The sequence below is a fragment of the Ammospiza nelsoni genome, chromosome 28 (genome assembly GCF_027579445.1).
Source record: "Ammospiza nelsoni isolate bAmmNel1 chromosome 28, bAmmNel1.pri, whole genome shotgun sequence".
Taxonomy (NCBI): Eukaryota; Metazoa; Chordata; class Aves; order Passeriformes; family Passerellidae; genus Ammospiza; species Ammospiza nelsoni.
The window spans coordinates 828,361-1,056,703 of NC_080660.1; the positions used below are offsets into that span (position 1 = coordinate 828,361).

Genomic DNA, 228,343 nt, shown 5'->3' on the forward strand with positions numbered 1-228,343 from the left:
GCAGGGGCTCCAGGGAAGCTGGAGAGGGACATTTCCTCAGGAACTGCAAGGACAGGACACAGGGAATTATTTCAGAGTGATGGGGAGGAGTTTTAGGTGGAATAAAATTAAGAAATTGTTCCCTGGGAGGGTGGGAAGGCCTCGAAGAACCACAAATGTTTGGCAAGAGAAATTCTCTTCTCCAGGTGGCCTGAAGGGACATTTCTGCTCTGCCAAGGACACGTCAAATAACTTCAGGCTTATTAATTTCTGTTCTTTACACTTTGGTGTAAACAAATTTAAAAATTTAAACAAATTTAAAAATTAAATTCAAATAACGACACCATGGATTCCACAACCCGGACAAACTGTGAGGAAACCCCCAGGGATTAATGGGGAGGAATTTGCCTCAGGATTGCTTTCCTGGATCTCCAATCCAAACAAACAGAGCTCTGCTCCTCTGGGCATCTTTCAGAGCCTTTCACTCAAAGCAAAATATGATTGCGACATTTTTATGGCCTTAATTTGAATGTTTTCCTCTGTAAAATCGCTGTTCGATCTACAAATGCACCTTGCAGAGCTTTAAACTCCTCTGCTGTTCACATCCAATTGCAACAATGGGAATTTTTTGGCTCCCTGGATGAACCCATGCACCAAACCCGTACAAAGTCGACATAAAACGGCCTTGTTTTGGCCAAACTCTCTTCCATCACCTTCCTGCTCGGGATGTCCCACATTTCTGATGCTGGAGTTTCTATGGAGGCTCTGGAATCTCCTGCAGATCATGCGGGAGCTCAGCAGGCGCAAATGTCAATCACTAATTAGGAGATAATGGGCGGCACCTGGCTCAAGGTCATTAACGCAGCTGAAGCCAATAGGAAATTAAGCTCCAAGGGAACTGGAACGTTGACCTTGGGATGGCCTTCCCCGGAGAAGTGGTGACTTCATGGTCCTGTGAATTCCTAGAAGGAGGAGCAGCTCAGTCCCGTGAATTCCTAGAAGGAGGAGCAGCTCCTCCAATTGTGACGTGGCCGAACATCAAGAGTGGAACTGAGGGGAAACAGAGGGTTTGTGACACCAGGAGCCAAATGGAAGGTTCTGCTGGCCCAAAGTGTCCTCAAGGTCCAGAATTGGATGAACAAATGCAGCTCACTAGAGTGAGGGGTCTCCAGGGATGCAGGGCATCCTTCAGTGCTCAGCCCCCTTTTCCACCCCTGGAGGTGACCTCAGACACCAAACATTTCCCTTGACGGGAGAGAGATCATTTTTTAATAAAGTCGTGGTTTAATTTGAGATCCTCAAGATGCTCAGGACACATCACATGGAGCTTTTATGCAAAATAGGTATTAACATCCATCATTAATGGCTGATCACAATGTGATCATTAGCATCAGCGCTAATCGCTGCCAGCGGGTGACTGCGAGCTGAGCACGGAGTTTTTCCAGAATTAGCATCCGTGGGTGGCTCTACCATTACTCCAGGGCATCTTGGAATCTGAAAAGAATTGAATAGGAATTTTGCAGATCAAGTCATGCAGAGCATAAACAGGATGCAAAAACTTCCAGAGCCATTTTGCATTTTCCTTTTATTTAAATGCACCAAAGAGGAATTGGAAAAATGCAATCTCTGATTTGACCCAAAACCAATTCCGAATTTCTACTATGAATTTGCAGTGAAAATGTTTAATATTGGCAAGGCCTTGAGCCTGAGAGATCTCAAGGAGAGTTTGGACAATGACCTTAGGCACAGGGTGGGGTTTTGGGGCTGTACAGGGCCAGAGGTTGATCTGGATGGTCCCTGTGGTCCCTTCCAGCCTGGGATATTCCATGATTCTATTCCCAGGTGTTTTCCCATGCACGAATGGGATGAGGCAGCAAGGGATGGGACATTGAGAACTTTCTGGGTTTGCCCTTCTGGTGACCCCAGAGAAGGACTTTGGGCTCCACCATTTCTGCATTCAGACGCAAAGCACGGGACCAAGGAGTTGCACTTCCTGGAATTCTGTTTTAAAAATCATATCAAGGAGCAACTGACATCCAGAAGCTTCTGCACACCTCTGGAATCCACTGCACTTCAATCTTAATTAGGATTTTTATGTCAATTAATCATCTCCCCTCAGCAGCCTTACCATATGCAAAGCGGGCAGAAACAACGCCTCCGAGCGTCCCACAAGAATTAACTCGACATTAAAAAATTGTAAAAAATCCACACAACAAATTGATAATAACCCAAAATTGAGGGGTTGGTCAAAAGCCACGAGGCAAAGACTAAACACATGAAGGCCCATTGGGTGAATAAGTACAGGCTTAGTGCGTAAATCACGGATTGCTGGGGGGTACCTCATGTCCGGCAGGACAACTCCGACCTCAATAAAAAGGTCTCCAGGTGCCTCTGCTCCTCACACAGCTTCAGCTCTCAGCAAGAACAAGAACGGTGAGTGCTTCCTACCAAAGATCCTCAGTTCTCTTGGTTCTTTGGCTTTGGGCAAGAGGTGGATTGAGGCTGGGTTGTTGTGTGTGATCTCTGTGGGGTGTTGGTCTGGATGGACCTTCAGAGGTGTCTTCTGATCCAAAATGTTCTTTGGCTTTGTGGTTCCATGGGTTTGTGATTCCATGGGTTTATGGTTCCATGGCTTTGTGACTCCATGGATTTATGGTTCCATGGGTTTGTGATTCCATGGGTTTATGGTTCCATGGCTTTGTGACTCCATGGATTTATGGTTCCATGGGTTTAAGGTTCCATGGGTTTGTGATTCCATGGGTTTATGGCTCCATGGGTTTATGGTTCCATGGCTTTGTGGTTCCATGGGTTTTACAATTCCATGGTTTTAGCGTTACAGGGTTTCATGAGCTACAGCTCTCCCTGAAATCCAGATTTTTCTGAGACTGTTGATCTGCTGACTCTTGGAAAAGATGGACAGAGCACACTGGAAAATGAGCTGCTCGGGGTGGAAATTCAGGAAAGAGCACAGAATGGGCAGCTCCCAGGAGAATTCAAATATCTCTTGGACAGAGCAAGAGCTGGTTCGATTCCTGCTAGGATCTTGGGTTTCCAACTCAAGGCAAAGAAAGAGGAAGAGGGGTGGGATGAGGGCCTGGGCAAGGTGGAAAGATGGGTTGAAACTCAAAGCCCTTTGTGTTGCAGGTCCGCACTCCGGCCACCCTTCACTCCTCACCCAACACCATGTGCTCCACTGGATGCTGTTCCACCGGATGCTGCTCTGTCGTGAAGAGCAAGACCGTGTGCTGCAGCCCGTGCAAGACCGTGTGCTGCAGCCCGTGCAAGACCGTGTGCTGCAGCCCGTGCAAGACCGTGTGCTGCAGCCCGTGCAAGACTGTGTGCTGCAGCCCGTGCAAGACCGTGTGCTGCAGCCCATGCAAGACCGTGTGCTGCAGTCCCTGCAAGACCGTGTGCTGCTCCCCGTGCCAGAAGCCTTGCTGTGACCCGTGCCAGTCCTGCTGTGACCCGTGCCAGTCTTGCTGTGACCCGTGCCAGAAGCCTTGCTGTGACCCATGCCAGTCTTGCTGTGACCCGTGCCAGTCTTGCTGTGACCCGTGCCAGTCTTGCTGTGATCCATGCCAGAAGCCCTGCTGTGATCCGTGCCAGTCTTGCTGTGATCCATGCCAGAAGCCCTGCTGTGACCCGTGCCAGTCTTGCTGTGACCCATGCCAGAAGCCCTGCTGCGACCCATGCAAGACTGTCTGCTGTGACCCATGCCAGTCCTGTTGTGATCCATGCCAGAAGCCTTGCTGTGATCCGTGCCAGACCTGCTGTGATCCATGCCAGAAGTCCTGCTGTGAGCCATGCCAGTCTTGCTGTGACCCATGCCAGTCTTGCTGTGATCCATGCCAGAAGCCCTGCTGTAACCCGTGCCAGTCCTGCTGTGATCCATGCCAGAAGCCCTGCTGTGACCCGTGCCAGTCCTGCTGTGATCCATGCCAGAAGCCCTGCTGTGACCCGTGCCAGTCCTGCTGTGATCCATGCCAGAAGCCCTGCTGTGACCCGTGCCAGTCCTGCTGTGATCCGTGCCAGAAGCCCTGCTGTGACCCGTGCCAGTCCTGCTGTGACCCATGCCAGAAGCCCTGCTGTGACCCATGCCAGTCTTGCTGTGACCCATGCCAGAAGCCCTGCTGTGACCCGTGCCAGTCCTGCTGTGATCCATGCCAGAAGCCCTGTTGTGACCCGTGCCAGTCCTGCTGTGACCCATGCCAGTCCTGCTGTGACCCATGCCAGTCCTGTTGTGGCCCTTGCCAGAAGCCTTGCTGTGACCCGTGCCAGTCCTGCTGTGACCCATGCCAGTCCTGCTGTGACCCGTGCCAGTCTGTGTGCTGCACCAAGGTGTGCCACAAGTCCGTGTGCTGCATCCCACGGCCCTGCTGCTCTCCTTGCTGCGTGGTGAAGAAGCCCGTGGTGGTTTGCTGCACCCCTGTGAGGAAGTACTGCACCCCCTGCATCCCCATCCAGCAGTGCTGTGCCAGCCTCAGGAAGACCTGCTAAACTGCCCCAGATGGCTCTGAAAATGGGCACAAGGAGGTGCAAAGCTCCTCATTTGCCCCTGGTTCTCATGGTGATGGAGACCATTCATAGCAATTTTCTTCTTCTTTCCAAGCTTAAGCTGCTTCTTCTTTCTGTCTTTTAGTTATCGACTGTCTTTAATTATCGACTGTCTTTAATCATTGACTGTCTTGAGTAGGTCTGAATTTACCACCCGTTGTATAAGGCATTAGATATTAGTGGGGTGTTAGTTCTCCTCTTGGTGTTTGGGAAACCTTTGGTGTCACTGTGACTGCTTCTCATTTCCTCTCTTGACTTGTAGACAATAAAACTTGGCATTCAGCAAAACGCAACATTTGGTCTTTTGGTTGTTCTTACTTGGCTTTGCACTTAATTTGTCACTTTGCCCAGAATTTGTCCCTTTGCCCAGAATCTTCCACCTTGCCCAGGATTTGTCACCTTGTCCAGAATTTTCCAACTTGCCCAGGATGTGCCACCTTGTCCAGGACTTGTCACCTTGTCCAGAACTTGTCATCTTGTCCAGAATTTTCCACTTTGCCCAGAATTTTCCATCTTGTCCAGGACTTGTGACCTTGCCTAGGATTTGTAACTTTGCCCAGGATTCTGTCCTCATTCTGGCACCATCTGTGCCTTTGGCCAAGGTCTACACACATTTAGGACACAAAGAGCTGTCCAGGTTCTTGGCACACATTGAGTTGTGTCTGAAGCAAGCAGAGAATTCCTGATCCTCTGGAATGGGTGCCCAGAGGAGCTGTGGGTGCCCCGGGATCCCTGGAATTATCCAAGGCCAGGTTGGAGGGTTTGGAGCAGCCTGGGACAGTGGGAGGTGTCTCACGGCAAGGGGAGGAACGTGGTGAGCTTTAAAGTTCTTTCCAACCCAAACCATTTTTGATTCCTTCTTGCCCGTACTGACCATCCACCTCAGCTCAGATTTTACAACAGAACGGAAAGCTGAAGTAATTAAAACTCAAAGGGTGGGGACTGAGTGAGGAGGCATAACTGCACCATCAGAAAACACAGCACTCCATAAACCAGAGACTCCTCCAACATCCTGGAAAGGATCCACCAGGATCATGGAGCCCAACTCCTGCCCCTCCAAAAATACCCCAAAATCCCACCCTGTCCCTGAGGAATGTTATCCAAACATTCCTGAAGCTCTGGCACCCTTGGGGCAAAGCCCATTCCTTGGGGAGCCTGGTGAGTGCCCCACCACCCTCTGGGGGAAGAACTTTCCAGAAATATCCAACCTAGACCTTCCCTGGCACAGCTCCAGCCGTTCCCTCAGGTCCTGCCCCCGGTCCCAGAGCAGAGATGGGAGCTGCCCCTCGGGAGGAAGTTGTGGACAGCTCTGAGATGCACAGGAGCTCGCCCCTGACCTCGGAAGGGACATTCCAACAGGAATACCAGGAGGAATTCACTACTCACTGGACATCAGGCAGCATCTTCTTCCCACCACCATCTTCCAAAAAGAAAAGCTTAGAAACCCCCAGAAATCGTTGAATTTTTACAGGAGCAGAGCGTTTCAGCCGTGCATTCTGAGCCAGGAATGAAACCCGGGTTTGGCATCCAAGCTAAAAGCCTCATTCCTAAAATAGCAAACCCATGAGTCAACAATACCTTCCCTCCCTGGCTGGGACTTTCTTTGCTATTAAAATTCAGGACTCAGCTGGGAATTGCAGGTCTGGAGAAAATGCCCGGAGCTCTGGCTTGATTTGCTTCCTCCAACCTTCACAAGCGACATCTGCATTCAAATCATCTTCTCTACGTGTTTGACTCTCTGAAAACATTCTCGGGTCTTCAGGAGGGTTTTTATTTATTGTAAATCAGGCAGGAGGATATCCCAGATCAGAACATTCAATAAAGAAGTTTCTCTTTAAGGAATCTTGTGAATATTCATAATATTCATTCCATCTTTGAATCACAGAATCATGGGATGGGTTGGGTTGGAAGGGATGTCAAAAACCACCTCGGTCCAACACCCCTGCCATGGGCAGGGACACCTGCAGTTAGACCAGAGCTCCATCCAACAATGGTCTTACCCCACACTGGAAAAGCTGCAGGAACAGATTCCCAAAAATCTCAAACTCACAGAGCCACCATAGAAGTTTCCAAAAACATCACAGGATGGGGGGTGACCTATAGAAGGAACTTTGTGAGGATGTTATTTCTAACCCAAACACAGGTTAAACGGTGTTGAACAGCAGGGAAACTGCTCTAAATGCTGACAGTGGTGGGGTGGCTCAGCCTGGAGAAGAGACAGGTTTAGATGGGATATTGGGAAGAAATCCTTCCCTGTGAGGGTGGCAATGCCCTGGCACAAGATATTCCATGGGTGTCCCATTCCTGGATGTGTCCAAGGCCAGGCTGGACAGGGCTTGAAGCAACCTGGGATAGTGGAAGTTGTCCCTGCCCATCCAGGACTGGATGATTTTGGGGTTTCTTCCAACACAAATAATTCTATATTTCTATGACTGCAATACCAGAATCATCTTGGCCAAGAGGACAGCAATAAACCCCGATAAAAATGCTATGAATGCTTGATTCAAGGGAGATGTTTGAGGGTTTACACAAGGAGGACGTTGCTTCCTGCAGGCAACTCTTGGTTGTAATTGAGCGACCAAAACAATGTCCTCCCCGGGGACAATTCCAGAGGGGACACCCGACGTCACAAGAGGTCGTGCTCACATCCTGGAAAGGCAGATCCTGTCCCAGTCACCAGGGATCACCTGCCACCACGTCAGCCTCACAGTCAGAGCCTCCTGGATGTGATGGCAGCCTCTTTTTGCCATGAATAGGTGCTGCCTCAGCATCCTGGAATTCCCATCTTCTACCGGAGGCCCCTCTCATCACATGGAGGCACCATCAACATCTTCCAATGTGGAGCTGTCCCTGCTCTGCATGTGGCCGTAATTCCTCATGTGAACACTCAAACGTGATTGCCAGAAGTCTCCTCGGTCCCAGAAACCTTTGGAATAATCTCAGAAAATGGGATGTGTGGAACCAACACAGGGAAAAACCCTCACGTATGCACTGTTCTTTGAAAGCCGCTTCGTTTAGACTCAACCCATCCATTCCATGGATGAAAACGAAAAAAATCTTAATAATAAAACAAAAATTGCAAAACAGGGATTGTGAGGACCTAGCACCCTGAAGGGAGGCCCAAGAGCATGACTGAGAAAGGGGAAATTTCAGCCTAAACTTTGACCACAGAGGCAGGAAAAAAAAGGATTCCCATTGACCCAAAAAAAAATGATTCCCACTGACCATTTCCACCAGCCCCCAGAGATCCTGGCCAAGGGCAGAGGGGACACATGAGCAATGACAGCTCCAAGTTCCAGGCATGGTTGTCCCACTGCTTCAGCACCTGGCTCCCCCCAGGCACATTGTTAAGCGTCCCTGTGTCCCAAGGTCATTCCTTGGGAAGGGATGGGAACACCTCAGAACTCTGTCCCTCCCTCCGGCGCCATTAACGCAAATCCATTAGAAAATTTGCATCTGTTGTTTCCTCTGGAGGAGTAATTATGGGGCACAATTGAGGTGGTGAGCAAACAGAAAGAGGCAGAGATTAAACACCGGAGGAGGAAGACACGTGAGGGGGTACCCCGGTGATCCACGGGGTCGGAATTGCCAGGGGATGCCTCATTTCCAGGGCAGGAGGCTTTGGAGCGTATAAAAGGCTCCCCCCAGCCCAGGGGTCTTCATTCGATCATCTCCACTTCTCCTCTCCTCTCTCCACTGCTCAGCAGGGTAAGTTGGACTTGGCTACTTGTCTTTACTTTGGGACTCTCTGTTTCTCTGGGTTTCTCCAGAGTTTTCTGGGCTGTCTGGTTTGGGACTGGATGCTGCAGAAGATTTTGGGATCACAGATTGGTTTTGGGAAGCAGAGATTGGTTTTGGGCTGCCTTTTGGGTTGGTTTTGGGTTCTCTCTGGCAGAATCAGTGCTGGACAAAACGCCAGAAGAACATGGGTCTGTCCTGGGATTCAGGACACCAGGCACCTCCCAGTTTGGGATGGATTTGGGGATAAGAAAGCTTTAAGCTGCCTCAACCTCTGAGAGATTCAAGCAGAGAAAAAGACAAACTCTCTCTTTCCCTTCCAGCTTCGCCTCCACTCCCATCACCAAGATGCCCAACGGATGCTGCGGTGGCGGAAGTAGCTACACCATGTGCTGCTACAGCAGCCCCAAGTGCTGCAAGAGGCCCATGTGCTGCAGCCCCATGCAGTGCTGCAGCCCCTGCTGCACCCCCTGCTGCAGCCCCTGCTGCACCCCCTGCTGCATGCCCATGCAGTCCTGCTGCATGTCCATGCCCTGCTGCTACACCATCACCAGCAGCAACAACAGCGGCTGCTGCGGAGGCGGCAGCGGTGGCGGCTGCTGCGGTGGCAACTAAACCCATGCGGCTCGTTCCCTCTTGGATACGGATTTGGATATGGATAACACCCCAAAAGCTTCTCCTCCTCCTGTGCTTAGAAGCTGTAGAACTCCTCTTCTTCTCCTGCCTTCCTTCACCTCATTCTTGTGATGTGCCCTGAAGCCGCCGCCCGGCGAGTTCCTCCCGCCAGCGCTGGCGCTGCTCTTCGTTCTCCTCTCGGTGTGTGGGATGTTTCACTCTTTTCATCACTGTTTCGTTTCAATCTTTCTGGAAAAAAAAGCCAATAAAATCTGTAGTTTGTGACCCTGCAACCTCCTGGTGTTGAGCTGTTTGTTCGCTGGTGGATCCAGGGGGTTTGGCCATACCTTTCACCTTTTCCCGGAGTTTTTTCACAGTGTTGGGATTCTCCTGTCTCCAAGGTGTTCACTCAAATGAAATCAGGGTATTCCTGATGGTAAATTATTCAAACTGGAGTTTCTGGCACCTCTGGGAATGATATTTGCCCTCTCTGTATAAAATAGCAGAGAAATAGGAAGAGAATGGGAGAAAAAATGGTTGTGTGGAGACCTCACAGCACTTTCCAGGATATGGAGCAGCTCCAGGGAAGCTGGAGAGGGACTTTTCATCAGGAACTGCAGTGACAGGACAAGGAGGAGTGGGGTCCAAAATTGAGGTTGGATATTGGGAAGAAATCGTTCTCCATGAGGGTGGTGAGGAGCTGGCACAGGTTTTCCAGGGAATTTCTGGTTGTGCCATCCCTGGAAGTGCCCAAGACGAGGTTGGACAGGGCTTGGAGCCACCTTGGATTGTGGAAGGTGTCCCTGCCCATGGCAAGGGGTGGAATAAATGGATTTTTAAGGTCCCTTCTGACCCAAAACGGTCTCTGGTTCTATGAAAATAATTCATAAACTCACAAAAACCAGGAATGTTTTCAGGAAGAATCTGACACAAACGCATCCCAGACAACCAAAATCTGCCTCAGGACCCACAGCCAGTCTCTGCAGACAGTCTGACACTCAGGACATGGAGGTTCTGCCTCTGCCAAACTGAGTTACCAGACATTTGTTTGTAAAACAAATGCTGAGGAACCTCTGCTGCCTTCAAAAAGGTCAGTTGGGGCTCTACCAAAACATGAAAGTTCTGCACTGCCATCCTTTGGATGCATTTAATGCCCTTTTCTGACTCTGTTTCCCCACTGCTTCAGTCCCTTGTTTACATTGTGATCCACACCCCAATCCCCAAAAATGATTTGGTAACCTTGAGCTGGACATGACCATCCAGGGTGGGAAATGCCCACCTCCCTTCTCACATCTGCCAATGGAAAACCTCCCTCAGGAGGCACAAGTGGAGTGCATCCCTTTGCTGCTGCCCCATTAATTCCTTGTAAATTAAAAAATTGATCTGTCCAGGTGCGTTTGTCTCTCCCACCAGGAAGGAAATGCCGCGCGTGTTCTCCTGCCCTTCACGTAGAAGTCACAATTACCAATTTGCTTCTCCCATGTTTCACTCCAGGAATTGCTGTCATGCCTGGGAAGCCTGGAAAGGAGCTGCTGGCATTTCCTGCCGGGATGAAACAGCTCTAAAATCTCAATCTGTTCCCCCTTGCACCACACAGAGAGCAAAGCAAGGTCCTTGTCACTGTCCTTGGGGCTGGTCCCAGCTCACCTGGGCTGACCCCTCTCCTGAGCAGCCCCGGGATCCCTGAGGATGTCAGGCAGCAGCAGGGAACTGGCCAGGCAGGATCCTCCATCCTCTCATTAGGCAGGTCTCAGGATAATGTGGTCCTCGACTGAGAGCTGCAATTTCACACCGTGAAAAAAATTCCTCCCAAAATTCCTGCCCGGTGCTCCTGCCAGGCTCCAGCTGCCCAAGGCTCTGCCCTGCCTTCATGTCCCTTCCCTCACAGAAAATAGTTTCACCTCAACAAAGTCTCTTCCTGAGTCCCTGCCTCCCACTCAGCTCCACCAGCCCAGTGAGGAGCAGTTTCTGTGCTGGGCCCTTCTCTTCCACCTCAGTCTTCTCACTTTTGGTTCATTCTGGGCTCCCTCCATTTCCAACACCCTCAGAGAGTCCTGCACCAAGTCCAAAGCCCTCCATCCCTGCTCAGGGCCAGGATTCCAGGATACCTGGAATTCAGCTGGATGCTGCAGGAGGGAAATGTTGATTTGGGGTGTTCCAAATCCATTCTTGGAGCCACCATCCCTCATGTTGCCTCTTGCACAGGCAGAGCTGCCCTTTAACCTTTTAATTGAATATTAATAAAATAGTAATAAAAATAAAAATTAATAAATTAAGTGAGAACTTCCCAAACCTGGAAGTGCCCAAGGACAGGTGGGATGGAGCTCTGAGCAGCCTGGACATGTCCCTGCCCATGTCCCCTGCAGAGGGGTGGAATTGGATGATCTTTAAGATCATTTCCAACCCAAACCATTCCACAACGTATTTTCACAGAGTCACATGCGGGTGACTGAGCCCCAGACATCCCAAACACTCCTGGCTCCCTCCTCACGTGCACATCCAGTAACCAGGAACAAACAAACATCCCCAATTTTCCTGACATTTTCCCCAATTTGCTCCAAACGCCATCCCCACGGAACGACCGGCACGACGCCGGGACTGGGTTTGGGCTCCAGCACTGATTCAGCACCAGCTGCTGCTGAGTCAGTCCCAGAACATCTGCATCCAGCAGATATGAGGCCGCATTTTTTAGCTCCCTCACAAGGTTGTGATGAGGACAAATTCATCCAAATTCATGGGAGCCCTTTGATTATCTCCAGGCTAAACCATGACGAGGCAGAAGGAGCGTGGTGGATCACCAGTAATGAGGTGAAATGCAAATTCCAGGCAACACCTATGGCTAAAAAATATGGGTTTGGATGGATAAACAGGGAAGCTGGAATGGTCAATGGCTGTCTCACTTCCAGGAGGAAGGAAGGCCGGGAGTATAAAAGGGCTCCGAGCCCAGCTCGCTTCATTCGCTCGTCTTCTCCTACCTTCAGCTCTCCTCACTCTTCAGCAGGGTAAGTGAGAACTTCTAACCCTTCCTTTGCCTCCCAAAAGGGAATTTTGGATATCTAAAATTTGGATATCTGATATTTATAGCAGATCTAAGTATTTTTGGGGGTCTAGGATGGGACTTGGAGTCGGGGTTTTATGGACTCTGCACGAGGAGTTTCGGGGATGAGCTGGGAATGTTCTGGGAGGCTCTGGGACTATCAACAGGGCCATGCAGGGGAAGGGCAAGGAGAACATTCCAGAAGGGTCCAGAGTGGGTTGCTCCTCCTAAGACACCAGAATGAGTCGTTGGGGCCCCTGCACCATGGGAAAAACCCAGAACTGCTGCCACCATTTCCAAACAGGACACCCATGGGTTTGCCCTCCTAGAACCCCCAAAACTGAATGAATAACCAGAGCCTTGAATCCACCCCAAATTCCAAACCCACTGCTCCCCCTCACAGCCTCTCTCTGCTCCTTCCAGCTCCGCCTCCTCTCCCACCACACCCAAGATGCCCAACGGATGCTGTGGTGGCGGAAATAACTACTCCGTGTGCTGCTACAGCAGCCCCCGCTGCTGCAAGACCCCCATGTGCTGCAGCCCCATGCAGTGCTGCAGCCCCTGCTGCATGCCCATGCAGTCCTGCTGCATGCCCATGTCCTGCTGCTACACCATCAGCAACAACAACAGCGGCTGCTGCGGCGGCTGCTGCGGCGGCAACTGAGCTCACCTGGTGGATCTCCAGCTTGGACACGGATTTGGACATGGATTTGGACATGGATCCCAACCCAAACACTCCTCCTGCTGTGTTTGGACACCTAGAACTTCTTTTTGCTGCCTTTAGTCCTCTGGCTGTGCCCTGAAGCTGCTGCCCAGCGAGTTTCTGGCGCTGCTCTTCCTTCCCCTCTTGGTGATGGGACAGTTTCCTTCTCCCTTCTCTTTCTTTAATCCCCAATTAGCCATGAAAGACAATAAAATTTGTAACTTCTGACCCTGCAAACTCCTGGATTATGTTTATTCATTTCTCTTTATCCCTTAAACAGTAGTGTGGGATGTGTTTAGCGTTTGCCTAATTGATTAATGTAATTAATTTTGTATGTTTGGCATTCTGTGACGACAACGCCCCGGTGTACCCGGTGAACTCTTTGGGTTCACCTGGGGGAAAATGGGACTTGCAAGTGAAAAATGTCACCTCAGCAAGAGGTGACAGTTTAATTCATTCGTTTAATCAGTTTAATTCATTTTTCTCCTGCTGATTTGAGATCCAGTTTGAGACCAAAGCATCTCTGTGGTCCTAAAGCCAGAGCTGGAGGTCTTCTATTCGTAATGGGAATCTTCCCACATTTAAAAGCTCTTGCTGAGCTTTTAGAGGTTTTAAAATTATTAAACAGATGAGAGTGGTTCAGGTTAGAAGGAACTTTAAATCTCATCCAGTCCCACCCCTGCCATGGACAGGGACACCTCCCACTAGCCCAGGCTGATCAGATTTAGGTCCAGCCTGAAGGATCCAAAAACACTGAGTCATTTTCTCTGGATTCTACTAAAATGTGGGAAACTTTAAGAGACCAGATCAGAAATTCAATATTCACACTCGGGGATTTGTGAAATACTCAGGAAGGGAAGTGGCTCCAAAATTCCTTTAATGTGAAAAAAAATCCAAACACAGCATCAACTTGGGGCTCTGGCAATGAGTTCTAAACCTAAAATCCTGCTGGGCCCTAACAGATCCAGAGGTCTTTTTCATCTTTCCACACAAATCCCGTGGCTTCCTGCCAGGCAATTCCACTTCTCCTGTAGCTACGGAATAAATGAATAAATTACAGCAGAGCCGTGTCAGGTGCCAGCGCAGCCCTGGAGCCACACCCCCGAATTCTGTGGATGCTTTTCCCAGTGATTCAAACCCAAATTCCACCGGACAGAGCTCCGAGCATCCCTTACTCCACATGGAAATGCCTTTGGAGCCCCGCGGGGCTCCTGGGAGAGGAATTTTCCTGGTGCTTCAAAAATGCCTCGGCCACAGAAATGCAAACTGGAGCAGCTCCACAAAGCAAAAATGCCAGAAAGCTGGACACGGTGCTTGGCAGAGCCTGGAATTGTTTCTGCGTGAGGTCATCGCTCCTCTGGTGACCCCATTCCAGATTCTCCACACATAAAAGGCTTTTCCTTGCCGTAGCCAAGGTGCTCCACGAATTAATTTAATTTAATCTATTTAAATCGGGGAATAAACCTCCAAACATCCCATCCTCAAGCAGCCACTGTCCCCCTGTGCCTCTTTCCCCCAGAAATCCCGGTTTTCCATCTCACACCCGGTGCTGGGGCCAGCCTGGATTCCCTCCCGTTCCTCTGGAAGGACTCCTGGGCTTTTTTGTGGTTTTCCCACCTCCACCAGAGTCCCCTTGTGGGCACATCACTCAGCATCCCGGCATGCCAGGTATCCGCATCCCATCCCGGGATCCCGTCTGACTAACGCGGGGCAGGAGCCCATCCGAGCACGACCAGGACTAATGAGATAATGGCCACAGCCTCTGCAGAACACTGCCCACACCAGGCCAGGCGTTAATTGGGGCTGATTAACCCGACAGAGAGCTCCAGGAACAAACACACACACACACACGGCAGAGGCCTCAGTGCTCAGCTATTCATTCCCAGGACGTGCCTCATTCCCTGCACAGCTCGGCCCATATAAAAGCTTCCAGCCCCGGCTCTCTGTGCTCAGGACTCCGATTCCCTGCTCAGCCCGTCCGTTTCTGCTCGCAGGGTGAGTTGGATTCTCTCCGATTCCTTGGAAATACTAAAAAAAAAAAAAAAAACAAAGAAACAAAAAAGAGGCGTCGGTTTTTTGTTTGCGTTTTCCCAGGTTGTTTATGCCCAAGGGCTTGGTCACCCTCAAAGGATTCGTGAGTCATGGGAGAAGCAGCTCCCGGGGGATTTTTGGGGGGGCTCAGCTTGGAGAAAAGGAGGCTCAGGGGGAATTTTGGGCTCTGCACAAGGAGGGGACAGCGGGGAAGTCTGGCTTTGCTCCCAGGGCACAGGGACAGGAGGGGAGAATCTGTGCCAGGGCAGGCTGGGGTTCGACTCGGGAGGAATTTCCTCCTGGAAAGGGGTCAGGGCTTGGCAGGGGCTGCCCAGGGAGATTTGGAGTGCCCGTCCTTGGAGATGCCCGAAGAATTCCTGGATGTGGCGCTCAGTGCTCCTGGCTGGGTGATGTTGATCCATCTCAGGTTGGACTGGATGATCCTGGAATTCTTTCCCACCCTCAATAACTCCCCGATTCTGTGATCTCTGCCCCAGGATGCTCCAGCACAAAGGCGGCACCGACCACGACCTGTGCCAGCACAGGACACCTTCCAGCTCCACCGAGCACTGCCACGACCCCCCCAAAACCTGCCCCAACCCCCCCGAGATCTGCCCCAACCCCGGCACCCTCAGCCACGACACCGAGGGCTCCACCCAGAGCTGCCACCCCGGCGATCTGTGCCCACCCCGGCCCTCCTGCTGCCCAGCCCCGCAGAGCTGCAAGCCCCGGCGGCGGGTGGAGGTGAGCCCGGTGCCCCCCGCGTGCCCCCCGCCCGTGAGGATCCACCGGCGGCCTCTGGAGCAGCACCGCCCGTGCCCGCCGTGCCCGGAGCCCGACCCGGGCAAGCCCCGCAGGCGAGTGGAGCAACGTCCCGAGGAGGATGAGGAGCCCCCGGTGGTGCTGCAGCCGCTGCATCATCGCTGTCCCTGCATCCAGCGGTGCCCCCGGCCCGTGCCCTGCTGCCCCCGGCCCTCCCAGCGTTTCTGTCCCCCCGTTGTCCCCCTGCCGCCTCAGCCCGGCCACCAGCAGCAGAAGCAGGTGACGCTGGTGCCCCTCTGCGTGAAGAACTGAGCCCAGGGACCCCTCCCCAGCTCCTGGTTGGGTTTGGGGGGTTCACCCCCGGGCCCAAGGGATGCTCTGAGCTCGCTGCTGCTTTTTTTGCACGTCAGATTTGGGAATGCCCTGCTTGGCCCCGGCACTGACGCTTTAAATTTTTAAATTCGGAGCATTCTCCCTTTGCCGGGTTTTGGTTTTCCCTGGGGGTTTCCCCTCCTGAGGCCGCTCGGACACGGAGGAATCACCACGGATCTGCTCTCCTGGACTTCACCTCCAAGGTTGTTGGGAGGCAGCTCCAGGACTTGGCAAGAAGAAAGGAACCACTGTAATGGCAGGAGCATCACAGACTCCTGCAGCTTTTTCTCCTCCCCGTGTATTCAAGAATAAAGTTTAAAATTATTTAGCAAACTCTCAGTTCCTCTCTTTTTTGACCACCGACATCGCAACGAGAAGATGTTGAAAGCCATTCAAATTCTCCCGAGGAAATTCGGACATTTAAATCAGGGCTCACACGGGAGGGTTCCAGCTCTGCCCTCAGGGGTTTCTCCCGGTTGGAAAATCAAGAATAAAGTTGAAAATTATTTGAACTCTCGGTTCCTCTCTTTCTTGCCCACCAACATTGCAACGAGATGCTGAAAACCATTCAAACTCTCCCGAGGGAACTCGTACATTTAAATCGGAATCAAGGTTTCAGCTCTGCCCTCCGGGGTTTCTCCAGGTTGGAAAATCTTCCCCACCGTGGTTTACCCATCCCGGGAGTTCGGCATGGGCAGAGCCGGGCACCAACATCTGCCCTGCGCCTTCATCCTCCGAATGGGAGCAGTGCACATCCTCATTTACATGTTAATTATGATAATGAGCGCGTGGCCCGGCACGGGAGGGGTGGCTGTGCATGCCGGGGATGCCTTTTCGCTCCTGCAGGAAGGTGCAGGAACAAGGGTAACCTGCTGCTTCTCCTCGCTTTGCCAAAAAAGCCTACCAGAAAGGGCATGAAAATAAATAATCTAATTTCTTTGTAATTTCTTTGTGTTGCCTCGGCATGACCCGGGCATGTCCTCACACAACCACCACGGAGAGCTGGGAAGGGCAAAAAAGGAAATTTATTCTCATTTTCTTCACCACAGCAATTTCTTTTTCTCGTGTCTCCTTCCAAATAAAAAAACACTTACCTGTGAAATTTACCTTGAGAGAGGCCTTGTTTTATTAGGGATTTTCTTCCCAGTTCCCAGAACGGTGACTCAGGGCCCACAGACCAAGGGCCAGCTCAGCCCTCGCTTCCAGATCTGTTTTGGTCCAGTTTGTCTCCCAAGCTGCTTCTCACAGCCCTCCCATCCCAGTTCCCCCATCCCAGTTCCCCCATCTTTCCCAGTTCCCCATTCCAGTTCCCCCATCCCAGTTCCCCATTCCAGTTCCTCCATCCCGGTTCCCCCATCCCAGTTCCTCATCCCAGTTCCCCCATCCCAGTTCCTCATCCCAGTTCCCCATCCTACAGTTCCTCCATCCCAGTTCCCCCATCCCAGTTCCTCATCCCAGTTCCCCCATCCCAGTTCCCCCATCCCAGTTCCCCATCCTACAGTTCCTCCATCCCAGTTCCCCCATCCATCCCAGTTCCCCATCCCAGTTCCCCCATCCCAGTTCCCCCATCCCAGTTTCCCATCCTACAGTTCCTCCATCCCAGTTCCCCCATCCCAGTTCCCCCATCCCAGTTTCCCATCCTACAGTTCCCCCATCCCAGTTCCCCCATCCCAGTTCCCCCATCCCTGTTCCCCCATCCCAGTTCCCCATCCCAGTTCCCCCATCCCAGTTCCCCATCCCAGTTCCCCATCCCAGTTCCCCCATCCCAGTTTCCCATCCTACAGTTCCTCCATCCCAGTTCCCCATCCCAGTTACCCATCCCAGTTCCCCCATTCCAGTTCCCAATCCCAGTTCCCCCATCCCAGTTCTCCATCCCAGCCCCTCACCCCAATTTGAGGATTTTCCAAGTCCATCCCATAATCCAGGGTTTTAATGAAGCTGTTAAACAGCACCAGCTCCAGAATCAGCCCCTTTTTCATCCCCACGTTTTTCATCCACCCAGTCCAAACCTCCCCCAGTTTAACCCTGAGGCTGCTGGGGGAGATTGTGACAAAAACCTCACAAAAGTTGGGGCAGAACCATGGAATTGTGGAGTGGTTTGGATTGGGAGGGACCTCAAAAAACCAACTTGGGGATGAGGGGAGGGGGTAAATCTGGAATGAAGAAATGGAGAGGAAACAGAATCATGGAATGGTTTGGGTTGGGAGTGACCTCAAAAAACTAGCTTGGAGGTGAAATGAGGGACAATTCTGGAATGAAGAAATGGGGAGAAAACAGAATCATGGAAAGGTTTAGGTTGGGAGGGACCTCAAAAAGCCAGCTTAGGGGTGAGAGGAGGGGCAAGTCTGGAATGGAGAATAAAAAGAATCATGGAAAGGTTTGGGCTAGAGGGGACCTTAGGGATCATCTCACTGCAACTCCCACAGGCACCTCCCACCATCCCAGCCCTGTCCAAGCTGGTCTTGGACACTTCCAGGAATGAGGCAGCCAGAAATTCCCTGGAAAAGCCGTATCAGGCCCTGCCCATCCTGGCTGCCTCATGCCCAGAGCCAACCCCTGCATCACGGAAACCAACGGGCACAATTTGCTTTTGGTGACTCTGAGCTGGCTCTTCCCATCACCTGCTCGTGCTTCACCTGGAAATGCTCCTCACGGGCAGCAGGAGGGGAAGGCTCAGAGCTCCTGACTCACAGGTCACCCTGCAGAGGGTGAATAAGTCCTTTATTACCTGCCTCACACATCCAAAATGGGGCTTAGACCGTCTCAAGTCTTTTATGTGCCCCGCTGGGGACCGATGTTATAATTAAAAGATGCTTATCAGAAATGGTGAGTCAAGCAGAACATGCCAGGCACCGGGAACAGCATCCAAATGGAGGAGATGTTTTGCCAATAAATAATTTAATCCTCGTTCCTGCTGCGTGTTTCATGTTCAGGGGAGCACACGGAGCTCTATAAAAGCCCTTGGCCCTTTGGCCTCTCACATTCTGCTCCCCTGGGCAGTGCCTGTCTTCATTTGAGATCTGGTGAGGCTCATCTCTTCTTGGATGGGGGGTCTGGATTTGGGAGGTGACACCTGGACCTTCAGACCACTCTCTGACATGGGAGAAGCTCTTGAGGGACCTGGGGTGGAATTTACAGCGGTGCCACCACGTGTGGTGGTGCCTTGTGGTTGGTTTTGCTCTTGGAGGTGAAAAACGGAAAAGGGAAGTTCAGAAAGAGGGTTTGGATGGAATTTGGATGCAATCTCACCAGCGTTGGGCAACTGCAGGAATTTCCTCTGGATCCAAGCCCTCAGGATAAACCCCATGGGAAATCAAACAGAATCAGAGGAGACGCTGACACCAACCCATCTCTTTCTCAGGTTTACTGGATCCAAGCCCCAAGAGAAATCAAAGAGAACCAGAGGAGACGCTGACACCAACCCATCTCTTTTCCAGGCTTTCCCCCACATCCCAGCCATGATTTACTCCTCAGGAAGAGAATCCTTCTTCAACCTGAACTCCACCTGGTACGACCCCTCTGGCTCCTGGCTGGACACGCGGCGCACGCCCTTCCGCTACGGTTACTCCACCTGCTGCTCCTCAGGCGGCTCCTCGGGCTGCCACGGCGAGGGTTGCGAGGGCATGAGGGGCCACGACTACCGGCACTACGGCTACCGACAGCCCCGCTGCGCCGAGCGCTGCCACGGCTACTCCAGCTCGTGCCATGGAGGGGGGGACGGCTGTGTCAGGAGGCCCACGTACAGCTATGGGGGCTCAGGGGGGTGCCAGCGTTACGGGAGGTCTGTGTGTGCTGAGAGGTGCCAGGGCTCCTCGAGTTCATGCCATGGAGGAGGGTCCAGCTGTGTCAGGAGACCCACGTACAGCTATGGGGGTTCAGGGGGGTGCCAGGGTTATGGGAGGTCTGTGTGCTCCGAGAGGTGCCACGGGTCAGTGGTCCAAGGGGGGAAGCCGTGCTGTGGGACCCCCGTGCAGAGCATCCCAGTGCAGAGCTGTCCCCAACCAGTGCAGAGCATCCCAGTGCAGAGCTGTCCTCCACCAGTGCAGGTCTGTCCCCGTCCCTGTCCTCCTCCCGTGAAGAGCATCCCAGTGCAGACCTGTCCTCCACCAGTGCAGGTGTGTCCCTGTCCCTGTCCCCCTCCTGTGAAGAGCATCCCAGTCCAGACCTGTCCCCCTCCCGTGAAGAGCATCCCAGTGAAGAGCTGTCCCCCCCCAGTCCAGACCTGTCCCCCTCCAGTCCAGACCTGTCCTTGTCCATGTCCCGCTCCAGTCCAGCAGGGCTGTGTCCCCGTGGCCAAGGGCATCCCCCGCCAGCAGCAGAAGCAAGTCTGCAAAGTGCCAGCCCGGAAGATCAAATAAAGGACATGAGGAGTGAGGGGGAACAAAGGGAATTGTCCCTGTCCCCCCTCCCTGTCCTGCTTTGTCACCCATCTCCGCTCTGTCCCCCTGCTTGTAACGCGCTCTGAAGTTGTGACCCACTGATGCGATGCTGTAAAATTTTAAATGCTTTTCACCTCGTTTCACAGCAGACGTGGAGGCAATAAATTAAAAAATGCTGGCTCAAAACCACCCCGTGTCTGTGTTTTCATCTCCTCATCCCTCTGAGTGGCTCCTGGTCCTTCTGGTGGCCAGAGCTGGGTTTGCAGCGGCCTCACAAGGAGGCTCCGGGTGGTTCCACCTGGTGGCTCCTCGTCCCCACTCCAGGCAATTTCCTGGTTGGTAAAGTAACAGTTTTCATCACGGGGTGTTTATGCAAGGGGGCAATTAAATATTAATGAAGTTGTGTAAGGAAAATCCACCTTTTAACGGAGAGGGGAAAAGCAGAGGGTCTGTTTGGGACCACGAGGCGACAGGTGCAGCTGGATTGGCGCCATAAACCTCCAAAAAAAGCCCTGGGGATAAAAGGCAGGAAGAGGACTTGGGAATGGCTCTGAAAGCCCCCAAATTTCTGGTAGGGCTGGGAGAGGAACCCCCTGGGAGGATTTCTGGGGCCAAGCAGGGATGTGGAGCTGCTGTGAGTCACGGCGCCACGTGCTCGGAGCTCCTGGCACCTCCCCAGCCCAGGTGAATGCCTCCATCCCCTCCTGACACCAGGTCATGGAACACGGCACCATCAGCCAACTCCCAGGGTGGGGATTTCTCCAGAAGGAAAAGGGAAAAAGCAAACACAGGTGCAGGGTGGGGGTTTTAGGGTGAACACTGACAGTGACACCACCTCAAGCCTCCCTCGCAAACCTCTGCAAGGACAATTCCTTCATAAAAGCAACAAATGACCCAAAAAAGGCCATTTCCCACTTAAAATGGTGTCTGTGGATCCAGGGATGCCTCTCCAAGGAACAGGAGCTTTGTAGGGGACACCTGTAGGGTGAGCATGATCCTGCCCCATACGGGGGCCCAGGTGCCCCCTTGGCCCTGCTCAGGTGTTTGCCTCCATCGATGGAACAGGTTTATCCCTGTGTTGTGGTTTGACCGGAAATGGGACATCTGGGATATGTTGTTTTTGCTGTGGTCACCAATGGGTGGTCGGATTTTAAGATGAGCACCTGGTTTGACCAGTGGGATATTGTATCCGCCTCTTGAGACTACAAACCCAAGGAGTTAAAAGCAGGGCTCTTGTCCTTCAGAGCTCTCTTTGGATTTCCGGCGGGAAGGAGTTGGGTCTCTCCCCCGTCCCAGTTGCTGGCTGGGCTGGGGGAGGGGAAAGCCACGTGGCCCATCTACGGTAGGCCCGGATTCGGTGGAAGGGTGGAGGGGGCACCGAGCAACCTGTTTATTCCCCCCCCCTCCTTTTTGGAGACGGAGAGAATGCAGCCTGTGCTGGAACTGTTATCTTGAAACTTGATATCATGTGCCGGCAGCACGGCTGGGAGGAGAAGAGGGGGGGCAGCGAGCAGCCCAGCGGCCTGAGAGAGCCTTTAACCCTTGTGGATAGTGAGAACTTCACGGAACATTACCTTTCCTAGGAAAGGGATAAGGGTGGAGGATGAAGGAAGAAACAGGCCAGTAAGGGGGTCTGGCAGAGAGAAAGAGAGATGTTGAAGGAATGGAGGAAGATGGAGTGGCAACTTTGCTGGACTCTTTTGTTGTATATCCATGGACTGTCTCCTGGTGATACAGAGGCTGCATTGCAGGGGGAAGCGGAGGCTCGGAGCCAGGAGAGTTCGGTGTTGAGACCCCTCGGCCCCAGGGGGTATAGAAGAAATGGGGGGGACAAAGGTCCCAGAGATGAGAGTGTGCTCTGCTTGGAACGAGGTGAGGCATCCTTAAAAAGGTCCACCCTGAAAGCAGGCCTCTGCCCCATCCCATGCCTGGTGGTGAGAGCACCTTGGCATGGAAAGAAGATGTCACGAGATAGCAGGACTCCGGGCGGCGCTAATTGTGGCAAGAAGTCCGTGGTACAAGGAAGGACTCCGTCAACTCTTCATGAGCTGAAGATTTGATTTTCTAAAGGGTGGTGCCAGACTGAGTGTGGATAATTTTGGGAAATGTAAATGTACTGGGGATCTGGCAGGAGGAGGAGGGGGAAGTGTTTCTGTGTAGTTTTCATTTTCCTTGTGTTTTTTTTTTTTTTTCCTTTTTCTTTTGTAGTTTAGTCTTCTGTAGTTTAGTTAATAAAGTTTTTTTTCCTTTTTCCTTAAGCAGGAGCCTGCTTTGCTTATTTCCTGGTCACATCTCACAGCAGACCTCAGGGAGGAGGTATACTCATGGGGGCTCTGGCTTTGCCAGGCCCAAACCATAACACCCTGTTACAGAATTAGGGCTGTAATTAATCATGGATCATGAGTTTCACAAGGATTTCCATTCTCCCAATGTTTGTGAAATATCCCAAGTGAGGAATTCGGATTTCCTCATCTATCAGTTCCAGTGATTCAGCTCCTTTGGGGACCAAGGGGTCTCCTGGACTCTGTGTTTTATTTTCATTCAATCCAGGCTGGTTTACATATCACAGTGGCCTCTAGAGTCTGGCACGAGATGAGACCTGAAGCTCTCCATGGGCACAAGGACACTTTTGACCCCAAAGCAGAGCATGCATGACGCAGATCCCAATGTCCTCCCACTCCTACCAAGATGTTGCCTGAATCCTATGGGCTTTAAATTCCTTCTGTTTGGGTTGAAAGCCTTAAAATAAAGAAAGGACAGGCTTGAAAAATCGCAGCACTGCTTTTAGTGCTTCTTTGCTGACTTTATTCAGAATTTTTGGTGTTTCTTTGATGCCTTGTCCAATTATTTGGACAGTAGTAGTAGTTATTTCTGCTACCCTCCACCACGGCCATTTTTGATCCCTTCCCTGTTCATTTCTGGATTTCCTTTACAACCCCACCCCACAGTCCCACCTTCCCACCCTCTAACATCTCAGTTCAGAATTGGGCATAAGGAACAGGTAAATGCCACAATCAAAGGTGACAAAAACCATCCCAAACTCTCCCGGCCCCACGGCCCTCATGTGAGGGCCAGGTGTGGTAGGCAGTATTATTTTTACGGAGTAACAAAAGGGAGGTCAGGATATTAATCTGCTCCAAAAACAAATAAAAGAACAGCGGGAAGGAGGGGGAGGTGTGCAAATACTCATATTTAATCAAGTGCTCAGGGCACTGAGCCATCAGGTCCCTCCCATTTCCAGAGAAATCCAATTCAGAATTTAAAAGACCCTGCTCCCCATTTCTCCTCAGCATCGCAGCTCCTCAGAGACTCAGCTCCTCGGCGTCTCAGCTTCTCAGCGTTGCCTCTCAAGCTCCTTCTGATCCAGGTGAGTCCAGATCCATCCAATTTTTACTCTCCTAATGCTCTCCAGGGTTCCCTCAGTCCTGAGCTCTTGGGCACTTCTCTTCCATGTCCTGTCTTCATCTCACTCCTCCTGCCGAGTACAAAAAGGTAAAAATTCCTGGCTCAGGTGGCCGAGGGCTCTTCGTGTCTTACTCTGGAGTCTGTCCAGCTTTTCTCTTCTCTTTTCACTTCTCTCGGATGTACAAGACCAAGGCTCATGCAAAGGGGCCACCACAGGCCGTGATAACTCTTCTCCTGCTCAAGAACCTGGTTTAGAGCCATGGAATCATGGAATTATGGAATAATGGAGAGTGTTGCAGTGTGATTTCGTGGTTTACCTCAGAACCCCGGGCCCCTCCCCTGAAGATTCCCTGCCAGGTGTGTCAGTCATCCCTCCTTTCCCCACCCTGACCCCTGCCGAGCACTGCCTGTCAATCCTGGAAGTCCAGAAGGGCAGATTCAAAAGATGCCCTCTACCCCTGGGGATGAAGGTGTCCTTCGTCCCTTGAGATCTCCTCTCCCCTGCCTGGTTGGTGGGATTCCTATCCCTTCCCTGCCCCTCTCCCCGGGGTTAAAAGGAGCAGCAACCACGGGGTCGGGGAGTTCTGTTGGAGGAGTTGCTGCATTCAGAGGCCTGTGGGCCACAACAAAGCTCTGGATCCAAACCCTCCATCAGAACCGACTCCTTTCCTTCACCATTGCCTTAAAGCTTTTCTGGCAGAGGGAAACCTGAGGAGCAGCCCCTCCATGGGAGGAAGCTCCATCCCACCACCACCACCAGAGCTCCTGCATGCCTGGACTTCTCCCCATGTGCCCAGCTGCAACCCACAGCTGGCCAAAAGTGTCTCTGGGGTGATCCAGCTGGCCAAAAGTGTCTCTGGGGTGAAACACCACACATCCAGCTGGCCAAAAGTATCTCTGGGGTGGAACACCACAGCTGCCGCTATTTGGTTCACGGCAGGAGCCAGACAAGCCAAGGCATGTCCCATCCCAATGTTGGCAATATCAATAGGAAAGGCTTGGGTTAGAAGGGACCTTAAAATCTGCTGCTGGTTTTAGGGACACCGCCCACTAGCACATCCCAGGGTGCTCCAAGTCCCATCCAACGCGGCCTTGGACGTTTGCAGTGTCCCTGCTCATTGCCTTCTTTTCCCAGCAGGTCTCCAACCATGTCCTCCCACCAGGGCAAGGAACAGTCCGCCTCCTTCAGCAACGAATCCTCATGCTGTGGAGAATCCCATTGCCAAAAGAGTGATGGCCAACCCAATTACACGATCAAGTCTTGTGGAGGCGGAAACCAAGGGCTCAATACAGGAGACATCCGTGGTAATACCAGCAGTACCGTCAACATAGGAAGCACAGTTAACAAGTGATCACCCCACCAGCTGCAGGTGATCCACAGGAGTGCCCTGGATCCTGTGCCACGTTCTGAGAGCTTTGCATGTGCCCAGGAATTTCCAATTCTCAAGGACAATGTGTCCTTCCCCTCCCCTGGTGTGTCCTGTAACCTGTCCTGAGCTTGTCTGTGGGTGCTGAAATAAACGCTTTGCTCAGCTGGCACTGTTGTGTGTGGATCAGTATGTGACTTAATTTTAGCCACCACAATCCATAATTTCTGAGAGGTTTTGAGCCAAGAAATCCTATAGACAAAAAACCCCTTTTTTTGCCATTTGGCCCCAAAACGCCACCCCTGAGGGAGGTACCTCCACGTGCTGGTGGCAAACCCCCAGCCAGCCTTTCTAGAAACACTGTGCCCAGCCCTGCCCGAGCTCTGGGTGCCCCCTGGGCCCTGCTCAGGTGTTTGCCTCCATCGATGGAACAGGTTTATCCCCATCACGGAATCAGGACTGTAATTAATCGTGAATAATGAGTTTCACAAGGATTTCCATTCTCCCAATGTTTGTGAAATATCCCGAGTCACATTCAGATTTCCTCATCTATCAGTTCCAGCAACTGAGCTCCTCTGGGGACCAGGGGGTCTCCTGGACTCTGTGTTTTATTTTCATTCAATCCAGGCTGGTTTTAATATCACACTGGCCTCTAGAGTCCTGCAGGAGATGAGACCTGGAGCTCTACACGGGCACAAAGACACTTTTTTCCCCAAAGCGGAGCATGTAAGACGCAGATCCCAATTTCTTCCCACTCCTACCGAGATGTTTTCTGCATCCTACAGGCTTTGAATTCCTTCTGTTTGGGTTGAAAGCCCTAAAGTAAAGAAATGACTGGCTTGAAAAATCCCAGCACTGCTTTTAGTGTTTCTTTGCTGACTTTCTTCAGAATTTTTGGTGTTTCTTTGATGCCCTGTCCAATTATGGTTATTTTTGCTACCCACCACTACAGCCTTTTTGTCCCCTGTCTCTTTTATTTTTGTGTTTCCTTTACAACCCCACAATCAGACCCATAATCCCACCTTCCCACCCTCTAACACCTGTACCATCTCAATTCAGGATTTGGGCATAAGGAACAGGCAAATGCCACAATCAAAGGTGACAAAAACCATCCCAAACTCTCCCAGCCTCGCGCCCCACCGGGCCAGGCGTGGTGGGCAATTAACATTTTTATGGAGTAACGAGAGGGATGTCAGGATATCGATCAGCTCCGTGTGTCAAAACAGCACAGCAAAAACTCCCAATTAGCCAAGTGCTCGGGGTGCTGAGCAATCAGGTCCCTCCAGTGGGGCCCCAGCTCGTTTCCGGAGGAGAGGCCCAAGCCAGCCTTTAAAAGCCCACACTTCGTGTTGCTCCTCGGCATCTCAGCTCCTCAGCATCGCCTCTCGAGCTCCTTCTGATCCAGGTGAGTCCAGACCCATCCGATTTTTACTCTCCTAATGCTCTCCGGCTTGTCCCCAATCCTGACCTCTTGGGGACTTCTCTTCCACGTCCTATCTCCATCTCAGTCCTTCTGCTGAGTGGGAAAAGGTAAAAATTCCTGCCTCAGGTGGTTGAGGGCTCTGCAGGTCTTGCTCTGGAGTCTGTCCAGCTCTTTTCTGATATACAAGACCAAAGGGGCCACCACAAGCAGGTGTGCAGTGATAACTCCTCTCCTGCTCAAGAACCTGGCTTAGAACCGTGGAATCATGGAATTATGGAGTCATGGAATGGGTTGGGATAGAAGGGACCTTAAAATCTGCTCACTGATTTTAGGGACACCCCCCACTAGCTCACCCCAGGTTGTTCTAAGTCTCATCCAACACAGCCTTGTGTCATAGTTGAGATGGAGAGAATACAAAGCAACTTTCCATTTTCAGGGAGCCTCAAACCATTTTGATTACACCATGCATGCCTTTTATACATTTTTACAAAATTTAAAAAGTACACTTTTTGTCACGAGAGACAAAGTGCTCATTGGAACAGGCAGTTGCAGGTTTCTCTCATTTCTCCTTCTTTCTTTATTGATTTCTGTGTCAACAACCATGATAGAAAATCCTTCCAGGCTTGAACATAGATCCTCTTCTCAAACTTCTCTCTGGCTCACAGAAATCGCTGTAAAACCTTTCCCACAGCCTTGGACACTTCCAGTGTCCCTGCTCATTGCCCTCACTCACGGATGACTTTCTCCAGCAGGTTTCCAGCCATGTGCTCCCGCCAGGACAAGGACCAGTGCCACCAGCAGGAACGCTCCTGCTGCCACAGCGGTGGATCCGGTTGCCACGGGAGCAGTGGTGGATCCAGTTGCCAAAGGAGCAGCGGATCTGGTTGCCATGGGAGCAGTGGTGGATCTGGTTGTCATGGTAGCAGTGGCGGGTCTGGTTGCCATGGAGGCAGTGGCGGATCTGGTTGCCATGGAAGCAGCAGATCTGGTTGCCATGGAAGCAGTGGCGGATCTGGTTGCCATGGCAGCCGTGGTTCTGGTTGCCATGGCAGCAGCGGTTCTGGTTGCCATGGCAGCAGCGGATCTGGTTGCCATGGGAGCAGTGGGGGATCCTGCCATGGGAAGCCGCAGGAGTGCCAGCAGCAAATCTACCAAGTGTCCTCAAACATGAAGTGATCGCCCCACCAGCTGCAGGTGATCCACAGGAGTGCCCTGGATCCGGTGCCACGTTCTGAGAGCTTTGCATGTGCCCAGGAATTTCCAATTCCCAAGGACAATGTGTCCTTCCCCTCCCCTGGTGTGTCCTGTAACCTGTCCTGAGCTTGTCTGTGGGTGCTGAAATAAACGCTTTGCTCAGCTGGCACTGTTGTGTGTGAATCAGTCTGTGACTTAATTTTAGCCATCACAATCCATATTTTCCAAGATGTTTTGAACCAAAGAGTCCTATAGACAAAGAATTTCCTTTTTTTTTGCCATTTGGCCCCAAAATGCAGCCCCTGAGGGAGGTACCTCCATGTGCTGGTGGCAAACCTCCAGCCAGCCTTTCTAGAAACGCTGTGCCCAGCCCTGCCCGAGCTCTGGGTTGTGCCAGGGGCGTTGCTCGATGGTTACACAACGAGCTGCTAAATTTCTTCTCAGCTTGTAATTAAAACGAATTGGGTAATTTATTGCTCCGGTATTGCCATTCATGAAATGGATGTTACCGTGATAAGATTGTTCTCGAGTGCGTCAGGAGGATCAGAAATTTCTGGCATTGCTGAAGAGGGTGCAGGCAGCAGTTCACTCCCTATTTTTGGAGCAAGGATGGCTTGGGAAGGCTCTTGGTCCAAATTTGGGGTTTGCTTTGAGCCCCCCATCTCAAAACTCAAGGCACATCAAGGTGGCCAACGACAGAATGTAGAAGTGCCCATTGTTAACAAACCCAAAGCAATTAAAACACGGGGGAATGAACACAGGGAGATGCCAAGAGCCAAAAATTCCTTGGAGTGTTTTTTTTTCTCAGAGGTCATTGACCACATTTCCGCTGAGGCCGGAACAAAACTCAATTGAAGAGCAGTGACCAAACCCAGGCACATTTTGTCTTGACACTGTCCTAGATCATGGCAGGAGTTTAGCAACACAAAAGAAGCTTCAGGTTGCTCACCTGGTTCATTCACCTGCCCTGTCCTCCCGAATTTCCCAAAATCCTTCATTTTCGGTACCAGCAAATGTGGATGGGGTTTGGATGGAAGGAACCACTCAGTCTCCATCTCCATAAAATCAACATGGACAATGACAAATCAAAGGCAGGAGAGCTTGGGAGGAAGGAAAATATTTCCCACTCAGTGTTTTCCAAGCCTTTCCACACTAATAAAACCACTTTCCAGATGGGAAAATCCAGATTTCAGCCTTTTTTCGCTTCCTTTTTAACGATTGCAACGTCTTCCATTATCAGTGACAGAAAAGAGCCAAACAAGCTCCATGCTCCTAAAGAATTCCCAGCCCACACAGCAGAAAGGTACAGGGAGTATCCCAAATTATTGCCTCTCATGAGTTCTCCGTGTGGGGCTGAGCATCCGGGATTTGCTGGCCAATTAGGAGCTAATTGGGGATCAGGGGAAATGCAAAAAGGGTGTTCCTGCATCTCTGGAGAAAGTCACAGGGGTCTGCCAGTTGCCCACAACTGTGTGTGGCCGAGGGCTCCTCCTCCTCTTCCTCTTCCTCCAGCAGCACCAGAGCCGCTCACCTGGAATAAAACCATGGATTCATTCCCAGGTTGAGGCTCAACCACATAATTAAGCACCTTGCTAATCCTGGATCGTTATCCAGGGCAGGGCTTATTCCTTCCAAAAATAAGAATTCCAGCTGCTTGAGGTCTTGGCAATGGCAGGAAACCTTGGAGTTTCCTCGTCGCCTCACCGTGTTTTGATCAGTTTTAAGAGGAATGAGCCAAAGGTGATTCCAGGCAAACCTAAAATCCCTGAGGTTGGAAAAGCCCTCAAAGGCCATCCAGTCCAAGCTGTGCCCATCTTATCCCCAACCCAGAGGGTCATGGCCAGGCCTTCCTTGGACACCTCCAGGTGACTCCAAACCCCTTTTCCAAGGCCTGGCTGCCCTTTTCAGGAAAAAACTCCTCCTGATTCCAACCTTACCCTCCTGTCAGAATTGTGCAGGGTCAGAAATTCCCCCTGAGCCCCCTTTTCTCCAGGTTGGACTCCCCCAGTTCCCTCAGGAGTTCTCCAGCTCTGTACTCTTCTCTGGACCGACTCCAGCCCCTCTTGCCATGCGTGCCCACAGCACTGGACATTCCCCTCACCATCCTCAGCACACAGGGAATTCCTGCTAAATCAGAGTTTTCTCCTTTCCCAAAGCTGTTTTTGACACTTCAGGGCCCATTTTGGTTTTTGGGGGAGTTGCACGCCCAGAGAACCTCAGGACATCCTGGAGGGAAGTTGTGGTTTGGGGATGAGACATCTTCTGACATCTTCTCCCCCTGAACCTGAATCACTCATGGGGTGTGATCGACACCAAACCTGACCTGGGGAAACCGGGGCCACCCACGGCTCCCCCAGCCCAGCCCTGCACAGCAATTAAATCTCTGTGGACAGGAAAGGCAACCTATAAGGAGAGGCAATCCCAGAGTGGATCAGGTGAGTCACCCCAGGAGCCCCAGAAATGGGGAGGGCAAAAAAAAAAAAAAAAAAAAATTAAAAAGCCACCGGCAAATTAAATGAACGGGACAGGGAGGGGCTTCTCCATGTGGGGTGTGCAGAGAGGGTATAAAAGTGCTGCTGTCCCCAAAAGCTCCATTGCCTCTCATCCTTCTTCATCTCTTCGTGCACGAGCAGCCTCAGGTAAGAGCTGGGGGGCTCCAGAGCCATTGGCGAGGTGAGTTTGGATCCCCAAATCTGGAACGGGGCTGGGATTTGTTCTGGGGTGGATGAGGAGGGAGCCCAGGGGTTCAGAGGGAGCAGAAGTGGGGATGTGGAGGGAGGCTCTGGGGTCTTGACTCTGGTTTTGGAAAACCAGGCATGGCTTCCAAACTTCCCACCTTTGGTGGGACAATGCCAGGGAGGAGAACAATCCAGAAAGGTGGGATCTGGCTGGGACTGGGAAAAAGAACACTGGGATTCCTTTTCCCAGTCCAGCCAGAGAGGGTCTGGGGTCCTGGCTCTGATTTTGGAAAGCCAGGCATGGCCTGAGTGTCCCCATCACCTTGGGTGGGACAATGCCAGGGGGGAAAGGATCCAGAAATGTGGGATCTGGCTGGGACAATGCCAGAGGGGAAATGGATCTAGAAATCTGGGATGTGGCTGGGACAGGGAGGGTCTGGGGTCTTGGCTCTGATTTTGGGAAGTCTGGGTGTCCCCAACGCCTTCAGTGGGACAATGCCAGGGAGGAAAATGATCCAAAAATGTGGGATGTGGCTGGGACTGGGACAAGGAACACTGGGACTCCTTTTCCCAGTCCCAGCCAGGGAGGGTCTGGGTGTCCCAAACAACTTCGGTGGGACAATGCCAGGGAGGAAAATAATCCAGAAATTTGGGATCTGGCTGGGACTGGGACAAGGAACACCGGAATTCCAGAAATGTGGGATGTGGCTTGGAGTGGGAAAAGGAACACCCAGATTCCAGCTGCCTGGAAGAGCAGGAGCAGGAAGGACAAACCCCTGCCAGCTGCTGTGTCCCCACAGGTGACCCAGCACAGCGCCATGTGCTCCCGCCAGGACAAGGACCAGTGCCACCGGCAGCAGCGCCAGAGCAGCGGCGGCTGTCACAGTTCCAGCGGTGGTGGCTGTCACAGCTCCAGTGGTGGCGGCTGTCACAGCTCCGGTGGCAGCTCTGGGGGCTGTCACAGCTCCGGTGGTGGTGGCTGTCACAGTTCTGGTGGTGGTGGCTGTCACAGCTCAGGCGGTGGCGGCTGTCACAGCTCTGGTGGCTCCAGCTGCCACGGGAAGCCGCAGATGCCGGTCCAGCAGCAGCAGCAGGTGCCGCAGATGCCCCAGCAGAAGATGAAGTGACAGCGTGGCCATCACCTTGTCTCAGCTCTGGCAGCAAAGATCACATGGGGACCAGATCCCTGTCACCTTCCCGGGGGTCCCGAAATCACCCCGGTGCCCTCCAGAGCCTGGCAAGGACTGGGCTGTGCCAAATAAAGAGTCGCATTCTCTAAATCCTGCTGGTGTTGGTGTCTCCTTGCACTCCAGAGGCTGGGAGGCAGCCCAGGATGGGCTTTTGGGGCTGGGATGTTCTCCAGAATCAGCCCAGGATGGGGATTTGGGGCTGGGATGCTCTCCAGAATCAAGGACACAACCCAGGATGGGGTTTTAGGGCTGGGAGGTTCTCCAGAACCAGTCCAGGATGGGGTTTTAGGGTTGGGATCTTCTCTAGAGTCAGCCCAGGATGGGGTTTTAGGGCTGGGATGTTCTCCAGAACCAAGGATACAGCCCAGGATGAGGTTTTAGGGCTGGAAGGTTCTCTAGAACCAGGGAAGCAGCCCAGGATGGGTTTTGGGGCTGGGATGTTCATCAGAGCCAGGATGGGTTTTTGGGGCTGGGATGTTCTCCAGAATCAGGAAGACAGCCCAGGATGGGGTTTTAGGGCTGGGAGGTTCTCCAGAACCAAGGACACGGCCCAGGATGGGGTTTTAGGGCTGGGATGGACTCCAGAGCCAGTCCAGGATGGGGCTTTAGGGGTGGGATCTTCTCCAGAACCAGGATGGGGTTTGGGGCTGGGATCTTCTCCAGAATCAGGGATACAGCTCAGGATGGGGTTTTAGGGCTGGGAGGTTCTCCAGAACCAGTCCAGGATGGGGTTTTAGGGTTGGGATCTTCTCTGGAGTCAGCCCAGGATGGGGTTTTAGGGCTGGGATGTTCTCCAGAACCAAGGATACAGCCCAGGATGGGGTTTTAGGGCTGGGAGGCTCCTAAAATCCAGGCAGACACCAGGTTGGACGGTTTTTATTGGGTTTTTGTGGTGTTACAACTGTTTATGTGAGAAAGGGGACAGTAAGCAGGGAAAAAACGCCTTTGGGATATTTACAGTGCAGAAAAATCTCTCTGAAAATCCACCTCCCTGAGGTGCATTTTTGGTGTGTCCACCCCCCCAAAAAGCACATGGGAATTCTGCTGTTGACTCCAAATGAGCTGGAGATGAGCTCCCAACAATAATGAACTTTTAATTTTCCCCCAGGAATTGCCACTCTGGGTTCATTAGTTCTGTACAGGCTGATATCAAATAATCAAATAATTGGCAGGGATTTTTTTCATTTTTTCCCTGTTAATAACCGGGGTGAAGGGGCTGAGATTTCAGCAGGGTTGAGATTTTTTGCTTTTTATGAGGAAAAAAAAAAGAGAAAATCTGCCCCAACCACCCCCTCCAAGCCTTCAAAGCTGCATTTTTAAAGCACCCCGAGGAGACACCACTGGAGTATGGGGACCAAAGGAGACCTGGGGATATTTTTGCCTCATGGAGGTAAATTGGTGGAGCTGGGCTTGGTCCTCACTCGTCCCAGGATGTTCCTGGCTTGGAAGGAGGAGCAGGAAAAGCCTGGAAGGAGATCCCAGCATCGGAGCAATCCTATGGAAAAGGAGGAAAACCAACAGGAGGGGGGTTCACCCACATAACCTGGCAGGACTCGAATCCCTCCCTCCAGCCCACTCTGATTGGTGCCCAGTTACTGCTCAGGGTTAATTAGAGCTGATTAAACGCCCAGCAGAGCCCAGCTCCTGCTCCATCCCACCCTCCCCGCTGGGCTGGGCTCACCACCATGACCACACCTCGTCACCTGCCGGTGACACTGGGCTCTGTCCCCACCTTAGGAGGTGTCCCACGGGTGACATCACCCTGGTGTCCCTCACCTGCTCTCTCCACGTGCCAGGAGCAGCAGAGAGCCCTCAGTAGATGCAGGGTTTGGTAGGAGCCCTCTCCTTGTTCATGGGCTCCGTGTCGGGCTCCGAGGGCCGTGGGATGGCTCTGTACTTGCTGCTCGGGGACCTCTGAGGGGACACACGAGCCTGTCAGCCCTTCCCGAGGTGGGAAAGGGTCGGGACCCCTCAGCCCGAGGTGCTGGAGGGGTCCAAACCCATCCAAACAGGGCTGGAGATGCCCCTGTAGGAAAGGGGGAAGGGGCACGGGAGCTCTGCAGGGAAAACCCCAAAAGAGGAGAGACCCCAACCCAGCCTGGGATGTAGGGTGGATGCTGCAGACCCCCAAACCCCCCAAAATACCCCAGAAGGCAGAGAGGGATTTGGTGACAGCAGGAACGACCTCCCCTCGTGGCTGCAGCGTCCCCAGGGCTCAAATCCCAAATTTTGGGCGCCCCAACTGCCCCAGATGTGGGTGCCCATCCTGCCTCTCTGTCCCTGCAGTTCCTGAGGAAAATTCTCTCTCCAGCTTCCCTGGAGCCCCTGCAGATCCTGGGGGGGCTCTGGGGTCTCAACATTCCCAACATTCCCAACATTCCCAACATTCCCAGCCTGGATCCATCAGGAAAGGTCTCCAGTCCCTTTATCACCTTTGTGGTCTCCTCTGGACTGGCTCCAACAATCCCAGGTCCCTTTCCCTGCCTCTTTTCCCCCTCCAGCCCCTGCTCTCACCTTGACAGGAACGAATTCCTGCTGGATCAGCTTCTTGAACTCGCTCCTGCTGAAGGTCTCCGATTTCCTGCCCTTCCTGGCGTTGCCCTGGGAGCTCTGCATCATGTCAGTGATGGCTTTGATGAGCCTGGACATGGCTCGGGTCCTGGAGAGGAGCAGAACCCGAGGCCACAGACGCTGTCAGGGTGGCAGGAAAATCCCCCCCAAAGATCCCTCCCAAAAATCCCAAATATCCTTTAAATAATCCCAAATATCCATTCCAAAGATCCCAAACATCCAATAATCCCAAATATCCATTCCAATAATCCCAAACATCCAAAAATCCCAAACACCTCTTCCAATGATCCCAAACATCCCTTCCAATAATCTCAAATATCATTTCCAAAAATCCCAAATATCCCTTCCAATAATCCCAAACATTCCTTCCAATGATCCCAAATATCCTTTCCAATGATCCCAAATATCCCTTCCAAAATCCCAAATATCCCTTTCAATAATCCCAAATATCCCTTCCAATGATCCCAAATATCCCTTCCAAAAATCCCAAACATCCCACCTCAGCCTTCCTGCGATTGATTTCACCAGAGATGAAAAGAAACTTTCCTTTCCCAGCTTCCCTTAGGAGTTTCCCCTTGATTCCCCTCATTTTTTCCACTTTCCCTGCCTCAATTAGAGGGAAGCTGCTACCAGGCACTTGTGGGGTGAATGAATCAGCTCCTGCAGGTGCCCAAAGGAGCTGATCCCATCCTGCCGCCGGCTAAAACCGGTTCTAAGGCAGCCCCACTAACACAAAAGCTCATTTCAAACACAAAAATTCATTTTAAAGGCAAAAAGAAGCCATGGAGCCTCACCTGGATCCGCACCGGGAGTGGCGGGAGAGGCTTGGAGAAGCCCCGGGCAGGATCAGGGTGGGAGGAGGAGGAGGAGAAGGAGGAGAAGATTCCTTCTGGTCAGTCCTGTTCTCTGGCTGCCTCTTCCCAGGGAGCCTCCCTCATTCTCCTGCGCTCCCAGGATGTTTACGGCACACCTGGAGAGGTGGATGTAGGTCAGGGACAAAGCACCTCCTTGGGTGTCCAAAAAACGCCCTTCTCACAAAAAATTCTGCATTTCTCATCCCCTAAATGGAGTTTTTTCTCTACAACGCAAGAGGTTTGTGTGTTCAGCAGTGGTGGCATGGTGGGGACACCTGGGGACACCTGGGGACACCTGGGGACCACTGTGGGGTCCTGCCCTGATGGGTCTGGGATCAGGATGGGATCCTGTCCTGATGGATCTGATGTCACCATGGGATCTTGTCCTGATGGATCTGGGACCAGGCTCTGATCCTGTCCTGATGGATCTGGGATCACCATAGGATCCTGTCCTGATGGATCTGATGTCACCATGGGATCCTGTCCTGATGGATCTGGGATCACCATGGGATCCTCTCCTGATGGATCTGGGATCACCATGGGATCCTGTCCCAATGCATCCAGGGTCAGGATGTGATCTTGTCCTGATGGATCTGGGACCAGGTTCAGGCTCTGATCCTTCCCTGATGGAACCAGGACCAGGACCTGGCTCTCATCCTGCCCTGGTGGAACCGTGGTCAGGTTCTGATCCTGCTCCAATGGAGCCAGGACCAGGATCAGGTTTTGATTCTGCCCTGATGGATCTGGGATCAGAGACCAGGACCATCCTGCCCCGATGGAGCCGTGCCCAGGACCAGACTTTGATCCTGCCCCAGTGGAGCCAGGACCAGGCTCAGGTTCTGATCCTGCCCAGGACCAGGCTCTGATCCTGCCCTGATGGAACCAGGACCAGGCTCTGATCCCTCCCCAGGACCCGGCAAAGGCTCCGGGGCTCAGCCGCTCCCAGCCCAGCTCCTTCTGCTCCCAGAGGAGCCGTGGGGCTGCCAAAATCCCTCCCCATGCCCAGGGCGTGCCTCTCTCAGGCACCAAGATCTCCCCATACAAGCTGATCTCTCTCCCCATCTCCCCACGGTTGGGACAGGAGGAGCTGCAGAGCCACCCACGCTCCTCGGTGGGTTGGAAATGGGCTCAAGCTGAGGGCTGGAGCCAAATTTTCCTTCCCCAGCAGGATGAGGCAAGAGGCTGCAAGTCCCTGCAGGTCCCTGGATGCTTTTGGGGCAGCTGCAGCAGCTCTGGCTGCTCTCCTTCTTTGGGAACTCCCAGAGCTTTTGGGGGATTTTTTGGGATTCCCTTCGGGGCTGGGTTTGGGGCATCACTGTGGGGGTACCAGTTGTGGGTTTCTCTGGGTCTGGATTGAAGGCATTTGAGACGGTAATTTGTGTTTGGACTCAAGTGTTTATTATTGTGTTTATTATTTCTTATCAGTTAAACAATCTCAGTAATGTGAGTTTGGCAGTTTTTCATTAGGAGGCACAAAATGGCCAGCAATCTCTTGTTCCAAGGTTTTTTAAGACCAAACTATCCAGTTAAGAACTGACACCCAAATTATTTCCCCTTTTAACCCAATAACTGATCCCCAAGACCCCAAAATGAGGATTTTTTCCTTCCCCAATTACAAAATGCCACCCAAACCCAAGAAGAAGAAGGAAGAAGAAGCATGGAGAAGAAATCCAGGACAACATCCTGTGCCCTCCATCTTGCATACTAAAAATCCCAAAACCTCAATTTCTCACTCTCTATAATGTCACACTTTTGTGGGTTCCAGTCTATTTTGAAGTTTAGGGAATTTTTCCATGGATGAGGGTCAAAGTCGGTGCTCCCCTGGCGGTGGCAGCTCAGGTAGGACCTGGTGGCCTCTGCAAGTGTCATATCCTGGCGATGTCACATCCCAGCAGGTGGCAGCAGGAGCCCGGGCTCACCTCTGAACGCCAGTCTTTCAGGGGATTACTAAAATTATATCTTATTAGGGGATTATTAGTAAAAATAAATAAATAAATAAATAAATAAATAAATAAATAAATAAATAAATATTCTTTATAATTGTATTATAATATATTATATCATAATATAATATAATATTATAACTATAATATATTATATAATATTATATATTATAATATTATATATAATAACATAATATATAATTTCTATTTTATATAGTATAATATATTATAAATTATATAGTACATAGCACATAGTATATAGCATATATTATATTGATATAATATGTTATAAATTAATTTAATATATAATATATAATATATTAATCTAATATTGCATTATACTATATTTTAATATAATATACAATATATTAATATTGTATATTAATATAATATGGTATATTAAGATAATATAGTACATTATTATATACTATTATTTTATACATAATATGATAATATTACCTATAAAATATATAAGATATAATAATGTATATAATGTAATATATTATATATTATCATATAAATAATATCATTTATTAGTATTTATTATTATTGTTGTTGTTGTTGTTGTTGTTTAATTTTAAAATTAATTTTAAAAGTAAATTTTTAAAATAAACATTTTAAAACCACCTCATTTTTGGGGAGCACAGAGCTGAGGACTGCCTGCTCCTGCAGCAGCTTTGACCCGGTTAGGAGGAATTTGACATTTTGGATGTCAATACCGCCTCCAGAAGAAGCTGAAGCAACCTGAGGGCGAAGCAAACCAGGGGAAGTCTTGTGCTAATTGTGTCTTGTGTTAATTAATTGTGTCTTGCTTCAGCTCTTGCTGCTTTGGGGAAGTTTCTGGAAGGTTCCTTTCCGGATCTGGGCGGTTTCAGGGTTTTGAGTCACCCTTGGGAAATCAGCTCTTGTGGTTTCTGCCCCAAAAAGGGTTTGAGAAGCTCCCAGCTAGCTTTGCCCTCTGAAAAGCAGCTAATTATTAACTAATTAACCTTTTTGGGGTGTTCTGGCTGAGGGATTGGGGTTCTTTCACCTTCTTGTCCACAAATAAGTTTTTAAGCCCAAAACTTAAAGTGCCCACCACCATCTCTGGAGCAAAAATACCCCAAAAAGGGTTTTTTTCTGCAAATAATATTGCTCATCCTTCCTCCCAGCTCCTGCCCACCACCAGAGCTCAGCCTCAGGCCATCTGTGCAGAATTTCCAGGCCAAAAAAATGTGGGGTTTTTCCAGCTGGAAATGCAAAAATCTGTCAAATCTTGGGTGCAACCCCAACCTCTGTGAGCCGCCAGCAGTTGCTGGGGTGAATCCCAAATTTCCAGTCCCAAAGGTGAGAGAGGAGAGAAAGAAAAAACAGAAAAAACTACAGAGACACCGGAGAGCTTCAGACATCTTTATTTGGCAGCAAAACCACGACGCTGGGAGGAAGAGGAGGAGAAAGAGGAGGAGGAGAGGGAGGATTTTAAGGCAGGATTCAGCTCTGGAAGCTTCTCCAAGCTCCAGGATTTTGCTCGGAGGGGCTGCCTCAGTGGTGGTGCTGTTGGTGCTGGTGCTGGTGCTGGTGCTGGTGGTCCTCCACCTCGTGCAGGTGCTCGTGGGTGGCACAGGTGACACGGGTGACCAGCAGCATCATCTCCCCGAAGTTGATCTGGGCGTCCTTGTTGACGTCCAGGTCCTTCATGATCTGGTCAATGGTGGCCTTGTTCTTCACGTGCTGTGAAGGAGAAAGAGGGGACAAAGTGAGGGCAAAATCTCCTTGTTTTATCCCTGGGTGGACAAAATTTCCCTTTGGCTTTAGGAAGGTGAGTTCCAAACAAAAAAAATGGGGCTTTGGGGGGTGTTTGTGGTGCGGCTTCCAGGTGGAAAATGAGATTTGGGACTGATTTTTGCAGAGAAAGGGATGAGGGTTCCTTCATGGAGAACATTTGGGACGGGGTGGTTGGACAGGAGAGCAGAGCAGGAAGGGGATGAACCCAAACTCTGGGGACAATCCAACACCTCACCTTCAGGTAATTGGCCAGCTGCTTGTCAATCATCATCTTGAGCTCCTTCTTGGTCAGGGTGTCCCTGTCGCCCTCGCGGCGCGAGTACTGGTGGAAGACGTCGATGATGGCGTCCATGGCCTTCTCCAGCTCCGACAGCTGCTCCTGGCTCTGCTGGCCCTGCAGGAGAAATGATCACTCAGAATGTCCAGGAGAATCTGAGATAACTGGGTTGGATCCAGGAGAATCTGGGATAATCGGGCTGGATCCAAGAAAATCTGGGATAATTGAGCTGGATCCAAGAAAATCTAGGATAACTGGGCTGGATCCAGGAGAATCTGGGGAGGAACGTTCCTTTCTGGAGCTGTTGGAGGCTGAAGGACCTCCTTGTCCAAGGAGTCTGAAGGAGAAAATCTGGGGAGGAACTGTTCAGTTTTGGAGCTGTTGGAGTTTTCTCCAAGGAGGGTGAAGGACCTGGCAGGCTCTGTGCTCCTACAGATGAGAGCTCAGAGATGATTTGGCCCCAAAATGGACCTGGTTTGAGGTTGGTTCTGCTGATAAACCAACCAGAGAAGGTGATAACACCCCAAAAATACAGAGCAGGTGACAACACCCCAAAACCCTCAGTGGGGACACAGAGAAGATGACAACACCCAAAAATCCTCTGTGGGGTACCAGAGCAGGTGACCACACCCAAAACCCTCAGAAGGGACACAGAGAAGGTGACAACACCACAAAACCCTCTGTAGGGACACAGAGAAGGTGGCAAAACCCCAAAAACCCTCAGTGGGGACACAGAGAAGGTGGCAACACACCAAAACTTTCTGTAGGGACACCAAGCAGGTGACAACACCTCAAAACCCTCAGTGGGGACACAGAGAATGTGACAACACCCCAAAACCTTCAGTGGGGACACAGAGCAGGTGACCACACCCAAAACCCTCAGAAGGGACACAGAGAAGGTGACAACACCACAAAACCCTCTGTAGGGACACAGAGAAGGTGGCAAAACCTCAAAAACCCTCAGTGGGGACACAGAGAAGGTGACAACACCTCAAAACCTTCTGTAGGGACACCAAACAGATGATACCACCCCAAAACCTTCTGTAGGAATACAGAGCAAGTGTCAGCACCCCAAAACCCTCAGTGGGGACACAGAGAAGGTGGCAACACCCCAAAACTTTCTGTAGGGACACCAAGCAGGTGACAACACCTCAAAACCCTCAGTGGGGACACCGAGCAGGAGATCTGACGTCCAGGAGCCTCTTTGGTGGCCAGGAACCTCTTCCAGGAGCAAACCTCCCCTCACGGGTTCTGGAGATGGTTTTGCCCAGCCAGGACCCTCGGGTGGAGATGATGAGAAGCTCCCTGAGAATCCTCACACCTCGGATGACCTGGAAAAGAGCACAGACACCCCAAATGCCCCCCTGCACTTGCCTTGCTCATCTTGTCACCGCAGCGATGTCCCCTGGGGCGGGTGCGGGGCCGGTGTCACCTCAGTGTCTCTTATAGCCCAGCCATGAGGTGTCCCTGTTGTGAAATGTCCCCATCCCGTTCCTGGATGGCCCCACAAGGCCCCGGGGATTGCTCAAGGCTCAGGAAGTTCCCCAAAAGGGGCTCTGTGGCTTTTCCCGCAAGCTCGGGGTGTCACCAGCTCAGGTGGGGGTGGCACTGTCCCCTCACCTGCTGGGATTCATCACCAACTCTGGGCAAAAGTCCCTTCCTTTGTGGATTCTTCCACATTTGGGGTTCTTCCAGCTTTGGGGTTTTTATCCATTTGGGGTTCTTCCACATCTGGGATTCTTCCACATCTGGGACTCTTCAACATTTGGGATTCTTCCACATTTGGGATTGTTCCACATTTGGGATTCTTCCACATCTGAGACTTTTCCACTACTGGGGTTTTTTCCACATCTGGGATTTTTCCACATTTGGGATTTTTCCCACATTTTCCTCCTTTCCAGCTCTGTTGGCTGACGCCAGGGGGTGAAGATCGCCCCCTTGCCCTGCTCATACCCAAAACATCTCCACCCTTGGTCCATCCCAGTGTCCCAGGACTTGCCAAAAACATCCAAAATCACTGAGCCCGACATTTGACCCTTCACCAGAGCAGAACACTGGGTGCCACCCACTCCTGGCTGTGTCACACAGGGCACAGGTGGCACCAGGACCATCCCCAGCCTGTGGCAACCATCTGTCCATGAAAGACGATCTGGGCGTGTTCCCGGCCTGGCCCAGCTCCAGGAGCTCCGTTCCATCTGTGCCAAGTGTGGTTTGTCCCCACCCCAGGTGCGCCCTGAGCTGCAGAGCCCAGGTGTGGCTCAAAGGTGAATTTTTATTTTGCTTTTCAGGGCTCTGTCCCGGATTTTGTGGCTTTTTTTGTGGTGTTGTTGTTTCTTGGCCTGGCAGAGGCCCAGTGCGAGCCTGGCAGATCCGAGCTGCCAACTTGGGAGCAAAACGAGATTTTCCAGCACTTCCTCATCAAAATGAGCTGACTGCTGACTCAGCACACTCGTCTGGGGTTTGTTTGACCTGCCCAGCTCGTGTTGGTCTCGTCATGGTTGGTCTCAGGTTGGTCTTTGGTCTCCTGGTTTTGGAGGCCAAAACAAGGCCTAGGCCGAGTTCAGGAGCTCCTTTCAGCAGGAATTTCCTCCTGGAAATGGCAACCAAATCATGAAGGTTTGGAGTTGCTATCCCTGGAGGTGTCCAAGGAAGGACTGGACATTGGTCTGAGTGACCAGGTGGGGACAGATCACAGGCTGGACATTGGTAACCACGTGGGGACAGGCCACAGGCTGGACATTGGATGTTGGTGACCAGGTAGGGACAAGTCAGAGGTTGGACATTGATCTGGGTGACCAGGTGGGGACAGGTCAAAGGCTGGACTCCATCTTGGAGGTCTTTCCCGAGTGAAAGGACCCCAGGATTCCATCCCCAGCCCCCAGCCCTGGCTGCTGGGGTGCTCTGCTTTCACAACAGGCAGGTTCTGCTGCAGAACAGGACATCTGGGGACATCGGGGACATTTCACAACAGGGGTGTCCGGGGGTGGCCGCGGTGTTGCAGAATTTTGGTGCAATTTCAGGAATTTGGTGCAATTTGACTCACTTTGGTCACCCTGGAGGTGCCAGGGGGACAAGGATGGGGGACAGGAGGTTCCAAGGTGGCCTGAGCCAGGTGTGAGCCCCAGATGTGAGTGGTCAGTGGTCACTGAAGTGCCCAGGGACAAGGGGCAGTGCTGAGGGTCACAGGGACGGGTGCTAGCACCACTTTGGTGGCTCTGAGGTATCCTTGCAGAAGAACCTCCCTGTCCAGCTGTCCCCAAGGTGCGGGCTTGGTCAGAGATCCACAAACCGAAGCAGAAACAGCCCAGGAGCTGCTGGCAGGTGCCCAGGGACCCACAGGAACACCCTGAGTTTCAAAAAGTTGCAAAATTCTTTCAAAACTCACTTTTAGTGGCAGGAGAGTGGCTGGTGTGGGGAAAGGGAGCAGCAACTTTGTCCCATCGGGGTCCATATCTCAACACCCCAATATCCCAACTTCCCAAATCCCAAATTGTCATCAAGCAGAGCATTTCCAATGCCTGAGATGCAGGATTTGGGATTTGGGGTGTTTGGGTGTTGCCTCAGATACAAGATTTGGGATTTTGGATGTTTGGGTGTTGCCTCAGATACAAGATTTGGGATTTTGGATGTTTTGGGATATGGAAGTGTCTGGACTCCACATCTCTCCCAGAATGGCAGAAAACCATCATTAATCCAAATATCACAATATTAAAAAAATATTAAAGTCATCCTGAAATCCCAATATCCCAAACCACAGGATTTTGGGCACTGGGAACATTTTGCTTCATGAGCATTTTTTGGCAAAACCATCGTTTCAGGTGACCCCACCCACCCCTCTCTGTCCCTCCTCCCACCCCTGCCATGGATGAGGAGACAAAAAAGGCTCAGGGAACTTCAAGTGCTGCACTTTATTGTGCCATGGGGCTGCTCCACGCGGGCAGGGAGCAGCCAGAACCCAACTCCCCAAGCTTCCCTCTCCCATTTTTCCGTGCCAGGCTCAATCCTTGTCGGGCCCGCAGCGCTCAGAGCCGTGGCTGATGCGGTGGGCGTCGTCGGCCAGCTTGCTCAGCACGATGGTGAACTCCTCAAAACTCAGCTCCTTGTCCTTGTTCAGGTCGGTCTCCTGGAAGAGCTTCTCCAAGTAGCCAGCTCGGTTCCTGTCCTAAATTTGGGGACACAAGGAGGGGTCATGTCCCTGTCCAAACTCCACTTCCAGGATCCTTCCCTGCCCTGGGAAGGGTTTGGAAACTACAGGATGTCCCAACCCTCCTCTACCTTACCCTTAGCCCCAAATTAACCCCAGAGGGGACAGGATTTTGTCCCAAAGTCCTGTGGTTGGGGACACAGTGGCTTTTAGGAGAAATCCATTGCATCAGGCCAATTTTGGGAGAAATCCATTGGATCACACCAATTTTGTGAGAAATCAATTGGATCAGGTCAATTTTAGGAGAAATCCATTGGATCAGGCCAATTTTGGGGATCACCAACGATGAACTGGCACCACTTTCCAACTTATTGAGAGGAGACCGCAACATTAGAAGTTCTCCCAAAATTGATGAAAGTGGCAAAGATTTCACAATTTATCTGCCATTGAAAAGAGAATCTTTTGACTGGGCATTACGAAAACCAGAAAAATTACAAATTGCATCCCTGGACTGTTCAGGTGTGAGTTTAATTCACTTTCCAGCACCACATATGTGGAATCTTTCGATTGGGCATTGCAAAAACCAGAAGAATTTCAAATTGCAATTCGGATTGTGTCTGATTCACTTTCCACCACCACAAACAGCAGAGGTGACCTCAAACTGGGTGTGACAGAAACCCCCCGTCCCCCAGGAGCTCCTGAACCCCATCCCCATGGGTTTGTCCCCCAGGCACTCACACAGGTCTGCAGGAAGGACGGCGCCTGCTCCTTCAGCAGCGTGGTGAAGTCGCTCATGCTCAGGAGGTCTATCTCACCCTGGCGGATGCTGTACTGGTGGAACAGGTCCACCACAGTCTGCAGAGCTTTTTCCAGGGTGCAATTCCCCGGGAACTGCTGGCTCCTGGCGTGGCTGTGGGTGCTGGTGGACATGGCTGAGCTCTGGAGGGATCTGAAGGGGTTGGGGACAAAAATCAGCGGGATCTGCACCTGAGCCTGGGGGCACCTGAAGCTCCTTGGTGTGGAGCAGAAAATGAGGGCATTTGGGGATGGTGCTCCAGTTTGTCTTTGTCTCCAGGTGTGTTGGAAGCAGCTTGTTCCAACACACCTGGGGACCTTTCTCAGGTGAGGGAAGCAGCGTCAGGCCGGTGGGGACATTTAGGACACAGAATTAGTGGTGCCACCACCAAAATCCCAATCATTTGTCCTCATTTTCCAACCCAAAACAACCTCCTGCTCTACCCCGAGGAGAACCCATCACCCTGAGCTGGTGGATCCCAAACTGCTTCTCCCTCATCCTTTTCCCTGCAAGGACCATCCTTGTCCTACTCACCCTGGGTCTCCGAGGAGGGTTTGGATCCGTCAGTGTGACCCAGGAGCCTGGAGCAGCCTTTTTATACCTGTCTGAGGTCCTGTTTCATCAGAGCTGGTGACACACCTGCCACAAGCATCGGCTTGAGTTCACATTTCCCGCACCTGGAAATTGCCAGGTGGGAACCCCTGAGCCCCTCCCGGCCTCATTCCTCCGCTTCAAGTTCCTGGTTGCACCCACCAGGCTTTGGAAATGTTGTCCTTGGCCCCTCCATCACCTCTGACAGGGCTCAGGGAAGGGAAAAACCCCAGCTTGGTCACACCTCCGTGTCGAGGGCAAGGCCTTTCGGGCAGAAGTTGCCAAAACTTGGGGAGTTTTGCAACACGGTGAAAAATTTGCACATTTTCCTTCTGCTGGGCTGTTGCACATGGAAACAGGGATGACTTTGTCCCCTGGGTGAGCTTTTAATGTGATTTCTGTTTTCTGCAACGCCAACTGGTTGGACGCTGCCCAGGACAAAGCAGCATCTGGTATTTATAACTTGTTTTCCAGAATATTTTCCATTGTTTTCTACTTGTACTCTGCTCTCATTCCAGAGATTTTCTGGAGGAAACTGGGCACAAAACCAGGAGAAAATCCAAGCTTGGGGTCTTTTCTGGCTGGTGCAGGAACTACTGAGTGTTTTGCAATTGTCACCTCTGTGTCACCCGTGTTAGGGACAAGGATGAGCAGGTTTAAAATCAGACAATGAGAAGGTTTAAAATCAGACAATGAGAAGGTTTAAAAATCAGACAATTAGAAGATTTAAAATCAGACAATGAAAAGGTTTCAAATCAGACAATTAGAAGATTTAAAATTAGACAATGAGAAGTCTTCAAACCAGACAATGGGTAGGAGGAAGAGGGAAGGACCAGCCGAACCAGGGGTGCCCGTTCCTGTTTGAGGATGCTCCTGCGTCCCCGGGGCATTGCACGGAATTATTCCGGTATCCCTGACTCACTGCATTGTTCTTTTTGTTTCCCGCTCCCGCTCCTTGCAGGCTGGCACCCATCCCAAACTGGGATGTCAAATTGGAGTGTCACCCAACCCAAATTGGAATGTCATCCATCCCAAACTGGGATCCCCAATTGGAATGTCACCCACCCAAACTGGAGTGACACCCATCCCAAACTGGGTTCCCAAACTGGAGTGTTATTGATCCCAAATTGGAATGTCACTGATCCCAGATTGAAGTGTAACCCCCCTCCAAATTGGGATCCCAAATTGGAGTGTCACCCACCCCAAATCTGAGTGTCGCCCATCCCAAACTGGGATGTCAAATTGGAGTGTCACCCACCCCAAACTGGAGTGTCACCCACCCCAAATTGCACCCTTGTTCCCCAGCTGTCAGGGAAATCCTCTGGTGCTCTCATGCACCTCCCACACTCGGCCCCTTTCCCAATTTTCCCACTTTTTCCCTAAAACCTGTGGGGGAGCAGCTGGCGATGCCCAGCCCTGCAAGGACAGCAGTGCCCAAGTGACACGGGGGTGGCAGTGAATGACATTTGCCTCAAGGGATGAGGGTGGCACCCCAAATTCAGAGCTGTCCTCTGTCACCAAGGTGCCACCCAAACCCCACAGGGACAGGCCCTGGTTTGGGCTGATGTTGGAGCCTCCTCAGCCCGGGGGTTCCTCACTCAGTGTCCCCTCACTGACAGGTCCTGGATCTCTTGTCCCCTCCTGTTTCAGCCCTCAGGAGCCCACAGTGGCTTTTAGGTGTGTGGTGACCTGGGGGATGTGTCCCAAAGCATGAAAGGTTTGACTGGTTCTGCAGAGTGGCAGCTCCCAGGATGGAGCCCCCAGAGCCCCTTGGTCTCATGCTTTGCTCTGCTGGGGCTGCTGGACTGTTTTGGGGTCACAAAAACATCTCGCACATGCCTGGGAGGTGGCACCCTTGGGATCTGGTGTCCCTGGGATGTGACACTCTTGCAATGTGGCACCCCCAGGATGTGGCACCCCCAGTTCCAGGGCTGGAGCTTTGCAGAGACCTGAGGAAGGACCCCCTGAATTGTGTTTCACCTCTGGCACTTCCTAGAGCTTCACCCTCAGATCTGACACCCTCCAGGAGCCCACTCAGCCTGTGCTGCTCACTGAGGACCCCCCAAAACCTTGTCCTGACCCCTCCTCTGCCCAGAACAAGGACCCCCCATGCCACTCTCCCTTTCCCGTTGCTTTTCCCATTCAATCTGGGTTTAATCACGGGCTGAGCCTCATCCCCTCCCCACAGACCCCAGGACACAGCACACGGATGGGTTTGGTGCTCAAAGGAAGGAATTTTATTTCAATGCCACCAAGCAGAAGCAGGTGACAAAGATTTGATTCCAGACAAATGGGGACACAGAGTCCCATGTCTCGGCCACCATGGCAGACAGCTCCGTTTCAGTGACGGTGGCTGTGTCCATGCCCATGGTCATGCCCGTGGTCGTGGCCATGCCCGTGGTCATGCCCATGGTCACCACCAGGCCCCTGGTGGGACCTGTTGTGGGCATCAATGGCCACGAGGCTCAGCGTGGTCAGGAACTCAGTGAACTTGAGGCGGCCATCGTGGTTGGCGTCAGCTTTGGTGAAGAGCTGCTTGATGTAGTTGTCCGTGGTCGTTTTGGGCTGTGGGGGGAGCAGAGTCAGTTTGGGGTCACTCACCCTCACCCAGCAAGGGCTGAACCCCAAAAAATCCTCCCTCGCTTTGGGAGGGTCCCAGGATAAAGTTCTGGAATGTTCTGCCCGGGGAGATGGGGGAATCACCATCCCTGGATGTGTCTAAACAAGCCTGGATGTGGCACTGGGTGCCAGGGTTGAGTTGAGGAGTTGGAGGTGGGTTGGACTCGATGATCTTGAATGTCTCCTCCAACCCAGTGATTCTGGGAATTCTGTGAACCCTCCCCATCGCCAAGGAAGTGCCCAAGGATGAGCTCTGAGCGCCCCAATCCAGTGGGAGGTGTCCCTGCCCAGCATCCCCGGAATGAGAGGATCTCCCAGGCCCGTTGTCACCCATCCCATCTCATCACATTGATCCCATCCCATTGATGCGATCCCATTCATTCCATCCCATCCCATTCCATCCCATCCCATGGATCCTGTCCTCTGCAATCCCATCCCATCCCATTGATCCCATCCCATCCCATTGATCTCATCCCATCCCATCGATCCCATCCCAACCTATCCCATACCATCGATCCCATCACATCCCATTGATCCCATGCCATCCCATCCCATTAATCCCATCCCACTGATCCCACCCCGTCTCATCCCCTTGATCCCGTCCCATTGATCCCATTGATCCCATCCCACTGATCCCATTGATCCCATCCCACTGATCCCATTGATCCCATCCCATTGATCCCATCCCACCCTATCCCACTGATCCCACCCCATCTCATCCCATCAATCCCATCCCATCGATCCCATCCCATCGATCCCATCCCATCGATCCCACCCCACTGATCCCACCCCGGGCTCTCACCGGCACTGTGTTCTTCAGGAAGGGCTCGGCCGTCTCCTTGAGCAGCCTGGAGAACTCCCCCAGGCTCAGGTAGTCGTCCATGGGGCGCCGCGCCGCGTACCGGTGGTAGACGTTGACGGCGCATTCCAGCGCCAGCTCCAGGTCGGTTTTCATCCTGCCGGGAAAGGGACAAAACGGCAAAACATCGAAGGGAGCCCAAACCCGTGGACTCACCAGGAAGGATCTGCTCACCTCGGAGGAGGTCTGGGCTCTGCAGAGGGAGGAGAAGGAGGATTGGTGGTGCCAAGCTGGGGATGGCACCTTTTATACCCTCCCAGAGCTGCCAGGAGCTCCAGAAGTTGTGCAAGGCGTGGAGCACGCCCAGGTGAGGATTTCGGGCTCCTCACCCCATCCAGGAACTGTTATCCAGGGAGGGGAAGCCCCAAACTCGTCAGGCAAAAACAAGGAAACGCCAAAAATTGCAACAGGGGTCAGTGATGGCGTGTTCTGGAACATTCCCCAAGCGTTTGATGGAGGAGGAACTTCTCTGGGTGGGGGTCTCCAGTGGGATGATGCTGGTTTTACCCAGGTGGTTTGTCACCGATGTTTTTGGCGAATTTGGCTGCTGGACAGGAGTTGGATTAAGCCCTTTTCTGACTCAGAGATGGGGAAACTGAGAGGCGTTTGAAAAACTTTAATTTCATTCTGTCAGGCCTTGAAAATTCACTTCCCACTTCCCAATTCACATCCCACCACTCCACGAGGACATTTCTCTGGATCCAGGGGACAATCCTGCTGGGTGGAACTCTACCAGGGACATTTCCCTGGATCCGGGGGGACAATCCTGCTGGGTGGAACTCTTCCAGCAGGTCCTGGGAGGTGGCACTTCCCAGCAGCTGGAATTGCTGCGTGAGGACAACCCAGGGCATTGGTTGAGTGATCCACCCCCAGCTCTCCACCAGATTTGGGGCCTTCCCAGGTAAGCCCCCAGAGTATTCCCGGTATTGCCAGTATTCCCAGTGCTCCCAGTATTCCCAGAATGAGCTGCAGAACCCCAAATGTCTGGAGGGGGGTGGTGAGGAGCCTCCACCCCGTGTGGTCACGGAGATTTTGGGAAGTGACGATGACAGCGGTGGTGAAACATCTCCCGCCAGGCTCCTCATCCCAGAAACTGCTGCCAGAAAAACCCAAAATTGCAAAAGAGGGAGACAAAGGGACGGGGTTTGGGATGGGGACGGGCACGTCCTCTACGGGAAGGGGATGCCCGTGGGCTGGGCAGAGGGACACGGGGACACACACGGGTGACACAGCAGGGACACGGGGACACGGCAGGGACACGAGGACACACACAGGTGACACAGCAGGGACACAGGGACACAGCAGGGACACGGGTTCAGACAGGCCTGGGGATGGCAGAGGGTGTGGCTGGGCCATGGGGACAGGGACGAGGACAGGTGAGTGCCATGGGGACAGGTGAGTGCCATGGGGATGGCAGAGGGCATGGCTGGGGCACATAGGGACAGGGACGAGGACAGGTGAGTGCCAGGGGGACAGGAAGGGACAAGGACAGGTGAGTGCCATGGGGATGGCAGAGGGCATGGCTGGGGCACATAGGGACAGGGATGAGGACAGGTGAGTGCCAGGGAGACAGGAATGGACAAGGACAGGTGAGTGATTCAGGGTGGATCCCTGACATGGGGATGAATTTAGGATGGATTCCCATGAGCGGGATTGATCTAGGGGGGATCCCAGTGAGGGGGATGAATTCAGGGTGGATCCTTGACATGGGGATGGATTTAGGGTGGATTTCCATGAGGGGGATGAATTCAGGGTTGATCCCTGACAGTAGAGATGAATTCAGGGTCATCCCTGAGAGTGGGATGAATTTAGGGTGGATTCCCATGAGGGTGATGGATTCGGGGTGGATCCCTGACAGGGGACGGATTTAGGGTGGATCTTTGTGAGGGGGATGAATTCAGAATTGATCCCTGACAGGGGGGATTGATCCAGGGTGGATCCCTGTGAGGGAGATGAATTCAGGGTGAATCCTGACAGGGGGATGAATTTAGGGTGGATCCCGTGAGGAGGGATGCATTTAGGGTTGGTACGCATCAAGGAGATGAATTCAGGGTTGATCCCTGACAGGGGGATGGATTTAGGGTTGATCCCCCACAGGGGGGATGAATCCAGGTTGAATCCCTGTGGGCAGCATCATTCCGCCTTCAGATAGCCACAGGTGAGCTCTGGGATTTTGGGATTCCCTCTCACCTGCCCGGGGATGCAGAGGAAGTTCACCTCCATTCTCTGGGGGATGGCCACAGGTGAGCTCTGGGATTTTGGGGTCCCTCTCACCTGCCTGGGGGTTCAGCCCCATTCTCTGAGGGTTCACCGACTCTGACGGGATGGAGAAAAGTTTTCCCCTAAATTTTAGAATCCCAGAGGTCGGAAAAGCTCCAAGATCACCACCCAGGTGTGCCCGACCCCCACCTGCCCACCCAGACCAACATCCAGGTGTTCCTCAGAGGTGGCCACTCCAACCCACCCTGGGCATCCCTTCCAATGCCTTTTCCAGGAGGAAATTCCAGCCCATGACCCCAGCCCGAGGCTGTTTCCTCTCCTCCTGTCCCTTTGTGGCATCACTGAAGGCGGTGGAGGGGGCGTGTGGCACATCTGGAAGGGGCGTGTGGCACATCTGGAAGGGGCACGGCCACATCTGGAAGGGGCACGGCCACATCTAGAGCAGCAGCGCGACCAAGGGAGGGGAAAGGGCACCGAGGGAGGAAGCGGGATGGGCTTGGCCCGGAGCACCGGGAAGCGGCGGCTCCGCACGGCCGCACCCCGGGCAGGAACGCGGCAGAAATCCGGGAGCACCGGGGATGGGGAGGCGACAATCGCGACATCCGCGGGGCGGTGGGTGAGGGACAGAGCCCGAACCGGCTCAATCCCAGCTCGGATCTGACACCGAACCGGCTCAATCCCAGCTCGGAGCTGAGCCCGAACCGGCTCAATCCCAGCTCGGAGCTGTTCCCGCAGCCCTGCGGGACGGGAGCGGCTCCGGGAGGAGCGGCCGGGCCGGGCTGAGTCAGCCCCGATGCGGCTGCCGGGGAGCGGCCCCGGGGGGGTCCCCGACGGTTCGGGGGTGCAGGATCGAACCCGAGCAGAGCCAGAACCAGAACCAGAACCAGAACCAGAACCAGAATCATAACCAGAACCAGAGCCAGAGCCAGAGTCAGAACCAACCTGGCATTGCTCCCAGCTTGCCCCAACTCAGGAAGAACCAGAACCAGAACCAGAACCAGAACCAGAACCAGAACCAGAACCAGAACCAGAACCAGAACCAGAACCAGAACCAGCCTGGGAACGGCCCCAGGGGAGTTCTCAAGGCCTCGGAGGTGCAGCATCAACTCCGGGCCGAACCAGAAGCAGAGCCAGAACCAGAGGCAGAATCAGAACCAGAACCAGAACCATAGCTAGAAACAGCCAGAACCGGAGCCAGGGCCAGAGGCAGAATCAGAACCAGAAACAGCCAGAACCAGAACCAGAACCAGAACCAGTCAGAATTAAAACCAGAGCCAGAATCTGAGCCAGAATCAGAGCCAGAACCAGCCTGGGAGCGGCCCGTGGAGGGAGATTCCTGAGGCCTTGGGGATGCAGAATCCACACCGGGCTGAACCAGAACCAGAATCAGAGCCAGAACCAGAATTAGAACCAAATCCAGGGCCAAAATCAGAACCAGAACCAGAACCAGCCTGGCATCACCCCCAGCTTCCCCCAGCCAGAACCAGAATCAGAACCAGAACCAGAACCCCACCTTCCCCCAGCCCAGCCATAGATACCCCCGGGGGGGAACAAAACCCCTTCATTTAAATCGAGATTTATTGAAATGACATCGGGATCACATCGGGACGGCCCCGGGGCCGTGGCGGGCCCTGCCCTCACTTCCTGCGGGGCATCTTGTCCGGCAGGTCCTGGAAGAATTCGTTGCACATCATGGCCATGCAGGCCAGGAAGGTCACGTACTCCTGGAAATCCACCTCGTTGTCGCTGTTGCAGTCCAGGTTGCTCATCAGCTTCTGTAAGCTCGCCTCGCTGGTTTGTTTCTACCCGGGGGAGGAAAAGGAAGGGTTAAAACCGGGTTTTGAGGGGTAAAAACCGGGTTTTGGAGGGGTTAAATCCGGGTTTTTGAGGGATAGTAAGATATAAAAGGTAAAATAGAGGTAAAAATATAAATAATAAAAAATGGATGTAAAAATATAAGTAATAAAAAAATCGAGGTAAAAATATAGATAATAAAAAATAGAGGTAAAAATATAAATAATAAAAAATAGAGATAAAAATATAAGAGGTAAAAATACAGAGGTAAAAATAAAATATAGATGTAAAAATATAAGTAATAAAAAAGGAGGTAAAAATAGAAATAATAAAAAATAGATGTAAAAATATAAGTGATAAAAAATAGAGGTAAAAATAGAAATAATAAAAAATAGAGGTAAAAATAGAAATAATAAAAAATAGATGTAAAAATAGAAATAATAAAAAACTGAGGTAAAAATAGAAATAATAAAAAATAGATGTAAAAATAGAAATAATAAAAAACTGAGGTAAAAATATAAGTAATAAAAAATAGAGGTAAAAATATAAGTAATATATTTTTGGAGGGGTTAAAAGAGGATTTTGGAGGGGTTAAAACCGGGTTTTGGAGAGGGTAAAACCGGGTTTTGGAGGGGCTAAAAGCGGGTTTTGCACGTCCCCCCGGCACTCACGCTGAAGCTGGGCAGCTCCTTGGTGAGCAGCTCCTTGAGCTCGGCTTTGTTGAGCTTGTACTTGTCGCCCTCGTTGCCCGAGTACTTGTGGAAGGTGGCGACCACCACGGCCAGCGCCTGCTCCAGGGGACACGCCATGGGGACAGCGACAAACCTGGGGACAAGGGGACACGAGAGCTGGGCACCCCCAGGTACCCCCGTGCCAGGCCCGGGTCTGTCCCGGGATGCTCCGTTCTCTCCCTGGCTCCATTCGGGCTGAACAACCCCAAAGTGGGAGGAAAAATGGGAAAAGAAGGGGCTCGGGATTTTTTTTCAGCCCTGTCCAGGTGAAATCCACATTTCCAGCTGGGCACCTGCAGCAGGACTCCCCAACATCTGGAGAACATCTGGGGAGGGACATGGGGAGGGGACAGAGGAGTTGGGCACCCCCAGAACCAGAACCAGGGACAAATCTCCCGTTCCAGGCCCGGGATGTTCCGTTCCATCCCTGGCTCTAGTTGGGCTGAACAACCCCAAAATGGGGGGAAAAAAACCCCAAAAAGGGAAGGGAAGGGAAGGGAAGGGAAGGGAAGGGAAGGGAAGGGAAGGGAAGGGAAGGGAAGGGAAGGGAAGGGAAGGGAAGGGAAGGGAAGGGAAGGGAAGGGAAGGGAAGGGAAGGGAAGGGAAGGGAAGGGAAGGGAAGGGAAGGGAAGGGAAGGGAAGGGAAGGGAAGGGAAGGGAAGGGAAGGGAAGAGGGAAGGGAAGGGAAGGGAAGGGAAGGAGGGAAGGGAAGGGAAGGGAAGGGAAGGGAAGGGAAGGGAAGGGAAGGAAGGGAAGGGAAGGGAAGGGGCTCGGGAGTTTTTCCAAAGGGAAGGGAAGGAGCTCGGGAGTTTTTCCAGCCCTCTCCAGGTGAAATCCACATTTCCAGCTGGGCACCTGCGGCAGGACCCCCCCAGCCGCGCCCGGCAACACCTGGAGAACATCTGGAGGGGGAAAAGCGACTCACCGAGAATTCCGGAGGAACAGGAGAGATCGGGCAGGGCGGAAGGGGAGCGGGGCTCAGGCCCGGGCATTTATAGAATTTATAGCCCCGCCTGAGCCACTCCCGGCCGGGGGAGGCAGCGGCGCTCCCGAGCCCGCCCGGAGCCGGCTGGAAAAGGAGAAAAGGAGGAGAAAAGAAACCCCGGGAGCTCCAAGCTTGCAAGGGCGGTGGTTTTGGGTTAGGAGGAGCAAAAACGGGTGAATTGGGTGAATTTGCCACCCTGAGCGTCGGAGCAGCCGCGGTTTCTGCCACGGTTTTGTCACCAAAATCCTCCCCAAAGCCCCCAAATCCTCCCCAAAGCCCCCGTATCCATCTGGGGAGGTCTGGGGGGACACTCGGGGGCTTTGAGGGGACACTCGGGGGCTTTGCCAGGGCCGGGAGAGCCCGCGGGGTTCGGGGTGTGCGGGTGGGCACCGCATCCCCCCGGTGCCCCTCGGTGCCCCCCGGTGCCACCCCGAGGTCCGGCCGGGCCCCCAGCTCGGTCCGGTTCGGTCTCGGGGGTTGGCGCCGAGCCCGGGTTTGTGCCGAGGGGGTTTTTTTTGGCCCTTTTCCAGCCTCTTGGCAGCGATTTTGTGTTTCCGTTGTGTAACGGAGCCGCTCCCGTGGCCCGGGCACGTGTGGGGAGCCGGGGGGGCACCGCAGCGGGCTCTGCACACACCGAGCCCCGGAAAAGAACCCGAGGTCCCCTAAAGCCCCCGAGGGTCCCCCCAGCCCTGGCAAAACCCCCGAGTGCCCCCAAACCCCCGGAAAATCCCCCGAGTGTTCCCAAACCCTGGCAAAGCCCCCGAGGGTCTCCCCAGCCCCTGAGTGTCCCCCAACCCTTCCCAGATGGATCTGAGGATTTGGGGAAGGATTTGGGAGATTTGGGGAGGACCCGGGGAATTTTGGGGAGGATTTGGGGGTCTCGGGGAGGACCTGGAGGATTTGGGGACAACCTGCAGGGGCTTTGGGGGGTTTGGGGAGGGTCTGGGGGGTTTTGGGGATGATTTGGGGGATTTGGGGACAATCTGGGAGCTTTGGGAACAATCTAGGGGATTTGAGGAGGATTTGGGGGCTTTGAGGAGGACCTGGGGGGGTTTGGGGAGGATTTGGGGACAACCTGGGAGATTTGGGAGGATTTGGGGGCTTTGGGGACAACCTGGGGGGATTTGGGGAGGACTTCGGTGATTTAGGGAGAATCTGGGAGTTTGGTGTGCCCCCAACCCTGGTGGCACCAACCCTGAACCCTCCCCGAGCCGGCCAGAAGGTTCCAAGGGACATCCAAGAGTTGTTTTTGCTCAAATTTGTCCCAAAATAAACCCTCTACAGGGCTGAGCCACGCCGTGGAAAATCCCACAGAGCTGGAGGAGGGTGTGAGTCAGGCTGGGCACGGTGGGGGTGGACGCTGAGCGTGCCAGGAGTGGGAGAAAAATGAGCAGAACCCCAAAACTCAGTCAGGATTGAGGGGAAAAAACAAAAAGAACCCCAAAACTGGACCAGGATTGGGGGTAAAAGTGAACAGAACCCCAAAAACTCAGCTGGGATCGGGGAGAACCTGAACAGAGCCCCAAAACTGAACCAGGATTGGGGGAAAAAATGAACAGAGCCCCAAAACTGAACCAGGATTGGGGGGAAAAAATGAACAGAGCCCCAAAATTGAACCAGGATTGGAGGAGAACCTGAACAGAACCCCAGAACTGAGCAGAGCCCCCAGAACTGAGCTAGGATTAGGGGAAAAATATTAACAGAACCCCAAAACTCAGTCAGGATTGGAGAGAACCTGAACAGAACCCCAGAACTGGGAGAAAATCTGAACAAAACCCCAAAACTGAGCAGGATTGGGGAAAAAATGAACAGAATCCCAGAACTGAGCCAGAATTGGGGGGGGAAAGAACAAACCCCCAAAACTCAGCTGGGATTTAGGGAAAAGCTGAACAGGCCCAAAACTGAGCCAGAATTGGGGAGAACCTGAACAGAACCCCAAAACTGGGAGAAAATCTGCACAGAACCCCAGAACTGAACTGGGATTGGGGTAAAAATGAACAGAACCCCAAAAACTGAGCCAGAATTGGGGAAAAAAAAGAACAGAACCCTAAAACTGAACCAGGATTGGGGGAGAGCCTAACAGAACCCCAAAACTCAGCCAGGACTGAGGGAAAACCTGAAGAGAGCCCCAGAACTGAACTGGGATTGGGGGAAAAATGAACAGAACCCCAGAACAGAGCCAAGATTGGGGAGAGCCTGAACAGAACCCCCAGAATTGAGCCAGAACTGGGGAGAACCTGAACAGAACCCCAGAACTGGGAGAAAATCTGAACAAAACCCCAAAACTGAGCAGGACTGGGGGAGAACCTGAAGAGAACCCCAAAATTGAGCAGGATTGGGGTAAGGCCTGAACAGAACCCCGAAACTCAGCCAGGATTAGGGAAAATCTTTTATTGAAAGCCCCTCAGGGCTGGGATGGGCACGGGGAGGGGTCACTTGAGGGGTCACTCCGGGGGTCATCCCGGGGTCACTCTGGGGTCATCCCGGGGTCACTTCCTGCGGTGCTTGCTGGGGTCGTCCTTGAAGAACTCGTTGAAGCCCATGGTGATGCAGGCCAGGAAGCAAACGTACTCCTTGAAATCCACCTCGCTGTCCTTGTTGTGGTCCAGGTCGTTCATCAGCCGCTTGAACTCGGCCTCGTCCATTTGTTTCTGTCAGGGGGAGAGGGTTTGGGGCAGGGTTGGAGGGGAGGGGGCCGCCCCTTCCCCGCCCTTCTCCCCTCCTCTGCCTCAGGGATGGGTTTTGGCCTTGGTGGGTGAGATGGGCAGTGCCCAAATTGCCAAAATGCCTCCCAGGTGTGGAAAAATTTGGCCAAAAAAAAAAAAAAATTTAAGTGTCTCCTGGGTGTGGAAAAATTTGGCAAAAATATTAAAATAAAATAAAATATAAAATTAAATTAAATTGCCTCCCAGGTGTGGAAAATTTTGGCGAAAATAAAATAAAATAACAAAATAAAATAAAATAAAATAAAATAAAATTAAATTAAATTAAATTAAATTAAATTGCGTCCCAGGCATGGAAAATTTTGGCAAAAAAATAAAATAAAATAAAATAAAATAAAATAAAATAAAATAAAATAAAATAAAATAAAATAAAATAAAATAAAATAATCAAATTGAGGGGCCTCCGGAGCGTGGAAAAATTTGGCAAAAAAAAATATTTAAAAAAAAAAATTTTGCCTCCCAGTTGAAACCACAAGCTGAGAAAGGGAAGTGAGGGTTAAAAAAAGAAATTATGAAAAAAAGGGGAAATGGGAGCGTGATTTCCTTTGCCAAACAAAATATTTCTGTGGGTTTAAAAAAAGCCAAATTTCCTTTGGGGCTGAGCCTCTCCAGACATCATTCCTCCTGTTCTCCAGGGATTTCAGAATTTCAGAGACCCAGGAGAAAAGAGCTGGGAGAAAAGACCCCAGAGAAAAGACCCAGAGAAAGACCCAGGAGAAAAAGACCCGGTAGGAAAGACCCAGAAGAAAGACACAGAGAAAGACGTGGGAGAAAAAAGACCCAGGAGAAAAGACCCAGGACAAAGACCTGGGAGGAAAGACCAGAGACAAAGACCAGGGAGAAGGACCTCGGAGAAAAGACCCAGGAGAAAGACCTGGGAGAAAAGACCTGGAAGAAGGACTTGGGAGAAAAGACTTGGGAGGAAAGACCTGGGAGAAAGACCCAGGAGAAATGACCCGGAGAAAGACCCGGGACAAAGACTCGGGAGAAAAAACCCAGGAGGAAAAAGACCCAGGAGAATGTAAGACCTGGGAGAGAAAAAACCTGGGAGGAAAGACCCAGAGAAAGACCCAGGAGAAAGACGCAGGAAAAAAGACCTGGGAGAACGACCCGGGAGAAAAAATCCAGAGAGAAAGACCTGGAAGAAGGACCTGGGAAAAAGACTCAGGAGGAAAGACCCGGGACCAAGACCCAGAGAAAGAAAGACCCAGGACAAAGACCTGGGAGAAAAGACCCACAGAAAGACCTGGGAGAAAAAGACCCAGGAGAGAAAAGATCCGGGACAAAGACCCAGAGAAAGACCCAGGAGGAAATACCCAGGACAAAGACCCGGGACAAAGACCCAGAGAAAGACCCAGGAGGAAAGACCCAAGACAAAGATCCGAGACAAAGACCCAGAGAAAGACCCAGGACAAAGACCCAAGAGAAAAGACCCTGGACAAAGATCCAGGACAAAGACCCAAAGAAGGACCCGGGGCTGGTCCCTCTTGCCCCTCCACCCCCGAGGGACCCCCGGGATGTCCCCAAGGCCACTCACGCTCCCGAACACGGGCAGCTCCTTGTTGAGCAGCTCCTTGAGCTCGGCCTTGCTCAGCTTGTACTTGTCGCCCTCCTTGCCCGAGTACTTGTGGAAGGTGGTGACCATGAGGGCCATGGCCTGCTCCAGGGGACACGCCATGGGGACACCTGGGGACACAGATCGGGGGCTGCCATCAGCTTCTGGGCAGATTTTGGGGTGCTGGAAGGGGAAAAGGGAGCGGGGACTCACCGGCTGAGCGTGGATCAGTTCCTCAAGAGTTGGGATGGGGCAGCGGGGCACGGAGGGGATTTATAGCCCGGGAAGGTGGCACAGGGTGGCACAGGGTGGGACAGGGTGGGTGGCACTGCCCCCAGGGCAGCCCCCACATGCCCGGCTGATCCTCACATTGGGTTTCACCCGCGCCTCATTTTTGTGTAACGAGCTGTGTGATCCTGTTAATGAGCCATGTGATCCTGATAATGAGCTATGTGATCCTGTTAATGAGCTCTGTGATCCCATTAATGAGGGAACTGTGAGATCCCATTAATGAGTTGTGTGATCCTATTAATGAGTTGTATGATCCCGTTAATGAGCTGCGAGATCCCGTTATCTTATTAATGAGCTGTATGATCCTATTAATGAGCTGTGAGATCCCGTTAATGAATGAGCTCTGTGATCCCATTAACGATCTGTGCAATCCCATTAATTAGTAAGCTTTGTGATCCCATTAATGAGCTCTGTGATCCCATTAATGAGTGAGCTGTGTGATCCATTAACAAGCTGTGAGATCCCATTAATGAGTGAGCTGTGAGATCCATTACGAGCTCTGTGACCCCATTAACGAGCTGCCCCTTTTCCCGGGCACATTTGGGGAACAGAACACCCCAAATTCTCTGCGATCCCACACGGGGCATCCCCTTTGGGGCACAAACGAGACCTTCCCTGTTCCCCCTTCTCCTCCAGGGCTGGGAAAGGGACACAAACTGGGGAACTGGTCCCCAAAATGATTAAAATAAAATAAAACAAAGTAAAATAAAATAAAATAAAATTGAAGGGCCTCCTGGGTGTGGAAAAATTTGGCAAAAAATAAAATAAAATAAAATAAAATAAAATAAAATAAAATAAAATAAAATAAAATAAAATAAAATAAAATAAAATAAAATAAAATAAAATAAAATAGAAGGGGAGTGGCCGAGCCCGGATCTCCGGGGTCCCGGGGGAGCCGCGCCCGGCCCGGCCCGGTTCAGCCCGGTTGAGCCCGGTTGAGCCCGGCTCGCCCCGCACCCCGGGTGAGTCACGGCCCGGCTTGGCCAGGCTCGCCCCGCACCCCGGGTGAGTCACGGCCCGGCTTGGCCAGGCTCGGCTCGCCCCGGGTGAGTCACGGCCCGGCCGCGCCCGCGGGGATTCCTCGGCCCTGACTCAGCCCGGCCCCGCCCGTTCCCACGGGGACAGCCCGGGCCGGGCTCGCACGGGACAACGCGGAGGCTCGGGGGGTGCGGGATCCCATTAATGAATGATCCCGTTAATTAATGAGATTCCACAGCTCTGGGATCCCACTAACGAACTGTGAGATCCTATTAATGGACTGTGAGATCCTATTAATGAGTGAGCTCTGTGATTCCATGAATTAATGAGCTGCGGGATCCCATTAACGAGTTGTGAGATCCCGTTAATTATTGAGATGTGAGATCCCATTAATGAGTTCTGTGATCCTGTTAATGAGCTATGAGATCCCGTTAATGAATGAGCTCTGTGATTCCATTAAGGAGCTGTGCGATCCCATTAATGAGTGAGCTGTGATCCCAGTGTAATGAGCTGTGCGATCCCATTAATGAGCTGTGAGATCCCATTAACGAGCTGTGAGATCCCATTAATGAGCTGTGAGATCCCGTTAACGAGCTGTGAGATCCCATTAATGAGCAGTGTGATCCCATTAACGAGCTGTGAGATCCTATTAATGAGCTGTGAGATCCCGTTAACGAGCTGTGTGATCCCATTAACGAGCTGTGTGATCCCATTAACGAGCTGTGTGATCCCATTAATGAGCAGTGTGATCCCATTAATGAGCTGTGAGATCCCATTAACGATCGGGGCCAGCCCTGGGTGTCCCTGCCCGGGGATGTCCCACGGAGGGGACACGGAGGGACCTCCCGGGACAGGTTTGGCCGCGGTGTTGGTGCCACCCCGTGGTGGCTCCTGGCGCTGCCGCCAGCCCGGCCGAGGCGTGCCCAGGGTGGATGTTGGGTTATTTCCTGAAAATTTTCGGATATTTTCTGAAAAAATCCTTTTTTTGGGATTTTTTTCTCCCGAGAAAGATCAACATAAAAACAATAATTATCTGCTGCAACAGGTGGATCTGTGATTGGTCTCATGTGGTTGTTTTAATGGCTAATCACAGTCGGTGGATCTGTGATTGGTGTCACGTGGTTGTTTTTAATTAATGGCTAATCATAGTCCAAATGTGGCTCTCTCTGGTGAGATTTTGTTTCATAATTTTGAATAAAAGGATTTTGTTATTCATTCTTTTTCTACTCCTTGTTAGCCTTCTGATGAAGCGCTTTCTTCTATACTTTTAGTATAGTTTAAATACAATATCTAATAGATATTATATTAATTATATATATAAATATATATACTTATATAAATAATGTTTAGATATATAAATATATATTTATATATTCTACATTCTATATTTATTTTAATATATTACATATTTATTATTATATGTCATATATTTTTTTATATATTATGTATTTATATTTTATATATAATTTATATACTAAAATATATTTATTATTCATAATATATTTCATTATGTATATTTTATATATTTATTATATAATAATATTTTATTATAATAATAATATATTACTTTATCTTATTGTGATGTTATTATATTTATATATTTAATAATACATATTTAAATATTACTATATACATAAATATATAAGTTTATGTATATATTTTATTATATATAATGAAATATATATTTCTATTATATATAATATATAGGTATATTAAATATATAAGTTGTATAAATAATAATATATTATTTAATTAAGTAATAAATAAATATTATAAAAATAATATCTCTAATAAATTAATAAATCAAGCCTTCTGAAACACGGAATCCACATTCCCATCTCTTCCCTCATCTGAGCCCCCTGTGAACACCACCACAGGTGGGGGACAGAGCGGAGACCCCCCCCCCAAATCCCCCTCCCCAATAAAATCTGAGCATCACCAGCTGCTCCTCCAAACTTTATTGCTGCAATAAACAATAAATAACCACGAAAAACCCAGCAGAAAACAACCCCCCCTTTGCCCAAGGTTTTTTGGGGAAAAAAAGGAGAAAAAGAGACCCCCCCCCCCCAGTTTGGGGGACCCCCGAGTGTTGGGATTTCTGAGCACAGACAAAATTCCCGCCCCACAGCACTGGGGAGATTCATCCTCTAAGAAAATGACGAATATTCAGACATAATTCAATCTAAAATCTCAAACGCGATTCAAGGTATGAAATTTAACACCATCCAATGCTGTTAAATTATCTGCCACAACCTGAGGAGAAGAAAAAAACAAAATCGGGGAATGGGAGGAGCTGGGGGGGTCCCGGAGGCTCGGGGCAGGCACAAAAAACCAAAAAATAAAATAAAATTAAAATAAAATAAAAATAAAATAAAATAAAATAAAATAAAATAAAATAAAATAAAATAAAATTTAAAAAGCGGGGAATGGGAGGAGCTGGGGGGTTCCGGGGGGTTCCAGCAGCGTCTACTTGGTGTGTTTGACACTCTGCTCCTGCTGGCGGATGATCTGCGCGATGGGGCTGGCGATGCCGCCTATCAAGGTCCAGTACTCCTCGAAGCTGATGCGCCCGTCCTTGTTCTCATCCAGGTCGCAGATGAGTTTGTCGGCGGCGCGGCGGTTCCCCGTGTCCTGTGGTGTCACAGTGGAGTTTTGGGTGTAACGTGGTGTCGGAACCAGAGTGGAAATTTTCCAGGGTAGAAATCCGTTTTGATTTAAGTGAAATGTAGGGGTTAGGGTTAAGGTTAGGGTTGGGATTTAGGGTTTGGGTTTGGGTTGGGGTTAGGGTTAGGGTTAGGGTTGGGGTTAGGTTTGGGGTTAGGGTAAGGTTAAGGTTGGAGTTAAGGTTAGGGTTAGGGTTAGGTTTAAGGTTAGATTTAAGGTTAGGTTTAAGGTTTAAATTTGGGTTTAGGTTAGGGTTAGGGTTCTGGTTACAGTTAGTGTTTAGGTTAGGTTTAGGGCTGGGTTTTGGGTTAGGGTTAGGGTTAGCTTTAAGGTTAGGGTTGGGGTTCAGGTTAGGGTTTCGGTTTAGGTTTCAGGTTAGGTTTAGGATTAAGTTTAGGGTTAGCATTTGGTTAGGGTTAGGCTTAGGGTTAGTGTTAAGGTTAAGGTTAGGGTTGGGTTAGGATTTGTGTTTGGGTTAGTGTTTGGGCATTCTCAATGACTTTGCTGTTTGCATATCCCAGTTTCCCTTCCTGGCCCTGCAGCAGGTGCAGATCCCACTGGTGGAACCCCAAACCCTCAGAGAAGGGGCAGAGCAATGAGACAGAGCCCAGGACAGCTGTGACAGAGGGGACACCACAGGAGGACCTGAAGTTTCCTAAGTGGCTGACGGATGAGTCGTCAATTTGCAATTTTAGGGTTAGGGTTAGAGTTAGGGTTAGGGTTTTGGTTAGGGTTAGGGTTAGGGTTAGGGTTAGAGTTAGGGTTAGAGTTAGGGTTTTGGTTAGGGTTAGGGTTAGGGTTAGGGTTAGGGTTAGAGTTAGGGTTAGGGTTTTGGTTAGGGTTAGGGTTAGGGTTAGGGTTTTGGTTAGGGTTAGGGCTAGGGTTAGGGTTAAGTTTAGGGTTTTGGTTAGGGTTAGGGTTAGGGTTATGGTTAGGGTTAGGGTTAGGGTTAGGGTTAAGTTTAGGGTTAGGGTTAGGGTTAGGGTTAGGGTTAGGGTTAGGGTTAAGTTTAGGGTTAGGGTTAGGGTTAGGGTTAGGGTTAGGGTTTTGTTTAGGGTTAGGGTTAGGGTTAGGGTTATTGTTATGGTTAGGGTTAGGGTTAGGGTTAGGGTTATGGTTGTGGCTCCTACTCGTCCTATGTGACTGACAGATAAGTAGGCCATTTGTGATTTTAGGTCCATTTGGTGTAGGCAGATTGCTGCTGGTTATTAGGGTTAGGGTTGTGGCTACAACGCGTCCTATGTGGCTGATGGATGAGTAGGGCATTAGTGATTTTATGTTGATTTGGCTCTGGTTATTAATGCTCCTCACAGGGCTGGTGTTATAAACGGCTTTTGTAAGTTCAGACCATGTTCAGGCCGGGGTCAGGTTGGGCAGAACCCCCAAAACCCCATTCCTGCCCCCCCGTGCTCACCGTCAGCATGTGGTTGAGCTCGCGGCTGAGCATCTTGCGGAAATCCTTCTTGCTGATGCGCCGCGGGTTCTTGCAGCAGCAGCAGCGGCTCGAGTACTTGTCGAAGTTGTTCACCAGCACCTGCACGGCCCATTCCAGCTCCGTGCACTCGGCCATGGTGCCCTGAGGGGGCAAAACTCAGGTGAGACCCTCGGGGGGCTCCAGTACAAACCCCCAGAAGGGAAAAACCATTCTTGACAAAAGGCAAATGGCCCCGGGCGGGTGTGGGGGGTTCTCATCTTCTTCATCGGCCCCAAAATACTTGGTGCCACCCAAAATCCTCGGTGCCGACTATGCCTGCCCCCAAATCCTCAGTGCCACCCAGAACTGCTCGGTGCCACCTGTGCCCACCCCCAAAATCCTCTGTGCCACCTGTACCTGCCCCAAAATCCTTGGTACCACCTCTGCCCACCCCCAGAACTCCTCAATGCCACTAAAATCCTCTGTGCCACCTGTGCCTTCCCAAAATTCAGTGCCACCTGTGCCCACCCCAAATCCTCGGTGCCACATGTGCCCGCCCCAGTTGGTGCCACTTGTGCCCGCCCCAAAACCCTCGGTGCCACCCAGAACTCCTCGATGCCAACTGTGCCTGCCCCCAAATCCTCGGTGCCACCCAGAACTGCTCGATGCCACCTGTGCCCACCCCCAAAATCCTCGGTGCCACCCAAAATCCTCGGTGCCACCTGTGCCCGCCCCACTCGGTGCCCCCCGTGCCCGCCTCGCCCAGCCCCGGGGCCTCCTGTGCCGCCCCCGCGCCCGGGCCGGGCCGTGCCGGTGCTGCCGGTCCCGCTCGGTGCCGCGGGGCTCGTTAGGGAGGAACGGGGCCGGAATTACCGGCAGGAATTACCGGCCCTGCCCTCGCTGTTGCTTCACGGCTGCGGCGGGGGCAGGTCCCGGCTTGCCGAGAACCTCTCCTGTCCCTCCTGTCCCCTCCTGTCCCTCCTGTCCCTCCTGTCCCCTCCTGTCCCTCCTGTCCCCTCCTGTCCTCTCCTGTCCCCTTCTGTCCCCTCCTGTCCCCTCCTGTCCCTCCTGTTCCCCCTGTCCTCTCCTGTCCCCTCCTGTCCCCTCCTGTCCCTCCTGTCCCTCCTGTCCCCTCCTGTCCTCTCCTGTCCCCTCCTGTCCCCTCCTGTCCCTCCTGTCCCTCCTGTCCCCTCCTGTCCCCCCTGTCCTCTCCTGTCCCTCCTGTCCCCTCTGCCCCCCTGTTCCTTCGTGTCCCCTGTCCCTCCTGTCCCCCCCTTGTCCCTCCTGTCCCCCCCCTTGTCCCTCCTGTCCCTCCTGTCCCCTCCTGGCTGCTCTTTGTGCCCCCTGTCTCTCCTGTCCTCTCCTGTCCCCTTCTGTCCCCTTCTGTCCCTCCTGTCCCCTTCTGTCCTCTCCTGTCCCCTTCTGTCCTCTCCTGTCCCCTCCTGTCCCTCCTGTCTCCTCCTGTCCCCTTCTGTCCCCTCCTGTCCCTCCTGTCCCTCCTGTCCCCTCCTGTCCCTCCTGTCCCCTCCTGTCCCCTTCTGTCCCCTCCTGTCCCTCCTGTCCCCTCCTGTCCTCTCCTGTCCCCTTCTGTCCCCTCCTGTCCCTCCTGTCCCCTCCTGTCCCCTTCTGTCCCCTCCTGTCCCCCCTGTCCTCTCCTGTCCCTCCTGTCCCTCCTGTCCCCTCTGCCCCCCTGTTCCTTCGTGTCCCCTGTCCCTCCTGTCCCCCCCTTGTCCCTCCTGTCCCCCCCTTGTCCCTCCTGTCCCTCCTGTCCCCTCCTGGCTGCTCTTTGTGCCCCCTGTCTCTCCTGTCCCCTTCTGTCCCCTCCTGTCCCCTCCTGGTTGCTCCGTGCCCCTTCTGTCCCTCCTGTCCCTCCTGTCCTCCCTGTCCCTCTTGTCCCCCCTCTCCCCTCTGTCCCCAATGTCCCCTCCCTGTCTTCGCTGTCCCCTCCTGTCCCCTCCTGTCCCCCCACGGTCCCCACCAGGAAGCTCAGCCTGGGCCTGTCAGGACGGTGTCTCCGTCACATCCCGGTGACAATGACACGGAAACGGCGTCACCTTGGCCGGGCACGGCTCTTTCCTGCCCGGCCGGGGTGGGGACAGTCCAGGGGACATCAATGATCACGACAGCCACCGCCACTGCCACCGCCACAGCGACCTCGAGGGGTGGCCCAGCGCTGTCCCCACTCTGGGGACGCCATCTGAGCGTGTCCCCAACCCTGCTGCTCGCTCAGGACCTGCCCCGTGCCACCTCCTGTCCCCTTTTGTCACCCTGACCCTGCCCTGTCCTGCCCCAGGGAGGTGACACCGGGCCCAGGGAGGTGACACCAGGCCCTGCCACAATGGGGAGGTGACACCGCTGGGGAAGTGACACCAGGCCCTGCCACAATGGCCCAGGGAGGTGGCACCAGGCCCAGGGAGGTGACACCAGGCCCAGGGAGGTGACACCGGGCCCAGGGAGGTGACACCAGGCCCTGCCACGATGGGGAGGTGACACCAGGCCCTGCCACAATGGCCCAGGGAGGTGGCACCAGGCCCAGGGAGGTGACACCAGGCCCAGGGAGGTGACACCATGCCCAGCCGCTCTCTCCTCCTTATCCCCACGTGTCCCTGTGTCCTCCCAAGCCACCCCCGTCCCCTGTGGTGCCACTCCAGCGCTGGGCACTGTCCCCAACTCTCAGAACTGTCACCAGGGTGGCTTTGGGGCTCAGGGATTCCATCTCCAGCCCAGGAACCGAAGGGATTTGGGAGCACCGTGGCACCTGGCGGCGACATCGGTGTCACCCATCCCTGCACTCGCCCGGTGACATCGTGACATGGGTGACATCGGTGACATCAGTGTCACCCGTCCTGTCCCCCTGGTGGCAGCGCCCTGCCCGGCCCTGGGGCACCGAGGCTGCTCCGCCGGTGACTCACGGGACAGCCCCGGGGCCAGCCGGGGGCACCGGGTGGCACTCGGGGACATGGGGACACTGGGGGACGCTGGGGGACATTGGGGGACACTGAGGGACACAGGGACAGAGCCACGTGCGGCCCCAGCGCTCCCTGCTCCCAGCTCGGCATCCCCGCCGGCAAATCCTGATTTTCTACTGTCAAATTCCTCTTTTCCACCGAAAAATCTCCCTTTTCCGCTGTCAAATCTCCCTTTTCCACCCACAAATTCCCCTTTTCCACCAACAAATCCCCTTTTTCCACCAAAAAAAAAACCTTTTCCACCAAAAAATCCTCCTTTTCCACCAACAAATCCTGCTTTTTCACTGGTAAATGCCCCTTTTCCACCAACAAATCCCCCTTTCCAATAGAAAATCCTCTTTTCCACCAACAAATCCTCCTTTTCCAACAGCAAATCCCCCTTTCCACTGGCAAATCCTCCTTTTCCACCAAAAAAAAACCTTTTCCACCAAAACACCCTCCTTTTCCACCAAAAAATCCCCTTTTTCCACCGGGAAATTCCCCTTTTCCAGCAACAAATTCCTCTTTTCCACTGGCAAATCCCTTTTCCACTGGCCGATCCCTTTTCCACCAACAAATCCTGCTTTTCCAACAGCAAATCCCCCTTTCCCACCAACAAATCCCCCTTTTCGATAGGAAATCCTCTTTTCCACTGGTAAATCCTCCTTTTCCACCAAAAAAAGTCCCCCTTTTCCAATGGCAAATTCCCTTTTTCCCGGTTCTCCCGAGCCCATCCCGGTTCCATCCCGGTTCCACTGATCCCATCCCAGTTCTATCCCGGTTCCACTGATCCCATCCCGGTTCTATCCCGGTTCCACTGATCCCCTCCCGGTTCCATCCCGGTTCCACTGATCCCATCCCGGTTCTATCCCGGTTCTCCCCGAGCCCATCCCGGTTCTATCCCGGTTCCCCTCAGCCCATCCCAGTTCTGTCCCGGTTCTCCTGAGCCCATCCTGGTTCCCCCGACCCCATCCCGGTTCCCCTCAGCCCATCCCAGTTCCTCCCGAGCCCATCCCAGTCTATCCCGGTTCCCCTCAGCCCATCCCGGTTCTATCCCGGTTCTCCTGAGCCCATCCTGGTTCCCCCCGACCCCTCCCGGTTTCCCCCAAGCCCATCCCGGTTCCATCCCGGTTCCCCTCAGCCCATCCCGTCCCCCCCAAGCCCATCCCGGTTCCATCCTGGTTCCTCCCGAGCCCATCCCGGTTCTCTCCCGGTTCCACTGATCCCATCCCGGTTCTATCCCGGTTCTCCCCGAGCCCATCCCGGTTCCCCCGACCCCATCCCAGTTCTATCCCGGTTCTCCTCAGCCCATCCCGATTCCATCCCGGTTCTATCCCGGTTCCCCCTCAGCCCATCCCGGTTCTATCCTGGTTCCCCCGACCCCATCCCGGTTCCCCTCAGCCCATCCCGGTTTCCCCCAAGCCCATCCCGGTTCCATCCCGGTTCCACTGATCCCCTCCCGGTTCTATCCTGGTTCTCCCCAAGCCCATCCCGGTTCTATCCCGGTTCTCCTGAGCCCATCCTGGTTCCCCCCGACCCCTCCCGGTTCCCCTCAGCCCATCCCGTTCCCCCCCAAGCCCATCCCGTCCCCCCCAAGCCCATCCCGGTTCCATCCCGGTTCCTCCCGAGCCCATCCCGGTTCTATCCTGGTTCCCCTCTGCCCATCCCCGTTCTATCCCGGTTCCTCCCGAGCCCATCCCGTCCCCCCCAAGCCCATCCCGGTTCCATCCCGGTTCCTCCCGAGCCCATCCCGGTTCCCCTCAGCCACTCCCAGAGAATTCCAGGAATTTCCACCTCCTCAGCCTCCAGCTTTACACCCCAGGGGCTGTTCCCAGGTAAATCCTCACCGCCATGAGGGTCCCCAGGGCGGATCCCCCCCATTTTCCCCCACCCCGGTTTTCCCCACCTGCATCCTTCCGTGCGTCCCGCGGTGTCCGTGCGTCCGTCCGGGCTGGTGGGAATCGCTCCGGCCGCTCTCTCCTTCACCTCGCACCCATCCCGCCGGCCCAGCCGGGTTTTTAAGGAGCCTCCCACCCTTCCCTGACGTTCCCAGGGCGTTTCCAGACCGGGGCCTTACCTGGGAAACGCTTCCCCGAGGTTGCGACACACCTGGGACAGGCACGAGCGAGCAGGGACCTGCACCGGGCTCCTTCGGGGCTCCTTTGGGGTTTTGGGGTTTTGGGATCACCCCAAAAGGTCCCAAAGGGGTGCACGAGGGGTCCCGGCAGTGGGGAGAGGGCACAGAATTCCCCCCTGATCATGGAAATTCATTTATTCCAGCTCTGACCCAGCCCGGGCACCAGGGCCAAAAAAAAAATCCTTAATTTGAACCAAAATGAGATGATCTGGTGGGTGCAAGGGGCTGAAACACATTTGGGGTGAATAAAATCCTCAATTTGAGCCCAAACCACTTCTCCTGGTGGGTGCAAGGGGCTGGAACAAGTTTGGGTTAAACAAAATCCTTTATTTGATCCAAAATCCAAGTTTGGGGTGGATAAAATCCTTCATTTGGGCCAAAATCACTCATTCTGCTGGGTGCAAGGGACTGACACAGTTTTGGGAAATTTAAGGCAAATAAATTCCTTCATTTGGGCCAAATTTAAGGCAAGTTCCTTAATCTGAGCCAAATTTAAGGCAAATAAATTTGGGGATGGGTTTAAGAATGAAATCCTTAATTTGAGCCAAACCCTAGGTTTGGGGTGGATAAAAATCCTTAATTTGGGCCCAAACCACTTGTCCTGGTGGATGCAAGGGGCTGAAATACTTTTGGGGTGAATAAAATCCTTGATTTGGGCCAAATCCACATTTTCTGATGGGTGCAAGGAGCCAGCATGGGTTTAGAGCAAATAAAATCCTAAATTTGATCCAAAACCCAGGTTTGGGGTGAAGAAAATCCTTTATTTGAGCCCAAACCACTTTTTCTACTGGGTGCAAGGGGCTCACACAAGTTTGGAGCAAATAAAATCCTTTATTTGGGCCTAAACCACATTTTCTGATGGGTGCAAGGGGGTGAAACAAGTTTGGGTTAAATAAAATCTGTAATTTGAGCCAAAACCCGGGTTGGTGGCAAGGGACAGGTCCTGCCAGGTTGGTGGCAAGGGACAGGTCCTGCCAGGCTGGTGGCACCTCTGGTGGCACCGTGGTTGGCCCACAGGGAGCTCCTGTCTGCTCTCAGGTTGGGTTTCACAAGGACAACGATCATTTAGGGTTCCCTGGAAGGTGTGGCTGCGACTGGGGAGACACAGGAAATGTGTCAGATGGGGGGCAAAGGGGAACCCCAAATCTTCCGGGGCTGTGGGGACTCCTGGCTCCCAGCCCTGGCGACAGGAGGACAATTCCTGCCGTGCGAGGCACTCCTGGATGGGTCTGGAATGTTCTGGAGGTCACCAAAGATCCCTCTGGGAAAGGTTCCCATGGTGCTGGAGACACCAAACACCTCTCAGTTCTTCTTTGGAGACACCAAACACCTCCAAATCCTCATCTAGAAGTCCTGGAGACACCAAACACCTCCCAAATTCTTCTTTGGAGACACCAAACACCTCCAAATCTTCATCTACAAGTCCTGGAGACACCAAACACCTCCCAAATTCTTCTTTGGAGGCACCAAACACCTCCAAATTCTTTATCTGGAAGTGCTGGAGACACCAAACACCTCCAAATTCTTCATCTGGAGACACCAAACACCTCCCAGTTCTTCTTTGGAGACGCCAAACACCTCCAAATCTTCATCTAGAAGTCCTGGAGACACCAAACACCTCCAAATTCTTTATCTGGAAGTGCTGGAGACACCAAACACCTCCAAATTCTTCATCTGGAGACACCAAACACCTCAAAATTCTTCTTTGGAGACACCAAACACCTCCAAATCTTCATCTAGGGGGGCTGGAGACACCAAACACCTCCCAGTTCTTCATCTAGAAGTCCTGGAGACACCAAACACCTCCAAATTCTTCATCTGGAGACACCAAACACCTCAAAATTCTTCTTTGGAGACACCAAACACCTCCAAATCTTCATCTAGGGGGGCTGGAGACACCAAACACCTCCCAGTTCTTCATCTAGAAGTCCTGGAGACACCAAACACCTCCCAAATTCCTCTTTGAAGACACCAAACACCTCCCGGTCCTCAATTTGGAGGTGCTGAAGACACCAAACACCTCCAAATTCTTCACCTGGAGGTGCTGGAGACACAAAACACCCCCAAATTGTTTATCTGGGGGTGCTGGAGACACCAAACACCCCCAAATTCTTCATCTAGAGGTCCTGGAGACCCCAAAAAACCTCCCAATTCTCCAGCCGGGGGGTGCAGGACCAGGGGAACCCCAATCTCCCCAAGCTCCCATGGGCTGGGGACACCTCTGGGCCGGGCCGGGGTGGCTCCTGCCCGCTCGGGGCACCCGAACACGCCCTGGATGCCTCGTAAAGAGCAGGGCCTGGACGTGGTTGTGACATGGGCAGGAGATGTGATGAGAGGCTGATTCAGGGCTGAGCTGTCCGCCCCGGGGCTCGGGGAGCCATTCCCACCCTGCCGAGGTGTTGCATCACCACCACCACCACCGTCACCACCACCAGAACAGGTTTTCTCCCTCCCCGCCGCGATTAGGACGGGGCCGGGGCTGAGCTGACGCGATTTTTTCCGGCACGGGGAGGAATTCCAGGGGTGATGGGAGCAGGTGGATAAAAATCAGCTCCTGCTTTGCGTCCCCAGGTGCGCCCAGCGCCCGGGATCTGATCTCGGCATCGCATCTGGCTCCGTGAGGCACCGGGGCTGCAATTAGCAGCGTTAATTAATTGATGGATGGGGATTTGCGAGCTCAGGTCCCGGATGGGGAGAGGCTCAGCCAGGCCAGAGAGGTCTGAGGGCTGGACAGGGCTCCAAAATCCCAGAAAATGGGATTTGGGCTCAAATTAAAGATCTTATTCACCCCAAACCTGGGTTTTGGATCAAATTAAGGATTTCATTCACCCCAAACCTGGGTTTTGGATCAAATTAAGGATTTCATTCACCCCAAACCTGGGTTTTGGATCAAATTAAGGATTTTATTCACCCCAAACCTATGCGAGCTTTTTGCACCCGCCAGATCATCTGATTTGGGCTCAAATTAAGGATTTTATTCAGCCCAAACTTGGGGTTTGGCTCAAATAAAGGATTGTATTTGCTCGAAATCCATGCTGGCTCCTTGCACCCACCAGAATGAGTGGTTTTGGCTCAAATAAAGGATTTTATTCACCCCAAACTTGGCTTTGGGCTCAAATTAAAGGATTTTATTCAGCCCAAACCTGGGGTTTGTCTCAAATTAAGGATTTTATTCGCTCCAAACTTGTGTGAGCCCCTTGCATCCATCAGAAAATGTGATTTTGGCTCAAATTAAATATTTATTTTGCCCCTAACCTCTGTCAGCCTCTTGCACCCACCAGAAAATTTGATTTTGGCTCAAATTAAGGATTTTATTTGCCCCAAACCTGGATTTTGGATAAAATTGAGGCTTTTATTTGCCCCAAAGCCATGCTGCCCGACCTTTGCAGCACTTTGGGTTTGGTTTTCTCCCTCTCCACGCCCTGTCCTTTTTTAGATGTTCATTTTGAGGGTCCCCAAAGCCTTTTCGGGGTGCCCACAGCCTCCTGCAGGGTGCGGATGGCAAACCGGGCGCTCCAGCCCTGTCCTCACCCTCTGTGGAATTTCCTCTTTCCCAATTCCCTGTAACTACACCCAAATCCCACCTTTTCCAAGCCTCGAAGGCCTTTCGGAGGTTGCCAAGCTCAGGATTTTGGGGTTTTTTTCAGGATTTTGGGGTCTCCCCTCCAGCCCAGGAGCTGAATCCCCAAAGCACAGCCCTGGCTCTGCCCGTGGGGTCCCCACAATGGGGGGCACCCGGGAACTGGGGGTGTGTGAGACCCCTGGGATGTCCACGGGGGTCTCACACACACCTGCAGCACCCCTGAACCCCCAGAGCTTCCTCAGCATCTCCACAGCATCCTCTGCACCCCCAAAACATCCCTGGCACCCCCTCAGCATCCCCTTCATCCTCACAGCACCCCCTGCACCCTCAAAACATTCCTGGCACCCCCAGAGCATCCCCTGCACCCCCAAATCATCCCCTGCACGCCCAGAGCATCCTCAGCACCCCCAGAGCATCCCCGGTACCCCCCAAAAACATCCCTGGTGCCCCCAAAGCATCCCCTGAGCCCCTGCAGCATCCCCGACATCCCCCCCAGCACCCCCATCCTCTGCCCACCCCAAATCCACGACCCCAACCCCCAATCCTGCACCCCCGACCCGCCCCCCAACAAACAAGATTCCCCCCATTCTCCTTTGTTTGGGATTTTTTGGGTTTTTCCATTTTTTCCTTTATTAATTTATACAAAAACGCTCGCGAGCGGCCCCGCCCGACCCCCTGGAGGTGTGGGGGGCACCGAGAGGGCAAAAACCCCAAAATCACCCCGAAAAAACCCCAAAAGAACCCCCCAGAAACAGGGGGGGAACCGCGGGGAAAGCTCCGGGGCCACCCGCACCCAGCCAGGGGCACGGCGGAATTTAGGGTGCCCCTGGAGGTGCCCATGGAGGTGCCAAGGGGTGATGGGGTACAGAGATGGGGGGACGAACCCCAAAATCCCGAGGGGACCGAGGGGAAGGAGCAGAGTCCTGAAGGCTCCGGAGCTCCAGGAGCCCCAACCGGAGGGTCCCGGGGACCGGGAATGGGGGAACAAACCCCAAAATCCCGGGGGGATCGGGGAGAAGGAGCCGAATCCCGATGGCTCCGCAGCTCCGGGACCGGGGGGAACCGAACCCGGAGGGTCCCGAGAGACCGAGGTGGGACAAACCCGGGGGTGGAGATGCCCTGGAGGTGCCATGGTGGGGACCAACCCCAAAATCCCGGGGAGACCGAGGAGAAGGAGCCGAGACCCGATGGCTCCGGAGCTCCGGGACCGGGGGACCGAACCCGGAGGGTCCCAAGGATCAGGGCTGGGGGGATCGAGCCCCAAAATCCCGGGGGAATCAGGGGGAAAGAGCCGAGTCCCGATGGCTCCGGAGCTCCGGGACCGGGGGAACCGAACCCGGAGGGTCCCAAGGATCAGGGCTGGGGGGATCGAGCCCCAAAATCCCGGGGGGATGGGGAGGAAGGAGCCGAGTCCCGATCACTCCGGAGCTCCGGGACCAGGGAAACCGAACCCGGAGGGTCCCGGGGACAGAGATGGGACAAGCCCGGGGGTGGAGGCGCCTATGGGCACGGAGCTGAGGGAACGAACCCCAAAATCCCGGGAGGATCAAGGGGAAGGAGCCGAGTCCCGATGGCTCCCGAGCTCCGGGACCAGGGAAACCGAACCCGGAGGGTCCCGAGGATCGGGGCTGGGGGGTCGAGCCCCAAAATCCCGGGGGGGTCAGGGGGAAGGAGCCGAGTCCCGATCACTCCGGAGCTCCGGGACGGGGGGAACCGAACCCACAGGGTCCCGGGGGAGCCGAACCCCGAGGGTCCCGGGGGATGGAGGCAGAGCACCCAGGACCCCCCGGTACCCCCACAGCGGGCAGAGCTGGGGGCTGGCAGGAGGCCTGAGGAGGGCAGGGATGGAAGGGCAGGGGGGACCCGCCGAGGTCGCTTTGTCCCCCCCGAGCTCGGCGGCCTCAGGAGCTCCAGGAGCGGCACCTCGGGGGCCTCCCCGTCCCCGCCATCGCCCTCTACTTCCTCCGGCAGCCCTTGGCCGCGTCGCCCATCATGTCCCAGTACTCCCCGAACTCCAGCTTGGCCTCGTTGGGGTCTCCCATGCACTCGATCTTCTCCTCCAGGGGTCCCACGCACTGCGGAGACAACGTCGGGGTGATGGGGGGGTCCCACCGAGACAATATTGGGGTGATGGGGATGGGGGGTCTCCCCGAGACAATATTGGGGTGATGGGGGGGGGTCCCACAGAGAAAACATTGGGATCCAGGACCCCATCGGGACATCCTGGGGGGGTCCAGGACCTTATTAGGACATCCTGGAGAGGGTCCCACCTCATCCAGGACCCCATCGGGACATTCTGCGGGGGTCCCACCCCTATCCAGGACCCAATCAGGACATCCTGAGAGGGTCCCACCTCACCCAGGACCCCACTGGGGGGATCCCACCCCCATCCAGGACCCCATCAGGGGCTCCCACCTCCATCCAGGACCCCATTGGGACATTCTGGGGGGCTCCAGAACCCCATTGGGACATCCTGGGGGGGGTCCCACTCCCATCCAGGGCCCCATTATGGGGGTCCCATCTCATCCAGAACCCCATTGGGGGGTCCACCTCATCCAGGACCCCATCAGGGGCTCCCACCTCCATCCAGGACCCCATCGGGACATTCTGGGGGGTTCCCACCTCACCCAGGACCCCTCCCATCTCCTCCTGGTCACTCCCCTGACCTTGCCCAGGTGCGGCAGCTTCTGCGCCAGCAGCTCCTGCATCTCGTTGGGGGTCAGGTACTCCTTCTGGCCCTTCACGGCGTAGCAGTGGAACTGGCTGATCACGGTCTCGATGGCGCGCTCCACGTCCGTCAGCTCCTGGCAGTCCTGGGAGGGGGGACACGAGGTGAGAAAAGGGGGGACGGGTCCCCAAGGGGGTGGGACAGGTCCCCAGGGGGGTCACACAGGTTCTCAGGGGGGTGGGACAGCTCCCTGGAGGGGTGGGACAGGTTCCCACGGGGGTGGCGCTGCTCCCCAGAGGGAGTGACACAGCTCCAGGATGGGTCACACAGGTCCTCAGGTGGGTGGGACAGATCTCAGAGGGGTGGCACAGCTCCATGGAGGGGTGGGACAGGTCCCCACAGGGGTGGCACTGTCCCCAGAGGGGTGGCACAGCTCCCGGAAGGGGTGACACGTCAGGAGGGGGACACAGGACAAGCCCCGAGCGGGTGGAACACCCCCCGATCAAACATTTAACCCCTTCACAACCACGGCATAAAAAAATCTTAGCACCAGGCCCGTCTGTGCAGATGCGAGACACCTCCACATCCACCTGTGACCCCCTCATCCACCTGTGCCACCTCCCCATCCACCTGTGCCACCTCCCCATCCAGCTGCCACCCTATCCAGCTGTAAGCCCATCCAGCTGTGCCACCTCCCCATCCACCTGTGCCCCCTCGCAGCCCCCACACAGCTGTGATGCCCCCAGATGTTTCTCGCCCCCATCCAGCTGTCGCGGCCCCTCCAGCCGCCACCTCCCGTCCCCCCGAGCCGTCCCCGCCCAGGCTCCGCCACCGCGGCGTCTCTCGCCACCCCCGGCGCGGGCCCGGCCCGTCCCGACTGGTTCTTCCTCTCCCTCCGTGACTCAGAGCCCGCCCGGAGCTCCCCGGCCACCCCCAGACCCCGGTACCGGCGGGGCGGGGGGCGCAGAATAACCGGACCCCCGTCCCCGGTCTATCCCGGTCTCTCCCGGTCAGTCGTGGTCAGCCCTGGTCAGTCGTGGTCACTCTCGGTCTCTCCCAGACTCTCCTGGTCAGTCCCGGTCATTCCCGATCAATCCCGGTCAATCCCGGTCTTTCCTGATCAATCCTGGTCATTCCCGATCAACCCCGGTTGTTCTCGGTCTCTCCCTGTCAATCCCGGTCCCTCCCCATCATTCCCGGTCACTCCCGGTCAATCCCCGTCAATCTCGGTCAATGCCGGTCAATCTTGGTCATTCCCTTTCTCTCCCGGTCTCTCCCGCGGCTCCGTTTTAGTGAAACGCCGCTGATTCACCCCAAATCTGCGGCTTCCCCGTGAAACCACAGCCGGTGATGCCCAAAGCCACAACCCGGTGCCCCCAAATCCTCCACCGGTGCCAGGGGTGGGGCGGGCACCTCCCGGTTGGGGTGAGCACCTCCCCGGTGGGCACGTCCCGGTTGCAAACCGAGCAGAAGAACGGGAGCTTCTCTACCACCGGGGCATCCACGGAGACGCTCCCGGAGTCAATCCCGGAGCCTCCCAAAGCCCCGAGCAGCCCCCGGTTCCTGCGCCATGCCCGGGGGTCACCCCCGGTGTCACCCCCGGTGTCACCCCCCGTATCGCCCCCGGTGTCACCCCCGGTGTCCCCGCGGACCTTTCTCTTCTTGCGGCAGTTGCACTGGCCCATCCTCGGGGGTCTCTCGGGGGTCCCTCCTGGGGTCTCTCGGGCTCTCGGGGGTCTCCGGGGGTCTCTCGGGGGTCTCTCCTGTGCCGGGGATCCGGGGGGAGCTGGCGGGGAAAGGAATCCAAGCTCAGCTCTGGGTTTGGGGTGAGCTCCCCCTATTCCAGCTCCAGGACTCCTCCTCCTCCTCACGGCGGAACGAGCCCCGGGATGCGGCTCCGGAGCTGCCGGGACACGTCCCCGGAGTCCTCGCAAGTCGCGGCAGAGCCGAGCGTGGGAGCGGAGGGGCCCGAGGCTCAAAAACCCAAAAACCCCCTCTGATCCCATCCCAGAGCACACAAACCCAAAAACCCCCTCAGTCCCATCCCAGAGCGCACAAACGCCCTCTGATCCCATCTCAAGGCACACAACCCCGCTCTGATCCCATCCCAGAGCGCACAACCCCGCTCTGATCCCATCCCAGAGCGCACAACCCCGCTCTGATCCCATCCCAAGGCACACAAACCTGCTCTGATCCCATCCCAGAGCACACAAACGCCCTCTGATCCCATCCCAGGGCGCACAAAGCCGCTCTGATCCCATCCCAAGGCACACAAACCCCCTCTGATCCCATCCCAGAGCGCACAAAGCCGCTCTGATCCCATCCCAGAGCGCACAAAGCCGCTCTGATCCCATCCCAGAGCGCACAACCCCGCTCTGATCCCATCCCAGAGCGCACAACCCCGCTCTGATCCCATCCCAGAGCGCACAACCCCACTCTGATCCCATCCCAGAGCGCACAACCCCGCTCTGATCCCATCCCAAGGCACACAAACCTGCTCTGATCCCATCCCAAGGCACACAAACCCGCTCTGATCCCATCCCAAGGCACACAGACCCCCTCGGCCCCATCCCATCCCACTCACCTGCAGCTCGGGCTGGCCCGGGTGTGCCCGGGCTGCGGCGGGCCGGGGTTTTATACCGGGCCAGGTGTGAGTGGGAGCTCCGTGGTGCAAGGCAGTGATTTAGGAGCGCCTGGCCCGGCGCCAGCGTTGGGGCCGGGAAACGCCTCCTTCCCTCCTTCCCGGCCACACCGGCGGTTCCTCATCTTCCTCATCCCGTGTGGGAACGGCACCGAGAGCCCGCACCGGGATCTCAGCAGCGCCGGGATTCGGGGCGATGAATATTCTCAATATTCTGAATATTCGGGGCATTCCCCAAGCCGGGATGCGCCCCCTGTGCCACCCAGACCCTGCAGAGGAGCTGGTGGCCACCGTGACCGGTGTGGCATCGCTGTCGGGGATCTCCCGAGCCCCACCCCGGCCACAGCCCCCCACGCACCCCCCAGCGTGGCAGGAAGGTGTTTGTGGGGCACCCCAAAAAGCCAAACTGGCGCCAGAGCGATTTGGGAACAGCCCCATCCATCGTGACCCCAACCCCACCACGAGATGGGGGCTCCAATCTGGAGCCCAGCAAGAACAGCAGCGATGCTCAGGCTCAGGGAAAACCTTTTTGTTTTATTTTTTAGACGCCTCTCTGTCACTTCTTGGCCGCCTTGTCCCTGCGCACGGCCTTGGCCAGCTCCCCCACGAGCCGCCAGAACTCCCCGAACCGCAGCTCCTCGTCGTTGTTCACGTCCAGCTCGCTCATCTTCTCCTCCAGCGAGGGCACGTCCTGCCGGGGTGGGGGGAACACGGGAGGGGCGGCTTGGAGACCCCCAGAAACCGGGATGGGAATGAGGGGAGCGGGGGCTGACAGAGTTGGGGGGAGCGGGACAGAACTGCGGTTCTGGGGGACACCGCGACAGGGGGACGCTGGGGGCACCGGGAGCATCCCCACGGTTCGGGGGGACCCTCAGGAGACCGGTTCAGGGGGACCTCCGAGGGACCAGCCCCGAGGGGACCCCTGGATGATCAGGAGCAGCCCCACGGTTCCGGGGGACCCTCGGGGGACTGGTTCAGGGGGACCCCCAAGAGATCGGGAGCAGCCCCGAGGGGACCCCCAGAGCATTGGGAGCAGTCCCGTGGTTCGGGGGGACCCCCGGGGCACCGGTTCTGGGGGACCCCTGGACGATCAGGAGCAGCCCCACAGTTCTGGGGGACCCCCGGGGCACCGGGAGCAGCCTCTCGGTTCTGGGGGACCCTCAGGAGTAGCCCCATGGTTCAGGGGGACCCCCGGGGCGCCGGTTCTGGGGAACCCCTGGACGATCAGGAGCAGCCCCACGAATCAGTGGGACCCTCAAGGGGAACGGGAAAGGCCCACGGTTCAGGGGGACACCGGGGGCATCGGTTCAGGGGGACCCCCAGAGCACCGGGAGCATCCCCGCGGTTCAGGGGGACACCAGAGGACCCCACAGTTTAGGGGGACACTCAGGGCACAGGTTCAGGGGGACCCCTGGATGATCAGGAGCAGCCCCACAGTTCAGGGGTACATCGGGAGCATCCCCACGGTTCTGGGGGACACCGGGGGCCCCCACAGTTTAGGGGGAACCCCCGGGGGACCCCCCGGTGCTGCTGCCGCCCCCCTCACCTTCATCATGTTGGGCAGCTGGAGCCGCACGAGCTCCTTGAACTCGCCGGTGCTCAGCGTCCCCTTCCTGCCCTCCTTGGCGGCGAAGGTGACAAACACGGTGACGATGCGCTCGATGGCCGCCTCCAGCTCCGTCAGCTCGGTCGGTGCGGTCCCTTCGGTCCGCTCGGTCCCTTCGGGCAGCTCGGCCATGGCGCCGGACACGGGGCTGCGGGGACAGGAGCCCAAAAAGGGTCGGGGCATGTCCCAGGTGGGATTTTCGCCCCCTCCCCAACCCTACGAGGGTTTGTGCGGGACCCCGCTGGTGACACGGGGACATCAGGGAAGCGAGGCCGCGCTCACCCCTCGCTGCCGCCGTTTCGAGGGGTTTTGGGCACTTTTGGGGCGTTTTCAGGCGTTTTTATAGCCGCGCTGCGGGAGGGGACGGCGCAGCCTTTGTGTGTCCCCCCCTCGCTCGGTGTCGCGCCGGTGTTGGGTTTCCTGATGCGGCCGGACGGACGCGGAGTCACCGCCCGTCCGTCGGTCCGTCCGTCCGTCCCTCCGTGCTCTGCTCCCTCCCAGCCCGGGCACCGGACCAAGCTCGGCCTGAAGCGGCCGCGGCCTCGGTGGCGCCGCTCGGGGAGCTCCGGTGGGGACAGGAGGGGACCGGGGACATCGCCGGGGCCGTGCACGGAAACATTCCCAAAATCGGGATGGTTTGGGGTGGAAAAGACCCCCGAGATTATTAAATCAAAACTTTGAGCCCCATTTTGGGGGTGCAGGACCGGTGTCACCCCCAGGTCATTCCCTGCAGGGCTGGGGACAAGGAGGTGACCCCAGAGCTGCGGTGACATCCCAGTGACCGGGGCTGGGGCATCACTGGGATGGTGCACAGAAATATCCCCAAAATCGGGATGGTTTTGGGTGGAAAAATGATTAAATCCAAACTTTGAGCCCCATTCTGGGGGTGCAGGGCAGGTGTCACCCCCAGGTCCTTTCCTGCACTTTGGGGACAAGGAGGTGACCCCAGAGCAGCGGTGACATCCCAGTGACCAGGGCTGGGACATCACCGGGACCGTGCCCGGAACCAGGATGGTTTTGGGTGGAAAAATGATTAAATCCAAACTTTGAGCCCCATTCCTAGGCCGGTGTCATCCCCAGGTCATTCCCTGCAGGGTTGGGGACAAGGAGGTGACCCCAGAGCCGCGGTGACATCTCTGTCACATCCCTGTCACATCCCGGCTGGGCCCGCGCAGAGTGAGAGTTGTGACTCAGCTTCCCACTGACATCATCCCTATTAATAGTGGGCTCTGTAAAAAATTAATTAATCCCAATTAATTAGGGGGTTGGGACGGCCCTCCCCTTTAATCAGTGGGTATTTATAACATGGCACATCTGGCACTCCCCGTTCCCACGGGGACCCCAAATTGTGCCCCACACCTCGAGGGGACACTCAAGACTGTCCCCAATGTCCCCAGCCCCTCTCAGGGGTGTGACAAACAGGGGAACACTCAGGAATTGGGGGTCCCAAAGCCCCCAGGGGTGTTTTGGGGGCTCAGAGCAGGTGGGTCCCCAGTACAATGTCACAATTGTCCATCTCAGGACCGTCCCCAATGTCCCCAAGGCAGCTGCAGCCCCCCAGGACAAAAAGCAGGAATTTGGGGTCCCAAAACCCAGGGATGTTTTGGGGACCAAGGACAGGAGTATCCCTGGTACAATGCTCCAGTTGTCAGCCTCAGGACTGTCCCCAATGTCCCCAGCCAGCCGCAGCCCCCCCAAGACAACACGCAGGAATTTGGGGTCCCCAAAGTCCCAGGAGTGTTTTAGGGCCGAGGACAGGGGTGTCCCCAGTACAATGTCACAATTGTTCATCTCAGGACTGTCCCCAATGTCCCCAACCTGGGTGACAACCCCAACCTCACCCAGGAGTGTGAGTAAAAGTGAAGATGCAGCCCCCAGGGGAACAAGCAGGAATTTGGGGTCTCCAAAGCCCCAGGGATGTTTTTGGGGTTTAGGAAGAGGTGTCCCCAGACAGATGCCACTGTCACCGGGTTGTGCTGAGCCCTGGGACACTGATGGGGACAGGGAGGCTCCCACAGGCCCTGTCCCCACCCCACAGGTGTCACTCCAGCTCACAGGGCAGGAATTGGTTTCCTGCAGCCCCATCCGGCCCCGGCAGGACGGGAGGGGACACGGGAGGGGACACAGGACAGGGCTGGGACGGTCCCCGAGCCCCACGTCAGGACACCGGGGTGGCCTCTTGGGAAAGGGCAGGTGAGTCAGGGACGGGAGCGGGGACAGGTTTGGGGTGAATCAGTCGGGGACCAGAGCAGGGACAGGTTTGGGGTGAATCCGTCAGGGACAGGTTTGGGGTGAATCAGCGGCCCCGGAGCCAGGCGGGCCCGTGACTCCTGAGCCTGGAATTTGGGGTGAGCAAGGGGCAGGTGTCCCCACAGAGGGAAGGGGAGGGGACATCCAGGTGACATCCAGGGGTTTTTGTCACACTGGGATTCCCATCGGGGCTGTCCCCGTGGGTAGGGAGGGGTGAGATGGACTTGGGGACACCAGTGGGGACAGGAGGGGAGCATGGAGGGGCTGGGACTGGGATCGTGGAGGGGCTGGGGCCATGGAGGGGCTGGGGCCATGGAGGGACAGGGATGGGGGCCATAAAGGGACAGGGACCATGTAGGGACAGGGATGGGGGCCATAAAGGGACAGGGACCATATAGGGACAGGGATGGGGGCCATAAAGGGACAGGGACCATGTAGGGACAGGGATGGGGGCCATAAAGGGACAGGGCCATGCAGGGACAGGGATGGGGGCCATAAAGGGACAGGGACCATGTAGGGACAGGGATGGGGGCCATAAAGGGACAGGGACCATATAGGGACAGGGATGGGACCATATAGGGACAGGGCCATACAGGGACTCGGGCCATATAGGGACAAAGAACATATAAGGACTTGGGCCATATAGAGACAGGGACTGTGTAGGGACTCGGGCCATATAGAGATTTGGGCCATATAGGGACAGGGACAGGGCCATACAGGGACTCGGGCCATATTGAGATTTGGGCCACATATGGGTACAGGGCCATAGAGGGACAGGAACCATATAGGGACAGGGCCATTATAGGGTCTTGGGTCATATAGGGGCAGGGACGGGACTCAGGCCATACAGGGACAGGGACCATGTAGGAACTTGGCCCATATAGGGACAGGGACAAGGCCACATAGGGACTCAGCCCATATAAGACCACAGGAGCCTGTGTGACAGAGTGACCACAAGCAGGAGGTCAGTGTCCACTTCCACATCTTCATCCTGGGCTTCTCCACACCCTGCCTGGGCCGGAGACCCCACATTGGGGATGTCACCATGGCCACCACAGCGACCAGTCTGGGGACCCCAACTGGGGATGTCACCACGGCCACCTCGGCCACCATGGCCACCACAGTGACCAGCCTGGCAATGACCCCTGCATGGGCTGGAGACCCCAACCAGGGATGTCACCATGGCCACCACGGTGTCCAGCCTGACCATGTCCCCTGCTGTCCCCACCAGCTCTCTCCGCAGGTGACACTGATGCCACAGAGCCACCACGGGCGGTGTCCCCAAGCCGGCCACCTCAGCTCCTCCCTTCCCAAAGCCCGGGGAGGATGGAAAAGCCTCTTGCAGGCGGTGGGATGTGGAGACAAGATCCGGCCCAGCCCCGGCACTGGTTTAAACTGGAGCAACTGGTTTGGCTGGGTCCAAGTGGAGCAGGGGCTGGGACAGGTTCCAAGCTGTGTGTAACGCTCCTGGCATGTCCCTCGCCGCTCCTGATTTGGGAAGAGATCCTGGGAATCTGCCTTGCAGGGTCCAGGACCCCCCGGGACCCCCAAGAATCCCCAGGACCCCCCAGATTTGGGGTTCAACATCAATCCCGCTGTCCCAAAGGATTTGGGGGGCTGGAACCTGGTCTGAGCTCCATCTAAAGCTCCTGGTGTGTCCCTCTCCGCTCCTGATTTGGGAAGATATTCTGGAAATCTGCTCTGGACCCCCAGGAGCCCCCAGGACCCCCAAAAGTTGGGGCCCTGCTGTCCCAAAGGATTTGGGGTGCTGGAACCTGTTCCAAGCTGTGTGTAAAGCTCCTGGCATGTCCCTTGTTGCTCCTGCTTTGGGAACAGCTGCTGGAAATTTGCCAGCCCTGAAGAGTCCAGGACCCCCCCAGGAACTCCCAGGACCCCCCAGGAACCCCCAGATTTGGGGTTCACCCTCGGTCCCACTGTCCCAAAGGATTTGGGGGGCTGGAACGTGTTCCAAGCTGTGTCTAAATCTCCTGGCATGTCCACTTTGGGAAGAGCTCCTGGGAATTTGCCCTCCCAGGACCCCCCAGGAGCCCCCAGATTTGGGGTTCACCCCCGTTCCCACTGTCCCAAAGGGTTTGTGGTGCTGGCAATGCCCCTCACACGCTCCACCCGTGCCAGTCCCGGTTCTGTCCCCTCTGTGCCCGCCTGGCACGGGCTGGGCCCGGGGTTATTTTTGGCCAATGCCCGTCCCTGTCACGAGCCCGGTGACATTCCCGGGATCCTGATCCGCTCTGGGGACGGGGACACGGAGAGTGAGTGACACGGGACCCCGCCGGTACCCCCAAATTCGGAATTTTGGGATCTGGCCCCTCACGGTGCCCCCCAAATTCGGGATCTCGGGATCCCTCCCGGTGCCCCCCCCAAACTCGGAATTTTGGGATCCAGCCCCTCCCAGTGTCCCCCAATCTCGGAATTTTAAGATCCGACCCCTCCTGGAGCCCCCCCAAACTCGGAATTTTGAGGGACAGGACACAGGGATGGCGGGGACAGGAAATGAGGGAGCAGCAGGATGTTAATTAAATTAACCCCTAATTAGGGCTCGGCACCACCCGGCGCTGCTGGAAATGGTGCTGCTGTTGGGGGGGGTCCCAAATCCTGGGGGGGTCACGGAGAGGGGGTGAGGGATTTGGGGGGGGAGGAATTTGGGGGATCAGGAATTTGGGCGATCAGGAATTTGGGGGCTGAAAATTTTGGGGGATCAGGAATTTGGGGGATCGGGAACTTGGGGGATTAGGAATTTGGGGGATGAAGCATTTAGGGGTTGAGGATTTGGGGGATGAGGGATTTGGAAGATTAGGATTTTAGGGGATTAGGAATTTGGGGGATGAGGAATTTGGGGGATGAAGAATTTGGGGGATTAGGATTTTGGGGTCTGAAAATTTTGGGGGATCAGGAGTTTGAGGGATGATGGATTTGGGGGATCAGGAATTTGAGGAATGAGGGACTTGGGGGATCAGGAGTTTGGAAGATGAGGAATTTGGGTGCTGAAGCATTTGGGGGCTGAAGCATTTGGGGGATTAGGAATTTAGGGGCTGAGGAATTTGGGGGATCAGGAATTTGGAGGCTGAGGAATTTGGGGGCTGAAGCATTTGGGGGATTAGGAATTTAGGGGCTGAGGAATTTGAGGGCTGAGGAACATGGGGGCTGAGGAATTTGGGACATTAGGAATTTAGGAGATGAGGAATTCGGGGGATTAAAAATTGGGGGGATCAGGAATTCGGGGGATCGGGAATTCAGGGGATCAGGAATGTGGGGGATCAGCAACCTGGGGGATCAGTAATTCGGGCGCTGAGGAATTTAGGGGATCAGCAATCTGGGAATCAGCCATTCAGGGCACTGAGGAATCCGGTGCCGCTCTCCCGCGGGGGCTGCGGGGCTCCAGCCCGCTCGGCCCCGGGGCCGTAACGGGATCCCGGCCATTATCAGCATCCCCGGGGCCAGCTCGGCTCCGGTTTCCTCGGCCGAGCCGTTGCTGCAGCAACGCCGGGCCGGGCCTTGTGGGGCCTTTTGAGGGCGGACAAGAGCCCTTTGAGAGCTCCGAGTCACCCGATAGCCCCCGGCGCTCCCCCCGGGCCGCGCCGGCTCCCGGGGACACCGGATCCGTGATGGGCACCGGGAGCGACCCCGGGGATGCGGCCCCGGTGCCGGCGCTGACAGACGGGGGATGCCCTCGGTGCCGCCGCGGTGCCACCACGGTGCCACCCCGAGGTCACCTCCCCAAGGAGGGACCCCCGCGTCCGTCCCAATCCTCACGATGTCCCCAGTTTTTACACGTTTGGGGGTGACAAGGGACGCTGGAGGGTGGCGCGGGGACCCCTCCTGAGCGATGCTGTGCCCCCGCGGGTCTGGGGGCGCTGCCCGCGGGTTGTGCCCCCCGTGCCCGGCCCCTGCGGGGCTGGCTCGTGGTGCCAGCCCGGCTGCCCAGCCCCGGTATCGGATCCTCCCGGAGGGAGGGGGATTGGAGCTTATTTAACGTGCCCGGTCCGGCCGGGAGGGAGCACTCGGAGCGCGGGGAGCTCAGGTGAGCGCAGGTGACTCTGGTGCCACCCCGAATCGGCCCTCGGGAACCCCTGGATCCCCTCAGGAACCCCTGGGATCTCCTCAGAACCCCCTGGATCCCCCCAGAAACCCCAGTCCAGCCCCTGAGATCCCCCCCAGATCCCCTTGGGATCCCCTCAGAACCCTCTGGGATCCCCCAAACCCCCCAGTCCTGCCCCTGAGATCCCCCCCAGAACCCCCTGCCCAGCCCCTGGGATCCCCCAGGACCACACAGTCCTGCCCCTGGGTCCCCCCAAAACCCCCTGGGATCCCCCAGACCCCCCAGTCCTGCCCCTGAGATACCCCCAGACCCCAGATCAGGAATTTAGGAAATGAGGAATTTGGGGGAAATTAGGATATGAGGAATTTGGGGGATCAGGAATTTAGAAGATGAGGAATTTGGGGGATCAGGAATTTGAGGGTTAAGGAACTTGGGAGATGAGGAATTTGGGGTTGAGGAATTTGGGGCATTAGGAAATGGGGAGATCAGGAACTTGGAGGATCAGGAATTTGGGGGATCAGAATTTGGAGGATCAGGAACTTGAGGGCTGAGGAATTTGGGGGATCAGGAATTCAGGGCCTGAGGAACTGGGGGGGATCAGGAATTTAGGGTATCAGTAAATTAGGGGCTGAGGAATTTGCGGGATTAGGAATTTGGGGGATCAGAAACTTGGAAGATCAAGTACTTGGGGCATGAGGAATTGGGGGGCTGAGGAACTGGGGGGCTGTGACCAGGGGGTGTCACCCACACAGGGGGGCTGGCAGGTGACGTGCTGGGGGTCCCGCAGCCGCAGCCATGGCATCGCAGCTGGAAGGGGCCATGGAGACCCTGATCAATGTCTTCCACCACTACTCGGGCAAGGAAGGGGACAAGTACAAGCTGAGCAAGAAGGAGCTCAAGGAGCTGCTGCAGAGCGAGCTGGGATGTTTCCTGGAGGTAACTGGGACCAGTTTGGCCACTGGGAGGGCTCCTTTTCCCCCATTTTTCCCCCATTTCCCAGCCCCACGGCTCACCCTGTGTCACGCCCAGACCCAGAAGGACGCGGGGGCCGTGGAGAAGATCATGCAGGACCTGGATGAGAACGGCGACGGAGAGGTGGATTTCCAGGAGTTCGTGGTCCTGGTGGCCACCCTGACCGTGGCCTGCAACACTTTCTTCTGGGAGAACGCCTGACCCTCCCCTCTCCTGCTGCAGATCCCAAAATCCAGAGCGCCCCCAGAGCCCCCAGATCAGCCCCTCTGCACCCCGCAATTCCCAGGGGATCCTGATGGGATCCAGCTGCACAATAAAGGCACCAACCCAGCCCGAGGGGTGTTTGAGCTCCTTCCTTTGTTCCTGCTCGGGATTCCTGCCCTGCATCCACCCTGTGAGTGCTCCCAGCGGATATCCCACTGTGGGGTCATGGGGAAATCCACCCTGGGTCACCCCAAGGGCATGGAAAAGGGCTTGGAAAGGGCTGGATCCATCCCTGGGATTCATCCTGGGATCCACCCTCAGATTCACCCCGGGGTCATGGGGAAATCCACCCTGGGTCACCCCCAAGGGGCTGGAGACAGCCCTGGATCCACCCTGGGATCCACCCTGGAATTCTATGATTCCACCTCACGATCCACCCCAGGATCCACCTCAGAATCCCCCCTAGGATCCACCCTGGGATCCACTCTGGGCTCATGGAGAAATCCACCCTGGGTCACCCCAAGGGTTTGGAGACCGTCTTGGGATCCACCCTCGAATTCATCCCGGGGTCATGGGGAAATCTACTCTGGGTCACTCCGAGGGCCTGGAGACAGCCCTGGGATCCACCCTGGGATCTCCCTTGGGACCCACCCTGGGATCCACCCTCAGATTCGCCCCAGGATCCATCCTGAGATTCCACCCTGGGATCAACTCTGGGGTCCCAGGGAAATTCAATCTGGGTCACCCCAAGGGTTTGGAGACAGCCCTGGATCCACTCTAGGATCCATCCCGGGATCCACCCCAAGATCCACCCCGGGATCCCTTCTGGAATCCACCCCAGGATCCACCATGGGGTCCCCTCTGGAATCCCCTGGGACTCACCCCGGGATCCTCCCTGGGATTCACCCTTGGATGTCCCTGGGATCCACCCTGGGATCTCCCTTGGGACCCACCCTGGGATCCACCCTCAGATTCACCCCAGGATCCATCCTGAGATTCCACCCTGGGATCAGCTCTGGGGTCCCAGGGAAATTCAATCTGGGTCACCCCAAGGGTTTGGAGACAGCCCTGGATCCACTCTAGGATCCATCCCGGGATCCCTTCTGGAATCCACCCCGGGATCCACCATGGGGTCCCCTCTGGGATCCCCTGGGACTCACCCCGGGATCCTCCCTGGGATTCACCCTTGGATGTCCCCGGGGTCCCCTTTGGGATCCCCTGGGATCCACCCCAGGATCCACCCCGGGATTCCCCACTGTGCTCCCCCCCAGGGCAGGGTGACCCCGCCGGGCTGTGGCACACCGGGATCGCCGGGATTTGGGAACGGGGGAGGACGGGACAGGCCGGGACTCGCCACGGGCGGCTCCGGAGGCACCCGCGGGGCCGGAGGAACCGGTTGGGATCTCCCGGGAATGGGATGGGACAGGATGGGACGGGACGGTGGCCAAGGGCTCCAACAGGGCCGCCAGCGCCATCGCCCGCCCGCCGTCCCGGTTCGGGATCAAGATATAAAAATAGTAATATAATTACAGTAATAAAAATTCAAACAATTTGGATTTAGGACAATACGAGACAATAAAAATACAAGAAAATACAGATGGTCCAAGTTCCTTTTCTGGGCAAAATAAACCCAAAAAAGGCCACACATTAACAGAGGATTAACCCTTAAAAGCAACAGCCTGTTGAATATTCATATGTCTCATATATAATGCATAAATTCCATTCAAATACAGGATTCTCTCTGGGCAGTGTCAGCTTCTTCCTCATAACCCTAACAGCGTCCTGCTGCCCAAGTGAGACAGGAAGAAGTTCATTTCTCCTGATAATGGAGCAATAAATTCTTTTTCTCTGAAAGATTCAGGTGTCCTGTGGCTGCTATCTCACTGTGAGTCCTTTCTTTAAAAAAAGAATCTTACACAGCACGGTTTCTATTTTAACATTATGTTATAACCTAAAACTGTATTTAACACACTAATTAAGAGAATTAATACAGCATCACTTTCTGACATAACACATATAATATTCATTTCTATATTTGCCAAAAGCCAATCATAAAATACGCATTTTTCACAGCATGGTTCCATGACGGTCCCATGCCAATTCCATGACAATTCCTCGACAATTCCATGACGATTCCCTGATGATTCCATGACGATTCCATGACGGTTTCATGACGACACCGCTCCCTATGACGTCACCAGAACGCCACCCCGAATTCCCGCCAGACCGTTCCCGCCTCCCCCTCCGCCCCGCCTCTTTCCCCGCCCCCTCCACGGCTCCACCAATCACTGCCCATGAAGGGCGCGGCTCGCGCTGCAGGGGGCGTGGCCGGGAGCGCGGCCGCCATTTCGGCGGGGGCGGGAGCGGCGCGGGCGCCATTTTGTCGCGGGCAGCTGAGGGAGAAGCGGCGGCGGCGGCGGCGGGAGCGGGCGGAGCTCAGCGCCAGCCCCGGCCCCACGCCGGCCCCATACCGGCCCCACACCGGCCCCGCAATCACCCGCTCGCCCGCCGGAGCCACCGGAGACCTGGCGACCGTGTGCTTCGGTGAGTGAGCGCAGAGCCGGGGTGGGGGGGGTTCCTGAGGGCCCGGGAGGTCCCCTCACGATCCCCTCACGGTCCCCTCACGATCCCCCTCATGGTCCCCTCACGATCCCCCTCATGGTCCCCTCACGATCCCCCTCATGATCCCCCTCACGATCCCCCTCATGATCCCCTCACGATCCCCTCACGGTCCCTTCATGATCCCCCTCATGGTCCCCTCACGATCCCCTCATGGCCCCCTCAGGGTCGGGGCTTTTCCCCTTGATCGGGTTCCAGAGCCGGGCCTGAGGGGGCCTAGCTGATTATTTTTCCCCTCAGGAAGAAAAACGCTTTAAAAACCACTTTAAATTGAAAAAGCTGCTGTGTATTAAAATCAAATTATTAAAATAATTTAAAACAGCAATAAGGCTTTCTGTTGTCGCAATTTCCAGGTGTAAATCCTCTCAATAAAGCGTTTTTTTGAGGGTATTATAGAGTGAGCGCATCCCGGTCGTCATCCACCCGTTAAATTTGCTGCTAATTATAAATTAAATTAATAAATCGATCTGCAGAGCTCGGAGATTGGAACCCAGCGTGTTTCTGTAGCATCCAGCGCTGGGGGGTATTTAAATCCCTGCCCTGAGGGGATTTAATCCTCGGTGTTTTAAAGGATACGATGATGCTTTTGAAGCATCACCTTGGATTTTTATTCCCAATTTTATTCCCTGTGCCCTTAAAATTGGGGTTTGCACCTTGGTCATGCTAAGAATATGGGAAATGTGGAGGTGTCACTGTGCTAAAGGCATTTGGGTGCTATTTATTTACAGCTGGATTTTTGTGTTATTACTCAAAGTAATAACTGATAAGATATTCGCTGTAAAAAGATAAATATTTACTTACGGTAAATTAAAATAACTCCCATATTTATTAAACCTGGTAGAGGCTTAGAAAACATTAAAAATACACAAATATAATAGTTATAACTTGTCTCACTCTTAGTCTTCTCCACACAGAACAGAGGTTTTTTTTAACGTTTGATTATGTAAATATATAATAATTGTATTAATTTGATGTCTTGGGTTCTGGTTTGCATCTTTGCTCTGAAGATGCCATTTGGTTTCCATCTTGCTGCTGGATTTTTATATTATTCCTCCTAATATTGCTGAAGCATTCACTGTAAAAATATCAATTTTTGGTAAGGGAGAAATCAGGGTTTATTTAAACAAGATTTGTTAAAACTAGGAGAGGAGTAAAAAACATTCAAAATCACAGAATCAGAACTGAAAAATAGAGGGATAAAAATCACTGAAAATAGATGAATATATTACACATAACCTGCGGTAATCTTGATTTCCTTCACTCTTGGAGGCAGAGCAGAGGGGATTTTTGGTACTTAGAGTTATAAATGTGTGCTAAATGTCTGAATTTTTATTTTTGCAGATTCTCTGAAGATGGCTGCACAGTCAGCACCGAAGGTCGTGCTAAAGAGCACCACCAAGATGTCTCTGAACGAGCGGTGAGGAAGCCAACGGCACCTTCAGCTCCTAAGAAATCATATATATATTTTTTATTTTTTATTTTTTTTTACTTAATTCTCACTATCCAAAAAAAAAAAAAAAAAAAAATCCAAAAAACCCGCCGTGGTTTTTCCGCCCTCTTTTAACCTCGTCCAGCGAGCGGGCGGTGCCTTCCACACCCGCCTTACCCAAGGTTAAAAGGGCCAAAAAAACAAAATTCCGGAGGGGATTTCTCCGTGCTTTTAGTTGTCGTAAATCCGGTGGGATGTGTTGTAAGAGCAGAGACCAACCTCACACCCTCCCTGTCTCTCCCACATGTTTTGACATTGGTATTTTGGCCCTGCTGCCGCGCCCGAGGGTCCCGCCCGCCCGGGTGGGCTCTGTAAGAGGCCGGCGGCGGCCTCGGAACCGGCCCGAAGGCCCTCCTGGGCCTTGTAAGAGGCACCAGCTTTGGCTTCACCTCCATCTCTCGCTGTCCTCGAGCTCTCCCCGTGGCTCATCCCGCTGGGTTTGTCCACGTCTGGCTCCTCCCCGATCACTAACGGGTGTCTGTCTGTCCTGCTGAGCGCTGCGGGGTGAAACACGCTGCGATGGGGCAGCACCTGAGGTCAGGGACACCCTGCCGGCTCCTTCCCTCCCTGTCAGCCCAAACTCCTTGTTTATAAGGGGTAGAGCTCATTTTTAGGCAGTAAATTTCATTTCTAGGAGGCGGATTTCATTTTTAGGGGGTGAATTTCATTTTTAGGGGATGAGTTTTGTTTTTAGGGGCTGGATTTCATTTTTAGGGGGTTAAATTTTGTTTTTAGACAGTAAATTTTATTTTTAGGAGGTGGATTTTATTTTTAGAGGGTAAATTTCATTTTTAAGGGGTGAATTTCCTTTTTAGGCGGTAAATTTCATTTTTAGGAGGTGAATTTTGTTTTTAGGGGGTGAATTTCATTTTTAGGAGGTGAATTTCCTTTTCAAGGGGTGGATTTCATTTTTAGAGAGTGAATTTCATTTTTATGGGTGGATTTCATTTCTAGGGGGTGGTTTTAATTATATTTTTAATGGGGTTAATTGCCTTTTCAGGACGTGAATTTCATTTTTGTGGGGTGAATTTCATTTTTAGGGATTAAATTTCATTTTTATGGGATGGATTTTGCTCACCAGCTCCCAGGAAGCTGCTGGAGCTCAGAATCTTTATTTACCGCCTCTCTTCAATGGAGAAATTAAGTTTCTCGTAAATTCCCAAGTGGCCTCATTTCAGTAGAGCAGTTGGGTGGAATTCAGGAGATTCTGGGTGGTGGAATTTTGTACAGTCATGGTTGGAAAAAGCTTTAACATGATCCAATCCAACCTTACGCTGGTGTCTTCCCAACCTCCCTCCTAGCCTGGAATTTTGACACTTTTCCCAGATTTTGGGGGGCTTCATTTTGCTTTTTCTGTCCTGTTTCTCCCCTCTCTGTCACGACCATCCCCGCTTTTTGCTGATTGTCACCCCTTCTACCATCTCTAACCTCCAGCTTTCTCATTCCCACTGAAAACTTCCAAAACCTCATTCCTGCCTCTCCAGCGAGGGATCCATAATCCCATAAAGTGCCACTCTTTGCATTAAAATGTTGATGGGAGCTGGAGCCCCACTCGAGCACCGTGAAATGGCGATAATTGTTTATTTAAGCTTTAATTAAACCCCGTTTTATTCGACCTTGAAGCTTCACTAACATGCTGAAGAACAAACAGCCGATGCCGGTGAATATCCGGGCCACCATGCAGCAGCAGCAGCTGGCCAGCGCTCGAAACAGACGTTTGGCCCAGCAGATGGAGAACAGGCCGTCTGTGCAGGCTGCTCTGAAGCTCAAACAGGTGAGGGGAAAGCAGATTTGAGCCTTGCAGGATGTGGAAAAAACAGCTCCGGAAAGAGGAAATGGCCAGAGAAGGGAAGGGGATGGAGGGTGAGTGTGGGGAGCTCAGGGGGGATCTGGTTCTCCGTAAATCCCTGATAGGAGGGTGGGATGGGACCCATGAGGAGGAATTGTCTGGGAAGGGAGGTCAGGGGTTGCCCAGGGAATTTTGGAGTGAAGGTGTCCAGGGAAAGCCTGGATGTGGCATCTGGGCTGGGCACAAGGTGGGGGTTGCACTCAGTGGTCTGGGAGGTCTTTTCCAGCCAGGAAACTTTTGGAATTCTGTAAAAAATGTATGTTGGAAAGTGTCCAGAGGATGGAGAAGGATCTGGAGGAATGGCTGAGGGTGTGTGCAGGAGACTCAGGGATCTGCAGCTCCAGTCTCTGCTCCCTGGGACAGGATCCTGGGAATGGCTGGAGCTGTGCCAGGGAATGTTTAGGATGGATTTTAGGGAAAGGTTTTCCTCCACAGTGCCCAGGCTTCTCAGGAAATGTGATGAAACTGCCAGGGAAGGTTTAGGATGGATTTTAGGGCCCCCAGAGGGTGCTGGGCACACCCAGGCTCCCCAGGGAATGGGGAATGGGATGAAGCTGGGCCAGGGGAGGTTTAGGATGGATTTTAGGGCCCTCTGAGGATGCTGGGCACTGCCCAGCCTCCCCTGGCAATGGGCACATTCCCAATGCTGCCAGAGCTCCAGGAGATGCTCCCATGGATGCCCAGGCTGAGGTTTTGGGGTGTCTGCGGGGACAGGAGTTGACCTGGATGATCCTCATGGATCCCTCCCAACTCAGATCATTTCATAATCCTAAAAACGAAATACTTGGGAGGGACTGGCACAAAATTTCCACTTTTTCCCTCAGATCAGTGACAGTTGTCACTCCCTGGTTATCAGTGGGGTTGTCCCTCAGATCAGTGACGGTTTTCATTCCCTGGTTGTTAGTGGGGATTGTTCCTCAGATCAGTGACACGTTGGTTGTCATTCCCTGGTTGTCGTTGTCACTCCCTGGTTGTCAGTGGGTTTGTCCCTCAGATCAGTGACACGTTGGTTGTCATTCCCTGGTTGTCGTTGTCACTCCCTGTTTCTCAGTGGGTTGTCCCTCAGATCAGTGACACATTTTCACTCCCTGTTTCTCGGTGGGGCTGTTGGGTGCTGCCTGTTGATGTCTCCTCTCTATTTTTCCAGACCAAAGGCTCATCCCGGCCTCCGGGAGCTGCTTCACCTCACAATCCCATGGCAACAACATCCCCTAAAACCCCTCCCTCCCTCTTTACCCTTACCGTGGTGGAGCCCTGTGGTGTCCCCACTCCCAGATGGCTGCATGACTCCTGTCCCCCCCAAATCTTCTCTTCCAGAAGAGCTTGAAGCAACGCCTCGGCAAGAGCAACATCCAGGCGCGGCTGGGCCGGCCGGCGGGGACGCTGGCCCGGGGAGCCCTGGGCCAACGGGGGCTGGCCCTGGGCCAGCGGGGGCTGCCCCGGGGGGCCCTGCGGGGCCGCGGTGCCCGGGCCATCATCCGAGGAGGGGTGGCGCTCCGAGGTCAGTGCCCTGCCGCGTCCTGTCCCCTCGCAGGCCGTTCCCGTGGCTGAAATTGGGTTTATTGGTGTTGCTGATAGTGCCTTGGTTGGGCTGAACCAAATGGGGGTAACTGTGGGGTTTGTTTGACCCCAGAGACACTTTTGGCTATCTGGATCACCCCAGGGACAAATTTTGGCCAGCTGGATCGCTCTAGACACGTTTGGCTAACTGGATGTGTGGTGTTTTCACCCAAAGACACTTTTGGCTGGCTGGATCACCCCAAAAATGCTTTTTGGCCAGCTGGATGTTGCAGTTGGGTGCATGGAGACAACTCCAGACATTTCGGGGCTCTGGTGCCTCTGGTGTTCCTCCCATGGAAGGTTCTTTAGGTTTCCCTCTGATGGAGAAGTTTTAAGGTGATGGTGAAGGAAAGGAGTCGGTTCTGAGGGAGGGTTTTAATGCAGAGTTTTATTCTTAATCTACAACAGCTCCAACGGAACTCCCTGACCGTGTGGTTGCTGGGGGAGAGGAGGAGGGGTAGGGTACAGGAGGGGAGGTTTCAAGGGACAAAGGACACCTCGATGTCCCAGTGTCCCTCCTGGAATTCCAGGACTGACCGACAGCACTCAGCAGGGCTCAGGATGGGGAAAGGAAGGATGACTGACACACCCGGGAGGGAAATATCAGGGAGGATGAGATTTCCCACGAAACCCCACCTCAACACCCATTTTTCTGGTTTTCCCGCCCAAGGTCAAGGCCTGCTGCGTGGCGGCAGAGGGATTGCCCCCAGGATGGGTCTGCGCAGAGGCGGCATCAGGGGCCGCGGGGGCCCGGGCAGAGGCGGCCTGGGCCGGGGCGCCATGGGCCGGGGCGGCATCGGCGGCAGAGGTCAGTGCCCGGAATGGCAGGGGTTAATCCAGGATTGATCCAGGTCCAGCTGGGATCCTGCTATGAGGCTGGAGGCCTGCAGCACCAAGAGTTTCCCAGCCTGGAATTCAAAGCTTTTATCCAACACGTGGTGGTTTTATCAGCAGGGTGGGATGGGAAAGCCAAGGGGCAGATGTTGGTGTTAGGCTGGGATTAGGAATTCTTAGGAAGCTCCTGACTTGAGTGGTGAGAAGGAGCTGGGAGTGTAGCCATGAGTCAAATACCTCTCTGGGAATCACCAAGGGGCTGAAAGGGGTGGGAAATCCTGGGATTCAGACAGTGATGTAGTGGGAAATCATGGGATAGACACAGTGATGGGATTGAGGCACTGAGGGGTGGGAAATCCCAGGATGCAGACAGTGATAAAGTGGGAAATCCCAGGATGCGGACAACGATGGGGTGGGAAATCCTGGGATGGAGGCAGTGACCAGGTGGGGTGAGAAATCCCAAAATGGACAAAGTTAGGGGTGGGAAATCCTGGGATGGAGGGATGTGAAATCCCATGAATGAGGGGTGTGAAATCCCATGAATGAGGGGTGTGAAGTCTCAGGATGGAGGGGTGGGAAATCCTGGGATGGAGGCAGTGACAGGGTGGGAAATCCTGGGATGGACGAAATGAGGGGTGGGAAATCCTGGGATGGAGGGATGCAGGCTGTGATGGAGTAGGAAATCCCAGGACACATCCCGTTCCCACCCCGCAGGGCGCGGCATGGCGGGGCGCGGCCGGGGCGGCTTCGGCGGGCGCGGCAGAGGCCGGGGCCGCGGGAGAGGCTCGGCACGGCCCGCCCTCACCAAGGAGCAGCTGGACAACCAGCTGGACGCCTACATGTCCAAGACCAAGGGACACCTGGACGCCGAGCTGGACGCGTACATGGCACAGACGGACCCCGAGGCCGCCGACTGAGGCGCCGGGATCAACCCCAAGGGGAAATCAGACTTAGTGTGTTCTTGGATGTTTTGATACTCTCTGTTATATTAAACTTTTTTTGGATTGTTCTTTTCCCGGGGGTCTTTTTTGGTGGTTTTGCACTGAGGATGGGGTGGAGCTGATGTGCGCAGTCTGGTGGTGGCAGCGCCAGAGGTTCACCTGTGGCTGTAGAGCTCCATGGATGGGTTTTGGGGTGAGTTGTTGGGTTTTGGGACAAATTTCTTGGGGTTTGGGATGGATACTTGCGGTATAACCGGGGCCAGACCCGCGGGATAAGCGGGGTATAACGGGGGCCGGGACCCGCGGCGCTCCCGGTGGGAGCCGGGCCCGGCGGCGCCGGGGGCGGGACCCGTCTGGAGGCTGGCGCAATGAAAGCTCGGCCGCCATTGGCTGGCGGGGCCCGGCCCGGCTGTCACGGGCGCTGCCATTGGCTGAGGCGCGGCGGCGCCTCACGCGCTCCGGCCGCTCCTTTTGTTATTGTAGGGCCGGAGTTGGGAAAGGGCCGAGGGAGCGGGAACGGGACGGGGAGAGGAGGAGGAGGAGAAAGCTGGGAGCCGGAGGAGAGGGCTTAGAGAAGGCGAGGGAGGCTGAGGGAAAGGGCTGACAGGAGAAGGAGGAGGCTGAGGGCAGGGGGAAAGGGCTGAGGGAAGGGCACGGAGCTGAGGGAAAGGTCTGAGGGAAATGGCTGAGGGTGGGAGAAAAGGGCAGGGGGCTGAGGGGAAGGTGAGGGGCTGAGGAAAAGGCAGAGGACTGAGGGAAAGGGCTGAGGGAAAGGCAGGGACTCAGAGAAGGCCAGGAGGCTGAGGGAAGAGCAGGGGCCGAGGGACAATCGGGGATCTGCAGTCACGGCAGCACCACCGTGAGTCGGAGGAGATGCGGCGGGAGCCGGGCCGCGAGTGACGGCAGCCGGGTCCGGTGCAGGTGAGTCCATCCCGAGCCACCTTCGGTCCCCTAAAGGTCCCGGCTGTCTTCTTCTTAAAGCGTGTCACCCCCTCCTTGAAGCGTGTCACCCCTTAGAACCCCTGTGCCGTCCCTGTCACCTTCCCGTGGTGTGCCAGGAACATCCCCAGGACGAGTTTTGGGACTGGGATCAGCTGGGGGTTCTGGCAGGGCGATGTGGGGTGAGAACGGGGCTGGGGCTGGCCCCACTGAGCCCAGCTTGCCCCAAACCCGGGCTCCGACCCTTCCTGCCTGCCCTGGAGCAGCCTTGGGATGCAGGGAGGGAGAGCAGGACCCCAAATCCCCTCTCCCACTGCTTTTAACCCCAAAACACGAGGCCGGGAGCAGGGATGGGATGAACCGCAGAGCCTGGCGGGGGGCTGAGGGTCTCACCCCCCTCAGCATCCCTGGAAGTGTCCCCATAGCGAGGTGGCATTTGGGGACATACTGGGGGTGCTGGCAGGACACTCAGGCTCGGATCAGGAGCAGAGAGCGGCGATTGTTGTGTCTGCCGCCATCCCGAGGATTTTCCAGGCTGTGGCAGGAAAGGGAGAAGCCGAGAGAGACAGAGCGGGGTTAAGGAGCGGCGCCAGGCCGGGCTCTGTTTAGTCTGGGCTCGGCGGCGGCTGCGGGAGCGGCTCCATCCCGGCTGTTCCGTGCCAGCCTGGGGACAGCGCTGTCCCCGAGCCTGATGCCAGCACCCAACTCTGCCTGGGGACACCCCGAGTGTCCCTGTGAACTGTGCTGGGTCACCTCAGCCCAAGCTGGCGACAAACTCTGGCACGGAGGGAGCACAGAATGCAGGCTTTGGGTGACATGGCTTTGTGGCCGGTGCCAGCAGCTCAGTGTCCCCTGCAGCAGGGTGACCCTCTGGGGACAAACTGGCACTCGGGGAGCACAGAACGCAGGCTTTGGGTGACATGGCTTTGTCACCTGAGAATGCCACTATCCCTCGGTGTCCCCTGCAGCAGGGTGACCCTCTGGGGACAAACTCTGGCACTCAGGTGGTGCCACCCAACCAGGCTTGGGGTGACATGGCTTTGTCACCGGTGCCAGCAGCTCGGTGTCCCCTGCGGCAGGGTGACCCTCTGGGGACACGCCATGTCCCTGGGCAGCGACAGCGGCCCCGGCATCGTGCACAGCCTGCTGTGCCACCGGCAGGGAGGGGACAGCGAGGCCTTCGCCCGCCGCGCCATCCAGAGCCTGCTGAGGAAGCTCAAGGAGAAGAGGGACGAGCTGGACGCGCTGGTGGCCGCTGTCACCTCCGGAGGGGCCCAGCCCGGCCAGTGTGTCACCGTGCAGAGAACGCTGGACGGGCGGCTCCAGGTACACCAGGAACCCGGGAGGGGGGCTCGGTGGGGCTGACACCCCCTTGGGGACCCCCGGGATGGGGGTAACCGCCCTTTGTGACCCCTGGGATGGGGGTAACCCCCCTGGGATGGGGGCTGAGCCCCCTGGGGACCCCGGTGTTGTCACCCCATCACTCCAGGGGGTTCCCGGTGTGGGGGTTTGGGGGGTCGCAAACCTCCCAGATCCTCCCCAGGGGTATCTCGCTGTTGTGCCCCCGGGGGAACCCCGATGTTGTCACCCTGGGGGCATCCCAGTATTGTCACCCAGGGATATCTCGATATTGTCACCCCGGGTAGGGGTCCCACCCCTCCCTCCCCTCCGTGTCCCCCTCCCCACAGGTGGCCGGCAGGAAGGGTTTCCCTCACGTCATCTACGCGCGGCTCTGGCGCTGGCCCGACCTGCACAAGAACGAGCTCAAGCCCGCCCGCTTCTGCCAGTTCGCCTTCGACCTCAAGTGCGACAGCGTCTGCGTCAACCCCTACCACTACGAGCGCGTGGGGACCCCCGGCGGCGGTGAGCGGGACCCCCGAAATGGGGAGGGGTCACCAAGGGTGGGGGGGGGGGTCACAGCACCGCTAATCCTAATCCTGAACCCCTAATTCCCCAAACCCCCAAACCGGGATCCCCCCAATCCCCCACATCGAGATTCCCCCAGCACCGGGACCCCCCTAAACCCCTAAAGCGGGATCCCGGTCACCAAGCGGGGGTCACAGCACCCCTAATCCTAACCCTAAACCCCCCACCCCAACCCTGTCCCGCAGGTCTGAGCATCCCGCGCACAGGTGAGACCCCGGCCCGGAGCCCCCCGAGCCCCCTGCCGCGGGTCCCCGTGTCCCCCCACCGTGTCCAGTGTGTGTCCCCCGTGTCCCCCCACGGTGTCCGGTGTGTGTCCCCCCACGGTGTCCGGTGTGTGTCCCCCGTGTCCCCGCACGGTGTCCGGTGTGTGTCCCCCGTGTCCCCCACGGTGTCCGGTGTGTGTCCCCCGTGTCCCCGCACGGTGTCCGGTGTGTGTCCCCAGTGTCCCCCTCGTGCCCAGTGTGTGTCCCCAGTGTCCCCCCACGGTCTCCGTGTGTGTCCCCAGTGTCCCCCCCGTGCCCGGTGAAGGAGGAGCGTGTCCATGAGTGTGTGGTGCAGATGGAGCTGCCGGAGCTGGGGGGGGAGACCCCCGGGTGCCCCCAGCGAGCGTTGCCCCCTGAGCCCCCCCGAGTGCCCCCCCGGAGGTGCCTGGAGCTGCCCCAAGGTGAGACCCCCACAATAATCCCTGCACTGAGGGGGTTTGGGGTGTCACACTGAGCCCCCCACTCCACAATATATAAATATATATAAATATATATAAATATATATAAATATATATAAATATATATAAATATATATAAATATATATAAATATATATGGATATAAGTAGATATAAATATATAAATATATATAAAATATATAAATATATAAATATATACAAATACATTAAAATATACATATGTTAAAATATATAAATATACATATAAATATAAAATATAAAATATATATAAATATATTAAAAGTATATAAATAGAAAAATATTTATAATATATAAAGTATATATAAATATATAAAATTATAAATATATGTAAATATATAAATATATACAAATATATTAAATATATGTTAAAATATGTAAATATACATAAAATACAAAAATATAAAATATATTTATATATAAATATATAAATGTATTAAAATATATAAATATATAAAGTTATAAAATATATATAAAATATAAAATTATATTTATAAATATATAATATATAAATATTTAAATGTCTATAAATATATATAAAACTATATTTAAATATATAAATATATTAATATCTAAATATATATTAAAATATGTATAAATATATTAAAAATGTATAAATGTATTAAAATACATTTCTAGAAAAAATAATAAATCAAACCTTCTAAACCATAAAATCGACATCTTCCCCCCCACAGCGACCCCCCAGGACCCCCAGGCCCACCCCGAGGGCCCCCCAGCACAGAATGGGTACCCCAAACCCCCCCAGCACGGTGAGTATGGGGGTGCCCCGCTGCCCCCCAGCCCCTTTGGGGGGACCGTCCTCATGTCCCCCCATGTCCCCTGCAGGCTCACCGCTGAGCTGGAGCCCTGCCACCGTCTACACCCCGACTTTGGGGGGGTCGCAGCCCCCTCCCCACCACCATGCCAGCAGCCAGAGCCACCCGCAGCACTGCTGTAGGTTTGGGGGGCGCTGGGTGACGCTTTGGGGGGGATCTTCAATGTGCTGACCCCTCTCTACCCCCCCAGGGCCCCCCGTGCTGCAGCCCCCCGTGTCCACCCACCCTGGTGAGTGCCCCCCACCCATTTCAGCACCCATCGGTGCCGTGACCCCCCAAAAACCGCCATTTTTTCCCCCGTTCCAGGCCCGGAGTTCTGGTGCTCCATCGCCTACTTCGAGCAGGACGTGCAGGTGGGGGAGATCTTCAAGGTGCCCTCGAGCTGCCCCTCGGTGGTCGTGGATGGATACGTGGATCCCTCGGGGGGCGCCCGCTTCTGCCTGGGGCAGCTCTCCAACGTGCAGCGCTGCGCCGCCAGCGAGAGGGCACGGTGGGCACGGGGGCATTGGGGGGGGTCACAGGGCATGGGGGCTGATGGGGGGCATTGCTCTCCAACGTGCTGCGCCGCCAGCGAGAGGGCACGGTGGGCATGGGGGCACGAGGGGCATTGGGGCGTCACAGGGCATGGGGGCTGATGGGGGGCACTGGGGGCATTGCTCTCCAACGTGCAGCGCTGCGCCGCCAGCGAGAGGGCACGGTGGGCACGGGGGGCATTGGGGGGTCACAGGGCATGGGGGGAATGGGGGGTGATGGGGGGCACTGGGGGCATTGCTCTCCAACGTGCAGTGCTGCGCCGCCAGCGAGAGGGCACGGTGGGTCGGGGAGCATGGGGGGCACCAGAGGGCACTGGGGGGGCACGGGGGAATGGGGGGCACAGGGGGAATGGGGGGCACGGAGAGCGCACGGCGGGTCGGGGGGCACGGGGTCATGGGGGTGATGGGGGGTGAGGGGGAAATGGGGGACATGGTGGGTGAGGAGACACGGGGGGCATGGGGGAGATGGGGATCAGGGGGGCATGGTGGGTCATGGGGGGCATGGGGAGCACAGAGGGGCATAAGGGGGAAGGGGGCACGGGGGGTGAGAGGGGCATAGGGGGAATGGAGGGGATGGGGGCAATGGGAACATGGGGGAGATGGGGGTCGGGAGGCATGGGGGGCACAGGGGGGTATGGAGGGCATGGTGGGCATGGTGGGTCAGGGGGCATGGGGTGCACTGGAGGGTTAAGGGGGGCACAGAGGGGACAGGGGGCATTGGAGAGGGTTGGGAGTAATGTGGGAAATCAGATCTGGGAATGGGGCAGGGGGGTGAAGGATGGGGGGCAAAAGGGGAATAATGAGGGTGGGGAGTCGTGGGGGATAAATTGGAAATGGGGGAAATGGGGGATAGTTAGGGCAGAAGGAGGAAAAAGGAGAAAGGGGGAAAATGGGGTGATGAGGAAAAGAGGGATCCAGAAGGGATAATTAGGGCAGAACGGCGTGGGGATAACAGGGGGTAATCGGGGCAGAAGGGAGGAATATGAGGGAAAAATGTGGGATAATCAGGGCAAAACAGGGAGAACCTGGGGCCTGGGGCAGGTGGGACAGGGCCTGGGGGGGCTCGGGGGTCCTGGGGGTCCGTACTGACGCTCTCCCCAGGCTGCACATCGGCAGGGGCGTGCAGCTGGAGCGGCGGGGAGAGGGCTGGGCAGGTGGAACAGGGAATTGGGGGGTCCTGGGGGGCTCGGGGGTCCTGGGGGTGCTCAGGGGTCCGTACTGACGCTCTCCCCAGGCTGCACATCGGCAGGGGCGTGCAGCTGGAGCGCCGGGGAGAGGGCGACGTGTGGATGCGCTGCCGCAGCGAGCACGCCGTGTTCGTGCAGAGCTTCTACCTGGACAGGGAGGCGGGCAGGGCCCCCGGCGACGCCGTGCACAAGGTGTACCCCGGAGCGCACGTCAAGGTGGGCTCCCCGAGGGGCTGGGGGGGGTCTGTGTTTGGGTTTTGGGGGGCTCTGGGCAGTGGAAGCACCCCGGGGACGGAGGGACGCCCCCGACCCTAAAGGTGCCCTGCTCGGGGGTGCCCCCGTGTGGTGGAGGTTGGTGTTTGCAGGGGTTTGAGGGTGAGGGAAGAGATGAGAATGTTGGTTTGGTGTTTTAGAAGGTTTGATTTATAAATAAACACATTTTTAATTTTATTTATTTATTTTAATATTTATATTTATTTTATTTTTATTTTTCTTTATTATTAATAATTTTGTATTTTTATTTATTTATAAAGCAAACCGTCTAAAACATATAAATAAATATGTATTTGATAGATAAATTTATAATATATTATATATAATATAGTATATATTATACATTTATTTATATATTGTATCAAATATATATCTACTATATAGTAGTACAACTATTATATTAATATATAATAAATATAAAATAACATATAATAATGTAATTTATTATATAAATATATAAAGTATATAATAAAATATATAATATATATAATGTAATATATAATATATAACAATATTTATAATATATATAATATATATAGTATGTAATGATATATATTAATATAATATATAATAGTATATAATAATATAATAATATGTGTAATATAATTTATATACTTATTTATACATTATATCAAATATATATTTATTTATGGATAAATAAATATATATTTGATAAATATATAAATTATTTATTTTTAAATATATATTATATTAAAATTCTATTAAAAATAGAAGAAATGAGGTTAGTTAAGAATAGAAAAGGAATGATGATAAAGGTTTGTGATTGACTGAGACAGTCCAGACAGATTAATTATAAATAATTAGAATAATTAATTAGAAATAATTCCATGAGGCCAATCAGAGATCTACTTGTTGCATTTTACAGCGGCAGATAATTATCATTTACATTTTCTTTATGAGGTTTCTCAGCTTCTCAGGAGAAAAAAATCTTAAAAAGCAAACTCTTAAAGAAGGGATTTTTGCTAAAGCTGTTCCCTCCCCAGGTGTTTGACCTGCGGCAGTGCCACCGGCAGATGCAGCAGCAGGCGGCCACGGCCCAGGCTGCGGCCACTGCCCAGGCGGCCGCGGTGGCCGGGACCATCCCCGGGGCTGGCTCCGTGGGGGGCATCGCCCCGGCCATCGGTGAGTGACCGCGGGGGTGGTCAGTGCCTGTGCCGACCCCCCTGAGTGACCACAGTGGTGACAGGACCCCATGGTGACCCCCCCGAGTGACCACAGTGCTGGTCAGTGCCTGTGCCGACCCCCCCGAGTGACCACGGGGGTGGTCAGTGCCTGTGCCGACCCCCCCCGAGTGACCGCGGGGGTGGTCAGTGCCTGTGCTGACCCCCCCGGGGCTATCCCAGCACCCCTGAGTGACCACAGGGGGGCAGGACCCCATGGTGACCCCCCCGAGTGACCACGGTGCTGGTCAGTGCCTGTGCCGACCCCCCCGAGTGACCACAGTGGTGACAGGACCCCATGGTGACCCCCCCTGAGTGACCACAATGCTGGTCAGTGCCTGTGCCGACCCCCCCTGAGTGACCACGGTGCTGGTCAGTGCCTGTGCCGACCCCCCTGAGTGACCACAGTGGTGACAGGACCCCATGGTGACCCCCCCGAGTGACCACAGTGCTGGTCAGTGCCTGTGCTGACCCTTCCGGGGCTGTCCCACCACCCAGGGTGGGCTGGGACCCCCGTGCTGACCCCACTGAGCACCCATGAGTGACCCCAGGGTGGGCTGGGACCCCCGTGAGTGACCCCAGGGCAGGTTGGGACCCCCGTGCTGACCCCCCCCAGGGCTGAGTGACCGCGGTGGGGGCAGGAGCCCATGGTGACCCCTCCACACCATCTGTGAGTGACCGCAGGGGGGACAGGACCCCCGTGCTGACCCCCCAGGGCTGTCCCACCCCCCAGGACAAGCTGAGCCCCCCGCTGTGACCGTGTCCCCCCCCCCAGGGCTGTCGGTGGCCGCGGGGCTCGGCGTGGACGACCTGCGGCGCCTTTGCCTCGTTAGGCTGAGCTTCGTTAAGGGCTGGGGGCCCGACTACCCCCGCGCCAGCATCACCTGCACGCCCTGCTGGATCGAGGTGCACCTGCACCGCGCCCTGCAGCTGCTGGACCACGTCCTGCACGCCCTGCCCGACGCACACGCCTGAACCCTGCAAGGAATGCCGGAAAAAAGGGGAAAAAAATGAAGCGAAATGGCCAAAAGACGAAGCAAAATGGCAAAAAAAAAAAAAAAAAAAAATGACCAAAAATGTGTTGGTTTAACAGTTATTTAATGAATTGGATCAAGGCTTGTGGTCTGGGTGTAGTGCAGCCCTCAGTGCTGATTTCCACCTCCTGCTTGAACTTTTGTATGAAAATAAACCAAAAAAAAATTTTTAAAATGAAGTAAAAGGACCAACACCGTGATATTTTAACCGTTACTTAATTATTTAATGGATGGGGTTGGAATCTGTGGCCTGTGACGGACGCTCAGCAGCGCAGTTGTGCCGCCAGATGGGCCTCCAGATGCGCCTCCATCTGTGCCTTTAGGACTACATTTCCCAGCAGCACCCGCGGCACGCAACGGAAGCGGCCTCCCCTCCTCACGGACTCGGTTTCCCAGCAGTCCCCACGGCGCGCACCGGAAGCGACCTCTCAGCCCCCTCCATGCTGACTCGGTTTCCCAGCAGCCCTCGCGGCATACACCGGAAGCAGCCTCTCCTTCCCCTCCTTACGGACTCGGTTTCCCGGCAGCCCCCGCGGGTTAAGATGGCGGCGGGGAGCGGCCCCGGTGCTCGGGAGCTCTTTGCTGAGGGGCTGCTGCAGTTCCTGCGCCCCGCCGTGCGACAGCTCGACCGCCACGTCCACAGCGTCAGGTGCGGGCACCGCGAGGGGCCGCGGAGAGCGGCCGGGAGCGGGGCAGGCCGGCCTGGAGGGCTGAGGGGTAGGGAGAGCCGGGGAGGGCAGTTCTGTGGGGATGAAGGGATTTGTGGGTGCGTGAAGGTGAATTTTGGGGATGTAGGAGTATGTGAGGGTGAGTTTTGGGGCTGAAGAGCTTTAGGGGTACGTGAGGGTGAATTTTGGGGCTGAAGGGATTTTGTGGTATGTGAGGGCAAATTTTGGGGATGTAGGAGTACATGAGGGCGAATTTTGGCACTGAAGAGTTTTGGGGGTTCATGAGGGTGAATTTTGGGGCTGAAGGGATTTTGGGGATTCATGAGGGTGAATTTGGGGGATGTAGGAGTACATGAGGGCGAATTTTGGGGATTTTGGGGTACGTGAGGGCAAGTTTTGGGGCTGAAGGGCTTTGGGGGTTCATGAGGGTGAATTTTGGCACTGAAGGGATTTGGAGGTACGTGAGAGCGAATTTTGGGGATTTGGGGGAACATGGGGTGGGCAATTCTTGGTGGTGTTGCCCGAGGGGTGCTGGCCGCGCATCTCCCATCTTTTTATGGGTGAACACGGCTGAATTTTGGGTGTAAACCCCGATTTTCCCCATCCCCAGGGAGAGCCAGGTGGAGCTGCGGGAGCACATCGACAGCCTGGCCACAGGTGAGCCCAGCCCTGTGTGGGGGTCCCCCCTGTCCCCCCATCATCCTGAGGGGGGCACGGGGGGCTCACGCAGACCCTTCCCCAGAGCTGTGCCGCATCAACGAGGACCAGAAGGTGGCTCTGGACCTCGACCCCTACGTGAAGAAGCTGCTGAATGCCCGGCGCCGCGTGGTGCTGGTCAACAACATCCTCCAGAACGCCCAGGTGAGGTGGGACAAGGAAATTTTGGGGTCTCAGAGCTCCCCAAGGTGCTGACAGGTGATTTTTGTGATTTTTGTGAATTTTTGTGATTTTTTTCCTGTCCAGGAGAGGCTGAGGAGGCTGAACCACAGCGTGGCCAAGGAGACGGTGAGGAGGAGAGCAATGCTGGAGGCTGGGGGCTACCAGGCCAAGTGACCAAATGACCATCCAGGTGACCATCCAGGTGACCAACAGGGCATGATGATAGAGCAGGAATTGCTGGAATTGAGGGGCTGTCCCCCCATCACCTGCACATGAGGGATTTGGGACGCTCCGAGCCGCGATCCCACGTTTGGGGGCGCTGGAATAAAAGTGACTGAGAGTTTGTGATGATGCTGATCCCACGTCCCTGAGGGGCCTTGGGGACAACACAGGTGCTGCCAGGGGGGGCTGGGAACCTCCAGGTGGGATTTGGCTATCCCCAGGTTGGATCTGGACACCCCCAGGTGGAATTTGCGGGGTCCAGGTGAAGTTTGGGTTGCCCCAAATGGGGTCTGGGCACCTCCAGGTTGGACTTGGGCACCTCCAGATTGGATTTGAACACTCCCAGGTGGAATTTGAGAGGCCCAAGTGGGGTTTGGACACCCCCAGGTGGAATTTGAGAGGGCCAGGTGGAATTTGGGAAGCCCATGTGGGGTTTGGGCCACCTCCAGGTTCAATTTGGGCACCTCCAGGTGGAATTTGAGAGGCTCAGGTGGGGTTTGGGCACCTCCAGGTTGGATCTGGACACCCCCAGGTGGAATTTGGGAGGCTCAGGTGGAATTTGGAAAGCACAGGTGGGATTTGGACACCCCAGGTGGAATTTGAGAGGCCCCAAGTGGGGTCTGGGCACCTCCAGGTTGGATTTAGAACATTCCCAGGTGGAATTTGGGATGCTCAGGTGGGGTTTGGGCACCTCCAGGTGAAATTTGGGAAGCCCAGGTGGGGTCTCGGCACCACCAGGTTGGATTTGGGAGGCACAGGTGGGGTCTGGACACCTCCAGGTTGGATTTGGAACACTCCCAGGTTGGATTTGGGAGGCCCAGGTGGGGTTTGGGAGGCACAAATGGGGTCTGAGCACTTCCAGGTTGGATTTGGACACCCCCAGGTGGAATTTGGGAGGCTCAGGTGGGATTTGGACACCCCCAGGTGGAATTTGGGAAGCCAGGTGAAGTTTGGACACCCCCAATTGGGGTCTGGACACCCCCAGGTGTTTCCTTCAAGTTCTGGATCCTTCTCCTGCTTCTCCACCTGCCTCACTCCCACCTGTCCCACACACACCTGAGCACACAGCACACGCTGGAAATGGGGGAACACTTTAATGTGCAAGTAAAAAACAGGGACAGGGCACAGGGACACTGGGCTGTGTCCCCTCACCTGCTGCAGCTGCCACAGGTGTCACTCCTGCGTCTCCATGCTCTCCTCTTCCTCCCCGGCCGCCGGCTCCTCCTGGTTCTCCTCCTCTTCCTCCCCTTCCTTCTTCTCCGGCGGTTTCTCATACGCCTTCTCCGACGGCGTGACAATCACCCCGTCCCACGTGGACATCTCAGAGGCCAGGTCTGCCCCAGGAGGTGACGCTGGGCACCTCCTCGAGGTGACGCCAACCCCGTGCCCACCCTGACACCCCCCCAAACCCCAAACTCACAGCTGGCATCACCCTCCTGCCCCAGGATCTTCCTGTATCCTCCATGGCTCAGGATGCGCACGAGGGTCTGCGCGGTGTAGCACACCATGTCCTGGTGATGAGGAGGGCACAATGTGAGGACAGAGACCCCCCAGAAGTGTCCCCTGGCCTTTTGGGGTCCCCTCCTGACCTGCTGCTCCAGCGTCATCACCGTGTGCACGCGGAAGTTGCCGCTCTCGCACGGGTCCGTGATGCCCACGGAGCCGGGCAGGAAGAGCCCGGCCGCCAGGATCTGCAGGCAGCGCCTGCAAAACGGGGGAAATCGGGGTGAAAAATGGGTCATTCCAGGAAAAAACAGCCCAGGAAATCCCTGATGGAGGAGATGGTTTGTCTCCCAGTCAGCTCATGAGATTCCAGCGGTTTTGTTGGGAAAATGGATCATTTCAGGAAAAAAACAGCCCAGGAAATCCCTGATGGAGGAGATGGGTTTGTCTCCCATGAGATTCCAGCAGTTTTGTTGGGAAAATGGATCATTTCAGGAAAAAACAGCCCAGGAAATCCCTGATGGAGGAGATGGGTTTGTCTCCCAGTCAGCTCATGAGATTCCAGCGGTTTTGTTGGGAAAATGGATCATTTCAGGAAAAAACAGCCCAGGAAATCCCTGATGGAGGAGATGGGTTTGTCTCCCGTGAGATTCCAGTGGTTTTCTGAGGAAAATGGAGCCACAAAGGGAAAACCACCAGGAAATCCCAGCCTGCGAGATTCCAGCGGTTTTATAAGGAAAATGGAGCCACAAAGGGAAAACAGCGCCAGGAAATCCCTGATGGAGGAGATGGGTTTATCTCCCAGACATTCCATGAGATTCCAGTGGTTTTATCAGGAAAATGAATCCAAAAAGGGAAAACACCAGAGCTGGATTTATCCCCCAGTCAGCCCATGAGGTTCCAATGGTTTTGTCGGGAAAATGGAACCACAAAGGGAAAACACCACAAGGAAATCCCAGCTGGGTTTATCTCCCGTGATATTCCAATGGTTTTATAAGGAAAAATGCTTTTATCCCACAAGGGGAATTTGTGGAATGGAAACCCCACAGACCTGTAGGCGATGTTGAGGGCCAGGGGCTGCCGGGTGGGGTTGTTCATCACGGCATAGTGACCCTGCAGAGGGAAGGAACAGGAATTAGGAGATTTCCAGCTCCTGTTGGGACCAGGATCAGGATCAGGATCATCATCACCACATCAGTGACCCCACCAGCAGGTCCAGGATCCAGGGTGTGAGCGGTTCGAAGCCGGGGAAGCGAATCCTCAGGTCCTTGAGCAGCCGGATCAGAACCTTCACCCTGGAGAGAGGCAGGAGCAGGGTCAGGCCCACGCCAGGAACTGCTCTGTGATCTTGGGAATGGGACTGGGATCCAGATTGAGGATCTGGACCCAGAATCAGCATCTGGAATCAGAACAAGGATTGGTATCTAGAACCAGGTTTAGGATCTAGAACCAGGATTTGGATTCTGAACTCGGATTAGGATCCAGAAGGAGGATCTGGATTCAGACCCACATTGAGAATCTGGACCCAGAACTAAGATCTGGACTCAACAGGAGGGTTCAGACCCACACTGAGAATTCAGATCCAGGAGGATCTGGACCCAGATTGATGATCTGGACCCAGACTGAGGATCCAGACCCAGAAGGAGGATCTGGACCCAGAACTATGATTTGGATCCAGAAGGAGAATCCAAATCATAGTTTGAAGATTCAGACCCAGAACTAAGATCTGGACCCAGATTGAAGATTTGGATCCAGAACAAGGATGAAGATCTGGACCCATAACTAAGATCTGGACCCAGATTGAGGATTCAGACCCAGAACAAGAATCTGAATCCAGATTGAGGATCTGGATCCAGAAGGAGGATCTGGACCCAGACTGAAGATCTGGACCCAGAAGGAGGATCTGTAACCAGACTGAAGATCTGGACCCAGATTGAGGATTCAGACCCAGCCTGAGGATCCAGACCCAGACTGAAGATCTGGACCCAGAAGGAGGATCTGGACCCAGACTGAAGATCTGGACCCAGATTTAGGATCTGGACCCAGCCTGAGGATCCAGACCCAGACTGAAGATCTGGACCCAGAAGGAGGATCTGTAACCAGACTGAGGATCTGGACCCAGAAGGAGGATTCAGACCCAGAACAAGGATCTGTACCCACACTGAGGATTCAGACCCAGACTGAGGATTCAGCCCCATCCCCATGATCCATCCTCATCCCACCCCTCACTCACGTGGACTGCGACGCGTTCTCCTCGAACCACCGCGCGTGCCGGATGGCGGCCAGGGCGCTCTGCAGCACCTTGATGTCCACTGCAAGGAGCACAAACCCCCAGTGTTCCCAGTGCTCCCAGTGCTCCCAGTCCCCCCTGGGCACCCCAAGGAGGGAGCAGGGCTGGGTACCCACGGTGCAGCTCCGGGTCCAGCTTGCGCAGGTTGGGCGGCACCGTGGTGATCAGGATCTTCACCGTGGCGTCCGCAGAGCTGATCTCAAAGCCGGTCTCGTTGGTCAGCATGGTCAGCACTGCGGGGAAAGAGCAGGAATTGTGTCTGGAGAAACCAGGAATGGCCATGGAGCACAGCCAGGAGCACTCCAGGGTGTGGACTTGTCGCTGCAGGACATGCAACAAGCGCACACAGCGCTGCTCTGAAGGTAAGGAAAAATGGAAGTTTAATTTCTGACTCCAGAAAATAGATTCTGATGCCAAAATTTACCTGCCAGAATCCCAAAATTTATGTGTTACAATCCAAACGTTTACCTGTTACAATCTCAAATCTTACCTGTGACAATAACAAATTTGCCTGTTACAATCCCAAAATTTACCTGTCACAATGTCAACATTTACCTGTGACAGTACCAAAATTTACTTGTCAAAATCCCAAAATTTACCTCTTACAATCCCAAAATTTACATATTACAATCCCAAAATTTACGTATTACAATCCCAAATTTTACCTCTTACAATCTCAAAATTTACCTGTTACAATCCCAAATTTTACCTGTTACAATCCCAAAATATTACTAGTTTTCCAAAAGTGACAGTGGATTGGAGGGTGACAGTACCACCTCTCCAATGACACTGGACAAACCAACAGTCCATCAAATTTCCCCTCTTCCATAAAGGAATGCAAAACCGTGAATTATTTACAGAAAGTGTGTGAGAAAGTTTGCTACAAAAATGTCAACATCAGAAGGCTTAAAAAATCTTAAAAGATCTTTTAAAAATCTTAAAAAATCTTAAAAAATCTTTAAAAAATATTAAAAAATATTTTTAAAAAATTTTAAAAATCAGGCCTCACCTTCGCTGGGGTCCTGGGCTCTCAGGCTCTCCACCACCTTGTTCCCCAAGGCTGCCACAGCTTCCACTGGGAAAAGGAGAGGAAAATGAGGAGGAGGAGGGCTAGAGGAAGGCCTGGCACCCAAAGGTGGCTGTGACCCTGCCCAGGTGGCACTCACAAGTGGGCAGGATCTTCAGGATCACCACCAGGTCTGCCACGTTGTGCCCCGTGGTCATCGTGCCCTTCTTGTAGGAGCCCACCTGGCGAACCTCCTCGATTTGCTGGGGGAAAAGAAACCAAAATCCCAAAAATTCAACCCAAAATCCTCAAACATTCAACCCAAAATCCCCGAAATTCAACCCAGAATCCCCAAAATTCAACCCGAAATCCACATTTGGTCACTCAGCATTGAGGCTTAACCCATTGTGGGTTCTTGTAGGAGCCCACCTGGCGAACCTCCTCGATTTGCTGGGGGAAAAGAAACCAAAATCCCAAAAATTCAACCCAAAATCCTCAAACATTCAACCCAGAATCCCCAAAATTCAACTCGAAATCCACATTTGGTTGCTCAGCATTGAGGCTTAACCCATTGTGGGTTCTTGGAGGAGCCCACCTGGCGAACCTCCTCGATTTGCTGGGGGAAAAGAAACCAAAAATCCCAAAAATTCAACCCAAAATCCACGTTTGGGGGCTCAGCATCGAGCCTTAAGCCACGCTGGGCCAGGAGCATTTCCCATTCCCACCACCTTGGAGCTGTTTCCCCAAATTCTGCACTCACCACCTCGAACGTTCCCGGAGCCACAATTAAATTGTCGATGACGTTGTTGATCTTGGTCACCAGGGACAGGATGGAAGCCTGGAAAGGAACGGGACAAAATTACCCAGGAATAATCCCATTTACAGAGCACAAATTCCCCAAAAATTCATTTTTAGGTCATTCCTGAGGAAGTTTGGACTCCCCAAACCCCAAATTTTGGGGATTTTTGGGTTTTTTTTGGGCCCAGCACCTGCTCAGCAGCAGTGGGAGCCAGGTCCTGGTTCCTCTTGAGCAGCGCCTCGCTGAACGCCGTCTCATCTGCAGCGGGCTTGACTCGGGGAAAAGCCATCTCACACTGAGAAAAGGACAAAATTCCCATTTTCCCAATTCATGGAATTCCATTTCACACTGAAATGGGACAAAATTCCCACCTGGAATTCAGGGAATTCCATCTCACACTGAAACAGGACACAATTCCCAGCTGGGATTCACGGAATTCGCCCTCACAGCCCCAGGAGATGCTTTGTTAAATTTAATCCCAGATTTTACCTATTAAAATCCCAAAATTTACCTGTTAAAATCCCAAATTTTACCTGTGACAATCCCAAAATTTGCTTGGCACAATCTCAAAATTTACCTGGCAAAATCTCAAATTTTACCTCTTACAATCCCAAACTTTATCTGTCAGAATCCCAAACTTTGCCTCTTAAAATCCCCATTTTGACCTCTTACAATCCCAAATTTTATCTGTCACAATCCCAAAATTTACCTGTTACAGTCCCAAACTTTCCCTGTTAAAATGCCATATTTTACCTTTTACAATGCAAAATTTTACCTGTTAAAATCCCCAGTCCTGGAGTGATTTGTCACATTTTTCCTCCCATTTTCCCGTTCCCAACAACATCAAAACCCTCTAAATGCGGGGTTTTTCACCAAACCACAGCATTTTTAGGGAATTTATTTATTTCAACCCAAACCCCAGAAATCCGGGCTTGGGGGCATCGTTAACCATGGAAAAATCCCAGAAAAATCCCAGAAAATTCCCGGTAAATCCCATTAGATCCCGTTAATTCCCGGTGTTACTCACCACATAGAAGTCGAAGGGGATGTGGGGCACAAAGGGCCGGAACCTACAGAGGATAAAAAATCCCGAAGTGACTCCCGGAGCCCCCGGGACCCCTCCCGCCCCTCGGGACCGGCCCGGTCCCACAGCAGCACCGGAGCCGTCCCGGGACTCGCCTGGAACCGAAGCGGCCGCCGCGGCCGCGGCCTCGATCGCCCCTGCGGGGAGAGAGAGAGAGAGAACGGGAGCGGCGCTGAGTGAGGGAACCGAGCACCGGCAGCGATCCTCCGGTCCCGGTTCTGCCCCTCCCGGTGCTCCCCGGTCCCTCCCCCGGTCCATTCCCGGTCCCTTTAAGGGCCCGCCCACCCCCGGTTTCGGTGCTGCTCTCCCCCATCCCCGGTTCCCTTTGGTCCCGCCCCTCCCGGTGCTCCCCGGTCCATTCCCGGTCCCCTCCCGGTTTCGGTGCTGCTCTCCCCCATCCCCGCTTCCCCTTGGTTCGCCCCGTTCCCCACCCCGCTCCCGTTTCCCCCCGCTCCTGCGGCCCCCCAGTCCCGGTCTCTGCCGGTGCCCGTCCCCCCACGGTCCCCGTGATCCCCCCAGTCCCGGTTCTCCCTCCACTTCCCCCCTTCCTCCCCCAGTCCCGGTATCCCCCCGGTCTCGGTGCCGGTGTCCCCCCGGTATCCCCCGGTCCCACCTCATGTCGCCGCCGCCGCCGCCGCCGCCGTTCCCGACAATGAAACGCCGCTCGCAGACCCCGCAGCAACCCGCCCGCTCATTGGCCGCCGCTCTCCCTCATCCCGCCCCTGGCGGGCGCTTCTCCAGCAGCCATTGGTGAGGCGGCGCGTCAATCAGAGCGAGAGGCGGCCAATGGCGGCGCGCGCTGGGGCGGCCGCTGGAGGGGGCGCGGAACTCATGAATGGAGCTCGCGCGCCGCGGGTATAAAGGGCGCGGCACAGTCACGCACGCAGCAGCAGAGTGGCGCAGCGGGAGCGTGCTGGGCCCATAACCCAGAGGTCGATGGATCGAAACCATCCTCTGCTAGCATAACTTTTTCCTTCCACGCGATATTTGTTTTGCCAGTTATTATTTTTTTTATTTGCTGCGTTGGATTCTTAACGCTTCCCTCATGCCCGCCCAGGCTTGTCTGGCCTGCTGGAGAGCCGGCAGCTGCGTGGGGTTACGGGTGTCACGGGTGTTACCCCACTCGTGACACTGATAAACGAGACGCCGCCGAACCATTGCGCGCGTCCCCCCGTGCGTGTCCCCAACCTCTTCCCGTGTCCCCCCGAGCGCTGCCAGCGCCGCGCAACCCCCGAGCGTCACCCCCGGTGTCACCCCCGCACTGCCACGGGGCTGCCGTGACCCCTCCGTGGGGCCGAACCTCCCACGGATGTGCGGGACCAGAGGTGTCCGAGCCCCTCCGGGTTCCCCAAAACCCCCAAAGCGAAGCGAAAGCTGGGTAGGGACAGCCCGTGGGTCGCGATGTCCCCGCACCCTAATGAGGTTCTCGGCTCTCATCGCCCCACGCGTGACCTGGGTGAGACCGGAGCGGGACAAATCCCTCCACACCGCACGGGTGGCAATGTCCCCATGTCCCCACCCCTCCGATCCCGGCCGGAACGCCGCTCGGACGGGAGGGTGGCACGGGCAGGAAGGAGTTAATGATAACAGCCCTTTGTGTCACCAGTGGGGGCGGCGAGCCAGGGCTCAGCCCCGCCGCGGGGGGGTCGCGAACGCCGCCACTCTCGCTCCGTGGGCGATGCTGGCCGTGCTGGCCCCGCTGCTGGCCCCGCTGCTGGCCCCGGTAGCGGCGGCGGCCACGGCGGCCCCGGCGCTCCCGCTGACCCTCGCCGTGGTCCTGCCCCGCCGCAACCTCACCTACCCGTGGGCTTGGCCGCGCGTGGGTCCCGCCGTCAGCCTGGCCGCCGCCGCCGTCAACGCCCGGCGGGACCTGCTGCCCGGTTTCACCGTGCGCTGGGTGTTCGGCGACAGCGAGGACCGCCACGGGGTCTGCTCCGAAATGGCCGCGCCGCTCGTGGCCGTGGACCTGTGGCTCGCCCACCGCCCCGCCGCCTTCCTCGGGCCGGGCTGCGTCTACTCCGCCGCTCCCGTGGCTCGCTTCACCGGGCACTGGCAGCTGCCGCTGGTCACGGCGGGGGCCGAGGCTCACGGGTTCGACGACAAGAGCGAGGAGTTCCGTCTGACCACCCGCGCCGGTCCCAGCCACCGCAAACTGGGCGAGCTGGGGGTGCGGCTGCACCGGCGCTTCAACTGGACGCGGCGGGCGCTGCTCGTGTACTCGGACGAGCCCGCGGGGGACCGGCCCTATTACTTCGCCGCCGAGGGTCTGTACGTGCAGCTGCCCACCGTGCGCAACCTCACGGTCATGGACGTGGTGTTCCGCGACGGCGGCAACTTCTCCTTCATCATCCACGAGATCAAGGCGAAGGGGCGCGGTGAGCGCGGGCACAGCCGTGGGGCGGGCGGGGATGGGGATGGGGATGGGGATGGGGATGGGGATGGGGATGGGGCGGGTGCGGCGGCGCTGGGGGGGGGTCACGGCCCCATAGAGGAGGGAACGGCCCCATAGAGGAGTGCACAGCCCCACTGGGGTGGGCACGGCCCCATAGAGGAGGGAACGGCCCCATAGAGGAGTGCACAGCCCCATAGAGGAGGGAACGGCCCCATAGAGTGCACGGCCCCACTGGGGTGTACACGGCCCCATAGAGGAGTTCAGAGCCCCACACGGCAGTGCCCAGCCCCATATAGGAGTGCACAGGGTGTGCCCGGCCCCATAGAGGAGGGAATGGCCCCATGCGGGAGTGCCCAACCCCATAGAGGAGTTCAGAGCCCTATAGAGGAGTGACTGGCCCTACAAGAGAGTGCCCAGACCACAGAGGAGTGAACAGCCCCACAGAGGAGCACAGAGCCCCATATAGGATTGCATGGCCCCACTGGGGTGTGCCCAGCCCCTATGGAGGAGGGAACAGCCCCAAATAGGAGTACACAGCCGTACAAGGGAGTGCCCGGCCCCATACAGGAGTGCCCAGCCCCACTGGGCAGTGCCCGGCCCCACAAGGGTGTACCCAGCCCCATACAGGAGTGCCCAGCCCCACGGGGGAGTGCCCGGCCCCATACAGAACTGCCCAGCCCCATAGGGCAGTGCCCAGCCCCACGGGGGAGTGCCCGGCCCCATAGGGCAGTGCCCAGCCCCACAGCGGTGCCCGTGGCTGTGCCAGCCTTGGCACGCTGCGCTGTGCCCGGGGTGTTGTTCATGGCCATACATGGCTGTGCCCAACTTTACAGGGGTGTTCACAACAGCCAGCCCGGGCTGTGCCCGGCTGTGCCCGGCTGTGCCCGGCCTCACAGGGGGGTTTGTGGCTGTTCACGGGTGGCTGACACAGCTGGGCACAGCTGTATGGGGGCGCTGGCAGCTGTGCCCAGCTGTGCCCGGTTTCACGCGGGGATTTCAGGGTTATTCACGGCTGTGCCGAGGTTTCCGTGGGCAGACAGGGCTGTGCTGAGCTCTGCATGGGGACTTCATGGCTGTTCATGGCTGTTCGTGGTTTTACATGGCTGTTCATGGCTGTTCATGGCTGTTCATGGCTGTTCATGGCTGTTCGTGGTTTTACATGGCTGTTCACGATTGTGCACGGTTGTACACGGCTGTACGTGGCTGTTCATGGCTATACACAGTTGTTCATGGCTGTTCATGGTTGTTCACAGTTGTTCATGGTAACACACTGTTGTTCATGCCTGTTCATGGTTGTTCATGGCTGTTCACAGTTGTTCATGGTTGTTCCTGGTTGTTCATGCCTGTACATGGTTTTTCACGGCTGTTCATGGTTGTTCACGGTTGTTCATGCCTGTACATGGCTGTTCATGGCTGCTCATGGTTGCTTAAGGTTTTTCATACCTGTACACGGTTGTTCATGGTAGCACATGGCTGTTCATGCCTGTACATGGTTGTTCACAGTTGTTCATGGCTGTTCATGGGGTTTTTTATGGTTGTTCATGCTTGTTCACAGCTGTTCATGGTTGTACGTGCTTGTTGATGGTAGCACACAGTTGTTCATGGTTGTTCATGCCTGTTCGTGGTTGTTCACAGTCATACCTGGTAGCACACGGTTGTTCATGGCTGTACAGGGTTGTTCATGGTTGTTCACTGCTGTTCATGTTTGTTTATGGCTGTTCATGCCTGTACACAGTTGCTCACAGTTGTTCATGGCAGCACACGGTTGTTCATGGCTGTTCATCCCTGTACATGTTTGTTCAGAGTTCTTCATGGCTGTTCATGGCTCTTCATGGCTGTTCATGGCCCTTCATGGCTGTTCATGGTTGTTGATGCCTGTTCATGGTTGTTCCCGGTTGTTCATGCCTGAACACAGTTGTTCATGGCTGTTCACGGTTGTTCATGATTGTTCCTGGCTGTTCATGCCTGAACGTGGTAGTCCATGGCTGTTTGTGGCTGTTCATGCCTGTACATGCTTGTTCATGGCTCTTCATGGTTGCTCACAGTTGTTCATGCCTGTCCGTGGTTGTCCATGATTGTTCATGGCTGTTCGTGGTTTTTCATGATTGTTCCTGGTTGTTCATGCCTGTACGTGGTTTTTCATGCCTGTTCATGGTTGTTCACAGTTGTTCACGGCGGCACGTGGTTGTCCATGGCTGTTCATGGTTTTTTATGGGTTTTTTATGGTTTTTCATGGTTGTCCACAGTTGTTTGAGGTTTTTCATGCCTGCACACAGCTGTTCATGGCTGTTCATGCCTGTACATTGTTTTTCATGGTTGTACACAGTTGTTCACGGCTGTTCATGGTAGCACACGGCTGTTCATGCCTGTCCATGGCTGTTCATGGCTGTTCATGGTTTTTCATGGCTGCACATGGTTGCTCATGGCAGCACACAGCTGTTCATGCCTGTCCATGGCTGTTCATGGTTTTTCATGGCTGCACATGGTTGTTCACAGTTGTCCATGGTTTTTCATGGTTGTCCATGCCTGTCCATGGCTGTTCCTTTTTTTTCATGGTTTTTTTCATGTTTTTTTTATGGTTTTTCATGGCTGTCCACGCCTGCCCACAGCCCACCCCAGCCATCCCCCCATACCCCCATATCCCACCCCCCAACACTGCCCCTGCCCCACCGCGGACCCCTCCCCACCCACCGCGGTGTCCCCACAAATCTCCGGGCGTTGTCACCAACCCCGAGGGCACCGGGATCCCCAGGGAGGCGCCGGGAACCCCGAGTTTCACCGGGAGGCACCGGGGGGCACCGGGGGGCACCGGGGGGCACCGGGATCCCGGGCTCGCTCGGCGCGGGCTCGGTCCCGCGGGTGAATCTCGGCTCCCCCGGGGCGGGCACGGCCGGAGGGGCCCCCGGGGTCACGGAGCCGCCGGGAATCCGTCAGGGCCGCGGCGAGGAGGAAACGGAGTCGGGAAAACAGGAAACGGCACCGGGGCTGCGCCCGGGACAGCGCCGGGCAGGGCGCGGGGGGCGGGACCCCCACACCAGGGACCCCCGGGATTTGGGTGGGGGTCTCGGGGCTGTGTCACACTATAATGAGAGACCCCCAAGACTGGGGCTGGGGTCTCCAGGGGTCTCCCATGGGGTCTCGGGGCTGTGTCACACAATAACCAGAGACCCCCGGGATTGGGGCTGGGGTCTCCAGGGGTCTCCCATGGGGTCTCGGGGCTGTGTCCCCCAATAACTCGGGACCCTGGGATTGGGTTGGGGGTCTCGGGGCTGTGTCACACAGCAATCAGGGACCCCCGGGATGTGGGGCTGGGGTCTCCAGGGGTGTTGGGGGTTTCAGGGCTGTGTCTCCCAATGACCTGGAACTCCATGATTTGGGTGGGGGTCTCGGGGCTGTCCCCCCTCCAAGAGCTCTGTCCCCCAATAACCCGGGATCCCCCGGATTTGGGTGGGGGTCTCAGTGCTGTATTTGGGGCAGGGGTCTCAGGGCTGTATTTGGGGGGGGGTCTCAGTGCCATCCCCCTCCCCACAGTGGTGTACCTGTGCTGTTCCCCGGACACGCTGCGGGCGCTGCTGCTGCAGGCGGGGCTGTGTCCCCAAATAACCCGGGACCCCCAGGATTTGGGTGGGGGGCTCAGGGCTGTATTTGGGGCAGGGGTCTCAGGGCTGTATTTGGGGCAGGGGTCTCAGGGCTGTATTTTGGGTGGGGGTCTCAGTGCTGTATTTGGGTGGGGGTCTCAGGGCTGTATTTGGGGCAGGGGTCTCAGGGCTGTATTTGGGTGGGGGTCTCAGGGCTGTATTTGGGGGGGGTCTCAGTGCTGTATTTGGGTGGGGGTCTCAGTGCTGTATTTGGGTGGGGGTCTCAGGGCTGTATTTGGGTGGGGGTCTCAGTGCTGTATTTGGGGGGGGTCTCAGGGCTGTATTTGGGGCAGGGGTCTCAGGGCTGTATTTGGGTGGGGGTCTCAGTGCTGTATTTGGGGCAGGGGTCTCAGTGCTGTATTTGGGTGGGGGTCTCAGTGCTGTATTTGGGTGGGGGTCTCAGGGCTGTATTTGGGGGGGGTCTCAGTGCTGTATTTGGGGGGGGGTCTCAGGGCTGTATTTGGGGGGGGTCTCAGTGCCGTGTCCCCCCCACAGTGGTGTACCTGTGCTGCTCCCCGGACACGCTGCGGGCGCTGCTGCTGCAGGCGGAGCGCGCGGGGCTCACGGGCGGCGATTTCGCCTTTTTCTACATCGACACCTTCGGGGCGAGCCTGCAGGGCCGGGGCTTCCCCGAGCCGCAACGGCCCTGGAAACGCGGGGACAGCGACGATGCCCGAGCCCGCCGAGCCTTCCAGGTGAGCGCCGGGAGGGGGCACCGACGGCGACAGGTGGGCAGGGACGCACTCAGGTGGGCACAGATGGCCCCAGGTGGGCAGGGGGATGCCCGGGCGTGCGCAGGGACACGGCCAGGTGCACAGGGAGTGCATCCAGGTGGGCACTGATGGCCCCAGGTGAGAAGAGACACGGCCAGGTGAGCGTGGAAATGCCCAGGAGGGTAGAGACATGGACAGGTGAGCACGGGGGGGGGCACGGCCAGGTGGGCACAGATGGTTCCAGGCGGGCAAAGGTGGCCCCAGGTGGGCAGGGGGCATGGCCAGGTGGGCACGGAGAGGTGGGCACGTGGATACACCCAGGTGGGCAGGAAATGCCCAGGTGGGCAGGAACATGGCCAGGTGAGCGGGGGGCACAGCCAGGTGGGCAGAGACACCCAGGTGGGCACGGCGACACGCGGAGGTGAGCACGGCCCGCCCAGGTGGGCACGGGGACACAACTAGATGGGCAGGGACACGGCCAAGTGAGCAGGGACACAGCCAGGTGGGCACAGATGGTTCCAGGTGGGCACAGGGCCACAGCCAGGTGGGCACAGATGGTTCCAGGTGGGCACAGGGACACAGCCAGGTGGGCACAGATGGTTCCAGGTGGGCACAGGGCCACAGCCAGGTGGGCACAGATGGTTCCAGGTGGGCACAGGGACACAGCAGGGAGGGCAAGGTCAGGCCCAGGTGGGTACAGGGACGCCCAGGTGGGCACGGGGCACCCCCAGGTGTGCCCAGCCCTGTCCCCGTGTCCCCCCCAGGCCGTGACCATCATCACGTACGCGGAGCCGCAGAACGCCGAGTACCGACCGTTCCTGCAGAGGCTGCACCGGGAGGCCCGGGAGAGATTCAACAGCTCCCTGCAGGATGGACTGGTGAGACAGGGACACTGAGGGGACACTGAGGGGACACTGGGGACAATGGGGACAATGGGGACACTGAGGGGACACTGGGGACACTGAGGGGACACTGGGACACCGGGGCACAGGGAGAGATTCAACAGCTCCCTGCAGGATGGATTGGTGAGACAGGGACACTGAGGGGACACTGAGGGGACACAGGGGACAATGGGGACACTGAGGGGACACTGGGACACCGGGGCACAGGGAGAGAATCAACAGCTCCCTGCAGGATGGATTGGTGAGACAGGGACAATGAGGACACTGAGGGGACACTGAGGGGACACAGGGGACAATGGGGACACTGAGGGGACACTGGGGACAATGGGGACACTGAGGGGACATCAGGGACACCGGGGGGACAATAGGGACAGAGGGAGAATCAACAGCTCCCTGCAGGATGGATTGGTGAGGGGACAGAGGGGACAATGGGGACACTGAGGGGACACTGGGACACCAGAGGGGGACACTGGGAGGGGACACCAGGGGGACACCGCACCAATCTGGAGCTATCAGGGGACACAGGATGGGTCTGGGGACGGGGACCCCCGGCTGTGCCCTGTCCCCTCGAGCTGTCACCGTGTCCCCAGATGAATTTCATGTCCAGATGAATTTTGTGTCCCCAAATGAATTAATTTCATGTCCCCAGATGAATTTCGTGTCCCCACATGAATTTCACATCCCCACGTGAATTCCCTGTCCCCAGATGAATTCATTAATTCCCTGTCCCCAGATGAATTCATTAATTCCCTGTCCCCAGATGAATTTCATCGCCGCCGCGTTCCACGACGGGGTGCTGCTCTGGGCCCAGGCGCTCAACGAGACCCTGGAGCGCGGCGGCTCCGTCAGCGACGCCTCGGCCATCACCCGCCAGATGTGGAACCGAACCTTCTACGGTGAGACCCGAACCTGCCCGAACCTTCCTGAACCCATCTGGACCCTCCCGGACCTGCTCGGACCTTCCCGAACCTTCCCCGACCCTCCCGAACCCAACCCGGAGCTTCCCGGACCTTCCCGATCCGTCCTGAACCTTCCCGGACCCTCCTGAACCTTCCCGAACCTTCCGGACCCTCCCGAACCCAACCCGGAGCTTCCTGGACCTTCCGGACCCTCCCGGTCCCACCCGGACCCTCCCGAACCTTCCCGAACCCATCGGGACCCTCCCGGACCCCTCCCCATCCTGTCCCCATCCTGTCCTTGTCCCCAGCCCCGTCCCCCTCCCAGGACAGAGATTTTGGGGACTGGGACCCTCCCCCAGCCCCATTCCCGGGTGAGATTTTGGGGACCAGACCCCCCCTTTGAGGCCCCCCATGCCCCCTCCCCAGGTGTCACCCCCCAGCACCCCCCCCCAATCCCGTCCCCCTTCCAGGGTGAGATTTTGGGGACCGGGTCCCCCCCAGCCCCACTCCCAGGTGAGATTTTGGGGCTCAGAGCCCCCCTTTGAAGCCCCCCAAGCCCCCCACGCCCCCTCCCCAGGCGTCACCTCCCCGTCCCCCTCCCAGGGTGATATTTTGGGGACCAAACCCCCTCTTTGAGGCCCCCCAAGCCCCCCACGCCCCCTCCCCAGGCGTCACCGGCTTCCTGAAGATCGACGAGCAGGGCGACCGCGAGAGCGACTACTCCCTGTGGGACATGGACCCCGAGCTGGGCGAGTTCCAGGTGAGCCCCCAGACCCACGGGGGGTGTCCCGACCCGGCGATGGGTCTGGGGGCTTCCCCCCACCCACTCCCCACCGCCTGCACCCCAAAGATCGTGGCCAACTACAACGGCACCACCAAGGAGATCCAGATGGTTCCGGGCATGGATTTCCACTGGCCGGGCAGCTCGGTGCCACCCGATGTCCCTCCCTGCGGCTTCGAGGGCACCGACCCGCGCTGCCGCAAAGGTGAGGGGGGGTCCCAGCCCCGAGACCCCCGCCCGACCCCCAAATCGGGTGCTGATTGTCCCCTCCTGTCCCCGCAGCCTCGCTGTCCACGCTGGAGGTGCTGTCGCTGGTGGTGAGCCTGATGCTCGCGGCCATCACCGTCACCTCCTTCTTCATCTGCAGGTTTGGGGGGCTCTGGGGGGTCCCGGGGGGTTCGGGGGTGTGGGGAGGGGTCTCACGGAGCCCCCCAATTGGGTGCAGGAAGCTGCAGCTGGAGAAGGAGCTGGCGGCGGAGCTGTGGAGGGTGCGCTGGGAGGATCTGCAGATGAGCAGCCTGGAGAAACACCTGAGGAGCGCGGGCAGCAGGATGACGCTGTCGCTGGTGGGGAAACCGGGGGGCAGCCGGGGAAACCGGGGGGAACGGGACCGGAGGAACCAGGGGGAACGAGGGAAACGGCACCGGGACCGGGGCAGCAAACTGACGCTGTCGCTGGTGGGGAACGGGAATGGGGGAACCGGGGAAACCAGGGGGAACCGGGATAGCAAACTGACCCTGCCACTGGTGGGGAACCGGGAAAACCGGGGCAAACGGGACCAGGAACGGGGAAAACCGGGGCAGCAAACTGACCCTGCCACTGGTGGGGAACCGGGAAAACCGGGGGGGACCGGGACCGGGAACGGGGAAAACCGGGGCAGCAAACTGACCCTACCACTGGTGGGGAACCGGGAAAACCGGGGCAAACGGGACCGGGAACGGGGAAAACCGGGGCAGCAGACTGACCCTGCCACTGGTGGGGAAACGGGGGAAACGGGACCAGGACCGGGGGAAACGGGGCAGCAAACTGACCCTGCCACTGGTGGGGAACAGGAAACGGGACCGGGGAAGCCGGGGGGATAACGGGGGGAACCGGGTAAGCAAAGTGACGCTGTCACTGGTGGGGAACGGGAACGGGACCGGGGGAAGAACGGGGACCGGGGTCACCTCACAGCCCCACAGCTCAGGGACCGGGGGTTTTGGGGACCGGGGATTTTGGGGGCCCTCCCATCCCCTCCGGGTCTCTCTGGGAGCCCCGGGGTCGGTTCCCGTTCTCACCCCGCACCCGCCCCGGGCACAGCGAGGCTCCAACTACGGCTCGCTGCTCACGGCCGAGGGGCAGCTCCAGGTGTACGCCAAGACCGCCTACTACAAGGTACGGGGAGGGGACAGCACCGGGACCCCTCCCACAGTGTCACCACCGTGTCACCACCCCCGGTGTCCCCACCGTGTCCCCAACTGTGTCACCGTGTCCCCATCCCGGTGTCCCCACCGTGTCCCCATCCCGGTGTCACCGTGTCCTGACCGTGTCCCTATCTCGGTGTCCCCACCGTGTCACCGTGTCCCTACCCCTCCTCACCATGTCCCCGTGTCCCCACCGTGTCCCTACCCCTCCTCACCATGTCCCCGTGTCCCCACCGTGTCCCCACCGTGTCCCCACCCCCGGTGTCACCGTGTCGTCACCGTGTCCCCACCGTGCCACCGTGTCCCCACCCCGGTGTCCCCGCAGGGTAACCTGGTGGCCGTCAAGCACGTGAACCGCAAACGCATCGAGCTGACCCGCAAGGTGCTGTTCGAGCTCAAACACGTACGTGAAAACCGGGGGGGGACACCGGGCACGGGCGCCGGGAGGTGACACCGGGCATGGGGTGGGGACACACGGCGGGACCCCCCCGCCCAGCCGTGCCCGGTGTCCCCGGTGTCCCCGGCAGATGCGGGACGTGCAGAACGAGCACCTGACGCGGTTCATCGGCGCCTGCACCGACCCGCCCAACATCTGCATCCTGACCGAGTACTGCCCGCGGGGCAGCCTGCAGGTACCGGCACCGGGCACCGGCACTGGGACGGCACCGGGAGCCTCCCAGGATGCGCTGGGAACGGCACCGAGAGCCGCCGGGGCTGCATCGGGGCCGGGAGAGCACCGGGATCCCGGTGCCGATCCCTCCCCTCACCCCCCATCCCGTCCCCAGGACATCCTGGAGAACGAGAGCATCACCCTGGACTGGATGTTCCGCTACTCCCTCACCAACGACATCGTCAAGGTACCGGGCACGGTCCTGGGGGGTCCCATGCCATAGAATCCCCCATCCCATAGGAATCCCCCATCCCATAGGAATCCCCCGCCCCAAAGGGGTCCCCGTCCCATGGGCATCCCCCATCTCATAGAAATTCCCCATCCCACAGGGGTCCCCTGTCCCATAGGGATCCCCCTCCCCAAATCTCTCCTCCATCCTACAGATCTCCCCCATCCCACAGAAATCCCCCACTCTACAGGAATCCCCCATACTAAAGGGGTCTCCATCCCATAGAAATTCCCCATCCCGCAGGGATCCCATATCCCACAGATGTCTCCCACCCCAGAGGCCTCCTTCACCCCACAGGAACCCCCATCCCATAGAAATCACCCATCCCATAGAATCCCCCATCCCACAGATCTCCCCATCCCACAGGAATCCTCTGACCTACAGGAATCCCCCATCCCCATGAGAATCCCCCATCCCACAGATCTCCCCATCCCGTAGGAATCCTCTGACCTACAGGAATCCCCCATCCCCATGAGAATCCCCCATCCCATAGAATCCCCCATCCCACAGATCTCCCCACCCCATAGGAATCCTCTGACCTACAGGAATCCCCCATCCCATAGAAATCACCCATCCCATAGAATCCCCCATCCCACAGATCTCCCCACCCCATAGGAATCCTCTGACCTACAGGAATCCCCCATCCCCATGAGAATCCCCCGTCCCACAGGAACCCCCCTTCCACAGAAACCCCCCATCTCTCCCCACCCCACATCTCTCCCCCGATCCCCCCGTGCCCTTTCAGGGGATGCAGTTCCTGCACAGCGGCGTCATCGTGTCCCACGGCAACCTCAAGTCCTCCAACTGCGTGGTGGACTCGCGCTTCGTGCTCAAGATCACCGACTACGGCCTGGAGAGCTTCCGCGCGTGCCCCGACGGCGACGGCGACACCCACGCGCTCTTCGCCAGTGAGGCCCCGACGCGTCTCCCCTAAAAAACGTCCCCAAGGTGTCCCCAGAGTGTCCCTGACGGGGTCCCCGTGCCGCAGAGAAGCTGTGGACGGCGCCGGAGCTGCTGCGCATGGAGGAGCCGCCGGCGCGGGGCACGCAGAAGGGCGACGTCTACAGCTTCGGCATCATCCTGCAGGAGATCGCGCTGCGCTGCGGCGTCTTCTACGTGGAGGGCGTGGAGCTCAGCCCCAAAGGTCAGCGGGGACGCGGGAAGGGGTGGCCAGAGAGGGTGGTGAGGTCTGGAGGTGTTTGTGGGTGGTTGGAAGCGTTGGTGGGTTCTTGGGTGAGCCATTGATCCATTCTTGGATGTTTTGATGGGGTCTTGGATGATCTGTTCTTGGATGTGTTCGTTGGTGGTTGGAACCGTTGATGTGTTCTTGAATGATCCATTGATCCACTCTTGGATGATTTGATGGGTTTTTGGATGATCCATTGATTCGTTCTTGAATGTGTTCATGGGTGGTTGAAACCATGGATGGGTTCTTGGATGATCCATTGATCCATTGATGGGTCCTTGGATGATCCATTCTTGGACGTGTTCATGGGTGCTTGGAACCATTGATGGGTTCTTGGATGATCCATTGATCCATTCTTGGATGTTTTGATGGGTGGTTTGGAACCATTGATGTGTTCTTGGACATGGTGATGACTTCCTGGACTGGCCAATAGGATTTTGGACCCATGGATGGGTTTTGGACCCTCAGATGGGTTCTTGGACCTGCTGATGAGCTACTGGATTGGCCAATGGGTTGTTGGACCCATTGATGGATTTTTGACCCAGGGATTGGTTCTTGGACCCCTGGATGGGGTTTTGGACCCGTTGATGTGTTCTGGGACCTTCTGATGACTTCCTGGACTGGCCAATAGGATTTTGGGCCCACAGATGTGTTCTTGGACCCTGAGATGGGTTTTTGGACCTGTTGATGGGTTCTGGGACCTGCTGATGAGCTACTGGATTGGCAAATGGGTTTTTGGACCCATAGATGGATTTTTGGACCTGTTGATGGGTTCTTGGACCTTCTGATGAGTTATTGGACTGGCCAATGGGTTCCTGGACCCTCAGATGGGTTCCTGGACCCCCGTTTGGGTTCCTGGACCCTCTGTTGAGCCCCGGTGGGTGACGGGTCCCCGTCCCCTCAGAGATCATCGAGCGGGTCAAGAGCGGCGAGCGGCCGAGCTTCCGGCCCTCGGCCAACGTGGGGTGCCACCTGGAGGAGCTGGGGCAGCTGATGCAGCACTGCTGGGCCGAGGACGTCCTGGAGCGCCCCGACTTCAACCAGATCCGCGTCCAGCTCCGCAAGTTCAACAGGTGCCACCAGGGACCCCCAGAAAGGGTCCCCGGGTGAGGGGTGACCCCCAAAAAGGGTTCCTGGGTGGGCAGTGACCCCAAGGAAGGGTCCCCAAATGAGGGGTGACATCCAGAGAGGCCTTTGGGGTGGGAGGTGACCCCCAGAAAGGGTCCCAAGTGGGAGATGACCCCCAAAAAAGAGTCTATGGGTGGGAGGTGACCTCCTAAAATGGTCTGTGGGTGGGAGGTGACCCCAAAAAGAGTCCCCAGGTGGGAGTTGACCCCTGAAAAGGTTCCCCAGGTGGAAGGTGACCCCCAAAAGCATCCATGGGCAGGACGTGACCCCCAAAAAGAGTCAATGGGTGGGAGATGACCCCCAAAAAGGGTCCCCAGGTGTGAGGTGACCCCCAAAAAGAGTCCATGGGTGGGAGATGACCCCCAAAAAGGGTCTGTGGTTGGGAGGTGACCCCCAAAAGGAGTACCCATGTGGGAGGTGACCCTCAAAAAGGGTCTGTAGTTGGGAGATGATCTCCAAGAAGAAGCCCCAGCTGTGAGGTGACCTCCAAAAAGGGTCCCCCTGAAAAGTGGCCGTGGGTGGCAGGTGACCCCCAAAAAGGGTCCATGGGTGGGAGATGACCCCCAAAAAGGTCCCCATGTGTGAGCTGACCCCCTCCCCACAGGGAGAGCAGCACCAACATCCTGGACAACCTGCTGTCCCGCATGGAGCAGTACGCCAACAACCTGGAGGAGCTGGTGGAGGAGCGCACCCAGGCCTACCTGGAGGAGAAGCGCAAGGCCGAGGCCCTGCTCTACCAGATCCTGCCCCAGTGAGCTCCGGGGGTCCCGGGGGGATCTGGGGGTCCCGGGGGGGCTCTGGGGGTGGTGGTGCCTGCCCTGACCATGCCCGCTGTCCCCAGCTCGGTGGCGGAGCAGCTCAAGAGGGGCGAGACGGTGCAGGCGGAGGCGTTCGACAGCGTCACCATCTACTTCAGCGACATCGTGGGCTTCACGGCGCTCTCGGCGCAGAGCACGCCCATGCAGGTGGTGACGCTGCTCAACGACCTCTACACCTGCTTCGATGCCATCATCGACAACTTCGACGTCTACAAGGTGAGGGGGACACCTGGGGGACACCTTGGGGACACCTTGGGGACATTTAGGGACAGGTAAAGACATGCAGGGATGTGCTGGACATGGTCAACAACCTCTACACCTGCTTCGATGCCATCATCGACAACTTCGACGTCTACAAGGTGAGGGGGACACCTGGGGGACACCCTGGGGACATTTAGGGACTGGTAGGGACACACAGGGATGTGTTGGACATGGTCAACGACCTCTACACCAACTTTGACGCCATCATGGACAACTTCGATGTCTACAAGGTGAGGGGGACACCTGGGGGACACCTTGGGGACACTTAGGGACAGGTAGGGATACGCTCAACACGCTCAACATGTGGAATTGCCGGGGCTGGTCCCTTCGTTCCCTGTGGAATTCCTGGAATTCCCGTTGTTCTGCAGGGCTGTTCCCTGAGGAATTCCCAGGGCCGTTCCTGCCGAATTCCTGGGGCTGGTCCCTCCTCTCCCGGGGCTGTTCCCTGTGGAATTCCAGGGCTGTTCCCTGAGGAATTCCCGGTATTCGCGGCGCTTGTCCTGTTGTCCCGCGGGGCCGTTCCCTGCGGGGCCGTTCCCTGTGGAATTCCAGGGCTGTACCCTGAGGAATTCCCGGGATTCCCGGTGCTTGTCCCGTTGTCCCGCGGGGGCCCGTTCCCTGGGGAATTCCCGGGGCCGTTCCCCGCGAAATTCCCGGGATTGGTCTTTCCTGTCCCGGGGTCGTTCCGTGCGGAATTCCCGGGGCCGTTCCCTTGGGAATTCCCGGTATTCCCGTTATTCCCGGTGCCGTCCCGCGCAGGTGGAGACCATCGGCGACGCGTACATGGTGGTGTCGGGGCTGCCGGTGCGCAACGGGAAGCTGCACGCGCGGGAGGTGGCGCGGATGGCGCTGGCGCTGCTGGAGGCCGTGCGCTCGTTCCGCATCCGCCACCGGCCCCGGGAGCGGCTGGAGCTGCGCATCGGCATCCACACCGGTGGGAAAAACGGGAACAACGGGATTGGGAATGGGAATGGGAAATGGGAAATGGACATGGGAAGTGGAAATGGGAAATGGGAAATGGAGCTGTGCATCGGCATCCACACCGGTGGGAAAAACGGGAACAACGGGAACAACGGGATTGGGAATGGGAATGGGAAATGGGAATGGGAATGGGAATGGGAATGGGAAAGGGAATGGGAATGGGAATGGGAAAGGGAATGGGAAATGGGAAAGGGAATGGGAATGGGAAATGGAGCTGTGCATCGGCATCCACACCGGTGGGAAAAACGGGAACAACGGGAACAACGGGATTGGGAATGGGAATGGGAAATGGGAATGGGAATGGGAATGGGAATGGGAATGGGAAATGGACATGGGAAATGGGAATGGGAAATGGGAAATGGGAATGGGAAAGGGAATGGGAAATGGAGCTGCGCATTGGCATCCACACCAGCGGGAACAACGGGAACAAGGGGAAAATGGGAATGGGAACGGGGAAAACGGGAATTGGGATGGGCATTGGCATCCACACCGGTGGGGATGGACAGGAAAAATGGGAAAAACGGGAATGGGAAATGGGGAATGGGCATCTGCCACCGGCCCCGGGAGCGCCTGGAGCTGCGCATTGGCATCCACACCGGTGGGGATGGGAATGGGAATGGGGAAATGGGAATGGGAATGGAAATGGGGATGGGAATGGAAATGGGAAACGGGCATCAGCATCCACACTGGTGGGGCACAATGGGAAAAACGGGAATGGAAATGGGGATGGGAACAGGGATGGAGCTGCACATCGGCATCCACACCGGTGGGGAAAAACGGGAACAATGGGAAAAATGGGATTGGGAATGGGAAATGGGAATGGGAACTGGGAAATGGGGATGGGGAATGGGCATTGGTATCCACCCTGGTGGGAATGGGGATGGGGATGGGAATGGAGAAATGGGAATGGGAACAGGAATGGGAATGGGAAATGGGATTGGGAATGGGGAATGCTTTTGGGAATGGGAAATGGGAATGGGATTGGGAAAGGGAATGGGAAATGGACATGGGAAATGGGAATGGGAAATGGGATTGGGAATGGGGAATGCTTTTGGGAATGGGAAATGGGAATGGGATTGGGAAAGGGAATGGGAAATGGACATGGGAAATGGGAATGGGAAATGGGAATGGGATTGGGAAAGGGAATGGGAAATGGACATGGGAAATGGACATGGGAAATGGGAAATGGAGCTGCGCATCGGCATCCACACCGGTGGGAACAGGAACAGGGACAGGAACGGGGATGGGAATGGGGAAATGGGGACGGGAATGGCACCTCAAAGGTGACAGCCCCGGGCTCTGTGTGTCCCCAGGCCCGGTGTGCGCGGGCGTGGTGGGGCTGAAGATGCCGCGGTACTGCCTGTTCGGGGACACCGTGAACACCGCGTCACGCATGGAGTCCAACGGGGAGGGTGAGCGGCTGGGGACACCTGGGGACAATCTGGGGACACTGTGGGGACATTGGGGACACCACGGGGACACCACGGGGACACCGTGAACACCGCGTCACGCATGGAGTCCAACGGGGAGGGTGAGCGGGGCGGGACACTGTGGGGACACTGTGGGGACATTGGGGACACCTGGAGACACCACGGGGACACCTGGGGACACCACAGGGACACCATGGGGACATCTTTGGGACACCTTGGGGACACTGAGGGTGCCATCCCCCCAGCCCTGAAGATCCACATCTCGGGGGTCACCTTGGGGACACTCTGGGGACACTCTGGAGACACTGTGGGGACACCTTGGGGACAGTGATGGTGCCACCCCCCCAGCCCTGAAGATCCACATCTCGGGGGTCACCAAGGCCGTGCTGGAGGAGTTCGGGGGCTTCGAGCTGGAGCTGAGGGGAGACGTGGAGATGAAGGTGAGGCCTGAACCCCAAAAACTGCCCTGAGACCCCAAAACTGCCCCAATACCCCCAAAACTGCCCTGAGACCCCAAAACTGCCCCAGACTGCCCCAACCCCCCAGAACTGCCCTGATAACCCCAAAACTTCCCTGAGACCCCAAAACTGCCCTGAGAGCCCCAAAACCACCCCAAACCCCGGGGTCCCCCCAAGTCTCACCCCCCCTCACCCGTAACCCGGGGTCCCCCAAATCCCCTCAATCTCCCCCAAACCCCGGGGTCCCCCCAACCCCCCCCCCTGCACCCCAAAACCCAAATCCTCCCCAAACCTTGGGGTCCCCTCAATCTCCCCCAACCCCCCCCCAATCTCCGGGGGCCCCCAAATCCCCCCAAATCCCAAATACCCATCACTCACCCCAAACCCCGGGGTCCCCCAAAACTCCGGGCTCCCCCCAGTCCCTCCCAAACCCCCAAACCCGGGATACCCCCAAATCCCCCGCACCCCAAATCCCAGCGTATCCCCAATCCCCCCCCCCCAAATTCTGGGGTTCTCCCAAACTCGGGGATCCCCCCAAACTCGGGGTTCCCCCCAGGGCAAGGGCAAGCTCAGGACCTACTGGCTGCTGGGGGAGCGCGGGGGGAGCAGCACGCGGGGGTGACCCCAAAATCCGCACCCCGAAACCTGCACCCCAAAACCTGCACCGGGACCATGGAACGGGGGCTGGGGGCACCCCAAAACCTGCACCCCGAAACCTGCTCCGGGACCAGCAACGGGGGCTTGGGGCACCCCAAAATCCCTGCACACCCTGAGGGGGCACCGCGGGTGTCCCCCCAAACCGGGGGTGTCCCCAAACCGGGAGTGTCCCCAAACCGGGGGTGTCGCCCCAAACCGGGGGTGTCCCCAAACCGGGAGTGTCCCCCCAAACCGGGGGTGTCTCCCCAAACCGGGGGTCCCGTTTGCAATAAAGCTGCTGTGGAAGCACCCGGGGGTCTCCTTGGGGGGGGTCCCCGAAGGGGCTGCGGGAGGTGGGGAGAGTCCGGGGGGGGTGTCCCGGGAGGGTTCCCGGTGAATTTGGGGTTCCCGGAGGTTTCTGGGGGTTCCCGGGGGCGTTCTCGGGGATCTCGGGGGGGTTTCTGCTGGGTTCGGGGTTCCCGGGAGGTTTTGAGGGTCCCGGTGTGTTCCCGGTGATTTGGGGGTTCCCGGTGCGTTTGCCAGGGGTTTCCCGGTGATTTCGGGCTTCCCGAGGGGTTCCGGGGGGGCGGTTCTGGAAGGTTTCCGTTGATTTTGGGGCTCCCGGTGCTCCCGGGGTTTTCCCGAGGGGGTTCCCCGGTGATTTCGGTGTTCCCGGTGGGCTCGCGGTGCGTTTCCCGGGGGTTCCCGGTGATTTCGGGCTTCCCCAGGGGTTTCCCGGCCATTCCCGTCCATTCCGGTGTCCCCGGTTCTCCCGGGATTTTCCCGCGCTTTCCCCGCCCCCGCGGGTGGGCGGAGCCTGCTCCCGCACAAGCCCCGCCCCCTCCTCCACATTGGTCAAACCTCCGCTAAGCCCCGCCCCTCAATCCCCGCCCCGCGCGCTGTCACTCACACCCATCCCTCCCCTCCCATTGGCCGGCGGAGGCGGTGAGGGCGGGACTTCCTCCCGCTCCGCGCTTCCGCTTCCGGCCCAGCTCCTCCGTCGCTCTCCGGTAACTTCCGGCCGCCGCCGCCTCACCGGGCCCGGCCCAAACGGGACCGGCCCGGCCCGGGCTCCGCTCAGCGGCTCCGAGCCCCGCACGGCAGCACCGCAACCGCGCCGGAGCCGCGCGGTGGCCCCGGGGCCGCTCCGCTCGCGTTCCCTCACCGGGGCCCGTCCGCGGCCGCCGCCTCCCGCCGCCCGTCCCGGGCCATGGAGCTCGCCAAGGGCAAGGCGGGGGCGGCGGCGGCCGGGAAGCTGCTGGTGAGCTCGCTGCTGGACTCCAAGGATGAGCTGGAGGAGGTGAGGGGATACCGGGGATATTCCGGGAATAACGGGGGATATACCGGGGATATTCCGGGAATAACGGGGGATATACCGGGAATAACGGGGGATATACCGGGGATATTCCGGGAATAACGGGGGTACTGGGACCGGGCTGGGGGCGCGGGAACGCTGCCCGGGATCTGCGGATGCTCCTGCTCCGAAATGTCTCAAAATTCCCCCAAAAATTGCCCCAAAATTGCTCAAAATCCCCCAAATTTCCCCCAAATGCTCCCCCACGTTTTCCCCCACTTTCCCCCCATTTTTTCCTCGCTTTTCCTCAATTTTTCCCCATTTTCCTCCCAATTTCCCCCCGGTTTCTCCCCCCATTTTTTTCCCAATTTTCTCCTGTTTCCTCCCTATTTTTATCAAATTTTCCCCCTTTCCCCCCCTTTTTTTCCCCATTTCCCCCACTTTTCCCTCTGTTTTTCCCCCATTTTTCTCCCATTTCTCCCTCCCATTTTCCCCCATTTTTCCTCTGTTTCTCCCCCATTTTTCTCCATTTTCCCCTCCCGGTTTTCCCCATTTCTCCCCTCTGTTTTCCCTCAATTTCCCCCCTGTTTTTCTTCATTTTTCCTCCGTTTTTGCTCCATTTTTTTTCCCGGCTTTCCCCCCCTTTTTTTCCCCATTTCCCCCACTTTTCCCTCTGTTTTCCCCCCATTTTTTCCCTCCTGTTTTTCCTCTGCTTTTCCCCATTTCCCTCTCTCATTTTGCCCCCATTTTCCCCCATTTTTCCTCTGTTTTCCCCCATTTTTCTCCATTATCCCCTCCCGTTTTTCCCCATTCCTCCCCTCTGTTCTCCCTCCATTTTCCTTCATTTTCCTCCGTTTTTCCTCCAGTTTTTTTCCCGTTTTTCCCCGTTCCCCCCAGTTTTCACTCATTTTTCCCCCCATTTTTTTCCTCCTGTTTTTCCTCTGTTTTTCCCCATTTCCCTCTCTCATTTTCTCCCATCTTTCCCCCATTTTTCCCGTTTTTTTTCCCCATTTCTTTCCCATTCACCCCATGTTTTCCTCCATTTTTTTCCATTTCCCCCCATTTTCCCCCGTTTTTCTCTTTTTTTCTCCCATTTTCCCTCCCATTTCCCCCTCCCATTTTCCCCCATTTTTCCTCTGTTTTTACCCCCATTTCCCCCCATTTTTCTCCATTTCCCCCTCCCATTTTCCCTCTGTTTTCCCCCATTTTTCTCCATTTCCCCCTCCCATTTTCCCCCATTTTCCCTCTGTTTCTCCCCCCATTTTTCTCCATTATCCCCTCCCGTTTTTCCCCATTTCTCCCCTCTGTTCTCCCTCCATTTTCCTTCATTTTCCTCCGTTTTTGCTCCAGTTTTTTCCCCGTTTTTCCCCGTTCCCCCCGATTTTCACTCATTTTTCCCCAGTTTCACTCGTTTTCTCCTCCTTTTCCCCGTTTTTGCCCGTTTTCCCCGTTCCCAGCGCCTGGAGCGCTGCGTTGGCGTCGTCTCCTCCCTGACCAGCGGGCTCTCGGAGCGCGAGGCCAACGACGCCCTCAACGCCCACGTGAGTCTGGAATTGTGCTGGGAATTTACCCTGGAAAATGGGGATTTTATTATGGAAAAGTGGGGATTTGTCCTGGGAATTTATCCTGGAAAATGGGGATTTTATTATGGAAAAGTGGGGATTTGTCCTGGGAATTTACCCTGGAAAATGGGGATTTTATTATGGAAAAGTGGGGATTTGTCCTGGGAATTTGTCCTGGAAAATGGGGATTTTATTATGGAAAAGTGGGGATTTGTCCTGGGAATTTACCCTGGAAAATGGGGATTTTATTATGGAAAAGTGGGGATTTGTCCTGGGAATTTATCCTGGAAAATGGGAATTTTATCATGGGAAATGGGGATTTGTCCTGGGAATTTACCCTGGAAAATGGGGATTTTATTATGGAAAAGTGGGGATTTGTCCTGGGAATTTATCCTGGAAAATGGGAATTTTATTGTGGGAAATGGGGATTTGTCCTGGGAATTTACCCTGGAAAATGGGGATTTTATTATGGAAAAGTGGGGATTTGTCCTGGGAATTTATCCTGGAAAATGGGAATTTTATCATGGAAAAAATGGGGATTTGTCATGGAAAAATGGGAATTTTATCACGGGAAATGGGGATTTGTCCTGGGAATTTATCCTGGAAAAACGGGAATTTTATCGTGGGAAATGGGGATTTGTGCTGGGAATTTATCCTGGAAAAATGGGAATTTTATCATGGGAAATGGGAATTTTATCGTGGGAAATGGGGATTTGTCCTGGGAATTTATCCTGGAAAATGGGGATTTTATTATGGAAAAGTGGGGATTTGTCCTGGGAATTTATCCTGGAAAATGGGAATTTTATTGTGGGAAATGGGGATTTGTCCTGGGAATTTATCCTGGAAAATGGGAATTTTATCGTGGGAAATGGGGATTTGTGCTGGGAATTTATCCTGGAAAAACGGGAATTTTATCATGGGAAATGGGAATTTTATCGTGGGAAATGGGGATTTGTCCTGGGAATTTATCCTGGAAAATGGGAATTTTATCATGGAAAAAATGGGGATTTGTCATGGAAAAATGGGAATTTTATCGTGGGAAATGGGGATTTGTCCTGGGAATTTATCCTGGAAAATGGGGATTTTATTATGGAAAAGTGGGGATTTGTCCTGGGAATTTATCCTGGAAAAACGGGAATTTTATCATGGGAAATGGGAAATTTGTCGTGGGAAATGGGGATTTGTCCTGGGAATTTATCCTGGAAAATGGGGATTTTATCATGGGGATTGGGAGAAATGACAAAAATTGGGAATTTCCTCATGGAGTTGGGAATTTGTCCTGGGAGTGGGGAATTTCCTCATGGGAAATGGGAACTGGGGATTTTATCATGGAAAAATGGGAATTATTCATGGAGAAATGGGAATTTATTCATGGAAAAAATGGGGGTTTGTCATGGGAAATGGGGGTTGTCAGGGAAAATTGGGAATTTTATCATGGGAAATTGGGATTTGTCCTGGGAATTTATCCTGGAAAATGGGAATTTTATCATGGGAAATGGGGATTTGTCCTGGAAAACGGGAATTTCTGCTGGGCAATGGGAGAAATAAGGAAAATTGAAATTTCTTCATGGGAATTGGGAATTCCTGCTGAGAATCAGGGGTTCCATTCTGGAATTGGGAACTCCCTGCTGGAAACTGGGATTTGGGAACAGAAAATCAGGAACTGGGATTTGAGAATTGGGATTTGGGAATTCACCTGGAATTTTTGGAATATTTTGGGGAATTTTCCCCCTCCCAGATCTGCAAAGGGACCCCCCAGCACGAGGAGATTTGCCTGGGGCTCTTCACCCTGGTCCTCACAGAGCCAGCCCAGGCCCAGAAGGTGAGGGGAAAACTGGGAAAAATTGGGAATTTTTGGGAATTATTTGGGGGAAATTTGGGAATTTTCCTGGCTGGAATTCCCTGGAATATTCCAGAATCTCTGTGGGGTAAAAAGCAGGGAGTGAGGCTCCTTCCTAACCCAGGGATTGCTTGGGTTTGGGCTGGGACCCTTCCAGGACCCAAATCTGCACCAGGGACCCCAAAATTTGCCCCAGAAACCCCAAAATCTGCCCAAAATGCCCCAAAATCTGCCCCAGCCCCCCCTCAGTGTCCCCAGCTGGCTCCAGCTGCTCTTCCTCCTCCTCCTCCTCCTCCTCCCAGCTGTCCCTGCTCTCATTAGCAGCCTCATTAATCACTGTAGTGTTAATTAAACATGGCGGAAATTGAGGAATTCAGGGAGTTCACGATGAGTTTTCCATGGAATTTCCTGGATTTCCCCCAAAAATCCTTGGATTTTCCATCCATTCCTGGGCCGGTTTCTCCCAGAAAAAAAAAAAAAAAAATCCCTGAATTTCCCATAAATTTTGCATTTTTTCCCCATTTTTCCCCTCAGTGTTACCGGGACCTGGCCCTGGTCAGCAGGGATGGGATGAACATCGTCCTCAACAAGATCAACCACATCCTGATGGAGAAGTACCTGAAGCTGCAGGACACCTGCAGGACACAGGTCAGGGATCTTCACCTGGAATTCTCCTGCCACCCCTGGAGCTGTGGGTCCCACCTGGAATTTCCTGTCCCACCCAAAATCTCCTGGCCCACCTGGAATCTCCTGTCCCACCCAAAATCTCCTGGCCCACCTGGAGTCCCTGGTCCCACCTGGAATCTTGTGTCCTGCCTGGATTTCCCTGGAGTCTCCTGTCCCACCTGTTCCACCCAAAATTTCGTGTCCCCAGCTTGAATTTCCTGGCACCTCTTGTCCCACCCAACATCTCCTGTCCTACCTGAAATCTCCTGTCCCACCTGGAATTCTCCTGTCCCACCTGGAATTCTCCTGTCCATCCTGTCCCACTTAGAATCTCCTGTCCCACCCAAAATTTTGTGTCCCACCTGGAATTGCCTGGCACCTCCTGTCCCTCCTGTCCCACCTGGAATCTCCTGGCCCATCTGAATTTTTCTGTCCCGTCTGGAGCCTCCTGTTCCTCCTGTCCCACCCAAAATCTCATGTTCTACCTGGAATCTTCTGTCCCACCCAAAGTTTCGTGTCCCACCTGGACTCTCCTGTCCCACCCAGCATCTCCTCTTCCACCTGAAATCTTCTGTCCCACACAGAATTTCGTGTCCCACCTGGCACCTCCTGTCCCACCTGTCCCACCCAGCATCTCCTGGACTCTCCTGTCCCACCTGGGATGTTGTGCCCCACCCAGAATTTCCTGTCCCTACTTGCATCTCCTGTCCCACGTGGACTTTTCTGTCCCATCCAAAATCTCCTGTTCTACCTGGAGCCTCTACCTGTCCCAGCTGGAATGTCACGTCCCACCCAGCATCTCCTGTCCCAGCTGGAATGTCATGTCCCATCCAAAATCTCCTGTCCCAGCTGGAATGTCACGTCCCATCCAAAATCTCCTGTCCCAGCTGGAATGTCACGTCCCACCCAGCATCTCCTGTCCCTCCTGTCCCACCTGGCATCTCCTGTCCCACCCGTCCCACCCAAAATCTCCTGTCCCACCTTCAGTCTCCTGGAATCTTGTGTCCCACCTGGACTTTTCTGTCCCACCTGTCCCACTTGCAGGGGGGCAGGGAGGGCTTGGGGACCTCCCTGAGAGGTGGGATTGGGGTCCTGGGGTGGGATTGGGGAGTTTGGGGGTCCCTGGGGGTCTCTGACCCCCCCCCCCCCCCCAATTTCCATGTTCAGCTGCTGTGGCTGGGATTGGGGTCCTGGGGGGTTTGGGGCTCTCCCTGAGGGGTGGGATTGGGGTCCTGGGGTGGGATTGAGAGGTTTGGGGGCTCTGGGGGTCCCTGACCCCCCAGTTTCCCTGCCCAGCTGCTGTGGGTGGGTTTGGGGGTCCCGGGGGGTCCCTGAGCCCCCCATTTCCCTGCCCAGCTGCTGTGGGTGGGTTTGGGGGTCCCGGGGGGTCCCTGAGCCCCCCATTTCCCTGCCCAGCTGCTGTGGGTGGGTTTGGGGGTCCCGGGGGGTCCCTGAGCCCCCCATTTCCCTGCCCAGCTGCTGTGGGTGGGTTTGGGGGTCCCGGGGGTCCCTGAGCCCCCCATTTCCCTGCCCAGCTGCTGTGGGTGGGTTTGGGGGTCCCGGGGGTCCCTGAGCCCCCCATTTCCCTGCCCAGCTGCTGTGGCTGCTGCGGGAGCTGGTGAAGAGCGGCGTGCTGGGAGCGGATGGCGTGTGCATGACCTTCATGAAACAGATTGCAGGTGAGCTGGGAGTGCTGGGAATACTGGGAATACTGGGAATGGTGGGAATGGGAGCGGCTGGGAATCCTTGGGAATGTGGGCTGGGAGTGCTGGGAATGGTGGGAATGGGAGCTGGGAATACTGGGGACGGTGGGAATGCTCAGGATGGGAGCTGGGAATGGCTGGGAATCCCTCAGGATTCGAGCCAGGAATCTCTCAGGATCTGAGCTGGAAATCCCCCAAATCTGAGCTGGGAAATCCTGAGGATTTGAGCTGAGAATGCCTCAGGGTCTGGGCTGGGAATCCTCAGGATTTGAGCCAGGAATCTCCAGGATCTGAACTGGGAATCCTCAGGATCTGAGCTGGGAAATCCTGAGCTGGGAATCCTCAGGATCTGAGCTGGGAATTGCTGGGAATCCCCTGGATCTGAGCTGGGAAATCCTGAGCTGGGAATCCTCAGGATCTGAGCTGGGAATTGCTGGGAATCCCCTGGATCTGAGCTGGGAATTCTCAGGATCTGAGCAGGGAATGCCCCAGGATCTGAACCAGGAATCAGATCAGGATCAGCTGGGAATCCCTGATCGGGATCTGAGCCAGAAATCCCTCAGGATCTAAACTGGGAATCCCCAGGATCTGAGCTGGGAAATCCCTCAGGATCTGAGCTGAGAATCCCCAGGATCTGAGCTGGGAAATCCCTCAGGATCTGAGCTGGGAATTGCTGGGAATTCTCGGGATATGAGTCAGGAATTGCTGGGAATCCTCAGGTTTTGAGCTGGGAGTTCTTGGGATCATTCCTGGCCGGGAGCTCCCGGGACAAGCAGGGGATGGGAGGAGGAGGAGGAGGAGGAGCCGCTGGTTCCTCCACCATCCATCCATCATCCATCCATCATCCATCCATCCATCATCCACCCATCCCTGGGGATTCCCGGGATCCCCGCCCCGCTCCCGCCTTTCCGGAGCCTCTTCCGTGTTCCCGGGGCCGAACGGGAATTGTGTCCCTGGGAAATGAATGCCGGGAGGGAGGGAGGGAGAAATGGGAAAAGCACTAAAAAAGGAGCCTTGGAAAAGGTTCCTGGGAAAGGAATCCCTGGAAAATGCAGGCCTGGAAAGGCCCCAGTGTCCCCTGGGTCCCTCCTGCCCTGCAGGGCCCCTCTGGCTCTCACTGCCTGCCCTTCACTGCCACCCATTGTCTGGACCTGCTGGTTCTCCCTGGTTTTCCCTGATTTTTCCCTGCTTTTTCCCATGGTTTTCCCAGGTTCTCCCTGCTCTCCATGGGGAACCTCCCTGGGATCACAGGGATGGGAGCAGGCAGCTCCCAAATCCCCCAGCTCCCAAATCCCCCATTCCATATCCCAGCTCCCAAATCCCCCTGCTCCCAAATCCCCCTGCTCCCAAATCCCCCAGCTCCCAAATCCCCCTGCTCCTTCCCAGTTCCCAAATCCCAGTTCCCAAATCCCCCTGCTCCCAAATCCCACTACTCAATTCTAGCTCCCAAATCCCTCTGTTCCACATCCCAGCTCCCAAATCCCCCAGCTCCCAAATCCCCCAGCTCCCAAATCCCCCAGCTCCCAAATCCCCCAGCTCCCAAATCCCCCAGCTCCCAAATCCCTGTTCCATATCCCAGCTCCCAAATCCCCCAGCTCCCAAATCCCTGTTCCACATCCCAGCTCCCAAATCCCCCTGTTCCATCCCAAATCCCTGTTCCATATCTCAGCTCCCAAATCCCTCTGTTCCATATCCCAGCTCCCAAATCCCCTCTCCTCCTCCGCCCCAGTCATTTTTCCCTGCTGTTTTCCCAGGTGGGGACGTCACTGCCAAGAACATCTGGCTGGCAGAGAACGTTCTGGAAATCCTGACAGAGCAGAGGTAACCGCAGTGCCCTTCCCACCTTCCCAAAAAGCCCCTAAATCCCCTGGACACCCCTAAATCCCCTGGACACCCCTAAATCCCCCAAACACCCCCAGGGCTGAGGAGCAGCCATGGCTCTGGCCCAGCATCCCGGCAGTGTTCCCTTCCCCAATTTCCTGAGCTTTTCCTTTGGGAGCAGCAGCCTGGAGTTGATTGCCCCCAAAATTTCCTGTGTTTGGGCAGCTGGGAACTGCATCCCATTGTCCTGGAGGCAGGGAATTCCTGGATTCAGGATTGCCCAGGCTGGAGCAGCAGGGAATTCCCTGAATCCCAGCTTCTATCCAGCTGCTTTTGGCCTGGGGTTGTTTTTTCCTGGGATTGTTTTATCTGGGATTTCTTTTATCTGGGTTTTTTTTTTTTTCCTGGGATTGTTTTGTTTCTCCTGGGATTCAGAGGCAGCAGGAGCCACCTGGGACACCCCAGGGCTGGGGTGGATTTTCCAGTGTTTGTCAATTCTGCGTTCAATAGAGTCATTATGTAATATATCTATATTTAATTTATCAATGTATTTATCAATTAATACCTGTATAATTTAATATCTTTATAATTTATTGTCTTTATTTATTAATTAATGCACTTCCCAGTTACTAATTAACATCTTTAATGATGCCCTGGACAATGGTTCCAGATGACACCAACCCCATTCCCCCTTTCCCCCTCGCCCCATTCCCGCTGTTCCCTCCCCGTGCCCCAATCCCCCAGGATCCCCTATAACCCCCTCCCCTTTTGGGGCGGGTTTGGGGCTGATGTGGGTTTCTTGCAGGGAGTGGGTGCTGAAGAGCAGCCTGCTGGTGGCCATGGCCGTGTACACGTACCTGAGGCTGATCGTGGATCACCACGGCACGGCCGCGCTGCAGGCGCTGCGCCAGAAGGAGGTGGAGTTCTGTGTGTGCCTGCTGAGAGAAAGGGTGAGATTGGGATTGGGATTATATGGGATTGGGATTGGGGTTGGGGTTGGATTGGGATTGGAGTTCTGCGTGTGCCTGCTCAGGGAGAGGGTGAGATTGGGATTGGGATTGGAGTTCTGCGTGTGCCTGCTGAGAGAAAGGGTGAGATTGGGATTGGGATTATATGGGATTGGGATTGGCGTTGGGGTTGGATTGGGATTGGAGTTCTGTGTGTGCCTGCTCAGGGAGAGGGTGAGTTTGGGATTGGGATTGGGTTGGGATTGGAGTTCTGCGTGTGCCTGCTGAGAGAAAGGGTGAGATTGGGATTGGGATTATATGGGATTGGCGTTGAGTTGGGAATGGGATTGGGATTGGAGTTCTGCGTGTGCCTGCTCAGGGAGAGGGTGAGTTTGGGATTGGGATTGGAGTTCTGCGTGTGCCTGCTCAGGGAGAGGGTGAGTTTGGGATTGGGATTATATGGGATTGGGATTGGGGTTGAGTTTGGATTATGGGATTGGAGTTCTGTGTGTGCCTGCTGAGAGAAAGGATGAGATTGGGATTGGGATTATATGGGATTGGGATTGGGATTGGGATTGGGGTTGAGTTTGGATTGGGATTGGGATTGGAGTTCTGCGTGTGCCTGCTGAGAGAAAGGGTGAGATTGGGATTATGGGATTGGAGTTCTGTGTGTGCCTGCTCAGGGAGAGGGTGAGTGTTTATTTGGGATTGGGTTGAGATTGGAGTTCTGCGTGTGCCTGCTGAGAGAAAGGGTGAGATTGGGATTGGGATTATATGGGATTGGGATTGGGGTTGAGTTTGGATTATGGGATTGGAGTTCTGTGTGTGCCTGCTCAGGGAGAGGGTGAGTTTGGGATTGTGGGATTGGGGTTGGGATGGGATTGGATTGGATTGGGATTGGCGTTCAGTGTGTGCCTGCTTAGGAAGAGGGTGAGTGTTTATATGGGATTGTGGGATTGGGATTGGGTTGGGATGGCATTGGGATTGGAGTTCTGTGTGTGCCTGCTCGGGAGAGGGTGAGCGATTATATGGGGTTGTGGGATTATATGGGGTTGGGATGGCATTGGATTGGGATTGGATCGATTTCCTGGATCGTTCTATGGTATTTCATGGATTGTTTCATGGGATTTCCATGGATTGTTCCATGGGATTTTCGTGGGCTGTTCAATGGGATTTCCATGGATTCTTTCATGGGATGTTCATGGATTGTTTAATGGGGTTTTCCTGCATTATTTCATGGCATTCCCATGGATTATTCTATGGCATTTCCATGAATTATTCCACTGAATCCCCCTTTTCCCCCAGTTCATGAATTGTTCCATGGAATTTTCCTGGATTGTTTCATGGCATTTCCATGAATTAATTTCATTGAATTTCCCCCTTTTTTCCCAGCTAATGGATTGTTTCATGGCATTTTCCTGGATTATTTAATGGCGTTTTCCTGGATTATTTAATGGGATTTTCATGGATTACTTAATGGTATTTTCATGGATTATTCCATGGGATTTTCAAGGATTGTTTAATGTGATTTTCCTGTATTTTTCCGTGGTATTTTCCTGCATTATTCCATGGTGTTTCCATGGATTATCTCCATGGAATTCCCCCTTTTTCCCCAGTTCATGGACTGTTTCATGATCGGCCGGGACCTGGTGCGGCTGCTGCAGAACGTGGCTCGGATCCCCGAGTTTGAGCAGCTCTGGAAGGACATCCTGCACAACCCGCAGGTGCTCAGCCCCCAGTTCACAGGTACAGCCTGAACATCCCCTCTTTTCCATGGATTCCTCAATTCTGGGCTTTTCCAGGGATTTTCCAATGCGTTTTTTATTGACAGGGTGACAAAAGTGCCTTTTCTGTCCCTGTGCCCCAGGTGTGCTGCAGCTGCTGCAGTCCAGGACCTCCCGCAAGTTCCTGGCGTGTCGCCTCACGCCCGACATGGAGACCAAGCTGCTCTTCATGACCTCGAGGGTAAAAACCCCCTGGATCCCAAATTCCACCTGGGTTCCATCCTACATTCCTGATGGTTTCCCAAATTCCTGATGGATTCCTTCCCAAATTCCCCCTCGGCTCTCAAATTCCTGATGGATTCCCAAATTCCACCTGGATCTCAAATTCCTGATGGGTTCCCAAATTCCTGATGGATTCTGTCCTGAATTCCCTCTGGATTCCCTCCCAAATTCCTCATGGATTCATGCCCTAATTCCTGATGGGTTCCCTCCTAAACTCCCCCTGGATTCCCAAAGTCCTGGTGTGTTCTGTCCCAAATTCCCCCTGGGTTCTGTCCTGAATTCCTTCTAGGTCCCAAATTCCACCTGGATTCCCAAATTCCACCTGGATTCCCAAATTCCTGATGGGTTCTGTCCCAAATTCCACCTGGATTCCCAAATTCCTGATGGGTTCTGTCCCGAATTCCACCTGGATTCCCAAATTCCTGATGGGTTCTGTCCTGAATTCCCTCTGGATTCCCTCCTAAACTCCCCCTGGATTCCCAAATTTCTGGTGTGTTCTGTCCTGAATTCCCTCTGGATTCCCAAATTCCTGATGGGTTCTGTCCCAAATTCCCTCTGGGTTCCCAAATTCCTGATGGGTTCCCTCCTAAATCCCCCCTAGCTCAGGGTCCTGCTTGTCCCCACTGCCAGTCCTGTCCTGTGTCCCAATCCCTGTCCTGTGTCCCCATGTCCCATGCCTGTGCCCATGTCCCTGTCCCTGTCCCCGGGTGCTGTTTGGGCAGCAGAAGCACTACCAGGACTGGTTCCAGCGGCAGTACCTGTCCCCACCCCTGTCCCCATGTCCCTGTGCCTATCCCCATGTCCCATCCCTGTCCCATGTCCCCAGCTGTGTCCCCATGTCCCATACCTGTCCCCAGGTGTGTCCCCAGCCATGTCCTATGTCCCATCCCTGTCCATGTCTCCATGTCCCTGTGGCTGTCCCCATGTCCCATACCTGTCCCCATGTCCCCAGGTGTGTCCCCAGCTGTGTCCCCATGTCCCCAGGTGCTGTTTGGGCAGCAGAAGCGCTGCCAGGACTGGTTCCAGCGGCAGTACCTGTCCCCAGCCATGTCCCATGTCCCATCGCTGTCCATGTCCCTGTGGCTGTCCCCATGTCCCCATGTCCCATGCCTGTCCCCAGCTGTGTCCCCATGTCTCTGTCCCTGTCCCCAGGTGCGCTTTGGGCAGTAGAAGCGCTGCCAGGACTGCTTCCAGCGGCAGTACCTGTCCACCCCTGACAGCCAGTCCCTGTCCCCAGCTGTGTCCCCAGCCGTGTCCCCATGTCCTTGTGGCTGTCCCCAGCAGTGTCCCCATGTCCCCAGGTGCGCTTTGGGCAGCAGAAGCGCTACCAGGACTGGTTCCAGCGGCAGTACCTGTCCACCCCTGACAGCCAGTCCCTGCGCTGCGACCTGATCCGCTACATCTGCGGCGTGGTGCACCCGTCCAACGAGGTGCTGAGCTCGGACATCCTGCCCCGCTGGGCCATCATCGGCTGGCTGCTCACCACCTGCACGGTGAGAACCCCAAAAACGGGGTACAGGGGGCTGGTAGAACCCCAAAAATGGGTACAGGGTGGGAGAAACCCCAAAATGAGCTACAGGGCCATCATCAGCTGGCTGCTCACCACCTGCACGGTGAGAACCCCAAAAACGGGGTACAGGGGGCTGGGAGAACCCCAAAAATGGGTACAGGGGGTACAGGGCCATCATCGGCTGGCTGCTCACCACCTGCACGGTGAGAGCCCCAAAAACGGGGTACAGGGGGCTGGGAGAACCCCAAAAATGGGTACAGGGTGGGAGAAACCCCAAAATGAGCTACAGGGCCATCATCGGCTGGCTGCTCACCACCTGCACGGTGAGAACCCCAAAAACGGGGTACAGGGGGCTGGGAGAACCCCAAAAATGGGTACAGGGGGTACAGGGCCATCATCGGCTGGCTGTTCACCGCCTGCATGGTCAGAGCCCCAAAAATGAGGTACAGGGTGGGAGGAACCCCAAAATGGGCTGGGAGAGCCAAAAAATGGGGTACAGGGGGATGGGAGAAACCCAGAAATGGGGTATGGGGTGGGCTGGGAATGGGAACATCCCAAAACCAGGAGCAGGAACATCCCAAAAATGGTTCTTGGTGGGATCTCGGGGGGTTCTTGGAGAGATCTCAGAGGGTTCTTGGGGGCAGCTCAAGGAATCTTGTGGGGTTCTTGGGGGGATCTCAGGGAGGTTTTGGAGGGAATCTCAGGGGGTTCTTGGAGGGGTCTCAGGGGCTTCCTGGAGGGATCTCAGAGGGTTCTTGATGGGGTCTCAGGGGGTTCTTGGAGGGGTCTTAGGGGGTTCTTGGTGGGATCTCAGCATGGTGTTGATGGGATATTTGGGGTTTTTGGTCTCGTGCAGTCCAACGTCGCCGCCTCCAACGCCAAGCTGGCTCTGTTCTATGATTGGCTCTTCTTCAACCCCGAGAAGGACAGCATCATGAACATCGGTGCGTGGGGCCTGCCGGGGTGGGATCCAGGGCATCCAGCTTGGGATGGGATCCTGGGGTGGGATCCATGGGATCTGCCTTGGGTTGGGATCCTGGGGGTGGGATCCACCTTGAGATGGGATCCTGAATTGTTCCTGGGATGAGATCCATGAGATGTTCCTGCGGTTGGATCCATGGGATGTTCCTGGGATGGAATCCATGGGATTTTCTTGGGGTGGGATCCATGACATGTTCCTTGGATGGCACCCATGGGGATCCACCTTGGGATGGGATCCTGGGATGAGATCCATGAGATGTTCCTGGGGTGGGATCCTGGTCAGGGATCCATGGAGATCCACCTTGGGATGGGATCCTGGCAGTTCCTGGGATGGAATCCATGGAGGATCTGCCTTGGGATGGGATCCATGAGATGTTCCTGAGGATGGATCCATGAGGTGTTCTTGGGGATGGATCCATGGGATGAGATCCATGGGATGTTCCTGGGGTTGGATCCACCTTGGCATAGGATCCATGGGATGTTCCTGGGGTTTTGGGGTCCAGGAGCAGGGATTTGGGGTTTTTGGGGTCCAGGAGCAGGGATTTGAGGTTTTTTGGGGTCTCACCCCATTGTCTCCCCCAGAACCTGCCATCCTGGTCATGCACCACTCCATGAAACCCCACCCGGCCATCACGGCCACGCTGCTGGACTTCATGTGCAGGGTGAGGAATCCTTCTTCTCCAGAAATCCCCCCCAAAAAACCCCCCTCAAAAAATCCGTTAAAAAAAAATCCCAAAAAATTACAAAAAAAAAAAAAAATCATCCCCCCCAAAAATAAATTAAAAAAAAAATCTCCCAAAAAAATCCCCCCCCAAAAAAACCCCAAAAATCTCTCAGAAAAATCCCATCAACAACCCCCCCTCCCAAAAAATTTTTAAAAATCCCCAAAAAATTAAAAAAAATCCCCCCAAAAATATCCCTCAAAAAAATTTCCCCAAAAAATCCCCCCTCCAAAAAAACCAAAAAATCCCTAAAAAAATACAAAAAAAAAAAATCGCCCAAAAAATCCCTAAAAATAAAATCCCCCCTAAAAATCCCCCTAAAAAAATCCCCCCCCAAAAAAACCCTAAAAAATTAAAAGGAAAAATAATCCCCCCTCCAAAAAATCCCCATAAAAATCCCCAAAAAATTCCCCAAAATAATCACAAAAAAATCCCCAAAATCCCCAATAATTAACGTTCCTCTCTCCCTCCCTGTTTTTCCCAGATTATTCCCAACTTTTACCCCCCTCTGGAGGCGCACGTCCGCCAGGGCGTGTTCAACTCCCTCACGCACATCGTGGAGAAGCGAGTCCTGGCGTAAGAATTCCCAGATCGCCCAAATTTCCCTGAATTTCCCTGAATTTCCAGCTGCTCCCAACTGCCCTGGGCCTCTGCTGGAGCTCTGGGGTTAAAATTTGGGATCAGAAGGGTTGGAGTGGGGGTGATCCATGGGGGAAAAGGGATTGGGGAAGAGAAAATTTGGGATTTTTCAGCCCAATTTTCCAGCCCCTTTTCCCATTCCCGTGTTCAGGTGAGGAGATCCCAAAAAACCATGAGAGAAAAGAGGAATTTGGGATTTTTTAGGAATTCCAGCCTCTTTTCCCATTCCCATTTTCTGGTGGCACAGTTGAGGGGATCCCAAAAACCATGAGGGAAAAGGGACGGGGGAAAAGAGAAAATTTGGGATTTTTCAGCCCAATTTTCCAGCCCCTTTTCCCATTCCCATGTTCAGGTGAGGGGATCCCAAAAAACCATGAGGGAAAAGGGATGGGGGAAAAGAGGAATTTGGGATTTTTTAGGAATTCCAGCCTCTTTTCCCATTCCCATTTTCTGGTGGCACAGTTGAGGGGATCCCACAAACCATGAGGGAAAAGGGACGGGGGAAAAGAGAAAATTTGGGGTTTTTCAGCCCAATTTTCCAGCCCCTTTTCCCATTCCCATGTTCAGGTGAGGGAATCCCAAAAAACCATGAGGGAAAAGAGGAATTTGGGATTTTTTAGGAATTCCAGCCTCTTTTCCCATTCCCATTTTCTGGTGGCACAGTTGAGGGGATCCCAAAAACCATGAGGGAAAAGGGATGGGGGAAAAGAGAAAATTTGGGGTTTTTCAGCCCAATTTTCCATCCCCTTTTCCCATTCCCATGTTCAGGTGAGGGGATCCCAAAAAACCATGAGGGAAAAGAGGAATTTGGGATTTTTTAGGAATTCCAGCCTCTTTTCCCATTCCCATTTTCTGGTGGCACAGTTGAGGGGATCCCACAAACCATGAGGGAAAAGGGACTGGGGAAAAGAGAAAATTTGGGATTTTTCAGCCCAATTTTCCAGCCCCTTTTCCCATTCCCATGTTCAGGTGAGGGGATCCCAAAAAACCACGAGGGAAAAGAGGAATTTGGGATTTTTTAGGAATTCCAGCCTCTTTTCCCATTCCCATTTTCTGGTGGCACAGTTGAGGGGATCCCACAAACCATGAGGGAAAAGGGACTGGGGAAAAGAGAAAATTTGGGATTTTTCAGCCCAATTTTCCAGCCCCTTTTCCCATTCCCATGTTCTGGTGAGGGGATCCCAAAGATCATGAGGGAAAAGGGATGAGGGGAAAAGAGAAAATTGGGATTTTCCAGGAAAATTTCCCCATTTCCCATTGAGGGGATCCCAATGACCATGAGGGAAAAGAGAAAATTGGGATTTTCCAGGAATTCCATTCCCAGTGGGATCAGGCCCCATCCCAGCTCTGGCTGATCCCAAATTTCAGTGGAATTTTCCCAAATTTCAGTGGAATTTTCCCAATTTTCCCCCTCCCAGGCACCTGGCCCCGCTCTTTGACAACCCCAAACTGGACAAGGAGCTCCGGGCGATGCTGAGGGAGAAATTTCCAGAATTCTGCAGCTCCCCCTCGCCCCCCATGGAAGGTTGGGAATGAAATTGGGAATTTTGGGGGTTAAATTGGGATTTTGGGAATTAAATTGGGATTTTGGGAATTAAATTGGGAATTTGGGAGTTAAATTGGGATTTTGGGGATTTGAATTGGGGATTAAATTTGGGAATTAAATTGGAATTTGGGGGGATTAAATTGGGGTTTTGGGGATTAAATTGGGGAATTAAATTGGGATTTGGGGGCATTAAATGGGAATTTTGGGGGATTAAATGGGGATTTTGGGGAGTTAAATTGGGATTTTGGGGGATTAAATTGGGGAGTTAAATTGGGATTTTTTGGGAGTTAAATCGGGATTTTAGGGGATTAATTAAATTGGGATTTTTGGGGAATTAATAAATTGGGATTTTGGGGGATTAAATTGGGATTTTGGTGGATTAAATTGGGGAATTAAATTGGGGATTAAATTAGGGAATTAAATTGGGATTTTTGGGAATTAAATTCGGATTTTTAGGGATTAAATTGGGGATTAAATTGTGGAATTAGATTTGCATTTTGGGGATTAAATTAGGGAATTAAATTGGGATTTTGTGGAATTAAATTGGGATTTTTGGGGGATTAAATTGGGATTTTTAGGGATTGAATTGGGGTTTTTGGTACAGTGAAAATCGAGGAGCCCGTTGCCATGGAGATGGAGAATCACCTGGAGAAGGATGACGGTTGCTATGACAACGCCGAGGCCGCCTTCAGTGACGATGAGGAGGAGCTGAGCAGCAAAGGGGGTGAGGGAGGCCCTGGGGCTGCCCAGGGACACACACAGGGCACACACAGGCTCCAGAATTCCCTAAAAACCCAAAAACCAGGAGATGATCCCGGCGGAGATCCCAGATTTCCTCCGCAGGAGCTGATTCCCAAAAATCAGGACCTGATCCCCAAATCCCAGATGGTGATTTCCAAACATCAGGAGCTGATTCCCAAATTATTCCAAAAGTCAGGAGCAGATCCTACTGGAGATCCCAGGTTTCTCCTGCAGGAGTTGATTCCCAAATCCCAGCAGCTGATCCTGGTGGAGATTCCCAGATTCCCAAAACCCAGGAGCTCATTCCCAAAAATCAGGAGCTGATCCCACTGGGAAATCCCAGATTTCCTCTGCTGGGAGGCTGTGCAGGAGCTGATTCCCAAATCCCAGGAGCAGATTCCCACATCCATGGTTCTGGATCCGTGCCCACAACATTTGTTCCCTTTCCTGGGCTGTTCCCAGGAGCTCAGAGCATTTTTCCACCCAAATTCCCTCTGGAGCCATTCCCAGCCTCGCTGGTCAGGTCCCTGTGGAATTCCCACTGTTCCAGGGGGTTTGGGGCACAGGATGGGGCCTGGGAACCTCAGAACCCCATTCCCAAATTTTGTGTCCTTGGAGACACCTGGGGAACGTTGGAGCGTCAAATTTGGGAATCCCTATACCAAATTTTGCCCCCTTGGAGATTCCCAAAATCCCGGGACTTTGGGAATGTTGGAGGGTCAGATTTGGGAATGGGACTGAGCAGGGATCACAGTCCCGGACATTGCCAGCCCTGGCTCCAGGGGAGGAGGAGAATCCCAGGGAATTCCTGCTGGAATCCCAGGGAATTCCTGGTTTCAGGCAAGAAGAGGGAGTTCCGGTTCCATCCCATCAAGGAATCCATCGTGGAGGAGCCCGTGGACATCACCCCGTTCCTGGAGCAGCTGGACGAGTCCCTGAGGGACAAAGTGCTGCAGCTGCAGAAGGGCAGGTGGGGTCAATGCCATCCAATCCCAATCCCATATTTCCATTCCCATCCCATCCAGTCCCCTTCCCATTCCCAAACCCACTCCATTCCCAATCCCATTCCCATCGTATTTCCATTCAATTCCCAATCCCATTCCCAATCCCTTCCCAATCCCATTCCCATCGTATTTCCATTCAATTCCCAATCTCATTCCTATTCCCATCCCAATCCCATTCACTCTCCCACTCCAATTCCCAGTCCCATTTCCAATCCCATTCCCATCCCCACTCCCATCCCATTTCCATTCCCATTCCCAATCCCTTCCCATTCCCATCCCAATCTCCATCCCAATCCTATTCCCATCCCAATCCCATTCCCATTCCCAATCCCATTCCTATCCCATCCCAATCTCCATCCCAATCCTATTCCCATCCCACTCCCAATTCCATTCCCATTCCCATCCCCAATCCCATTCCCATCCCATTCCCATTCCTATTCCCATTCTCATTTCTGGATCCCCAGTACTCCCAGTGCCCCCAGTGTTCCCAGTGCTCCCAGTGAGGGGTTTGTTCTGTTCCTGTCCCTGCAGCGACACGGAGGCGCAGTGCGAGGTCATGCAGGAGATCGTGGATCAGGTCCTGGAGGTAACGGAGCCACGCTGGGATCTGGGATCCATTTGGGGTGGGATCTGAGATCCATTCTGGGGAGAATCCGGGATCTGTCCTGGGTGGGATCTGGAATTAATCCTAGGGGGGATCTGGGATCTGTCATGGGTGGGGTTTGGGATCCATCCCTGGCAGGATCTGGGATCCATCCCAGCTGGGATTTGGGATCCATCCTGGGCGAGATCTGGGATCCATCCTGGCCGTGATTTGGGATCCCTGGTGCTGGAACCCCTCCAGAGCAGCCTGGGATCCGTTCCTGTGCCCCCTCCCCGTGCCAGGCAGTCCCTGAGCTGTCCCTGTGCCCCCTCCCCATGCCAGGATCCGTTCCTGTGCCCCCTCGCTGTGCCAGGCAGTCCCTGAGCTGTCCCTGTGCCCTTTCCCCATGCCAGGATCCGTTCCTGTGCCCCCTCCCCGTGCCAGGATCCATTCCCCTGTGCCAGGATCCGTTCCTGTGCCCTTTCCCCGTGCCAGGGCCCATCCCTGACCTCCCTCCCTCCCTCCCAGGAGGATTTTGACTCGGAGCAGCTCTCGGTGCTCGCCTCGTGCCTGCAGGAGCTCTTCAAGGCCCATTTCCGTGGGGAGGTGCTGCCGGAGGAGATCACAGAGGAGTAAGGGCTGGGAAAACTCAGAGAGGGATCCAGGGCTGTTCCTGGGATCCCAACGGGGTCCAGGGCTGTTCCTGTGCCATTCCTGGGAAACCCAGAGGGATCCAGGGCTGTTCCTGTGCCATTCCTGAGAAATCCTGGGGGATGCAGGGCTGTTCCTGGGCTCCCAACGGGATCCAGGGCTGTTCCTTTGTCATTCCTGGAGAAACTCAGAGGGATCCAGGGCTGTTCTTGGGCTCCCAATGGGGTCCAGGGCTGTTCCCATTCCCAGGAAAATCCAGAGGGATCCAGGGCTGTTCCTGTGCCATTTCCTGGGAAAACCCAGAGGAATTCAGGGCTGTTCCTCTCCCATTTCCTGGAAAATCCAGAGGGACCCAGGGCTGTTCCCCAGGGCTGTTCCTGTCCCATTTCCTGGGAAAACCCAGAGGAATTCAGGGTTGTTCCCATTCCTGGGAAATCCTGGAGGGATCCAGGACTGCTCCTGTGACATTCCTGGGAAAACTGAGTGAGATCCAGGGCTGTTCCTATTTCTTGGAAAACCAAAGGAGATCCAGGACTGTTCCTGTCCCATTTCCTGGGAAATCCTGGGCCGTTCCCCAGGGCTGTTCCTTTGTCATTCCCGGGAGCTCAGAGTGTCCGTCTGTCTGTCCCCAGGTCCCTGGAGGAGTCCGTGGGGAAGCCCCTGTACCTGATATTCCGGTAGGTCCCTTTCAAACCCTCAGGAATTCCCGGCCTCCCATCCCATTCCTGGTGGGAAATCTGGGGATTTTGGGGTTTTTTGGGGGTTTTTGGTCCCGGTTATCCCGGTGACATTCCCGCTGTCCCCAAGGAACCTGTGCCAGATGCAGGAGGACAACAGCGGCTTCTCGCTGCTGCTGGACCTGCTGTCGGAGCTCTACCAGAAGCAGCCCAAGATCGGATATCACCTGCTCTACTACCTGAGGGCCAGGTGAGGCCACGCCCTGCGCTGGCTCCGCCCCCTCAGATGGGCCACGCCCTGCTCTGACTCCTCCCCCTCAGATGGGCCATGCCCTGCTCTGACTCCTCCCCCTCAGATGGGCCACGCCCTGCTCTGACTCCTCCCCCTCAGATGGGCCACGCCCTGCTCTGACTCCTCCCCCTCAGATGGGCCACGCCCTGCTCTGACTCCTCCCTCTCTCCTGTGACTCCTCCCCTTCATCTGGGCCACGCCCTCTTACCTGTGCCCCTCCCCTGCCCGTGCCTGTCCCCGGTGATGGCATGGGCCAGGTGTGTGCCAGCTGTGTCCCAGCAGTGCCAGGTGTGTGCCAGGTGTGCCATGTGTGTCCCAGCTATGTCAGGTGTGTGTCAGTTGTGTCACCTGTGTGCCAGCAGTACCAGGTGTGTGCCAGGTGTGCCAGGTGCTCTCTGTCCCCAGCAAGGCGGCGCTGGGCAGGATGGCGCTCTGTGAGTGTGTGAGCTGTGTCAGGTGTGTGCCAGGTGCCCAGGTGCCAGGTGTGCCAGGTGCTCTCTGTCCCCAGCAAGGCGGCGCTGGGCAGGATGGCGCTCTACGAGTCCTTTGCCCAGGCCACGCAGCTGGGCGAGCTGCACACGTGCCTCATGATGGACATGAAGGCGTGCCAGGAGGACGACGTGCGCCTGCTCTGCTTCCTCACACCCTCCATCTACACCGAGGTGAGCCCTCACCTGCCCAGGTGTGCCCTGAGTGCCAGGGATCCCCAAAATCCCATTCCTGGTGTGCCCAAAATCCCATTCCTGGTGTTCCCCGAGTCCTGTTCCTGTTGTGCCCAAAATCCCATCCCAGGTGTGCCCCAGGTCCCATCCCAGATGTGCTGCAGCAGAGAATCCCAAAAATTCTCTCCAAATTCAGAGAATCCCTAAAATTCTCTCTAAATTCAGGAACCCGCAGCCCTGGAATGTGCAGTTGGATCCCTGCCCTTCCTTGGGATCCATCCCAGAGCAGGATCCCGTTGTTCCCTGTGCTGATCCCAAATCCAGGATCCATCCCACATCCCGTCCCTCTCCCTGGCACCGCTGTTCCCGCCTTTGGCTCCTGCCCTGATTGATTTTGTGTTTCCTGCGGGAGCAGAGCCAGGAAAAGGGAAAAAAAAACGGGAATTCCGGGAATTCCAAAGCCCTGGCTCACGGCTGCCCCCCGATGGAAACTTTTGGGATTTTGGGATGGCTCTCCCTGCCGGGATTTGGGATTTTGTGCATTCCCAGTTTGGGTTTTGTGCATTCCCAGTGTGGATTTTGTGGACTCCCAGTTTGGGGTTTTGTGCATTCCCAGTTTGATTTTGTGCATTCCCAGTTTGGATTTTTTCATTCCCAGTTTGGATTTTTTTCATTCCCAGTTTGGATTTTTTTCATTCCCAGTTTGATTTTGTTCATTCCCAGTTTCCAGATGAGACCCTGAGGAGCGGGGAGCTGCTGAACATGATCGTGGCTGTCATCGACTCCTTCCAGGTGAGGGGGATCCTTCCTTCCCTTTTCTGGGGAATTTAACCCCAAAATGAGCCATCCATGGCCCCAGACCTGGGGAATTTAACTCCAACATGAGCCATCCATGACCCCAAACCTGGGGAATTTAAGCCCAAAATGAGCCATCCATGGCCCCAATCCTGGGGAATTTAACTCCAAAATGAGCCATCCATGACCCCAATCCTGGGGAATTTAACTCCAAAATGAGCCATCCATGACCCCAATCCTGGGGAATTTAACCCCAAAATGAGCCATCCATGGCCCCAATCCTGGGGAATTTAACCCCAAAATGAGCCATCCATGGCCCCAATCCTGGGGAATTTAAGCCCAAAATGAGCCATCCATGGCCCCAATCCTGGGGAATTTAACTCCAAAATGAGCCATCCATGACCCCAAACCTGGGGAATTTAACCCCAAAATGAGCCATCCATGGCCCCAAACCTGGGGAATTTAACTCCAAAATGAGCCATCCATGACCCCAATCCTGGGGAATTTAACTCCAAAATGAGCCATCCATGCCCTCAGTCCTTGGTGTAAGGAGCCCCTAAATCCCCTGGTCCAAAGGTCGATCCCAAGGGATCTCCTGCAGAGCCATTTCCTGGGCAATCAGCGCTAATTACCTAATTACCCCTAATGGGCCCCTTGTGGTTCTGCCTGGCCTGGAATTTGCTGGGAGAACCCAAAAATTCCCGGGGGCACCTCTGGAATGTCACCCCCTGACCCCATTCCCTGTCCCACCCCAGGGGTGGTGCTGGCTCTGTTCCCATTGGATCCCATTTGGGGAGGGTCCTCAGAGCCCCCTGACCCCATTCCCTGTCCCACCCCAGCTCCAGGAGCTCGTGTGCCACGTGATGATGGGAAACCTCGTCATGTTCCGCAAGGATTCCGTGCTGAACATCCTCAGTGAGTGGGATGGGAATGGGAATGGGGTTGGGAGCAGCAGGGATTGGGAATTGGAGTGGGAATGGGAATGGGAAATGGGAATGGGGATGGGAACAGGATTGGGAATGGGAATGCGAAAGGGAGTGGGATTGGGAATTGGAGTGGGAGTGGGAAATGGGAGAGGGAATGAAATTGGGATTGGGAATGGGGAATGGGATTGGGAGCAACAGGGATTGGGAATTGGAGTGGGAGTGGGAATGGGAAATGGGGATGGGAATGGGGATGGGAATGGGAAATGGGATTGGGAATGGGAACAGGATTGGGAATGGGAGAGGGAATGGGAATGCGAAAGGGAGCGGGATTGGGAATTGGAGTGGGAGTGGGAAATGGGAGAGGGAATGAAATTGGCATTGGGAATGGGATTGGGAATGGGAGAGGGAGAGGAAATGGGAATGGGGATTGGGAAATGGGAGTGGGAATGGGATTGGTATTGGGAATGGGAAAGGGAGTGGGAATGGGATTAGGAATTGGGATGGGAATGGGAACAGAAATGGGATTGGGAATGGGAGAGGGAATAGGAGTGGGAATGAGAAAGGGAATGGGAATGAGGATGGAAATAGGAATGAACAGGTCCTGGGCAGCCCCCAAGCCCTGCCCCAAATCCAGGCCTGGCCCTTTCCAGAGGGAGATCCCTGCCCGGGGCTGCATTCCCAGCTGGCATTACAGGGTCACTGCCCTGGGCAGATTTGCGATTGATCCCTGTGCCCCCAGGGGTGCCAGGCAGGGCAAAATCCCAAAATCAGCTCCACAGCCACTCTGTGGGGTCCCTCGGTGTTTCCAGGGCAAATCCAGCTTTGGGGATAAGCCTGTTAATTAATTAGGGAGCCTCGTTAGCCCTGCCCCCACAGCCCCTTCCTGGGACAGGGCTCTGTCCCCATTGCCAGGGCCTGGAGGGGTGGGGGGACCCCGGGCAGGTTTGGGGGTCCCCAGAGCTGGGGAAGGGGCTGGCGCAGATCCCTGTTAACCCCATTGTGCCATTGTCCCTGTTATCCATTCCCATTATCCCCATTGTCCCGCTGTCCCCATTATCCCATTGTCCCTGTTATCCATCCCCATTATTCCTGTTAACCCCATTGTCCCCATTATCCATCCCCATTATCCCATTGTCCCCATTTTCCATCCCTGTTATCCCCATTATCCCATTGTCCCCATTATCCCATTGTCCCCATTATCCATCCCCATTATTCCTGTGAACTCCATTTTATTGGGGTTTATTGTCCCTGTTACCCCATTGTCCCATTGTCCCCATTCTCCTTGTTATCCATCCCTGTCCCTCTGTCCCCTCCATCCCCGCTGTCCCTCTGTCCCCTCTGCCCCCTGTCCCCCCTGTCCCTCTGTCCCCTCCATCCTCCCTGTCCCCTTTGTCCCCCTGTACCCCTGTCCCTCTGTCCTCTCCGTCCCTCTGTCCCTTCTGTGCCTCTGTGCCTCTGTCCCTGCTGTCCCCCTGTCCCTCTGTCCCTGTTGTCCCCCCTGTCCGTCTGTCCCGTGCGCAGTTCAGAGCCTGGACTGGGAGACCTTTGAGCAGTACTGCACCTGGCAGCTGTTCCTGGCCCACAACATCCCCCTGGAGACCATCATCCCCATCCTGCAGCACCTCAAGTACAAGGGTGAGCTGGGGACAGCTTGGGGACATTTTTTGGGGACATTCCCATGGGTCATTCCCAGGGACATTCTGGGGACATTCCCAGGGGTCATTCCCATGGGGGGACATTTCTGGGGACACATTTTGGGGGACATTCCTGGGGACATTTTTTGGGGACATTCCTGGGGATGTATTTTTGGGGACATTGCTGGGGACATTCCTATGGGGGGACATTTCTGGGGACACATTTTTGGGGACATTTCTGGGGATGTATTTTTGGGGACATTCCTGGGGATGTGTTTTTGGGGACATTGCTGGGGACATTCCCATGGGGGACATTGCCACCCTCCTTCCCCTTTCAGAGCACCCCGAGGCCCTGTCCTGCCTCCTGCTGCAGCTGCGCAGGGAAAAGTGAGTCTGGGGGGGACACTGAGGGGATCTGGGGACAATGAGAGGTTCCAGGGGACACTGAGGGGATCTGGGGACAATGAGAGGTTCCAGGGGACACTGAGGGGATCTGGGGGGGGGGGGGGGCAGTGAGAGGATTTGGGGAACACTGAAGGATTTGGGGACACCAAGGGACAGACACTGAGGGGATTTGGGGACATCAAGGGGCCACAGGGGACACTAAAGGGATTTGGGGACACTGAAGGGATTTGGGTGACACTGAGGGGATTTGGGGACACTGAGAGAATTTGGGAGGGCACTGAGGGGATTGGGGGACACAAGGGGGACATGGAGGGGATTTGGGGGACACTGAGAGGTTCCAGGGGACACTGAGGGGATTTGGGGACACTAAAGGGGGAACACTGAGGGGATCTGGGGACATTTAGAAGTTCCAGGGGACACCAAGGGGATTTGGGGACACTGAGGGGTTCCAAGGGACACTGAGGGGATTTGGGGGGCACTAAAGGGATTTGGGGAACCTGGGGGGGTGTCTCCTGAGGGTCTGGGGTGTCTCCTGGGACTCTGGGGGTTCTCCTGGTGGTCCGGGTGTGTCCCCCACCCTTGCCCGCCCCGTTTGTGCAGGCCCAGTGAGGAGATGGTGAAGATGGTGCTGAGCCGGCCGTGCCACCCCGAGGACCAGTTCACCACCAGCATCCTGCGGCACTGGGGGCTGCGGCACGACGACCTCCTGGGCGAGCACATCAAGGCCCTGCTGATCAAAAACAACAGCCTGCCCCGCAAACGGCAGAGGTCTGGCACTTCTGACCCTGGAAATTCCCTTCCCAAAGAATTGGGGTGCTGTTTGTCCCCTGCCCCGCAAACGACAGAGGTCTGGCGCTTCTGACCCTGGAAATTCCCTTCCCAAAGAATTGGGGTGCTGTTTGTCCCCTGCCCCGCAAACAGCAGAGGTCTTGGGGGTCCTGGGACTGGGAGTCCCTTCCTGAAGAATTGGGGGGGGGGGTGTTGTCCCCTGTACCCCATTCCCACAGAATTCCCACCCTAAAGAATTGGTTTTTCTTCCCCGCCCCAAAAAAGACAGAGGTCTGGGGGTTCTGGCCCTAGGAATTCCCTCCCTGAAGAACTGGGGTGGTTTATCTCACCTGTACCCCATTCCCTCCCTAAGGAATTGGGGTGTTTTTTTCTCCTCTCTACCCTATTCCCACAGAATTCTCTCCCTAAAGAATTGGGGTGGTTTTTATCACCTTTACCACATTCCCACCCTGAGGATTCAGGTTTTTTTTTTCTCCCCTGCCCCAGAAACGCCAGAGGTCTGGGTGTTCTGGGGGTCCTGGAAGTGGGAATTCCCTTCCTGAGGAGTTGGGGGTTTTATCACCTGTACTCCATTCCCACAGAATTCCCACCCTAAGGAATTTCAGGTTTTCTCCCCTGCCTCAAAAGTGCCAGAGGTCTGGAATCTGTCCCTGGGGGTCTCCTCCCCATTTTTGGCCTCTCCTCCCCATTTGTAATTTCTCGCCCCATTTTTTGGCGTCTCCTCCCCATTTTTAGTTTCTCACCCCCATTTTTTAGTTTCCCACCCCATTATTTAATTTCTCACGCCATTTTCTGCCCTCCTCTCCCGCAGCCTCCGCAGCTCCAGCAGCAAACTGGCCCAGCTCACCCTGGAGCAGATCCTGGAGCACCTGGACAACCTCAGGCTCAACCTCACCAACACCAAGCACAACTGTGGGTCCCTCCCCACACCCTGAGCTGTTCCATTTGGGTCTGGGGTCTCTCCCTGCCCTGACCCCTCCCCATTTCCCCCCCCAGTTTTCAGCCAGACCCCGATCCTGCAGGCGCTGCAGCACGTCCAGGCCAGCTGCGACGAAGCTCACAAAATGAAGTGAGACCCCTCCCCACACATTTCCCTCCCCTCCTAAAGACCGCAGACCCCACCCTGAGCCCCTCTGGTGCCCCCCCAGGTTCTCGGATCTCTTCTCCCTGGCTGAGGAATACGAGGATTCCTCCAGCAAACCCCCCAAGAGCCGCCGCAAGGCCACGGCCCTGGCCAGCCCCCGCAGCCGCAAAAACGCGGCACAGCCCCAAAACAACGAGGAGGAGTCCGGCTCCAGCAGCGCCTCGGTGAGACCCCCGCCCTCCCCGAGACCCCCTGAGACCCTCAAGGGGTCCCCAAATCCCGTGTGACCCCCCCCCCACCATGTCCCTGCAGGAGGAGGAGGACACCAAACCCAAACCGGCCAAGAGGAAAAGGAAAGGTTCCTCTGCTGTGGGGTCTGACAGTGACTGAGGGGTGGGACCCCCCCGGGACCCCTCCCCACCACAGGGACCCCCCCCAGGACCCCCCTTTCCATGGGGAACCCCCCAGGACCCCCCAAACCAGTGCCAGCAAATCCCCAAGCTTGGGGTCCCCATCATTCCCTTCACCCCCTTTTCACTATATGGGGAGGGGTCTCTGCCCCCCACCCCAGGACCCCCCTATGTGGGTGGGGGTCCCCCCAAGGGGACAAAGGGGGGAAGCCCCAGCCCCATTTTCCTCCAGAACTGTAAATAAAGGGTGGAACCGAGTGGCTGCTCCAGGATGATTTGGGGAGGGGGAGCTGGGGGGGGTCCTAGGGGTGGGGAGGGGCAGGAGAATTTGGGGAGGGGTCCTGCCCCCCCCATGAGCGTTTTTAAGTGTTTTTAAGAAAAGCAGCAATAAAAACTTTCCTGTTTTGTATTGAATGGACCCAATTTGTGACATGGGGGGGTGGTGACAGCCCTGGGATGGTGACAGTGCCAACCCCATGGTGGTACAGCCAACCCCCATGGTGGCACTGCCAAACCCCCTCCATGGTGACACTGCCAACACCCCCCCCCCTGTGATGGTGACAGTGCCAACCCCCCCCGGGTGGCACTGCCACCTTCCCCTTGGTGGCACTGCCAGCCCCAGGATGGTGACACTGCCAGCACCCCCATGGTGACACTGCCAACACCCCCATGGTGACACTGCCATCTCCCCACCCCGAGATGGTGGCACTGCCAACCCCCCCAGGACAGGGGGAATCTGGGACACAGAGGGAGCGGGGAGGCCCCGGAAGGGGAGAGGGGAGGGGACAATGGGGGGGGTGACAATGGGGAAAGGGGACGGAAGGGACAGGGGAGGGGACAGTGGGGGGGGGGGGACAGGGGAAACAGAGGGACAATGGGGGGCACAGAAGGGACAGAGGAGGGGACAGTGGGGGGGGGTGGCAGTGGGGAGGGGACAATGGGGACAATTGGGGGACAATGCTGGGGTGACAGTGCGAAGGGGACACGGGACAGAGGGATGGAGGGGAGGGGAGAGAGGTGACATGAGGGGGTTGGGCGGGGCTCAGACTGGGCGTGTCCAAAGTGGGCGTGGTCCGTGGGCGTGGCCAAGGTTAATGAAATAAAAGATAACTTAAAATTTTAAAAATTAAATTTATTAAAAATAAATAAAAAAACAAAATAAAAAGCATAAAGTGCTGGAAAGTGCTGGAAAAGTTCCAGAAACTGAAGTGACGTAAAGCGCGACTGTCGCAAAACTGCCGTAAAGCGCGACTGTCATTAAAGGTGCTGTAAAGCGCGACTGTCGCAAAACTGCTGTAAAGCGCGACTGTCTTTAAAGGTGATGTAAAGCGCGACTGTCTTTAAAGGTGTTGTAAAGTGCGACTGACGTAAAAGGTGCCGTAAAGCGCGACTGTCGTAAATATGGCCGTAAAGCGCGACTGTCGTAAAAGGTGCCGTAAAGCGCGGCTGTCATTAAAGGTGCTGTAAAGCGCGGCTGTCATTAAAGGTGCCGTAAAGCGCGACTGTCGTAAAAGGTGCCGTAAAGCGCGACTGTCGTAAAAGGTGCCGTAAAGCGCGACTGACGTAAAAGGTGCCGTAAAGCGCGGCTGTCATTAAAGGTGCCGTAAAGCGCGACTGTCATTAAAGGTGCCGTAAAGCGCGACTGTCGTAAAAGGTGCCGTAAAGCGCGGCTGTCGCTCCCGGCACCGAGCGGGACTGCTTTGTGTCACGGTTCTCCCGCACAGCCGCAGCCACGCACGCAAAGGAGGGGGAGGCTGGAATGTGACAGCTGCTTTCATAAATACAGCACGGACAGGGAATTATTTCGCCCCTGCAAATGCCAACCCTTTTATCTTTTGTGTTGGGATAATTGTTTTTAAAATTTTGAATTATCTTTTGATCATTTTCAACTAACAGACTGGGGTGAAGTCAGAAGAAAGAAGAAAGTCTAAACCCACTTTGTATTTCTTGTCTCATATTGTCCTAATTCAAATTGTCCAAATTATTATCACTCTAATTGTATCACTATTTTTATAACCATTTTATTACTATTCAACTTTTTACATTTTAAAAACAACTGTTCACAAACAGCTCCAGAGTCTCCCCCAGTGTTTGGGACAGATTTCTCGACCCAAAATGAGACACTCAACCCTGAAAATTCACCAGCATTAATCGCAAAATTAGAAAAGTCACAAAAATCTTTTGATAATTTTCAACTAAGAGACTGGGATTGTGAAAAACGCCAATCACTTGGTTTTAAAATTTTTAAAAGTATAATAGTGTTATAAAAATAGTAATACAATTAGAGTAATAATAATTTGGACAATTTGAATTAGGACAATATGAGACAACAAACACAAAGAGGATTTAGACTTTCTTCTTTGTTCTGACTTCATCCTAGTCTGTTAGTTGGAAATCATAAAAAGATAATTTTCAAAAGATTATTCAAAATTTTAAAAAGAGTTTGAGAACATGGAAACCAGAAGGGAGGTTGAAATGAGAGCAAGCTTTGACATCCCTCCGTTATGAAACAACAGGAAAACAATGAATCCCCTTTAATGGAACAATCCCTCTGCAAGCAGGCAGGTCCAAGGGTCAGAGCTGACCCTACAGCCTGGCAGGAGGGGCCAAAGAGGAGATTTTAGGGTTTCCAAAGAGGAGATTTAAACCCCAAATCCCAAAAGGCCCCCTTCGCAATAAACCCCAAACCCCAGCAGGCCCCTGCGCCCAGGCCCTTCGCACTAAACCCCAAATTCCAAAATGCCCTTTGCATTAAACCCCAAATCCCAAAAGGTTTTTTGCAATAAACCCCAAATCCCAGCAGGGCCCTGCACCCAAACCCTTTGCAATAAACCCCAAATTCCAAAATCCCCCTGCACCCCAAACCCTTTGCAATGAACCCCAAACCCCAAAAGGTTTTTTGCAATAAACCCCAAATTCCAAAATGCCCTTTGGAATAAACCCCAAATCCCAGCAGGGCCCTGCACCCAAACCTTTTGCAATAAACCCCAAATCCCAAAAGGATTTTTTCAATAAACCCCGAATCCCAAAATTCCCTTTGCAATAAACCCCAAACCGGTGCCAGCAAAACCCCAAGCTCGGGGTCCCCCCCACTCCCTTCGCCCCCAATTTTCACCACATGGGGAGGGGTCTCTGCCCCCCACCCCAGGACCCCCCTATGTGGGTGGGGGTCCCCCCAAGGGGACAAAGGGGGGAAGCCCCAGCCCCATTTTCCTCCAGAACTGTAAATAAAGGGTGGAGCCGAGTGGCTGCTCCAGGAGGATTTGGGGAGGGGGAGCTGGGGGGTCCTGGGGGGGGGGCGGCAGAATTTGAGGAGGGGTCCTGCCCCCCCTCTGTCCCATGAGCGTTTTTAGGTGTTTTTAAGAAAAGCAGCAATAAAAACTTTAATAAAAACTTTAATGAAAACTTTCCTGTTTCGCATTGAACGGCCCCGATTTGTGACATGGGGGGGGGGGGGGGGGGCGGGGGTCGTGTGTCCCCCTCCCCCCAAAAGGGGTGACATGGATGGGACACGGGGGGGGACACAGAGGTGGTGGCACTGCCACAGTGCCAACCCCCCCCCCCCCATGGTGGCACTGCCAACACCCCCCCCCGGGATAGGGGGAATCTGGGACACCGGGAGGCCCCGGAGGGGACAGAGGGGACAGGGGGGGGGACAGAGGGACAATGGGGGGACAGAGGGACAATGGGGGGACAGAGGGGACAGAGGGACAATGGGACAGAGGGGAGAGAGGAACAATGGGGGGGACAGGTGGGAAGAGACAATGGGGACAATGGGGTGGGGACATTGGGGAGGGGACAGAGGGACAATCAGGAGGGGACAGGGGGGACAGAGGGGACAGGGGGACCATGGGGGCAGTGGGGTGGGGACAATGAGGGGCGACAATCAGGAAGGGACAGGGGGGACAGAGGGGGGACAGGGGAGGCGACAATCGGGAAAATGGGGAAGGGACAGAGGCGGGGACAGAGGGACAATGGGGGGACAAGCGGGGGGTGACAATGGGGAGGGGTCAGGGGTGACAATGGGGGGGGACAGTGGGGAAAATGGGGAGGGGACAGAAGTGGGGAACAGTAGGGAGGGGACAGAAGGGCCAGGGGAGGGGACAATGGGGGGGTGACAGTGGGGAGGGGACAGGGAGGGGACAGTGGGGGGGGGAGCGGGGAGGGGGACGGGGAGGTGACAATGGGGAAAATGGGGAGGGGACAGAAGGGAGAGGGGAGGCGACAATCGGGACAATGGGGTGGGGACAGAGGGGGGGACAGAGGGGAGGGGACAATGGGGTGGGGACAGAGGGACCAGGGGAGGGGACAGTGGGGACAATGGGGTGGGGACAGAGGGACCAGGGGAGGGGACAGTGGGGACAGTGGGGAGGGGACAATGAGGAGGGGACAGAGGGGAGGGGACAGAGGTGACACGGGGGGGGGATGGGCTTGGCAGAGGGGTTGCGAATGGGGGGGGTGGGCTCCGAGTGGGCGTGTCCAACGCGGGCGCGGTTTGTGGGCGTGGCCAGGGTGGGCGTGGCCAAAGCGGGCGTGTCCTCCCCGCCCCCGAGGCGATGGCGCTGGCGGCGGCTCTGGGGGCGCTGCTGGGGGCGCTGGGGCTGGGGGCGCTCCTGGGGCCCCCCGGCCCCGCTCTGGGGGCGCTCCTGGCCGCTCTGGGGGTTCTGGGGGCGCTGCAGCGGCTCCTCCGGCCGCACCTCTGGGCCGATCTCTCGTTCGCGCTGCGGGCGCTGCGGGTGCGGCGGCGGGCGCGGCGCGGCCCCGGGGGCTGCGTGGTGTCCCGGTTCCTGCGGGCGGCCCGGGAGGCTCCGGCGCGGCCGTTCCTGCGGTTCCGGGGACGGGCGGAGCCGCTGGGCAGCGCGGCGCGGAGCGTGGCCAGGGTGGCGAACGCGCTGCGGGCGCTGCGGGCCCCGCCGAGGCCCGGCGACACCGTGGGGCTGCTGGTCGGTAACGAGCCCCGGTTCGTGTGGGGGTGGTTCGCGCTGGCGGCGCTCGGAGCCCGCCCGGCCTTCCTGGGAACGGCGCTGAGACCGGCGGGGCTCCGGCACTGCCTGAGGGGCTGCGGGGCCACGGCGCTGCTGGTGGCGGATGGTGAGAAACGGGGGAGAACCGGGGCATAACGGGGGGACCGGGGTGCGCCGGGAGGGGAGCGGAGGGACGCCGGGGAGACCGGGGGATAGCGGGAGGGGAGCGGGGATGTGGGGAAAAAGGGCCCGGAGGAAGCGGGGGGACCGGGAGGGGACCGAGGAATGGAGGGGGAAAGGCACCGGGGAGACCGGGGGCACCGGGGGATAACGGGGGGCACCGGGGGGACACCGGGAAGGGAGTGGGGAACGTGGGGAAAAGGGCCCGGAGGAACCGGGGGGATACCGGGGGTACCGGGAGGGGACCGGGGAATAATGGAGGGGGAAAGGCACGGGGGGGAGCGGGGAATAATGGGGGGACACCGAAGGGACCGGGAAGGGAACCGAGGAATGGAGAGGGAAAGGCACCGATGGGACCGGGGGATAACGGCGAGGCACCGGGAGGGGAGCGGGGAACGTGGGGGGAAAGGGCCCGGAGGACGCGAGGAGATTTTGGGGCCCGGGGATAACGGGGGGACACCGAGGGGACCGGGAAGGGAACCGAGGAATGGAGAGGGAAAGGGACCGGGAAAACCGGGGGGACCGGGGAGTGCGGGAATCCCGGGGTATAACGGAGACAGAGCGGGGATACCGGGGCTTGAGAGGACGGGGAACCGGAGTGGGACCAGGGGAGTAAAAAACGGGGACGAGGGGAACGAGGAGTGGGTGGCACTTGGGGCACCGGGGATGGCACCGGGGACGGGCTGGTGGCACCGGGAGTGGTCGATGGTGGCACCGGGGATGGGATGGTGGCCCCGGGTTTGGGTTGGGTGGCACCGAGGATGGGGTGGTGGCACCGGGAACGGGGGTGGCGGCCCCAGGGATGAGCTGATGGCACCACGGGTCGATGGTGGCACCGGGGATTGATGAGCCGGTGGCACCAGGGATGGCACCGGAGATGGCCCGGTGGCACCGGGGGTAGGATGGGGTGGTGGCGCTGAGGGCAGGGTGGTGGCACCATGGAGGCGCCGGGGTTGGGGTGGTGACACCGGGGATGGGCCGGTGGCACCGGGGGTAGGATGGTGACACCGGGGATGGGGTGGTGGCACTGAGGGCAGGGTGGTGGCACCATGGAGGCACCGGGGTTGGGGTGATGACACCGGGGATGGGCCGGTGGCACCGGGGATGGCGCTGCGGACGGAGCGGTGACCCCGGTGCCCCCGAGCTGCCCGCACTCTCTGCCGCCCCCAGACCTGCTGGGCTCGGTGGCGCCGCTGCTGCCCGCCCTGCGGGAGGACGGCGTGGCCGTGTGGGTGCTCGGGCCGGGGCCGTGCCCCGAGGGCGCCCTGGCCCTGCAGGAGCTGCTGGACGCGGCCTCGGAGCAGCTGCGGCCCGAGGAGCTGTGGGAGCCCGAGGACATGAACGCCACGTGCCTGTACATCTTCACCTCGGGCACCACGGGTACGGCCGCGCCCCCTCCCATCGCACTTTTAGCAAACTGGCACCGGGGGTGGCACCGGGGATGGGGCGGTGGCACCGGGCACGGGCTGATGGCACCGGGAGTCAGTGGTGGCGCCGGGCATTGATGGGGTGGTGACACCAGGGTTAGGCTGGTGGCATCGAGGATGGGCTGGTGGCACCGGGAGTGGGGTGGTCACACCGGGGATAGTGTGGTGGCACCGGGGATGGCACCGGGAGTGAGGTGATGGCACCGGGGGTAGGGATGATGGCGCTGGGGATGGCCTGACGGCACCGGGAACGGGCGGGTGACACCGGCGGTGCACCGGTGGCACCGGGGATGGCACTGGGGATGGGGGTGGTGGCACCAGGGGTGTGCTGATGGTACCGGGGGTAATGTGGTGGTACTGGGGATGGCCCCGGGGGTTGACGGGTTGGTGGCACCGGGAATGGGATGATGGCACCGGGGATGGGGTGGCGACACCGGGGATGGCACTGGGGATGAGGTGGTGGCACTGGGAGTGGGGTGGTGACACCAGGGATGGGCTGGTGGCACCGGGGACGGGCTGGTGGCACCGAGGGTCGATGGTGACCCCGGGGACGGCACCGGGGATGGGGTGGTGGCACCGGGGATGGAGCGGTGGCACCAGGGGTCAATGGTGGCACTGAGGATGGGGTGGTGTCACCGGGAGTGAGGTGATGGCACCGGGGATGGCACCGGGGATGGGGGTGGTGGCACTGGGAGTGGGGTGGTGACCCCACGGATGGGCTGGTGGCACCGAGCGTGGCACCGAGGTTGGACTGGTGGCACCAGCGATGGCGTGGTGGCGCCAGGGATGGGCTTTATAAAACTTTTATAAAATTTTATCGATTTTTATACCGTTTTATTTTTAAAAAATTCCATTTTTTTCCCCTCGCAGGGCTCCCCAAGGCCGCCCGCGTGTCCCACCTCAAGGCCGTCATGTGCCTCAGCTTCTACGAGCTGGTGGGAGCGTCCAGCAGGGACGTGGTGTACCTGGCACTGCCCCTCTACCACATGGCAGGGGCCCTGCTGGGCATCGTGGGCTGCCTGGGCATCGGTCAGTGGGCACTGAGGGTGGTTTGGGGGTGGTTTTGGGGTGTTTTGAGGTGTTTTTGGGGTGGTTTTGGGGTGGTTTTGGGGTCCTGCTGGGCATCGTGGGCTGCCTGGGCATCGGTGAGCGGGTACAGGGCACCAGGAGGGCACTGGGGGTGTTTGGGGTGTTTGGGGTGTTTTGGGGTGGTTTTGGGTGTGTTTTCGGGGGTGTTTTGGGGGTGGTTTGGGTATTGTATTGGGAGGTGTTTTGGGGGTGGTTTTGGGATGTTTTGGGCGTGTTTTTCGAGTTGTTTTTGGGGATGTTTTGGGGGATGATTTTGGGGTGTTTTGGGGGATATTTTGGGGGTGGTTTTGTGGGTGTTTGGGGATGTTTTGGGGACGTTTTTGGGGTGTTTTGTGGGTGTTTTGGTGTTTTATGGGGGGGTGTTTTGTGGGTGTTTTGGGGATGTTTTTGGGGGTGTTTTTTGGGATGTTTTGGGGATGTTTTTGGGGTGTTTTGGAGGATATTTTGGGGGTGTTTTTGGGGTTGTTTGGGGGTATTTTGGGAATGCTTCTGGGGTTTTTTTGGGGATGTTTTTGGGGATGTTTTGGGGATATTTTGGGGATGTTTTGGGGATGTTTCAGGGGTGTTTTTGGGAGGTTTTGGGGGTGTTTTTGGGGATGTTTTGGGGATGCTTTTGGGGATTTTTCGGAGTGTTATTGGGGGTGATTTTGGGGAGGTTTTGTGGGTGTTTTGGGGATGTTTTGGGGGGTGTTTTTTGGGATGTTTTGGGGATGTTTTTGGGGTGTTTTGGGGGATATTTTGGGAATGCTTTTGGGGGTGTTTCGGAATGTTTTTGGGGATATTTTGGGGATGTTTTGGGGATGTTTCAGGGGTGTTTTTGGGATGTTTTTGGGGGTGTTTTTGGGGATGTTTTGGGGATGCTTTTGGGGATTTTTCGGAGTGTTATTGGGGGTGATTTTGGGGAGGTTTTGTGGGTGTTTTGGGGATATTTTGGGGGTGTTTTAGGAGTATTTTGGGTGTGTTTTGGGCGTGGTTTTGGTATTGTATTGGGGGATGTTTTGTGGGTGTTTTGGGGATATTTTGAGGGTGTTTTGGGGCTGATCCCCCCCCTCTCCATGCCGCAGGAGCCACGTGTGTGCTGAAGGAGAAGTTCTCTGCCAGCCAGTTCTGGGAGGATTGCCGCGCCGAGGGCGTCACCGTGTTCCAGTACATCGGGGAGCTCTGCCGCTACCTCGTCAACCAGCCGCAGGTCGGGGGGACGGAATGGGGGTCCCGGGGGGCTCCCGGGGGGGTCCCGGGGGGGTCCCGGGGGCCCCCTGGAGCTGACGGTGGTCCTGGGCTGGGAGGGGGTGCCGGGGGCAGCCCCGGAGCTGTGGAGGGGTCCCGGGGGTTTCTCCGAAGCTGGGGGAGGGTCCCGGCTGGGTGGGGGTGTCCTGGGGGGTTCCCCAGGCTGGGGAGGGGGTCCTGGGGGTCTCCCCCAGATCTGAGGGTGTCCCGGGGGTTCCCGGTGCTGACAGTGGCCCCGGGCCGGTCACGGGGGGTTCCCGGTGCCCCCGAGGGTTCCTGGTGGTCCTGGGGGGTTCCCAGTGCTGACAGTGATCCCGGGGGCTTCCCAGTGGTCCTGGGGGGTTCCCGGTGGTCCCAAGGGGTTAATGGTGCTGACGGTGCCCCCGAGGGATTCCCGGTGTTCCCGAGGGGTTCCTGGTGTTCCCGAGGGGTTCCTGGTGGTCCCAAGGGGTTCCCGGTGTTCCCGAGGGGTTCCTGGTGGTCCCAAGGGGTTCCCGGTGTTCCCGAGGGATTCCCGGTGTTCCCGGGGAGTTCCCGGTGCTGACGGTGGTCCCGAGGGATTCCTGGTGGTCCCGAGGGGTTCCCGGTGTTCCCGAGGGGTTCCTGGTGTTCCCGGGGGGTTCCCGGTGCTGACAGTGCCCCTGAGGGATTCCTGGTGTTCCCGAGGGGTTCCCGGTGTTCCCGGGGGGGTCCCGGTGTTCCCGAGGGGTTCCCGGTGGTCCCGAGGGGTTCCTGGTGGTCCCAAGGGGTTCCCGGTGTTCCCAAGGGGTTCCCGGTGTTCCCGGGGGGTTCCCGGTGCCCCGAGGGTTCCCGGCGCTGACGTTCCCCCCCCAGCGCCCCGCGGAACGGCAGCACCGGCTCCGGCTGGCCGTGGGCAGCGGGCTCCGGCCCGACGTGTGGCGCAGCTTCCAGCGGCGCTTCGGGCCCGTGCGCATCGTGGAGACGTACGGGATGAGCGAGGGCAACGTCACCCTGTTCAACTACACCGGCACCCCCGGCGCCGTGGGCCGCTGCTCCGCCGTCTACAAGGTCTGCAAATATATAAATATATAAATATATAAATATATAAATATATAAATATATAAATATATAAATAAATATCAATATATAACTATATAACGTGACCCTGTTCAACTACACCGGCACCCCCGGCGCAGTGGGCCGCTGCTCCGCCATCTACAAGGTCTGCAAATATAGAAATATAAATATATATATAAATATATAAATATATAAATATATAAATATATAAATATATAAATATATAAATAAATATCAATATATAACTATATAACGTGACCCTGTTCAACTACACCGGCACCCCCGGCGCCGTGGGCCGCTGCTCCGCCGTCTACAAGGTCTGCAAATATATAAATATAAATATATAGATATATAAATATATAAATATATAAATATATAAATATATAAATATATAAATATATAAATATATAAATATATAAATATATAAATAAATATATAAATATATATATAAATATATATATAAATATATATATAAATATATATATAAATATATATATAAATATATAACGTGACCCCGTTCAACTACACCGGCACCCCTAGTGCAGTGGGCCGCTGCTCCGCCATCTACAAGGTCTGCAAATATAGAAATATAAATATATAGATATATAAATATATGAATATATAAATATATAAATATATAAATATATAAATAAATATATAAATATATATATAAATATATAACGTGACCCCGTTCAACTACACCGGCACCCCCGGCGCCGTGGGCCGCTGCTCCGCCGTCTATGAGGCCTGCCAGGAAAATATATATGTGAAAATATTTATTTTTTAGAGGAAATATGTAAATATATAAATACATAAATATATAAAATATGTAAAATATATAAATATATACAAATATATAAGATGTAAATGTATAAATAATTACATAAATATATTAAAATATAAATATATAAAATATATAAAATTTATAAATATATAAATAAATATATAAATAATATATAAATATGTAAATATATAAATATATAAATATATAAATATGTAAATATATAAATATATAAATATATTTTTATATAAATATATAAATAATATATAAATATATAAATCGCTGCAGCGCCATCTACAAGGTCTGCACGGAAAATAGACCATGAAAATATATTTATTTTATAAGGAAATATGTAAATATACAAATATATAAAAATATAAAACCTATAAATATAAATATATAAATATATACATATATAAATATATAAATATATAAATATATATAAATATATATATTAATATATATTAATATATAAATTATAAATATATTATATATAATATAAATTTATACGATATATAAAATATAAATATATAAATATATAAATATCTAAATACATAAATATATTATTTAAATTTAATTTACCATTTTTATTTTATTTTCATTAATAAAAATAACCCTTCCCACCCCTGTTCCAGCTCTTCTCCCCGTTCGAGGTCGTTCGTTACGACGTCGCTGCCGGGGCACCGGAACGGGACCGCAACGGGCGCTGCATCCGCGCCAGGACGGGTGAGCAGCGGGCACGGGGGCACCTGGAGTGCCGAAAAATTGTGGATATTAATCAGAACCGATAGCCAAACACTCCCTGACAGTTCAGAGTTAGAAACTGTGAGTTTATTGTGGGATAACTCCCAAAATTCTCTAAGTTCCCTGAATTTTGTGTGTCCCCGTGCCCTCAGGTGAGACGGGGCTGCTGATCGCGCCGGTGACCCCCCGGTTTAAATAATTAATATATTTTTAATTAGCTCCAAATTCTCTAAATCCCTTAAATTTTGTGTCGGACACCCCGGTTAAAATAATTAATATATTTTTAATTAACTCCAAATTCTCTAAATCCCTTAAATGTTGTGTCCCCGTGCCCTCAGGTGAGACGGGGCTGCTGATCGCGCCGGCGACGCCCCAGTTAAAATAACTAATATATTTTTAATTAACTCCAAATTCTCTAAATCCCTTAAATTTTGTGCTGCTGTGCCCTCAGGTGAGACGGGGCTGCTGATCGCGCCGGTGACCCCCCGGTTAAAATAATTAATACATTTTTAATTAGCTCCAAATTCTCTAAATCCCTTAAATTTTGTGTCGGACACCCCGGTTAAAATAATTAATATATTTTTAATTAGCTCCAAATTCTCTAAATCCCTTAAATTTTGTGTCCCTGTGCCCTCAGGTGAGACGGGGCTGCTGATCGCGCCGACGACGCCCCAGTTAAAATAACTAATATATTTTTAATTAACTCCAAATTCTCTAAATCCCTTAAATTTTGTGTCGGACACCCCGGTTAAAATAATTAATATATTTTTAATTAGCTCCAAATTCTCTAAATCCCTTAAATGTTGTGTCCCCGTGCCCGCAGGTGAGATGGGGCTGCTGATCGCGCCGGCGACGCCCCAGTTAAAATAACTAATATATTTTTAATTAACTCCAAATTCTCTAAATCCCTTAAATTTTGTGCTGCTGTGCCCTCAGGTGAGACGGGGCTGCTGATCGCGCCGGCAACGCCCCGGTTTAAATAATTAATATATTTTTAATTAGCTCCAAATTCTCTAAATCCCTTAAATTTTGTGTCGGACACCCCGGTTAAAATAATTAATATATTTTTAATTAACTCCAAATTCTCTAAATCCCTTAAATGTTGTGTCCCCGTGCCCTCAGGTGAGACGGGGCTGCTGATCGCGCCGGTGACGCCCCGGACGCCGTTCCTGGGCTACGCGGGCAGCCGGGAGCTCTCGGAGCAGAAATTGCTCCGCGGGGTTTTCACCGAGGGCGACGAATTCTTCAACACCGGGGACCTGGTGGAGCAGGACCGGGAGCAGTTCGTGCGCTTCCGGGACCGCACCGGGGACACCTTCAGGTGCCGGGGACACCCCGGGCTGGGGACGAACCCAGGGAGACCCCCAGAACCCCCCCTGGGGTGGGGACGAACCCAGGGACACCTCCAGGGACACCCCTGGGATGGAGACACCCCCATGGGGTGGGGAGACCCCCAGGGACACCCCCAGAGCCCCCCCTGAGACAGGGACACGCCCAGGGACCCCCTGAGACAGGGACACGCCCAGAGCCCCCCTCCCCACAATGGGGACATCTCCAAGGACAGGGACACCCCCAGAGCCCCCCTCCCCACAATGGGGACACCCCCAGAGCCCACTCCTCAAAATGGGAAACCCCCAGAGACACCCCTGTGATGGGGACACCCCCAGGGACACTCCCAGAGCCCCCTCCCTGTATGGCCAGGGATGGGGAGACCCCCAAAGCCCCCCCCCCAGGACAGGGACACCCCCAGGGACATCCCCGAGATGGGGAGACCCCCAGGGACGCCCCCAGGACAGGGACACCCCCCCGGGATGGGGACAACCCTAGGGACACCCCCAGGGTGAGGAGACCCCCAGGGACACCCCTCTCAATGGGGACACCCCCAGAGCCACCCCCAGGACAGGGACACCCCCAGAGACCCCTCTGGGATGGGGAGACCCCCAAGGACACCCCCAGAGTCCCCTCGCCCACAACGGGGACACTTCCAGGGACATCCCTGAGATGGGGACGCCCCCAGACCCCCCTCCCTGCCCGGCCAGGGGGGCTCAGCCCTGTGGAATGTTCTGGGCTTGGCTCAGAAGAAGTCGGGGGTCCGGGGGGGTCCCTGGATGTGTTTGGGGGTCCTGGGGGGTCCCTGGATATGTTGGGGGTCCTGGGGGGTCCCTGGATATGTTGGGGTCCGGGGGGGTCCCTGGATGTGTTTGGGGGTCCCTGGATGTGTTTGGGGGTCCTGGGGGGTCCCTGGATATGTTGGGGGTCCGGGGGGGGTCCCTGGATGTGTTTGGGGGTCTGGGGGGGTCCCTGGATGTGTTGGGGGTCCGGGGGGAGTCCCTGGATGTGTTTGGGGATCCTGGGGGTCCCTGGATGTGTTTGGGGGTCCGGGGGGAGTCCCTGGATGTGTTTGGGGGTCCTGGGGGGTCCCTGGATGTGTTTGGGGGTCCGGGGGGGTCCCAGGGGTGCTCAGGGGGTCCCCATTAAATGTTTCCTCTCCCCGCCCCAGGTGGAAGGGTGAGAACGTGGCCACCACCGAGGTGACCGAGGCGCTGCTGGCCCACGAGTCCCTGCAGGACGCCACCGTCTACGGGGTCACCGTGCCCGGTACGGCCACCCAGTGTCCCCCCAAATGTCCCCAAAATATCCCCTAATATCCCCAGTGTCCCCAAGTGTCCCCCCAAATGTCCCCAATGTCCCTCAATGTCCCCAATCCCCCCAATGTCCCCAACACCCCCAATGTCCCAAATGTCCCTAAATATCCCCAAGTGTCCCCAATGTCCCCAATGTCTCCAAATGTCCCCAATTATCCCCAGTGCCCCCAAGTATCCCCCCAAATGTCCCCAATCCCCCCAATGTCCCCAATGCCCCCAACACCCCCAATGTCCCAAATGTCCCCAATGCCCCCAACACCCCCAATGTCCCAAATGTCCCCAATGTCCCCAACACCCCCAATGTCCCAAATGTCCCTAAATATCCCCAATGTCCCAAATGTCCCTGATGTCCCCAATGCCCCTCAGTGTCTCCAATGTCCCCAATCCCCCCAATGCCCCAAATGTCCCCAATGTCCCCGTTGTCCCCAATGCCCCAAATGTCCCCAATGTCCCCGATGTCCCCAATGCCCCTCAGTGTCTCCAATGTCCCCAATCCCCCTGATATCCCCAATGCCCCCAATGCCCCAAATGTCCCAAATGTCCCTAAATATCCCCAATGTCCCCAATGTCCCCAATCCCCCCAATGTCCCCAAATGTCCCCAATGTCCCCAATGTCCCCAATCCCCCCAATGTCCCCAATGTCCCCTGCAGGACACGAGGGCCGGGCGGGCATGGCCGCTCTCGTTCTGCGCCCCGGGCGCTCCCTGGACGGCCCCGGGCTGTACCGGCACCTGGAGCGGCTCCTGCCGCCCTACGCGCGGCCCCGCTTCCTGCGGCTGACGGTACCGGGACAACGGGGGGTGCTGGGGGGTCCTGGGGTACCGGGGGTACCGGGGAATGGGGTACCGGGGGTACCGGGGACACCTGGAGCGGCTCCCGCCGCCCGACGCGCGGCCCCGCTCCCTGCGGCTGACGGTACCGGGGGATAACGGGGGTACCGGGGGGTTTCTGGGGGGTCCCCGGGGGATGCTCGAGGGTCCTGGAGGGTCCCCGGGGGTCCCTGGGGGTGCTCAGAGGTCCTTAAAGGTCCTGGGGGGCTCTCCGGGGGGTGCTGGGGGGTCCTGGGGGTGTTTAGGGGTCCCTGGGGGTGCTCAGGGGTCCTGGGGGGTGCTCAGGGGTCCTGGGGGTGTTTAGGGGTCCCTGGGGGTGCTCAGGGGGTCCTGGGGGTGCTCAGGGGGTCCTGGGGGTGCTCAGGGGTCCCTGGGGGTGTTTAGGGGTCCCTGGAGGTGTTTAGGGGTCCCTGGGGGTGCTCAGGGGGTCCTGGGGGTGTTTAGGGGTCCCGGGGGGTGCTCAGGGGGTCCTGGGAGGTGTTTAGGGGTCCCTGGGGGTGTTTAGGGGTCCCGGGGGGTGCTCAGGGGTCCCAGAGGGTGCTCGGGGGTCCCGGGGGTGCTCAGGGGGGCGTTCAGGGGTGATTGGGGTTGCTCGGGGGTTCCGGGGAGTGCTTGAGGGGTCCCCGGGGGTGCTCGGGATGTGCTCAGGGGTCCCTGGGGATCTTGGGGGTCCTCGGGATGTGCTCAGGGGGGTCGTGGAGGGTCCCGGGGGTCCCGGGGGATGCTCGGGGGTCTCCAATACACCCCTCTGTGGCCAGGAGGGGCTGGACATGACCGAGACGTTCAAGCAGCAGAAGGTGCGGCTGGCGCGGGACGGCTGCGACCCCGCGCTGGTGGCGGAGCCGCTGCTGCTGCTGGACGAGGCCGCCCGAGCCTTCGTCCCGCTGGACGCCGAGCGCTGGCAGCGCCTCCGGGACGGCCGCATCCGCGTCTGAGCCCGCCGCGGGGTCCCGTGTCTGAGGCGGGGGTCCCGTGTCCATTTTGGGGCTCCCCGTGTCCATTTTGGGGCTCTCCGTGTCCATTTTGGGGCTCCCCGTGTCCATTTTGGGGCTCCCTGTGTCTGTCCCGGGGGTCCCCGTGTCAATTTTGAGGTCCCCGTGTCCATTTTGGGGCTCCCTGTGTCTGTCCCGGGGGTCCCCGTGTCAATTTTGAGGTCCCCGTGTCCATTTTTGGGGTCCCCATGTCCATCGTGGGGTCCTTGTGGGCATTTTTGGAGGCCTTGCGTCCGTTTTTGGGGTCCGCTGTCCATCCCAGGGGTCCTCGTGTCTGTCCTGGGCATCCTCATGTCTGTACTGAGGGTCCCCATGTCCATTTCTGGGGTCCCCGTGTCTGCCTTGAGGATCCCCATGTCCATCATGGGGCTCCATTGTCAATTTTGGGGGTCCCCGTGTCCATTTTGGGGGTCCCCGTGTCCATTTTGGGGGGTCCCCCCGTCAGTCCCGAGGGTCCCCTGTCCATCGCGAGGGTCTCTGTGGCCATTTCTGGGGTTCCCGTGTCAATTTTGGGGTCCCCGTCTCTGTCCCGGGGATCCTTGTGTCCATTCCAGGGGTCCCTGTGTCTGTCCTGGACGTCCTCGCGTCCGTCCTGGGGATCCCCGTGTCTATTATTGGGGTCCCCGTGACCATTTCTGGGGTCCCCGTGTCTGCCTTGAGGGTCCCCACGTCCACTATGGGGCTCCATTGTCAATTTTGGGGGTCCCCGTGTCCATTTTTGGGGTCCCCGTTTCCATTTTTGGGGTCCCCGTGTCCATTTTTTGAGTTCCTGTGTCCCTTTTTGGGGTTCCTGTGTCCATTTCTGGGGTCCCTGTGTCCATTTTTGGGGTTCCTGTGTCCCTTTTTGGGGTCCCCGTGTCCATTTCTGGGGTCCCCGTGTCCATTTTTGGGGTCCCTGTGTCCATTTTTGGGTCCCTGTGTCCATTTTTGGGGTCCCCGTGTCCATTTTTGGGTCCCCGTGTCCATTTTTGGGTTCCTCTGTCCATTTTTGGGGTCCCTGTGTCCATTTTTGGGTCCCTGTGTCCATTTTTGGGGTCCCCGTGTCCATTTTTGGGGTTCCTCTGTCCATTTTTGGGGTTCCTGTGTCCATTTTTGGGGTCCCTGTGTCCATTTTTGTGTTCCTGTGTCCATTTTTGGGTTCCTGTGTCCATTTTTGGGGTACCCGTGTCCATTTTTGGGGTTCCTGTGTCCATTTCTGGGGTCCCCGTGTCCATTTTTGGGTTCCTCTGTCCATTTTTGGGGTCCCCGTGTCCATTTTTGGGTCCCTGTGTCCATTTTTGGGGTTCCTGTGTCCATTTCTGGGGTCCCTGTGTCCATTTTTGGGTCCCTGTGTCCATTTTTGGGTTCCTGTGTCCATTTCTGGGGTCCCCGTGTCCATTTTTGGGGTCCCCGTGTCCATTTCTGGGGTTCCTGTGTCCATTTTTGGGGTCCCCGTGTCCATTTTTGGGTTCCTCTGTCCATTTTTGGGTCCCTGTGTCCATTTTTGGGGTTCCTGTGTCCATTTTTGGTGTCCCCGTGTCCATTTTTGGGTCCCTGTGTCCATTTTTGGGGTCCCCGTGTCCATTTTTGGGTCCCCGTGTCCATTTCTGGGGTCCCCGTGTCCATTTTTGGGTTCCTGTGTCCATTTTTGGGTTCCTCTGTCCATTTTTGGGGTCCCCGTGTCCATTTTTGGGGTCCCCGTGTCCATTTTTGGGGTACCCGTGTCCATTTCTGGGGTCCCCGTGTCCATTTTTGGGGTCCCCGTGTCCATTTTTGGGTCCCTGTGTCCATTTTTGGGGTCCCCGTGTCCATTTTTGGGTCCCCGTGTCCATTTTTGGGGTCCCCGTGTCCATCCGGGGGTCCCCAAATCCGTCCCTGTCCCCCCCCCCCGCCACCGGTGCCTTCCCCTCCCCCCGGGGGCTCTTTGTACACAAATTTCCCAAATTTTGGGTCTTTTTTTTAGCAAATAAAACTCCTTTTGTAGCAAATCTGGTCCCTGACACCCCCAAATCGGGGACAGGGACACCGAAATTTGTGTCCCCACGTCCTGGAGGATTTTTTGGGGGGCCCACCCTAATTTGCCGCCCTGGTAAATGATTCTTCTCTTAATTAAAAAATTGTTACAAAAGGCCGAAGTTTTAATTAATTTTATTTTTAAGCCTTTCTCCAAAAATTGGGGGATCCTCACCCTCACCCCCTCCCACACTCTGCCATCAGCCCCGAGCTCAAACCCGATGGAAGGGAGGGAAAAAATGGGGAAAATCCTTAAATTTGTGCAAAAAAAACCCCATTTCCACCCACCCCCACCCCAAGCCAGAAACTGGGGTCCAAAATCCTCAAATTGGGGCTGAAATCGTCCAAATTTGGACCAAACCCGACAGATGAAAATCCCCAAAGTTGCGCCTGAAAGATGGAAATGGGAATGAAATCCTGCAGATGGGACTGGAAGGCCAAAAATGGGATAAAATTCAGCGATTTTGGGGCTGGATGCAGGAACTGGGCACTGGAATTCTGCAAATTGGGATCAGAATTCCAAACACAGAAATTGGGCCTAAAATCCTGGAAATTGGGACCAAAACCCCACAATTCTGGACTGAAATTGGACCTAAAATCTTGATTTTTTTTTTTTTTTTTTTTTTTTTCCTGACAGCCGAACTGGGCTGAAATCCTGGAAATTTTACTGAAATCCCCAAATTTGGGCAGGAAATAAAAAACCTGGGTGTGAAATTGTGAAAACTGGGAGTGGAACACAAGGGTTTGGGCTGAAATGCTGGGATGTTTTTCCTGAAATCCTGGAATTTTGGGGTGAAATGCTGGAATCTTTGGATGATATCCCTTAATTTCGGGCTGAAATGTGGGAATTGTGTGCTGAAACCCTGGAATTTTTTTCTGAAATGCTGGAATTTTTGGGGCTGAATTGCTGGAATTTTTGGGGCTGAATTGCTGGAATTTTTGGGCTGAAACAATGGAATTTTTTTGCTAAAGTACTGGAGTTTTGGGCTAAAATCATGGAATTTTCTGCTGAAATCCTGGATTTTTGGGCTGAAATCCTGGAGTACGTTTCTCTGAAATGCTGGAAGTTTTTGGGGCTGAAATGCTGGAATTTTTTTTTGCTAAAACGCTGGAATTTCAGGCTAAAATGCTGGAATTTGGGGGTAAAATTCACATATGCTTTTTCTGAAATCCTGGAATTTTTGAGGCTAAAATGCTGGAATTTCATGCTAAAATAATGGATTTTTTTTCTGAAATCCTGGGACTTTTGGGGCTGAAACCCTGTAATTTTTTTTTTGCTGAAATCCTGGAATTTTGGGCTGAAATAACGGATTTTTGGGCTGAATTCCTGGAACTTTTGGGGCTTAAATCCTGGAACTTTTGGGCTGAAATCCTGGATTTTTGGGGCTGAAATGTGGGAATTTTGGGCTGAAATAACGGATTTTTGGGGCTGAAATGTGGGAATTTTGGGCTGAAATAATGGATTTTTGGGGCTAAAATCCTGGAACTTTTGGGGCTGAAACACCGGATTCTTTTTGCTAAAATGCTGGAATTTTGTGCTGAAATCCTGGAATTTTTGGGGCTGAAACACTGCAATTTTGGGGCTAAAATCCTGAAATTTCAGGCTGAAATACTGAATTCTTCTTCCTGTAATCCTGGAACTTTTGGGGCTGAAACCCTCTATTTTTTTTTTTTTTTCTGAAATCCTGGAATTTCGGGCTGAAATGACGGATTTTTGGGCTGAAACACCGCGATTTCTGGAATTTCAGGCTGAAATAACGGATTTTTGGGCTGAATTCCTGGAACTTTTGGGGCTTAAATCCTAGAACTTTTGGGCTGAAATCCTGGACTTTTGGGACTGAAATGTGGGAATTTCGGGCTGAAATGACGGATTTTTGGGCTGAAACGCCGCAATTTCTGTAATTTCGGGCTGAAATGTGGGAATTTTGGGCTGAAATGCTGTGATTTCTGGAATTTTGGGCTGAAATAACAGATTTTTGGGCTGAATTCCTGGAACTTTTGGGGCTTAAATCCTAGAACTTTTGGGCTGAAATCCTGGATTTTTGGGGCTGAAATGTGGGAATTTCGGGCTGAAATGACGGATTTTTGGGCTGAAACACCGCGATTTCTGGAATTCCGGGCTGAAATGACGGATTTTTGGGCTGAATTCCTGGAACTTTTGGGGCTTAAATCCTGGAACTTTTGGGCTGAAATGACGGATTTTTGGGCTGAAACGCCGCGATTTCTGGAATTCCGGGCTGAAATCCTGGATTTTTGGGCTGAAACGCCGCGGTTTCAATCCAACCCCCCCCCCCCCAAGTGCCGCCCCCTCCCCAGCGCCCCCTCCCCGTCCCTCCCCAGGGTTTCGGGGCGCAGGAAGAGGCGCAGGCGGGGTCGTTGGAGCCGTGTATTGTCGGGAAGCCAATCCAGAATAAAAACAGTGCAAATACAGGAACAGGGATCTGGGCCCCGCCGGGGGTCCCGGTGCCGCCCCGTGTGAAAGGCACAGAATTGGGGGGTGGAGCCCCCCGGCCCCCCCTCCTTGCACGGTTCATGTCACACACACGAGGGCACACGACACGGACGTGACACTTCCACAACACCAGGCGGGTCCTTCCCGGCGCCTCCCGGGAACCTTTGCCGCTTTTTCCGTCGTTTTTTATCTTTTTTTTTTTTTTCTTCTTTTTTTTTTTCCGGTTTTTTTTTTTTTGTTTTTTTGTTCTTTTGTTTTCTACACAATGTACAGGTTTGTTGTTGTTGTTTTTTTTTTTTTTCCCTCGTCTTTTGTTTTTGTTTTTTTTTTTTTTTTTTTTTTTGGCGGGTTTTTTTTTTTTTAAACCGGTTTTTGTCTCTTTTCTTTTTTTGCCTTTTTTTGCCTTTTTTTTTTTTTTTTTTTTTTTTTTTTTTTAATGTGTCAAGAAACAGCTCAAGTTTTATATACACGGATGAGTCCTGGTTATATCGGCAGCGAGAGCGGAAGCAAACGGGGGCGGGACTGGGGGAATTCGGGGTGGGAATTCGGGGTGGGAAATGGGAAATGCCTTTGGAGGAACCAAAAAAATAAAAAACAAACCCCCCCTCCCCCAAAACAGAAACCCCAAAAAAGCATTTTCACAAGCGGATCTACCCCTAGCCGGAAAAAAAGCGGGAAAAATCCTCAAAAGTTTGGAGCTGGGAGGGGAAGGGGGGAATAAAAAAAGGGAATTTTCTGGGATATCACAGCCCTGGGGGCAGCAGGACGGGGGGGGAAAGGGGGGCAAGCCAAAAATAATAATAATTATAATAATAATAATAATAAAAATAGGGATAAACCTATGCTGGGGGGGTGGTGGGGAGGGGGCTGGACATGGATCCAAATTCCCCCCTGGAATTCCGGGATTGGGGTGGGGGAACTGCCTGGGATCCCAGGAGGGGTTTGGGGGCAGTTTTGGGATTGGGGGGGGTCATTTTTTGGGGAGGGGGGTCCATTTTTGGGGGGGTGGGAACTGCTCAGGAGCCCAGGAAAGGATTTGGGGCCATTTTGGGGTTGGGAATTTCCCCCCCTCCCCAATCCCGGGAATCACTTTTGGGATTTGGAGTCGATTTTGGGGGGTGGGAACTGCCCAGGACCCCCCAAAAGGGATTTGGGGTCGATTTTGGGGGCTGGGAACGGCCCAGGATCATTTCTGGGGAGGGGGGAACTGCCCGCAGCCCCCGGGGCTGAGACCCCCAAGGGGGGGTGACAGGGTTGCCCCCCCCCAATTTCATTTATAGCACCAAGAGTTGGGACCCCCCCCCCCCCCCCCCCCCCCCCCGTATTGCACTTGGGTTTGGGATTTTTTTTCCAGGTTTTCACCATTTTTATGGGTGAAAATTCCTTTTTTTAGGGTTTTTTAAATTTGTTTTTCTCAGCCCTGGGTGGGGGGGGCAGTGGCACTTGGGGGGTGGAGAGGGAAAGACCCCCCCCCCCCTTTAAAAAGTAACAGAAACCCTTAAAATAACCCAAAAATTCAGGTTTTAGCCCCAAATACCCCATTTGTCAAAGTGCTCCCGGGGTGAGAAATCTGGGGAGGGAATTGGAAAATTGGGGGAAAATGGGAAAAGGAAAAAATGGGAAAATGGGGGGGGCGCAGCTGGAAATGATCAAAGCCAACAGAAACACCCCAAAATTCTGAATATAAAACCCCATTAAAACCCCCCCAAAAATCAGAATAAACCCCATTTTTCCTTTGCCTCTGCGGGGTCCCGGGGGGGATTTTGGGGGGTCCAACCCCCCCCCAGGGTAAGTGCTCATTGAATGTGGGGAGGGGGCTGGAGGGGGGGGGGGACCCCTCCTCTAATTCAGGGTGGGGTGGGGTCCCCCCTAAAATTTATGGGGGCGGGGGGGCCCCCTCCCTTTAAATCAGGGGTTGGGTCCCCCTGGTTTTGGGGTCAGGGGGATTTTGGGGGATTTGGGACCCCCCCAATTGGGGGAATTGCACGAGAGGAGCGGGAGAGGCTCAGAGTCAGGGAAAAAGGGGAATTGTGACCAAAATTCACCAAACCCATGAGAACTCGGGGCGGGGGAGCTCGGCAGGGCTGAAGTGCAAATCGAGATTTTTCTCGCGGCTCATTCCTCGCTTTGGGTTCTCCCCGACACCCCCAGGGGACGCCGAGACCCCCCCAGTGCCACCCCTGGGGACAGGGCGGCACCAGAGACCCCTCCCCACTATCAGTGCCATCCTTGTCACCCCCGGGGTGGCACACAGGGACCCCCTCGCTGTCCCTTGGGGGACACATTGGTGACACAGGTGCCACTGGTGACCCCGGTGCCACCCCCGGGTGACACAGGGGCCAGGGAGGGGTGAGAGCGGCTCTGGAGCATGCAGGGCTCGGGGACAGATGTGGGGACAGATGTGGGGACAGTTCAGGACAGGTCAGGGGTCACTCACCCGCCCTGGCCGCGCCGTCCGCTCCGGAGCCGCCGCGTCCCCAGCGTGGGGACAGAGGGGACACCCCCGGGGGGTGGCACCTGGGGGGGGGTCTGGTCACCTCGAGGGGACATTGAGGGACCCCCGAGGGGTTCCTGGGGTGGCTCTGGCAGCGCTGTCACCCCTGGGGACATCGGGATTGGGGCTGGAGCCGAGGGATTGGGGTTGGGGTGTTCTGGGGAGGTGACACCCCGGAGTGGGGACAGGGGGAGGTGACACCCCTGGGATCACATCCAACAGGGATTTGTCCCCCCCCCCTCTATGGGATCAGAGCATCCCCCCCAAACCAGCACAGGCCGCCCCCCAAAATCTCCCCCCGGGGAAATGGGGAAGGTGCCCTTGCCAAAGTCTCTGGAAAAAGGGAGAAAAAAGCTTTAACCATCCATGGAGCCAAGGGAGGGGGGGGCGAAAATAAGGAAAAAAGGGGCAAAAAACAAACCCACAACACAAGGGGGAAGCGGCGGCGTTACAAAACGAGCGGCGGGGCCGGGGCTGCTCCGGCCGGGGAACCGAGGGGATTTCGGGCTGGGAGCACCGGGGGCAGGCGCCTCTGAAATGTTTCTTGCGTCTGGGTCGCTGTTTTTCTTTTGTTTTCGCTGTTTGTTTCTCGGGGGTTCTCGGTCTGATCTGTTGTGTCGTCCCCGGGAGGCAGCGGCGGCGCCCGGCCTGGTTCAGGTCAGCCTGGTTCAGCCCAGCCCGGCTCAGCCCGGCCCGGTTGGGGCTGTGGGGATCCGGGGCTATTTCTGCCCGCTGATGGACTGCGATATGGAGCGCGGCGGGATCATATCCAGCAGGTACTCCCGCTGCCGGTCCGCCAGGCTCGACGCTTTGTGGCCCCCGATGCCGGCGTTCAGGTACGCGATGTTCACCCCTGGGGACGGCACGGAAACCACGCTGAGCGCAGGGATCCCACGGAAACCACAGAAACCACACTGAGCACAGGGATCCCATAGATCCCACGGAAACCACACTGAGCACAGGGATCCCACAGAAACCACAGAAACCACACTGAGCACAGGGATCCCACAGAAACCACACTGAGCACAGGGATCCCACAGAAACCACACTGAGCTCAGGGATCCCACAGAAACCACACTGAGCACAGGGATCCCACAGAGCACAGGGATCCCACAGAAACCACACTGAGCACAGGGATCCCACAGATCCCACGGAAACCACACTGAGCACAGGGATCCCACAGAGCACAGGGATCCCACAGAAACCACACTGAGCACAGGGATCCCACAGAAACCACACTGAGCACAGGGATCCCACAGAAACCACAGAAACCACACTGAGCACAGAGATCCCACAGAAACCACACTGAGCTCAGGGATCCCACAGAAACCACACTGAGCACAGGGATCCCACGGAAACCACAGAAACCACACTGAGCACAGGGATCCCACAGAGCACAGGGATCCCAGGGATCCCACAGAAACCACACTGAGCACAGGGATCCCACGGAAACCACAGAAACCACACTGAGCGCAGGGATCCCACAGAGCACAGGGATCCCACGGAAACCACACTGAGCACAGGGATCCTACAGATCCTACAGAGCCCACAGAAATCCTACAGATCCCACTGAGCCCATGGAAATCACACTGAGCACACAGAGCCCACTGATCCTACAGAAATCACACTGAGCACAGGGATCCTACAGAGCCCACGGAAATCACACTGAGCCCATGGATCCCACTGATCCTACAGAGCCTGGGCACCCCAGAGATCCCAAAGATCCCACTGATCCCACAGATCCTACAGAGCCCATGGATCCCACAGAGCCCACAGATCCCACGGAAATCCTATAGATCCCATGGAAATCCTACAGATCCCACTGAGACCACAGAGCCCATAGATCCCACAGATTGCATGGATCCTCTACAGATCCCACAGAGCCCACGAACCCCACAGAGCCCACAAACCCTATGGACCCCACAGATCCCAAGGATCCCACAGATCTCACAGAGCTCATGGATCCCACAGAACCCATGGATCCCACAGAGCCCACAGAGCTCACGGATCCCAGAGAGAGCACAGGACTCCAGCACCGCACTGACACCAGGGACCCCATGGATCCCAGAGACCCCAAAGATCCCACAGCCCCACAGCCACCCCGAAACCCCCATGAGGCAGGAAGGGCCAGGACGGGGCTGGCACAGGGAATTCCCAAAGTTTGCCCCAAAACCCAGTGGGCATGTCCCACACTGCTGATCTGATCTGATCCCATCCTACTCATCCCATCCCATCCCATCCCATCCCACTCATCCCATCCCACCCCACTCCACTCATCCCATCCCATCCCATCGTTCCCATGCCACTCCCAGCCCCGTTCCTGCCGTACCTGGCATTCCCAGGAGCCCCCCGGCCACGGAGAGCTGCGGGGCCTGGGCGAAGTTGGAGAGCATGGAGCGGGCGGAGGTGGGGATGCCGCGCTGGAGGCTGCTCTGGGGCTGCGGGGCCTGAACACACGGACACACGGACACACGGACACGGGGTTGGGAGTGTGGGCATGGGGAGAACGGGCGGACATTGCACCCATCCTGATGGGCACCTCCCCATGACCACATCCTGTCCCGTGCCATCCCCATGTACACATCCCATCCCCATAATCTCATCCCAATGCACACATCCTGTCCCATCCCCACGATCCCATCCTATTATCACATGGCCCCATCTCCATGATCCCATCCCATTCCCATGGTCCCATTCCCATCAAGTGCCATCCTGTCCCTCCCCATCCCATTATCCTACGGTCCCGTCCCACGGTCCCATCCCATTATCCTATGATTTCATCCCATTATCCCATCCCACAATCCCATGGTCCCATCCCACGATCCCATCCCATTGTCCCATAGTCCCATCCCCATGATCCCACCCCATGATCCCCTGATCCCATTACCCCATTATCCCATGATCCCATCCCACTATCCCACGATCCCATCCGACAATCCCACCCCATGATCCCATGATCCCATCTCATCATCCCATCCCGCGATCGCATGATCCCACCCCATTAATCCCTCCCGTTACCCCACGATCCCACAATCCCACCCCCTGATCCCACCCCCTGATCCCACACCCCACGTCCCACCTGCCGGAGCGTGTGGTGCCGCAGGATCCCGTCCTGTTTGCCCACGCTGGGCACGGCGGGCGCGGCCGTGGGGGACAGGGCAGCCTGCTGCTGCAGCCGCTGCTCGATCTCCTGTGGGACAAACAGACAGACAGACAGGGCAATGACACACAGCCATGGGACAGGGCAGCCTGCTGCTGCAGCCGCTGCTCGATCTCCTGTGGGACAGACAGACAGACAGACAGGGCAATGACACACAGCCATGGGACAGGGCAGCCTGCTGCTGCAGCCGCTGCTCGATCTCCTGTGGGACAGACAGACAGACATGGGACAGACAGCCATGGGAATGACACCCCTGGGAATGCCACCCTGCTCAATTCCTCAGGAATGCCAACCTGGCTGGGATGGGATGAGTGGGACAGGATCAATGGGGTGGGGTCAATGGGAACAATGGGATGGAATCGATGGGATGGGATCAATGGGAACAATGGGATGGGATCAATGGGATTGATGGGATGAGATCAATGGGATGGGAACAATGGGATGGGATCAGTGGGAACAATGATCCCACATATCCCACATCCAATGGGATGGAATCGATGGGATGAAATCAATAGGATCAATAGGAACAATGGGGTGGGATCAATGAGAACAATGGGATGGAATAGATGGGATGGGAACAATGGGATGGGATCAATGGGATTGATGGGATCAATGGGATGGGATCAATGGGATGGGACCAATGGGAACAATGGGATGGGGAGAATGGAATGGGATGGGACAGAGTGGTTTGGGATGCTTTGGGATGGGATGAGCCATGGGAAAGGGGCATTCCCAGCAATCCCCACCTGCTCCTGCTGCAGGGCCTTGACGAAGGCGTTCTTGAGGCGATTCGTGTGCTCGGCCTTGAGCGCCTTCTTCTGGTTGGAGGTCTGGCACTGCTCGCACAGGATGCGCCCGCCCTTCTCCTGCTTCCAGTGCGGCGTGAAGTCCGTGCGGCACTGCGCGCACACGAACGGCTCCACGCGCGGCACCGCCGGGGCGCTCTTCCCTGCAACACACCCCGGCTCAGCACCCACGCGGGATGCAGGGTTTCGGGCTAAAATCCTGAAAATCTCAACTGAAATCACCAAAAAACTGGGCGGGAATAGTGAAAGTTTTGGCTGAAATAATGCAAAGTTGGATGAAATCCTGTGAATTGGCTGAAATACCACACCCTGACAGAAATGGTCAAAAATCCTGCACCCAGACAGAACACAATGTTTTGGGGTGAAAGATTGAAAATCCTGACTGAAACCGCCAAAAAACTGGGTGGGAATAGTGAAAGTTTTGGCTGAAATAATGGGAATTGGATGAAATCCGGCGAATCAGCCAAAAATCCCGCATCCAGAGAGAACCCAATGTTTCAGGGTGAAAGACTGAAAATCCTGACTGAAATCACCAAAAAACTAAGGGGGAATATTGAAATTTTTGGCTGAAATCCTGCAGATCAGCCAAAAATCCTCCACCCAGCCAGAACCAGCCAAAAATCCTGCACCCAGTCTGAACCCAACATTTTGGGCTGAAAGCCTGAAAATCCTGACTGAAATCACCAAAAACTGGACGGATATACTGAAATTTTTGCCCGAAATACTGACATTTTGGCGGAAATCCCACAAATCACCCAAAATCCCGCGAATCATCCAAAATCCTGAAAAATTTCATTTAAAATCCCACAAATTTAGTCTGCAAACCCCTTAAAAACCTGCAAAAACCAACCCCAAACTTTCAATTTCACCACCTCCTTCTCCAACCCTTCCAACCACCCCCAAAGCCCTAAACCCCACAATTCCACCCCGAAACGCCCCAAATTATGCGTCAAACCCCCCAGATCCCCTTCGGGGTGACCCTGGGCGTCACCTTGGCTGTCGATGACGCTCTGCACCACCTCCTCCAGCCCCACCATGTAGATGAACTCGCTGTTGGCGGCGCTGGGCAGGAAGTGCAGCAGCGGCGCCGGCGGCTTCGGGGGAGGGATCTCCAGCAGCGTCTTCTCCAGCTGCTTGCGCAGCGCCAGCTTGGCCGCGGCCTGCGAGTTGGCGGCGTCCGAGAGCGCGCTGGGGCTGGGGAGCGGGGACGACACGCGGGCCACCGAGCCCGGCTGCATGTGCGACGCGAGGTTCATGTAGATGGCGGAGGAGGACGAGCGCTGGCACGGCACCGACGAGCCCGACTGCTGTGGGGGAGAGGTATGGGGTCAGGTGGGGATTTGGGATCACCAGGGGGATTTGGGGTCAGGGTGTGAACCGGGGATCAGGGCGAGAATTCAGGATCAGGTGGGGATGCAGGATCATGGAGGGATTCGGGATCAGGGCGCGAATTTGGGATGGGAGGTTCATGTAGATGGCGGAGGAGGACGAGCGCTGGCACGGCACCGACGAGCCCGACTGCTGTGGGGGAGAGGTATGGGGTCAGGTGGGGATTTGGGGTCACAGGGGGGTTTGGGGTCAGGTGGGGATTTGGGGTCACAGTGGGGGATTTGGGATCATGGAGGGATTCGGGATCAGGGCGCAAATTTGGGATGGTAGGTTCATGTAGATGGCAGAGGAGGACGAGCGCTGGCACGGCACCGACGAGCCCGATTGCTGTGGGGGAGATATGGGGTCAGGTGGGGATTTGGCATCACCAGGGGGATTTGGGATCAGGGCGTGAATTTTGGATCTGATGGGGATTCGGGATCATGGTGGAGATTTGGGATCATGGGGGGAATTTGGGGTCAGGGTGAAGATTTGGGATGTGAGGTTCATATAGATGGTGGAGGAGGACGAGCGCTGGCACAGCACCGACAAGCCCGATTGCTGCGGGGGAGAGGTATGGGGTCAGGTGGGGATTTGGGATCAGGGTGAGAATTCGGGATCAGGTGGGGATTCAGGATTACAGGGGGAATTCAGGATCAGGGCACAAATTTGGGATCAGGTGGGGATTTGGGATCAGGGCACTGATTTAGGATCAGGTGGAGATTCGGGATCACAGTGGGGATTTAGGAGGAGGTGGGGATTCAGAATCACAGTGGGGATTTGGGATCAGAGTGGGGATTTGGAATCAGGTGTGGATTTGGGATCAGGTGGGGATTTGGGATCACAGTGGGGGATTTGGGATCAGGTGGGGATTCAGGATTGCTGGGAGTGCCAGGGTCACAGACCCCTGGAGCACCAGGAGCTGTTGCGGGGACAGAAGGGCTGGGGAGTCCCGGGAATTGTGGAGCAGGTGGGGCCTTGGGATGGGGGTCGTGCAAACCGGCCCAAACTGGTGCAAACTGGCCCAAACCAGTACAAACTGGTACACACCAGTGCCCAAACCAGTGCTCAACCAGCCTTAACTACTGCCCAAACCAGTACAAACCGGTAAAAACTGAGCGCAAACCGATACCAACCAGTGCCCAGGCAGCCCAAACCACTGAAAACCTGCCCAAACCAGTGCTCAACCAGCCCAAATGAGTGAAAACCAGCCCAAACCAGTGGAAATCAGCCCTAATCAGCGCAAACTGGCCCAAACCAGCCCAAACCAGCACCCAATGAGCCCAAACCAGCGCAGACCAGCCCAAACCAGTGCCCAACCAGCCCAAACCAGCGCAGACCAGCCCAAACCAGTGCCCAACCAGCCCAAACCAGCGCAGACCAGCCCAAACCAGTGCCCAACCAGCCCACAGCAGCCCAAAGCAGCGACCCACCGGCTGGTAGTTGATGGCGGGGCTCATGCCGGGCGTGGAGCTGCGCACCAGGCCGGGTTTCTGGGGCCCGCGCTGGCCCTGGAGCTGCGCGGGGCTGGGGGCGATGACGCGCTGGGACATCAGCATGTGGGGCAGGGCTGAGCTGGCGGCCGAGCGGATCACGCTGTGGCCCTGGGGGGGATCCAGGAGGAATTGGGGGTTAAATCACAGGAACCAGCTCAGGATAACCACAAACATCGCCCCAGAGCTCGGTGATGAAATCGGAGAAAAATGAGGGAAAACTTGGAGCATTGATTCCCTGATCCATGGAGTTCCTCCTTATCCAGAATCCCATTAATCTCTAAGGCCCCAAATCCCTCATTTTTCCCCAAACTCTCCTGGATTTTACAGGATTGCGGCCCTTTCCCCCATCTCAAGCTGGCACATCCCTATTTCCCATTGGAGGCCCCAAATCCCTCATTTTTCCCCAAACTCTCCTGGATTTTTGAGGACTCTGGACCTTTTCCCCATGGTCAAGGAGAGCAGAAATCCATGGAGCAAACATTTCTCCATTGGGAGCAGCAGGGAGGCTGCAGGCCTTGGAGAATTCCCACCATCCTCACCCCACTCTGGGACACCGGACATTCAGAAAATCATGGAATATCCATCTCCACGAGGATCACTGAGTCTTAATTCCTGACAAACCCAAACCCAAACACCGGGAATTGAAGGAAAAACCCCTCAGCTCAGTGTGCACCCACCAAAATCAGCATTTTCCAGGAAAAACCAGGAATTCTCACCTGTAATGTCCTTAAATTCTGCGGCTCCACGCCCTGAGCTCCGGGCCGGGAGGGGATCTTGGACAGGCCCTGCTGTCCCACGTGGGCGGGCGACGGCTGCACGATGGACGCGGCGTTCTGGACAACGGGGGTCTGGGGGGCACCAAGGACGGGATTTGCACTCCCAGGAGGGGATTCAGGGAATCCCACACGTGGGGTGGGGGCTCCGTGGGCACCCCTCATCCCAGCCGTGCCCAGCCCTCACCTTCTGCACCACGTTCTCCTTCTGGAGCTGGCTCTGCCGCAGCTTCTTGAGGAGCACCAGCCGGGCCTCCTCCAGCCGCAGCTCGTCCCGGAGCTGCTTGATCAGCTGCTGCCTCTCCTCCAGGCTCTTCCCCTGGAAACCCCCACAAACCCAGCAGGACGTGAGCAAGGGAAAGGGGAAAGGTGAATCCAAGTGGGAATTGGGACCACAGGTGTGAGAACAGGGGGGCTGCACCTGGAACTGGCTGAGAAATGCCCCAAATGCTTCATCCTCCCACAATACCCCAAATGCTTCATCTTTCCCCAAATGCTTCATCCCAATACCCCAAATGCTTCATCCCTCCCCAAATGCTTCATCCCCTCAATGTCCCAAAAGCTTCAACCCATCCCAATGCCCCAAAAGGCTTCAATCCCTCCCCAAATGCTTCATCCCTCAATGCCCCAAATGCTTCATCCCTCCTTAATGTCCCAAAAGCTTCATCCCTCCCCGAATGCTTCATCCTCCCCCAAATGCTTCATCCTCCCCAATGCCCCAAATGCTTCATCCCACCCCAGTTCCCCAAATGCTTCATCCTTCCTCAAATGTTTCATCCCTCCCCAAATGTGTCATCCCTCCTCAATGCCCGAAAATGCTTCATCCCTCCCCAATGCCCCAAACATTTCATCCCTCCCCAACGCCCCAAACATTTCATCCCTCCCCAAACCCTTCACCCCCCTCATCCCGTGCCTTTCCAGGAGGGAATTCCCGTCCCCTCACCTTGAACATCTCCAGGTTGGCCGCCTTGAGCCGCTCCTCCATGCGGGAGCTGGAGCGGGGGCTGGAGGCCTCGTTGTCCGACAGGACGATGATGTCCGGGGACGGCGTCAGCCTGCCCCGCTCCTGGTCACTGTGGGGGACAGGGACCGGTGAGGCAGCAACTGGGAACCCCACTGAGGCACAACTGGGGACTGGGGGAGGCACAGTGAGGCAGGACTGGGATTTGGGGAGCCCCAGTGAGGCAGAAATTGGGGATTGGGGGAGGCACAGTGAGGCAGAAATTGGGATTGGGGAGCCCCAGTGAGGCAGAAATTGGGATTGGGGAGCCCCAGTGAGGCAGAATTGGGGATTGGGGGAACCCCACTGAGGCAGGAATTGGGGACTGGGGGAGGCACAGTGAGGCAGGAATTGGGATTGGGGAGCCCCAGTGAGGAAGGAACTGGGGAGCCCCCAGGAATTGGGGATCTGGGGAGCCCTAGTGAGGCAGAATTGGGGATTTGGGAGCTCCACTGAGACAGGAATTGGGATTGGGGAGCCCCAGCGAGGCAGGAATTGGGGATTTGGGAAGCCCCGGTGAGGCAGGAATTGGGGAGCCCCCAGGAACTGGGGATTTGGGAGCCCCAGTGAGGCAGGAATTGGGGATTGGGGAGCCCTAGTGAGGCAGGAATTGGGGATTGGGGAGCCCCAGTGAGGCAGGAATTGGGATTGGGGAGCCCCAGTGAGGCAGGAATTGGGGAGCCCCCAGGAATTGGGGATTTGGGAGCCCCAGTGAGGCAGGAATTGGGATTGGGGAGCCCCAGTGAGGCAGGAACTGGGGATTTGGGAGCTCCAGTGAGGGAGGAATTGGGGGGCCCCAGTAAGGCAGGAACTGGGGATCTGGGAGCCCCAGTGAGGCAGGAATTGGGATTTGGGGAGCCCCAGTGAGGCAGGAATGTGGGAGCCCCACTGAATCAGCAATGTGGGATTTTGGGAGCAGGATCCCCCTCATTCCAGCACAGATCCAGAGCAGTGCAGCTCCCATGGACACCAGGAGGGAAGGACTCCCTCAAACGCACTCCCTCCCTCTCCAGGGCTGCAAATCCCACCTGGGAACGAGGTGGGAACCAGGAGCGTGTCCTGGTGCTGGGATGGGAGGGAGTGGCAGGGATACTCCAGGGATACTCCAGGGATACTCCAGCCTGGAATCCTCACTGTGGTGGAGAAGGGGCTGAGCCCCCCTCCATTAACAGCACCACTCCAAGCCTATCCCAACCCAAATCTATTGGAAAAGCTCATTCCATGAAGGAAAACCTGCATGAATATCCATCTGATCCATGACGGGGCTGGGAAACCAAAGGAGCAGCAGGGCAAAGAAATAAAACCAAAAATCAGTGGTGGAGTCCAGCAGGATCCAGGTGGGACCATCCAGGCAAGGAGAGTCCAAGGAAAGCCCTTTGAGAGCCTGGATTTCATCTGGAGAGCCTTGGAAAAGTGTGGGATAATCCATTGTGGAGGTGATTCCAGCTCCCCAGAAGGTCCCTGCAGTGAGGGGACACCGTGGAATTTCTCATCCCAAACTCTGAGCACCCAGGAGGGAGCCCAGAGCCAATCCCAGCTCCCAGGTTTGGCTGCTCCAGGGCTGGGGAGATGCTCAGAGCTGGGATTGCTCCCAAACATTCCAGCTGCTTTTGTGGATATTCCAAAGCACCAGGGCTCCAGCAGAGAAATCCCAGAGCATCCCAAGGAGAAGGAGGCCGAGGCAAAGCAGGCTGAGTGCCAGGAGTTCCAATCTGGGTGGGATTTTCCTGGGTCAGGGCTGTCCTTCCTGCAGCTCCTGGGGGTTGTTTTGAGGAGCATCCCAATAAATCCAGGCTGGATCACTGACATTCCACCGGGGGAACAAGGCAGAGCCAGAGTCCAAATCCAAGAAGTAAAACGGATCCATCCACGAGGAATCACCAATTGTTGGGTTTCCTTTGTGCAGGGGAGATCAGAATTCCAACAGAGTCACTGGAGAGGAGCCAGGGCCAGGAAGGCAGGCAGAGGTGAGGAGAGGTGGAGCACATTCCCAGGGAAAATCCAGGAAAATGAGACATTCCCAGCCTCAGTTCTCAGCTCAGAGTGGAGCATTCCCAGCATTGCCAGGGCTGATTTCCTGTGCCCATCCAAGTGTCCGTGTGTGACGCTGGTGCCCCGCTGGAACCCTCACATTGCACAATATCCAAGGAATTCCGCTGAGGATGCAGCTCCTCGCTCTGAGCAGGACCCTCCAGGGACACCTCCCACCGTCCCAGGCTGCTCCAGCCTGGCCTCAGACACTTCCAGGGATGAGGAATCCACAAATCTCTGTGGCCACCTTCCCATCCCACCCACCCTCTGTCCATGGAAGCCATTCCCTCTCATCCCACCATCCCCAGCTCTCGGTGTCACCACAAGGGGCTCTCCAGGACCCCCCAAACCCCATTTCACCCCCAACCCAGCTCCCCCCACCCTGGAATTGCCAGCACCCACCTCCTCCTGGCGCTCATGTCCACGGGCTCGTCGTTGATGTTCTCCTTGCCCGGCCGGGCCGCGCCGCGCCCGTCGCCGTGGGGCCTCAGGCTCCCGTTGAGCTTCTCCTCGTAGCCCTTGATCCCGTCCGGCTTCACGGGCAGCTCGTGGGGCACCTCCAGCCCCGCCAGGTCCTTGCGCTTGAGCAGCGCCAGCATCTTCAGCCTCTCCATGGCCTCGTGGCCCTCCATCTTCAGCCTCTTGGCCAGCACGTCCTCGCGCTCCTCGGCCGGCTCCAGGCTCCGCTTGAGCAGGTTCAGGCGCAGCGCGTCCTCCGTCATGCGGTCCATCCTGAGGGACAGGGACAGGTCAGGGACAAGGGGGCCAGGGAACCCCCCCGGGATCCCCCCTGAGCTCAGCTTGGGCTCCTCACAGAGCTCTGATCTCCTCATGGAGCTCCAACATTTGGGAGAGCTCCAATCTCCTCATGGAGCTCTAACGCCTTGGAGAGCTCCAATATCACCGAGCTCTGACGTCTCGGAGAGCTCTGATCTCCTCCGGGAGCTCTGACCCCCTGGAGAGCTCCAACGTCTAGGATAGCCCTGATCTCATGGAGCTCCAACCCCCTGGAGAGCCCCAATCTCACAGAGCTCCAATCTTCTCACAGAGCTCCGACCTCTTGAAGAGCTCCAATCCCACAGAGCTCCAACCCCTTGGAGAGCTCCAATCCCACAGAGCTCTGATCTCCTCATGGAGCTCCAATCTCACAGAGCTCCAACCCCTCGGAGAGCTCTGACCTCCTCACAGAGCTCCAACCTTCCAAGTCCCCATCCAGGTCAGGAGTTTGCCCCTCTGAAGCCCGTGCAGTCCCTGAGAACAGCACCACAATCCCTCCTTTGGGACTAAACTCCATGGATGGGGCTCAGCAAGGAAGGGGAGCTGGGATGAAGCCCCTGGAATGCCAGGAAATCCCCACCGTGCCTTCTCCAGGCAGGAATGCTCAGGCAGGTCCATCCCCGCCCTCCCACCTCAGCTCCAGGTGCAGGAATGCCCTCTGGAAAAGAGGCAGGAGCCCATCCCAACCCCATCCCAGGCCTGGAGCCCATCCCAACGCCGCTCCCAGGCTGATAAGGAACCAGCTCTGACAACAAAGGGCCAGGGGAGCTCCACCTGCAGAGCAGCTGGGCGAGGCCTTTCCCTGAGGAGCAGGGCTGGGGACCCGGACAAACACCCGGGGAATCAGGACAAACACCCGGGGACCAGGACAAACACCCGGGGAGTCGCTGGGAATTCCGTGTGGCCGGCTGGGGAACAGGGAATTCCTTGCTCTGCAGGGAACAGAAAGTGTCCTGGGGAGCACCTGGAGCTGCTCCTCACCTGCCAGGACCCGGCTCCGAGTCACTCCCGGGATAAACCCTTCCAGAGGGTACAAATCCCTGGAACGATGCATGTGCACATCGGCACACGGGTTCAGTCCCACTGGAGACAGCGGGAGCACGAGGGCAGCAGGAAAACCCACGGAAATCCCAAATACGATCCCAAAAAACGCCGGACGGAGCCTCCGAGGAGCACCTGGGGCTCTTCCCTACCTGCCGATCCCGTCTCTCCGCACGTCTCCCAAATTTAGCCCGGCAAGCCGGGGCAGGCCGGGGGAGCCGCTCCCGCCCCCGTCCCGCAGCGGTGACCCCGGGGGGAGCGGGGACGCTCCAGACACCCGGGAGCGCCCGGAGCCGCGCCCGGCGCTGCGGCTGCAGCCCGTGCCAGCAACGGGCACGGCCAGAGCAGCAGCAGGAGAGATGCACAGGAGCAACACTGCCTGGGATAGGAGCTCCCACGGACAGCTGACCTGAGCGTGGAGATGGGATCCAGCAGGGAGAGCCAGGATCTCCTGCTCCAACATCCCGCTTGTCCCCTCCAGCATCCTGCAGATCTCCCCAGCCCTCTCCAGGCGGTGGAAGCATCCTGCAGGAATTCTGGAGATGCCCTCAGTCCCTGCTCCATCACCAAGGTGGTCTCCCAGTGCCCTCCCCTCTGGCAAACTCCCAACAAACCCCAAGTGCCGTTACCGGGAATGGGGCCCAGCACTATTTAATCCGCTCCAGAGGTTCTCCAGGCTCAGGCAGATCCAATAAAAATTAAATGAGGCTTCGGATTCGGTGCTGAATGGGGCCCTGTGGCCGGAGGGGGAAGGGGAGGGTCCGCTGGGAATTTCCAGAGCGCTGGGAAAGCCAGGGGAGAGCTCCTGGTTCCATGCAGAAATCCACAGCAAAGAGCAGGAATGGTTCCAGGGCCGGGAATTGTCTGGAGGTCGGACAGGCTCCGGTCTCGGCACATCCCAAACCGGATCATCCGGCCCTGCTGCCCTCGGGCACAGCCCCGGGTGATCAGCACATCCCAGGGAACAGCCTCTCCCTTCAGCTTCCACCTGAAAAATCCTCCTCGCTGGAAACAAACTCCCAAACGGTGGCAAAACCAATGGAAAACGGGAGCTGAATGCACGGCGTGGAATCTTGGCAGCCAAGATTGCAGGGGCTGCAGGGTGGGATGGGCAGGGTGGGCTGCACAGACCTCGGGGGGCTTTCCAGGAATGCCAGGGTGCTGGCCAGGCCCTGGTGGTGATTCCCAGCTGTCTGTGGGTGCCGTCCCTGCTGTGGCACCACGCGCTCCCCGGCACGTTCCTCCTGCTCCACGGGGCCCGGCAGGACGGGTTTGGTGCGCACAAACAAAGCAGCGCCCCTTCTTCCAAGGAGGTTGGATGTGGTGCCCACAGGGGGAAAGATCCAACACAAAAAAAACCCCAAAAAAACCTCAGCGGGAGGATTTGAAAGGCTGGAGCGAGTGAGTTGGGTCAAAAGAAGGAATATTCCAGAAGGAAGTGGGAATATCCAGGGAGAGATGAAATATCCTGGGATTTACCCGATGGAGTCCAGAACTTGGCAGCAGCAGGAGTTAATTCCAGCCAGGGTTTATCCAGGGAGGTCCCAGCTCCTTCCCAGCCTCCTTGGAGGGTTTTCTGTTGGGTCAATCCCCTCGTTGGTCTTCCAGCACCAGTTTCCAGCCTTGGGTCCTCCGGAGCTCATGGAGGGGTTGTAATTCCTGATCCAGCACCAGGAATGGTCCCTGATCCGCCAGGAACAATCCTTGATCCACGAGGAACAATCCTTGATCCACCAGGAGTGATCCCTGATCCACCAAGAGTGAACCCCTGATCCACCAGGAGCGATCCAGTGATCCTCCAGGAACAATCCCTGATCCACCAGGAGGGATTCCTGATCTGCCACAAGGTATCCCTGATCCACCAGGAGGGATCTCTGATCCATCAGGAACAATCCCTGATCCACCAGGAGGGATCTCTGATCCACCAGGAAGGATCTCTGATCCATCGGGAACAATCCCTGATCCACCAGGAGCAATCCAGTGATCCTCCAGGAACAATCCCTGATCCACCAGGAGGGATCCCTGATCTGCCACGAGGGATCCCTGATCCACCAGGAACAATCCCTGATCCCCCACAAGGGATCCACGTGCCAAACTCAGACATTCAGATATGAGACTGGCGGAATAAAACTCATCCAAATCACACTGAAGTCCAATTCCCCAGGATCAGGGAGCAGGAATTGGTGAGATCCAACTCACCTGGGCACGCTCCCACTGCCTGAACCCCCCTAAATCCCAGGATCTGGGATCAATCCTGGTCACTCCAAACCCAGACATCATTCAGATATGATGGAATAAAACCCATCCAAATCCCATTGAAGTCCCATTTTCCCGGGATCAGGAGTTGGTGAGACTCAACACCTGCAGCTCACCTGGGCACACTCCCGGTGCCCAAACCCCCCCAAATCCCAAGATCTGGTGTCAATCCCCGCTGATGCCATGGGGATTCCACAGGGCTGGCAGCTCATCCGGAGCCACCCGGCCCCAGCCCTGCTCCGGGGGCTCCGCTCCCATCTGGGCTCGGCCCATCCCGACATCGGTGACGGCATCCGGGAGAAACCCAGAATCCAAACCCAACGTGATCCCTGACATCCGTCCCCGGAGCCGAGGTGCTCCAGCACCATCCTGGTCACTCCAAACCCAGGACACCACTCAGAATAAACCCGTAAATTTGGATGCAATAAAACCCATCCAAATCCCAATGAAGTCTCGTTTCCCCGGGATCAGGAATTGGTGAGATCCAGCTCAGCTGGGCACACTCCCGGTGCCCAAACCCCCCCAAATCCCAGGATCTGGTGTCAATCTCGGCCGATCCCATGGGGATTCCACAGGGCTGGCAGCTCATCCGGAGCCACCCGGCCCCAGCCCTGCTCCGGGGGCTCCGCTCCCATCTGGGCTCGGCCCATCCCGACGCCGCCGTCAAACGCGCGTTCGGCACGGCACACAAAATGGCTGGCTCCCAGGGCCGGCATTCCCAGGGAACGCCAGGAAAAGGATAATCACCTAAAAAGGTAATTAGAATTTAACGGCTCGGCGGCGGCAGCGGGATCCGGGAAGGGGAAAAGAACAAAAACCCTGCAGCTCCCAAGGCTGCTGCTCCAGGAATGCCCGGCAGGAATCCCGAGCAGGTACGGGAGGGTGAGGGCGGCTCACGGGGATTTTCTCCGGAGCAGGAGGAGCACCGGGATTAAAGGAACAGCAGAGAAGCCCCAAAAACGATCCCAGAGCCATCCCAGAAGGGACACGGCTGCTCCCAGGAGGGAACGGGAATACGAGGAAAGATTTGGGCAGGGACGGGAGCGGGCACTGGGATGTGGCAGGGTGGGAATTCCTACAGAGCAAACTGCTCCAGGAGTTCTGCTGCTGTTCCCGGATCCCAGCACAGGGACAGCGCTCCCTGCCCCTGGATCCCCTGATTCCAGAGCTCCCAGACCCTGGATCTCCTGGATTCCAGATCTCCCAGACCCTGGATCCCCTGATTCCAGATCTCCCAGACTCTGGATCCCCCCAATTCCAAATCTCTCACACCCTGGATCCCCCCAGCTCCCCATCTCCCACATTCCAGATCTCCCAGACCCTGGATTTCTCAGACCCTGGATCCCCCTGATTCCAGATCTCTCAGACCATGGATCTCTCAGATTCTGGATCTCCCAGATTCCAAATCTCCCAGACCCTGGATCCCCATGATTCCGGATCTCTCAGATTCTGGATCTCCCAGACCCTGGATCTCCCAGATTCCAAATCTCCCAGACCCTGGATCCCCATGATTCCGGATCTCTCAGATTCTGGATCTCCCAGACCCTGGATCTCCTGGATTCCAGATCAGCACCCCCAGCTCAGAATGTCCTCACATTCTGCAGCTCCGGGTCAAGTACAAAACTAACAATGGGAAGCAGGAAAAGCAGGAAAGGAGGAAAATCCTCCCTCCCAGAAGTGCTTCCCTTCCCTAAGTTTGTGCTCTTGTCCAACTCCACTTCTCGGGAGCAGGGAATGCCAGGGCCGGGTCCAGCACCACAAACCTCACACCTCATCCCACCCCAGGATTTTGGCATGTGTGAGGAGAGCAGGAACTCCAGAAACTGCTTTATGCCCTGAAATGGGAGGGGGGAAAGACCCCAGAACTCCACAAACTCTTAAAGAGAGATAAAAATTCCAGCACATCTGCCTGGGACGGCCCGTTTAGGGCAAATCCAGCTGGGAACAGAAAATCCAATAAAAAGCGCTGGGATGGGAGGCGGGGGGAGGAGGGAGCGCCCGGCCCCCTCCCCATCCGGGATGACGCAGACTTCCCAGGCTCCCTTATATAACAACGCTTCCCGATTTCCTCGACTGCGGGCGCTGCCTTTGTGCGGCTCGGCGGGGCCATCGATCACCAATGCGCGGCCCAATCGATCACTCGATCGATCGCCGGGGGCAGGGGAGGGGTGACACCGATGCCAGGCATTGTTACGGCCGGGCTTTTCGGGATTTTTGCCACCCCCCGTCCAGGCGGCGGCAGGGAGGGTGAGATGGGAGAATTCCAGGGGAATAGCGATGGTGGGGAAAGGGGGGAGGGAAGCGAGAAGGGAATCACGGATCCGCTCCGACAGCAAACCGGCGCTCCTTTCCTCCTTAAAACACTCCCTCCAGACACAAAATAAAACCACGATAAAAACAAAAAAAAACAAAAAAAAAAAAAAAAATTTAAAAATCAGCTTAAGGAAGCCTTTTGCGCGGACTGCCTGACGAACCCGGCACGGTGTGACGGATACTCACAGGTCCGGTACTCCCGCCGCTGCTGCCTCGAGCTGCCGAGAAAGCGAGGGAGGAGCGGGGGCAGGAGCGGGAGCGGGGGGCGGCCGGGGCCGGGCCGGGCCCCGCGCTCCATCGGAGCCGCCGCAGCCGCAGCCGGAGCCGGAGCCGCGCTCCGAGCGGGCCCTTCCCTGCCAATCATGCGCGTTCTGTTTTATTAAACAAAAGAAAAGGGGGGATGCTGACTTTTTCCCATGATGCCTCGCGGGGGCAGGGAAAAAGAGAAGGGAGAGGAGGAAAAAAAAAAAAAAAAAAAAAAAAAAAGGAATTAAAAAAAAAATTTTTTGAATGAAAAAAAAATTAAAAAAGAAAAAAAAAAAAAATCCGGTCGTGAGCGGTTTGGCGCTTCCCGACATGGAACTGGCTCTGGATTTTTTTTCTTTTTTTGGGGGGGGGGGGTGGTTTGATTTTCGCTGGGATTTCGGCCGCCCCCTCCCCGCTCCCCCTCCCCCGCTGCTGGCCCCCCGCCAAACTTTGTCTTCATTCATGGAAGCTCCTTCCCTCCCCTGGAATTTTAACTCTCTCCCTCCCAAAAACGAGCCCCGGGGCCGCCGGGAGCCGCCCCTCCCAGTGCCGAAACACCGCGGAGCGGCCTCGGGATGGCCGGGCCCGGGGCACGGAGAGGGTCCCGAGGGGTCCCGGGACGTGCCCAGGGATCCCAGGGCAGAATTTGCCCACGGAATGTGCCCAGGGATCCCAGAATGTGCCCAGGGATCTCAGAATGTGCCCAGGGATCCCAGAATGTGCCCAGGGATCTCAGAATGTGCCCAGGGATCTCAGAATGTGCCCAGGGATCCCAGAATGTGCCCAGGGATCCCAGGGCAGAATTTGCCCACGGAATGTGCCCAGGGATCCCAGAATGTGCCCAGGGATCCCAGAATGTGCCCAGGGATCCCAGGGCAGAATTTGCCCACGGAATGTGCCCAGGGATCCCAGGGATGGTGCCCAGGGATCTCAGAATGTGCCCAGCGAATGTGCCCAGGGATCTGAAAATGTGCTAAGGGATTGTGCCCAGAGAATGTGCCCAGGGAATGTGCCCGGGGTCCCAGGGATGGTGCCCAGGGATCCAGGAATGTGCCCAGGGAATGTGCCCAGGGATCTGAGAATGTGCTAAGGGATTGTGCCCAGAGAATGCGCCCAGGGATCCGCTGGGCACATTCATCCGCATGTGGATGAAGATGCCACAGAAGATGCCAAGGAAGAAGCCAGGAAGACACCGAGGGATGCCAATGACGACGCCAAAATCCCAAAAAAGGCACCAAGGGAAGGGGCAGGAGGAGATGCCAAAGGGTCCCAGCAAGGAGCACGGGGAGCAGGGGCAGAGCCCTGAGGAGACGCTGAGCGTTCCCTGGGAACATTCCCTGGAGATGCCAAGGCCTGGGAGATGCCACCCGTGGGCTGGCCCTGCAGAAGGAGCATCCAGAGTGATTCTGGCTGTCCCAAACCCCCTGATCCGCCTGAGCCCAATCCCAGAGGAGCCCAAATCCCACTGTGGATCCCCAGGGCTGAGGGTGTCCCAGCAGGAACGGGATGGGGACAAACTTGGGGCCTCGTTAAGGAATTAACGAGAGCTTGGAGCATTCACCACATGGGAAATCCGGGAGATGGAGAATCCCAGGGAAAGGAAAACATGGTTTTAAACCAAAACATGGGAGTTTAAAACACAGTTTTAAACCAAAACACGGGAGATTGAGCCTGGGCATTTGGGATTCCTCGGCCAGAGGAACAGCCCTGTCCTCACTCCAGCCCTCCCTGGCACAGATCATCCCGGGAATCTGGGGCTGCCCCAACCCTGCAAGTGCTCAAGGCCAGGCTGGACAGGGCTTGGAGCAGATGGAAAATGTCAGATCCCCGCAAAACACCCCGATAATCCCCCAATCCCCGACATCCAGGGCCCCGTTCCACCCCTGAGCTGTGGGAGCCTGGGAATTCCAGCACTGGAACCCCCCAGTTTGCCTTTATTGGATAAAATGGAACAATTTGGTTTCCAAAGGGGGAAAGGATTAATTAGCTTTAATTGCATGCTCGTTTCCATGGATTTATCAGCTAATGAGGGGGTGGGATGGGCCCGGGGATGATTTATTCCAGGCTGCGTCCATGGAAAACGCAGAGGGCACAGGAGAGCGGCAAATTCCTTCATTTCTCCATTTCCCTGGATTTTCAGCACCTGTTTCCATCCTCCCCCTTGTCCTCGGGCCCTTCCATCCCTGTTTGGGCTGGGTGGGGATTTGGGAAGGGATGAAATCCCTCCCTGCTCCTGCCCCAACCTTCCCAATGATCCTCCCAGCCAGGATGGGCAAAGGAGGCACTCAAACATCACTGAATTGGATTTGGGCTTTTTCCCTGGGGATCCACTCCCTGGGAGCTCCTGTTTCCTGAAAAGGGCTTTGGGAAGCCTGACCAGAGCTCCTTTTATCCCAGAGGATCCCTGGATCTTCCTCCCCACTGGGAAAACAAAACCAGAATTCCTGGATCCAATTCCCTCCTCCCAAACGACAGCACCGGGAATTGGAGCCATCCCAAGCTGGCTTCAGGCTGACACTGTGTAACCAGGAAGAGATTCTGGGAAAACTGGAGGATGATAAAGCAGGGAAAGGGATGATTTTTTTTCCCCAATTTTGCCATTCAATGGGAATCCAAAAGCTTCCTGATCTCCAGGGAAGGCCTCGCTCAGGGAGCTCCCGCCACAAACCCAACACAACCAAAGGATTGCCAGGATAGGGCCAGGGGAAGGTGGGAATCCACGATCCCATTCCTAGGGATCCATCCCAATCCCAGCTGCATTAAGCAGGAATCCACGATCCCACTCCCATGGACTCATCCCAATCCCAGCTGCATTAACCCTTCCAGAACGTGTTCTTTGCCTGCTGGGAATTCAGGATTCCAACCCACACCCAGCAGCCCCAACTTCCCAGTAAAACCAGCAAATTTTGGGTTCTGGAATTCCTCAACCTTCCACTGAGGCCATTCCATGGAAAAGCAGGAATCCACGATCCCATTCCCAGGGATCCATCCCAATCCCAGCTGGGTTAACCCTTCCTTTGCCTGATGGCAATTCAGAATTCCCACCCACACCCAGCAGCCCCAACTTCCCAGCCCAGCACTTCCCAGTGAAACCAGCAAATTTTGGGTTCTGGAATTTCCTTAACCTTCCATTGAGGCCATTCCTTATGGATTCATCCCAATCCCAGCTGGGTTAACCCCTCAGAAAATGTCCTTTGTCTGACGGGAATTCAGGATTCCCATCCCAACGCACAGCAGAGCCATCCCCACCCACACCCAGCAGTCCCAACTTCCCAGCCCAGCATTTCCCAGTAAAACCAGCAAATTTTGGGTTCTGGAATTCCATCAACCTTCCACTGAGGCCATTCCTTGGAAAAGCAGGAATCCACAATCCCACTCCTATGGATTCATCCCAATCCCAGCTGGGTTAACCCTTCCAGAACGTGTTCTTTGCCTGCTGGGAATTCAGGATTCCAACCCACACCCAGCAGCCCCAACTTCCCAGGTTAAACCAGCAAATTTTGGGTTCTGGAATTCCTCAACCTTCCACTGGGGCCATTCCATGCAAGGAGCAAACCCAGCCATGGCAATGCCCCCGTGGCACAAGGAGCTGCTGGGATTTCTCAGGGCTCAGAGATTGGACTGGAATCCAGGATTTAATAAAGAGGAAAATCCAAGTTTGGGTTTGTTTTTTTTTTTTTTTTTTTTTTTTTCCCCCAAGCAGAAAGTTTGGAGTCACCCAAGGAGAACAATGGGATAATTCTGGAATTCCCTGGAATTCTGTGTCCCTCCGGTTGCTGCCTTTGCCCTCAGAATCCCTCAGCACCGGGATGTGTTTGAGGAGCTGGGAAATTCCTTATGGAGCTCCTCCTCCACCTGCACCCCAGCTGCAACTGGGAGCAAACTGGGAGCAAACTGGGAGCAGCTGAGATTCCCAACCCTTCCTCCAGCCCAGGACCAATCCCTGGAGCACCAAAAGTCCCCTGGGGGCCCTGGATCCTGTGGGAAACAGCCCAGGCAGGTTTTCCAGCCAGAAAATCCCGATTGGGGGAGCACACCTGGGGCTCTGCTCCTGGAGTTTGGGGAATTTCAGGCGGATTTTAGGGAATTTTGGGTGGAGTTTGGGGAATTTCAAGCGGAGTTTGGGGAATTTCAGGTGGATTTTGGGGGATTTCAGGCGGACTTTGGGGGATTTCAGGCGGAGTTTGAGGAATTTCAGGCGGATTTTGGGGAATTTCAGGTGGTGTTTGAGGAATTTCAGGCGGATTTTGGGGGATTTCAGGCGGGTTTTGGGGGATTTCGGGCGGGTTTTGGGGGATTTCAGGCAGATTTTGGGGGATTCCAAGCGGATTTTGGGGAATTTCAGGTGGATTTTGAGGAATTTCAGGCAGATTTTGGGGGATTTCAGGCGGGTTTTGGGGGATTCCAGGCAGATTTTGGGGGATTTCAGGCAGATTTTGGGGGATTTCAGGCAGATTTTGGGGGATTCCAGGCAGATTTTGGGGGATTTCAGGCGGATTTTGGGGCATTTCCTGCTGGGAAAGCAAGAGTGAACACTGGCATGGGTGACAGGAGCAGCCTCCTGCTCGCACAGGCTTTGGCTCAGTCTGATCCCATAAAATCCCGTGGTTCACACACCCATCTCCTGGCACTCCACGGCAATGAACCCCACATTTTATTGGGGATAGAACACCCCGGGCATGGAGAACCCCACAAACCCAACTCCTCCCATCCCCTCCGCCCCCGGGGGCTCCAGAACGGGACAATGTTGGGGCTCAGCCCCAGAGCCCCACTCGGGGATGGAACGTCTGCAGCAGGATGGACACTGTGGATGGATGGATGGATGGATGGATGGATGGATGGATGGATGATGGATGGATGGATGGATGGATGGATGGATGGATGGATGGATGGATGGATGATGGATGGATGATGGATGGATGGATGGATGGATGGATGATGGATGGATGGATGGATGATGGATGGATGGATGATGGATGGATGGATGGATGATGGATGGGTGGATGGATGATGGATGGATGGATGGATGGATGGATGGATGGATGGATGGATGGATGATGGATGGATGGATGGATGGATGGATGGATGGATGATGGATGGATGGATGGATGGATGGATGGATGGATGGATGATGGATGGATGGATGGATGGATGGATGGATGGATGGATGGATGGATGATGGATGGATGATGGATGGATGGATGGATGGATGGATGATGGATGGATGGATGGATGATGGATGGATGGATGATGGATGGATGGATGGATGATGGATGGGTGGATGGATGATGGATGGATGGATGGATGGATGGATGGATGGATGGATGATGGATGGGTGGATGGATGGATGATGGATGGGTGGATGGATGGATGGATGGATGGATGGATGGATGATGGATGGATGGATGGATGGATGGATGGATGGATGGATGATGGATGGATGGATGGATGGATGGATGGATGGATGGATGGATGATGGATGGATGGATGATGGATGGATGGATGGATGGATGATGGATGGATGATGGATGGATGGATGGGTGGATGGGTGGATGGATGGATGGGTGGATGATGGATGGGTGGATGGATGGGTGGATGATGGATGGATGGATGGATGATGGATGGATGGATGGATGGATGGATGGATGATGGATGGATGGATGATGGATGGATGGATGGATGATGGATGGATGGATGGATGGATGATGGATGGATGATGGATGGATGGATGGGTGGATGGGTGGATGGATGGATGGGTGGATGATGGATGGGTGGATGGATGGGTGGATGATGGATGGATGGATGGATGATGGATGGATGGGTGGATGATGGATGGATGGATGGATGATGGATGGATGGGGGAGCACCCCTGAAACCCAAAGCCGGCTCCTCGGGGCCCTTCTGCCTTTGGCAGCGCCGCTCCCAAAACTCCCCGAGGATTCCGGGGCTGGGGCTGAGCACAGGGCTCAGGAATGTTCCAGATGCCACCGGCACAAATTCCAGTCCAAGGGCACTGAGGGAACCCGGGGCTCTGAGGGGATGATTCCCTTCCCCATCCTGAGCCTGCCAGGGCTGGGAAGGGCCAGGCTCAGGGGAAAATCGGGGGATAAAAAAGAGAAATAAATAAAGAAAAATTAAAATTAATAATAATAATAATAGATATTTTAAGTGAAGCATTAAAAAATTAAAATAAAAACAAAGAAAAAAATTTAAAAAAAAAAGAAAAAAGAGGAAAAGAAAAAAAAAGAAAAAGAAAAAAGAAAAAGAAAAAAGAAAAAAGAAAAAGGAAAAAGAAAAAGAAAAAGAAAAAAGAAAAAAGAAAAAGAAAAAAGAAAAAAGAAAAAAGAAAAAAGAAAAAAGAAAAAAGAAAAAAGAAAAAAGAAAAAAGAAAAAAGAAAGAGAGAAAAAAAGAAAAATAAAGAAAAATTAAAAAAGAAAAATAAAAAGGGAAAAATAATAAAAAAAGAAAAAGAACAAGAAAAAATAAAGAAAAATAATTAAAAGAAAAATAAATATAAAGGAAAATAAAAAGGGGAAAATAATTTAAAAAAAAGAAAAAGAAAAAAGAAAAAATATAAAAGGAAAAATAAAAAAAAAGAAAAATTAAAAAGGAAAATAAAGAAATAAAAATAAAAACAAAACCAGAACCAAGGCCAGCACTGCAGCCTCCTCCTGCCCCACCTGCCCCAGCTCAGTGTGAGAAACTCCTGCAGAGGAATGGGGGTGCACCCCAGCACATCCCATCCCATCCCAACCAGGAGAGCATCCCTAAATGGTGCAAAATACAGAATTCCCCTAAAAACCTGGAAAAAATCCTAAAACACCAACAAAACCCACGGCAAACACAACGCCAGCCATTCCAAGATCCATGTGAAACCCAAAGCCATAGATTTCCCTAAAAACCTGGAAAAATCCTAAAACACCAAAAAACCCCACAGCAAACACAACCCACAACCCCAGCCATCCCTGGGACAGAATTCCAGGATCCATGTGAAACCCAAAGCCACAGATTTCCCTAAAAACCTGGAAAAAATCCTAAAACACCAAAAAACCCCACAGCAAACACAACGCCACCCATCCCTGGGACAGAATTCCAGGATCCATGTGAAAGCCAAAGCCACAGATTCCCACCAGGAACAACCACGGATCAAGGAGCATTTTTGCCATTGGAGATGGAAGATCCAAGCATGGAAAACTGTCGATGAACTGGGAAATAATCAGGAAAAAGCTGAAAATTCGGGAAATTGCTCTCCTGAACGCGGATCCCAACCCCCCTGGGAGGTGGCACTGGAGGGGAAGGTGCTTCCAGGAACATCCTGAGCGGGATAAATCCATCCTGCCAGGCAGGAATTGCTGCTCTCCACGTGAAACAGCACCCGAGGGCAGCCCGGGAGCCGCCCTGCTCGGGGGGAGATGGAAAAGGGATGGGGGCAGTGCCAGGAACGGTGCCAGGGGAAGGTGGCACCGAGATCCCAAAGGATCAGAGCATGGAACCACCATGGAGACCTTGGATGGATCCCAAGAGGTTCCAACACCACCAAGGTGACAAATCCCAGCCCAATCTTGCATTCCCAGCAGGGATTCCCTGTGCAAACTCCACTGCACCCCAAGAACAACCTCAGCATGGGGGATGTCCCAAATCCTGGGAGATTGATGGAGGCAGTGCCAGCCTCGTGACCAGGAACGGCGCCAGGACAAGGTGGCACCCAGATCCCAAAGGATCAGAGCGTGGAACCACCATGGAGACCTTGGATGGATCCCAAGAGGTTCCAACACCACCAAGGTGCCAGCCTCGCGACCAGGAACGGTGCCAGGGGAAGGTGGCACCAAGATCCCAAAGGATCAGAGCATGGAACCACCATGGAGACCTTGGATGGATCCAACCAAATCCCTGCCCAACCCTGCATTCCCAGCAGGGATTCCCTGTGCAAACTCCACTGCACCCCAACAGCAACCTCAGCATGGGGGATGTCCCAAATCCTGGGAGATGGATGGAGGCAGCGCCAGCCTCGTGACCAGGAAAGGTGCCAGGACAAGGTGGCACCAAGATCCCAAAGGATCAGAGCGTGGAACAACCACAGATGGATCCCAGCAGCTCCAACCCCACCAAATCCCAGCAGGGATTCCCTATGGAAGCTCCACTGCACCCCAACACCACGCAGATTTTGGGGGATGTCCCAGACCCTGGCACGTGCCAGGGTCTCTCAGATTGGGCACCCCCCAGTCCTTAAAACGCCAGAAATTCCCCCAAAAGCGCGGCTGCCTCCTCCGCCCCAGCCCCCAGCCGGGAGCAGCGAGGAACAGGAGTCAAATCCTCCCACACTCCTGCCAGGAGGAGCTGCTCCCATTGCCGAGCTCCCCCTTCCTCCTCCTCCTCCTCCTCCTCCTCCTCCCGCCCGGCAGCGGCCGAGGAAGCTCCAAAAAAAAAAAAAAAAAAAAAAAATCAAATGGATGTTAAAATTAAAAAATAAAATAAAATAAATCAGAAACGCTCGGGAAAAGCCAATGGATCCCGGCTCTTCCTCCCTGCTCCCAGATTCCCAAATCTCCTCCTCCTCCTCCTCAGTTCCCGGCAAGCCACCCCCTCCCCCCGCCATCACAGATCCCTCTCCAGGCTCCAAAGCGCCCAAAATCGCCTCAATTTGGGGAATCTGGGCAAGGAGGAAGCCTCAGATCCTGGGAGGAGAAACCCTCAATCCCTGCGAGGAGAAACCCTGTGGATCCGTGCTGGGAGAGGACCCAGCTGCCCAGAACGGCTGAGGAGGGGTCCGCGCCCCCTCCCAGCCCCCGATCCCACCCGGCCCGGGCGGGGACGGCGAAGTTTCCCAAATGGGGGGGTGGGGGGGCAGGAAAAGAGGGAGAATCCCGCGGGGAGGAAATCCGGGATGCGGCCGGGAAACGGCGCGGGAAGGAACCGGGAACCGGGAACCGGGAGCGGCCCCGGAGCCCGCACGGAACAAAGCGGGGCTCGAGGGGGCGACCCGGGGGGCTCCGGGATCCGCACCCCTCAATCCTATCGGGAACAGCCCCGGATTGCCCGGGGGATTGCCCGGAGCGCCCCCAAACCGCCCGGGATGAGCCCCAAAATCCCTGAGAGCTGCTCCCCAAAATCCCTCAGCTCTGCACGCCAAAAATCCCTGAGCTCTGCTCCCCAAAATCCCTGAGAGCTGCTCCCCAAAATCCCTGAGAGCTGCTCCCCAAAATCCCTGAGCTCTGCACGCCAAAAATCCCTGAGCTCTGCTTCCCAAAATCCCTGAGAGCTGCTCCCCAAAATCCCTGAGAGCTGCTCCCCAAAATCCCTCAGTTCTGCTCCCCAAAATCCCTGAGCTCTGCTCCCCAAAATCCCTCAGTTCTGCTCCCCAAAATCCCTCAGCTCTGCACGCCAAAAATCCCTCAGTTCTGCTCCCCAAAATCTCTGAGCTCTGCTCCCCAAAATCCCTGAGTGCTGCCCCCAAAAAATCCCTGTGCTCTGTCCCCAAAATCCCTGAGAGTCGCCCCCCAAAAAATCCCTGTGCTCTGCTCCCCAAAATCCCAGAGCTCCGCACTCCCAAATCTCTGAGCTCTGCTCCCCAAAATCCGAGCTCTTTCCCCCCAGACGTGTCTGCTTTGTGACCCCAATCCTGCCGGCTCTGCCCCCAAAACCCCTGTGACGTGCTCCCCCAAATCTGAGCTCTGCTCCCTAAAATTCCTGAGCTGCGCACTCCCAAAATCGCTGTGCTCTGCTCCCCAAAACCCCTGAGCTCTGCTCCCCAAAAATTCCTGGCTCTGCTCCCCCAAATCTGAGCTCTGCTCCCCCAAATCCCTCAGCTCTATCCCCCAAAATCCCCCAGCTCTACCCTGCAAAATCTGAGCTCTGCTCCCCAGAATCCCTGAGCCCTGCTCCCCAAAATCTGAGCTTTGCTCCCCCGAAATCCCTCAGCTTGGCTCCCCCAAAATCCCTCAGTTCTGCTCCCCCAAATCCCCGAGCTCCGCACTCCCAAATCCCTGTGCTCTGCTCCCCCACATCTGAGCTCTGCCTCCTAAAATCCCTCAGCTTTGCCCCCCAAAATCCCTGCGCGCTGCTCCCCCAAATCCGAGCTCTGCTCCCCCAAATCCGAGCTCCGCCGCCGCCCAACCCCTCGGGCTCTGCCTGCTGCCCTCAGCCCCCAAAATCCCCCTGAGCCCCCCAAAAAATCCACTCTCAGCCCCCCAAAATCCGCCTGACTCCCCAAAATCCCCCTCAGCCCCGGTTCTCGCCCCCCCCCCCCCCCAGGCAGGCCCTGCCCCGCCCCCGCCGGGCCCGGCCCCGCCGCCCCCGCGGGCCTCACCTGGCTCGGGGGTCGCGGGGGGTCTCGGCGGGTTCCCGGCGGTTCCCGGTGGGTTCCGGACGGTTCCCTCCGGACGGTTCCCGGTGGCTCCCGGCGGGTCCCGGGCGGTCCCGGGGGTCCCGGGCCGGGCGGGCGGAGCAGACGCGGCCGCCGCCGAGCGCAACCGGCACCACCACAAACAATGCCGCTGATTGGCCGCCGCCGCCGCCGCGCCCGCCCCGCCTCCCGACCCCAGCCGCGACGCCCATTGGTGCGGCGCGCAGACTGGCACGAGATCTCACCAATGGAATCGCTACGATCCTCTCTTATCCCGCCTGCCAGCTTTCACTGGATGTCTCAACAATGATTGACGTGCCGCTGCACCAATGGGAACGCGCCGAGCTTCCCCGCGGGGCGCCTTTAATGGGTCCCCGAGCCCTGAACATCCGGGTACTGCCGGCGGCGCGCGGTGGCGGCGCGCGACTTCTCCCCCGGCGCGCCGGGGAGTTTTGTCCCCTCCCAGCCGCCGTACCGGCCCCGGGCCCAGCACCGGCCCTGTTCCGCCGCACGTGGCGCCGCTGCGAGGCCGCGGTGGCTCCGGGGAGGAGATCCCGGTTCTGGGGACAGCGGGCAGAGCCCTCCAATGCCCGGCGGGGCGGTAGCGAGCGGGACTCGGTGCTCGCGAGGCCTCATGGCCCGTGCCCGGATCCAAGATGGCGGCCTGAGGGCAGCGCCAGGGTCCAAGATGGCGGAGCCGGCCTCACTCCCCTCAGGGGGCTCCGCACCCTCAAACCCCCCCGGTAAATAAAAATGATCCCGGAGCCAGCGAGGAAAATACCGCAGCAGCTTTTATTTACAGGCCCCTGGGGCGGGGGCTGCTATTGCACAGTGCGAGGGGAGGGGGCGGCCCCGAACCCCCCCCAATGGCCACCGAACCCCCCAATGGCCCCAAATCCCCCGGGGGGCACAAACCCAGCGCCCCCCCAGCTGCCCTGGCACCCCCGAAGCCCCTCGGGACAGAAATGAGGATGGGGAACCTCCCCAGAGCCGTCCCTGCCCGTCCCACCCGCGCTCTCACTCTGGGGGAGGCTGAATAAATAAATAAAAATATATTAATACTGACATAGAAAACCCGTCGTGAGCCTGGGGGGGCCGGGGGTCCTTTCTCCCCACCCTGGAGCATCTGAGGGGGGTCCTGGCGGTCCCTTGTCCTTACTGGAGCATTTGAGGGGGTTCCTGAGGGTCTTTTCTCCCCATCCTGAAGTATTTAAGGGGTTCCTGGGGGGTCCTTTCCCCACCCTAAAGGATTTGAGGGTGATCCTGGGGGACCCTGGAGCATTTTAGGGGGGTCCTGGGGGGTCCCTGGAGCATTTGAGGGGGTTCCTTCCCCACCCTGGAGTATTTGAGGAGGGGTCCTGGGGGTCCCTTCCCCACCTCAGCCCCGCCCCAACCCTTTGGGGGTGCCCTGGGGGGGGTCATTCCTATCTCCTCCTGAGGGGTTCCCGGGGTCCCCCTGTCCCGGGGGTCTCTCAGCACTCAGGGGATGTTCCCGGGAGGGTTCTCGGTCCCGGGGTCCCTCAGCACTCGGGGGCGCCCCGAAGCACCGGCGGCACTCGGGGGGGTTCCCGGTCCTGAGGTCCCTCAGCACTCGGGGGGCGCCCCGAAGCACCGGCGGCACTCGGGGGGGGTTCCCGGTCCCTGTGCCGGTCCCGGGGTCCCGAAGCACTCGGGGGGCGCCCCGAAGCACCGGCGGCACTCGGGGGGGTTCCCGGTCCCGGGGTCCCTCAGCACTCGGGGGGGGTTCCCGGTCCCTGTCAGGGTCCCGGGGTCCCTCAGCACTCGGGGGGGTTCCCGGTCCCGGGGTCCCTCAGCACTCGGGGGGGGTTCCCGGTCCCGGGGTCCCTCAGCACTCGGGGGGGGTTCCCGGTCCCGGGGTCCCTCAGCACTCGGGGGGGGTTCCCGGTCCCGGGGTCCCTCAGCACTCGGGGGGCGCCCCGAAGCACCGGCGGCACTCGGGGGGGGTTCCCGGTCCCTGTCAGGGTCCCGGGGTCCCTCAGCACTCGGGGGGCGCCCCGAAGCACCGGCGGCACTCGCTCGCTCGCGCACTCGGGGGCTGCGCCCGCCGCCGCCGCAGCTCGTCCCGGCCCGGGGCCCCGCCCAGCTTGGCCAGCGCCGAGCGGTACCGGCGGTCAAAGGCGGCTGGGGGGGCACGGCGAGGGGTCAGAACGGACACCCCGGGAGCCCCGGTGTGCCCCCTGAACGTGCCCTGAACTCCCCGTGTCCCTCTGAGCCCCCTACACCCACCGCGTCCCCCCTAAACACACACCGAGCCCCCCCAGACCCACTGTGTCCCCCTCCTGAGCCCCTGAGACCCCCAGTGTCCCCCCCAAACACACCCTGAGCCCCCCAGTGTCCCCCTCTGAGCCCCCTACACCCATCGTGTCCCTCTGTGCCACCCCCCATCCTTCTCATCGCCCTAAACCAAATGTGTCCCCCCCAAACCCACCCTGAGCCCCCCAAGTCCCTCTGAGCCCCCTCCCTTTGTCCCCCCTAGCCCCCAACACCCCCAAGGTGCCCCTGAGACCCCCAGTGCCACCCCACGGTTCCCCCCGGACCCCTGAGCCCCCCGTGCCCCCCGTACCGATGTCCGTGTGCTCCCGGCCCAGCGCCGCCAGCGTCAGGAACAGCAGCTCCCGGTAAATGCTCCTGCAGGGGGGACAGGGGGGATTTGGGGGGGATTTTGGGGTATTGGGGATGATTTTGGAGGAATTTGGGGCGGATTTGGGTGGAATTTGAGGGGATTTTGGGGTATTTGGGGTCTGTCCGTACCTGTGCAGGGTCTGGGGGGCCCCGGGGGCTGCCAGGGTCTCCAGGATGGGGGGATTTTGGGGGGAATTTGGGGGGATTTTGGGTATTTGGGGTCTGTCCGTACCTGTGCAGGGTCTGGGGGGCCCCGGGGGCCGCCAGGGTCTCCAGGAACAGCCCGATGGCTTTGTGCACCTCGTTGAGCCCCACGTGGCTCAGCAGGGCCTCCAGGAAGGGCAGCGAGAACGGGCGGGCCGGGGGGCCCCAGGGGTGCAGCCGGGGGGGGATGCTACCTGGGGACCCCAAAACGTCACCCCGGTGTCCCCAAATCCCCTGGGATGTCACCTGGGGACCCCAGTGACCCCAAATGCCCTGGGATGTCACCTGGGGGACCCCAGTGACCCCAAATCCCCTGGGATGACACCTGGGGACCCCAAAGGTGAGCCCAGAGTGGCCCCAAGGTGTCCCTGATCCCACTCTTTGCTCTTGGCCATTCCTCAATTCCTTCCATACCCCGTGTTCCCCATCCCCACATCTCCCAATCCCATATCCCCATTCCCACACCCCCATTTCCATATCCCCAGTCTCTCATCCCTAATTCCACATCTCCACATCCCCAATCCCATATCCCCAGTCCCATACCCCCACTCCCATATCCCCATACCCCAAATCCAATCCCCCAACGCCAAATCCCACTCCCACATCCCCAAATCCCACACCCCAACCCCACACCCCTATTCCCATATCCCCAGTCCCACATTCCCATTCCTAATCCCGTATCGCAATCCCCCAGTGCCCCAATCCCATATCTCCACACCCCAAATCCCCAATTCCACACCCCCAAATCTCATATCCCCATATCCCAAATCCCAATCCCATACCTCCATCCCCAATCCCATTTTCCCCACCCCAATCCCACACTCTCAATCCGTTATCCCATATCCCAATCCCCCAATCCCACACCCCAAATCCCCAATCCCACACCCCAATCCCCCAATCCCCATTCCCCTATCCCCAATCCCCCAATCCCACACCCCAAATCCCCAATCCCACACCCCAATACCGCAATCCCCCAAATCCCCCAAATCCCCATCTCAATCCCCCATTCCCACTCCCCAATCCCCCAATCCCCCATCCCAATCCCCAATCCCATACCCCATTCCCACATCCCAATCCCATATCCCCTTTCCCAATCCCATATCCAAATCCCCCAATCCCCAATCCTAAATCTCAACCCCCAAACCCATATCCCCATATCCCAATCCCATATCCCAAATCCCCCAATCCCACACCCCAAATCCCCAATCCCCCAATCCCAATCCCACCCTGCAAATCCCCAATCCCACACCCCCATCCCACACCCCAAATCCCCAATCCCATATCCCAAATCCCCCAATCCCACCCTGCAAATCCCCAATCCCACACCCCCATCCCACACCCCAAATCCCCCAATCCCACACCCCAAATCCCCAATCCCACACCCCAAATCCACAATCCCACACCCCACACCCCAAATCCCCAATCCCACACCCCAAATCCACAATCCCACACCCCAAATCCCCCATCCCACACCCCAAAGCCCCAATCCCACACCCCAAAGCCCCAATCCCACACCCCAAATCCCCAATCCCACACCCCACACCCCCAATCCCACACCCCAAACCCCAATCCCCCAATCCCAATCCCACCCTGCAAATCCCCAATCCCACACCCCCATCCCACACCCCAATCCCCAATCCCACACCCCAAATCCCCCAATCCCACACCCCCATCCCACACCCCAAATCCCCCAATCCCACACCCCAAATCCCCAATCCCACACCCCAAATCCCCCAATCCCACACCCCAAATCCCCCATCCCACACCCCAAATCCCCAATCCCAGCCCCTTTCTCACTGTGCAGCCTCCAGATCACGTAGAGCGGGGGGCAGCTCTCGGGGTCGGGGCTCAGCACATCCCACAGCAGCCTCACACGGACCCGCGACGGCTCGGGGGGCTGCGGGGCGGGCAGGGGGCTCAGGACCACCAAGGACCCCCCAGAGACCCCCCAGAGACCCCCAAACCCACCTCGGGGTCTTGGGGGCCGTGCTGGGAGCCCAGCAGGGCTGCAGGACAGGTTGGGGGGCCCAGCACCACCAAACCCCCCCAGACCCCAGAATTGCGGGACCCCCCAAATTGTGGTGGTGAGGGAGCTCCTGCCCAGCCCTGAGAATGGGAGGGCACCCCCAAATTGTGGTGGTGAAGGACCCCCAAAGCCCCAAACCCACTTGGGGCTCTCGGGGGCCGTGCTGGAAGCCCAACAAGACTGCAGGACAGGGTTGGGGGGGCTCAGAACAGATTGGGGGGCTCAGGACAGGGCTGGGGCGCTCAGGACAGGGTTAGGGGGCTCAGCACCACCACGAAACTCCCCCAGACCCCCCAGAGCCCCCCAAACTCACCTGTGGGTCCGGGGGCGCGTGCTGGGAGCCCAGCAGCAGCAGGAGCAGTGGGATTGAGGGGGATTCAGCACCCCCAAACCCCCCCAAGACCCCTCCCCAGCCCCCCAAACTCACCTGCGGGTCGGGGGGCGCGTGCTGCGAGCCCAGCAGCAGCAGGGGCAGCGGGACAGGGGGGGCTAAGCACCATCAATGACACCCCCAAACCCCCCCAAGACCCCTCCCCAGCCCCCCAAACTCACCTGCGGGTCGGGGGGCGCGTGCTGCGAGCCCAGCAGCAGCAGGGGCAGCTGGCTGGGCAGCGCCAGGCGCTGGAAGAACCACAGAAGGTTCCAGAAGATGATGGGGTGCTTGTCCACCAGCTCGGGGCGCGCCAGCAGCTCCCCGCCCTCGTTCTCCACCAGGCTCTCGAGCTCCTTGCGCAGCACCAGCGGGCACAGGTACGCAAAGGCCACGCGCTCCCGGCGCCACGGGGGCTGCAGGGGGGACACGATGGGGACACCGAGTTACGGGGGGGGGACACGATGGGGACACCCACGTTAGGGGGCATGGACACCCCCTGCCCTGCCCCGGAACGCACCAAGAACTGGGAATGGGCTGCAAAGCGGGGGGGGACACGATGGGGACCCCGACCTAGAGGGGATGGACACCTCCTGCCCCGCCCTGCAATGCCCTGGGACCTGAGAATTGGGGGGAACACGATTGGGACCCCTGAATTAGGGGAGGGGAACAAGCCCTGCCCAGCCCTGGAACACACAGGGAACTGGGAATGGGGGGGGACACGTTTGGGACCCCCAAATTAGGGGGGAGGGACACCCCCTGCCCTGGGATGGACCAGGACCTGGGAATGAAGGGGACCCCTAAATTAGAGTTGGGAGACATCCCCTGCCCTGCCCTGGAATGGGGGGGACGACACGATTGGGACCCCCAAATTAGGGGGGAGGGACATGATTGAGACCCCCAAATTAGAGAGGGGGACAGGCTTGGGGCCCCCAAATTAGAGCAGGGGGACACCCCCTGCCCTGCCCTGGCCTGGAACGCACCAGGACCTGGGAATTGGGTGAGAAACATTTGGGACCCCCTGCCCAGCCCAGAACCACCAAAGCAGCCCCAGAGACCCCAAATCCTAAATGGGACTGTCCCAAACCCCAATTTCAGGGATGAGAGAAGGACCCCCCCCAATTCCCAGCCCCCCGTTACCGGGGTCTCGGCGCAGCCGTTGCACAGCCCGGGGGTCCCGGGGGTCCCGGGGGTCCCGTCCAGCTCCAGGCAGCGCCGGCGGTCGCTCAGCACCGGCCCCTGTGGGGAGGGGGGCACCGGGGGGGGGCTGCGGGACACACGGGGGGGGTCACGGTGATGGGGGGGTCACAGCAATGGGGGCAATGGGGGCACCGGGGCGGTCGCGGTGACGGGGGGCACCGGGGGACCCCCAAAGGGTGAATGGACAGGGGGGAATGGTGGGGAGCAAAGAGGGGGATTGGGGACACCTGAGGGACATGGGGAGGGCAGGGGGACACTGGGGACCCCCCAGCGGTGGCACCTCAGGACACTCTGGCGACACGGGGCGGGCAGCGGGACCCCAGAGTGTCCCCAGAGAGGATGGGGGTCCCTGAGGGCGTCTGGGGCGGTCCTGGGGCGTCCCCAGAGGTGGCACCTGGGAACACCTTGGTGACATCAGGAGGGCAGTGGGGGTCCCTCAGGTTATCTGGGGGGGTCCTGGGGGGTCCCCAGAGGTGGCACCTGAGGGGGTCCCTGAGAACGTCTGGGGGTGTCCTGGGATGGCACCTTGGGGACATGAGAAGGGCAGCGAGGGGTCCCCGGGCGTGTCCCCGGGCTGTCACCAGGTGTGTCCCAGGCGTGTCCCCGGGCTGTCACCCAGGTGTTTCACCTGGGCGCCCGGCGGAGGTCGCGGATCTCGATGCTCAGGAAGGGCACGAAGGAGCGGCAGCAGAAGGGGCACGAGGTGTTGAGGTTGGAGTCGTCCGAGGTCCAGCCGGCCATGAGCTCCTCATCGAACACCAGCGCGGCACAGCCCGGGCAGCGCGAGCAGCTCGACAGCAGCACCTGGGCACGGGCCAGGCTGAGCCCAAAGCACACATCTGCCCCCCTAAACCTGACATCTGCCCCCCAAAGCACAGATCTGCCCCCCTAAACCTGAGATCTGCCCCCCAAAGCACACATCTGCCCCCCTAAACCTGACATCTGCCCCCCAAAGCACACATCTGCCCCCCTAAACCTGACATCTGCCCCCCAAAGCACACATCTGCCCCCCAAAACCCAGACCTGCCACCCAAAGCCCAGCTCTGCCCCCCAAACCACAGCTGTGCCCCCCAAACCCAGATCTGCCCTCCAAACCCCAAATCTGCCCCCCAAACCTGAGCTCTGTCCCCAGATTTCAGCTCCGCCCCCCCCCAAATCTCAGCTGTGCCCCCAAACCCGAGCTGTGCCCCCTCCAAACCCGGCTCTGCCCCCCAAACCTGAGCTCTGCCCCCACTCCCGTGCCCCCCAACCCCCCGTGCCCCCCCAACCCCATCTCTCCACCCCCCCGCATTTCCCACCCCCCCATTTCCCACCTCCAGGCCGGGGGGCTCCGTCCCCGCCCCCCCATCCGTGCAGGGCTCCCCGGGGGCTTTGGGGGCGCCCCCCCCGCTGCCCCCCGAGGCATCGGACAGGTCCAGCTCACTGCCCAGCGACACCGAGCTCTGCCATGGGACAGGGGACGCGGGGCTCAGGGGGGGCGGACGGACGGACGGACAGACGGACAGGCACATGGACAGACAGGCACATGGACACACAGACGGACACACAGACGGACGGACGGATGGACAGACAGGCAGGCAGACGGATGGACAGACACAAAGACGGACAGACAGACGGACGGATGGACAAGACACGCGGACGGACGGACGGGCAGACAGAAAGATGGACAGACAGACGGACAGACAGACGGGCGGACAGACAGACGGGCGGACGGACAGGCAAACAGATAGATGGACAGACGGATGGACAGACACTAACAGACGGACAGACAGACGGATGGACAGACAGGACAGACTAACAGACGGACAGACAGACAGACGGACGGACAGCCAGGCCAGCCACGCGCGGTACCTCGGAGGCCGTGGACTCGGGCCGCTCCCGGGGCCGCAGCAGGGTCCCGCCGGGGCTGCGCCGTGACCGGGGGGGTGGGGGGGGGTCCCCGTCCCGCTGCTCCGACCCCCGGCGGCCGCCGGGATCCCGGGGGGGCTCCGAGGGCCGCGGGGGGCGCTTACCGGGGGACAGCAGCTGCTGCAGCTTGGCCGCCAGGCCCCGGCGCGGGGTCACCCCCCCGGCACCACCGGCACCGGCACCGGGACCCCCCCCGGGCCCCTCGTCGCCGCCGCTGTCGTCGGTGGCGATGTCCGAGAGGCTCCCGTCGGCCGAACCGGGGGGGCGGCGGGGGGCGGGCGGGGCGGGGGTCGCCGGGAGCAGGGGGGGCTCCCCGGGCCCCTCCCGGGCCGCGCCCCCCTCGCTGCGGGCGGGGAAACTGAGGCTGCCGCTCTTGACGAGCCGCGGGGCCGGCACCGCGTCCCGGAGGCTCCGCCCGGCCCAGGTGGTCTGGCGGTGCAGGGGGGGGCGCGGGGCGGCGGCGGCGCCGTCACCTGGGGGGGGACGGGACAGAGGGGTCAGGGACAGCGGGGGGACAGGACAGAGGGGTCAGGGACAGCGGCCCCCACACCTGGGGGGGACAGGACAGAGGGGTCAGGGACAGCGGGGGGACAGGACAGAGGGGTCAGGGACAGCGGCCCCCACACCTGGGGGGGACGGGACAGAGGGGTCAGGGACAGCGGTCCCCACACCTGGGGGGGACAGAGGGGTCAGGGACAACAGCCCCCAGCCCTGGGAGGGCTCAGTGACCTAAGGAGGGGACAAGGGGGTGTCAATGGGGCCAATAATACCCGCCCAACACAGGCAGGTGGCAGAAGGTGACAGGGGACGATCGCCAGGACCTCCCCCATGCCCCGGAGATGCTCCGAGGGGCTGAATCAGGGGGTGTGAGTGGGTGGGCTGGGGGGTCTCAGTCACATGAGGGGGACAAGGGGGTGTCAATGAGACCCCCCCCGACCCCCATAACTCCCCCCCACCCCAGGGAGGTGGCAGGAGGGGACAAGGGGACAATCACCCCAAGCCCTGGAGATGCTCGGAGGGGCTCCATCACCCACAGGGGTGCCAGGGGGTGTGAGTGGGGTCCCAATCCCCCCCATGCCCTCACCGGGGGGGTCTCCGGCCGCTCGCTGCCGCTGCCGCTGCCTCAGGGGCTGCCGGAACTGCGCCGCCCCCAGCACCACGTTCCTGAGCTTGGCCCAGCGCAGCCGCCCCCCCTGCGTCCCCGCCGGCCATTTGCTCTCCAGCACCGCCTGCCGGGGGGCACAGGGGGCGTCAGGAGACCCTCGGGACCCCCACCCACCCCACAGGGTCCCCTCGGCGTCACCTTGTTGTAGTAGCCGTAGGTGACGGTGTTGGGGACGATGCCGGCGCGCTTCATCTCCAGCAGGACGCGCACGGACAGCACGGGCTCGCCGTACTGCCCGCACAGCTGCATCAGGATGCGGTAGCACACCTGGGGGGCACCTCAGATCACCACGGGGGGCACCTGGGCACCCCCCCTCCGGCCTCGGAGTGCCACAGGCTGGGAAAGAGCCCCTCGTCCTGTCCCTGTCCCCTGTGAGCAGCGTCTGACCCTGTCCCCTGCTGGCAGCAGTGCAGAGCCACGAGGTCCCCCTGAAAAGGGCTGAGCCCCCTCCCAGCTGCCTCAGGGGGTCTCCATTCCCTCCTCCTGCTGCTCCAGCCCCTCCACGTCCCTCCCGGCCTGAGAAGTGGACACAGCACTGGACACTGGCCACAGATTCCTGTTTCCCTCAGCCCCAGCAGTGCCACCCCACAGCAGCTCCCCCTTCTTCCTGCAGGACCTGGAGCAGGATCTCATCATCCCTGGCTGTCCCCTCCTGTCAGGAGCTGTGCAGAGCCACAAGGTCCCTCCTGAGCCTCCTTTCCTCCCCTCCCAGCTCCCTCAGGGATTCTCCATTCCCTCCTCCTGCTGCTCCAGCCCCTCCACGTCCCTCCTGGCCTGAGAACTGGACACAGCCCTGGACACTGGACCCAGCCCTGGACACTGACCACAACCCTGGACACTGGACACAGTCCTGGACACTGGACACAGCCCTGGACACTGACCACAGCACTGGACACTGGACCCAGCACTGGACACAGCACTGGACACTGGACACAGCACTGACCACAGCCCTGGACACTGGACACAGCACCGGACACTGGACACAGCACTGGACACTGGACACTGCACTGGACACTGGACACAGCACTGGACACTGGACCCAGCACTGGACACAGCCCTGGACACTGACCACAGCACCGGACACTGGCCACCATTTCCCGTTCCCCTCAGCCCCCACAGTCCCCCCCACCCCATCTCCCTGTTTCCCCAGAAGGTTCTGGAACAGACCCCGACCCACCTCGTCGGGCAGCACCACCTTGTGCTGCTCCATCTTGCGCAGCACGTCGTATGCCAGCTGCAGCGCCCGCAGCTTGGCGGGGGCGGCGCGCACCTGCGTGGGCAGGTACAGGAACCAGAGCCCGTAGCAGTGCCCCAGCAGGCACCGTGCCCACAGCTCGGGCACCGCCGAGGACTTCTGTGCCACGCGCTGGGCCACCTTCATCTCCTGGGGACACCGAGGGACAGTCAGGGAACGGGGCTGAGCCGCTCAGCGCCGTGCCCGGGTGGGCACCCGGACAGGTGGCACAGCTCAGGGACACCTCTGAGAGCGTTGTGCCATCTGGGCACCTGGACAGGTGGCACAGCCCAATGGGGTCAATGTGCCATGTGAGCACCTGGACAGGTGGCACAGCTTACAGGACACTTAGCAGGTGCTGTCCCACCTGCCCAGGTGTCCCAGCTGCCGTGCCCAGGTGCTGTTCCCTCGTGCCCAGGTGTCCCAGGTGTGCCCCTCACCTGCTTGGTGCGCCGCGGGGCGGGGCTGCTCGGGGCGCTGCTCCTGGCCTGGCACAGCTGAGCCACCAGAGGGTCCCGGGGGGGCTCCAGCAGCTCCGGGCGCAGTGTGGGGAACCCGTCATACCTGGGGGGCACAGGTGAGGGGAACCTGTCTTACCTGGGGGGCACAGGTGAGGGGCACCTGTCATACCTGGGGGGCACAGGTGAGGGGCACCTGTCATACCTGGGTATGGGGGACACAGGTGAGGGGCACCTGTCATACCTGGGGGGCACAGGTGAGGGGCACCTGTCATACCTGGGTATGGGGGACACAGGCGAGGGGAACCCGTCATACCTGGGGGGGGGGGGGCACAGGTGAGGGGGTTTGGGAAGGGGGACAGGGGAGGGTCCTGGGGGTCTCACCTGTAGCAGGCGGGGGGCTCGGCCCCATCGGGCCCCGCCGGCTGCTCCGGGGGGGTGATGAACACCGTGTGCTCCCCACCTCGGGGGTCATCCAGCTCCATCAGGGGCGTGTCCTCGGGCTTCTCCAGGTCCACCTGCACCTGGGGAGGAGGCGGGGTCAGCAGGGGGATGGTGGGGACACAGGGACACACCTTGGGGACACAGGGACACACGGAGGGGACACAGGTGAGGAACTTGAGGTGGAGAGAGAAGGACACAAAAGGGACACGTGGAGGGGATACAGGAACACACCTTGGGGACACCTGTGAGGAACTCAAGGCAGGGAGCAAGGGACACACAAGGGACATGCAAAGGGGACACAGGGACACACTTTGTGGACACAGGTGTTGAAGAACTCGATGTAGGGAGTGAGGGACACACGAGGGACATGCAGAGTGGGACACAAGGGACACACAGGGACACACAAGGGACACACGGGACACACGGGGACACACCTTGTCGACGCAGGTGTCGAAGAACTCGAGGCAGGGAGTGAAGGACACACAAAGGGGACACACAGGGACACACAGGGACACACAAGGGACACACAAGGGACACACGGGGACACACCTTGTCGACGCAGGTGTCGAAGAACTCGAGGCAGGGCTCGCGGTCGCTGGCGAAGGAGCAGTCCTCGATGAACTGCGTGAAGAGCTGCGTGCGCAGCAGCTGCCCGTAGAAACGCTGGTACGCCCGATCCCGGGAGCGCAGGAACCCTGGGGACACAGAGGGGACACCAAGGGGACATTGGGCACATTGGGGTGGGATCAATGGGATCAATGGAATGGGATGGGATGGGATGGGATCAATGGGATGGGATCAATGGGATGAGATGAGATACACAGGTTTGGATGGAACAAAGAGGAGCAGGAACCAGCCGGACAGGACAGCACAGAACTCATGTTCTCACACCCCCATGTCCCCCCCAGCTCCCCATTTCCCCCCTCACCCTGCAGGGCGAACAGGCTGCCGGCGTCACACAGGACAGCACAGAGCTCACCCAGGACACCCCCATGCCCCCACAGCTCCCCATTTCCCCCCTCACCCTGCAGGGCGAACAGGCTGCCGGCGTCGCGGCCGGCCGGGGCGGGCGCGGGCGCGATGGGCCGCAGGAAGGAGCGGTACCCGCGCAGGGCACAGGCCATGAAGCGCAGGAACGCCGCCCGCGCCTCCAGCTCCAGCTGCGCCCGCCGCGCCCCCGCGGCCTCCGCGTCGCTCAGAACCAGCTCCGGGGGCTCCTCCTCGCCCGGCGCGCTCAGCACTGCGGGGACACCGCGGGACAGGGTTGGGACTGGGGACACCGGGGACGGGACAGGGTTAGCACAGGGGACGGGGATGGGATAGGGTTGGGACTGGGGACATGGATGGGACAGTGTCAGCACCGGGGATACAGATGGGACAGAATCAGCACCAGGGGTGCCCAGCCAGACTGGACAGCGTCAGCACCGGGGACATGGATGGGACAGGGCTGGCACCAAGGACACGGATGGGACAGTGTTGGCACAGGGGACACTCAGCCGGACAAATCCCATGGCCAGAGAGCCCCGAGGGTGGGGTCAGTTGGGAAGCAACACCCAGGGAATGAGGGAGTGAAGCCACAGCTCTGATCCTGCTTGGGAAATGCTCCCAGGCATTCTCCTGGGGGGGATTCAGGGTGGTCTTTGACCTCAGTGGGTCCCTCCTGTTTGGGCTATTCCATGATAACAGCAGAGCTGGGGGATGTGGTGACCCCCAGACCCTCCAGGCCCCCCACTCACGCTCATCCAGCTGCTGGGACAGGCTGTGCAGCGAGGCCAGCAGCACCTTGCAGGGCTTGCGGGGCAGCGCGCGGGGAGACAGCAGCTTCCTCTCCTCGCTCCTGGGGACACAGGCACGAGGGCAGGGCGGGACCCCCGGCACCCCCAGGACCCCCTACCCACCCCAGCCCTGGGGACACTCACTGGAAAATGGTGTTGGTGTCCAGGTCGACGAAGATGACGTCGCGGGGGGGCTCGTAGAGGTCGAAGTAGCTGGAGTGGATGCCTACAATGAAGGGCACGGGGGCACACAGCACGTCAGCCAGCGCCAGCGGGCACAGCGGGATGTAGGGGCACTGCCAGCGCAGGGGGAAGATCATCTGGGGACAGGACAGGGTGGTCAGCGCCGCGGGGCCCCCGCCAGGCGGGATGGGGGGCCCGGCGCCGCGGGGTGGGGGCTCCGGAGCTGCAGGACCGGGAGCGCCCGTGGCACAGGATCACCAGTCCTGCGGGATCGGGGTGCCCAGCAGCACAAAATGGGGGTCCCCAGCACTGAGGCAGGGAGATCTCCATGGCAGGTCCTCAGCACTGAGGGATCGGTGGTCCCAACACCACAGGACAAGGATCCCCAGTGCTGAGGGGTGGCAGTCCCCAGTGCCACAGGTCCCCAGCACTGTGGGACCAGGATTCCCAGCACAGCAGGTCCCCAGCACTGTGGGATCAACACTCCCAACACCACAGGACAGGGATCTCCAGTGCTGAGGGACAGCAATCCCCAGTGCCACAGGTCCCCAGTGCTGAGGGACGCCAATCCCCAGTGCCACAGGTCCCCAGTGCTGAGGGACGCCAATCCCCAGTGCCACAGGTCCCCAGTGCTGAGGGACAGCAATCCCCTGTGCCACAGGTCCCCAGTGCTGAGGGACAGCAATCCCCAGTGCCACAGGTCCCCAGTGCTGAGGGACCAGGATCCCCAGTGCCACAGGTCCCCAGTGCTGAGGGACAGCAATTCCCTGTGCCACAGGTCCCCAGTGCTGAGGGACGCCAATCCCCAGTGCCACAGGTCCCCAGTGCTGAGGGACAGCAATCCCCAGTGCCACAGGTCCCCAGCGCTGTGGGACCAGGATCCCCAGTGTCACAAATCCCCAGCCCCATGGTGGCACATCCCCTCGGTGTCCCTCGGTGTCCCCTGCGGTCACTCACCGCCACCAGGGCTTCCCCCACGCTGGTCAGGACGTCGGGGCGCAGCGAGTGGATGAGCAGCTTCTGCTCGGTGAGGACGGCCACCAGCAGTGCCACGGCGTTGTCAGGGCCCAGGTTCTGCAGCAGCGTCAGGAAACTGGCCCCGCTGAGGGTGGGGACACCACCTGGTCACCCACGGGCCCCTCCCCACCTGTGCCCCCCCACCAGCATTCCCCAGCCCTACCTGAGGGGCAGCGGGGAGGACACGGGCCGGCACAGCAGCAGGCTGTCATAGGGGGACATCTGTAGGGACACACGGACAGGGTGGTGGGGGACACGGGGACACACTGGGATGGGATGGGGTGGGGTAGGATGGGATGGGATCAATGGGATGGGATGGGATGGGATGGGATGGAATGGGATGGGATGGGATGGGATCAATGGGATGGGGTGGGGTGGGATGAGATCAATGGGATGGGACAGGATCAATGAGATGGGATGGGATGGGATCAATGGGATGGGATGGGATGGGATCAATGGGATCAATGAGATGGGATGGGATGGGATCAATTGGATGGGGTGGGATGGGAATGGGGCTGGGATGGGGCTCAGATGGGAACAGTGGGACGGGACGGGACGGGATGCTCTGAGCTGGGATGGGATGGGAACAATGGGACAGGATGGGATGGGAACGGGGCTGGGATGGGATGGGATGGGATGGGATGGGATGGGATGGGATGGGAACAACGGGACGGGATGGGAACGGGGTTGGGATGGGATGGGGATGGGACGGTCACCCCCCCCAGGTGACTCACCTGCACCAGGATGCGCGGGCGCTGCGGGGACGGGAAGGGCACGTTGTGCATGAAGTGCGAGATGTGCCTGCGGGCGGAGCGGCCCCGTCAGCGCGGGGGTGGCCGCGGGCCCCCGTCCCCCCCGGAGCCCCCCCCGGACCCCGCTCACGTCTCCAGGGGCAGCACGTGGGGGCCCGAGATGGAGTAGCGGTAGATGAACATGAGGAACTTGCGGAAGACGTCGAAGAAGGGCCAGTGGGACAGCACGCAGATGCTCTTGCGCGTGTGCAGCGAGCGCCCCGGCACCGGCCGCCGGTCCACCACGCTGAGCAGCCCCAGGCGCAGCGCCTGCGCCTCCGACAGCCGCTCCCGGGGAAACGCCTCGTGGAACTGGATGGCGGCGCCGTACACCTGCGGGCACCCCGGGCTGTCAGGGCACCCCGGGCACCGGGATCCCGGGACAACGGTGCCAGGAACCCATGGCACCAGGATCCTGGGGTCACAGTGATGGGAACCCCTGGCACAGGGATCCTGGGCCCACGAGGGATGGGAACCCCTGGCACCGAGGATACTGATCCCACAGTGCCAGGAACCCATGGCACTAGGATCCTGGGGCCACAGGGATGGGAACCCCTGGCACAGGGGTCCTGGGCCCACGAGGGATGGGAACCCCTGGCACCGAGGATACTGATCCCACAGTGCCAGGAACCCATGGCACTAGGATCCTGGGGCCACAGGGATGGGAACCCCTGGCACAGGGGTCCTGGGCCCATGAAGGATGGGATCAGCTGGTCCCACGATGCGGTTCCCACAGCACTGGGAACTCCTGGCACCAGAGATCATGAGGGATGGGAACCCCTGGCACTGGGATCCCAGGCCCACAGAGCTGGGAACCCCTGGCACCAGGACGCCAGTCCCACAAGGGATGGGAACCCCTGGCACAGGGATCCTGGTCCCACAAGGGAGGGGAACCCCTAGTCCCAGGATCCTGGTCCCACAGCCCTGGCAACCCCTGGCACAGCAATCCTGGTCCCACGAGGCTGTAGGGCACCCAGGCACCCACCCCCTCCCATGGCACTGGGGACCCCCGTGCCACCCCCCAGCCCCCTGTCCTGCCGTGCCTTGTCCCCCGAGGCGCCGGTGAGGACGAAGGTGGAGAAGACGGGCAGGGGGTACTTGGTGCCCACGGGCCAGCTCTCGATGGTGGCGCCCATGGGCAGGCAGAACACGGGCACCGACTCGGGCAGAGGGAAGGACTCGCTGTCCTGCTCGGGGTAGCGGCTCAGCAGCCCTGCACGGACACACGGACAGCCGGACACATGGACACCGGACAGCGGGATCAGCCCCCCGGGTCATCTCACCCAGCCCAGCGAGGAGGGGGCAGCCAGGGGAGTGCCCACAGCTCCCCAAAACCACCCCCCAAAAGGAAACACAACCGCCCCCAACCCCCAGTGAGAGACCCCAGTGTCACCCCAGTAAGGGATATCACACTTTCCAAGAAACCCCATTGTCACCCCAGTAAGGGACCCCATTGTCCCCTCTCCCAGTAAGGGACCCCAGTCCCCAAAGCCTGGCAAGACCCCCCCAGTGGCGCTGTGGCAGCTGAAGGGCCCCACCTTGTGCTCCCCAAACCCCCCTGAGGAGACCCAGGGGCTCCCCCAAATCAGCCCCACGCTGGCTGGAGGCGGTTAATCGACACAGAAAACATTTTTAAAAATAACAACAACAACAAACAACTCTGGCTCCCCCCGTGAGCCCCCAGCACCCCCACGCCAGGTGCCCACCTGCCTCGTAGACCAGCGTGTTGTCCTTGGCCACGGCGATCTTGTAGCACAGGAACAGCGCGGGGCCCCACTGCAATGAAGCATCGGGATTTTGGGGCTCAGCACAGGCAGGGCAGCACCATGGGGACCAGAGGCGCCCCCCAAACTCACCATGCTGGTGTTGAGGTTCTTGTCCACGCGGCAGAAGGTGTGGGGCGTGCTCTCGCCCTTGCTGGGCATCACCAGGCAGATGTCGGTGACGCCCAGCGTGTGGTGCCCGGGCGGCTCGGCCGCGCGCCGGAACGTCAGGAACGTGCGCTGGTGGCCCGGCGAGCCCGCGGCCAGGTTGGCAGAGCGGCTGTAGGGCGTCGTGTCCAGGAGCTGGCAGCCCGGCTTGGGCCGGTCCTTGCCCTCATAGTGCACCCTGAGGGGTGGGAGCGTCACAGATGTGTTTTGTCAAAAATCCTTTCCTTGGGATTGCTCCTCCTGAGAGGCCCCAGGAACAACATGTAAATCATGGTTATCTGCTGCTGCGGGATGCAACAGGTGCACCTGTGATTGGGCTCATGTAATTGTTTCTAACTAATGGCCAATCACAGTCAGGGGATCTGTGATTGATCTCATGTATTTGTTTCTAATTAATAGCCAATCACAATCCAGCTGTTTGGATCGCCTCAGCCAGTTCAATCCTTTGTTATCATTCTTTTTCTATTCCTAGCTAGCCTTCTGAAGAAATCCTTTTTTCTAATTATTTTTAGTATAGTTTTAATATAATATATATCATAAAATAATAAATCAAGCCTTCTGAAACGTAACACCAACATTCTCGTCTCTTCCCTCATCCCAAGGCCTCTGCGAACACCAGCACAGGGAGAGGAGTGAGGGGAACTGCCAGTGGCACCTCCGGGGTCCTTCCCAGCTTCCCAAACTCTTCTCTCTCTGGGTTCTTTTCCACCTTCCCAAACTCTTCCCTCTCTGGGTTCTCCCCCAGCTTCCCAAACTCTTCCCCCTCCAGGTTTTTCCCCAGCTTCCCAAACTCTTTCCCCTCTGGGTTCTTTCCCAACTTCCCAAAATCTTCCCCCTCCAGGTTCTTCCCCAGTTTCCCAAACTCTTCCCCGGGGCTGCTGCGACCCAGAGCAGGACTCTGTGCCCCCCACTCACCCCAGCTCGATCAAGGGGGGTTTGTCCCGCCCCCGTTTGTAGCACAGGAACATCTGGGGGTTGTTGAGCAGCCCCGCGTTGAGGTCCACGGGGTGTCCGGACGTGCTGGTCTCGATGCAGGTGAAGCCCTGGGGCACCTCCTCGCCCTGCGAGCGGATGATCACGGCCACGTCCGTGATGGGCTCCCCGGGCCGCGCCGGCCGCGGCTGCTGCTCCTCCTCCAGCGCCCGCGAGCCCTCGGCCAGCCCGGCCACCACGAAATAATCCACGAGCTGCGGGGGCTTCTCGTCCGACATGGCTCCAACAGCATCTGCGGGGACACGGCCGACGGTGCCACCAGCCCAGCGGGGACGGGACGGGACGGGAAGGGAGGAGGTTCCGGTCACGCCGCGGGACACGGGGACCCTCCAGAGCCTGCAGCCACCCCCGAGCACGGGGAGCTCCCCTCGGTAGTGCCCGGAGAGAGGACGGACCCCAACGCCGAGGCACCCCCGGTTCGGGGGCTCGCTCCTGCTTTGGGGACCCGCTCCCTTCTGCGCCCCTACTTTGGGGAGCTGCTCCGTTCTGTGCCCCCTCGCTGTCCCCAGCGCCCCCAGGCCGAAAGACCCCCCCGCCCTCAAAGTCCCCTCGGTCCCCGGAGCCC

At 56.2% G+C, this 228,343-nt stretch overlaps 22 protein-coding genes and 1 non-coding gene across 32 annotated transcripts; 12 read left to right on the forward strand and 11 right to left on the reverse strand.

The window, feature by feature from the left end:
- The first annotated feature begins 2,321 nt into the window (after positions 1-2,321).
- LOC132084973 (keratin-associated protein 10-7-like) lies at positions 2,322-4,476 on the forward strand. The gene is given in 3 exon segments (XM_059490301.1): positions 2,322-2,351; positions 2,353-2,412; positions 3,124-4,476. Coding segments are annotated over 3 exon segments (1,443 nt in total).
- Positions 4,477-15,155: 10,679 nt separating this feature from the next.
- On the forward strand, positions 15,156-15,731 carry LOC132084794 (small proline-rich protein 2H-like). Its single transcript, XM_059490048.1, has one exon. It carries the CDS (start codon positions 15,156-15,158, stop codon positions 15,729-15,731), a length of 576 nt encoding a protein of 191 aa, XP_059346031.1.
- Positions 15,732-18,790: 3,059 nt separating this feature from the next.
- LOC132085058 (keratin-associated protein 5-2-like) lies at positions 18,791-20,359 on the forward strand. The gene is made up of 4 exons (XM_059490412.1): positions 18,791-18,814; positions 19,153-19,837; positions 19,886-19,916; positions 19,986-20,359. Exons 2-4 carry the CDS (start codon positions 19,250-19,252, stop codon positions 20,147-20,149), a joined length of 783 nt encoding a protein of 260 aa, XP_059346395.1. The 5' UTR covers positions 18,791-18,814; positions 19,153-19,249; the 3' UTR covers positions 20,150-20,359.
- Positions 20,360-30,179: 9,820 nt separating this feature from the next.
- Positions 30,180-31,517, forward strand: LOC132085039 (loricrin-like). The gene is made up of 2 exons (XM_059490388.1): positions 30,180-30,198; positions 31,038-31,517. Exon 2 carries the CDS (start codon positions 31,056-31,058, stop codon positions 31,362-31,364), a length of 309 nt encoding a protein of 102 aa, XP_059346371.1. The 5' UTR covers positions 30,180-30,198; positions 31,038-31,055; the 3' UTR covers positions 31,365-31,517.
- Positions 31,518-38,170: 6,653 nt separating this feature from the next.
- On the reverse strand, positions 38,171-40,256 carry LOC132085030 (protein MRP-126-like). Its single transcript, XM_059490376.1, has 3 exons — positions 40,211-40,256; positions 38,795-38,953; positions 38,171-38,505 (listed from the first exon to the last, which is right to left on the reverse strand). Exons 1-3 carry the CDS (start codon positions 40,217-40,219, stop codon positions 38,317-38,319), a joined length of 357 nt encoding a protein of 118 aa, XP_059346359.1. The 5' UTR covers positions 40,220-40,256; the 3' UTR covers positions 38,171-38,316.
- Positions 40,257-42,729: 2,473 nt separating this feature from the next.
- LOC132085029 (protein S100-A7-like) lies at positions 42,730-44,516 on the reverse strand. Its single transcript, XM_059490375.1, has 3 exons — positions 44,311-44,516; positions 43,719-43,929; positions 42,730-42,998 (listed from the first exon to the last, which is right to left on the reverse strand). Exons 2-3 carry the CDS (start codon positions 43,908-43,910, stop codon positions 42,834-42,836), a joined length of 357 nt encoding a protein of 118 aa, XP_059346358.1. The 5' UTR covers positions 43,911-43,929; positions 44,311-44,516; the 3' UTR covers positions 42,730-42,833.
- Positions 44,517-46,581: 2,065 nt separating this feature from the next.
- Positions 46,582-48,089, reverse strand: LOC132085023 (protein S100-A9-like). The gene is made up of 3 exons (XM_059490366.1): positions 48,020-48,089; positions 47,789-47,942; positions 46,582-46,932 (listed from the first exon to the last, which is right to left on the reverse strand). The coding sequence occupies exons 2-3, from the start codon at positions 47,939-47,941 to the stop codon at positions 46,708-46,710; spliced, it is 378 nt and encodes a 125-aa protein (XP_059346349.1). The 5' UTR covers position 47,942; positions 48,020-48,089; the 3' UTR covers positions 46,582-46,707.
- A 3,536-nt stretch (positions 48,090-51,625) lies between these two features.
- Positions 51,626-53,645, reverse strand: LOC132085040 (protein S100-A4-like). Its single transcript, XM_059490389.1, has 3 exons — positions 53,516-53,645; positions 52,531-52,684; positions 51,626-51,867 (listed from the first exon to the last, which is right to left on the reverse strand). Exons 2-3 carry the CDS (start codon positions 52,666-52,668, stop codon positions 51,703-51,705), a joined length of 303 nt encoding a protein of 100 aa, XP_059346372.1. The 5' UTR covers positions 52,669-52,684; positions 53,516-53,645; the 3' UTR covers positions 51,626-51,702.
- A 2,419-nt stretch (positions 53,646-56,064) lies between these two features.
- Positions 56,065-57,985, reverse strand: LOC132085057 (protein S100-A4-like). Its single transcript, XM_059490411.1, has 2 exons — positions 57,836-57,985; positions 56,065-56,226 (listed from the first exon to the last, which is right to left on the reverse strand). The coding sequence occupies exons 1-2, from the start codon at positions 57,974-57,976 to the stop codon at positions 56,065-56,067; spliced, it is 303 nt and encodes a 100-aa protein (XP_059346394.1). The 5' UTR covers positions 57,977-57,985.
- A 3,080-nt stretch (positions 57,986-61,065) lies between these two features.
- S100A16 (S100 calcium binding protein A16) lies at positions 61,066-68,133 on the reverse strand. Of its 2 annotated transcripts, none has more exons than XM_059490383.1 (3): positions 68,055-68,133; positions 63,201-63,362; positions 61,066-61,753 (listed from the first exon to the last, which is right to left on the reverse strand). In XM_059490383.1, exons 1-3 carry the CDS (start codon positions 68,058-68,060, stop codon positions 61,589-61,591), a joined length of 333 nt encoding a protein of 110 aa, XP_059346366.1. In that variant the 5' UTR covers positions 68,061-68,133; the 3' UTR covers positions 61,066-61,588. The 2 variants fall into 2 exon arrangements, with proteins under 2 accessions (XP_059346366.1, XP_059346367.1); XM_059490384.1 differs by lacking the exon at positions 68,055-68,133 and adding an exon at positions 65,179-65,216.
- Positions 68,134-73,738: 5,605 nt separating this feature from the next.
- S100A14 (S100 calcium binding protein A14) lies at positions 73,739-76,244 on the reverse strand. The gene is made up of 3 exons (XM_059490390.1): positions 76,189-76,244; positions 74,535-74,681; positions 73,739-73,943 (listed from the first exon to the last, which is right to left on the reverse strand). Exons 1-3 carry the CDS (start codon positions 76,219-76,221, stop codon positions 73,824-73,826), a joined length of 300 nt encoding a protein of 99 aa, XP_059346373.1. The 5' UTR covers positions 76,222-76,244; the 3' UTR covers positions 73,739-73,823.
- A 1,447-nt stretch (positions 76,245-77,691) lies between these two features.
- Positions 77,692-79,266, reverse strand: S100A13 (S100 calcium binding protein A13). Its single transcript, XM_059490387.1, has 3 exons — positions 79,066-79,266; positions 78,724-78,931; positions 77,692-77,868 (listed from the first exon to the last, which is right to left on the reverse strand). Exons 2-3 carry the CDS (start codon positions 78,913-78,915, stop codon positions 77,734-77,736), a joined length of 327 nt encoding a protein of 108 aa, XP_059346370.1. The 5' UTR covers positions 78,916-78,931; positions 79,066-79,266; the 3' UTR covers positions 77,692-77,733.
- A 3,980-nt stretch (positions 79,267-83,246) lies between these two features.
- S100A1 (S100 calcium binding protein A1) lies at positions 83,247-86,398 on the forward strand. Of its 2 annotated transcripts, none has more exons than XM_059490394.1 (3): positions 83,247-83,303; positions 85,878-86,026; positions 86,120-86,398. In XM_059490394.1, exons 2-3 carry the CDS (start codon positions 85,886-85,888, stop codon positions 86,261-86,263), a joined length of 285 nt encoding a protein of 94 aa, XP_059346377.1. In that variant the 5' UTR covers positions 83,247-83,303; positions 85,878-85,885; the 3' UTR covers positions 86,264-86,398. The 2 variants fall into 2 exon arrangements, with proteins under 2 accessions (XP_059346377.1, XP_059346378.1); XM_059490395.1 differs by having other exon boundaries at positions 83,262-83,303; positions 85,843-86,026.
- A 2,216-nt stretch (positions 86,399-88,614) lies between these two features.
- Positions 88,615-95,630, forward strand: CHTOP (chromatin target of PRMT1). Of its 6 annotated transcripts, none has more exons than XM_059490339.1 (6): positions 88,615-88,810; positions 90,227-90,302; positions 91,998-92,148; positions 93,541-93,724; positions 94,454-94,591; positions 95,332-95,630. In XM_059490339.1, exons 2-6 carry the CDS (start codon positions 90,238-90,240, stop codon positions 95,532-95,534), a joined length of 741 nt encoding a protein of 246 aa, XP_059346322.1. In that variant the 5' UTR covers positions 88,615-88,810; positions 90,227-90,237; the 3' UTR covers positions 95,535-95,630. The 6 variants fall into 6 exon arrangements, 2 of the variants coding, with proteins under 2 accessions (XP_059346322.1, XP_059346323.1); XM_059490340.1 differs by having other exon boundaries at positions 93,544-93,724; XR_009420129.1 differs by lacking the exon at positions 95,332-95,630 and having other exon boundaries at positions 93,371-93,724; positions 94,454-94,518.
- Positions 95,631-96,210: 580 nt separating this feature from the next.
- On the forward strand, positions 96,211-104,368 carry LOC132084972 (mothers against decapentaplegic homolog 4-like). Of its 2 annotated transcripts, none has more exons than XM_059490300.1 (12): positions 96,211-96,228; positions 96,314-96,479; positions 97,577-97,823; positions 98,186-98,360; positions 98,609-98,629; positions 98,929-99,087; positions 99,817-99,891; positions 99,968-100,075; positions 100,148-100,186; positions 100,264-100,447; positions 101,725-101,893; positions 102,955-103,101. In XM_059490300.1, exons 3-12 carry the CDS (start codon positions 97,599-97,601, stop codon positions 103,099-103,101), a joined length of 1,302 nt encoding a protein of 433 aa, XP_059346283.1. In that variant the 5' UTR covers positions 96,211-96,228; positions 96,314-96,479; positions 97,577-97,598. The 2 variants fall into 2 exon arrangements, with proteins under 2 accessions (XP_059346283.1, XP_059346282.1); XM_059490299.1 differs by lacking the exon at positions 96,211-96,228 and adding an exon at positions 103,907-104,368 and having other exon boundaries at positions 102,955-103,093.
- Positions 104,369-104,655: 287 nt separating this feature from the next.
- On the forward strand, positions 104,656-106,060 carry SNAPIN (SNAP associated protein). Its single transcript, XM_059490373.1, has 4 exons — positions 104,656-104,814; positions 105,444-105,490; positions 105,576-105,694; positions 105,797-106,060. Exons 1-4 carry the CDS (start codon positions 104,708-104,710, stop codon positions 105,884-105,886), a joined length of 363 nt encoding a protein of 120 aa, XP_059346356.1. The 5' UTR covers positions 104,656-104,707; the 3' UTR covers positions 105,887-106,060.
- A 944-nt stretch (positions 106,061-107,004) lies between these two features.
- On the reverse strand, positions 107,005-113,227 carry ILF2 (interleukin enhancer binding factor 2). Its single transcript, XM_059490316.1, has 14 exons — positions 113,170-113,227; positions 112,652-112,693; positions 112,500-112,542; positions 111,663-111,767; positions 111,434-111,511; positions 110,834-110,936; positions 110,677-110,742; positions 109,784-109,900; positions 109,611-109,689; positions 108,585-108,672; positions 108,429-108,490; positions 107,524-107,638; positions 107,355-107,445; positions 107,005-107,268 (listed from the first exon to the last, which is right to left on the reverse strand). Exons 1-14 carry the CDS (start codon positions 113,172-113,174, stop codon positions 107,108-107,110), a joined length of 1,155 nt encoding a protein of 384 aa, XP_059346299.1. The 5' UTR covers positions 113,175-113,227; the 3' UTR covers positions 107,005-107,107.
- A 217-nt stretch (positions 113,228-113,444) lies between these two features.
- On the forward strand, positions 113,445-113,516 carry TRNAM-CAU (transfer RNA methionine (anticodon CAU)). Its single transcript has one exon. It is a non-coding gene; the product is annotated as a tRNA-Met (tRNA).
- A 686-nt stretch (positions 113,517-114,202) lies between these two features.
- Positions 114,203-131,252, forward strand: NPR1 (natriuretic peptide receptor 1). Of its 2 annotated transcripts, XM_059490271.1 has the most exons (21): positions 114,203-114,931; positions 119,082-119,281; positions 120,064-120,177; positions 120,962-121,097; positions 121,769-121,860; positions 121,951-122,086; positions 122,164-122,248; positions 122,327-122,447; positions 123,181-123,255; positions 123,610-123,687; positions 123,812-123,916; positions 124,070-124,141; positions 124,929-125,091; positions 125,172-125,327; positions 126,274-126,442; positions 127,102-127,248; positions 127,339-127,531; positions 128,336-128,510; positions 129,871-129,969; positions 130,336-130,427; positions 131,002-131,252. In XM_059490271.1, exons 1-21 carry the CDS (start codon positions 114,235-114,237, stop codon positions 131,065-131,067), a joined length of 3,171 nt encoding a protein of 1,056 aa, XP_059346254.1. In that variant the 5' UTR covers positions 114,203-114,234; the 3' UTR covers positions 131,068-131,252. The 2 variants fall into 2 exon arrangements, with proteins under 2 accessions (XP_059346254.1, XP_059346255.1); XM_059490272.1 differs by lacking the exon at positions 131,002-131,252 and having other exon boundaries at positions 130,233-130,417.
- An 840-nt stretch (positions 131,253-132,092) lies between these two features.
- INTS3 (integrator complex subunit 3) lies at positions 132,093-159,385 on the forward strand. The gene is made up of 30 exons (XM_059490273.1): positions 132,093-132,381; positions 133,833-133,916; positions 135,676-135,759; positions 136,312-136,425; positions 138,038-138,122; positions 139,901-139,967; positions 140,773-140,917; positions 142,531-142,660; positions 142,782-142,879; positions 144,222-144,413; positions 145,287-145,374; positions 145,994-146,073; positions 146,618-146,709; positions 148,191-148,297; positions 148,923-149,042; positions 149,900-150,029; positions 150,595-150,649; positions 151,175-151,278; positions 151,930-151,974; positions 152,105-152,224; positions 152,775-152,928; positions 153,652-153,720; positions 154,563-154,638; positions 156,171-156,284; positions 156,622-156,670; positions 157,289-157,456; positions 158,289-158,389; positions 158,474-158,546; positions 158,626-158,785; positions 158,874-159,385. Exons 1-30 carry the CDS (start codon positions 132,292-132,294, stop codon positions 158,949-158,951), a joined length of 3,072 nt encoding a protein of 1,023 aa, XP_059346256.1. The 5' UTR covers positions 132,093-132,291; the 3' UTR covers positions 158,952-159,385.
- A 4,142-nt stretch (positions 159,386-163,527) lies between these two features.
- On the forward strand, positions 163,528-175,282 carry SLC27A3 (solute carrier family 27 member 3). The gene is made up of 10 exons (XM_059490049.1): positions 163,528-164,062; positions 165,286-165,495; positions 166,413-166,571; positions 167,696-167,820; positions 168,693-168,887; positions 170,313-170,403; positions 171,544-171,742; positions 172,922-173,019; positions 173,718-173,848; positions 174,655-175,282. Exons 1-10 carry the CDS (start codon positions 163,528-163,530, stop codon positions 174,829-174,831), a joined length of 1,920 nt encoding a protein of 639 aa, XP_059346032.1. The 3' UTR covers positions 174,832-175,282.
- Positions 175,283-182,314: 7,032 nt separating this feature from the next.
- GATAD2B (GATA zinc finger domain containing 2B) lies at positions 182,315-209,553 on the reverse strand. The gene is made up of 11 exons (XM_059490294.1): positions 209,401-209,553; positions 192,863-193,192; positions 190,373-190,502; positions 189,617-189,748; positions 189,373-189,504; positions 188,594-188,764; positions 186,784-187,099; positions 185,733-185,935; positions 184,906-185,016; positions 184,156-184,273; positions 182,315-182,679 (listed from the first exon to the last, which is right to left on the reverse strand). The coding sequence occupies exons 2-11, from the start codon at positions 193,189-193,191 to the stop codon at positions 182,546-182,548; spliced, it is 1,776 nt and encodes a 591-aa protein (XP_059346277.1). The 5' UTR covers position 193,192; positions 209,401-209,553; the 3' UTR covers positions 182,315-182,545.
- A 1,784-nt stretch (positions 209,554-211,337) lies between these two features.
- DENND4B (DENN domain containing 4B) lies at positions 211,338-228,027 on the reverse strand. Its single transcript, XM_059490253.1, has 26 exons — positions 227,701-228,027; positions 226,711-226,963; positions 226,561-226,630; positions 225,898-226,067; positions 224,946-225,187; positions 224,798-224,864; positions 224,227-224,285; positions 224,004-224,148; positions 223,008-223,183; positions 222,825-222,925; positions 222,113-222,328; positions 221,638-221,783; positions 221,029-221,168; positions 220,627-220,750; positions 220,130-220,336; positions 219,091-219,219; positions 218,872-219,016; positions 217,731-218,260; positions 217,193-217,321; positions 216,508-216,683; positions 215,820-215,946; positions 214,862-215,095; positions 214,081-214,180; positions 212,312-212,477; positions 212,021-212,085; positions 211,338-211,578 (listed from the first exon to the last, which is right to left on the reverse strand). The coding sequence occupies exons 1-26, from the start codon at positions 227,994-227,996 to the stop codon at positions 211,433-211,435; spliced, it is 4,359 nt and encodes a 1,452-aa protein (XP_059346236.1). The 5' UTR covers positions 227,997-228,027; the 3' UTR covers positions 211,338-211,432.
- Between the last annotated feature and the right edge of the window lie 316 nt (positions 228,028-228,343).

Bases quoted from the DNA above. Each gene is read 5' to 3' on its own strand.
- GATAD2B (XM_059490294.1), bottom strand. From the start codon at position 193,191: ATGGACCGCATGACGGAGGACGCGCTGCGCCTGAACCTGCTCAAGCGG. The intron at 189,505-189,616 runs GTGAGGGCTGGG...GGTGCCCCCCAG, and splicing joins AGGAGAACGTGGTGCAGAAG to ACCCCCGTTGTCCAGAACGC. The intron at 185,017-185,732 runs GTGGGGATTGCT...TTTGTCCCACAG, and splicing joins AGGCCCTGCAGCAGGAGCAG to GAGATCGAGCAGCGGCTGCA.
- LOC132085057 (XM_059490411.1), bottom strand. From the start codon at position 57,976: ATGGCGTGTCCCCTGGAGCAGGCCATGGCCCTCATGGTCACCACCTTC. The intron at 56,227-57,835 runs GTGAGTGGCCTT...TCCCCCTGACAG, and splicing joins AGCTGCCCGTGTTCGGGAGC to AAACAAATGGACGAGGCCGA.
- ILF2 (XM_059490316.1), bottom strand. The intron at 112,543-112,651 runs GCGAGTCCCGGG...TATCCTCTGTAG, and splicing joins GGCGGCCGCTTCGGTTCCAG to GTTCCGGCCCTTTGTGCCCC. The intron at 108,673-109,610 runs GTGAGTGAGGGG...GCCTCTCTCCAG, and splicing joins GAGAACGCGTCGCAGTCCAC to GGTGAAGGTTCTGATCCGGC.
- S100A16 (XM_059490383.1), bottom strand. The intron at 61,754-63,200 runs GTGAGCACGGGG...GTGACACCACAG, and splicing joins AGCTCAACCACATGCTGACG to GACACGGGGAACCGCCGCGC.
- DENND4B (XM_059490253.1), bottom strand. From the start codon at position 227,996: ATGTCGGACGAGAAGCCCCCGCAGCTCGTGGATTATTTCGTGGTGGCC. The intron at 214,181-214,861 runs GTGAGTTTGGGG...CCCGCCCCGCAG, and splicing joins ACGCGCCCCCCGACCCGCAG to CCCCCCGAGCCGTCGCGGGT. The intron at 212,478-214,080 runs GTGAGAAAGGGG...TGGGGTCCCCAG, and splicing joins CGTGATCTGGAGGCTGCACA to GTAGCATCCCCCCCCGGCTG.
- S100A14 (XM_059490390.1), bottom strand. From the start codon at position 76,221: ATGGGCCAGTGCAACTGCCGCAAGAAGAGAAAG. The intron at 74,682-76,188 runs GTCCGCGGGGAC...CCCCCCTCCCAG, and splicing joins ACTGCCGCAAGAAGAGAAAG to GACTGCCAGGAGCTGACGGA. The intron at 73,944-74,534 runs GTCAGGGGAGTG...TTGTCTCCGCAG, and splicing joins AGCTGCCGCACCTGGGCAAG to TGCGTGGGACCCCTGGAGGA.
- S100A1 (XM_059490394.1), top strand. From the start codon at position 85,886: ATGGCATCGCAGCTGGAAGGGGCCATGGAGACCCTGATCAATGTCTTC. The intron at 86,027-86,119 runs GTAACTGGGACC...TGTCACGCCCAG, and splicing joins AGCTGGGATGTTTCCTGGAG to ACCCAGAAGGACGCGGGGGC.
- SNAPIN (XM_059490373.1), top strand. From the start codon at position 104,708: ATGGCGGCGGGGAGCGGCCCCGGTGCTCGGGAGCTCTTTGCTGAGGGG. The intron at 104,815-105,443 runs GTGCGGGCACCG...CCCCATCCCCAG, and splicing joins CGCCACGTCCACAGCGTCAG to GGAGAGCCAGGTGGAGCTGC. The intron at 105,491-105,575 runs GTGAGCCCAGCC...ACCCTTCCCCAG, and splicing joins CATCGACAGCCTGGCCACAG to AGCTGTGCCGCATCAACGAG.
- INTS3 (XM_059490273.1), top strand. From the start codon at position 132,292: ATGGAGCTCGCCAAGGGCAAGGCGGGGGCGGCGGCGGCCGGGAAGCTG. The intron at 153,721-154,562 runs GTGAGGGGGATC...GTCCCACCCCAG, and splicing joins CTGTCATCGACTCCTTCCAG to CTCCAGGAGCTCGTGTGCCA. The intron at 157,457-158,288 runs GTCTGGCACTTC...CCTCTCCCGCAG, and splicing joins CTGCCCCGCAAACGGCAGAG to CCTCCGCAGCTCCAGCAGCA.
- LOC132085039 (XM_059490388.1), top strand. From the start codon at position 31,056: ATGTGCTCCCGCCAGGACAAGGACCAGTGCCACCGGCAGCAGCGCCAG.
- LOC132085030 (XM_059490376.1), bottom strand. The intron at 38,506-38,794 runs GTGAGGTGTTGG...TCTCCTTCACAG, and splicing joins AGCTGGCCAATTACCTGAAG to CACGTGAAGAACAAGGCCAC.
- NPR1 (XM_059490271.1), top strand. From the start codon at position 114,235: ATGCTGGCCGTGCTGGCCCCGCTGCTGGCCCCGCTGCTGGCCCCGGTA. The intron at 120,178-120,961 runs GTGAGACAGGGA...CCCTGTCCCCAG, and splicing joins GCTCCCTGCAGGATGGACTG to ATGAATTTCATCGCCGCCGC. The intron at 127,532-128,335 runs GTGAGGGGGACA...CGTCCCGCGCAG, and splicing joins ACAACTTCGACGTCTACAAG to GTGGAGACCATCGGCGACGC.
- LOC132085058 (XM_059490412.1), top strand. From the start codon at position 19,250: ATGATTTACTCCTCAGGAAGAGAATCCTTCTTCAACCTGAACTCCACC. The intron at 19,838-19,885 runs GTCTGTCCCCGT...ATCCCAGTGCAG, and splicing joins GCTGTCCTCCACCAGTGCAG to ACCTGTCCTCCACCAGTGCA. The intron at 19,917-19,985 runs GTCCCTGTCCCC...AGAGCATCCCAG, and splicing joins ACCAGTGCAGGTGTGTCCCT to TGAAGAGCTGTCCCCCCCCA.
- LOC132085023 (XM_059490366.1), bottom strand. From the start codon at position 47,941: ATGAAAACCGACCTGGAGCTGGCGCTGGAATGCGCCGTCAACGTCTAC. The intron at 46,933-47,788 runs GTGAGAGCCCGG...CTCCCCCCACAG, and splicing joins TCCTGAAGAACACAGTGCCG to CCCAAAACGACCACGGACAA.
- SLC27A3 (XM_059490049.1), top strand. From the start codon at position 163,528: ATGGCGCTGGCGGCGGCTCTGGGGGCGCTGCTGGGGGCGCTGGGGCTG. The intron at 166,572-167,695 runs GTCAGTGGGCAC...TCCATGCCGCAG, and splicing joins CGTGGGCTGCCTGGGCATCG to GAGCCACGTGTGTGCTGAAG. The intron at 168,888-170,312 runs GTCTGCAAATAT...CCCCTGTTCCAG, and splicing joins GCTGCTCCGCCGTCTACAAG to CTCTTCTCCCCGTTCGAGGT.
- LOC132085040 (XM_059490389.1), bottom strand. From the start codon at position 52,668: ATGGCGTGTCCCCTGGAGCAGGCGCTGGCCGTGGTGGTCGCCACCTTC. The intron at 51,868-52,530 runs GTGAGTGCCGGG...TCCCCCGGGTAG, and splicing joins AGGAGCTGCCCAGCTTCAGC to AAACAAACCAGCGAGGCGAG.
- S100A13 (XM_059490387.1), bottom strand. From the start codon at position 78,915: ATGGCCGAGCTGCCCGAAGGGACCGAGCGGACCGAAGGGACCGCACCG. The intron at 77,869-78,723 runs GTGAGGGGGGCG...CCACCCCGGCAG, and splicing joins AGCTGCCCAACATGATGAAG to GACGTGCCCTCGCTGGAGGA.
- LOC132085029 (XM_059490375.1), bottom strand. From the start codon at position 43,910: ATGTCCACCAGCACCCACAGCCACGCCAGGAGCCAGCAGTTCCCGGGG. The intron at 42,999-43,718 runs GTGAGTGCCTGG...CCCCAAATTTAG, and splicing joins CGTCCTTCCTGCAGACCTGT to GACAGGAACCGAGCTGGCTA.
- LOC132084794 (XM_059490048.1), top strand. From the start codon at position 15,156: ATGCTCCAGCACAAAGGCGGCACCGACCACGACCTGTGCCAGCACAGG.
- LOC132084972 (XM_059490299.1), top strand. From the start codon at position 97,599: ATGTCCCTGGGCAGCGACAGCGGCCCCGGCATCGTGCACAGCCTGCTG. The intron at 100,076-100,147 runs GTAGGTTTGGGG...CTACCCCCCCAG, and splicing joins GAGCCACCCGCAGCACTGCT to GGCCCCCCGTGCTGCAGCCC. The intron at 100,448-101,724 runs GTGGGCACGGGG...CGCTCTCCCCAG, and splicing joins GCCGCCAGCGAGAGGGCACG to GCTGCACATCGGCAGGGGCG.
- CHTOP (XM_059490339.1), top strand. From the start codon at position 90,238: ATGGCTGCACAGTCAGCACCGAAGGTCGTGCTAAAGAGCACCACCAAG. The intron at 93,725-94,453 runs GTCAGTGCCCTG...TTCCCGCCCAAG, and splicing joins AGGAGGGGTGGCGCTCCGAG to GTCAAGGCCTGCTGCGTGGC. The intron at 94,592-95,331 runs GTCAGTGCCCGG...CCCACCCCGCAG, and splicing joins GGGCGGCATCGGCGGCAGAG to GGCGCGGCATGGCGGGGCGC.